Raw genomic sequence first — 288358 nt, forward strand, 5'->3', positions numbered from 1 at the left:
CGCGTTCGGGTATGGAGACAACCTCGTGTATCCAAGGACCCTGCATGTTAGCAGCGGACAGTTCAAGCTGGTGGGGGCTCTGGAATGGCGTGGGGCGTGTGCTGTTGGAGTTATATGGGTCCTCTGATACATCTAGATACTACTCTGACAGGTGATACGTACGTAAGTATCCTGTCTGATTACCTGCATCCATTCATGTCCAACGTGTATTCCGACGGATTGGGCAATTCCAGCACGACAATGCCACATACCACATGTCCAGAATTGCTACAGAGTGGCTCCAGGAACACTCTTCTGAGTTTCAACACTACCACTGGCCACCAAACTCCCCAGACATGAACATTTTTGAGCATATCTGAGATGCCTTGCAACGTGCTGTTCAGAAGAGATCTCCAGTCCTTGGTACTCTTATTCCATAGACAGCTTTGCAGGATTCATGGTGTCAGTTCCCTCCAGCAATACTTCAGACATAAGTCGAGTCCGTGCCACGTCGTGTAGCGGCACTTCGGCGTGCTCGCACTATGTTGGGCAGGTGTACCAGTTTCTTTGGCTCTTCGGTGTATTTCTCTACCGTTTCGCTCTCGAACAGCGCGCGAGACCAACTGACACTTAAATCTTTCCGCGTGAGCTCTGATTTCTCTCGTTTTATTATGCCGATCATTTCTCACTATGTAGGTGGGCGCCAACAAAATATTTTCACACTATGAAGAGAAAGTGATGATTGAAATTTCATGAGAAGGTTCTGCTGCAGCGAAAAACGCTTTTGTTTTAATGACTATCCCCCAATTCACGTTTCATACCTGTGGCGGTCTCCTCCCTATTTCCTTTTACCACGCATGTGGATGGCTTCACACTTCCCATTATTTAGAGGCAGCTGCAGTTGCCACTTTTCGCACCATACAGATATCTCGTCTAAATCGTCATGCAATGTGTTTTGATCGCCTGATGACTTTATAAGACAGGAAATGACAGCATCATCTGCAAACAATCTAAGAGGTTATTTTTTCATTTTTATTGGAGAACACCGCAACTGTTTTCGAGAACCACACTGTATGAAATACGGCAATCATCCACAAGTGTCGACTGTGGCTGCTTACTGTATTTCCTGCAGTGTAACCTAAGAGGGGTCGCAGATTGCCTCCTAAATGGTTTTTGTAGATGAGGAACAGCAGACGGACTGTAACACTACCCTGGGGAACACCAGATATTAGTTCCATTTTCCTATGTTAAAAATATGGTTCGGATTATTGTTATTTGGAGTGATTAAAACATTCAGATCACATTTACGGTCAATTTTCTCACAAAATACCTCTTATTTTTGTTTGATTAAAACTTAAAAATCATTAAATATCAAGATTTGGTCAGGTGAGCGAAAACGCTCTGTTACTGGCTGAAGCTCTGATGACGTCACAGACTAGAAGTTAAGACGAAGCTATACTTGTGTTACAGGACTGTTAGCCGAAGTTACTAGGTTTTACGTACTTTTCCTGCAAATAGTTTACCTATTTAGTGATGTAAAACGCATTTACAGCTTTGAAGCAAGAATAGAAAGAAATTTTGTGAACACTGACAGTGGAAACCTTACGCAAATTCATGGGTTTATGCTCCAGTCATTTAAAGCGGTCACGTGCAAGGGCGGACATTCTTTTCCGTGCTCCTTGCAACATCATTTAAACTTGTTCAAAACTAAGGAATTGAGGAACTTTTGCACATGAGTCCGTATCTCATATCTAGATTGTTGACTATCAGTCATGAAATACGACCCAAAGCACAACAAATTATTCTTGGGAAATCTTAGTGCTGATTTCCACTATATAAGAATCAGCTAAGTGAAGAATCCGTGCAATACGCACGTTTATTTATTTATAACAGCCGAATTAGGAATTTACCCCTGTGTGAGACCGCGTGTACAAGATCGTGTGCCGATTTAAAGTTCTAGATTCGCATATTTTACTGTTCACGTCGCTTCTGCGGCTCTTTCATTGGTTGTATCGATACCCGTCTGTATTGTGATATATTGTGAAATTTCGAACATTTGCGAGTGCCGCGATAAACTAGCATTGTTAGCGTCAATTGTAGACCTAAACTAAAATGTGCTCTTTCAAAATTTTCCAGAACAGTATGCCTATCTTCGTTCAAGACAATCGTTCTCTTATTTGATTGTACATTTCCCTGAGAAATAGGTTAGTTTGAGGATTTGCGGACGCTTAGAAAGCTGTATGTCCCGCCCCGCTAGCTGAGTGGTCAGCGCGACAGAATGTAAATCCTTAGGGCCCGGGTTCGATTCTCGGCTGGGTCGGACATTTTCTCCGCTCAGAGACTGGGTGTGGTGTTGTCCTAATCATCATTTCATCCCCACCGACGCGCAAGTCGCGGAAGTGGCGTCAAATCGAAAGACTTGCACCCGACGAACGGTCTACCCGACGGGAGGCCGTAGTCACACGACTACAAACCTATATTTTCGTAAGTTACCTGTAGGAATGTTTTGAATACATAATTTATTTCGTAGCAGATCAGCGTCTGTGGTTTAAATTTGGAGGAAGAATACATCATCCGTGAATTTCATTGTATGTCAACGCAAATAAACGATTGTTTTTGAGAATTTTCGGAAGCTATCTCGGGCAGGTAGGTTAGAAAATTTAAAAAGGGAAATGGATAAGTTAAAGTTAGATATAGTGGGAATTAGTGAAGTTCGGTGGCAGGAGGAACAAGACTTTTGGTCAGGTGATTACAGGGTTATAAATACAAAATCAAATAGGGGTAATGCAGGAGTAGGTTTAATAATGAATAAAAAAATAGGAGTGCGGGTTAGCTACTACAAACAGCATAGTGAACGCATTATTGTGGCCAAGATAGACACAAAGCCCATGCCTACTACAGTAGTACAAGTTTATATGCCAACTAGCTCTGCAGATGATGAAGAAATTGGTGAAATGTATGACGAGATAAAAGAAATTATTCAGGTTGTGAAGGGAGACGAAAATTTAATAGTCATGGGTGACTGGAATTCGTCAGTAGGAAAAGGGAGAGAAGGAAACATAGTAGGTGAATATGGATTGGGGGGTAGAAATGAAAGAGGAAGCCGCCTTGTAGAATTTTGCACAGAGCATAACTTAATCATAGCTAACACTTGGTTCAAGTATCATGAAAGAAGGTTGTATACCTGGAATAATCCTGGAGATACTAAAAGGTATCAGATAGATTATATAATGGTAAGAGAGAGATTTAGGAACCAGGTTTTAAATTGTAAGACATTTCCAGAGGCAGATGTGGATTCTGACCACAATCTATTGGTTATGAACTGCAGATTGAAACTGAAGAAACTGCAAAAAGGTGGGAATTTAAGGAGATGGGACCTGGATAAACTGAAAGAACCAGAGGTTGTACAGAGTTTCAGGGAGAGCATAAGGGAACAGTTGACAGGAATGGGGGAAAGAAATACAGTAGAAGAAGAATGGGTAGCTCTGAGGGATGAAGTAGTGATCGCAGCAGAGGATCAAGTAGGTAAAAAGACGAGGGCTAATAGAAATCCTTGGGTAACAGAAGAAATATTGAATTTAATTGATGAAAGGAGAAAACATAAAAATGCAGTAAATGAAGCAGGCAAAAAGGAATACAAACGTCTCAAAAATGAGATCGACAGGAAGTGCAAAATGGCTAAGCAGGGATGGCTAGAGGACAAATGTAAGGATGTAGAGGCTTGTCTCACTAGGGGTAAGATAGATACTGCCTACAGGAAAATTAAAGAGACCTTTGGAGAGAAGAGAACCACTTGTATGAATATCAAGAGCTCAGATGGAAACCCAGTTCTAAGCAAAGAAGGGAAGGCAGAAAGGTGGAAGGAGTATATAGAGGGTCTATACAAGGGCGATGTACTTGAGGACAATATTATGGAAATGGAAGAGGATGTAGACGAAGATGAAATGGGAGATAAGATACTGCGTGAAGAGTTTGACAGAGCACTGAAAGGCCTGAGTCGAAACAAGGCCCCGGGAGTAGACAACATTCCATTAGAACTACTGATGGCCTTGGGAGAGCCAGTCATGACAAAACTCTACCATCTGGTGAGCAAGATGTATGAGACAGGCGAAATACCCACAGACTTCAAGAAGAATATAATAATTCCGATCCCGAAGAAAGCAGGTGTTGACAGATGTGAAAATTACCGAACTATCAGTTTAATAAGTCACAGCTGCAAAACTAACGCGAATTCTTTACAGACGAATGGAAAAACTGGTAGAAGCGGACCTCGGGGAAGATCAGTTTGGATTCCGTAGAAATGTTGGAACACGTGAGGCAATACTAACCTTACGACTTATCTTAGAAGAAAGATTAAGAAAAGGCAAACTTACGTTTCTAGCATTTGTAGACTTAGAGAAAGCTTTTGACAACGTTAACTGGAATACTCTCTTTCAAATTCTGAAGGTGGCAGGTATAAAATACAGGGAGCGAAAGGCTATTTACAATTTGTACAGAAACCAGATGGCAGTTATAAGAGTCGAGGGGCATGAAAGGGAATCAGTGGTTGGGAAAGGAGTGAGACAGGGTTGTAGCCTCTCCCCGATGTTATTCAATCTGTATATTGAGCAAGCAGTAAAGGAAACAAAAGAAAAATTCGGAGTAGGTATTAAAATCCATGGAGAAGAAATAAAAACTTTGAGGTTCGCCGATGACATTGTAATTCTGTCAGAGATAGCAAAGGACTTGGAAGAGCAGTTGAACGGAATGGACAGTGTCTTGAAAGGAGGATATAAGATGAACATCAACAAAAGCAAAACGAGGATAATGGAATGTAGTCAAATTAAATCGGGTGACGCTGAGGGGATTAGATTAGGAAATGAGACACTTAAAGTAGTAAAGGAGTTTTGCTATTTAGGGAGTAAAATAACTGATGATGGTCGAAGTAGAGAGGATATAAAATGTAGACTGGCAATGGCAAGGAAATCGTTTCTGAAGAAGAGAAATTTGTTAACATCGGGTATAGATTTAAGTGTCAGGAAGTCGTTTCTGAAAGTATTTGTATGGAGTGTAGCCATGTATGGAAGTGAAACATGGACAATAACCAGTTTGGACAAGAAGAGAATAGAAGCTTTCGAAACGTAGTGCTACAGAAGAACGCTGAAGATAAGGTGGGTAGATCACGTAACTAATGAGGAGGTATTGAATAGGATTGGGGAGAAGAGAAGTTTGTGGCACAACTTGACTAGAAGAAGGGATCGGTTGGTAGGACATGTTTTGAGGCATCAAGGGATCACAAATTTAGCATTGGAGAGCAGCGTGGAGGGTAAAAATCGTAGAGGGAGACCAAGAGATCAATACACTAAGCAGATTCAGAAGGATGTAGGTTGCAGTAGGTACTGGGAGATGAAGAAGCTTGCACAGGATAGAGTAGCATGGAGAGCTGCATCAAACCAGTCTTAGGACTGAAGACCACAACAACAACAACATCATTGTCTAAGGCGCTGCAGTCGTGGACTGTGTCCCGGCGGAGGTTCGAGTACTCCCTCAGGCATGGGTGTGTGTGTTTGTCCGTAGGATAATTTAGGTTAAGTAGTGTGTAAACTTAGGGACTGATGACCTTAGCAGTTAAGTCCCATAAGATTTCACACACATTTGAACATTTTTTTTTTTTTTGAAGCTACCATTGTCTTTTGCATAAACTAAGAGCAATTTATAGGAAATCGGCGTTTGTCATTTAGTTACTGTAGCAGATTACTGAACATATTGTGTGACAGCTAGTTTTTCCCTTAAAGAGGAGTAGCCCTATATCTTATCTGCATGTATCGTAAATTAACTCTGTTTTTGATTTTGCTAACGACTATAATTAATACCAAAACGTTTTAGAAAACTAGTAATTTTTACCACACGTTTTTGTGTTGCCTTAATAGAAACGTCGTTTTCGTGTATCTGTTGTTCACTGCTTTGTAATACTCGTACATTGCACCAGCCAAAATGCAGCCTCAGTGTGAATGCTGTTCTCAAACACAGGATGAATTGGTTGACGTTCGTAAGCAGCTGGAAATCGTCCTGACTATCGTTAAATGACTGGCAGCTGCTTCGAATCAGTATGTTGGAAGAGCTCCCGAGAGTCGTGTACCTGCGACACCTATACCAGAGGTACCTCAAGTACTACCCTCTCCTGTGGCTCCCGTCTCCTCCGCAGAAAGTACGGCATCTGTCATTACTCGCCAATTTGACTGCGAGTGGTGTGTCAATGGTACATCTAGACTTCCTGTACAGGCTTGACGGGGACCGGGGAGGACTCAGGGTGTTGTACTCGTATCAGTCCCCCTAACCAACAAGTCTGAGGTGCTGTCTTTCACTGAAACTAAAACTGAGCCAGTGCGACTCACTCCATCTGTTTTGGGGAAACCTTTTTTGTCCGGTGTCAGGCGGAAGCAAACACAAAAGAGTAGGGCTCTATTAATCGTTGGCAGTTCAAAACGCACGGCGAATAATGGTACCCCCTCAGGGAAATGGCAGCAAGGGACAGGAAAGGACACCAGGTGCACTCAGTGTGTATGCCTGGGGGCCTCATTCAACATCTTCAAGAGGCTATTGTGTGGTAGCCACTGAGGGAACAGGGTCAGCTAACTGCAGATTGTGGCGCACGTTGGAACAAATGGTGGCTGTCGTCTGGGCTCCGACGTCAGTCTTGGGTCAGTCCAGCGACTGGCAGAAAAGGTTGGGAAGACCAGCCTTGGGTGTGGAGTTTCAACGAAGCTCAAAATTTGCACAATTGTCCCCAGAACTAATTGTGCCCATTTGGTTCTGAGTCGAGTGCAAGGAATGAACCAGAGACTTCGAAGGTTCTGTGACAAGCTAGGCTGCGACTTCCTGGACTTGCGCCTTACGGTTGAGAACAGTAGGTTTTCCCTAAATAGGTCAGGTGTGCACTGCACATCAGAGACTGCTACCCAGGTAGCTGACTGTGTGTTGGGTGCACACAAGGGTTTTTTAGATTAGGCGACTCTCCATCCAATCCAGATAACGATAGCTGTAGGAAACACAGAAGTATCAATGTAAGATCGAAAGAAATTCCCCTCATGATTGATAGTATTAAAATTCTAATGGTAAACTCCCGAAGCATTCGGAACGAAGTGCCAGAGTTTGAAGTACTCATGAAGAGCAGTGAAGCTCACATAATACTAGGTACAAAAGCTCGTTGAAACCTGAAATTGATGACTGAGACTTTCGGGGAAAATTTAAGTGTATATCGAAAGAATAGGCAAATGGGAAATGGAGGTGGTGGATTTGTCGCAGTAGACAAGAAACTAAAATCGACTGAGGTTGAAATTGAAGCTGCATGTGAGATTGTTTGAGCAATACTGAGTGTCAGGTGTGGACATAAAATGATTATTGAATCCTTCTATCGCCCACCAGACTCATCTCCTGATGTGACCGAAAACTTGAGAGAAAATCTCAGTTCGCTTGTACGTAAGTTCCTCAGTCATAGAGTAATCTCGGTGGACACTTAAATCATCCAACAATTAATAGCAAAAATTACTGTTTTGATAGTGGTGAGCGTGGTAAGATGTCCTGTGAAACTGCCGTACGGACTAGCCCGCGGTCTAAGGCGGCTTGCAACGGTTCACGCGGCTTCCCCCGTCGGAGATTCGAGTCCTCCCTTGGGTATGGGTGTGTGTGTGTGTTGTCCTTAGCGTCATTTAGTTTAAGATAGATTAAGTAGTGTGCAAGCTCTGGGGACCGATGACCTCAGTAGTCTGGTCCCATAGCAACTTACCAAAAATTTCCAAATTTCTTTGAACTGTTGAGCAACTATCATCCGAGTCAGGGGATCGGTAAAAGGAACCAATTATTAATTTATTCCAGTTATATTGCGGCCCTGGGGGTCCAGATACTTTATCGCCCGATGTTTCTACAACTGTTCAAATATTCAACAAACTATAGTCTGACTTACAGTAGCTGCCATTTCGCAGCTGTCAGTCTGTACTGCTGCCGCCATCACTGCACACTGGTGTACCGTGAAATTGCCTGCTCCCACAGTGTTGGCACTTCTGCTGCGCAAAACTTTCAAAGTCAGCCTCACCGAAGAATTACAACTATGAATAGTGTTCCGAACGAATGGATACTCAGACCATCAAATTGAACGGACTATGCAGTCAAAATCAAGAACGCCTGAGGAGGAGGTTGAGACTGAAGCCAAACATCGCTTATCTATCTTATGCTGGCTCAATATTCGAAAAAATCGGTAGACTCCCACATATTTCGATAAAAATAAAAATTATTCTTTGCAATGCTGTAGTCGAATTTGGTCTCCGACAGCCAGGTGTGTACCGCATTCCTTGCGAATGTGCCGTGTCTTACGTGGGCCAGACTGTCAGAACAGTCGAGAAGAAATGCAAGAAATATGAGTGACACACCTGACTAAATCAACAAAGCAAATCAGCTGTCGCCGAGCACTGCCTCGAATATGGTCTTTGAATGGAATGCGGTCTATATCAACATCTACATACAGGGTGACTATTGAACTATATGAGAAAAACATAAATTAGTTACAAACTACGGCGTGCACACACTTTCTTCAACATGTAAACGTCATTAGAGATATTCGGATTTAGGTTAAAACACGTTCGATAAGCCTGTCATCATTGACGATGATGTGGGGCAGACGAATAGCGAAATTTTGCATGACGCGCTGCAGTGTCAGAACATCGATGCTGTCGAAGACCTCCTGAATGGCTGTTTTCAGCTCAGAAATAGTTTTGTGGTTATAGCCCCACAAGAAAGAGTCGCATGTTTTCACATCTGGGGAATATGGCGGCCAATCGAGGTCCATGCCAGTTGCCTCTATATACCCCAGAGCTAGAATGTGTTCCCCAGAGTGCTCCTCCAGGACATCAAACACTCTCCAGCTTCGATGGGATCGAGCTCCGTCTTGCACGAACCACATCTTGTCGAGATCAGGTTCACTTTGGATAATAGCGATGAAATCATCTTCCAAAACCCTCGCATACTGTTCGGTAGTCACCGTGCCATCAAGGAATGTCACACTGATTATTCTGTGACTGGTCATTGCACACCACGCAGTTACCCGTTGGAGGTAAAGAGACTTCTTCATCGCGAAATTTGGGTTCTCAGTCCCCCCAATGCGCCAATTTTGCTCATTGACGAACCCGTCCAAATGAAAGTGGGCTTCGTCGCTAAATCAAAACATACACGCGCGTACTAATTCTCGTCACGCCCCGCGGCGAACCCAGCACTTTCAATGTCCTAACGCAAACTGGTCTGAAGTTATGAAGATTTTATTCAATATGGTTCTATAATTGTCACTATGTAGATACTCCGCAAGCCACCGTACGGTGGTGGCGGAGGGTATCGTGTATCACTACTAGTAATTTCTTTTCCTGTTCCTTCGTAACACCGAGTACGGCTTAAGCACTCATCACCGTAGGCTTCCTGCATCATTTGGTGTGCCTCTGTTCAGGTTTTCTCGAGTTTCATGCAAAACTGAATGCAGACGCGTTGCTCCTCTAATTCGGCCATCTCGAAATTCGCAAACTGTGCTACACAACGGTTTACTCAGTACAGCGCTGAACAATTACTGACGTACAACAATGAAACTTCAATTAGTTACACGTTAAACACAGGCGTGTGCAGGAATGCCAAACTCTTTTCACTCCAGCACATTGAACAAAACTTGTATATGCCTCATAATTTCTTTTATCTTTGTGGTCCTTCCGCGAAATGTACGTTAGCGGCAGTTGAATCATTCTGCAGTCACCTTCAAAAGCTGATTCTCAACAGTATTCCTAAAAAAAAGAGACCGGTAACAAATCCAGCAGCCCGCCTCTGAACTGCTTCGATGTCTTCCTTTAATCTGACCTGGTGCGGATCCCAAACACTCGAGCACTAAAGTGCGCTTCATTTATGACGACGGCCGAGTTTAGGTTCGTTCTGCGCATCTGACGTCACAATACACAGTCAACCAATGAACAGAGAACGACGTTGCCAGAGCTCGACTGCAGTGCAGAGCACAGACGAGTGTCTTCAGTTATAAAAACGCTCAGTGATAAATAAAGTAATTGAACAAAAGCAATGTCTTGATAGCAGACTTTCTTTTATAGAAAGTTTGGAAAAAACATTCTTTATACCAATTGCTTCATATTCTATTAATTAATTAAACCAAAGAAGCAATAAGCTTCCTAATTCAGGCGACAGCAAGGAAAGGTGTTTGTATCATTCTTGCTAACCGCTTTTTCGCAATAAAGAACAACGGTAATTGTTATTTCCTATTGTACTTCGACGAAACGTGAGTAATTCATAGTCGTACCAACAGTGTTTGTCGGTATTTTGCGTTATATTTTTAAGTCCTCCGGGAGATACATTGAATGGCGAGCTACGTTAGTGTAATGGTTAGTCTATGGCTATTAAGAAAATGGTTCTGAGTTCAAACCTTGTTCGGTGCTTAATATTTTCTGTATTTAAAAACGATATCGAAGTGTCTTACTTCATGAATTTTATTCGTTTGAATGTAATTCTTTGAAATTTCTAGTGGCTACTAAAATCGACCATATGGAAAGTATACGCTATGGACTTTTACCTCTGCAAATTCTTCAAAATTTTGTGCAATGGTTTACTATATTTAATGCTGCACAATAACTGCGTTGAGCCGGCTGGAGTGGCTGAGCGGTTAAAGGCGCTACAGTCTGGAACCGCACGACCGCTACGGTCGCAGGTTCGAATCCTGCCTCGGGCATGGATATGTGTGATGTCCTTAGGTTAGTTAGGTTTAAGTAGTTCTAAGTTCTAGGGGACTTATGACCACAGCAGTTGAGTCCCATAGTGCTCAGAGCCATTTGAACCATTTTTTGAACTGCGTTGAATATCGAAACAAAATTAAGTCATTTATGGGGGGAAGGTATCAGTCAAGAAGATGTGTAAAAATCAAATTTTTGGGCCAAATAGCTTTTATGAAATCGAATGATAAAGTGTGTCAAAGCAGTCGAAACACCATGTGTCTGCACAGGCGAGCAATGCAATGCTGACAAAATCGCGCACACCGCGAAATGCGGGGACCACGTCTCTGTAGCAGCGAAAGGGTTAATGCGGCCGTGGTGGCTTTACTTCTTAAACTGCGCGCTCCCCCCTAAACGTACGTTTTCGAACTATACTATGGCGCTGCTTCTCTTGGCGCGTACAACTGGCAACGCAGCAATCTCCCGCGTCTGGGCGGGCATGTGCGAACCGCCAAGATAAAAGAATTGAACTATAGTGTCCCACATGCGATCTCCTTTACAGATGAAGTACACTTTCCTAAAATTGTCCCAATAAACTGAAGTCGACCATTCGCCTTCCCTACAACAATTCCCTCGTTCCATTGAATATCGCTTTATAACGTCACGCTTAGATATTTAATCGACGTGACTGTGTCAAGCAGCTCACTACTAATGCGGCAATCGAACATTACGGATTTTTTTCCCACTCATCTGCATTAACTTACATTTTTCTACGTTTAGAGCTGAGACCAGTATAGTGGTGCAAACGCCTAGTTTCTAGGGCTGCATGATTAAGGTGTCTATCGAAATACAACTGTCAGAAAACATAAATAGGCTGGAGCTTTCAATTTAAATAATGCCTCAGATCCAGTAGTCAATTTATTAAAATCCACATCCATCAAAGTAGGAAAACACTGAAAGAATTTTCTTTTCACGCAATACCAGTGCGAGCTCTGAGAAACAAAAGACCATCAAAGGACGTAGTGGGCGTCGGGAATAACACGGCTGTAAATAACGGCATGAGACCACCAGTAGTTCACAGTCTGGTTGGTGTCCAGGCAACGAGCGCGCATATCAGCAAAACTCGCAGCACCTGAAGTCGTCGTATTCTGCAGAAAACTGAAACAAGAGCTCGGCGGAACACGCGAGGCACGCTATTAATTGGCTCTGAGCCTATGGGACTCAACATCTTAGGTCATAAGTCCCCTAGAACTTAGAACTACTTAAACCTAACTAACCTAAGGACATCACACACACCCATGCCCGAGGCAGGATTCGAACCTGCGACCGTAGCAGTCCCGCGGTTTCGGACGGCAGCGCCAGAACCGCTAGACCACCGCGGCCGGCACGCTATTAATTGAGCACGTTGTGAGAAACAGCACTGCACAAGTAGAAGGCAGGATGGCAAAAACAACCGAATCAGAAACACAATCAACAGCTATAGGCACTGTGGTAGAAGCTGGTTCTTCAGGACAAGTTGTGGTGTAACAGACGACAAGTGGTCTGTTGCATACGTCATCTATCACCCCTGGCCTAGCACAAATTCTAATTAAATAATAAAATTGAATTGCGGGCTAGGATTTGTTAGTTATGTGCATAAATACTGCAGAAGTATTTGGTTTTTATATGTGTAATTAATTCAAACACCGAGTCAGCAAACGGCGCGGACTTTCGTTGACGCGGCAAGTAGCGGGTCGCCATGGAGCAAACACAGTGCGGCTGATGACGTCGCTCCATGGAGGTCCAGAGTGGCGGCGGCGGGATACTCCGAGGCGGTTGTTGGACTTCGGAGAAAAGAAAAAAAACGAAGAATGTATAATGAGGAACTTTGTGTATAACAGCGAAATAAGGAAGAAGCAATTTGACGGCCGGTAACGCAGTAGGCGGTACCTCAAGAGCCGATTGTACATAGGTGTTGTTGTGGTCTTCAGTCCTGAGACTGGTTTGATGCAGCTCTCCATGCTACTCTATCCTGTGCAAGCTTTTTCATCTCCCAGTACCTACTGCAACCTACATACTTCTGAATCTGCTTAGTGTATTCATCTCTTGGTCTCCCTCTACGATTTTTACCCTCCATGCTGCCCTCCAATGCTAAATTTGTGATCCCTTGATGCCTCAAAACATGCCCTACCAACCGATCCCTTCTTCTAGTCAAGTTGTGCCACAAACTTCTCTTCTCCCCAATCCTATTCAATACCTCCTCATTAGTTACGTGATCTACCCACCTTATCTTCAGCATTCTTCTGTAGCACCACATTTCGAAAGCTTCTATTCTCTTCTTGTCCAAACTAGTTATCGTCCATGTTTCACTTCCATACATGGCTACACTCCACACAAATACTTTCAGAAACGACTTCCTAACACTTAAATCTATACTCGATGTTAACAAATTTCTCTTCTTCAGAAACGATTTCCTTGCCATAGCCAGTCTACATTTTATATCCTCTCTACTTCGACCATCATCAGTTATTTTACTCCCTAAATAGCAAAACTCCTTTACTACTTTAAGTGTCTCATTTCCTAATCTAATTCCCTCAGCATCACCCGATTTAATTTGACTACATTCCATTATCCTCGTTTTGCTTTTGTTGATGTTCATCTTATATCCTTTGCTGTCTCTGACAGAATTACAATATCATCGGCGAACCTCAAAGTCTTTACTTCTTCTCCATGAATTTTAATACCTACTCCGAATTTTTCTTTTGTTTCCTTTACTGCTTGCTCAATACACAGATTGAATAACATCGGGGAGAGGCTACAACCCTGTCTCACTCCTTTCGCGACCACTGCTTCCCTTTCATGCCCCTCGACTCTTATAACTGCCATCTGATTTCTGTACAAATTGTAAATAGCCTTTCGCTCCCTGTATTTTATACCTGCCACCTTCAGAATTTGAAAGAGAGTATTCCAGTTGTTGTTGTTGTTGTGGTCTTCAGTCCTGAGACTGGTTTGATGCAGCTCTCCATGCTACTCTATCCTGTGCAAGCTTTTACCCTCCACGCTGCCCTCCAATACTAAATTGGTGATCCCTTGATGCCTCAGAACATGTCCTACCAATCGATCCCTTCTTCTGGTCAAGTTGTGCCACAAACTTCTCTTCTCCCCAATCCTATTCAATACTTCCTCATTAGTTATGTGATCTACCCATCTAATCTTCAGCATTCTTCTGTAGCACCACATTTCGAAAGCTTCTATTCTCTTCTTGTCCAAACTATTTATCGTCCATGTTTCACTTCCATACATGGCTACACTCCATACGAATACTTTCAGAAATGACTTCCTGACACTTAAATCAATACTCGATGTTAACAAATTTCTCTTCTTCAGAAACGCTTTCCTTGCCATTGCCAGCCTACATTTTATATCCTCTCTACTTCGACCATCATCAGTTATTTTGCTCCCCAAATAGCAAAACTCCTTTACTACTTTAAGTGCCTCATTTCCTAATCTAATTCCCTCAGCATCACCCGACTTAATTAGACTACATTCCATTATCCTTGTTTTGCTTTTGTTGATGTTCATCTTATATCCTCCTTTCAAGACACTGTTCATTCCCTTCAACTGCTCTTCCAAGTCCTTTGCTGTCTCTGACAGAATTACAATGTCATCGGCGAACCTCAAAGTTTTTATTTCTTCTCCATGGATATTAATACCTACTCCGAATTTTTCTTTTGTTTCCTTTGCTGCTTGCTCAATATACAGATTGAACAACATCGGGGAGAGGCTACAGCCCTGTCTTACTCCCTTCCCAACAACTGCTTCCCTTTCATGTCCCTCGACTCTTATAACTGCCATCTGGTTTCTGTACAAATTGTAAATAGCCTTTCGCTCCCTGTATTTTACCCCTGCCACCATTAGAATTTGAAAGAGAGTATTCCAGTCAACATTGTCAAAAGCTTTCTCTAAGTCTACAAATGCTAGAAACGTAGGTTTGCCTTTCCTTAATCTTTCTTCTAAGACAAGTCGTAAGGTCAGTATTGCCTCACGTGTTCCAGTGTTTCTACGGAATCCAAACTGATCTTCCCCGAGGTTGGCTTCTACTAGTTTTTCCATTCGTCTGTAAAGAATTCGTGTTAGTATTTTGCAGCTGTGACTTATTAAACTGATAGTCGGTAATTTTCACATCTGTCAACACCTGCTTTCTTTGGGATTGGAATTATTATATTCTTCTTGAAGTCTGAGGGTATTTCGCCTGTTTCATACATCTTGCTCACCAGATGGTAGAGTTTTGTCAGGACTGGCTCTCCCACGGCCGTCAGTAGTTCCAATGGAATATTGTCTACTCCGGGGGCCTTGTTTCGACTCAAGTCCTTCAGTGCTCTGTCAAACTCTTCACGCAGTATCGTATCTCCCATTTCATCTTCATCTACATCCTCTTCCATTTCCATAATATTGTCCTCAAGTACATCGCCCTTGTATAGACCCTCTATATACTCCTTCCACCTTCCAGTTAACATTGTCAAAAGCTTTCTCTAAGTCTACAAATGCTAGAAACGTAGGTTTGCCTTTTCTTAATCTTTCTTCTAAGATAAGTCGTAAGGTTAGTATTGCCTCACGTGTTCCAACATTTCTACGGAATCGAAACTGATCTTCCCCGAGGTCCGCGTCTACCAGTTTTTCCATTCGTCTGTAAAGAATTCGCGTTAGTATTTTGCAGCTGTGACTTATTAAACTGATAGTTCGGTAATTTTCACATCTGTCAACACCTGCTTTCTTCGGGATTGGAATTATTACACTCCTGGAAATTGAAATAAGAACACCGTGAATTCATTGTCCCAGGAAGGGGAAACTTTATTGACACATTTCTGGGGTCAGATACATCACATGATCACACTGACAGAACCACAGGCACATAGACACAGGCAACAGAGCATGCACAATGTCGGCACTAGTACAGTGTATATCCACCTTTCGCAGCAATGCAGGCTGCTATTCTCCCATGGAGACGATCGTAGAGATGCTGGATGTAGTCCTGTGGAACGGCTTGCCATGCCATTTCCACCTGGCGCCTCAGTTGGACCAGCGTTCGTGCTGGACGTGCAGACCGCGTGAGACGACGCTTCATCCGGTCCCAAACATGCTCAATGGGGGACAGATCCGGAGATCTTGCTGGCCAGGGTAGTTGACTTACACCTTCTAGAGCACGTTGGGTGGCACGGGATACATGCGGACGTGCATTGTCCTGTTGGAACAGCAAGTTCCCTTGCCGGTCTAGGAATGGTAGAACGATGGGTTCGATGACGGTTTGGATGTACCGTGCACTATTCAGTGTCCCCTCGACGATCGCCAGTGGTGTACGGCCAGTGTAGGAGATCGCTCCCCACACCACGATGCCTGGTGTTGGCCCTGTGTGCCTCGGTCGTATGCAGTCCTGATTGTGGCGCTCACCTGCACGGCACCAAACACGCATACGACCATCATTGGCACCAAGGCAGAAGCGACTCTCATCGCTGAAGACGACACGTCTCCATTCGTCCCTCCATTCACGCCTGTCGCGACACCACTGGAGGCGGGCTGCACGATGTTGGGGCGTGAGCGGAAGACGGCCTAACGGTGTGCGGGACCGTAGCCGAGCTTCATGGAGACGGTTGCGAATGGTCCTCGCCGATACCCCAGGAGCAACAGCGTCCCTAATTTGATGGGAAGTGGCGGTGCGGTCCCCTACGGCACTGCGTAGGATCCTACGGTCTTGGCGTGCATCCGTGCGTCGCTGCGGTCCGGTCCCAGGTCGACGGGCACGTGCACCTTCCGCCGACCACTGGCGACAACATCGATGTACTGTGGAGACCTCATGACCCACGTGTTGAGCAATTCGGCGGTACGTCCACCCGGCCTCCCGCATGCCCACTATACGCCCTCGCTCAAAGTCCGTCAACTGCACATACGGTTCACGTCCACGCTGTCGCGGCATGCTACCAGTGTTAAAGACTGCAATGGAGCTCCGTATGCCACGGCAAACTGGCTGACACTGACGGCGGCGGTGCACAAATGCTGCGCAGCTAGCGCCATTCGACGGCCAACACCGCGGTTCCTGGTGTGTCCGCTGTGCCGTGCGTGTGATCATTGCTTGTACAGCCCTCTCGCAGTGTCCGGAGCAAGTATGGTGGGTCTGACACACCGGTGTCAATGTGTTCTCTTTTCCATTTCCAGGAGTGTATATTCTTTTTGAAGTCTGTGGGTATTTCGCCCGTCTCATACATCTTGCTCACCAGATGGTAAAGTTTTGTCATGACTGGCTCTCCCAAGGCCATCAGTAGTTCTAATGGAATGTTGTCTACTCCCGGGGCCTTGTTTCGACTCAGGTCTTTCAGTGCTCTGTCAAACTCTTCACGCAGTATCTTATCTCCCATTTCGTCTTCATCTACGTTCTCTTCCATTTCCATAATATTGTCCTCAAGTACATCGCCTTGAATAAAACCTCTATATACTCCTTCCACCTTTCTGCCTTCCCTTCTTTGCTTAGAACTGGGTTTCCATCTGAGCTCTTGATATTCATACAAGTGGTTCTCTTCTCTCCAAAGGTCTCTTTAATTTTCCTGTGGGCAGTATCTATCTTACCCCTAGTGAGACAAGCCTCTACATCCTTACATTTGTCCTCCAGCCATCCCTGCTTAGCCATTTTGCACTTCCTGTCAATCTCATTTTTGAGACGTTTGTATTCCTTTTTGCCTGCTTCATTTACCGCATTTTTATATTTTCTCCTTTCATCAATTAAATTCAATATTTCTTCTGTTACCCAAGGATTTCTACTAGCCCTCGTCTTTTTACCTATTTGATCCTCTGCTGCTTTTACTACTTCATCCCTCAAAGCTACCCATTCTTCTTCTACTGTATTTCTTTCCCCCATTCCTGTCAATTGTTCCCATATGCTCTCCCTGAAACTCTGTACAACCTCTGGTTCTTTCAGTTTATCCAGGTCCCATCTCCTTAGATTCCCACATTTTTGCAGTTTCTTCAGTTTCAATCTGCAGTTCATAACCAAAAGATTGTGGTCAGAATCCACATCTGCCCCTGGAAATGTCTTACAGTTTAAAACCTGGTTCCTAAATCTCTGTCTTACCATTATATAATCTATCTGATACCTTTTAGTATCTCCAGGATTCTTCCAGGTATACAACCTTCTTTTATGATTCTTGAACCAAGTGTTAGCTATGATTAAGTTATGCTCTGTGCAAAATTCTACAAGGCGTCTTCCTCTTTCATTTCTTCCCCCCAATCCATATTCACCTACTATGTTTCCTTCTCTCCCTTTTCCTACTGACGAATTCCAGTTACCCATGACTATTAAATTTTCGTCTCCCTTCACAACCTGAATAATTTCTTTTATCTCGTCATACATTTCACCAATTTCTTCATCATCTGCAGAGCTAGTTGGCATATAAACTTGTACTACTGTAGTAGGCATGGGCTTTGTGTCTATCTTGGCCACAATAATGCGTTCACTATGCTGTTTGTAGTAGCTAACCCGCACTCCTATTTTTTTATTCATTATTAAACCTACTCCTGCATTACCCATATTTGATTTTGTATTTATAACCCTGTAATCACCTGACTAAAAGTCTTGTTCCTCCTGCCACCGAACTTCACTAATTCCCACTATATCTAACTTTAACTTATCCATTTCCCTTTTTAAATTTTCTACCCTACCTGCCCGATTAAGGGATCTGACATTCCATAATCAGATATAAATCGCTGTAACTATTGTAAGAGAGGAATTCTGAATAAGAGTTATTACGAGAAGCAGTCAGACAGCGTCAGTTACTGGTGAATGATCGCCATAGGCGGCATTTTCTTCATCAGCTGCTCCGTCCCCTCTTTCACTCGACGAATTTAGTCAACATGAAGACAGAGCCGAACTACGCAAATAATAAAACTCATCAGTGGGGCGGGGCAGCGCAAAGTGAGCTCTAATGAAATACAATTCAGTTATTCAATATGAAGAAAGCAAATCGAAGGATGTTTGACACTCTGAAAGCCGAAGAGAAAATAAAAATACGTGGAGTGCAAGCGGGTCAAAGTAAATTAGACAAGCTTGATACAATAGTAAACAAAAATAAGAACTGTTCAAAGCTAACTTGAACACAAGATCCCACCAGGCCAGACTAAAGTAGATGTTCTTATAGCCGTGGTTGAGGTGGGACTAAAGAATGAACTTAAAAATTTTAAGACACGTGTTTGATGAGAAATCGAAGTAAAGTAACAAAACGGAAAATGTTGCAGGAAAAGTGCAAACGAAGGTCACTGAACAACTCATTGGAAGGTAGTGTGAGAAAGCATAAAAAACATGAAGCAGCCAGGACTAAGGCAGGCAAGCTACAGTAACGGGTTACTGCTCTCGAACAGTATACAAGCAAAACAGGTGAGGAAATATAAGAAGGTCCCTGAAATGTGATGTACGGGGCTCTGCACCACCAGGATTTCGAGTGGAATTACGAGAAAGTGAAGCTCAGCAATTTCGAAAAGTAGGGTCTATGCATCTCAGAGACTTTGTGGACAGACTACTGAGGAACATACCTGCATATTGGGACGAACCGAAGAAAACAGATGAGGCTTGTAGTTTCATTCGGACGATTGTCGACAGTGGGTGTACGAAGAAACTATTGTCAAACGAAAGAAGAAACTATTGTCAAACGTTCGAAGAGTTTATTCAGCAATTTTGTGAGAAATTCAAGCTAATGTATTGATGGACCTCACATTGGGTCGAGGTTACAGTAGGGGAAGTGTGTGCATATTGTGAATACATGCTTAGAGCATTACGTTACACTGACACGTACGGTAGTGATGAACTACAGATTTCAGCTTTATAGAAGAAACTGCCAATGTCAGTGCAAAATATACTTGAAGGTGGGTCGTGGAAGGACAAAGTTTTCTGAGGAAAATACAGTGGGCGGAGTGACACCTCAACAGCCAGGCAGTTTCAAAACCACACATGAACTATATGAATGACACGACGAGAAAAAGCAGTAACAGTGAATGGGGTGATCAAGGCTGAAGTGTCTGAGAGAGATCAGGCCACGGAGGCAACAACGGAAGAAAAGGACGAGAGGGCAAGAGGTCTGAACACAAGTGAATAGGAAAACTGGATAACGTGTGCGTAGCAGCAGTAGTAGTAGTAGTAGTACGGCAGGTCTTGTCATGGGTTAAGCCTCTTCCACTGTTGTCTGTCCATAGCCAGTCTTTTCATTTCTGAATATTTGTCTCCTTTTATACTGTCCAGCATTTGGTATCTTCTTTTTCCTCTTCCCCTTTTTCCCTCCACCATTCCTTCTATTCCTTCCTTCAATAAACAGTCCCTCCTCAAACATGGTCCAATCCAGTTCCTTTTTCTCTTTCTGATAACTTTCAGCATGTTTCTTTCGTCTCCGACTCTTCTTAATACTTCTTCATTCCTTACTCGGTCTTTACATTTCACTTTTTCCATTCTTCACCTTATCCACATCTCTAGTGCCTACAATCTTCTTTCATCTTCCTTCCTCAATGTCCAGGTCTCTGTACCATATAGTGCCACACTCCAGATGTAACATTTTGTAAGTCTTTTCCTCATATCTTTGTTTAGTGGTCCACAAGGCAATTTCTATTTCCTGTTGAATCCTTCTTTTGCCATTGCAATTCTTTTCCTAATTTCTGTTGAGCAATACATATCATCCATTATTACACTTCCCAAGTAACTGAAGTTATTCAAATAGTTCAAATGGCTTTAAACATTATGGGACTTAACATCTCAGGTAATCAGTGCCCTAGACTTAGAACTTCACTAGTTCCCACTATATCTAACTTTAACCTATCCATTTCCCTTTTTAAATTTTCTAACCTACCTGCCCGATTAAAGGATCTGACATTCCATGCTCCGATCCGTAGAACGCCAGTTTTCTTTCTCCTGATAACGACATCCTCTTGAGTAGTCCCCGCCCGGAGATCGGAATGGGGGACTATTTTACCTCCGGAATGTTTTACCCAAGAGGACGCCATTATCATTTAACCATACAGTAAAGCTGCATGCCCTCGGGAAAAATTACGGCTGTAGTTTCCCCTTGCTTTCAGCCGTTCGCAGTACCAGTACAGCAAGGCCGTTTTGGTTAGTGTTACAAGGCCAGATCAGTCAATCATCCAGACTGTTGCCCCTGCACCTACTGAAAAGGCTGCTGCCCCTCTTCAGGAACCACACGTTTGTCTGGCCTCTCAACAGATACCCCTCCGTTGTGGTTGCACCTACGGTATGGCTATCTGTATCGCTGAGGGACGCAAGCCTCCCCACCAACGGCAAGGTCCATGGTTCATGGGGATTCAGTTATAAAATAATAATACAAACTACTAGAAATTCATTTGTCCAGAAAGATTGTAAACTTTTGAGAGTATTGTTATTGCTGCAGGCTGAGGTAGTTGTGGGCATGCCTCTGATGTGATTGGATGTGTTTTTGTATTTTGGAAGAACAATGTAATTTTGGCTTTTTTAATCTGAAATTTCAAAATAGTGTGTGATATAGTAAAATATGAAACAAATAAACATAAAAAAAATCTGCACAGGCATTCATCAAAATTATTTACATCAATTGGAACATGGGAATCTAAAATGTGAAAGTTTCAGCTTCAAGAATTAGGCCCCTAGACATGAAGAACTGCAGCCAACCATGAGAAAAGAAGATAAGTAAAAAGCTTATTGTAAATCCTACTCCTCTCAAAACTTATTAAAAGAGTTAACCACAAAGACAGCTGCGACAACAAAGGAGGGAGGGGTAGATACAAGTGGTGCCGTCATCCAGGATCAATTCAATAATGAATTTTGTCTGTTCCAGAAAAGAAAATACTTTATTGCATTTACAGTTTATGTTCTGAATGAATTTCCAATGACACGAAGAAAGAAGACCAGGGGCTGCCCAACAAAGCAAATCACATAAACAGTGATGATGTGATGTACTATCAACAATAATGAACTGAACTGAATGAAAGAGGACTTTACAACTACAACCAGGGACATCAAAAAGGAAAGATAAGCACAAACTATTTGCGTAGTTAATTTGTTTGTGGACTTGTGTGCTCATCAACAAAATGAATAGGGACAAGGGTAGGAGTGAGGAAGAAGTGAAAGCCATAGGATCCAGCCAGGACATGTTTGAGTCGAGTGAAATTGTGTTCAGTAAAGAAACAGTTAAAACCGATATTTTGTAGTTAATTTTGGCAAAAATAGAGGAAAGGAAGGCAGATAACAACAGCAAATTTAGTGCAGTTAATGGTCAGTTAACTGAAATAAGAACTGAAAATGGTAGTAAAACTGACAAAGTTTAAGATCAGAGAGGTCAACTTAGTAATCAACTTTCAGAGTTAAAAAATTAGGTGTCAGGAGGGCTAAAAAGTGTGAATGAAAAGGTTGATGTTTTACAAAATAAATTTACTGTTTTGTAAAATGAGCTAGTAGTTGAGTCACTGAGACAATTGAAGAATGTTGATGATATCAGAGTTGAACAGAAGGCTGTAGTGGAAAAAATGAGCAAAATATCGCCAGCTTAAACGAAAAAATTTTGGATGTCGAAAATAATATACAAACTGATGTAACTGTTTTACATCAAAAAATTTCAGCATTTCAGGAAAATTGCATTGACAATAATTTGTGTGCAAGCAATGGTAATGCATGGTCCAGTACTCCTATCAAAAGTTTTCCATCTGGCAATTTACATCCAGTGGATTTTCTGCACCACTGTAGAGATAGTGTTGTGTGAGGCAGGAATGACAATCAAAAATTTAAATTTGTTAAAAGGTGTCTTGAAGGCGAAGCTCTATCATGGGTAAATCTAAATTTAAGTCAATGGGAAACATATCAAGGTTTTGAGAAAAGTTGTTAAATAAATTTTGGTGGGAAGCTGAACAGAGAGAATCAAAAGTTAATTTTTGAATGGTCCTAATTATAGGAATAGAGGTGGTACTTTGAAAGAGTTTTGTAAGGACCAACTTAAAAAATTAGCACAGCCATGACAAACCATTTGACGAAAGACACTGATTATGCACTTAAAAGTTTACTAAAAGGTTGCAGTGGGATTTGGTATATGGACCTGACAATTGTCTTAGACATTTTTTACAATATTTTGGAAGGCTGTATAGGGCAGTAGAAAGAAGTATGTACCATAGTAACTGGAATGATAGAAATCACAATAGGAGGAATTACAGAAAGAGAGATAATGGTAGCTTCTATCAGGATCAAAGTGTCAACAGAGAGAGAAATTTTGAACATCTGCAGAATAGGAATAATGGTGACAACCATGGGCATTTTAATAGAAGAAACGATCATAGAAGTAACTACTCAGGGAATGGCAGTTCACCTCAAGGAAGGTCCACAGTTTTGGGGTTAGGAAACACAACAAGCATAGCACCCCTGAGTTAACTTGCAGTTAGACAATAATAAAAGTATTAATGATATGGCACATGTATCTGAAAATAAACAGAAGGGCTATAAGATTTCTCATTCACGTTTTTATCGAAAGTTTTTGGATACTATGTTTAATTATGGTGATGTAGCTGCTGATCACAAACCATAATGTGAGAGTAGTGAGAATTTTGACACAGTATGTTCTACTGATTTCTTCTCTTGGTCAGAGAACAATGTTGGTAATGACTGTATTGGATCTAAACTAGGTGATATTTTTGATGTAGATGTGAATGAGAGCTGTGAAGCAACTGAGGGTGGTAAGCCTGAGACTGGTGACTTACTGCAAATGAATGTAGGTGAGGTAAGTGACTTTGATGGAGATGGGACTTGTATTGTTAGTGATGTTGATAAAGTAATTTTGGAGGGATATGATGATAATGAGTATCAGGTATTTGTGGAGTTTAAAAATGGTGAAGTTTCATCATTTTTAAACTCCACAAATATTATTATTTGTGAATGATGCTGACAATACAGGTAAGTGATGGATGTGATGTTATAAGTGAGAGTCATGGAATACCAGTCCAGTCAAAACAGTTTTACATTAATGGCATGCAGAGTAATGATCCAAACAGTAAAGGTTAGTTATCTGTGAGCCTAGAGAATGAAGGTGATAATTTTTTGAAGTTTGTTTGGGACCAGATTGATGATAACATATATAAATGTGCATCCTGGAATACGTTAGCTATGGTTAGTCAGGATTTGTATCCAGATTGGTGGAATGAAGTGAAAGATGATCTAAGCAGGAAGTGTAATTTTGACAGTAATGTATTTTGTTTTCCTTCTTTAACAAGTGATGTTAGTTGTGCCATGGAATCCATTCATTGTGTTCAATCTTTACCTTATACAACATGAGTACCCAAAGTAATGCTGTGATACCAATGAAGTTGATAAAACCCTGTAAAGACAGTGTGGATGTGGCGTTTGATGAAAATGAAAGTGATCTTTTACATGGCATGTCTGACAACAGAGAGGTGGTTCAGATTTTGGGTGTCCTTACATTAAAATTAAGACTGATCAGTGGGAAGGTAACTGTTTGATTCATTTAGCCCAACTTGTGGTACATCTGGACAATTTAGAGACAGGATGAAGTATAGTAAGTATTTTGTGGAAACGCCCATTGTAGGTGTAAAGATAAGAGGAACTACAGGTAAGCAAAGCAAACTGGTAAAACCTCAGGTACTTTTAACTTTTAATATAGAAGACAAAACCTTTGAGCATTTATGCTTCATGATCCACAGTCTGGAAGAAAATATAATTCTCAGTATGGATTGGATAGTGAAAGTTGAGGCTTGCTTTGGATGGCATGCTAAATAATTATTTAGTTTGCAACCTAAAAGTAATACTTATGTGAAAACTAACTTCTATATTTTAAACTGTGGGAGAAGTTGTAACTATTTGCAGAACATTGTGAGCCAAGGTGAGTACCAGGTGTTTGATGACAATACATTATTGTGTCTTGCCTGCGAAGTAATAACATACTATTTTCTTTTTCTATCGAAGTATTAAGATTTAACGATATTATTTAAGCACTAAGTCAGTGAACTGCGCTGGAAGTCAGCGAATATGTACACCCAGAATAATGTGAGCGGCGTATCATTATTATCTGTGTTCTGTTCTGTATAAGAACGCGCGCCCCTCATTTCCTTGCTCTTCTTCTTCTTCTTTAACCGCGCGCCTTTCCGACAAGATCTTACACTAACAGGGTCCTATTTGCTTCGAGTTTGTTCAAATGAACTAAACTTGTATTCCAGTTAGGAATTTATTTAATCACTCCATTGTTGTCGTCAATTGCGACTACTGATAGGATCTTATTATGAATACTTCATTCTTTTGCTCCAGAGCTGAGTTAAGATTACTGTAATTTCCAAATATTTCGCCGAAATACGGCACAATTCTTTGTTATGTTCAAAACTGTGAGAATTATTCACAAAATGTTAGATTTCCGTACAAAAAACTGATTTTGGTAAATAATAATTGTTTAACATTTCTACTTTCATTTCGTAGTAGGAATCACATATTCCACATTTATAAATGTTATAGATGTTCTTTTTACTACATTTTTTCTTACGATTCCAATGCATAAGTCACGAGAATAAATTAAATCATTCTGAACCTCTCACGAGGCGAGAAGTTAGTTAGAAATTCCCTTGACATTACAAAAACACAAATAAAACGCTTTTTAGCACGCTACAAGACGACTGACCTTCACTTCAAGCAGTAAAAGGTAAAAAGAGTAGAATAAACTAAGAAGTGAAGTGATCATCTTATGCATTCGATAGTACTGTGTGAATTTTCTGATAAAAATAATTTTTGTTCTTGTAACTAAAAAGTAGCCTGTATGAAATACTTAATTCATTTACTTTTACTTAATGATAAGAAGTGATACCTCTAATTAATCCACAAACTAATAGTTGTGTGTGATATTTAAGTAATAAAAATAACTGGTCTCATGCTCATATGTAAAAATAGAAAATCAAGAATAATTGGGATACATTAAGTTGAAGAAATTCTGCTTAGTAAACACAAAATGCTAATTTGTATGAATTACAATAAGAACTTGAGATTTCGTCAATCTGCTGTTTCGAGACATAATTAGTTTGAAATATTTATTCAATTGCTGAATTATTACAAACATATGAATATACTTAAGCTTACTGTACATCCATTGCAATTTAGGCTAGCTACCACAAATAGGAAAAGTTAATGGTTTAAATTAATGCACGTGGAGTAGCTACAAGGCAAGCTAAAGTTTCGCATACAATATTTTTCTTTTTTGCTGGAGTTTTACACTAAGATATATATCACACAAATGTGCCATTAAAATTTTAAGTAATGACGTAAATGTTTGGTCTTTTGGGCTCGAAATTCTTCTAAGTGGCTGGCTCTGAAAGTTTAAGCTTTAAATGAAAATCAAACTCTCTGTTATTTAAGAAATTCAAAGCACGTTCGCACACGAACGTAAGTCATATTGTGTAAAATTAAATGTACTTTGCAAGTAACGCTTTTCAAATGACCAATTGCAATATTTTCCCGCGACCTGTTAGAATTCGTTTCAGCAGTTGTCACAGAGCGCCAGAAAACGGCGTAACTGTAGCTGCGAAGCCACGATGACGTATAATAAGCCTGTATGTTAGTACGTAATGGCATTAAGAGATCTTACATTACGTCATAAACGAAACAGGAGATCAGAGGATACTCCAAGAGCATCAGAATTTCGTAAACTATACTAAAATCCGTAATTCGGCTTAAAGAGCACATTCGTATGTCCAGATTCACAAAAAAAAGTAGGCCCCAAGCTGATATTAAACTTTTCAGTGTGGTTTGCGGAATGCAAATTTTCTTGAAGTACCAGTACTGTATTGTCTCATGTTTAGTCGACATAAAAGTTTTCCGGGTGTGGTACCGCGTCTTAATGTACAAAATTACTGCTGCTGGAGGAAAACCAACGATTACTGGTAGACCCAGAAGAAAGCCGCTGCAACCGTGGCCGAAACGTTGGCTTTCCTCCAGCAGCAGTAGTTTTATACATTATGACACAGCTCCACACCCAGAGAACCTTTAGGTCGACTGATTCTGACAGCGGAAGCCTAAGCAATTATATCTCATGTTTAGTTTTATGGCGTAATGCCATACGTCGCAAAACATAACACGTGCACTTGAAATTTCGCAAACAGTTGACACTAGCCAATAGTGGTTCAAATAAATTGACAGCCTCTGCGGAAAAGATTAATTAAAGACAATTTCTTTAGCAAATCGACAAAAATAACTTCATTGGTCTGCAAGGCAATTAATACCAGAGTGCCAAAAACCTGGAAAATAAAGTAAAATAAGAAAACTGAGACTAGTAACATATTTTAGTCTTCCATAATTATGTTAATATTTTAATTCAGAAAGAGATCCGTTTTGTTTTTGAGAGCTGTAAACCAAGAGGAAACAGCAAACTGAACGTAAACAAGGTTCACGTGGAGACTATCCCTCATCCCGCCACAACTCAAATTGCTCTGCGCATGCGCGAATCTGGCAGCTTGGGCTCGCCAGAAAAATGTTTCCGGGTAGCATCTGGCTGCTTGGTTCTACTGCTGATACAGTTCGCGTTACTTTGGATACAGGTAACAGCCGCACTTCATGTAGCCAGAAGCGTGAGAAGGTACTGCTCATACTCTACTGCGCATAAGCCCGCTGGCAACGTCTCAAACGCACCTAATGTTAACCGTTGCGACGTCATGCCCTTCGGAAGTAGTTTGTTGTTACGAATTGTTACAGTCTTCGTCCTAAAGCATTCGACACATTTGCTGTTGGCAGGCGCATGTGTGCGCGCTGTGTTTTGTTGCTGAAAATGGCGCATTTCCTTTGCAACTTAAGTTTTATTTATTTATTTTTCCTCGTTTACTTTTTATTGTTGCAGCATTATTTTGGAGACGGGATAAAGTAAAATTCCGCTTTAGAGTATCAATTCTTACCAGTCAAAACCACAAAAATTTAACTGAGAACTAAAACAACGAAAAATTCCCGGGTTTTTCACGGTTGTCCCGGAGCGTATACACCCCGTAATAGTGTTGAAGACACTTATGAGTATGGACAGTATAACAAGTTCTATACATTTCTGATTTCACACACTGATTTTGGTCCTCAAGCTACTCGATTACATCATTCAAAGCTATTATGACTCTGATTACCTGTGTTTGTCCTGGGTACTGCAATATTGTATGTCACTGGAACTTGAGTTGTGGTCAAACTCATGCTTAACTCTGTTTTGGGTAGCCCTCGTCATCGCGATTGTGTGTATGTACTCAAGAAGAGTGCGCAACTATTGGTTGAGGCTATATGCCTCCTACAATTACTCTACACATACAATTGAACTTATTGATATGACTATGAACTTTGTTCATTTTGTTGTGTCGAAACATTTTTTGATGGTGTGTACCTAGTGTGGTTTGGATTCATGGGTCGGTTCCCACATCGTAAGCTTAGGCCCCAATATTTTTTCATTACTTTGACCTTTCATGAGTCAACATATCCTTACATACTCTGGTTTAGGTGGCTGATTGATTCTGTGTTATATTCCTACTCATGACTGAGCATATTCTTCTCGTCTGTACCCACTGTCGTGAGTTTTTCGAGTCGGTTCACTCGGCGTACACTTAGGCTCCGATTTTTTTTTCTTCTTCTCTTTTGAAGACTTTGAAGGTGTGACTTTTTAGATGTAAACTTTCAATTCTAATTCTAGTAATTTACATTACCTCTGCACTTATTTCTACAGCTTAGTGTTGCAATGTTGTAGTTTTGACGTTGTATCATTTGTCTTGTGACAGAATGTTCCACTGATCTTAAAATCTGAATGCCATGTTCTGATGTATGTATAAAATATGGCTTGTATAGTAGATATTTTTCTTATGTTTTCTGTAATATGTTATGTTTCAGATACTTCTATACATCTGAATTCTATCTTTGGCATCATTTTGTACACCATTTGGCAAGCCGTATAGTAGGTCATAAAACATTCTAAACACATTGTTTCCCAATTTTGTGAGAGGGATACTGTAAACGGACAGCCTCCTCTACTATTACTTTTCCTCAACACAAGTAGTTGATACCAGAGCTAATTTTCAAATTTTGGCAGGTCAGTATTATCTCAACTGTTTATCTGAAAAATTTCATTTAATTTTATACAATTTCAAGCTAAAAACCTAGCTCTGTATGTGCAGTTAAAATTATTATGATTTTTTTAAAGAAACATTTGAAATTATGAAATATTTGACACACTTAAAATTTCTATCATTAATTTCAAAATTTGGTACTGTTTCTTATGTTTATTTCTGGATTAATTTATAAAATAATATAAACTACTAGAAATTCATTTGTCCAGAAAGATTGTAAACTCTTGGCAGTATTGTTATTGCCGCAGAGTGAGGTAGTTGTGGGCCTGCCTCTGATGTGATTGGATGTGTTTTTGTATTTTGGAAGAACAATGTAAATTTGGCTTTTTTAATGTGAAAATTCAAAATACAGTGTGATATAGTAAAATGCCAAACAAATAAACATAAAAAGTCTGCACAGGCATTCATCAAAATTATTTACATCAATTGGAACATGGGAACCTAAAATGTGAAATTTTCAGATCCAAGAATTAGACCCCTAGACATGAAGACATAGAGCCAACTACGAGAAAATAAGATTAGTAAAAAGTTTATTGTAAGTCCTACTCCTCTCGAAACTTATTAAAAGAGTTAACCACAAAGACAGTTGTGACAACAAAGGAGGAAGGGGTGGATTACAACATGAAGATCATTGCTGTGTCCTTCGGTTATCATTCTCAGTTACATGCATATATGCTTTACTTATTTACTGTGTATCATTTTGATAGCTACAAAAATATTTGCACTGAGTCATGCAGTGTTTCCATCTTAACACTCAAACATAGCATGGTTAAGGTTGGTTGGTTAATTTGGGGGAGGGGACCAAACAGCGAGGTCATTGGTCTCTTTGTATTAGGGAAGAACCATCCTGGCATTCACCTGAAATGATTTACGGAAATCACAGAAAACTTAAATCAGGATGGCCAGAAGCGGGTTTGAACCATCGTCCTCCCGAATGCAAGTCCAGTGTGCTAACCATTACACCACCTAGCTTGGTCATGATTAAGGCTAGTCACTGCTGGTCAACAAGAACACATGCCACTGCTTAGCAGTTCCTGCCCTCTAAGTTGAATAGATAAGTGCACACACAGCCAACAGGTAGGCTGTAATACTATCTACTAAGAAATTAAACCTATGTCGTGCTGGTGTTTGGACCTGGATCCTTTCCTTTCATTGCACCTAAGACTACAAATCTGAAAAACTGCATTTGTGGTAAATGTGAGTTCTTCCTCAAAATGTGAATTTATGTAATAAATGTTATTTCTAGCAAACTATATCCTGATGAACGATTTTGTTTCAGATATCTTTAATTTTCTGCATATAAATATTGAAAACGTAGCTAATTTTTCGTTGCTGGTATAGCCCAACATCTGGTGATGCCCAATTTGGAAAAACAATGTGTGAGAGAACAGATTTGCAGAATACAGAGCACACCTACAAGTTGCACAATTTAACTTGGCCCTCTGTAATTGGTGAAAGTCTTGACTTTGTAATGCTCCGGAATGTTTATGCTCATCGCTAACCTTATCTGTGTTAACAGTGTTGTGCACCATAACAATAAGTAGTCATTGTGAATATAGCTGATTTGTGCACATGTAGTTGGTCCTTCTAATGACTCAATTACTCAAACATGTAAGTAAACCTAAGTTTCATGTCTCTTTTGACGCATTAACACACTACACTTTCATTACAAGCTGTAAGCTGGTTTCCCTGGGACAAGAGAACAGGGCTTTTCCCAATACACTACAAACTGATTGCGAGCTTCAGCTGTGAGGATCCTCTGCTCGGGGGCCAAGTTAAAGTGCACGATGTGTACACACAAGGGCAACGACCTATCAGTGTGCTCATAAAATGCACTCTGGTCTTACGTTAACAATGGCAGTTGAATGATCTTTATATAGATACTCACCACAAATGGCAATGTAGAACTCGGCAGTGGAACTTAACATCTCAGAACAAAGAAATGTGCATGTCTGCCTGTTGTTGACATTGTCAGCGTAAGAAAGCAATCACAGAATAGTCATTACCAAATTCTTGGTGCACTCCACTTTCCTCTGTGTTGTGCATAGCTTGTTATTTTCTTTTCTTATTTTGAAGTGAGTGAGGAAACTAATCCTGGTCCTTCTTGAGGTGTGTGTATGACTCTCATGACACCAGAAGGGACTGTGATCCATGTGTCGATTCTGCTTTTGCAGGAACACATAACACGGACGAAGGTTGGCTGACATGTGAAAGAGAGGCCAGGGCTTGCTTCCCCCCCCCCCACCCCCCACCACTCCCTCCCCAAATTCTCCTCAACTATCAAAACTTCGAAGTTCTTGATTCTTTACACTTACAGCCACCTGTTACATTGTATTGTCCAAACTACAGCGACCACATCAACAATATTCCATGTTTGGTTTTACTTCCCCTCTTAATACCCTGTCAGTTCTATCTCTAGCATTCTCAATTATGAGTCACACAGCCCACAAAAGGGCTCATCAGTATTCTAGTCAGGGCTTACATGCTACAGATTCTAAATTAGTCTTGTACAAATTTTGTACTAATTGATATGGGTGGAAACAGAAAAAGAATTTTGAGAAATACCTTAAATCAGAGAAGCACTCTGTTCACCAATGATAAAATGGCATTGCTGCTCAACAGACACAATCATTTGCTGGAAGCTTAGATAGATCCAAAGCAAGCACACCATTCGGAAGAAGCTGCTGAAGTTTTTGCAGAAGCAAGTTTGCCACCAAAAAAGCCCTAATTGTAGAGAATTACTATTTACTCACTTTTATTATTTTATGTCTACTAGCTGTTACCTGCAACTATACTTGCATATCAGTAGTTGTGTTATGATGAGTGATGGTAAGTAAGTAAGTTATTGACATCTCATCGAATCGGGTGTACTGCCGGTGGTGTGCGTTTTTCTAACACAATATTTCAACAGGTGCTCCCTGTGACTGAACAACAGGCTGACTGTGTCCCGTATTTATGTCTGGATGGTCTCTGGCGTTCCCTATGCCATCTGCTCCCGCTGCAACCGTGTCGGTTGGTCGTCAGATATTCCGTCTAACGTCCGACCACCTCCGCTGTTTTCCAGAGTGGCAGCCATTTCATGGTGTACCCTACTAGGTCTGCACCCGCAGGTGTGCTACTAGCATTGTTGACAGGCTGTGTTTGCTGTTGGTAACCATTCCGAATTTCTCCAGCGCGACCATGTCAGTTGGTCGCCACGTATTCCGTCTTCTGTCCGTGCCTGCTTCCACTGTTTTCCCCAGTGGCGGCCGTTTCATGGCATTCCCTACTATGATAAGCCACTAAATCGGCAATAGCATAACATTGCTTGGAACTTGAGCACACCATGAATTCTGATAAAACCAAGATCTTATCTCAGACCCCCTAATTTTGGGACAGCGTCATCACTGAATTGATCGAAATCAAGATGACAGAGAACTTGATAAACCGGGAAGCTGGATATCAACTCAGCACGGCATGGAACCCGGCTCTGGAGATATTACAAAAACAACGGAAGAAAACACAAGACCAGGAGAATGACAGGGGCGCTGGAGAAAGTAGGAACTGTCACCAACAGCAAATGCAGCCTGTTGACAGTATGAGGAATGTGCCTGGCGGGTGCGGACCTAGTAGGGAATGCCATGAAATGGCCGCCACCAGGGAAAACAGCAGAAGTGGGCACAGACCAAAGACGGAACACCTGGCGATCAACAGACACGGTCACAGTGGAGAAAGTCAGAACGGTCACCAACAGCAAACGCAACCTGTCAACAATGCTAGGAACACGCCTGGCGGGTGCGGACCTAGTAGGGTACGCCATGAAATGGCCGCCACTGGGGAAAACAGTGGAAGCGGGCGCGGACGGAAGACGGAACATCTAGTGACCAACCGACACTGTCACAGTGGGAACAGATGGCGTAGGGAACGCGACACTGTCCTTTCACAGGAAACACCTGATGAAGACGCCGAGATAAAACATTGAAATATTGTGTTAGAAAAATGCAGACCACTAGCAGTATACCCAATTCAACGAGATGTCACAAAATTGCTGGGAAAGTCTAAGAAAGTAAGTTCTTGTAGATGCAATAAAGTCAGCTGCTCTCCCGTGTCTGCATGTTTGGTGTTCAAGTAAGCATAGCATGACCACAGACTTACCTGTGCCCCCTCCCAACTACTTCAACGCATGCCAGTATGGGATGCATACAGCGTTGCTGTCAAGTTGTGCATGCGGGCTCACATTTATGCACCGTGCTATTGAAGTAGTTATACAGTATACAGTGTATACATTATGCAACAAATTTAATAATTTTGTAACATGGTTAGTGTTCACTGATGTAAAAAAATGCGTGTTCCAGCCCCTACTTCACACATTCAAGCATAAACTGGTCTACTTTTACTTTCCAAAGCAGCCTATGTTCATCCTCAGTGATTTTTACTTTCCAAAGCAGCCTATGTTCATCCTCAGTTTTTAAGCTATGTCCATACCAAATTTCATTAAAATTGGTTTCGTGGTTTAGCTGTGAAAAGGAAACAAACACCCTTTGGCATTCATAAAACTTAAAACTATGATATCTTTTTTCCATGACCCAATATTGATGAAATAAAGCCTATATGTTGCCTCAAGCTATGCTGAAGTTACCTGTGAAAACTCCATAAACGTTTGTCAAATGGAGATTAGTATCTTCAGATAGACAAAGACCTAGAAATGACAGTTTTAGATACAATTTTAAATCATTATACTTTTTTTGTGTTCAAATTTTGATGAAATGAGCCCTACACACTGCTCCAAGCTACTCTCAAGTTGCCTGTAAAAACCCTATTAAAATTTGTCAAGTAATTCTGGAGATTACCCTGTTCGAAGACAGACAGACACAATAGTTCTAAAGTTTTGTTACTAGTATAAATGTAAAAAATAACTATATTTTTTTTCTTTTTCTGTGATCAATTTCATATTCAGGCACATATCATGCCAAACTTCTAAATTTATATGTCTATACATTTACAAAAAATGTATTTGCATGGATAAAGAACCTACTAAGCAAGTGGCGGCTAGAAAACACACTTATAAAGAAAGATATTAATTAGGCAAGCTTTCAGAGCCAGAGGCTCATTCTTCCAGCAGAAGGGTTGAAGGGGAAGGAAGAGCAGTGAAGGAATAGGACTGTAGAAGTTTAGGAAAACTGGTGGAGTTCGGAAAAGTCACATTTCCTTCTCATCCTGTCCGGTATGTCTCACCCGACCCAGGGTTCTGGGTGACTTTTCCGAACTCTACCCCTTTTCCTCAACCTCTCCAGTCCTTTTCCTTTACCCCTCTTCCTTCCCCTTTGACCCTTCTGCCGGAAGGAGGAATCACTGGCTTGCATATGTAATACCTTTTTTAATCTGTGCTTTCTCCTGCTACCGGTTGGTGAGTAGATGTTTTGTCCATGCAATTACATTAAATTGTCAAAAACTGATTATTTTCATTGTTACATTTACAAAAAAAGATGCTTTTTTAATCAAAAATGCTTACTAGGCCAGAAGTAGATGCTAATCTTACACTAAATAGATGCTAATTTTTCCACAAAATAATGCTAATTTCATCAAAAATAGATGCTTCATTTTCAGGTACCTATAATGACTTACTATCTGGACACATGCTGTAGTCCGAATCAAATTTTCAGTTTGCTGGGACATTATCTCCTTTGTTTAAATTGCATTGTTGTTCAATTAATGTGCTGCTTCAGTGTAATGTGTTTTGATATTGAGCAAATTTCCAATATGTAATGATGAATCTATCACACAGTTTAAGATGGTTCCTTTGTTTTACTCAAATGTGAACTAAAGTTATTTAGATCTGGCAACAAAAAGGCACAGGAAAATTAGGACAAATGAACACTTTGTTTATATTCCTCACTTTTCTGTTTTAATACACTTTATAATTTACAAAGCACTAGTTACAATCAGCCAGGGAACAGATGTGCTCTGAATTCATTACTGATCCATTGGCAAAAAATCACTGTCAAATTTATTAGGAGACACTGCCACAACTGAGGGCTACAATTTTGTGTATCATTAGTCTCAATTCGTAATGTAATATAATTTTAAAAGTATTTCAAACTTAGATATACACATAAGCAGACTATTCTTAATGACAGAGTGTCAACATTTAAAACCATTTTGCAACAGCTGCATGTGGTCAGAATATATCTTTGACTCTTTTCACATACTTGAAGATTTTTGTCAGGACTGGAATCAAAGTATCTCTGTGCAAACACAAAATGACCACAGTGTATACCACTGAATATGCACAAGAGAGCCCCCCCCCCCCCTCTCTCTCTCTCTCTCTCTCTCTCTCTCTCTCTCTCTCTCTCTCTCACACACACACACACACACACACACACACACACACACACACACACACACACAAAACAAATAATAATAACCAAAAAAATCTCTCTTTTTCATCATTATAATTACACAGTAGCATGCTATTTATCTGGGACAAAAAGATATTTCCAGAATCTTCCAGTTTACACCTGGCCGTAATTGCTATACATACACAATACTATTATTTGCAATCACATAGGCAAGTTATAAAATACATTGCTTTTCTTTATCATTTCTTTTTTTCTTTTTCTCCAACTGGGCCGAAGCAACAATAAGAATTACAGTCTCCTAATAATAACCCTATCATTATTTCTTTGACATTGTTCACAATGCCTGTTATGATATGACACACCATCCTTTTATTATGTACCTTATTCCACTTGACATTGTGATCAGCTTATTAAATAATATTTGGTGTTTGGTGTGAGGATGACTTTCTCTGTTCCAGACCTGTTTACTTGTCGACATGCTCCTTGTAGAGTTGCACCTGCCAGAAGGGCAACCACACGCAATCGCTGGGGGAACAACAAAAATAACATAGCATTAATACTGAAAAAAATCTGTAAGTATTTAGTACGCTGACAATAAACAAATAGTTAACAGTTTCTAAGGAACATTTCACCAAACAATAAAGCATAAATAAGAATTGTACATTTAATTTAAATGTCATTCCTTGGTCAAAGAATGTACTGTAAAAGCTGGTAACAGAACTTTAAATTGGAGAGTTGAGGGCCACCTTTTAGTAATCAGACCACTATCTCTGATTACTTGTATCATCTTGTTTCTTAATTCATCTCCTTCTTACAGTACTAGTGAGTTCTTTGCATAATCAATTTGAACTTGCAGTGTACTTAATTTTCCGCATCCTTACTGATCTAATGCCACAGACAAGTAATTGCTAAGCAGAAATTAACAACTGAATCACCACCCTATTCATTTGTGAAGTCAATCACATTCTACAAAACAATGAACATAATATGGATGACCCTGATTAAGGCGTTTTATGTTTAGTTTTCCTTAATTTCAGTATAAAGCTTTCAATAGTCTTTTGCTACAATCTTTGACTTTTTGATGGAATGAGGTTCAAAAGGGTGAGATATGCTGAGACTTCAGATTCGGTAGAGGAAACCATTGAAATTTTTCAATGATGTAACAGGATCTTCATCCATTCTATGCAGAGAACATTCAGTACTAATTGATCTCTTGAAATTTTATTTGGATGATGTTCACATTTCTTAGGTCTTCCTTACATGCCCAATGGCAGGTTTTACACAGTTGGGTTTGTTTTCTATTTTCTTGAGGTGATACCAAACACACCATGCCTAATACAATGCAAGAAACCTGTTGGCATTCAAAACAGCTTCCAGTTGTCTTGGAATGGATAAATACAGGTCTTGTACAGTTTTCAAGGGGCTCTTACACCAGGGTTCCTCCAAAATAGTGGCAAGTTCAGGTAATGATGATGGAGATGAACAGCAATCTTCAAAATAGACTACCCAGGATAAATAATATTGAGATCTGGTGACTGTAGTGGTCAAGCAAGATGCAACAATGTATCCTTGTGATCACAAACCAGCCATGGAGAATGCAAGAGCTGTGTGAACATGGGCCCAGTCAGCCTGAAACATAGCATCACCACTGGGAAAAAACACTGTAGCATTGAATCATCAAAATGGTCACATAATCCTTGGTGACACTGTAGCCAAGGGACCCACAGAATAACACAATATGGCTACCAAAATCATAACTGGACTTCCCCATGTTTCATGTAAACTCTGCCAGAAGTTGGAAACTGTGAAACAAGATTCATCAGGCAAAATGACATTCTTCCATTGAACCTTACTCCTGGTTTTATGGCTTTGGCACCACGTTTTCCAGTTATGGACGTTTTCATCACTGATGAGTTGTTTTGGAATTTCAGTTTGCCCTACAATTCCTTGCTTATAGAGCCCGCTTCATGTTGTTTTGGTTCTGACACGACTTGTGAGTGCTACATTCAGTTCTGCAGTGACTTTTTCAGCTGTCGTCCTCTTATTTTTTGTCACAATCTCCTTTAATGACCTCCTGTTACAATCACTCAGCACACACTTTTGCCCGCATTGTGACATAGCAAACAATGTCTTCCTGCATTCCCTGCATAAGGTATAAATCTTCAATATGGTGCCTTCTGAGTAACTAAATATTTTGTCTGTCTCGGTTATGGGAGCACCCACCATACGAGCACCAACAATCTGTCCAGATTCGAATTCACATAGCTCCACAACAATGCACTTGTAACTACCCAGGACAGTTCTGACCATGACTGACACTTGCAACATATTGAGGACATTGCACTGGTGTCGTTCATGGTCAAATACGACAAGGGAACCTGCAACTTAGCTAGCATGTGCATTTATGTTCAAGCATGCAATTCACAAAGTATTTCCAGATTTTTGTTCAATCCCTGTAGGATGTGGCCTCTAAGCAGCATCCTACATTACACTGCTATTTAATAGTGACACCTTTGATGGCATTTTGCAGCTAGTGGTCTAGTGATTAGCGTCACTACCCATAGATCATGATGTCCTGGATGTGATTACCTGTCATGTGGGAGGTTTTCTTCATTCAAGTACTCGGTGTCTGTGTCATCCTAATCATATTATCTTCATTGATGCACAAGTCGCCAAAGCAGTGTCAAAGGCCAGATAACCCTGGCCAATAGTACCATACAATCATTTCATTTCAACGACACTGTGATATGAATGGGGCAGGAGAGCACGGGTTCTCCTAAGGATGTCTGGGAGCTTCACAGCTTATAATGTTGTTGGGATGATGCTGTTACTGAAGAGCTGACCTTGGGCATCTACATAAACAACTATGTCCATACTCTGCAACCCACAGTGAAGGGCATGGCGGAGTGTACTTCCCATTGTACCATTTATTACGGTTTTTCCAATTCATCTTGAATATGGAATGCAGGAAGAATGACCACTTAAATGCCTCTTGTATGCTACAATAAGTTTAATCTTACCTTCACAGTCCCTATGGGAGCGATACATAGGAGATGCAGTAAATTACAAGATTATTAAGTTGGTACTGGATCTTGAAACTTCCTAAGTCGGCCTTCATGAGATTGACATTTATCTTCAGGTATCTATCAGTTAAGATTATTCAGCATTTCTGTGACACTTTCTCATGAGGTCAAACAAACTTGTGACCATATGTGCTCTCATTCTTTGTATATCTTCAATGTACAACATGCAAATAAAGTAACCCAGAAAATTGCGAACATTGGTATGGAGTACCTCCAAACACTAATTTACAGTGGTTTGTGAAGCATATATGTAGTGTACATGTAGAATCCAGAGGGCATACATCTGGAGAGATGATGTTGCCATTGCATCTTACTGGCAGAGCCTATCACTGAATGGTTCCTATAAAGTGTATCTCAGTGGGTAAGTCACACTGTTACAATACTCAGTTGGTATTAGGATTTTTTTTCTATAACTTATCATGTTTTAAACCTCTGGTAATGATTTGCTGGCATGACAATGCCAAATTACACTATGGTTGATGTTGTTGTTGTTGTGGTCTCCAGTCCTGAGACTGGTTTGATGCAGCTCTCCATGCTACTCTATCCTGTGCAAGCTTCTTCATCTCCCAGTACCTACTGCAACCTACATCCTTCTGAATCTGCTTAGTGTATTCATCTCTTGGTCTCCCCCTACGATTTTTACCCTCCACGCTGCCCTCCAACACTACATTGGTGATCCCTTGATGCCTCAGAACATGTCCTACCAACCGATCCCTTCTTCTGGTCAAGTTGTGCCACAAACTTCTCTTCTCCCCAATCCTATTCAATACTTCCTCATTAGTTATGTGATCTACCCATCTAATCTTCAGCATTCTTCTGTAGCACCACATTTCAAAAGCTTCTATTCTCTTCTTGTCCAAACTATTTACCGTCCATGTTTCACTTCCATACATGGCTACACTCCATACAAATACTTTCAGAAATGACTTCCTGACACTTAAATCTATACTCGATGTTAACAAATTTCTCTTCTTCAGAAAAGCTTTCCTTGCCATTGCCAGTCTAAATTTTATATCCTCTCTACTTCGACCATCATCAGTTATTTTGCTCCCCAAATAGCAAAACTCCTTTATACTTTATAAGTGTCTCATTTCCTAATCTAGTTCCCTCAGCATCACCCGACTTAATCCAACTACATTCCATTATCCTCGTTTTGCTTTCGTTGATGTTCATCTTATATCCTCCCTTCAAGACACCATCCATTCCGTTCAACTGCTCTTCCAAGTCCTTTGCTGTCTCTGACAGAATTACAATGTCATCGGCGAACCTCAAAGTTTTTATTTCTTCTCCCTGGATTTTAATACCTACTCCAAATTTTTCTTTTGTTTCCTTTACTGCTTGCTGAATATACAGATTGAATAACATCGGGGAGAGGCTACAACCCTGTCTTACTCCCTTCCCAACCACTGCTTCCCTTTCATGCCCCTCGACTCTTATAACTGCCATCTGGTTTCTGTACAAATTGTAAATAGTCTTTCCCTCCTTGTATTTTACCCCTGCCACCTTTAGAATATGAAAGAGAGTATTCCAGTCAACATTGTCAAAAGCTTTCTCTAAGTCTACAAATGCTAGAAACGTAGGTTTGCCTTTCCTTAATCTTTCTTCTAAGATAAGTCGTAAGGTCAGTATTGCCTCACGTGTTCCAGTATTTCTATGGAATCCAAACTGATCTTCCCCGAGGTCGGCTTCTGCTAGTTTTTCCATTCGTCTGTAAAGAATTCGTGTTAGTACTTTGCAGCTGTGGCTTATTAAACTGATTGTTCGGTAATTTTCACATCTGTCAACTCCTGCTTTCTTTGGGATTGGAATTATTATATTCTTCTTGAAGTCTGAGGGTATTTCGCCTGTTTCATACATCTTGCTCACCAGATGGTAGAGTTTTGTCAGGACTGGCTCTCCCAAGGCCGTCAGTAGTTCCAATGGAATGCTGTCTACTCCCGGGGCCTTGTTTCGACTCAGGTCTTTCAGTGCTCTGTCAAACTCTTCACGCAGTATCGTATCTCCCATTTCGTTCTTCATCTACATCCTCTTCCATTTCCATAATATTGTCCTCAAGTGCATCGCCCTTGTATAGACCCTCTATATACTCCTTCCACCTTTCTGCTTTCCCTTCTTTGCTTAGAACTGGGTTTCCATCTGAGCTCTTGATGTTGATACAAGTGGTTCTCTTATCTCCAAAGGTCTCTTTAATTTTCCTGTAGGCAGTATCTATCTTACCCCTAGTGAGATAAACCTCTACATCCTTACATTTGTCCTCTAGCCATCCCTGCTTAGTCATTTTGCACTTCCTGTCGATCTCATTTTTGAGACGTTTGTATTCCTTTTTGCCTGCTTCATTTACTGCATTTTTATATTTCTCCTTTCATCAATAAAATTCAATATTTCTTCTGTTACCCAAGGATTTCTACTAGCCCTCGTCTTTTTACCTACTTGATCCTCTGCTGCCTTCACTACTTCATCCCTCAAAGCTACCCATTCTTCTTCTACTGTATTTCTTTCCCCCATTCCTGTCAATTGTTCCCTTATGCTCTCCCTGAAACTCTCTACAACCTCTGGTTCTTTCAGTTTATCCAGGTCCCATCTCCTTAAATTCCCACCTTCTTGCAGTTTCTTCAGTTTTAATCTACAGCTCATAACCAATAGATTGTGGTCAGAGTCCACATCTGCCCCTGGAAATGTCTTACAATTTAAAACCTGGTTCCTAAATCTCTGTCTTACCATTATATAATCTATCTGATACCTTTTAGTATCTCCAGGGTTCTTCCATGTATACAACCTTCTATCATGATTCTTAAACCAAGTGTTAGCTATGATTAAGTTGTGCTCTGTGCAAAATTCTACCAGGCGGCTTCCTCTTTCATTTCTTAGCCCCAATCCATATTCACTTACTACGTTTCCTTCTCTCCCTTTTCCTACACTCGAATTCCAGTCACCCATTACTATTAAATTTTCATCTCCCTTCACTATCTGAATAATTTCTTTTATTTCATCATACATTTCTTCAATTTCTTCGTCATCTGCAGAGCTAGTGGGCATATAAACTTGTACTACTGTAGTAGGTGTGGGCTTCGTATCTATCTTGGCCACAATAATGCGTTCACTATGCTGTTTGTAGTAGCTTACCCGTATTCCTATTCTCCTATTCATTATTAAACCTACTCCTGCATTACCCCTATTTGATTTTGTGTTTATAACCCTGTAGTCACCTGACCAGAAGTCTTGTTCCTCCTGCCACCGAACTTCACTAATTCCCACTATATCTCACTTTAACCTATCCATTTCCGTTTTTAAATTTTCTAACCTACCTGCCCGATTAAGGGATCTGACATTCCACACTCCGATCCGTAGAACGCCAGTTTTCTTTCTCCTGATAACGACATCCTCTTGAGCAGTCCCCGCCCGGAGATCCGAATGGGGGACTATTTTACCTCCGGAATATTTTACCCAAGAGGACGCCATCATCATTTAATCATACAGTAAAGCTGCATGCCCTTGGGAAAAATTACGGCCGTAGTTTCCCCTAGCTTTCAGCCATTCGCAGTACCAGCACAGCAAGGCCGTTTTGGTTATTGTTACAAGGCCAGACCAGTCAATCATTCAGACTGTTGCCCTTGCAACTACTGAAAAGGCTGCTGCCCCTCTTCAGGAACCACACGTTTGTCTGGCCTCTCAACAGATACCCCTCCGTTGTGGTTGTACCTACGGTACGGCTATCTGTATCGCTGAGGCACGCAAGCCTCCCCACCAACGGCTAGGTCCATGGTTCATGGGGGGCTATGGTTGATAGCCCATGTTAAAGTGTACACCCCTTATTACTGTCTTAAGTAAGTCAGTTCAGTGTCAGAGGGAACCACGAGTATATCTCCTCCTACATGGCCATGTACAGTAGAACATTGTGGTGTTCTTACCAATCTTATGACTGATTGCAGTTTTACTTTTCACCAGAAGATCAAGCACCACCAGGCAGCACTGTTCATTCTCAATGTGCTCATTACACTCTTTCTATAAACTGATACCATGACAACTCAGTTTCTGCATGCAGACAGTCCCTCTAATTTGTTTCGGCTTTCATTACACTTTGTGCATGTGCTGTGAACTACACTCAGATCTGACAGGCTCTGTACTAATTTTTCATTTAGTCTGTTGACTTTGCTTGATCTACTGAACACTGTTCAAGAATAAGAGCACCCTATACTCTTCTCCAATCATACAGGAGTGTCTAACACGTGAGAGATTCACAACAAAGGCAAGTTTGGAAAAATGGTAATGCCATAGTACAGTTTTTGTAAAACAAAACTTACCTTAAACTTGGCTTTGCATTTGGAGTTAATGTAGCACATCACTGAGCCACAAAATAGTATGTCTTAAGAATGAGGAGTTGGGGAAATAATAATCACATTGTGTTCTTTCAGTATTTTATGTTGACATGCTTGAATCAAAATCCTCTCAGCTTCCAGCCACATCAAATATTTGAGTTTTATACATCTTCATTCTTATCCTTATTAGGAGCAAAATGTCTGACAGTTGTGACTGGTAACATGTCCTTCACAGTAGCACTGAAGATTGGTCTGAACACACACACACACACACACACACACACACACACACACACACTTCAAGGAAAAATCTAGTTCCATTAGAGGATAGTGCTGTTTGGTGCCTGTCATGTCTTCCCACACTAGTGTTCTTATATGCTTAGGACATTCCATTCACAATAGAGAGTTTGGTAAAGTGAATATTATTGATCAGGAAGATACACAGAGTTAAACTGCTGATTTATTACCAGGGCACCCATAAAAGTAAGTACAGTACATAAATAATGTGAAGGTTCTGTAGGACTGCAACAGTACAACAAATACATAGGCACTGGCGAGGAAAAAAATAAATAAATAAATGCACAAGATTTTTGAAAGCCTTTTGTAAACAGAGAGAAATATTCAAATGAAAATTTACAGAAGCTACCAAAATTAAACAGGTCTAATTCTATGAAGTTATTTATGACTTCTCATGTGATGACTCCCAACAATAACTGTCAATAGCTCATTTCTGCACAAATTATTTGGATACCGGACATACAGAAATTAATGTGCTCCCTATTACCTGAAGAAAGTATTAAACAGTGATCACCATGGATTAATATGGTGAAACCAAAGTCATCAAAAATATATTTTTACCTTTTTATTTAGGAACAAAGAGATGACTTACTGAAAGGCAGAAATGCTGTGTCATCAACAGATACACAAACTAGAGGTACAGAGCTTTACTTTGCTAGCTTTCAGAATGAAGTTCTGTTCTCAAGCTGTATGAGAAAACACACACACACACACACACACACACACTATTCGATGGGGAGAGGGGGAACAGCGAGTTACCTTACGTTTAGGCCAGGGAAGTTACGGGAACAAAGGATGTGCTATAAGGATAGCTCCCATTTGCGCAGCAACTCAGAAAAGCTGGTGGTTATGGGGAGGATCCAGATGGCATGGCTTGTGAAAGAGGCATTGAAATCTCTTATGTTGTGCTCTGCTGCCTGTTGTGCCACTGGGTTGTCCACCTTGTTTTTGCTAACAGTTTGAGAGTGGCCATTCATTCTGGTTGACAGCTGGTTGGTTGTCATACCAATGTAAAATGCTGTGCAGTGGTTGCAGCAGAGCTGGTATATATCATGGCTGCTTTCTCAGGTGGCCCAGCCTCGGATGGGATAGGGTAAGCCTGTGACGGGACTGGAGTAGGAGCTGCTGTGTGGGTGGAGAGGGCAGGTCTTGCATCTGGGTTTTCAAAGAGGGTATGATCCCTGTGACAGGGGATTGGGGGTAGGAGGGGCACAGGAATGGACTAGGATGTTGTGGAGGTTGGGTAGGCAGCAGGACACCACTTTGAGAGGAGATGGAAGTACCTTGGGTTGGATATCCCTCATTTCAGAGCATGATGCTAGATAATCAATGCACTGACAAAGGACGTGGTTCAGTTGTTCCCGTTCTGGATGGTATTGGGTGACAAGGGGGGGGGGGGGGGTGTGCACTTCTTTGGGATTGGTTTTTGGGATGCATGTGAGGATAAGGTGTGTGTGTGTGTGTGTGTGTGTGTGTGTGTGTGTGTGTGTGTGTGCATGCATACATCAACCATTGCCCAATACTTGTCAGCTAGTTGTGTGCTGCCATCTCACACCCTAGTCTGTGAAATCACGTGCTCAGCCGTCTGCCACCTGCCCACTCTACCTGCACCCCTAGCTAGCTCAAGGTGGCTCCCAAGTCTCACAAAAGCTGCTAGACACTTTCCCCAATCCCCTCTCTGCCTGCTGCCTCTCTCCAACCCTCACCCCACCATACCCTGCACCCCCACCTCACCCCATTACAATCACCGTGACACTACAGTCTGGAACCGCACAACCGCTACAGTCGCAGGTTCAAATTCTGCCTCGGGCATGGATGTGTGAGATGTCCTTACGTTAGTTAAGTTTAAGTAGTTCTAAGTTCTAGGGGACTGATGACCTCAGAAGTTAAGTCCCATAGTGCTCAGAGCCATTTGAATTTGAACTCACCGTGGATCAAGAAAGAGCTGGCAGTCAAATTAGAACAATGTAGGACGACAGGAGTGTGTGTGCTTTTGTGTGTGTGTGTGTTTCTCCTACAGTCTCAGAAAGGAATTTCATTCTGAAAGCTAGCAAAGCAAATCTCTGTACCTTTTGTTTATGTCTCTGTCGATGACGCAGCACTGCTGCCTTTTGGTGAATTGTCTCTCTATTCCTAAAAATTTGTTATTCTCAACCAGATCTTTCCATACATTATTTTTACCTTAACCACAATTCAGGGACTTTTACCTTAACCACAACTCAGGCCTTAACTTCTAGACTCTTTCCTTCATCTTACAACTATAAAGTGATAGGGCTTTGTTAGCATAATGACATATCTAAAACTACAGAAAAATATTATTTTGAAGGGTGTTTCAAAAAGTCAGTACCTTCAGCAATAAAAAATCCTGATGTAATTTTTAACACTGATGTAAATACATGGTTTATTTAACTTCAGTTGTAAGATCCATTTAGAAATTCGAAAAGTTGTATCCAGATATTTCTACACTATTGTGCAAAACTTAATGGTGAAAGTAACTTTCACATGATGTGCTACTGCCAAGTAACATAGCTTGATGAAGCCTGGACCATACATAGAAAGAACTGTTATGGTATGGTACAAAAGGCAACTGAAAGAAGCACACAATTAGTGAGACCTATTATGTATGCAGTTGATGATTTGATCCTGGCAAGCCACATACCAAGTTGTCAGGGGAAAAAAAAAGAGAGAAATCTGAAAATTTCATCATTATTACATCAGTCCATTTCAGATGAGAGAAACAGTGCAACTGAAATCTGTGAGTGTAGAATGTGTTTGAAACTGATTCATATAGAGAACATTAAACCTTATCATTATGATAGTGTGACAATAAGTAATAGTTCTGTTTCATACATTCAAGAACTTCTTATATGACTGTGGTGCATTATATTTTTATATCCATATAAACAGACTGGTTCAGGCAATTCCAGTGAGAGCACAGACTGAGTTGGGTAACTCCAATGAGTTCCTACACAAAGTGTTGTGCCATATAAATACTGTTTTAACATGAGAAATATCCAACTGGACTTTCCTTCATTTAACAAGTGTTAAGAATAATAACTTTGCACACACACACAGCTTGTGAGTGTTTTTGTTGTCATGCAACTAATGTTGCCAAAATGTGTCTGTCTAAGTTGGTACGCTGGTGTGTTGCTTCCCATTCATCCTCTGCCAGTACAAATGCCTGTAAGACAGCACCTCATCTGAACAACATGCTATGTCCAACATAGTGAATTACATAGTGCATCATGGAAGTGCATTGATATACAAAGGGAATTTATGATTGTTGAAGGTATTTCTAAATCACACTCTAATATATTGTGAACTTAATGCTACCAATTTTATAGTTCTTTTTCCTGGTTGGCAATTCTATATAACTACTATATAATCTGATGATTTCATAATTTTGTTTGATGACATCTCAATTTATCTTGTTCTGCTAAAATTTGTATATTGCTTATAGTGTTTCATTGGTTTCTTGATCTCCTTATTTCACATAATTAATCTTATATAAAAACATTTTTGGTAAATATTCACAGCTCAATTTTTATGTCACATGACTGCTCTGATTCTGACAAAACCTTGCATATGATCAATAAGCCACTCAACCTATAGGAACTTTTAAATCCTTAGAGCTTAGACAATGCTTTCATGCTAGTTAATTGTGTTTATATGGGAGTTGCCTTTGTTCACTAATTACTGTCTTTACAAGTGCTTACTGTCTTGATTATTTAATTGTGGCCCTTTACGTTAGTGTTCCTCTGACGAGTTTTATATTTATATGTGTTATCTACTTACATGTTATTTTCATAATTGTAAGTATTTGCTAACATTATATGCCTCTCCACTGATTAAATTTAGTTATGGGTGGGACTCCATCTTAATCACTGACTAATCTTTCTTCAACAACTCGGTTTGTTTTGAGTTACTTCCTATAGATTTTTCAGATGATGAGGAATCCAACATTCAAAATTTAAGAGTTCAGGGGTTGTGAGGTCACTGTTGCTGCCTCTCTATCGATAGCAGAACAAATGTAGCATCTATGAGCTGCAGTATGCATGGCTAAACCTCTCTGGTTACAACAACTGGATAAGGAATTATTTGTTTTGTATGCAGCACTTCAGCAGTTGGAGCTTAAAGCTTGTCTTATTCATAAAATGACATAAATATTCTAATTACAGGTTTGAATTGCAGTCTCTGAAATAGAAGGAAACATCAGACTTCGATATCGATATTTAAAAGATGCAGGTTGCTGGTCTGAAAGGATACACGATACGAGACTGCTAATAAAATGGTAGTTAACAGCCATTATGCTTCATCAATTATCTTCATGCTGATTGCTGCGAGATATCACTATGCAAATACGAATTGTTTATAACAGAGTAAATTAGATTTTGTATACTGTCATTTTAAATAAAACACCAACACTTTTAATGATATACTTTATCAACTAAATAATTGTGTAGTGTCTGGTAGATTAAGCTGAGATGTTCCTCTCAAAACTCTAACAGACAGAACAGAAGAATAATGATTGTTAAGTTTTTGTTCTTTGTTTTAGAAATAAAATTATCTGAGATATTATCTCTTACACCTATCACATGTATATAAATTAATTCTTTGCCATTACTCAGCATTTTTATTCCTTACAAAATTTTTCTTTTCCCTTAAATGGTCTATTATACTGTCCCCTACATAGTGAGGCTGAGTGTCAAACTACAGTCAAACTATTTAATTCTAAGGTTTGTTTACAACATTCTTCGAAGGCACACGTATACCAGTTCTCTTTTGCATTTATATACAATAATCAAATTTAAATTCTCACACCGCGATTCTTGGCATATTACTGTCATCTCAGTGCGAGCAGACTATGTCACAGCCAACATCGCGCAACATTCATATTTGAACAGTCTCTGACATGCACAGTAACTCGCTGTATGCTAGTCTATTCGCGGTATACCATGCAACTGTTTGATACTTTGTCACAAATAAATATTTGGCCTCTTTCTTAAATATTTGGCCTCTTACATCAAGAACATCAATAGAAGAGGAAAAAACTAGGTAAATATATAACAGATAGCACAATAAATACAATTCATTTTTTACACAAAAAATGTATGTTGTTTGTATTTACAATATATACACTGATGTCATCAATTTAATAATCTTAATGCCTTTGCATGTCTTGTGACAAATTAATTTTAGCCAGATCTTTGAGATTATGTGGCTGCCTCTGCTTCTTGGCTTTAGTTATTTGCCTGGAAGTGACTGTTCTTTTAGCACCACCCAGAGTACATGTGGCTTATGGTATGTCAAGGATGTGAAAAGATCTGCTCCCACATACTGGCTACCTGTCTTGAGCCACATTCCAGCTACTGATATCAGATGCAAGAGCACGCTACTGCGTGAATACCAGAAGTTGGTAATAACACCAACATTCCAATAATGGACGACGTATTCCCTGCGGAGTGAAAAAGACTAAGATCAATACATCCTCCTCTCATCACAGCCAGGACTCTCATGGAAACTGAATTCAGTCCCATCTATGAATGAAAACACTGCTGGCATCAAAACTGTTCCTCATAATGCCTGAAGCTGCCTTGCATCCAGAAAAAAAAACCTTGGATTTGTCCAGTCTCGAGCACGTTGAACTATCTTGAACCGCCTCCAAATGGACCATGAACGATATGCAGACACTCTCTACAAGTGGAGCAAATCTTCATCACAATCCTGTGACTGTTGTGCGGAATGACGGACAGTTGCTCATGTTGTATTGACATGTCGCACATATGCCTACAAGGGTCCTTTCGAAGATTTCCTCACAGTGACAAGTGACGTTATACAATACATAACTGACCTAGATATCCATCTACAACTGTTGTTAGCTGTGTTATTTTATGCTGGAGAGCTATGCTTAAATGTTGACCTGTAGTAGTTTTGTAATCTATGTATACGTATTGCCATACAATAAATAAATAAGTAATGTCTTTGCAGATTGTCCCTCATATGCAGTGTTTGCTAAGTGCCCATACAAACTTTAAAATCATTCTAAGGTTAGTGTTTCTGAAGTTAACTGTTTACTCGACTTCATTGTTAACAGTCTATTCTCATAAACCTGGGCCAATCCATGCTACACACAGCAGGCGGCTACACGGGTAGCAGGGGTTGTGTGGCGTGGACTGGGCGGTTTTTTAGGTTAGATGGCCTCGAGCAAGTACAGAAAGGGCAACAGCCTCAAAGGGTGCGGGGCAAAGTCAGGACATGCGGGGACCAAGCAGCAATCAGTATTATAATTGTAAACTGTCGAAGCTGCATCGGTAAAGTACCGGAACTTCAAGTGCTGATAGAAAGCACCGAAGCTGAAACCGTTATAGGTACGGAAAGCTGGCTTAAGCCAGAGATAAATTCTGCCGAAATTTTTACAAAGGCACAGACGGTGTTTAGAAAGGATAGATTGCATGCAACCGGTGGTGGCATGTTTGTCGCTGTTAGTGGTAGTTTATTCTGTAGTGAAACAGAAGTGAACAGTTCCTGTGAATTATTATGGGTGGAGGTTACACTCAACAACCGATCTAGGTTAATAATTGGCTCCTTTTACCGACCTCCCGACTCAGCAGCATTAGTGCCAGAACAACTGAAAGAAAATCTGGAATACATTTCATATAAATTTTCTCAGCATGTTATAGTCTTAGGTGGAGATTTCAATTTACCAGATATAGACTGGGACACTCAGATGTTTAGGACGGGTGGTAGGGACAAGGCATCAAGTGACATTATACTGAGTGCACTATCCGAAAATTACCTCGAGCAATTAAACAGAAAACCGACTCGTGGAGATAACATCTTGGACCTACTGATAACAAACAGATCTGAACTTTTCGACTCTGTAAGTGCAGAACAGGGAATCAGTGATCATAAGGCCGTTGCAGCATCCCTGGATATGTAAGTAAATAGGAATATAAAAATAGGGAGGAAGATTTATATGTTTAGCAAGAGTAATAGAAGGCAGATTTCAGACTACCTAACAGATCAAAACGAAAATTTCTGTTCCGACACTGACAATGTTGAGTGTTTATGGAAAAAGTTCAAGGCAATCGTACAATGCGTTTTAGACAGATACGTACCGAGTAAAACTGTGAGGGACGGGAAAAAACCCACCGTGGTTCAACAACAAAGTTAGGAAACTACTGCGAAAGCAAAGAGAGCTTCACTGCAAATTTCAAAGCAGCCAAAACCTCTCAGACAAACAGAAGCTAAACGATGTCAAAGTTAGCGTAAGGAAGGCTATGCGTGAAGCATTCAGTGAATTCGAAAGTAAAATTCTATGTACTGACTTGACAGAAAATCCTAGGAAGTTCTGGTCTTATGTTAAATCAGTAAGTGGCTCGAAACAGCATATCCAGACACTCCGGGATGATGATGGCATTGAAACAGAGGATGACACGCGTAAAGCTGAAATACTAAAAAATACTAAACACCTTTTTCCAAAGCTGTTTCACAGAGGAAGACCGCACTGCAGTTCCTTCTCTAAATCCTCGCACAAACGAAAAAATGGCTGACATCAAAATAAGTGTCCAAGGAATAGAAAAACAACTGGAATCACTCAACAGAGTTAAGTCCACTGGACCTGACAGGATACCCATTCGATTCTACACAGAGTATGCGAAAGAGCTTGCCCCCCTTCTAACAGCCATGTACCGCAAGTCTCTAGAGGAACGGAAGGTTCCAAATGATTGGAAAAGAGCACAGGTGGTCCAGGTCTTCAAGAAGGGTCATCGAGCAGAAGCGCAAAACTATAGGCCTATATCTCTGACGTCGATCTGTTGTAGAATTTTAGAACATGTTTTTTGTTCGCGTATCATATTGTTTCTGGAAACCCAGACTCTACTCTGTAGGAATCAACATGGATTCCGGAAACAGCGATAGTGTGAGACCCAACTCGCTTTATTTGTTCATGAGACCCAGAAAATATTAGATACAGGCTCCCAGGTAGATGCTATTTTCCTTGACTTCCGGAAGGCGTTCGATACAGTTCCGCACTGTCGCCTGATAAACAAAGTAAGAGCCTACGGAATATCAGACCAACAGTATGGTCAGACCAGCTGTGTGGCTGGATTGAAGAGTTTTTAGCAAACAGAACACAGCATGTTGTTCTCAATGGAGAGACGTCTATAGACGTTAAGGTAACCTCTGGCGTGCCACAGGGGAGTGTTATGGGGCCATTGCTTTTCACAATATATATAAATGACCTAGTAGATAGTGTCGGAAGTTCCATGTGGCTTTTCACGGATGATGCTGTAGTATACAGAGAAGTTGCAGCATTAGAAAATTGCAGCGAAATGCAGGAAGATCTGCAGCAGATAGGCACTTGGTGCAGGGAGTGGCAATGACCCTTAACATAGACAAATGTAATGTACTGCAAATACATAGAAAGAAGGATCCTTTATTGTATGATTATATGATAGCGGAAGAAACACTGGTAGCAGTTACTTCTGTAAAATATCTGGGAGTAATCGTGCGGAACAATTTGAAGTGGAATGATCATATAAAATTAATTGTTGGTAAGGCGGGTACCAGGTTGAGATTCATTGGGAGAGTCCTTAGAAAATGTAGTCCATCAACATAGGAGGTGCCTTACAAAACACTTGTTCGACCTATACTTGAGTATTGCTCATCAGTGTGGGATCCGTACCAGGTCGGGTTGACGGAGGAGATAGGGAGGATCCAAAGAAGAGCGGCACGTTTCGTCACAGGGTTATTTGGTAAGCGTGATAGCGTTACGGAATTGTTTAGCAAACTCAAGTGGCAGACTCTGCAAGAAAGGCGCTCCGCATCGCGGTGTAGCTTGCTGTCCAGGTTTAGAGAGGCTGCATTTCTAGATGAGGTATCGAATATATTGCTTCCCTCTACTTATACTTCCCGAGGAGATCATGAATGTAAAATTAGAGAGATTCGAGCGCCAACGGAGGCTTTACGGCAGTCGTTCTTCCCGCGAACCATACGCGACTGGAACAGGAAAGGGAGGTAATGACAGTGGCACACAAAGTGTCCTCCGCCACACACCGTTGGGTGGCTTGCGGAGTATAAATGTAGATGTAGATGTATTTCTTATTTTACAATGCTCCTTTTTTGCAGAATAACACACACACACACACACACACACACACACACACACACACACACACACACACACACACACACACATAAATAAATGATATCCTTCTGGTGGTCTTTGTGGTGGTGATCCATTCGGGAACAAATGCCATAACATAATCGTTCTTTGCAGAACCGTGCGAAAGAGTGATAGAATTTCTGTGTCAGCCCGTTTTGAATGCTGTACTTGGCAGGTGGGTTGTCTCTGCGATTCCGAAAACATTTTGCTCACCAAATTTCTCACTACTTCTCACACCCATAGCATTCACTTGTTTATATTTGTTTTTGCTACTTGTTTTAGTCTTACACAAATTTCACTGTACACTACACTTAACTTTAATGTTCAAGTTTACCACAGTTTATGATGATGCCTTAGAACATTCCTCTCATCAGTCACACGATTTCATTACTTCTTTTAAAAGTTTCCTGTCTAACTACTTCTGTCATTCTAAACATTCTACTATGCATTTATTTATGCAGCAATTCTATGGTTCTTTAATGTCACCATAGGATTTCTTTAATTACTCTTGAAACCTGAAAGAAATGATTAGGCCCAGCACAAGCCACCCAACAACACATGAGCTCAAGTGCATATCTTTGAATAAATACTACAGTTACAGTAAGAATTAAAATTACTCTAAATAAAGCTACATGGTACAGCCCTTATGTGTTTGTGGACCATAGCCTGTTTTCCAATGCTGTATAATTATTTCATCCATCTGCATCATTTGCCTGCTTCCTTTGACACTTTCCATTATATTCTGAAAGAATGTGGTTTCATTCTTTGTTCTGAAACATAGTTCGTTATGAGAGCCTTGTGCCTCACGAGATCAATGTGTTGTGTGTGCATATGAAGGGCTTATTTCAATAGTGGTACAAGTCCATTTTTGTTCATTTTGAGATACAGAGTCGTAAAGTTAAATGAGCAACTTGTCACGGAAATCGCTGTTGGACTCGATAGCGTGTCACAGAGATGAGCGTAGTACGAACTTTAGCCAACAGGTGGTACTGTTAACTGTGCTTTTTAGTTGCTACTTGCAACTTCTAGCCGCGACTTGTCACTGAAATCGCAGAAAGCAGTACAGAATTCGGCCAACAGATGGCTCACGGCGTTGAATGTGAAATGCTACTTGCAACTGCTAACTGTGACTGAAATCGCAGTTAGATTTTGTAAAGTTGTTATTGTGATATCTGTGACTTCATACGCGATTTCCTGCCCACCACTATACGGCAGTGAAAGGAACTTGTGACCACTGGAGTGTTTTGTTTCTCCCACTAGACAGTGCCAGAAGCTCCTCCAAAAAATCGTAACACGGCGCGCACACACACACACACACGTATATTTCACTTACAATTACGAATAACTTAAATTGGATAACAATTACATGGATAAAGTTGTGGGAAAAGTGAACCAAAGAATGTGTTTCATTGGCAAAATATGGCCGAGGTATATGGAAAGAGACTGCCTACACTACACTGATCCGCCTTCTGGAGTACTGCTGCACAGTATTGGATCCACACCAGATGGGACTGATGGAGGGGACTGAAAAAGTTCAAAGAAGGCAGCTCACTTTGTATTATCATGAAATAATGTAGATTTTGTCATGGCAATCATTGAAACACAGTCACTTTTCATTGTGGCAGGATCTTTTCACAAAATTTCAACTGCCAACTTTATCCTCTAAATGTGAAAAGTATTTTGTTGGTGCCCATCTACATAAAGAGAAATGAGCATTATAATAAAATAAGAGAAATCAGAGGTTGCACAGAAAGATTTAAGTGCTGGTTTTTCCTGCGCACTTTTCAAGAGTGGATCACTACAGTCACGTAGATGTAGTGGAATAGTTATAACACACAATGTATTTGAAAGCAGAGTAAAGGGTATTGCATTTGATTTTTATATCTGATGGTTTACGCGGGACTGCTACGGTCGCAGGTTCGAATCCTGCCTCGGGCATGGATGTGTGTGATGTCCTTAGGTTAGTTAGGTTTAAGTAGTTCTAAGTTCTAGGGGACTGATGACCTGAGATGTTAAGTCCCATAGTGCTCAGAGCCATTTGAACCATTTGAATCTGATGGTTTCAGGTGTGAAAGCAAATTGTTTGAACAAGTCACAAATATGCAGGTTCAAATTTTCGCCATACGAAAAATGCGTACATAATGTCTCACTTACTAGCCACGCTAGATAATATAAGATAACACACATTAAGAACCACGTCCCATCTTTTGTAATGCCCAGGGGTTCATCATGAATTGTGGTGACTTCAGTATAATTATTGTCTTTGAATAATATGTTGTTTCTGTTCATCTTGTTGCGTATTTCTTTCAGTAACTGTACTGTACTGAAACAGTTCTTTCATTGTACAGTCCAAGTATCACCGAGCTATGTTACTTGGCAGCGATACATCACGCAAAAGTAACTTTCATTCTAAAGTTTTGCACACTAGTGTAATAAGTTGATACTTATCTATGCATATGGAGTTGTAACAGGGATTTGTGGCAGGGGAAATTTGTTTGTAGGCAATACTGATTTATGTTTCCCTTACCTCAGTTGCTTGTTCATCATCAGGGTCAATAGAGCTAACACTCCTCTTGATTTTGTCCAGAAACTCCTTGTAAGAGCTCACTGATGGATGTACAGTGCTGAATTTATGAAGAAGCATCAGACCCCAGAAGAATTTAAGACAAGCACAAATCTCTTTCTTTATTACCATCTCATTTACATCCTTTAACTCTGGATAATAAGCCAGTAAGGCAATCACAGCATTAATGCTGGTTTCTGGTATAATATTGTTGACAGTGCCTGGACAGTTCTCCATGTTCCCTGTAAGTACATAATTCTTCTTCTTAATTCACAATAATGGTTATCAAATCACATTTTAAGTTAGATCTGGTAAAAAATTAATACAAATGTCTTTGGGAGCACACACAAAAGATACTCTATACTCTAACCATATTGGTTTAAATATTAAGCTCAATATTTTGATGATAATCTTCAACACCTTCCACAACAGAGAATTTATATTTTAGCATGGCCATTTGGAAAATTCATGGTACTGCACAACTGAAGTTTTTCAATGTTTAAAAAGGAACTGAAACAATTAATAGAACTAAATGTGGTATTATGCTGTGGTGGAGACACTACAATGATCTGTATATTCAAAATGTCTGAATAAAATACTCTAGTTCACAAATTTTTTTTATATTTCTGATAGTTGGTTTCAGTCATTACAGGGGTCTTCATACCTACAAATTAACCAACTATGAAAACTGTTACAGCGACAATTTTGTCATTATTTTCTGCTGCAATATTTTATTTATTTACTTTTAGCACTTTTTCCCATTTTATTATATGACCTTGGAATCTTTCCTGCAATTAAGCTTTTAATAATTTTAAGATCATAGTTAATACTGTAACTAACTTATCGTGGAATTGCATCTTGGAAGTCTCGTAACCTGCCTTCTTGAATTTCATCCTGCTATTAATGGGATCGATGAACATTTCTTAAACAAAATACACAATACTGCAGTCAATGATTTTTATCTCATATTTACTGACACACGACATTCCCTTTCTGATGACCAGCTTTAAAACATGCAGGCATTTCAATAGTCTTTTGTTGTGTCTGTCTGCCATGTTAAAAAAGGTTCAGCAGTTTCCATAGGAACATCTAGTTCACACAACAGCATTATGCAGACAACAAAATAATTTCCTATGCATGACCATATATTCACATTTACACCTACATCTACTTCACAAACTACCTTATGCATGGTGTATATGTGCACAAGGAAAAAAAATTCCCGGATTTCCTGGTTAAAAATACACTTTCTCCCAGGTGGAAACATAGTTTTTCCCTGTAAACTGACAGTATATTTTCTCTCCGAACTGTTTAACTTATCAATCCTTTGAATGGTTATGGCTTTATACACGGGCGTAGAATTTCCTGGTGCTTTATAAAACAAAACTCAGGGGAAAAAAACACCTTTTGGAAAGTTTGATGTGCAGCAACATGTACGCTGCATAGTTTCGTATTACGAAAGTATAAATTTGAATTCCACCACACACCACATGTTACTTTCCAAAGCATTGAAATTGAGATTGCGATGCGTACTTGTAAGCCAGTCATAGCTCATGTCACGTGATCTCGCCAGCCGATGACAGCGGATATTCAAAGCTTCCGACGCATGGTATAGTCAGCCAATAGCAACATCACTGTTAAGTAGCGCGAACAGGAAAAGTTAATGGTTTAAATTAATATATGTAAGGCTGCTACAAGAAAAGCAAAGCTTTCACTTACAATATTGGTCTCTAAGGCCAATACGCTGCAAGAGAGGCTAAGCTTTCACATATAATGTTGGCCTTTTACGCGTGTATTCCATTTTAAGATATATCACACAAATGTGCCAGTACATTTTTTTAATAACAACATAAATATGTGATCTAAATTCTTCTAAATGGCTTGTCATCAAAGAGCTGATTTTTAAACGAGTCCCAGATTCCCAGTGAAATAGGCCTCGACCTGATATTAAGCTTTTCAATGTGGTTTTTGGAATGTAAATTTCCTTGAGTGCCAGTACTTTGCTATCTCACGTTTGGTTCTTTGTTATGGCATAATGCCATACGTGCTAGAAGATGAAAACATACACTTGAAATGCACCGAACAGTTGAAACTAGCCAATAGTGTGGAATTAAACACTTCGTTTCAAATATATTGACTGCCTCAGCGGAAAAGATTAATAAAAGAAAATTTCTTCAGCAAACTGATAAAAATAACTTCATTGTTCTGGCAATTAATGCTTGACTGTCAGAAAGGTGGCAATAAAATAAAATCTGAAATAATAAAGTATTTTAGTCTTCCATAATTACATAAATGTATTTTAATCCACGACACCTCCCGGCCACAGAAATCAATTTTGTTTTCATTTGACGTGAGTGCAGCAGACATAGAGGAAACAGCAAAATCACTAAATGTAAACATGGGTCACATGGAGACTACCCGCTTCCCTATTATAACTCAGACTGCTCTACGAATCAGCCCCGTATCTACGATATTTCCGAACCGGGGCAATAGCAGATAGTGGTGTCACTTGAACGTTTAAGGTTGGATGTCAAAAAGTTAAAAAGAAATCGAATTTTCAAAAATATGTTCATTTTGTAGCGCACATCTTTCTGAAGAGTCTGATACATAAAACATAAGTGTCCGAGGAACTGTAAGACATGTTATTTGATCTTTAAGTGTGCCAAAGTGCAGTGCCACACCTCTTCACATAGCATTCCTCTATCGCACGTCACTGTATTTCAGTCTGTGGAATTGAAACGTGTATATTTTGTAATGGATGCCATCAAACTATATTCAGGACAGTGGAAATTAAAATGTCCTATAGTGCCTCTCCTGCTTCCAGTCAGCCGGTTTGACATCCTGTCCCCTCTTTATTTTTATTTATTTTTTTTAACTCTTCAGAATATTTGCACTCTTTATTCCTTATTAGCTAACAACTTGCTGCTTTGTGTGACATAAAATTAAGTATAGGATACATAAAACCAGTAAAGAAAAGAGACAAGCTAGAAAGTACACATTTCTTCAATCCTTAGCTCCTAGAATATTTCCTCTCTAATCTTGCTACAGCTTTACATGGCGTGCTTTCCTTCCTGCGAAAGATTCTGTTACCTCATCAAAGTTCGTCAAATGTTTTGCTACATGAAAAATCGAAATGTCGTTGTCTAATACTGAAAAACCTGTTAATACAAATAGGACCCAAGACTGGTGTGGTTTCTTGACCTGATTACGTGTGTTTTGTCACTGTCTGCTAGATAAAATAGGCCTTTCTAATACTGTAGCAATTGTAACAAAAGCCAAATAAATGAGACTGTTTTGGCACAAATGGTCATTTTTATAGCATAGCAGAATATAATTCACAAAGTACCAATATCAAATGCCTATTAGGCCTACTACACGCAAAAAGCTTTATGTTAGGAAATAGTTTTACACTTCATTCATACACTCCAGTTTCTCAAGCATGAGATCGAAAAGTAATAGTGCGAAATTTTTATATAAATTTGGAATTGTCATATTCTTCCATAATTTAAGTGATGTCCCCGTTTCTTCTCCTTCCTCATTCTAACGAACAGTCTTGTCATGACTAATTCTGTATCTATTCCTGCCAATGTCAAAGCTTATTCACAGGTTAACTTCACTAACTCTGCCAGGATCACCAGTTTAGTTATCCCGCGATTATTCTCCAGTTAGGCATTGTTACATGTTCGTACAACGCATTTTCTGCACTACTTCCAGAATAGACCTTAAATCAGCTGCTAGCCAGAGACTGTACAACTGGTCCTTACTAGTATAGCGATCTGGCCAAAAGATTTCTGTCAAAATTTCATTTTCTTGGATACACTGAGAAGATAATACGTAATCTTTCTTACCTGTTATTCCTGTTAGTCGTTTATTCACACTCTGGTAGTCTGAATCTATGGATTTCGCTGGTAATCATAACTACGCTCATCATTCGCAAAACCAATCAACAACATAACCAGACAGTGGTTGGCTTTTTTTCATTCGGCTATACTCTGCTCAGCTCGTATAGCCCCTTTTGTCTGCAGGAAAGTTTATTTCTAGATGTGATGAGGATTCCACTGATAGAGACATCACGTATTCCCAAATCAACTTATGATTCATTCAGAAATCAACTTAGAATGTGTTCAACAATGTTCAAAAACCGACAGGGACACGTTTCAATCGATAGACCAAAGGGCACAGGATGCTAGGGGCATTGTGAAACAAGGTTTTTTCCTGAAGAAAATGAATCCCCCCCCCCGCCTAGAGCTAGGGCTGCTGTGCATGCATCATGAATCTGGCAGCTTGGGTGTGCCAGTAAAATTTTTCCCGGTAGCACCCAGCTGCCCCCCCGCCCCCCTTTTGGTGCTGTGACTGCTTACACAGCCAACAGCCACGTTTCTGTAGCCAGAAGCGGAAGAAATACTACTCAACTGCACATGCACATGATCCCACTCGTAACTGCTAAAACAAATATAATTTTAACAGTTCTGACATAATGCAATTTGTTGTTACGAAGCATTGCATAGTCTTCCTAAAGCCTTTGACACATTTTGCTGTTGGCAGACACTTGTATGAGTACTGTGTTTTGTTGTTGTATATGGCGCATTTCTTTTGCAACTTAAATTTATTTTCGTTTTTTCTCTCATTTATGTTTTATTGCTGCAGTATTATTCTGCAGTAACAGGATACAGTAATATCCTTTGTTAGAGTATTGGTTCTTACCAGTCAAAATTACAAAAAATTAACTGAGAAGAAAACAATGAAAAATTCCCGGAATTAAAAAAATAAAAATCTCGGGTTTTTCCCAGTTTTCTCCTGGATGAAAAAATTCCTGGGTTTTTCCTGGATCTCTCAGTTGTCCCGGGTCGTAGACACCCTGTTATGGTGCATGGTAGAGGGTACTTTTGGTGCCACCAGTTAACAGTTAAGAAATAGACCATCAATATGTACAGAAAACTGTGAGCACAGACCAACTCAAGTATAAATCTTAAATAAATCTAATCTGTCAAGTAGGCTCCGTTCAGAAGAATCTTCAGCAGAACATAAATTTCCATTGGAAGAGCACTCAAAGGCAAGATCAATGGTGACCCAATCTAGCACAGTGCACAAAACGAGAGTTATCATTTTGAAGAACACACACACACACAAATGCACATGCATGTGCGTGTACACGCGCACGCCACGCACACACACACACACACACACACACACACACACACACACACACACACACACACACACAGATGCATGTCACAAACCTATTCTTTAACAAGTTTAGTAAACCAAGTACATATAAAGTTACATGCAGCCATCACAATATATTCTGTACATACCAAACAGCCAAAACTTTCAAAACCTGTTACTACAAGCATACCCACATTTTTAAATTGATAAATCCAAAAAATCTGCCATTACACATCAGATGTTACAGAAGAGCTACAATATGGATATTTGACAAGAAAACCACACCACCTCATCATCATTGATTTCATTCAAATTTATGCTATATGCAGAGCTTGGCCAGAAATGAAAATGATGGATGTGTGGACTGCAGTTGGCCAAGTATTTAGAAAAAATAGCAGTTTTGATACTGGTCAGGAGAGGCATGAGCCATTTATGTTTGCATAGTTGCCAGACAGCAATTGGTGCAGCAGAAAGAGTGCAGCAGAACGATAATCCAAGAGTCATGGGGTTGTGTCCCTAAGCAGAAACAGTTTTCATTTTCAATTTTTACCTTGTGTAAACTGTAAATAAACCAAAATAATCATCAATTACTGCATTTATCAATACTGTCATAAAAGGATGGAAAGGTGAGGCAAAGCAAAATATGGTATCGCAACCATGAGGACTCTGCAAATATGTCCAAGAAAGGATTGTAATTAAAGTGTAGGGCCTCCATATTCCATTAGTGTCATTTTGAGCTTCCAACAGCCCTCAGTAGCTACTGCAACCCTGTAAAGAATTTTAGAAAAAGCTTAAAAACTGATCACATCTTATCTAGAAAGCAAAAGAAATCACACCCTGACAATATTGTATAAAAACACTTTCCATTATACATCACCAGCTATGCTCAATGGTGAAATGACATATTATGCATGGTTTGCTGCCAAAGTGTGCAATGTGTGTGATGAGAGAGAGCTTTTTATGATTTACTATAGAAACTTTAAAACAACTACATAATTGTAAAAATGCGACATTTATAACATGTAAAAGATGCCAAGGAAATGATTGCGTCCTCTGTTTTATTATAAATATCACTCCACCACATGTAAATCATCTACATACATACATTAATCCTTGTTCTATAGATCATGAATATGACATTTTGTAATGATGTGGAATGTGTCACTTTAACATAAGTTTTCTTTACACAAAATAGTTTTTTTTCAGTTACTACTTCATATCTAAAAATTCATCTACTGAGTAGGAGGATTTGTCATTCAGAAATTCTTTTAACTTGCTTTTAAATGTTGGCTGGCTATCTGTCAGACTTTTAATGTTATTTGGCGAATGACCAAAGATTTTTGTGGCAGCATAATTCACCCCTTGCTGTATCAAAGTGAGATTTAAACCAGAACAGTGAAGATCATCTTTTCTTCCTTTTTTCAAGTGTTGCAGATATGCACTTTGCTGTAATTTTTGATTTGGGATGGGTTATTAATGACAAATTTCATAAGTGAATATATATATATATATGTCTGCTTGTGTCTGTGTATGTGTGGATGGATATGTGTGTGTGTGCGAGTGTATACCTGTCCTTTTTTCCCCCTAAGGTAAGTCTTTCCGCTCCCGGGATTGGAATGACTCCTTACCCTCTCCCTTAAAACCCATATCCTTTTGTCTTTCCTTCTCCTTCCCTCTTTCCTGACGAGGCAACCATTGGTTGCGAAAGCTAGAATTTTGTGTGTATGTTTGTGTTTGTTTGTGTATCTATCGACCTGCCAGCGCTTTTGTTTGGTAAGTTTCATCATCTTTCTTTTTATATATATATATATATATATATATATATATATATATATATATATATATATATATATATATATATATATATATATATATATATATATATATATATATATATATATATATATATATAAAAAGAAAGATGATGAAACTTACCAAACAAAAGCGCTTATATATATATATATATATATATATATATATATATATATATATAAAAAGAAAGATGATGAAACTTACCAAACAAAAGCGCTTTTGTTTGGTAAAACTTACCAAACAAAAGCGCTGGCAGGTCGATAGATACACAAACAAACACAAACATACACACAAAATTCTAGCTTTCGCAACCAATGGTTGCCTCGTCAGGAAAGAGGGAAGGAGAAGGAAAGACAAAAGGATATGGGTTTTAAGGGAGAGGGTAAGGAGTCATTCCAATCCCGGGAGCGGAAAGACTTACCTTAGGGGGAAAAAAGGACAGGTATACACTCGCACACACACACATATCCATCCACACATACACAGACACAAGCAGACATTCAGGGAAAGATAGTGATGGATGTGGCCTGACAGAAGAAGAGAAAAAGCTTGCCAAACCAGCTCAGGCTGTCTTATGTCAGTGCAAACCAACAGAAGGAAGTAACAGAAACATTACCGCTGACAACTGGTTTACATCTATAGAACTCATCTGTGAGCTGAGAAAGAGAGGACTAACATATGTAGGAACGGTCAGAAAGAACAATGCTGATAAAAGTAGGCCAGTTGGGTCAGCATTATGTGGATTCTCTGAGAATACAACACTGGTTTCATTTGTTCCTAAGAGAAACAAGGCAGTAATTCTTATGTCTTCAGTGCACCATACCACTGAAAATGATACCATAAAAAATAAGCCAGAAATTATTTGTTACTACAATGCAACAAAATGTGGAATAGATTTGCTTGACACAAAATGTGCCAATTATTCGTCAAAGAGACATACAAGGTGCTGGCCAATGGCAGTCTTTACCACATTTGTAAACATCAGTTGCATGAACAGTTTTGTTCTGTATTTGTGCTACAGAGGAAACCCCATGCTAACACGTCTCAAATTCACCTAAAGTCTGGCCAAGGAGCTGATAGAGCCACATCTAAGACGACGCCTGGAAACTGAAACTTTACCTAGAAATATCAAGGAAATGATCCACAAAGTTCTGGGAGACACTCAGCAATCAAGCGAAGACATACCAAGTGGTAGAATGGACAAAAGGAACATGTGTATGAAGTGCCCTGCGTCCAAGAAGAGGAAAATGGTGTATAAGTGCATCAAATGTGGTCACCCAGTTTGCCTGGAATGCAGCAGAAAGATGTGTGGCAACTGTGCAAAAGAGATGTCATTTATATATTTCAGTTCAGTTGATTATTATCTTTTTTTTTACATTTTCTGCTATATTTTATGTATAATGGAATATATTAACTGGTATAACGTTGGTGAAAATCATATGAAACTTGACACTGAATGACTGCATGTACTTGTTGACATTTCGTGTTTATTTTACATAATTTAAACAACAAAATGTTTATATGGGCTGAAAAGCATTAAATTTACGTGTTGTTTGTTGTTGTGGCCTTCAGTCCTGAGACTGGTTTGATGCAGCTCTCCATGCTACTCTATCCTGTGTAAGCTTCATCATCTCCCAGTACCCACTGCAACCTACATCCTTCTCAATCTGTTTAGTGTATTCATCTCTTGGTCTCCCTCTACAATTTTTACCCTCCACGCTGCCCTCCAATACTAAATTGGTGATCCCTTGATGCCTCAGAATTTTTCCTACCAACCAATCCCTTCTTCTAGTCAAGTTGTGCCACAAACTTCTCTTCTCCCCAATCCTCTTCAACACCTCCTCATTAGTTATGTGACCTACCCATCTAATCTTCAGCATTCTGTAGCACCACATTTCGAAAGCTTCTATTCTCTTCTTGTCCAAACTATTTATCGTCCATGTTTCACTTCCATACATGGCTACACTCCATACAAATATTTTCAGAAACGACTTCCTGACACTTAAATCAATACTCGATGTTAACAAATTTCTCTTCTTCAGAAATGCTTTCCTTGCCATTGCCAATCTACATTTTGTATCCTCTCTACTTCGACCATCATCAGTTATTTTGCTCCCCAAACAGCAAAACTCTTTTACTACTTTAAGTGTCTTATTTCCTAATCTAATTCCCTCAGCATCACCAGATTTAATTCGACTACATTCCATTATCCTCGTTTTGCTTTTGTTGATGTTCATCTTATATCCTCCTTTCAAGACACTATCCATTCCGTTTAACTGCTCTTCCAAGTCCTTTGCTGTCTCTGACAGAATTACAATGTCATCGGCGAACCTCAAAATTTTTATTTCTTCTCCACGGATTTTAATACCTACTCCAAATTTTTCTTTTGTTTCCTTCACTGATTGCTCAATACACAGATTGAATAACATCAGAGATAGGCAACAACCCTGTCTCACCCCCTTCTCAAGCACTGCTTCCCTTTCATGCCCCTTGACTCTTATAACTGCCATCTGGTTTCTGCACAAATTGTAAATAGCCTTTCGCTCACTGTATTTTACCCCTGCCACCTTCAGAATTTGAAAGAGAGTATTGCAGTCAACATTGTCAAAAGCTTTCTCTAAGTCTACAAACGCTAGAAACGTAAGTTTGCCTTTCCTTAATCTATTTTCTAAGATAAGTCGTAGGGTCAGTACTGCTTCACGTGTTCCAATATTTCCACGGAAACCAAACTGATCTTCCCCGAGGTCGGTTTCTACCAGTTTTTCCATTAGTCTGTAGAGAATTTGTGTTAGTATTTTGCAGCTGTGACTTATTAAACTGATAGTTCGGTAATTTTCACATCTGTCAACACCTGCTTTCTTTGGGATTGGAACAATTATATTCTTCTTGAAGTCTGAGGTATTTCGCCTGTCTCATACATTTAGCTCACCAGATGGTAGAGTTTCCCCAGGACTGGCTCTCCCAAGGCTGTCAGTAGTTCTAATGGAATGTTGTCTACTCCAGGGTCCTTGTATCGACTCGTCTTTCAGTGCTCTGTCAAACTCTTCACGCAGTATCATTACTTATAACATGAATTAACTGGCTATTTCCTTGATTTCTGTCAACTGATGTGGAGTTCTGTGACGTAAAATATTAGGTGGTCTGAGAGGCTGCATGTTTCTAGTTACGCACATTTCAGAGATATTTCGGGTTGAGTGTTAATACAGATGGCTCACGTCTCACCTGACCAGTGCCATAAATCCTATTTTTTCTAAAAACTTCACCATCTGAAGCTCACAGTTCTGTCACTTTCCTTTCTGGCCAAGCCCTGAATATAACACAAATTCAGATGAAATCAGTGATGATGAGTAGGTGCATTCCCCTCATGAGTGGAAATGTCATTATTCTTCTGTAACTATAAATGGAAGAATGGATGCTGAGGCAGATGACTGACAGGCAATACTAATTTCCAGTATTTATCCATTCATATCAAAACAAAAAAGTCCTGTTGTATCTTTGTAATTTAAGCAAAATAAGTAGTCCCAATAGTCTGAACTCCTGCTGTTCAAAATTATATGTAGTTTCAAGATCTGCCAGCACAACTGTTAAAATAACCTTTACCTGACTGGTACCACAACAACTGGCACACTGTTTAACCTGCTAATATTGAAGATAGATGAAATTAGGTTCAGCTTTCAGTCCATAGACCAAAAAATGAGATGATTCTCATGTGTGTGGAATATGTTAGAAAGAATAATGTAAAAAACATAAAACATTTAAATACAATATTTACTACCCTAATCATTTGTCAGGAGATTGTCAAGATACGTGAATACATTACAGTAAACTGTTACTGCTAATATTTATACAATTAATACACTGTCAGAATGAAACATTGTTATGCACTTTTAATACATTTATCATACACAAAATACCTAGCCTTGCTGTCAAAACTGAAATGTAACAGACATTTTTACTTAAGCTGGTCTGGAAGTCCCTGTTAAGATATTCATCTATGGAGTAGGAGTTGCTTATCAAACAGTCTTTCAAACTCTGTTTACACTGTGCTCTATCTGAAACCAAGTTTTTAATGGTTGCTGGCAATTTATTGAAAATCCGTGTTCCTCAATAGTGGATCTCTTTTTGGACCAAGGTAGGTGATTTTAGGTTTTAGGATACATTGTTCTTATTCCTAGTATTGATGTCATGTATTGATCTATTTGTTGGAAATAGAGAGATACTACTTGCAACAAATTCCATTGAGGAATAAATATACTGAGAAGCAATGGTTAAAATACGCAGTTCCTTGAACAGGTTTCTATATGATGTTCTTTGATTGATTGATCGATTTTTATTGCCCAAAAGCAAAACATTTACAGGGATGTAAAGCTTGTATAAGCAACGTCAATAAATGTACAAACAACAATGACAATAAATACGCAAATAATTAATCTATGTTAGAAATTATGCTCACAGAAATCTTCCTTTGTATAAAAACAATTTTGAATTAATAAAGTTCTTACAAATATCTTAAATTTTTTCAGCCCCAGACTCTTAACTGTCTCTGGTAGATTATTAAATAGCTTTACAGATGTGTGTTTGGAGCTGTTTAGAGTTTTGGTATATGAGTTTCTTACATCATTACAGTGTCATGTGTTATAACTACGTACATCAGAATTCAGATCAAAACTAGACAAGTTCTTTTTAATGTACAAGAGACATTGAAATATGTATATACATGGAAAGGTCATAATACTAAGTTTAATAAATAATTCTCTACAATGAGTTCTAGAAGGTACTTTACATATCAGTCTGACAGCTTTATTCTGAGCTGTAAATAAGCATTTTGAGTAGCAATTATTTCCCCACAAGATTGTCCCATACCTCAAATGAGAGTAAATATAACTATAATAGACAGAAAGCAAAATTTTCTCATCTACTGTTGCTTGTAATTTTCTGAGCATAAATATTCCTTTAGAAATTTTTGGTGTTAAATAATTCACATGTGCCTGCCAGCCTAAATTATTTTGCAAAACAATGCCAAGAAACTTTACAGGAACTGTCTCTAAGGTGATTCTATTGTTATAAGAAATGTTTAATTCCTGTGTTTTATTTATGTCCATAGACATGCTTTTGGCATTGCACCAGTCAGAAGGTATATCTACCTTGAGTGAGGTAGAGTTACTTACGTTATTGTTCGTAGGCACTGTAACACTTAAACTGATATCATCTGCATACAACTAACAGTTTGTAGTATCATCTATTACATTGCTAGGTAGGTCATTCATATATAATATGAACAAGAGAGGGGCCCAAGATTGACCCTTGAGGAACACCATGGTTAACGGCTAAGAAACTAGAATATTGGTTATTGAAGTAAACAGTTTGAGATCTATTATATAAGTATGACTGAATAAGTTTAACAGCAAAGACTGAGAAACTTACAGTTTTTAATTTCAGCGGCAGAGTGTTGTGGCAAACAGTGTCAAACACTTTTGATAAATCAAAAAACTCTGTACTTGCAAAAAATTTTTCTTCTTTTGCTTCAAGACAGTTACATATGTAGCTCATAACAGCATCACATGTTGATAGATTTTTCCTAAACCCAAACTGGCTATTTGAAAGTAATTGATGAGAATCTAGAAAATTGATTACTTGAATACTCATTAGTTTCTCAATGACCTTGGATAAAAGTGGTACAAGAGAAACTGGCCTATAATTGCTAGGCAAATTATTGTCACCTTTTTTGTGGACTGGGATTACTTTGGCTACTTTTAATTTTTCAGGGAAACAACTTTCATCAAAAAGCAGTAGTTTATGATGCGACAGAGGACCTCTGCTATATTATGAATACTAAGTTTCAATATTTTAGAGCTGGTATTGCAAATATGCAGTGAATCACTTTTGCTAAGAGAAAGAATGACAGAGTGTACATCTTCTACACAAATGTGTTCAAAAATAAAACACATTTTCCATAGCATTTTGGTTTTTATAGGCAACATCCAAATAGTAGCTAGGTTCATGTTTACTATCAGGTATCTTAGTAACTACACTATCTGCAATGTTTACAAAATAATTATTAAAACTATCAGAAGTAATTTTAGACCTAGATACAAATTCTTTGCTACCCAATGCTAGATTCTCATTAATGATTTTCCACATTTCTTTTGGTTTATTAATAGCTTGTGCAACCACTTTGCAATTATATTCTAATTTAGTTTTCTTAATACCCATTCTGTACTGATATTTGCATTCTTTATATCTTACTTTGGCATGCAGACAAGATGAATTCTTTGCTAGGTAGTAGAAACTGTTGCATTGATCTTTAAGTTTTCGTAGTTTGTGTGTGCCACTTATTTTTATTGATAGTCAATACCCTGCTCATTTTAACACGTTTGTTCTTTAGTGGCAGGCCAATGTTAACTGCCCACATGAATAATTCAAGAAAGTTGTTGAACTGGTTTTCTGCTCCAGTGTTATCATACACGCACAACCAATTAATTTCTCTGAGACATTTTAGAAAAACAGATATATTACAGGCACAAATTGTACATTGTGTCTTATAAATCACAGAAGGCTTGGTGACATTAAAAATCATTGCATCTATGTTTACATGAATAATAATTCCATGATGATCAGAAAGAAGAGTGTCAATCACATTTGTATTGTATTTTGAAAAATGAAAAGTTGTAACAATATTGTCTACACAAGTACCCATGTTTACACTACGAGGTCTGGTGATTACATTCTTCAGCATGTATTCATCCCATAGCTTTTAACTAAGCTATTTATTTCCAAGTTGTCAGAAGTACTGGAGTTGAAATTAATATTAAAATCAGCCATTAGAATTACATTAACTTTCATTAAAAACAATGTGTTTAATAAGATGTCCAACCTTTCCAATACTGGGTTTCTGTAAATACAGATAAAGGCTGTTCCATAAGTCACAATGTAACAGGCAGATATTTCAAAAGTTTCCTCCACAGATAAATTTGTTACATTAGGTAATGGCTCAAAAACAAGGTGGTTCTTGAAGATGTTTCAAGGTGGTTCTTAATTAAAATGGTAGAGCCACCTCGTTTCTTATCTTTACGGCAAAAGTAAGAGGCTACTTTAAAATCTGGAATGCCTGTCAAGTTGATGCCATCAGGGTTCATCCAATGTTCAGCTGAACCAAGGACTTCTATTTGCTTTTCCTCGATCAGAACATGCAATGCATCTGTTTTATCTAATAAGCCCTATATGTTAAGAAACATAATCTTAGCAGTATAGTTAGGTATAATGTTATTAGATTTGGAGATACTGCCTGCTGAACTATTTATTTGCTGTTTTTTAGTATGGGTCAACAGGAAGTGACCAAGCCTGGTGTGGACTTGGCTTGGTCAGTGGCTCACGTTTCCTGGTTCTTTAAGCCTGCTTTCATTTACACCACAAATGATTCTTGTTACCAGCTTTTGCATGCTAAAAACTTTTGCTCGGTTTGATTAGTTAACCCAGAATATGGTCCCACGTGACATAACAGAATGAAAGTAAGCAAAGTATGCAGTTTTTTTTTAAATATTTATATCTCCCACATCTGACCTTGTTCTCACTGCAAATACAAATTTGTTTAGGCACTTAAGCAATTCTGTGGTATGTCCTTTCCAACTGAATTTATTATCTAGTTGTAATCTCAGAAATTTAACACTATCAACCTCTTCAATCTGCATGTCTTCACATGTTATACACATGCTGGAAGGAAATCTCTCTCAGGTTCTGAACTGCACATAGTGGGTCTTTTCAAAGTTTATTGACAGTGACTTAGCTTTAAACCATTTATTAAATGAAAATTTGATTAGCAGCTATTTCTAAATCTGTACTTGACCTGCTACTTACTGCAAAGTTTGTATCATGTGCAAACAAAACAAACTTAGCATCTGGCAATGTAACAGATGAGAGGTCATTTTGGAGCCTAACGGGTTGGCAATCCAGTTAATACCCGGATCCTGAGGAAATTTGCTGCGATTTACAATTTTTTAATAAATTTACTAATCCACTTACCTCTTTAGGCAGTATATCAGTTTAACTTTCCATCCTTCCTCTTTATGAATATGTATACATTTAGCACAAATAAATTATACAGGGATTTCTAGATATTACTCTAAAGATACTATTTTTTAGCATTTTATTTTTTCCTGAAGTGGACAAAATTTTCGTACGTCGTAGGGAATGGTAGGCTATTGATTTAAAATCACTTGTCAGTGGGAAATACTAAATGCTTCATTTATAGGTAAAGTGTTTTATTGTGAACATTTTTTTCTCATTTTTACAAATTAGAGAACTTTACTTGGGTATGAAATCTTTCAAAACACTTGGGAACACAAAGGCCTGTGTTACATGGCCTACAGTAGTATCTGGTCTCTTTCCTCACTACCTTTCCAGCAGCTTTCCCTTTCCCAATAGACCTTGCATCTTCGAACTGGGTTTGTTTTCTTTTCTGTTGGTGGCAGTTTCTCAGAAAAATGACATGCTGTTAGTCTGTTTCCACTTGCAACTCCAGAAGCTGAATGTGTGTTTGTATTTAGTTCCACTCTTCCTTTTTTAACCAATTGCTTTGCTAATTTACAGATAAAATCTGCAAATGCACACTTTTTTGATATTTTGATATTGTGAATAATGTTGGCATTCACAACTGCCCTCATAAAAATATGGAAGAAAATCTTTTTCCACCATTTTACAGTCTTTAGCTGGAAGGGATAAAAACTAATCATGCTGGTCTCCTCCATCAACAGCTGTTTTAGACAAGTTGTAGTCTAGTACAACGTCTGGCTTTACTACCGTAACATATCCACTCCTGGATTTTACACTGACATGTGAGGCAATCATCTTATACTGTGTTGACAACATGTGTATATCACATTTGTCTTTCCATTTCAAGCAGAAAAGGTGTCCTTTGTGATGAAATGTCATTTCCACTTTCTTTAGTTTTTGATTTATTAGGTTTCTAGGCAACCTGATCCTGTTCTTCATCACAGTTCCAACTCCCAATGTATTTCTTTCCCATAGTTCTTAAAGGACTGCAGGACTTGTATAAAATCTGTCCATGTATACCACATGACCTTTTCCCAAGTAAGAGGAACATAGCCTCAGCAGCAGGGATTTGACAGAATTGTTAATGTTTCCTTTTCCTCTAGTATAAACTTCAACATTGAACACGTAACCTGTTTGAGCATCACTTACAACATACAGTTTTATCCCATATTTCCCTGGTTTGTCTTTCTTATAAACACGGAATCCAGTTCTTCCTCAAAAAGAACATATTACTTCATCCACAGTTGGATATCGTGATGGATAAAAGACTTTTCTGCATCTTTCTGTGAAAAAGTACCAAACAGGTTTTATTTTATGGAGAGGGTCATGGCCTGGTTCTTGTTGAGGTATCCATAGTGTATTATTGTTCACATGCAGCATCCAATATGGCAAAAAAATCTGTCTCGTGACATTAGCTGAGAAGCAAATGATGAGGCAAGCACAGGGTCTTCAGTCCAATAAACCCTTAGATTAGGTTTCCTTAAAACACACACATACAAAATGATTGCAAAAAATTGATATACTTTGTGTATCCTCACTGATCTCCATTTCTTCCATAAAGATTTTGGTTTTATTCTGTTCTGACGGCTCAGTTTAGAAGTAGTATCAATAGCATATACATTTGTCTCTGACTTTACTTTTAGAAACATGTTATGATCAAAAAATTGCAACAAACAGACTAATTCTATTGATAATGTATCTACAGGAACCTGAATTCCACTTGTTTCTTCAGAGGTAATTCAGGGAATGCATAAAAATGACACCTTTCATTATGAAGGGCAGGCTGTTGAACTGTACGACAAACCTGACTAATAGAAACTTGCGCATTAGCTTCTTCATACTCACAAACACTATTTCTATCAGCTGCACAGGTTTCACTCTCTAGCACACGTGAGTTATCATTGTCTTCTGAAAAATCACCAATATCGTCTGAAAGATCATCGAGTTCTGAGCCATTGTTCAAGAGTCCTTCATCTCTAAGTTTCACAAGTGATGTCTGTTAGCCATATTCACTATTTATATGTTTTTACACATGGGAAGGATGTACATAATAGCACAACACAGCAGCCAACATAGAACAAAACAACCTTCAACAATATTCCAAGCGCACGTGCAGTTTACATAACACCGGTACCACTCACGAGAGACTGGTGCATGCTAGCCATCAACAATGCACTTACAACAAGCTAAACAATTACGTTTCGCCACTTACAAATTTAAAACATGTATTTAAATCACAAATAAATAAAACGGAAGTGAAGAATGTATGACATATGTCCGTCGGATTTTATGGTTAAAACACAGTGAACATATCTAGTATGTACGCCAGCTCCAATGTGTTAATGTACACAAGAAAAAGCAGTGGACCCAAGATGGAACCTCGAGGAGTGCCTCATGTAATTAATTCCCAATCAGATGAAGACTGACTGCTTATTGCACAGGTATTTCACAACGACACTCCTTGCCTCCTATTAATATAATGTAAATGGACAGATAAAACCTACTCACCAAGAGGTGACAGGGGAACACACATGCAAAGGATTTAACTTTCACAAGCTTTTGGAGCCAGTGGCTCCTTCTTCTGGCGGAAGAGTTGAAGGGGAAGGAAGAGAGTGAAGAAAAAGGACTGGAGAGGCTTAGGGAAAGGAGGGCAGTTTAGAAAAGTCACCCAGAACCCTGAGTCAGGGGAGACATACTGGACAGGATGAGAAGGAAAGACTGATTGTTGGGGACTGCACTGGACAAAATTTGAGAGCTTGAAGATGAAAGAGAAGGTATCATGCAAGACAGAGATTACTACTAAAACACCGTGCATGAGTTAATAAGAGTGAAAAGCTAAGTGCATCATATTTGACAGAGGTGGGAGAGAGGACAGTGAAAAATAGACAAGTCAGAAAATGAAAGATGTAGAAAGCTGAAATGGAGTGAAGAAAGGAGTAGATACTGTGAATAAATGCTGAAGTGGAAAGAATTAATGTAAATTAAGGCCAGGTAGGTGGTGAGAACCAAGGACATGTTGTAGTGCTAGTCCCCACCTCCGGAGTTCTGAGAAATTGGTGTCTGGGGGAAGAATCACAATGGCACATGTGAAACAGGCACCGAGGTCATGACTATCATGTTGTTCAGCATGCTCTGCAACAGGATATTAAGTGTTGCCTGTATACACCCTCTGCCTATGCCCACTCATCATGACTGATAACTGGGTGGTAGTCATGCTGAAGTAAAAGGCTGAACAGTATTCACATAACAGTTGATATATGATGTGTCACTTCACAGGTGGCTCTCCCTTTGATAGTACATGTTTTTCCAGTTACAGGGCTGGAATAGATGGAGGTAGGAGGGTGCATAGGACAAGTCTTGCACCAAGGACAGTCACAGGGGTAGGAGCCGTAGGATAGGGAGATGGTTGGACAAGGAGCATAGGGTCTGGCAAGGATATTGCGGAGATTGGGAGGGTGCTGAAAAGCTATTCTAGATGTGGTGGGCAAAATCTCAGATAGATGGATCTCATTTCAAGCCATGATTTTAGGAAGTCATGGCCTTGTCAAAGTAGCTGATTGATTCATTCAAGACCAGGATAATACTGGGTGTCAAGTGGTATGTTCCCAAGTTGTTTTCTGAAGGGATATGCAGTATCAGGATTGGATGTGATGTGTCGGGAAATTTGCTTTTGAACTAGGCTGTTGGGATAATTACATCCAGTGAAGGGTGAAGTGAGAGTGGTGGTGTACTGCTGTAACAAATACGTTTGCCTCAAATGCCCCAAGGCTGAGTGGGAGGGAAAATTTGACATGGAAAGGATGGCAATTGTCAAAATGTAAGTAGTGTTGTTTTTCAGTGGGTGTGATATGGACAGAATGGTGTAGTTGGCTTTTGATGAGGATGAGATCAACATCAAGGAAAGTGGCATGGGATTCAGAGTAGGACCATGTGAAATTTAATTGGGAGAAGGTATTTAGAGATTCCGGGAATTTTAACAGGTCAGCCTCACTATGAGTCCATACAGCAAAGATGTCATAAATGTATCTAAACCAAACCAGGGGCTGAAGACTTATGAATCCCAGGAAAGCCCCTGCCAAGCAACCCATGAAAAAGATGGCATAGGAAGGAGACATCCTGGTTTCCATAGCTGTACCCCTGATCTGTTTGTATGTCTACCCCTCAAAGGTGAAGTAATTGTTGGTTGGTAAGTATAAAGTTGATTAAGGTGAGCAAGAAGGATGTCATAGGCTTGAAATCAGATGGGTGTTGGCTGAGGAAATGTTCAGCAGCAGACAGGCCATGTACATGGGGGACGTTGGTATAGAGGGAGATGCCATCAATGGTGACAAGCAAGGTGTGTGGTGGGAGTGAGATGATCACAGATCTCAGACGATCTAGGAAATGGTTGGTACCTTTAATGTAGGAGTGAAGTCTTTGTACTATGGATTGCAGGTGTTGATCAACTAAGGCAGATATACATTCGGTGGGTGAAGCCAGCAGGTATAGAACCAGGATGACTGGGTTTGTGGATCTTAGGGAGAAGGTAAAAGGTGGGGGTGTGGTTTGGGTGGGGTAAGAAGTTCCTTGGACTGAGGTGTAAGCCCTTGTGAGGGGCCTGAGGTTTTTAGGAGGGACTGCAGGTCAGTTTGAATCACAGGGATGGGATCTTGGTGGCAGATGCTGTATGTAGAGGTGTCAGACAGCTGTCATAGACCTTCACTGACTTACTCCTGTTGGTCAAGCTCCACAGTGGTAGATCCTTAGTCTGTTGGGAGGATAATGATGGAGTCATCAGCTTTTAGGGAATGTAGAGCCCAGAGTTCTGCAGAGGACAGGTTAGGATTATGTTGTAGGGGCTGAGGAAAGGTTGAGAAGCAATACTGGATGTGATGAATTCTTGGAAGGCTTGTAAGGGATGACTTTGTTTCTTGAAACTTGCTTGTCTCTTGGAGTTACTCCCAAAGGCCTAACATTGAAAGTCCCTGTTTCTGGATGTAATCCTACTACACACCAGCCCCTTTAATAGTTTCAAATACAGCATCTCTTGCACTTGCCGGACTAATCTGTGACCTATATGCCTCATCTGCCAATTTCCTGCTCCTCTGTGACTGGACAGTGGGATTTTGGGAGGTGGAAAGAGGATGTAGAGATAAGGCATGGGAAATCTATTTTTGTACAAGGTTGAGAAGGTAATTATGGTCTGCCAAGGCCATAGTGAGACACTGGGTATATTTCAAGAGGGACCACTTGCCACTGCAGATGGGATGGCCATGGGTGGCTACGCTATATGGAAAGGACTTCTAGCTGTGGAATGGGTGGCAGCTGCCGAATTGGACGTATTTCTGGTGGCTGGTAGGTTTGATATGGACAGAGGTACTGATGTAGCCATCTTTGAGATGGAGGTCAACATCAATGATGGTGGCTTGTTGGGTTGAGCAGGAACAGGCGAAGTGAATGGGGGAAAATCTGTTGAAGCTCTGGAGGAATGTGGATAGGATGTCCTCACCCTCAATCCAGATCACAAAAATGTCATCAATGAATCAGAACTAGGTGTTTGGTGTTTAAGAAGGACTCCCCTAGATGGCCCATGAATAGATTGGCATAGGTTGGTGCCATGCCAGTGCCCATAGTTGTACCCCGGATTTGTTTGTGGGTAAAGTCTTTACAGGAGGAGTAATTGTGAGTGAGGATATATTCGGTCATGGTGACTAGGAAGGAGGTTGCAAGTTTAGAATCCGTCAGGTGCTGGGAAAGATACTGTTCAATAGAGGTAAGGCCATCGGCGTTAGGGATGTTAGTGTGAAGGGAAGTGGCATTAACAGTGATGAGCAGGGAACCACATGCGGTAAAGGAACAGGAACTGTTCAGCATTGGTGAAGGAAATGGTTGGTATCTTTTATATAGGAGGGTAGGTTGCGGATAATAGGCTGAAGGTGTTGGTCTATGAGAGCAGAGATTCTAGATGTGGGCGCACAGTAACTGGCCACACTGGGATGTCCTGGGTGGTTGGGTTTATGGACTTCAGGAAGCATGTAGAAGGTCTGAGTGCGGGGAGTGGTAGGGGTGAGGAGAGAGACGGACTCCTGGAAGAGGTTCTGGGATGGGCCTAAGGATTTGAGGAGAGACAGATCCTGCTGGATTTCTGGAATGGGGTCACTGTGGCAGGGTTTATATGTGGAATCTGACAGCTGGAAGAGTCCTTCTGCCAGGTAATCCTTGCGGTTAAAAACAAGGAGGCACTGTCAGCAGGTAGGATTATAAGGTCAGGGTCAGGTTTTAGGTGGTGTATTGCAGTTCTTTCTATGGATGTAAGGTTAGTTTGCACGTCGAAGGATTTGGGGGATATTGGTGAGGCACGGTTCAAGGTTAAGAAATTCTGGAAAATTAACAGGGGGTAATTTGGGAGCAATGGGGTGGATCACAGTTGGATGGAGGAGTGAACTGAGTTAGGCATAGTTCATTATTGGTCTTTGGTTGAGTCTGATTGGTAAGGTTGGTAGCGAAAAAGTGTTTCTACTGTAGGAACTGGGAGAAAGTGAGACGATCTTTAACTAGTCCTATATGATTGAATTTGGGAGTTGGCAAAGGTGAGGTCTTTGAAAGGGACCTCTTCTGCAGCGTTAAGGCTTTTGGAGGAAAGGTTCATGACTATGTTTCAGGTCTGTTTAGGTTCTGGATTCTGTATGGTGGTGAGGGGGAATTTTTGAGGGTGAGGTAAATGTAGTAGGTCTGTGAGACAAGGTTTGTCAGCTATGGGGGAAGTTGTTGCAGAGGTGGTGGATAGTGGTAGCCCAAGGCGGGAGTAGGAAGTGAGCAGGGTGAAGAGTTTTTTTGAGGTGGAGTTGTGCATGTTGCTCTAGTCCCTGGGGGGCAAGAGTTCCAATGCGTGATATGGGATCCAGAAATCTGGGATTGCAAAGCAGGAGAAGTTTACAGATGGAGAGAAGGTATTTCAAGGAGGTTAGGGCTTGATTGATATGGTTTTGTAGGACGTGTTCATGAGGGTTAAGGACTGGCAGGATCTGAACAGACAGAGGTCATTGTGGAAGGAAGAGTGGCAGCTGGAGTTGGGTAATTTGATGGTAATGCCATTTTGGGGGATCCCATGAGCCAAGCAACCGTACAGGAACAATATGTGCGACTGGGTTCTGGCTAGGGATGAGGGAACATTTCCATACAGATGCAGATGGAAGGGAAAAGAATTCATGGTGGTAGGTAAAAATACACAATATTGCAGAAATAGCACTGAAATAGACCCAAAAAATTCACAAAAATACAATCAAACACATGGGAAAAATCACTAAAAGGATGAAATGGATGAAGTAAGGAGAAACAAGATGACATCTGAGGGAATAGACGGTTAGTGAAAGGCGAAAACCAACTGAAACTGGCATGAAGATACAATGAGATCCAAAAAAAATTAAACAAAAAGATTTAATGTGGGTGCAGCTCAGTTGGTGGATAAGTGTGAAGAAAGGGGGCAGCAGATGTGACTAGATTTGGTGAAGATAGTTTGTGCGAACTGGAGTACAGAGGACAAGGAGTTGAGGTGGGGAGGGATTGATAGGATGAGATAAAAGTTCAGGTGGCACATGAAGATACAGGAAATAACATCTGAAAATACGTGAATGTGGCACAGGAAGAGTGATATATTTGAAGGTACAGGATTAATTATATCAGTGGGAGTAATGGGGGACATGAGATGCTGCACCAACAATCAGTGCAGTTTTGTAGCCATCTGCTGTGTGCGGTTGTGATTTTCGATAAGAGTCTGGCTTGTAGGTGTAGTGCAGTGCAGTTTGTAAGGCAACAAGAGAAACACAGGAATGAAGAGAAAGAAGGATGGACACTGAGTACAGTAATGCATTAGAAAATAGTAATAAAGGAAAACAGCATTGGGTTATGGGATGGAAGAAACGCCATCAGACAAAATCAAACAGTGGAAAATCCAGGATGGAAAGTAACAATATTATGGAAAGGATAGTTGCTATTCACTATATAGAGGAGATGCTGCATCACAGATAGCAAGTTTTTTATATTAAAATAAAAAGGAAGTCCCTTCACTGCCTGTCAGATGATAAACATAAGGAATATAACACGTTACCAAGTCTTGGAAGTCAGTGCATTGCTGTTCTCCACATCCCCACCCTACACCCATTCCCCCCTCTTGTGCCACCCCTCCTCTCTTTCCATTTCTCCTGGCACACACCACTGACATACTTTTTCCTAGCTGCATTCAGTACTGTTCCTCCCTCTTACCACAGTGTAATTTTAGCAATAGAAATGAATGAATAAAAGAAATACAGAAACATGGTTATGGAGAAAGTTTGAGTAAATTAAATCCGATGCTATAAGAAAAACTGTTACAGGGGCACGAATTTTATAATCTAACAATTAGCATAAGTATATGCAAGGGCATTTATCTGAAACAATGTGTGTCAGTTTCAGATCAATTGTTGTACATTTCATGTTGTTGTTGTCTTCAGTCCAAAGGCCAGTTTGATGCAGCTCTGTATGCTACTCTATCCTGTGACTATCATGTTGTTCAGCATGCTCTGCAACAGGATATTAAGTGTTGCCTGTATACACCCTCTGCCTATGCCCACTCATCATGACTGATAACTGGGTGGTAGCCATGCTGAAGTAAAAGGCTGAACAGTATTCACATAACAGTTGATATATGATGTGTCACTTCACAGGTGGCTCTCCCTTTGATAGTACATGTTTTTCCAGTTACAGGGCTGGAATAGATGGAGGTAGGAGGGTGCATAGGACAAGTCTTGCACCAAGGACAGTCACAGGGGTAGGAGCCGTAGGGTAGGGAGATGGGTGGACAAGGAGCATAGGGTCTGGCAAGGATATTGCGGAGATTGGGAGGGTGCTGAAAAGCTATTCTAGATGTGGTGGGCAAAATCTCAGATAGATGGATCTCATTTCAAGCCATGATTTTAGGAAGTCATGGCCTTGTCAAAGTAGCTGATTGATTCATTCAAGACCAGGATAATACTGGGTGTCAAGTGGTATGTTCCCAAGTTGTTTTCTGAAGGGATATGCAGTATCAGGATTGGATGTGATGTGTCGGGAAATTTGCTTTTGAACTAGGCTGTTGTGATAATTACATCCAGTGAAGGGTGAAGTGAGAGTGGTGGTGTACTGCTGTAACAAATACGTTTGCCTCAAATGCCCCAAGGCTGAGTGGGAGGGAAAATTTGACATGGAAAGGATGGCAATTGTCAAAATGTAAGTAGTGTTGTTTTTCAGTGGGTGTGATATGGACAGAATGGTGTAGTTGGCTTTTGATGAGGATGAGATCAACATCAAGGAAAGTGGCATGGGATTCAGAGTAGGACCATGTGAAATTTAATTGGGAGAAGGTATTTAGAGATTCCGGGAATTTTAACAGGTCAGCCTCACTATGAGTCCATACAGCAAAGATGTCATAAATGTATCTAAACCAAACCAGGGGCTGAAGACTTATGAATCCCAGGAAAGCCCCTGCCAAGCAACCCATGAAAAAGATGGCATAGGAAGGAGACATCCTGGTTTCCATAGCTGTACCCCTGATCTGTTTGTATGTCTACCCCTCAAAGGTGAAGTAATTGTTGGTTGGTAAGTATAAAGTTGATTAAGGTGAGCAAGAAGGATGTCATAGGCTTGAAATCAGATGGGTGTTGGCTGAGGAAATGTTCAGCAGCAGACAGGCCATGTACATGGGGGACGTTGGTATAGAGGGAGATGCCATCAATGGTGACAAGCAAGGTGTGTGGTGGGAGTGAGATGATCACAGATCTCAGACGATCTAGGAAATGGTTGGTACCTTTAATGTAGGAGTGAAGTCTTTGTACTATGGATTGCAGGTGTTGATCAACTAAGGCAGATATACATTCGGTGGGTGAAGCCAGCAGGTATAGAACCAGGATGACTGGGTTTGTGGATCTTAGGGAGAAGGTAAAAGGTGGGGGTGTGGTTTGGGTGGGGTAAGAAGTTCCTTGGACTGAGGTGTAAGCCCTTGTGAGGGGCCTGAGGTTTTTAGGAGGGACTGCAGGTCAGTTTGAATCACAGGGATGGGATCTTGGTGGCAGATGCTGTATGTAGAGGTGTCAGACAGCTGTCATAGACCTTCACTGACTTACTCCTGTTGGTCAAGCTCCACAGTGGTAGATCCTTAGTCTGTTGGGAGGATAATGATGGAGTCATCAGCTTTTAGGGAATGTAGAGCCCAGAGTTCTGCAGAGGACAGGTTAGGATTATGTTGTAGGGGCTGAGGAAAGGTTGAGAAGCAATACTGGATGTGATGAATTCTTGGAAGGCTTGTAAGGGATGACTTTGTTTCTTGAAACTTGCTTGTCTCTTGGAGTTACTCCCAAAGGCCTAACATTGAAAGTCCCTGTTTCTGGATGTAATCCTACTACACACCAGCCCCTTTAATAGTTTCAAATACAGCATCTCTTGCACTTGCCGGACTAATCTGTGACCTATATGCCTCATCTGCCAATTTCCTGCTCCTCTGTGACTGGACAGTGGGATTTTGGGAGGTGGAAAGAGGATGTAGAGATAAGGCATGGGAAATCTATTTTTGTACAAGGTTGAGAAGGTAATTATGGTCTGCCAAGGCCATAGTGAGACACTGGGTATATTTCAAGAGGGACCACTTGCCACTGCAGATGGGATGGCCATGGGTGGCTACGCTATATGGAAAGGACTTCTAGCTGTGGAATGGGTGGCAGCTGCCGAATTGGACGTATTTCTGGTGGCTGGTAGGTTTGATATGGACAGAGGTACTGATGTAGCCATCTTTGAGATGGAGGTCAACATCAATGATGGTGGCTTGTTGGGTTGAGCAGGACCAGGCGAAGTGAATGGGGGAAAATCTGTTGAAGCTCTGGAGGAATGTGGATAGGATGTCCTCACCCTCAATCCAGATCACAAAAATGTCATCAATGAATCAGAACTAGGTGTTTGGTGTTTAAGAAGGACTCCCCTAGATGGCCCATGAATAGATTGGCATAGGTTGGTGCCATGCCAGTGCCCATAGTTGTACCCCGGATTTGTTTGTGGGTAAAGTCTTTACAGGAGGAGTAATTGTGAGTGAGGATATATTCGGTCATGGTGACTAGGAAGGAGGTTGCAAGTTTAGAATCCGTCAGGTGCTGGGAAAGATACTGTTCAATAGAGGTAAGGCCATCGGCGTTAGGGATGTTAGTGTGAAGGGAAGTGGCATTAACAGTGATGAGCAGGGAACCACATGCGGTAAAGGAACAGGAACTGTTCAGCATTGGTGAAGGAAATGGTTGGTATCTTTTATATAGGAGGGTAGGTTGCGGATAATAGGCTGAAGGTGTTGGTCTATGAGAGCAGAGATTCTAGATGTGGGCGCACAGTAACTGGCCACACTGGGATGTCCTGGGTGGTTGGGTTTATGGACTTCAGGAAGCATGTAGAAGGTCTGAGTGCAGGGAGTGGTAGGGGTGAGGAGAGAGACGGACTCCTGGAAGAGGTTCTGGGATGGGCCTAAGGATTTGAGGAGAGACAGATCCTGCTGGATTTCTGGAATGGGGTCACTGTGGCAGGGTTTATATGTGGAATCTGACAGCTGGAAGAGTCCTTCTGCCAGGTAATCCTTGCGGTTAAAAACAAGGAGGCACTGTCAGCAGGTAGGATTATAAGGTCAGGGTCAGGTTTTAGGTGGTGTATTGCAGTTCTTTCTATGGATGTAAGGTTAGTTTGCATGTCGAAGGATTTGGGGGATATTGGTGAGGCACGGTTCAAGGTTAAGAAATTCTGGAAAATTAACAGGGGGTAATTTGGGAGCAATGGGGTGGATCACAGTTGGATGGAGGAGTGAACTGAGTTAGGCATAGTTCATTATTGGTCTTTGGTTGAGTCTGATTGGTAAGGTTGGTAGTGAAAAAGTGTTTCTACTGTAGGAACTGGGAGAAAGTGAGACGATCTTTAACTAGTCCTATATGATTGAATTTGGGAGTTGGCAAAGGTGAGGTCTTTGAAAGGGACCTCTTCTGCAGCGTTAAGGCTTTTGGAGGAAAGGTTCATGACTATGTTTCAGGTCTGTTTAGGTTCTGGATTCTGTATGGTGGTGAGGGGGAATTTTTGAGGGTGAGGTAAATGTAGTAGGTCTGTGAGACAAGGTTTGTCAGCTATGGGGGAAGTTGTTGCAGAGGTGGTGGATAGTGGTAGCCCAAGGCGGGAGTAGGAAGTGAGCAGGGTGAAGAGTTTTTTTGAGGTGGAGTTGTGCATGTTGCTCTAGTCCCTGGGGGGCAAGAGTTTCAAAGCGTGATATGGGATCCAGAAATCTGGGATTGCAAAGCAGGAGAAGTTTACAGATGGAGAGAAGGTATTTCAAGGAGGTTAGGGCTTGATTGATATGGTTTTGTAGGACGTGTTCATGAGGGTTAAGGACTGGCAGGATCTGAACAGACAGAGGTCATTGTGGAAGGAAGAGTGGCAGCTGGAGTTGGGTAATTTGATGGTAATGCCATTTTGGGGGATCCCATGAGCCAAGCAACCGTACAGGAACAATATGTGCAACTGGGTTCTGGCTAGGGATGAGGGAACATTTCCATACAGATGCAGATGGAAGGGAAAAGAATTCATGGTGGTAGGTAAAAATACACAATATTGCAGAAATAGCACTGAAATAGACCCAAAAAATTCACAAAAATACAATCAAACACATGGGAAAAATCACTAAAAGGATGAAATGGATGAAGTAAGGAGAAACAAGATGACATCTGAGGGAATAGACGGTTAGTGAAAGGCGAAAACCAACTGAAACTGGCATGAAGATACAATGAGATCCAAAAAAAATTAAACAAAAAGATTTAATGTGGGTGCAGCTCAGTTGGTGGATAAGTGTGAAGAAAGTGGGCAGCAGATGTGACTAGATTTGGTGAAGATAGTTTGTGCGAACTGGAGTACAGAGGACAAGGAGTTGAGGTGGGGAGGGATTGATAGGATGAGATAAAAGTTCAGGTGGCACATGAAGATACAGGAAATAACATCTGAAAATACGTGAATGTGGCACAGGAAGAGTGATATATTTGAAGGTACAGGATTAATTATATCAGTGGGAGTAATGGGGGACATGAGATGCTGCACCAACAATCAGTGCAGTTTTGTAGCCATCTGCTGTGTGCGGTTGTGATTTTCGATAAGAGTCTGGCTTGTAGGTGTAGTGCAGTGCAGTTTGTAAGGCAACAAGAGAAACACAGGAATGAAGAGAAAGAAGGATGGACACTGAGTACAGTAATGCATTAGAAAATAGTAATAAAGGAAAACAGCATTGGGTTATGGGATGGAAGAAACGCCATCAGACAAAATCAAACAGTGGAAAATCCAGGATGGAAAGTAACAATATTATGGAAAGGATAGTTGCTATTCACTATATAGAGGAGATGCTGCATCACAGATAGCAAGTTTTTTATATTAAAATAAAAAGGAAGTCCCTTCACTGCCTGTCAGATGATAAACATAAGGAATATAACACGTTACCAAGTCTTGGAAGTCAGTGCATTGCTGTTCTCCACATCCCCACCCTACACCCATTCCCCCCTCTTGTGCCACCCCTCCTCTCTTTCCATTTCTCCTGGCACACACCACTGACATACTTTTTCCTAGCTGCATTCAGTACTGTTCCTCCCTCTTACCACAGTGTAATTTTAGCAATAGAAATGAATGAATAAAAGAAATACAGAAACATGGTTATGGAGAAAGTTTGAGTAAATTAAATCCGATGCTATAAGAAAAACTGTTACAGGGGCACGAATTTTATAATCTAACAATTAGCATAAGTATATGCAAGGGCATTCATCTGAAACAATGTGTGTCAGTTTCAGATCAATTGTTATACATTTCATGTTGTTGTTGTTGTTGTCTTCAGTCCAAAGGCCAGTTTGATGCAGCTCTGTATGCTACTCTATCCTGTGCAAGCCTGTTCATCCCCAATTAACTACTGCAACCTCCATCCCCCCTGAATCTGCTCACTGTACTCATCTCTTGGTCTACCTCTACGATTTTTACTACCCATGCTTCTCTACAGTACTAAACTGGTGACCCATTGATGCCTCAGAATGTGTCCTACCAACTGATCCCTTCTTCTAGTCAGGTTGTACCACAAATTTCTCTTCTCCTCAATTCTATTCAGTACCTCCTCATTAGTTATATGATCTTCCCATCTAATCTTCAGCATTTTTCTGTAGCACCACATCTCAAAAACTTCTCTTCTCTTCTTGTCTAAAGTGTTCATCATCCATGTTTCACTTCCGTAATGGCTACACTCCATACAAATACTTTCACAAAGGGCTTCCTGACACTTAAATCTATACTTGATGTTAACAAAATTTCTCTTCTTCAGAAACGCTTTTCTTGCCACTGCCAGTCTACATTTATATCCTCCCTACTTTAACCATCATTAGTTATTTTGCTTTCCAGATAGTAAAACTCATCTACTACTTTAAGTGTCTCCTGATCTAATTCCCTCAGCATTACTTGATTTAATTTGACTACATTTCATTATCCTCATTTTGCTTTTGCTGACATTCATCTTATATCCTCCTTTCAAGACACTGTCAATGCCATTCAACTGCTCTTCCAAGTCCTTTGCTGTCTCTGACAGAATTACAATGTCAATGGCAAACTTCAAAGTTTTTATTTCTTCTCCTAGGACTTTAATTCGTACTCCAAATTTTACTTTTATGTCCTTTACTGCTTGCTCAATATACATATTAAATAACATCAGGGATAGGCAACAACCCTGTCTCACCCCCTTCTCAAGCACTGCTTCCCCTTCGCTTCGTGCCCTTAACTGTTATAACTGCTATCTGGTTTCTGTACAGATTGTAAACAGCCTTTCGTTCCCTATATTTTATCCCGTCAAAACTGTCAAAAGCTTTCTCTAAGTCTACAAATGCTATAAATGTAGGTTTGCCTTTCCTTAACCTATATCTTATGGGAAGTTGTAGGGTCAGTATTGCCTCGCCTGTTCCTGCATTTCTCCTGAATCCAAACTGATCTTCCCCGAGGTCTGCTTCTAACAGTTTTCCCATTCTTCTGTAAAGGATTCATGTTCGTATTCATAACTTCATATCATCGTAACATATAAAATAAAAATAGCTTCCAGATACACTTTCCAGCCTTATCCAAAAGTGGTGAGTGAAGGTTTCTAATTTACAACAAAAATCTTCAATTTGGTGTACAATTGTCCTTAACAGGTATCATGGTACATGTAAGTGTCATTATACCTATGAAGCGTAAAAAGTTAGTATTTAACTACACTGTAAAACAGGGTATGAAGTATTTAATGGATGTTAGCCGAACTTAATAATATGACCAAAAATACACTCTCATTTGAAATATACTTACTTTTTCGACTCCAGCCTGGTGAAAGCATTGGTTTATAACTAAAAAACTATTACATTCTGACGTAACTGCTGAACTTACCTATAGAATTCCCACAAATCTTGCCAATCTCTGCCCACTTTGCTTTCACACAGTCATGGAAATAATCTTCAAATTTATCTCTAAGATGTTGTCGTTTCTCCATGCCAACCAAAGAAAAGAAAGCAAAGAAATCAACAGGGAAGTTCTCGTTAGCCAGATGATGACATAACTTTCTAACAAACTGCACACAGACATTCTCATTTTCATCCTGTAACGTAAAGTGATACTTGCTAAAATTACTTATTATATTAGACTAATTTATAGCTTCACAGAAAAAAATCGCATTTCAAATGTAAGTATCAACATTGATCATCTCAATGGCACGCAATATGGATCCTGAAAACAAAAACGAAATTACCGCAGGTTAGAGTCTACCTTCCTGTGGAGATCAACATCACTTAAAATAAAACACTAGTGCACCTGAATAGAGTTTGGGGAGGGTATGGAATGTGAGACAGAAGAAGAAATAATCATATCACTCACCAGAAACAATTAGGGGATCCAGTGAAGGCTTGGGAAACTGAATATGAATTTCAGCCTATTCTTTACAAACACGTGGCTACTGGCATCGTCACACCATCTGTGTTTGTACGGGGTGACAATTAGAGAACTATATGAAAAAAATGTAACTATGGTGTGCACACACTTTATTCAATATGTAAACATCACTACAGATATTAAGATTTAGGTTATGATATGTTCGATATGCCTGCCATCATTGGCAATGATGTGGCACATACGAATAGTGAAATTCTGCATGACCAGCTGAAGTGTTGGAACATTGACGCTGTCGATGACCTCCTGAATGGCACTTTGCAGCTCAGCAATGCTTTTGGGGTTACTGATGTACACCTTGTCTTTAATACAGCCCCACAAAAAGGAGTCGCAAGTGTTCAGATCCAGAGAATATGGCGGCCAATTGAGGCTCATGCCAGTGGCCTCTGTGTACCCCAGAGCCAGAATATGGCCCCCTGGGGAGCTTCCGGACATAAGAAATTCTCCTGCTTCAATGGGGTCGAGCTCTGTCTTGCATGAACCATATCTTGTCGAAATTGGGGTCACTTTGGATAATGGAGATGAAATCATCTTCCAAAACCTTCACATATTTTGTTTGGTAGTCAATGTGCCATCAAGGAATATCACACTGATTGTTCTGTGACTGGACATTGTTCACCCTCAACAGGTGACTGTGTGGTGTGCAGACATTTCTATCACGAAATGAAGATTCTCAGTCCCCAAAATGCGCCAATTTTGCTTTTTGATGAACTCATCCAAATCAAACCATGCATGTGCATACTAATTCCATTGCCAGCCGTGCAGTTTGAACGTCCTAAAGCAAACTGTTTAAAAGTTATGACAATTTTATTTCATATAGTTCAATAATTGTCACCCTGTATGTGACTTCATGGACAACACTAAAATGAATTTTGTTTCATCTGTTGATAATATATTAAACAAATTCCTAACTTATCTGAATGTTGACTGCATCGTGGATTTGGAAAAGTGTTGTGTGGAGTAGCTGTTGGAACAGATTGTGGACAAAAATGAAGCTCTTCACCCTTATAGTTCAAGGAATCAACTATCCTTACCTGCCTGTTAGTCAGTATAGTAGGAGATATACCCTGTAATTTTCCATGTGAAATACAATTTCCAATATCACTCATAAATCTTACAGCAGCCTTGATTCAATACCCAGTCACAGGTTTCTGCACTATGAATACTGAGCTACAGCACTATAGCGTCTGAAAAGCTAAGGTACAGTCAATGACACAAAATTGGACTTTTCCATTAATAAACTAACAACCACAAAACATTGTAGAATAATGAATAGCCAGAGTATTATCATTTCGCTATGGGATGTCTAGTTGTAAAACACTGGAAATTAATGACGGCAAATTTGCTCTTATTCATTATTTGTTTCTGTATCAGTTTCGCACAATTTTCAGGATTTTTGCCTCCATCTTTGCACATCTGCTCTGAATTAATATTTGTATAATACAGATAAGTGTCCATAGATACATTGTGTTATGAAGTCGTTAGTGTGTGATAGTTTTCTGATGGTTCAGTTAAGCTCACTTTACAGTTAATTTTGAAGCAAGCTTAAAATTAAGATTTCTATTGTATTAAAATTGTAAGTGAAAGATGGGACTGGAATTGTTAGGTAAATGATGGGATGTGGACAACATTGTGAATATAGCTGATTCATGTAGTAAATGATTGTTAATATTATTTACAATAATGAGGGAGAGGCTTTACTTAGCCCTTCTAGTGACTCGATTACTCAAACATTTAAGTAAAGCTTATCTCCAGGTCACTTTCCAAAAGCATTAACCCATTACACATTCATTCTAAGGTGTAACCTGGCTCCCCTGGGAGAAAGAGGCAAAGCTTGTCGCAACAGCCAGTGCACTGTGAGCCAATCGCAGCTTCAGCTGCCAGAATCCTCTACTCAGAGGCCAAGTTAAAGTGTGCGATCTGTATGCATAAGAGCAATGATGTATCAGTGTGCTCGTAAACTGCACTCTGGTTCAAGTCAAACAGTGGGCACTTGAATGGTCTCTATATAAGTACTCGCCATGAATGGCAATGTAGGACTCAGCTGTAGAACTTAACATCTCAAAACAAAGAAACATGTACATTTGTCTGCTAGCAGAAGTTGGTTCAAGGCAGAATTCCAGAAACAATAATGTAGCCGTTTCAAGTGCGACGTGTTTCGAACTATGGTTGCATAAGATAGCAGCAGAGGTTGGGCCTGAAGAACTCTATGACATTGCCAACACCAGCAAGCAATTGCACAGTAGCCATTACCAAATGTTTTGTGCACTCCACTTTGCATTGTATTGTGCATAGGTTGTTATTTTCTTTTCTTGTTTTGAAACAAGCAAAAAGACTAATCTTGATCCTTCACATGGTTCGAGTTCAACTCTCACAACACCAGAAGGGATCAGCAACATGTGTCAATTCTGCTTCTGCAGGAACACATTTCTTTATATTCCCAGCCACCTGTTATGTTGTATTGTTTGCAACACAGTGACCACATCGAGAATCTTCCCGTAAAGCGCAAATAGAGCCACTTTTGGCTCCACTTCCAACTCTTCATACCCTGTCAGTTCTATCTGTAGCATCCTCAACTATGGGTCCCACAGCTCACAAACGGGCTCAGGAATATACTAATCAGACCTTATATGCCACAGGTTCTTCTGCAAATTTTGTAATAATTGAAAAGGGTGGGGAAAAAAATAATTATGAGGAACACCTTAAATCAGATAAGTACTCTGTCCACCAGCAAAAAATAACATTGCTTCTCAAGAGAAACAATCAGTTGCTGAAAGCTTAACTAGATCCAAAAGAAGAAAACAAGCAGACTATTTTGGAAAAAGCAGTTGAAGTCTTTGCAGAATGAAGTTTGTCAGCAGACAGCACTAATTATACAGAATAAATATTTATCCTCTTTTATTATTATTTTATTATCTGTAACTTTTTTTGTAATCAATTTTGTATTTAGGTATGTTAGTGAGGCAAACTTCTAAATTTATATGTTTAACGCTCCATAAAAAGAATAGATGTTCATTTTGCCAAAAACTCAAAACCATGCTGACATCTGCACCCTGCTTCATGCCCTTTTCTCCCAATTGCCCCTTGGTTGTGGAAGCCGATGTACCTACGATATTGGAGTGGTCTTGGAACACAGGGACGGGGTTGGTTCCAAACAGTGTACTGCATATGCATCCAAGGCCCTGATCCCAGCATAGCCCACAGAAAAAGACACCTTGACAATAGTGTTCGCAGTCAAGAAATTTCATGTCTACCTCTTTGAAATGCAGTTCTCTCTAATTACAGATCATGAAATATTACTGTATCTCATTGCCCTATCAGAACACCTCGGAGAGCATTAAAGATAAACACCAGCCCTAATTGCCTGATTGTAAAGTGACCTGTTTCCAAATTACATACAAAAGTAACCACTATTTCAGTATACATATAATTCGAAAATGACGTTTTGCTGAGTAACATTGTTCTTGTGTGAAACACAATATAAATGTGAAATTAATACTGTAACAAATCGAAAGAAATGTAGTACATGGTCAGGATGTACCAGTAAACCTATCATTATAAAATTACTACAGCAAATTAAATAGAACATACAAATAAAGCATGTTAATTGAATCTCCGATATATGTTAGCACTAAAATTCAGGCACTAGTTGATTTGTTATAAACAAATTTAGAAATGTAATTGTTACCTGTAACCCCCCCCCCCCCTCAAGAACCATGGACCTTGCCGTTGGTGGGGAGGCTTGCGTGCCTCAGCGATACAGATAGCCGTACCGTAGGTACAACCACAATGGAGGGGTATCTGTTGAGAGGCCAGACAAACGTGTGGTTCCTGAAGAGGGGCAGCAGCCTTTTCAGGAGTTGCAAGGGCAACAGTCTGGATGATTGACTGATCTGGCCTTGTAACAATAACCAAAACGGTATTGCTGTGCTGGTACTGCGAACGGCTGAAAGCAAGGGGAAACTACGGCCGTAATTTTTCCCGAGGGCATGCAGCTTTACTGTATGATTAAATGATGATGGCGTCCTCTTGGGTAAAATATTCTGGAGGTAAAATAGTCCCCCATTCGGATCTCCGGGCGGGGACTACTCAAGAGGATGTCGTTATCAGGAGAAAGAAAACTGGCGTTCTACGAATCGGAGCGTGGAATGTCAGATCCCTTAATCAGGCAGGTACGTTAGAAAATTTAAAAAGGGAAATGGATAGGTTAAAGTTAGATATAGTGGGAATTAGTGAAGGTCGGTGGCAGGAGGAACAAGACTTCTGGTCAGGCGAAAACAGGGTTATAAATACAAATTCAAATGGGGTAATGCAGGAGTAGGTTTAATAATGAATAAAAAAATAGGAAAGCGGGTAAGCTACTACAAACAGCATAGTGAACGCATTATTGTGGCCAAGATAGACGCGAAGCCCACACCTACTACAGTAGTACAAGTTTATATATCAACTAGCTCTGCAGATGACGAAGAAATTGAAGAAATGTATGATGAAATAAAAGAAATTATTCAGATAGTGAAGGGAGACGAAAATTTAATAGTCATGGGTGACTGGAATTCGAGTGTAGGAAAAGGGAGAGAAGGAAACGTAGTAGGTGAATATGGATTAGGGCTAAGAAATGAAAGAGGAAGCTGCCTGGTAGAATTTTGCACAGAGCACAACTTAATCACAGCTAACACTTGGTTTAAGAATCATGATAGAAGGTTGTATACATGGAAGAACCCTGGAGATACTAAAAGGTATCAGATAGATTATATAATGGTAAGACAGAGATTTAGGAACCAGGTTTTAAATTGTAAGACATTTCCAGGGGCAGATGTGGACTCTGACCACAATCTATTGGTTATGAGCTGTAGATTAAAACTGAAGAAACTGCAAAAAGGTGGGAATTTAAGGAGATGGGACCTGGATAAACTGAAAGAACCAGAGGTTGTACAGAGTTTCAGGGAGAGCATAAGGGAACAATTGACAGGAATGGGGGAAAGAAATACAGTAGAAGAAGAATGAGTAGCTTTGAGGGATGAAGTAGTGATGGCAGCAGAGGATCAAGTAGGTAAAAAGACGAGGGCTAGTAGAAATCCTTGGGTGACAGAAGAAATATTGAATTTACTTGACGAAAGGAGAAAATATAAAAATGCAGTAAATGAAGCAGGCAAAAAGGAATACAAACGTCTCAAAAATGAGATCGACAGGAAGTGCAAAATGGCTAAGCAGGGATGGCTAGAGGACAAATGTAAGGATCTAGAGGCTTATCTCACTAGGGGTGAGATAGATACTGCCTACAGGAAAATTTAAGAGACCTTTGGAGATAAGAGAACCACTTGTATCAACATCAAGAGCTCAGATGGAAACCCAGTTCTAAGCAAAGAAGGGAAAGCAGAAAGGTGGAAGGAGTATATAGAGGGTCTATACAAGGGCGATGTACTTGAGGACAATATTATGGACATGGAAGAGGATATAGATCACGATGAAATGGGAGATACGATAATGCGTGAAGAGTTTGACAGAGCACTGAAAGACCTGAGTCGAAACAAGGCCCCCGGAGTAGACAACATTCCATTGGAACTACTGACAGCCTTGGGAGAGCCAGTCCTGACAAAACTCTACCATCTGGTGAGCAAGATGTATGAAACAGGCGAAATACCCTCAGACTTCAAGAAGAATATAATTATTCCAATCCCAAAGAAAGCAGGTGCTGACAGATGTGAAAATTACCGAACAATCAGTTTAATAAGCCACAGCTGCAAAATACTAACACGAATTCTTTACAGACGAATGGAAAAACTAGCAGAAGCCGACCTCTGGGAAGATCAGTTTGGATTCCATAGAAATACTGGAACACGTGAGGCAATAGTGACCTTACAACTTATCTTAGAAGAAAGATTAAGGAAAGGCAAACCTACGTTTCTAGCATTTGTAGACTTAGAGAAAGCTTTTGACAATGTTGACTGGAATACTCTCTTTCAAATTCTAAAGGTGGCAGGGGTAAAATACAGGGAGCAAAAGGCTATTTACAATTTGTACAGAAACCAGGTGGCAGTTATAAGGGTCGAGGGACATGAAAGGGAAGCAGTGGTTGGGAAGGGAGTAAGACAGGGTTGTAGCCTATCCCCGATGTTATTCAATCTGTATATTGAACAAGCAGTAAAGGAAACAAAAGAAAAATTCGGAGTAGGTATTAAAATCCGTGGAGAAGAAATAAAAACTTTGAGGTTCGCCGATGACATTGTAATTCTGTCAGAGACAGCAAAGGACTTGGAAGAGCAGTTGAATGGAATGGACAGTGTCTTGAAAGGAGGATATAAGATGAACATCAACAAAAGCAAAACGAGGATAATGGAATGTAGTCAAATTAAATCGGGTGACGCTGAGGGAATTAGATTAGGAAATGAGACACTTACAGTAGTAAAGGAGTTTTGCTATTTAGGGAGTAAAATAACTGATGATGGTCGAAGTAGAGAGGATATAAAATGTAGACTGGCTATGGCAAGGAAATCGTTTCTGAAGAAGAGGAATTTGTTAACATCGGGTATAGATTTAAGTGTCAGGAAGTCATTTCTGAAAGTATTTGTATGGAGTGTAGCCATGTATGGAAGTGAAACATGGACGGTAAATAGTTTGGACAAGAAGAGAATAGAAGCTTTCAAAATGTGGTGCTACAGGAGAATGCTGAAGATTAGATGGGTAGATCACATAACTAATGAGGAAGTATTGAATAGGACTGGGGAGAAGAGAAGTTTGTGGCACAACTTGACCAGAAGAAGGGCTCGGTTGGTAGGACATGTTCTGAGGCATCAAGGGATCACTAATTTAGTATTGGAGGGCAGCGCGGAGGGTAAAAATCGTAGGGGGAGACCAAGAGATGAATACACGAAGCAGATTCAGAAGGATGTAGGTTGCAGTAGGTACTGGGAGATGAAGAAGCTTGCACAGGATAGAGTAGCATGGAGAGCTGCATCAAACCAATCTCAGGACTGAAGACCACAACAACAACAACACCATAATTAGTCAGAAAATGTTATATTAACTCATAACTAAGTTGAAAACAGGTTCACCTTGTTCAGCACTGAGATTGTAAATTTTTAGCAATGTGTATCTCATATTCGGTTTAACTTTTAATTGTGATTTTACATAAAATTGTAATTTTCATTGTAGGTAATTGTTAACAAAAGTATAAATAGAGGTCACGCATGTGCCTTGGAGCACTCGGTTTTTGGCTAGGGTTGTGAGCAAATGTATTGTAGGCTCACTCGTTTGTTGATTGTTGTGAATACTGTGTTGTTTGATGTCAACTTTGGGTACATGTGATGTAACTGGTACAGTTCACCAGGCTCGGACACCAGAGTCCTGGAAATATATTGGTGTTAAAACTGCACTGTACTTTGGAATTTATTTGGGAGTCTTCCACAATCCTTTTCATAGGCTGCCCAGCGACGAGACATGAATCCAGGAATTCTACAAAACCCCAAGAACTAAACAACTCTCAATGTTGGTAGAATTGACGCGAAAACAACAGCACATTGACTGGCCATTTCACTCAAAAGTCAAAACATTTGCAATGCGGAGGTGGGAAAATATAAACATCTCAACATGGTGGAGGAGCTGGGATCAAGTGGAAGACTGTGCAGAGGACGACTCGCAAGAATTCCATGTACAAGAGGCAGGAACCATACTCTTGTACGTTGCAGACTGTGCCACGGACGTCGCCAGGAGCAAAAGTGATATTCTGGAATGACATCGCGAATGAATCAGATAAGTACCCATTTTACTTGTGTCCTACAATTTTCTGTTTTTGTTTCATTGTGTGCGTGTGACAATTTCAATTGATAGGCAGGAAAGTGTTTTGTCTAGTGTTTAGCCACTTTGATCAAAATGAGCGAAACTCAGTTAAATCGAATAGGCATGACCACGCGGTCAGGCCGTCAATTTCATGCTTCAACTCCAAATGTACACTTAAACAGTGAAGCAAATTCCGCGAGCAGTACTTGTTCGCCTTTTCATGGTTTTTCGGGAGCAAATCAGCAACCGAATTTAATTGATCAGATATCTCAATTGTTGAATAATAAACTAGAACAACTGATAACTCAAAATAACCAATTAGGTAGCAACATGAAAGAGGTCACAGAAAAGCTGGACCAATATTTGAAATCACTGAGAGAAGAAATCAATGCAACAAATAACAAAGTACAAATTGTTACATAGAAAGGATAGAAACCAAAGTTTACTGTTTGGAGGCTTTCACAATCTCCGAATTTAAAGAAACAAACAAAAGCATTGCATTAGTTAACGAACGTGTCAAAAACAAGGAAGTAGTCGTTTTAAATGAATTAGTGAACCGAAAAGACGAGTTAAAAATGTTGCAGGAACTCATTGTTTCAGAAAAAGAATTGGTAGGGGAAAGATTGAAATTAAATTCTGAAGTAGTTTCTGATAAGATATTTCGTATTGACGAGAAAGTAGAAATTGTAACAATAGAACTGCAAACAGTCAGCTCTGAAGTTTCAAAATTGCAAAATAATATAATGCCCAATTTTGATTCAAACCAGATGTTTGTGCATAATTGTAACAATGTTAGTTTAAAATGTTACCCAGGTGATGCGAAATTGCATCCGGTTGACTTTGTGCATCAGTGCAAAGACAGTTTCCAATCTAACATGCCAGAGTCTGCTAAAGTTAAATTTGTGAAACGTTTTTTGGATGGTGAAGCCCTTACATGGGCGAACCAAAACAATGATACAAATACTACATCTTTTGCCGATTTTGAACGCCAATTCTTGGCAAAGTTGTGGTCGGAAAACAAACAGGCAAGAATAAAATCTGAATTTCTTAACGGTAGCTAATATCACACAGGTCTTGCAATTAGCATGCGAGAATTTTGTGAAAAACAATTAAAGACATAGTCGCATTTGAGCAAACCATTGGACGAACTGATACAGATTGACGCACTGAAACGGTGCCTACCGCACCGTTTTCAGTGGGGACTTGTATATGGACCAGATGACAGTGTTGACAAATTTTTACGTTATGTAGACAAAATTGACCGTGCATGGCAGAATGATGACAGACAGTCCAATCAAAACCTCAGAAACACTCACAATAGGAATGGGGGGTCACAACAATATAATGGACACAGAAGTAATAACTGGCATGCTAACCAAAACAGTAGTTACAACAGACACTAAAACCATCAAGAACAGAGAAACAGTAACCAGCTTCACAACAGAAATTCCAACCAGGGAAACAGGTAACCACCTCGTTGGGAGCCTGTCAATTTGAGGTGAATAATTATGGCACAAATCAGGCAAATAGGAGGTTAAAGAGACGGAAATATAAAAGCAATCATAATTGTAATGTAAATAGGGACTACTACTTAGATGATACTAGTTATAAGCAAAACTTCTGGGATCACATATTGAGTGAATTGAATAATGCACATACTCAAGCAGGACCACAGTTTGAACTTAATGAACATGAATTAGCATTAATTGATGACACATTAACACCCGATGTAGACAGAACTTATGATATGTATGGTATCACTAGCTTGTTTTCTGATGAAGGTAAAGATAATGAGGTATCTATATTAGTAGAAATTGGTAGCCAAAATGAGGAAATAACACCTGACTTAGATAATGTTGAACACTTTGTAGTTAAGGCAGATGTGCATGCAGAGGCATCACACACAGGTTATTTTGATGGTGATTTTGATAAAGATAGTGCTGTGAAGGATGATGTATTTGATGATATATGTACACAAGAGAAATTAGGTGGCATTATTTATGTTGAAGTTATTGATAATGGTGTTGCAGCTGAAAGCAACTCTGAATGCGAAGTTGGTTCATGTGACGATATTAAGAGTGCAAACAATGTATTGGTACCAATTTGTATAAAAGAAATCTTAAGTAAATCTACTAATAAGAAGGAACAAGCTAAGTTGATAGGTGAGAAGATTTTGGAATCTATTATCAGTAAAAGTGAAGTTCATTTAGAAAATAAGGAGAATGAAGTCATCAAATCAAATCCATCCATGAAAGATAATTTTAAGTCTAGTGAAAGTAAGGTATCTGTTTCATGTGTATTTGATTCCAGTCATAATGACACTCAATCTTATGCTGATTCTGACATTGAAACCTGTGGTGAAGAAGTATGTAACAACATCGATACAACTGAATTAGAAAGTGACTTGTTGGCAGAGAATGTTAATAGTGACCCAAATATTACCTTAGGTAGCCCTTACGTAGAAATAAGCATTAACAATTGGTCAGGACTTTGTTTGACACTGGCAGTCCCATTAGTAGTATCTCAGACAAGTTGAGGAACAGGATAAAAGACATGGAAAGTTACATCGAATTTCCAATCACGGGTGTACGGATTAAAGGTGCCACTGGCAAGTTTAGTAAGTTAATAAATAAACAAGCTTTAATTACATTTTCTGTTGGCAACATTAATTTTGAACATGGTTGTTTAGTTATTCCAGACCTCAATGAGCAAATGATTTTAGGGATGGACTGGATAGTTAAAGCAAAGGTGAGTTTTGATTGGTAAAATTCAGAATTACTGTTCACTGAACAAAAGACCAGTATTCAAGGAAAAATAGTGATCCAGTTAAATTCAAGTACAAGCAGTAGTAACCATATTAGGGAAATAGTTTATCCAGAGTGTAGCCGTTACATGGAGGAAGAGGAAAATAGGGATCACAATAACCAGAATTTGGTTGATGATAGTTACTCCCTAACCATATCAGAAAAGGTAAAAGAAGCAAATGACTTGACTGAGTCTGAAAAGCAGGAATTATAAAATTTTCTCTGGGAAAACTGTAGCATTTTTTGTTATCAACCTGGTAGGGTCAAAGATTATGAATGTCATTTGAAGTTAAAGCCACACGAACCCTTTGTCATTAAGCCTTATGGGGTACCCATCTGTAAGAGGAAGGAAGTGGAGAGGGAACTCCAGAAAATGCAAAAATTGAGAATAGTAGAGAGAAGTCACAGTCCATATAACAGCCCGATGGCCTGTATTTCAAAAAAGGATGGTGGTGTTAGGCTGGTATTGGATTCACGTCACCTGAATAAGTTTATAGAAAGAGAAACAGATCATCCTGAATCCATGGAGGAACTCCTGTACAAATTCAATGACACAAAATATTTTTCTAGCCTGGATTTGACCTCAGGTTTTCATCAAATCACATTAGCACAGGATTCAAGGCAGTACACAGCCTTTTTATATAATGGTAAATGTTTTCATTATTGTGTTGTTCCATTCGGGCTGAATGTGTCTGTAGCTGAGTTTATTCGAGCTTTGGATCATGTGATTGGAAGTGAACTACTATCTAAACTAATTATTTATGTGGATGATATATTAATAACCAGCAAAACTTGGGAGGAACACCTTGATACTTTGTACAAATTAGCCAATAAGTTCAGACAAGGTGGTATGACCCTTAAATTAAGTAAATGCAAATTTGGAGTATCAGGCTTCAAAGTTTTTAGGCCATATAATTAACAGAGAAGGCATTCTACCTGACAGTGATAAAATTTCTGCAATTGTCCAGTTTCCATGACCAAAGAACAAGAAACAGCTGAGGTCATTTTATGGTCTATGTATATTTTATTGTAAGTATGTCAGCACCCAAGCTTTAAATGCACCGTGTTTGAGAGAGCTATTAAAAAAGAACACCATATGGGAATTGACAGATCAGTGTCAAGCAGCATTCGATGAGATCAAACAACAACTAAATAACAGTCAATTACTCCACAGACCTGACCTTTCACTACCATTTTGGCTAATGAGAGATAGTTCAGATCACGGATTGGGTGTACATTTGTTTCAACAGAAGAAAATTGATGGAAAAATAGAATATCATTAAATCAGTTTTGCCACCCGAGGTCTGCAGAAACATGAACGTAATTACACAGTGACTGGGAAGGAACTACTTGCCATTGTATTGGGTTTCACTAAATACATGAACTATCTAGCAGGTCATAAAGTCATAGTTTTCACGGATCACAAAGCTCTACGTTATATTCAAGACTGTAAACTTTTCAATAGTAGATTAACCAGGTGGGCTATATTTTTACAACAATTTGATTATAGCATTCAGTATATAAAAGGGGATCAGAATATAATTGCTGACGTGTTGTCTAGATTACCTAGGAGGGGGGGGGGGGGGGGGGGGTCAGGAAGAAGAACTACTGGATAACAAAGTGTTTAAAATAATGTACATGAGAGGGATTAAGGGTGAAAAGGAAATTACTAACATTTACAGTCAGCTTAGGAGATACCAGAACCAGGATGATGATTTGAAACTTGTGAAAAGCCTTATTGGTAAAAAGGGTTAAGGTTGGCATGTATTATCAAAACTTTAAAGGTATTTTATTCACTGACACTGACTCTGACATCTGGAAGGTTTGTTGGCCTAGACAATGTGTTGATGTTTTAATTAAGTACACACATGAGAGCTATGGACACTGTGGAATCATGAAATGCACTGACAAACTTAAGGAAAATGTCTATTTTAATAATATGTTTAGAAGAGTAAGACAGGTTATACAAAAATGTGATCGGTGTCAAAGAGTAAAAGTCACAAATCAGAAATACCAAGGTTATTTACAAAGTATTGTGCCAAAAGGCAAATTGGAACTAATAGGAATTGATTTGTTTGGCCAACTGCCGAGAACTAAAGAGGGTTATACATATTTGTTTGTAGTTGTTGACTTATTCACTAAACTAGTAAAATTGTATCCACTAAAGAAGGCAACAAGCAGGAAAATTTTAAACTGTTTCTGTAATGATTACTTCACACAGATTGGAAAACCAAAAGCTATTCTTTCAAACAATGGGAGCCAATTTACATCTAACGTTTGGAAAGATTTCATGAAAGATGAAGACATTAAGCATGTCCTTATATCTGTTTATTCTCCATCTTGTAACCCAACTGAGTGCTATATGCGTGAAATAGGCAGGCTTTGTAGAACTTACTGCTCTCAAGATCATACAAATTGGTCAAGTTACATATGTGATTTTGAAGATGTTTTGAACACCTTACAACATACAACAACTGGCTTTACGCCTTATGAAGTCCATTTTAACAAACACCCACCAAACATCTTGCATGAATTGATTAATTTCCCTGTCTGTAATGAGTTAACACCGGACGAGAGAATGGAAATAGTAAAGAAAAATATTGAAACACACTTTGCCAAGAGAAAGCTTAAACATGATTCAAAATGAAAGTTTACACAGTACAATGTAGGTGATTTAGTCTTAACCAAAAGTTATGGGAAATCCAAGGCAATCAACAGAGAGATCAAGAAATTTTTCGATATTTACATTGGTCCATTTGAAGTTTATGAAAGACCACATCCAAACGCCTACCGACTTATCTATCCCAAATCAAAAAAGCTATTTGGTTTAAGAAATGTCACTCAGTTGAAACCTTATGTGCAATAATTGCAATCCCTCAGGGGGGTACACAATCTTTGAGTACTATGCGTGTGGCTTATGCAAGGTGCCCCAGCTAATGTGACATTTTCTTTTCGAAAACACTGATGCCACATTCTACGATACCTTTCTGACACACAAACTTCCAACAATACATATGATAATTTTTCGTACCTATGTTTGCTTATATTTGTTATGTAAGATATTTTCATGTGATTTAATTTGTAGTATAAGATACATTTTGTTTTGATTGAGTAATCTGCATCATCAGATGTATTGATAATTTGACATTTACATCCTACCGATTGTGACTATTACTGATATGTGAGGACTATGATTTGCCAGGAAAAACCAATATGTATTTTCTAGTGAGGAACAGTTACACATCTTTACAGACAACAGACCATACTGTATTTATATCAGCTTATGCAGAAATGAAAGGTGGACTGTGTGAAGATACACTAAGCTTATTAATACATACTTAAAGATTGTATGGTACATTTGTGCAGTTAAGAAGAACTATATACATCTTTTTACTCTTTTTATCTTATATAGGTTATCCACAAGGAAGGAATTACTATGTTCTGCTTCACATACCATTATACGATTGACAACTGAATTAACGTGTTACTATATATAAGACCACATGAGATGTTGAAAGACATTATGATTTATGAAAGGGTTGAAGTGATTTATGCTGTTAAGAAGGGATTATCACCATGATATACTATATACATGTTTCACTCAGTTATGTACACACGAGAGAGATGTTGAAATTGGTATGAATTGTTGAGAATTGTCTTGAAATAAGGTAAGTGATGTTGTGATTTGCATTTGTATTAAGGATTTGAGGTTGCCGACTCATTCCTGTTTCTGTTTCACATGAATTGATGTTTACAGTTTATTGATGGAAGTTGGCTTGATTTAATATTGCATTTTCATAGGGGTATTTGGATGAGAATAATGATGATAGGTTTAGGTTATATGATATGCAATGCTGCTGAGGTGGTTCGGTGGTATTCAACGCTCATTTATTAATGGTTTTGATGATTAGTTTAGTTGAGAGGATTATGATGATGATGATATGGTGCAGCCACACGCAACGGAACTTATGAATGATTTGAATCACATGAAGTAGAACTCTTATACATGTTGATTGAAGGAAATGCTGATGTGAAATTAAACTTGAGAGTTATTTTGAACAACTATGACAATGCATAGCACACAAATCACATTGAAAAACTATTATTTTACATTAGTCACATCCCACAAGACACAATCTGGAGACTAGTTTGGTATTGAGGGGTAGGAAATGACAACTTTAATAGACAGACTGAGGACTTTGACGAAATGAAATATAAGATGACATGTGACAAGGTTCTGGATTTTTTTTACAGAATCTCCTTACTGCAAGGTTGCTAACTATATCACAATTACATTTTCACTTGCTTAAGTGTATCTTGCCACTTTCAGGAATTTTACTGACGTAATACTTATTTTGTCACAATTTATTAAATCTTGAAGCTGTCTCTCTGTGTTAATTTGATCTGACTTTCTGGATGTCTGGTAAACATTTTGAAACGTTATTGCATTTGATGTACAAAGCCAAGAAATATTGACTATACATAGTATATTCAGATACTTGTGACAACAACCCAGATTGGATATAAATGAACAGTTTCTATACTGTCACAATATAAAAATACAAATATAATTTTGAATATTCATTTTTGATAAGATTTGTAAAATATTTTATGGTATTGCAAACTGTTAGGATAAATTTTATTCTTCTGTCTTTTATATGATAATATTACTCTAGAACATGTCATGTGGAAACTTTAAAAGTGCTAGGTAATCAATCCAATCAAATTTGCAATTTGTTAACTTAGTTGTGTCTGAGTGTTTGAAGGAGGGAAAATTAATGGACACTCTAGAAGTGACACAACAAGGACGCTCTAGAAGTGATAGTTCGGAAAAACATTCATTCAGAAAATTTTATGTAAATATTGATTTTGTAAAAGTTTGGAAATTTCTTTGTAATCTCATAATTCCAATTCTTGTTTTCTTGATGTATATGTTTGTAGCTATTTGGAAAATTCATCTGTATGTAAAGTTGCATGATTCAATTTTGTACCTTTTAAGATATATATTCAGTTTGTGTTATTTTGTCCAACTAGTACTGTATCACATCAATCACACTAATATTTCTGTGAGAAGAGTTTCGTCTATCAGGCTAGGCAAAACTCTTCGGGGGGTACTGAAATATTACTGTATCTCATTGCCCTATCAGAACACCTCGGAGAGCATCAAAGATAAACACCAGTCCTAATTGCCTGATTGTAAAGTGACCTGTTTCCAAATTACATACAAAAATAACCACTATTTCAGTATACATATAATTTGAAAATGATGCTTTGCTGACTAACATTGTTCTTATGTGAAAAACAAAATATAAATGTGAAATTAATACTGCAACTAATCGAAAGAAATGTAGCACATGGTCAGGATGTATCAGTAAACCTATCATTATAAAATTACTACAGCAAATTAAATAGAACATATAAATAAAGCATGTTAATTGAATCTCCGATATATGTTAGCACTAAAATTCAGGCACTAGTTGATTTGTTATAAACAAATTTAGAAATGTAATTGTTACCTGTAACATAATTAGTCAGAAAATATTATATTAACTCGTAACTAAGTTGAAAATAGGTTCACCTTGTTCAGCACTGAGATTGTAAATTTTTAGCAATGTCTATCTCATATTCGGATTAACTTTTAATTGTGATTTTACATAAAATTGTAATTTTCCTTGTAGGTAGTTGTTAACAAAAGTATAAATAGAGGTCACGCATGTGCCTTGGAGCACTCGTTTTTTGGCTAGGGTTGCGAGCAAATGTATTGTAGGCTCACTCGTTTGTTGATTGTTGTGAACACTGTGTCGCTTGATGTCAACTTTGGGTACATGTGATGTAACCGGTACAGTTCACCAGGCTCGGACACCAGAGTCCTGGAAATATATTGGTGTTAAAACAGCTCTGTACTTTGGAATTTATTTGGGAGTCTTCCGCAATCCTTTTCATAGGCTGCCCAGCGACGAGACATGAATCCAGGGATTCTACAAGACCCCGAGAACTAAACAACTCTCAATGTTGGTAGAATTGACGTGAAAACAAAGTCAAAACATTTGCAACACGGAGGTGGGAAAATACAAACATCTCAATCACAAGCCATTGGTGGCATTATTCTGACTGCATTCCAGCCTCCCAGAATGAACAGGCTAATGCCTCCAGTGCTGGCGTTGTTTCTCAGTGCCTACAATTATACTACCTGGTACAAGCTGATAGCCCAGCGTTCTAATGCTGACTCACTATCCCACCTACCAGCTGGCCTGGACTCTGGTTTCGACCAACAGGGGGACCTCTGCTTCCACATCGATGCTGAACTACAACATAAGTTGGACGGTTTTCCCCTTAGGGCCATGTGTGTTGCTGCTGCAATGCAACGGGACCCTGCCCTGGGACAGGTCCTTCATTATTTATCCATGGCTGGCCCCATTATCTCACTCGTTGACTGACAACAGAGCTCCGCACTGGGAAGCAGCTTTCTCAGAGACTCTTGGCTGTGGATGACATCATCTTTCGGATACTGAGATGGAGGCACACATTAAGTGGTTATTCTGATGGAACTGAATTGTTGGGTATTGATTTTACTGCACCTGGGTCACTGGAACATGTCTTGCATGAAGACAATGGCGAGCCGCCTTATGTAATGGCCTGGGATCAATGGCAACATCGAAAAGATGGTCCATAGTTGTGCAGTACGCACTCAGCACCAGGCAGCGCCCCCTTAGTCCTTTCCCCCTGCCCTACTCCTTGTCTCCCTTGGGACTGCATCCATATCGATTTTACATGCCCATTCTTGTGTTCTACATGGTTGTTTATTTAAAGTACCCCTATGTCATACACAAGGCATGCACCATGGCCAGGGCCACTCTTAGCACCTTAGCCCAAGTTTTGGCCATCAAGGGGATGCCTCGCACATTGTTCTCTGACAATGGTCCACAATTCACAGCCTCTGCCTTCAGGACTTCCGTGCCACTAATGGCGTCAAACACATGTGTAGCCCTCCATTCCACCCTTCCTCCAATGGTGAAGCTGAACATCTGGTCCTGACTTTTAAGAAGCAGCTAAAGAAGGTCATCAAATCCTCCACCGCTAAAGTGGTCTTTACTTTGTTTCTGAGCATGTATCGCACCACACCAATTGACAATCATAGCCCTGCGGAGTCCTCTATGGTCGCCAGCCTCAGACTTTGCTTCATCTCCTTACACCGTTGCTGCTGGAACCTCACTCGCATTCCTCCTGGTGTAGCACCCCTGGCATTGTAGTGTGGGCACATTCCCATGTGAATGCTGGTGCTTGAACATCAGCAACAGTAGTGTCCACCCACAAGTGACAAGTTGGTCCAAACGCAGAAAGGGCTCTAGCCCTTTCACCACAACCAGCTTCATCCTTGGACACAAGCATCCTCTCCACAGCCACCTCTTCTACCACCTTCTGGTTTGCCCTCTGGCTCACTGTTGATCTGCGGTTCCCCTGGGATGCCCATCTCCAGTGCTGTTCTGGTGGTCACTACCACTCATACTTCCACCCCACAGCCTACAGCTGATGAGAGTGTACCTTTGCCTGTACCTTCATTCCACCTTCCACAGTACCTCCATGGTATTTCCAGTGGCATGTATGTTTTCGGGGGGTGGGACCTGGTATCGAGCTGCGCAGAAGTTGAAAGCCCACCAGAGCAAATGGACCTTGACGAATTATAGAAGGCAGTGGTGTTGCAGTGCTGCACTCACCTAGTAAGTGCATCACTTCCCATCAAGCATATACACCATCCAATATTGTCCCTTGTGGCCAGCATAAATACCACCCCACCTAGACCACTCCATCAGTTGTGTACTACGTTTGATAGTGTTCATTACTATCTCCACTGTACTATTGACTACTCATCAACAGCTTCGCTTTGGTATTGGTTTTCCTTTTTGGTCTCGATTTGGAATTTGTATTGTGGCTTTTAATTGACCTGTTGACAATGTAGTGTTGAAAGTTCGTGGCACTTCACTGCTGCATTGGTTCTTATGGACTTTCTCTTGTTGTGTCAGGTCCACCCTTCAGTCAGCTCTGTTGCTCAACTTTGGTGTGGCTTTGAGTCACGTCAGCAGGCAGTCTTCCCACCTTGTGTCAACATCATCGTTTCTCTCCTGTTTTTCTGATGCATGCACTGGTATCCCGCCACTCTCAGATATAGCAATATCCTCAGAAAATCATAGTTTGGGTTTCAGGACTGTTCTCCTCAGAATGCAAAATGGCTCTGAGCACTATGGGACTTAACATCTAAGGTCATCAGTCTCCTAGAACTCAGAACTACTTAAACTTACCTAACCTAAGGACATCACACACATCCATGCCGCAAGCAGGATTCGAACCTGCGACCGTAGCAGTCACGCGGTTCCGGGCTGAAGTGCCTAGAACCGCTCGGCCACAGCGGCCAGCTTCCTGAGAATGCCATTTACATGTTCCTCACAATTAAATAATAAAATAGAACCAGCTGGTACTTTCTGCAACCTATATATGGCATGACTCTGTGAATCACAGTATTTTCCTAAATAAATTGAAGTTTTATGGGACTGATGGTATAGTTGACCAATGAATGTCATTTCTAACCAAAAGAATGCGTAAAGTTGTACTAAGTAGTCTGGGAACATAATTTTGACTGGGGAGAAATTATGTATCAGGTTTCCCAAGGCTCATTCTTAGGTCCACTACTGTTCCTGGATCTCCGGGTCCTATTTCCCAAAGATACACAGAGCATCAAGGATATCATACAATTATGTATTGGGAATGATGTATTTGTAAAAACAAAGATAAGGTGACTTACCGAACAAAAGCGCTGGCAGGTCGATAGACACACAAACAAACACAAACATACACACAAAATTCAAGCTTTCGCAACAAACTGTTGCCTCATCAGGAAAGAGGGAAGGAGAGGGGAAGACGAAAGGAAGTGGGTTTTAAGGGAGAGGGTAAGGAGTCATTCCAATCCCGGGAGCGGAAAGACCCACCTTAGGGGGAAAAAAGGACAGGTATACACACGCACATATCCATCCACACATACAGACACAAGCAGACATATTTAAAGACAAAGAGTTTGGGCAAACTCTTTGTCTTTAAATATGTCTGCTTGTGTCTGTATGTGTGGATGGATATGTGCGTGTGTATACCTGTCCTTTTTTCCCCCTAAGGTGGGTCTTTCCGCTCCCGGGATTGGAATGACTCCTTACCCTCTCCCTTAAAACCCACTTCCTTTCGTCTTCCCCTCTCCTTCCCTCTTTCCTGATGAGGCAACAGTTTGTTGCGAAAGCTTGAATTTTGTGTGTATGTTTGTGTTTGTTTGTGTGTCTATCGACCTGCCAGCGCTTTTGTTCGGTAAGTCACCTTATCTTTGTTTTTATATATAATTTTTCCCACGTGGAATGTTTCCTTCCATTAGAATGATGTATTTGAATATATTAGCAACAAAACCAACAACTACTACAGTCAAAATTGCAATAGAAGCAAATTGTATAACAAAAATGCCAAATTTGTCGATGTTATGGGACACTAACTTAGAAAATTGTTTGGCTTGGTATCCTTATAGGAATTGTAAAAAAAGCAAGGATCGATTGTTGGTCAATGAATCCATTGACAGACATACCGATATTTTGCAAAACGATGTCCCGCAACCGATTCAGACAAATATTATCATTTTTACATTTATCCGACAACAATAAACCGGATAATACAGACTGACTTTTCAAAGTGCAATTCATAATTGACTATTTTTCCAAAACGTTTAAAGAAACTTTTACTCTAAGTCAAAACATCTCAACTGATGAAGGAATGATACCGTGGCATGGATGGTTAAATTTTAAAGTTTACAATCCGTCGAAAATTCGAATGCTGCGTGATTCGAGTACACGGATACATTTCCTCATTCAAGATATATTCCAGTGCTGGACAGCCTTTAGCAAAAACAGTGATGGAACTACTAACATCATCTTATCGAAAGTGGCATCACCTCTACATGGATAATTATTATAACAGTGTAGAACTTGCAGAGAAGTTACTTGAAAAGAAAATTCCAGTTTATGGAATGATACAGCAAAACAGAGGATTTCCGGAAAAATTAAAGCAGGCAAAAGTCAATATGTTTGAAGCTTGTCATCAATGGAAAGGTGAAGTACTTGCACAGGTATGGAAAGCTTGGAAAACTAAAATGGTGCGAATGATCTCTACAATACATAATGCCACTTTGACTGACACTCAAAGAAAATTCAGAAAAACCAATTAACACAATCAAAAAACCTGAGAGTGTATTAGACTACAACAAATACATGAAAGGAGTGTATTGGGCAGACCATTATTTGAGTTATTACCCTATATACAGAAAAACTACAAAATGGTCAAAAAAGATATGCATGTACCTCTTTAACTGCGCATTATTTAATGCATTCTGTACATGTCAATATTTCAATACAGAACACAAGAGTCTCTAATTTCACGATTTTTTATTGAAAATGTCTAATTCGTGGATAAAAGACCATGTACCTGCTTTGGAGCAAAACTTGGGAGGTTGCCACTACATTGCATATATCTCATCATGGTCCGGTTGACAGACTTTCCGGTCACATAAAGCAACACCAACTAATACTTGTTTCTGAAAAGATTAAATGAAAACGAAGAAACTGCCATATATGTTCGGAAAAGAAAAAAAAAAAAAAACAACAACAAAGTTAATGTGCAAGTCTTGTGGAGTTGTGTTACATATTGGAGACTGTTTTGCTGTATATCATATAAAAGATAAATACTAAGTACCAAAGGCAATGCAAATAAACAAATATATGAACCAAACAAATTTTGTATTTATTAACATATGTATATCTTTGAAATTTCATGAAAGTAAGGGAACAGGGTTGAGAACTTGTGAGAACTAACGATGAGATTAGTAAAACTTAACAATTTATAATCCCCCAATAAGTCAAGAATGGCCGGCGACAAGCAAAGTAATCCGAATTAGCGCTGCCGGTGCCAAACGAATAGATTTGTACGGGACGTGCAGATGGCAAAGTGTTAATAAAACCTTTGATGTTACTGATCATGACATTCTCTTACACAAGTTAAATAATTATGGAATTAGAGGTCAGTCCAAAAGGTGGATCCAGTCATACCTCAATAATCATCAACAGATTAAAAACAAACTCACTGAATCTCACAGGATTTCTACTTTTTACAGTAATGGGGAAAGAATTCAAAAAAAATCAAGCATGGAGACTCACGAAGGTCAATTCTGGGACCTGTCCTATTTCTGCTGTTTGTAAATTACACTAGCTGACAAAATCAATGACAGAACTACAGTAGATGACATTAACATTCAAATTAGATCACACAGTGTGGAGAAGCTTAAGAATTGCCACATCAGTTATGCAAAGTTCAGCAAAGTGAGGTTGGACCAACAGGCTCATCATAAATTCAGAAAAAAACTGTGGCAGTTAACTTTCACGCCAGACAAAATTCCATCCTGCAAATCTTGTTTTCACCATTGAAGGAAACAATGTCTCAGATATAAGTCATGCAAAATGTTATAACGTCAAGTTTAACACATATATTTCAGAATGACACAACACATACAAGTCACGGAGTAAGTTGACAAGCAAGACATGTGTACACATTAGCATTCGAATGAGCACTGAGTCCCAGTCTAGCGGCCGCTGCTCGGCTGGCTGCTTAGGTGGCGCAGCTGCTGCATGGCTGGCAGACAGCGCCGCACGTAGAGGACGCGCGTAATTGCGCGGCAGCGCTTTGAATGATCGGCGAGTCACAACACTTTTCCCCCCTTTGAAATTGTTGCACTGGTCTTGATGGAGGTGTCCTGGAGATGGCTAACGTCCATAGGCGTTGTTTGACTCGCCGTAAAGTCTCGAGGAGGAGGCTTCCCGTACGGACGGAAGTGTCCCTGATGATAACGGGTCGAGATGACAGGAGACGTAGGGGTCGAATCTGTTGGGGCCCCATGCACCAATCTGCCCGTTGCGGCAAGTCCAGTTGATATGACAGGAGACATGGGCGATGTATCGGAGTCCGTTGGAGGAGGAGGCGAGTAGATTTGCTCTGACAGAGGATGGTCATCCGGTTCCTGCATGGGCACGTCTCCTGGTGGCGTCCGTTCTTGTGCTGGCATCGCGATGACGGTGAGAGGGCTGCGTTGTGAGTATTGAGAGATGCCAAGATCCCGAGTGTCAGGTAGAGCCGAAGTTGGTGTAGCGGCATTCAGAATAGGTGTTGCTGGCACACGAGGCCGAAGCTGGTCCAAATGACGCACTGCAACACCCGTGTCCATCTGGATTTCATACAGGCGTTTGCCACGGTGTTTTAAGATGCGGCCCGGGCTCCATTTTGGTCGCCTGCCATATCCCCATACCCAGACGAGGTCGTCGGCGGTGAACCAGCCAAGTGAAGGCACCCACGGCCGTGAGCTGGAAGGCCGCAGAAGATGAAGTAGCGTGCGGGGCTGTCGGCCATGTATGAGCTCAGCTGGGCTGTGGTCACCCATGGGGGTGAAACGGTAAGACGCCAGAAACTGGAGAAGCGCATCATCAGCAGCAGAAGAAGTCAGAAGTTTCCGCATCTGAGCCTTAACTGTGCGGACCAGTCGTTCAGCCTCACCGTTGGATTGTGGATGGAACGGCGTGGCCGTGACATGCATAACGCCGTGACGAGCACAAAAATCCACAAAATCAGAAGAGGCAAATTGCGGACCATTATCAGTAACAAGAGTAGAGGGGAGGCCCTCCAAAGAAAAAATGCGGGCGAGAGCACTGGTGGTTGCCACGGTGGTAGGCGACGTGCAACGGACAATGAAAGGAAAGTTAGAGTAGGCGTCAATTACGAGGAGCCAATAAGTACCTAAAAAGGGTCCCGCAAAGTCAGCATGAATGCACTCCCAGGGCTTCTCAGGCGAAGGCCACGGTGACAAAGATGACTTCGGGGCAGCGGCCTGTGACGCACAAGGGCCGCAGGCAGCGACCATGTGTGCTATTTGAGAGTCGATGCCAGGCCAGTACACATGACGGCGCGCCAGAGATTTTGTGCGAGACACACCCCAGTGCCCTTGGTGAAGGAGGCGCAAGACCGAAGCACGCAAAGACGCAGGTACCACAACACGCGGCGAAGCATTGTCAGTGGAGAGGAGGATAACACCATCCCTAGCCCTGAGGCGGTAGCGCGAAGTGTAGTAGTTCCGCAACGGGTCAGAAGTCTTAGCGGACGGGCGATCTGGCCAACCCTTCTGAATACAGCGTAAAACCTGGGAGAGGGTAGGGTCAGAACCCGTAGCAGCCGCCAGCCTGTCCCCAGTGATGGGGAACCCGTCCACAACCCGCTGCTCGGCAACATCCAGGTGGAAACACAAAAGTTCGTCCCTATCGAATGCCTGATCAGGACCCATGGGAAGGAGAGACAGAGCATCAGCATTTGCATGTTGAGCCGTTTGCCAGAAATGAATCTCATAATTGAAACGAGACAAGTAAAGAGCCCCACGCTGGAGGCGGTGTGCAGCATTGTCGGGAAGTGATGTTGATGGATGAAAAAAGAAACAAGTGGTTTGTGATCTGTAACAAGATGAAATTTTGAGCCATAGAGAAATACACCAAACTTATGAAGAGCATAAATAATGGCCAAAGCTTGTTTCTCAATTTGAGAATACTTTTGTTGGGCATCCGTGAGCGTTTTGGAGGCATAAGCAATGGGTTGTTCCGAACCGTCAGAAAAACGGTGCACAAGGACTGCACTGACCCCGTATTGAGAGGCGTCTGTGGCAAGAACAAGATGTTGGCCAGGTCGATAAGTAGCCAGGCACGGGGCCTGTTTCAGCATAGTCTTCAATTTCTGGAAAGCCACTTCGCATGACGCTGACCAGTGAAAAGGCACGTTTTCATGCAACAGGCGATGCAACGGCTGAGCCACCGAAGCCGCAGACGGTAAAAAATTGTGATAGTATGCTATTTTCCCCAAGAAGGCCTGCAGTTCCTTAACAGATGTGGGGCGAGGAAGGGCATTGATCGCAGCGACAGTTTGCTGAAGCGGACGAATACCATCCCGAGAGAGTTGAAACCCCAAGTATGTGATAGATGCCTGAAAAAATTGTGATTTCTGAAGATTACACTTAAGACCGGCAGTCTGTAAGACATGAAAAAGTGTGCAGAGATTTTGAAGATGTTCTTCAGTAGTGGAGCCAGTGACAACAATGTCGTCCATGTATTGATACACCCAGGGACAGGGAGCAATAATTGTTCCAAGAATCGCTGAAAGAGAACAGGGGCGCTAGCAACCCCGAATGGCAAGCGCTGGTATTGATAGAGGCCGAAAGGCATGTTAAGAACCAGAAACTGCCAGGAAGCAGCGTCGAGAGGAAGTTGATGATAAGCTTCTGACAGGTCAAATTTAGAAAAATACTGGCCTCCAGCAAGTTTAGTGAACAGTTCTTCAGGACGGGGCATAGGGTAAGTGTCGATGAGGCATTGAGCATTTACAGTGGCTTTGAAATAGCCACAGAGACGAATATCACCATTTGGCTTAGCAACGACAACGACAGGAGAGAACCACTCACTGGAAGTGACAGGAAGCAAGACCCCTGAAGTAGTGAGACGATCCAACTCCCGTTTTACCCTATCACGAAGGGCCACAGGAATGGGCCGAGCCCGAAAAAACTTAGGCCGAGCAGTGGGTTTGAGCGTGATATGAGCTTCAAAGTCGTTTGCACAGCCTAACCCAGGAGAAAAAAGGGACGAAAATGTCGTCGACAAGGAATCCAGTTGAGCATAAGGAATAGCATCAGAGACAATATTGACAGAGTCATCTATGGAGAACCCAAAAACGCGAAAGGCATCGAAACCAAAAAGATTTTCTGCATTGCTCTGGTCGACCACAAATATGAGAACAGTGCGAACGACGGGTTTGTAAGATACCTCAGCATTAAACTGTCCCAAGAGAGAAATCTTCTGTTTATTGTACGTCCGTAATTGCCGAGTGACAGGTGACAGGAGTGGATAACCCAACTGAAGATACGTCTGAGAATTAATTATAGTGGCAGCAGAACCGGTATCCACTTGCATGCGAACATCTCGACCAAGGATTTGGACAGTGACGAATAACTTCCCTGAAAGGGAAGAAGTGCAATTGACAGACAACACAGAATCAGAATCAGCGTCATGTTCACGAACATCATGTATGCGGTCGGATTTGCAAACGGAAGACACATGACCTTTCTTTTTGCAATTGTGACACTCAGCCCAACGTTGGGGACAATCCTCGCGTGAATGTTTCATAAAACACTGCGGACACGAAGGAAGTTGCCGGGGGTTTTGCAGCAGTTTTTTAGCGGGTTGTTTACAGCTAGGCCGAGGCTGCGCGTGGGAGCGCACTGCGGCCACGTCGGCCGGCGGGGACGCACCGCACGCGTCTCCAACAGCGCACAGAGGTTGTATTTCCACGACATCACCCCACGCCTCTACTTGCGCCCCAGCGGCGCGAGAAATTTCAAAAGAATGCGCAATGGAGAGAACTTCATCTAGAGTCGGACTCGCCAAATGAAGGGAACGTTGCCGAACTTCGTTGTAGGGCGCTGACCGGATAATAGCATCCCGTACCATGGAATCGGCATAGGATTCTTTGGAACGTCAGTAACAAACTGACACTTTCGACTGAGGCCGTGAAGTTCAGCAGCCCAAGCGCGATAGGATTGATGTGGCTGTTTTTGACAACGATAAAAGGCAACACGAGAGGCTACCACATGCGTTTGCTTTTGAAAATAGACAGACAGAAGTGAGCACATTTCAGCAAAGGACAAAGACGCAGGATCCTTCAAAGGAGCCAATTGCGACAACAACCGATACATTTGAGGTGAAATCCAGGAAAGGAAGAGAGACTTACATGGTTGTTCGTCCGTGACATGAAATGCCAAGAAGTGCTGTCGAAGACGTTTTTCAGAATCAGACCAGTCTTCCGCCGTCTCGTCATAAGGAGGAAAAGGAGGTATAGCCAACGACGAGAAACGCCCCGCATTTGACGCCACGACGAAATCGCGAATCGCCGCTGTTAGAAGCGTTTGCTGTTCAAGGAGATTTTGCAATAGTTGCTCGGCAGTAGCCATGGAACCCTGTGGGTCAACGGTGAAAAGGAAAAATCCACTACCTCGTCGCCAATTGTTATAACGTCAAGTTTAACACATATATTTCAGAACGACACAACACATATAAGTCACAGAGTAAGTTGACAAGCAAGACATGTGTACACGTTAGCATTCGAATGAGCACTGAGTCCCAGTCTAGCGGCCGCTGCTCGGCTGGCCGCTTAGGTGGCGCAGCTGCTGCATGGCTGGCAGACAGCGCCGCATGTAGAGGATGCACGTAATTGTGTGGCGGCACTTTGAATGATCGGTGAGTCACAACACAAAACTTTTACACATACATATTTAGGAAGATATGAAGTAAGAGTTGCACCTTAACAGTCTAAACAAAAATACTGAATACAATTATGTATGCCGTTAGAATTCTTTTTCAAAATACAAGCTGCTCTTCATTGGCACAATATACTACAGCAGTATACAGTTGCTACTAATGTACAGAATCGGTTTTGGGGATATTCCACAATTTAAAAAGTATACACTTGCAACACAAAGAAAGGTTATCATAGTGATAAAGCAAGCTAAATGCAGGGATTCCTGTAGACTCCTTTTTAAGAGCCAGAAAAAACTGCCTCTGCCTTGTTTGTATGTATATAAAATACTTATCTTTACAAAAGGGAGCATCTTCAAAAAAAGAAAGTATCTTTGAACGTAACTATGATTTTCACTCATACAAAACTGGCATATGCTTAACCTACACGAACCACAGTAAGTAAAAATGTATGTAAAAGAGAAGTGCATCACATTACAGCTATGTTGTATAACTATATGCATTCTTACTTAAAAAGCATATCAGCATTAAACACTTTTAAAGTACAAGGGAATGCTGAAAAATAATGCCTCAGAATTTTTTATCTGAAAACTCTTGAAGCTTTTTAAATAAAACTTTACTAACATTCTACATGTTTATTCTTCATGTCTACTTCTCTGTTTCTCACCATAGACACCCTGTGAAGAACAAAAGACCAATTTATTGTTAACATCACTGTAGAATCTTTTATTTTTGTCAATGGAGCCATAACCTTGCCCATAACTGCACCATTTCTTCACTAACAAAGTGGAGTCCTTTTATTTTTGTCGGTGGAGTCACAACTTAACCCGTAACTGCACCACTTTGTCACTAACAAAGTGGAGTCCTCAAAGGTGTTCTTCAAGTTTTGGGAACAGATGGAAATCAAATGGGACTGTATAGATGATGATAAACTACAGTGAACCTGAGGCATCAGATTGTTGCAGATGTCATAGCACTTGTGTGTGGTCTAGCATTGTCATTCTGAAGGAGAGGGTGCACCATGCTTGAACAAACTCTTCGAATTCCACTTTCAATTTCTCTCAGACACCACCATGTTACATGCTACAATTCAGAGCCCTCCAGCGATAGAGGGTTGCAACTTGCACCAGTGAAGTGTGAAAGTCAATCGAGTGACATGCATGACATGCAATACCACACAGTAAAACATTTGGAGGCACTACATTTCAGCATGCCCTCATAGAAACAGTTCTTGCTTTAGTACTGCTTCTACTCTGTCTGTGTTTTTGGAATATCATAATAAGTAATCCTGGTACACAAAATATTATTAATTATATAATTATATCAGTTTATTTTGTTATTTACTTTGATTCTGTTGATCATATACTCTCAGTTAATATCTACTGTAAATGTATATCAGTTGTTACCCCTGACATGTCCTATATGCTACGTATAATCAAAGTACTAAACATAATTTACTGGTTCAAACAAAAATAAATAAATATGTGAAAAGATTGGCTACAGCATTTGTTAATTAATATGTCTCATAACTATAATAACTTTTATGGTAAAACTAATCTATTACAAATTAGATTTGCAATATATGACTGATATTTGGATGCGGCACCTACAGCCTACATGAATAGAGTATTCGAGTTTTAGAAGAAAATGACAGTCCTGCAGGGACAATTTCATCAAACATAATTTACTAACTGTGTATGTCTGTAAATGAGGATGTAGAAAATGAGTAGAGATGTTCATTATTAAAATACACAAACTAGAAATGATCATCACATGAACCTGAGAAATTAAAGAGCTACAGATGACAGCACATATACAACTGGAAGACATTTCTTTAACAGGTCACCTAATGATATAAAGCAACTGCATGCAACTTCTGTTAAAGACAAAAACTATATTAAAAGTGGTAAATATTTATTAACAAAAATCTAATGTGTGCATTTCTATTTATCTGTTATATTTATTGTTTGCTTTCATAAATGTTAAATATTCGGAAAATGATGATACCCCCAACCACTAAGCTACTGTGGGCACATAAATAATAATAATAATTATTATTATTATTGTTATTGTTATTTATTCTTATTATGACAGGAATAATGTTTGAAAACTGCTACAAGTGTACTATAGCCTGCATCATCAGAATTTGCAGTTTTATGTTGTACAATTTTTGCATATTTTGCTCTTACTTAGAATACTGTGTATGTCAAAACAATGACGTCTCCAGCACAATGGTCTCATATACACATGTGGTATGTTTTGTTAATTATTCAAAATGAAAACTCAAGCGAGAAAACTATTAAATTGTGGGACAGAACTGCTGGTCTGTACATGTCTTAGAGGGCAAAATATTTAGTACTGCCGACATACTTAAAAACATGACACTATAATAACTATTAGTTCCTCCCAGGGGTTTGTGAAATACAGGGTAGAGTAGGTCACTAAGACTCCAGGATAAGAGGTAGCCATCTCTTGTGAGAACTAAGATAGCTCTTGCCCTTACAATAGGCAGGTCCCCTGTCATCTTGGGATCTGAGTGACCTAAACTACCTTCCCCATTCTATCTGTTCCATCACCTGAGGATGAAACTAACAGGACAGGGCCATGTACTTTTATTGTCATATGTGTTTGTTGGTAAAACTATGAATTTCGTACCATGAGAGTACCAGTCAGCAGTTCTGTTTCACAATTTGATGACTAAATACTGGGTTATTACAAATGATTGAAGTGATTTCACAGCTCTACAATAACTTTATTATTTGAGATATTTTCACAATGCTCTGCCCACACATACAAAAACTCAAAAAGTTTTTTTAGGCATTCACAAATGTTCGATATGTGCCCCTTTAGTGATTCGGCAGACATCAAGCCGATAATCAAGTTCCTCCCACACTCGGCGCAGCATGTCCCCATCAATGAGTTCGAAAGCATCGTTGATGCGAGCTCGCAGTTCTGGCACGTTTCTTGGTAGAGGAGGTTTAAACACTGAATCTTTCACATAACCCCACAGAAAGAAATCGCATGGGGTTAAGTCGGGAGAGCGTGGAGGCCATGACATGAATTGCTGATCATGATCTCCAGCACGACCGATCCATCGGTTTTCCAATCTCCTGTTTAAGAAATGCCGAACATCATGATGGAAGTGCGGTGGAGCACCATCCTGTTGAAAGATGAAGTCAGCGCTGTCGGTCTCCAGTTGTGGCATGAGGCAGTTTTCCAGCATGTCCAGATACACGTGTCCTGTAACATTTTTTTCGCAGAAGAAAAAGGAGCCATAAACTTTAAACCGTGAGATTGCACAAAACACGTTAACTTTTGGTGAATTGCGAATTTGCTGCACGAATGCGTGAGGATTCTCTACCGCCCAGATTCGCACATTGTGTCTGTTCACTTCACCATTAAGAAAAAATGTTGCTTCATCACTGAAAACAAGTTTCGCACTGAACGCATCCTCTTCCATGAGCTGTTGCAAACGCGCCGAAAATTCAAAGCGTTTGACTTTGTCATCGGGTGTCAAGGCTTGTAGCAATTGTAAATGGTAAGGCTTCTGCTTTAGCCTTTTCCGTAAGATTTTCCAAACCGTCGGCTGTGGTACGTTTAGCTCCCTGCTTGCTTTATTCGTCGACTTCCGCGGGCTAAGCATGAAACTTGCCCGCACGCGTTCGACCGTTTCTTCGCTCACTGCAGGCCGACCCGTTGATTTCCCCTTACAGAGGCATCCAGAAGCTTTAAACTGCACATACCATCGACGAATGGAGTTAGCAGTTGGTGGATCTTTGTTGAACTTCGTCCTGAAGTGTCGTTGCACTGTTATTACTGACTGATGTGAGTGCATTTCAAGCACGACATACGCTTTCTCGGCTCCTGTCGCCATTTTGTCTCACTGCACTCTCGAGCGCTCTGGCGGCAGAAACCTGAAGTGAGGCTTCAGCCGAAAAAAACTTTATGAGTTTTTCTACGTATCTGTAGTGTGTCGTAACCATATGTCAATGAATGGAGCTACAGTGAATTTATGAAATCGCTTCAATCATTTGTAATAGCCCTGTACAGATGATGATGTGTGTGAAATCTTATGGGACTTAACTGCTAAGGTCATCAGTCCCTAAGCTTACACACTACTTAACCTAAATTATCCTAAGGACAAACACAAACACCCATGCCCGAGGGAGGACTCGAACCTCCAACTAAATACCCATCTTGATTGTGTAAAACTGTTTCATTTCTTTGCATGTATAATTCATTCCTTTGTATATATAATTAGTCACCATTAATTATCATCCAGTTATCAGGATTCCTCGTAACATACTTTTCACATAAACTAGTGAATATTTCAATCTGAAGATTCTACAAAACTTCCTGGCCTTTATATTAGTTCTGCTTCATATCTCACGTAACATAAAACCACACATAACTTACCTATGCTTGAACTACATCCCCATGCTCTACCTTACATCAAAAACCACACTATCATACAAAGGCATGATCACAATGCAAGACAATCTTCCTTTCATATTCTGTAATGTAATTTACCAATTTGGTAAGAACAAAGGTGTCATCTGTTGTTGACTGATGCTTTTTCAGGAACTTATTCCTTAGAAATGGGACATCTTAATGAAAGAAATGATTAAAAGGCATACTCACAAGTATGAGAGAACTGACTGTAGCCATGTGAAGTATTGAGACTTTCTTCCACACAACAGGATTAGTAGACATTTTCAAGAGCGCACAGCCAGCTGTCAGTCGTAGCCAAGATGACTCTGCATTGCTAAACCACATTTAATAATAATCACTGAGATGATATATTATTTCATAGAACATGTAAACATTCAAACAGGTGTGTGTATGTACGCGGGTGTGGGGGGAGGGGGAGGGGGGGAGGAGGTAGTATCATTATACGCTGCTGTGCAAAACTTGAGGATGAAAGTAACTTTTGCATGCTTGCCATTGCCAAGTAACATAGCTCAATGACACTTGGACAATACATAGAAATAACTACTACAGTACAGTATAGAAGGCAGCTGAAATAAATACGAAATGAGATGAACAGAAACGACACTCTTATTCAAAGACAATAATAATAACACTGAAAACACCATGATTTCATGATTTATGATGGTACCCCGGACAGTATGTGATCACCACAGACAGCAACGCATGCTCTTCAACATGCTCCCATTCTGGGCACAAGGGGTGTAAGGAGTTCTTGTGGTAGGCAGTTTCATTTCTCCACCAGCATGGTTGACAACTGCTGGAGGGCTGTTAGTGCTTTTGGACATACTGCAATCTGATAATATTCTTCTTGGGTCTGCAGCTGGATCCTGAAGTTCATCTAGCTAAAATATTTCTGTGGCTCACTTGGCCGCCATCTTCAGGCGATAATGTGTTGCATGAGCACGCTGTAACTAAATTCAGATTGCGAGCAGTGGCTCCTTAATAAACTGCAGAAAGCCAACAGCCAATGTGCAAGAAATCATCATAACTGCCCTCTACTGACGTAACCATAAGGTGCTGAAGTGGTAGAAGCTGGTGAAATCAGTAAACCATTATCAAAAACCATTCTGATGGGTGAATCAAACACCATTGTTTTTTTAATTTCTGATAAAACAGGGTTCCAAATCTTATTTAAATACTAAAAAACAATGGTCTCTGATTCAGCCATTAGTGTAGTTTTTGATAACGATTTATCGATTTCTCCAGCTTCCACAATTGGGGGCCCAATTATGTTCACTTGAGCTAGAGGGCAGTGATGATGATTTCTTTTGCATGTGCTGTTGGCCTTTTGTAGACTAAAGGAGCTGCTGCTTGCAGTCTGAATTCAGTTCTGGCGAGTTTGTGCAACAGATTACTCACCTGAAGATGGTGGCCAGGTGGATTGCAGAAGTAGTGTGGCAAGATGACTTCAAGATCCGCCTGGAGGTCCGAAAAGAATATTATCAGTTATTACGTCAGGAATATGTCTCCCAAGTGAATCTCACATGCGCTCAATGGACCTTAAGTTGGAACAGACAGGCCAATGCATTCACTAAATATCCTCTCATTCCAAGAGTTTTCTCACCCACACATTTTGATGGGGTTGTCTATTTTCATCCATAAAAATGAAGTCTTGACCAAATGCATCCCAGAAAAGACATGAACGGAAAATGTATACAGTGTCACAATAAAGCTGACTGGTGACTGTACCATGTTCAAAGACATGGTTGTCGTACATTCAGCCAACATTATTCCTCCTCACACCATAACACCTGGACCACCAAAACGGTCATGTTTGAAAATGATCCTGTGTGCATTACACACTACCACCTCTCGACATCTGAAGGTATGTGATGCACCCAGGAACATTGTCGAACATGACAATGGTCGTCCAGGTGTTATGGTGGGGGGAGGTATAATGTTGCATGGGCAAATTGATATCCAAGTTTTTGAACATGGTACACTGACTGGTCAACATTATTGTTCCCCATTTGTATCTTTTCAGGGATGCATTCAGTCCTGACCTCATTTTCATGGACGTCAATACACAACTACACCAGCCTGCACAAGTGAAGCAGCTCTTGTAATGAGAGGATATTTTGAGAGGATATTCAGTGACTGGTCTGGCCTGTCCATTTCCCACAAAGTAAGCCTATGGCACATAGCATCCACTATAGTGGACAGCTGTAAATGGTTGCTCCTCTGGCATTTTCAATCAGTCCTGTGGCTGCAAATGCACACAGTCCACAGTAGTGGGGATTGCCTACTGGTGTTGTGCCCTGCATGCATTTGCAGCCTCATGAGTAATTTAAAATGCCAGAGAAATTACCATTAAAAACTGTCCACTGCAGTGAAAATCATGAACTTCAGCATGGAATCCAATTGAGCACATGTGGGATTCAATAGGGAGTTATATTTGCAGCACGACCAGATGCACCAACAAACATCCACACTGGTGGAGGAATGGAACAGCCTACAACAAGAACACAAAATACAACACAGTGCCTAATAAATTTTTGCATAATTAATGCTACAATCATACTGTAACTTTTATGTAATATGTCATATGTACCTTTTATTATTTTATTAATCTTGTCATGTATTTAAATGTCAAAGAATAAATTCAAACAAACTAATTAAAAAATGAATTCTGTAATTATGATGTAGTAAAAACATTGTCATAGTCAAGGAAGTTTGCTATTGTATAGAATCAAAGAACATGTTTGAAGTAAGAAGTATTGTCACTGGATGCGTAAGCATGGAGTCAGGCAAGATAGTCAGTGGAGAGAGTGTTGCTAGCATCAAGTGGCGAAGAGCAGATGCGGAATAAATTGCTATATACATTCAGGCATACTATGTGGTAGCACATGGTCACAGTACATTGACATCAAGATGAATTAATACTCAAGAAGAGCTGTTTCCATACATTACTGATGAATAATGACTTGCATTACCAGCAGCAACTCATCAAAGAAAGATTAGATTAGATTCAGTTTTCGTTCCATAGACCCAAAAAATGAGGTGATTCTCATGGGTGTGAAACATGTCAGAAAGGATAACGTAAAACATTTTAATATAATACTTACTACCCTGATCATTTATCAGGAGTCTGTCGAAATAGGTGAATACAATGCGGTAAACTGGACCAGCTAATATTTACAGAATTAACAGGCTGTCAGAATGAAACACTGTTATGCACTATTAATAACTTTATCATACACAAAATACCTATCTTGATTGTTGTGATCAAGTGTTGTCAAAACCAAAATCTAACAGACATTTTTACTTTAGCCGGCTTAACAGTCTCAGTTAAGATATTCATCTATAGAGTACAAGGAGTTGCCTATCGAGAAGTCTTTAAAACTCTACTTAAATCGTGCTTTATCTGAAAACAAGTTTTTAATGGTTGCTGGCAATTTATTAAAATGTGTGTCCCTGAATATTGGACCCCTTTTTGGACCAAGGTGACTGATTTTAGGTCTTTATGTAGATTGCTTTTATTCCTGGTATTGATACTATGTTTTGAGCTATTGGTTGGAAATAGAGATGTATTACTTGCAACAAATTTCATTAAGGAATAAATATACTTAGACACAATGGTTAGTACACAAAGTTCCTTGAGCAGGTTTCTACATGATTTTATTGAATTTACACCACAAATGATTCTTATCACATGCTTTTTCTCCCTAAAAACTTTTGCTCGGTTTGATGAGATACCCCAGAATATGGTCCCATATGACATAATAAAATGAAAGTAAGCAAAGTATTTAAGTTTTTTTTTTGTATTTTCATCTCCTACATCTGACATCATTCTCACTGCAAATCCAGACTTGTTTAGGCACCTAAGCAATTCTGTGGTATGCCCTTCCCAACTGAATTTATTATCGAGTAGTAATCCCAGAAATTTAACCACTGTCAACCTCTTCGATCTGCATGTCTTCGTATGTTATACACATGCTGGAAGGAAACCTCTTACAGGTTCTGAACTGCATATAGTGGGTCTTATCAAAGTTTAATGACAGTGAATTAACTTTCGGTTGGTTTGTGGGGTTGAAGGGACCAGACTGGAAAAGTCATCAGTCCCGTGAATAAACTTTAAACCATTTATTAATGTTCGTGAAAATTTGATTTTCTAAATCTGTACTAGACTTGCTACTTATTGCAACGATCATCTGCAAACAAAACAAACTTAGCATCTGGCAGTGTAACAGATGACGAGCCATTAATGTAGACAAGAAAAGGCAATGGACCCAAGATGGAATCATTAGGAACACCACATGTAATTAATTCCCAGTCAGATGAAGACAGACTGCTTACTGCACACATATTTCGCAACAACATCCTTTGTTTCCTGTTAGACAGATAAGACTCAAACAATTTCGCAGCATTGCCGGTGACACCATAATATTCTAATTTATTTAAGAGAATGCTGTGGTTCACACAGTCCAAGGCTTTTGACAGGTCACAGAAAATGCCAGTAGCCTCTAATTTAATATCTAATCAATTTAAGTACATTCTCACTGTAAGTGTAAATAGCTTTCTCTATATCAGAACCCTTAAGAACCCCAAACTGTGACTTGGACAATGCATTATTTGCAGTCAGATGCTTAAGGAGATGCTTGGACACAACCTTTTTAAATATTTTTGAGAAAGCTGGCAAAAGAGAAAGTGGTCGATAGTTTGATGGTATCTCTTTATCCCCCTTCTTGTAAAGAGACTTAACTTCAGCATACTTTAGTCAGTCTGGAAATGTTGTGCTGATAAGAGATTGATTACACAAATAACTTCAGATGGAACTCTTCAATTAACTTCGTTGATATGTTATCATACCCACAGGAGTACTTAGATTATAAGGATTTTATGAGGGATACTACTACTTTGGGAAACATGTCATTTCCATTTTACTGAAGTTAGTTTTAAAAACTGGTCTCAGAGACTCCATTACACTGTTCACTGAACCTGATAACCCCAAGCTGTTAGTAATGTTAATGAAGAATTTGTTTAAGAGGTTTGTTACCAAAGTCTCATTTATTTTTAGAGCTATCTGTTCCTCTTCCTTTTTGGCCACACCTGTCTCTGTCTTCACTATATCCCACACAGATTTTATTTTGTTGCCTGATGTAATTATCTTTTTCTCATAATAAAGCTGCTTCAATTTCTAGGTTACTTAATTCAATATTTTGCTGTATTCTTTGTAATGCATTACAATTCTAACATCAGAGCTGTTCCTAGATAGTAGGTACCGTCTCTTTTTTGTCCCACATAATATTTTTATTGCTTGTGTAATCCACAGTTTATCTTTTGACTTGTGTGTGATTTGAGTTACCTTTAGGGGAAAACAATTTTCAAAAGTGGAGGTAACTTTATTAATGAATGCTTTGTATTTTCCATTTGAGTCAGAAGTATTGTAAACATCCAGCCAGTTCATGTCTTTGAGCAATTTCCTGAATTTCTCAATTTTTTACTTATTTATTACCCTCCTGCACTCAGATTTCATACATTTTTTATCCTGAAAAGTTTCACACTTAGCACAAAGATGCTGCATGTCATAATCAGATAGCCCATTTACTATTGGTTTTGTGATATAACTTTTTACCCCCTTGATTTGTCTACAAAATGATCACGGTAGGAACTAAATTGAATGATAGTGCTACTGACTGTAACAATTGTTCACTGACAGAGCTTTTCAATAAATCCAAATTAAAATCACCAGCAACCACTATTTCCTTGCCCCCCCATGAGATGAAAGGTAACTCTTTCCGCTCCCGGGATTGGGTGACTCCTTACCCTCTCCCTTAAAACCCACATCCTTTCGTCTTTCCCTCACCTTCCCTCTTTCCTGACGAAGCAGCCGTTGGTTACGAAAGCTAGAATTTTGTGTGTATGTTTGTGTTTGTTTGTGTGTCTATCAACCTGCCAGCGCTTTTGTTTGGTAAGTCTCATCATCTTTGTTTTTAGATATATTTTTCCTGCGTGGAATACACACAAAATTCAAGCTTTCGCAACAAACGGTTGCTTCGTCAGGAAAGAGGGAAGGAGAGGGAAAGACGAAAGTCTGCTTGTGTCTGTGTATATGCGGATGGATATGTGTGTGTGTGTGTGCGAGTGTATACCTGTCCTTTTTTCCCCCTAAGGTAAGTCTTACCGCTCCCGGGATTGGAATGACTCCTTACCCTCTCCCTTAAAACCCACTTCCTTTCGTCTTTCCCTCTCCTTCCCTCTTTCCTGATGAGGCAACAGTTTGTTGCGAAAGCTTGAATTTTGTGTGTATGTTTGTGTGTCTATCGACCTGCCAGCGCTTTCGTTCGGTAAGTCACCTCATCTTTGTTTTCATATATAATTTTTCCCACGTGGAATGTTTCCATATATATATATATATATATATATATATATATATATATATAAAAAAAAAACAAAGATGAGGTGACTTGCCGAACAAAAGCGCTGGCAGGTCGATAGACACACAAACAAACACAAACATACACACAAAATTCAAGCTTTCGCAACAAACTGTTGCCTCATCAGGAAAGAGGGAAGGAGAGGGGAAGACGAAAGGAAGTGGGTTTTTAGGGAGAGGGTAAGGAATCATTCCAATCCCGGGAGTGGAAAGACTTACCTTAGGGGGAAAAAAGGACAGGTATACACTCGCACACACGCACATATCCATCCACACATACAGACACAAGCAGACATATTTAAAGACAAAGAGTTTGGGCAGAGATGTCAGTCGAGGCAGAAGTGTAGAGGCAAAGAAGTTGTTGAAAGACAGGTGAGGTATGAGTGGCGGCAACTTGAAATTAGCGGAGATTGAGGCCTGGCGGATGACGAGAAGAGAGGATATACTGAAGGGCAAGTTCCCATCTCCGGAGTTCGGATAGGTTGGTGTTGGTGGGAAGTATCCAGATAACCCGGACGGTGTAACACTGTGCCAAGATGGGCTGGCTGTGCACCAAGGCATGTTTAGCCACAGGGTGATCCTCATTACCAACAAACACAGTCTGCCTGTGTCCATTCATGCGAATGGACAGTTTGTTGCTGGTCATTCCCACATAGAATGCTTCACAGTGTAGGCAGGTCAGTTGGTAAATCACGTGGGTGCTTTCACACGTGGCTCTGCCTCTGATCGTGTACACCTTCCGGGTTACAGGACTGGAGTAGGTGGTGGTGGGAGGGTGCATGGGACAGGTTTTGCATCGGGGGCGGTTACAAGGATAGGAGCCAGAGGGTAGGGAAGGTGGTTTGGGGATTTCATAGGGATGAACTAACAGGTTACGAAGGTTAGGTGGACGGCGGAAAGACACTCTTGGCGGAGTGGGGAGGATTTCATTAAGGATGGATCTCATTTCAGGGCAGGATTTGAGGAAGTCGTATCCCTGCTGGAGAGCCACATTCAGAGTCTGGTCCAGTCCCGGAAAGTATCCTGTCACAAGTGGGGCACTTTTGTGGTTCTTCTGTGGGGGATTCTGGGTTTGAGGGGACGAGGAAGTGGCTATGGTTATTTGCTTTTGTACCAGGTCGGGAGGGTAGTTGCGGGATGCGAAAGCTATTTTCAGGTTGTTGGTGTAATGATTCAGGGATTCCGGACTGGAGCAGATTCGTTTGCCACGAAGACCTAGGCTGTAGGGAAGGGACCGTTTGATGTGGAATGGGTGGCAGCTGTCATAATGGAGGTACTGTTGCTTGTTGGTGGGTTTGATGTGGACGGACGTGTGAAGTTGGCCATTGGACAGGTGGAGGTCAACGTCAAGGAAAGTGGCATGGGATTTGGAGTAGGACCAGGTGAAACTGATGGAACCAAAGGAGTTGAGGTTGGAGATGAAATTCTGGAGTTCTTCTTCACTGTGAGTCCAGATCATGAAGATGTCATCAATAAATCTGTACCAAACTTTGGGTTGGCAGACTTGGGTAACCAAGAAGGCTTCCTCTAAGCGACCCATGAATAGGTTGGCGTACGAGGGGGCCATCCTGGTGCCCATGGCTGTTCCCTTTAATTGTTGGTATGTCTGGCCCTCAAAAGTGAAGAAGTTGTGGGTCAGGATGAAGCTGGCTAAGGTGATGAGGAAAGAGGTTTTAGGTAGGGTGGCAGGCGATCGGCGTGAAAGGAAATGCTCCATCGCAGCGAGGCCCTGGACGTGCGGAATATTTGTGTATAAGGACGTGGCATCAATGGTTACAAGGATGGTTTCCGGGGGTAACAGATTGGGTAAGGATTCCAGGCGTTCAAGGAAGTGGTTGGTGTCCTTGATGAAGGATGGGAGACTGCATGTAATGGGTTGAAGGTGTTGATCTACGTAGGCAGAGATACGCTCTGTGGGGGCTTGGTAACCAGCTACAATGGGGCGGCCGGGATGATTGGGTTTGTGGATTTTAGGAAGAATGTAGAAGGTAGGGGTGCGGGGTGTCGGTGGGGTCAGGAGGTTGATGGAGTCAGGTGAAAGGTTTTGCAGGGGGCCTAAGTTTCTGAGGATTCCTTGAAGCTCCGCCTGGACATCGGGAATGGGGTTACCTTGGCAAACTTTGTATGCGGTGTTGTCTGAAAACTGACGCAGTCCCTCAGCCACATACTCCCGACGATCAAGTACCACGGTCGTGGAACTCTTGTCCGCCGGAAGAATGACGATGGATCGGTCAGCCTTCAGATCACGGATAGCCTGGGCTTCAGCAGTGGTGATGTTGGGTGTAGGATTAAGGTTTCTTAAGAAGGATTGAGATGCAAGGCTGGAAGTCAGAAATTCCTGGAAGGTTTGGAGAGGGTGATTTTGAGGAAGAGGAGGTGGGTCCCGCTGTGACGGAGGACGGAACTGTTCCAGGCAGGGTTCAATTTGGATGGTGTCTTGAGGAGTCGGATCATTAGGAGTAGGATTAGGATCATTTTTCTTCGTGGCCAAGTGATACTTCCAGCAGAGAGTACGAGTGTAGGACAGTAAATCTTTGACGAGGGCTGTTTGGTTGAATCTGGGAGTGGGGCTGAAGGTGAGGCCTTTGGATAGGACAGAGGTTTCGGATTGGGAGAGAGGTTTGGAGGAAAGGTTAACTACTGAATTAGGGTGTTGTGGTTCCAGATTGTGTTGATCGGAATTTTGAGGTTTTGGAGGGAGTGGAGCTGGAAGTGGGAGATTGAGTAGATGGGAGAGACTGGGTTTGTGTGCAATGAGAGGAGGTTGAGGTTTGCTGGAAAGGTTGTGAAGGGTGAGTGATTTGCCTTTCCGGAGGTGGGAAACCAGGAGATTGGATAGTTTTTTGAGGTGGAGGGTGGCATGCTGTTCTAATTTACGGTTGGCCTGTAGGAGGATGCTCTGAACAGCCGGTGTGGATGTGGGAGAGGAAAGATTAAGGACTTTTATTAAGGATAGGAGTTGACGGGTGTGTTCATTGGCTGAGTTGATGTGTAGGTGAAGGATTAGGTGGGTGAGGGCAATGGATTGTTCAGTTTGGAACTGGTATAGGGACTGATGGAAGGAAGGGTTGCAGCCAGAGATGGGAACTTTGAGTGTGAGGCCTTTGGGGGTAATGCCAAATGTCAGACAAGCCTGAGAAAATAAAATATGCGAGCGTAATCTGGCTAGGGCGAAGGCATGTTTGCAGAGGGAATGTAAATAAAACTTAATGGGGTCATTGTGGGGGTGTTGTGAGGGTGACATGGTATTAGAAGGTGGAAAGTGTAACATGAGGTGAAATGAAAATGAAAATAAAAATATATGGGGAGAGATAAAGGTGAACCGGAAAGAAACTGGAGATCTGGAATGAAAAAAGGCGAAAAGGTGTTGGTTACAGCTGGGCTATGTTAGACTTCGGTTGGTAGACAACGATGTGCATAAAGGTTAGGTGGTTGTGTTGCCACCAAAACACGTTAAAGGACGGAGAAATTCGGGAAAATTTCGAAAAAACTGCGTGTAGTATATTAAAAGGAATGGTATTGTGGTGGCAGATTATGAAAATGAGGCTAACAATTGTCTGACGAAGAAATAATGGCGTTAAAACCTGTGGGAAGCGGCTAAAAATGATCAGTGATGTGGGAAAAACGGAAATGGAAATAAAGCGAAAGTTATTAGAACTGGCCGAAATGGTTGTTTAAAAGGTGAAAGGAGCTGTTTGTGAACTAGAAACGGTAGATATTATAGCGGCGGTAGTGCTGAAAGCGTCAAAAAAATATTTTTTTGGTTATGGTTTGGAAGTGGGTTACGTATTGTTGAGTATATATATAGGCGGGATAAAATAGTATAGCAGATTACGGTAAAAAGGAGAAGGTGAATACAAAGTGAAACTACTGGCAAAAACAGAAAGAGGAAAATAAGACGACAGAAAAGATTTCGAAATGCAACAGTGACAATAACAAACGTAATTGTTGGATTCAAATTAATGATATCAATATAATGGAAGGAAACATTCCACGTGGGAAAAAATTATATATAAAAACAAAGATGAGGTGACTTACCGAATAAAAGCGCTGGCAGGTCGATAGACACACAAACAAACACAAACATACACACAAAATTCAAGCTTTCGCAACAAACTGTTGCCTCATCAGGAAAGAGGGAAGGAGAGGGGAAGACGAAAGGAAGTGGGTTTTAAGGGAGAGGGTAAGGAGTCATTCCAATCCCGGGAGTGGAAAGACTTACCTTAGGGGGAAAAAAGGACAGGTATACACTCGCACACACGCACATATCCATCCACACATACAGACACAAGCAGACATATTTAAAGACAAAGAGTTTGGGCAGAGATGTCAGTCGAGGCAGAAGTGTAGAGGCAAAGAAGTTGTTGAAAGACAGGTGAGGTATGAGTGGCGGCAACTTGAAATTAGCGGAGATTGAGGCCTGGCGGATGACGAGAAGAGAGGATATACTGAAGGGCAAGTTCCCATCTCCGGAGTTCGGATAGGTTGGTGTTGGTGGGAAGTATCCAGATAACCCGGACGGTGTAACACTGTGCCAAGATGTGCTGGCTGTGCACCAAGGCATGTTTAGCCACAGGGTGATCCTCATTACCAACAAACACTGTCTGCCTGTGTCCATTCATGCGAATGGACAGTTTGTTGCTGGTCATTCCCACATAGAATGCATCACAGTGTAGGCAGGTCAGTTGGTAAATCACGTGGGTGCTTTCACACGTGGCTCTGCCTCTGATCGTGTACACCTTCCGGGTTACAGGACTGGAGTAGGTGGTGGTGGGAGGGTGCATGGGACAGGTTTTGCATCGGGGGCGGTTACAAGGATAGGAGCCCGAGGGTAGGGAAGGTGGTTTGGGGATTTCATAGGGATGAACTAACAGGTTACGAAGGTTAGGTGGACGGCGGAAAGACACTCTTGGCGGAGTGGGGAGGATTTCATTAAGGATGGATCTCATTTCAGGGCAGGATTTGAGGAAGTCGTATCCCTGCTGGAGAGCCACATTCAGAGTCTGGTCCAGTCCTGGAAAGTATCCTGTCACAAGTGGGGCACTTTTGTGGTTCTTCTACATCTACATCTACATCTACATTGATACTCCGCAAGCCACCCAACGGTGTGTGGCGGAGGGCACTTTACGTGCCACTGTCATTACCTCCCTTTCTTGTTCCAGTCGCGTATGGTTCGCGGGAAGAACGACTGTCTGAAAGCCTCCGTGCGCGCTCTAATCTCTCTAATTTTACATTCGTGATCTCCACGGGAAGTATAAGTAGGGGGAAGCAATATATTCGATACCTCATCCAGAAACGCACCCTCTCGAAACCTGGCGAGCAAGCTACACCGCGATGCAGAGCGCCTCTCTTGCAGAGTCTGCCACTTGAGTTTATTAAACATCTCCGTAACGCTATCACGGTTACCAAATAACCCAGTGACGAAACGCGCCGCTCTTCTTTGGATCTTCTCTATCTCCTCCGTCAACCCGACCTGGTACGGATCCCACACTGATGAGCAATACTCAAGTATAGGTCGAACGAGTGTTTTGTAAGCCACCTCCTTTGTTGATGGACTACATTTTCTAAGCACTCTCCCAATGAATCTCAACCTGGTACCCGCCTTACCAACAATTAGTTTTATATGATCATTCCACTTCAAATCGTCCCGTACGCATACTCCCAGATATTTTACAGAAGTAACTGCTACCAGTGTTTGTTCCGCTATCATATAATCATACAATAAAGGATCCTTCTTTCTATGTATTCGCAATACATTACATTTGTCTATGTTAAGGGTCAGTTGCCACTCCCTGCACCAAGTGCCTATCCGCTGCAGATCTAACTGTATTTCGCTACAATTTTCTAATGCAGCAACTTCTCTGTATACTACAGCATCATCCGCGAAAAGCCGCATGGAACTTCCGACACTATCTACTAAGTCATTTATATATATTCTACTAAGTCATTTATATATATTGTGAAAAGCAATGGTCCCATAACACTCCCCTGTGGCACGCCAGAGGTTACTTTAACGTCTGTAGACGTCTCTCCATTGATAACAACATGCTGTGTTCTGTTTGCTAAAAACTCTTCAATCCAGCCACACAGCTGGTCTGATATTCCGTAGGCTCTTACTTTGTTTATCAGGCGACAGTGCGGAACTGTATCGAACGCCTTCCGGAAGTCAAGAAAAATAGCATCTACCTGGGAGCCTGTATCTAATATTTTCTGGGTCTCATGAACAAATAAGACGAGTTGGGTCTCACACGATCGCTGTTTCCGGAATCCATGTTGATTCCTACATAGTAGATTCTGGGTTTCCAGAAATGACGTGATACGCGAGCAAAAAACATGTTCTAAAATTCTACAAGAGATCGACGTAAGAGATATAGGTCTATAGTTTTGCGCATCTGCTCGACGACCCTTCTTGAAGACTGGGACTATCTGTGCTCTTTTCCAATCATTTGGAACCCTCCGTTCCTCTAGAGACTTGCGGTACACGGCTGTTAGAAGGGGGGCAAGTTCTTTCGCGTACTCTGTGTAGAATCGAATTGGTATCCCGTCAGGTCCAGTGGACTTTCCTCTATTGAGTGATTCCAGTTGCTTTTCTATTCCTTGGACACTTATTTCGATGTCAGCCATTTTTTCGTTTGTGCGAGGATTCAGAGAAGGAACTGCAGTGCGGTCTTCCTCTGTGAAACAGCTTTGGAAAAAGGTGTTTAGTATTTCAGATTTACGCGTGTCATCCTCTGTTTCAATGCCATCATCATCCCGTAGTGTCTGGATATGCTGTTTCGAGCCACTTACTGATTTAACGTAAGACCAGAACTTCCTAGGATTTTCTGTCAAGTCGGTACATAGAATTTTACTTTCGAATTCAATGAACGCTTCACGCATAGCCTCCTTACGCTAACTTTGACATCGTTTAGCTTCTGTTTGTCTGAGAGGTTTTGGCTGCGTTTAAACTTGGAGTGGAGCTCTCTTTGCTTTCGCAGTAGTTTCCTAACATTGTTGTTGTACCACGGTGGGTTTTTCACGTCCCTCACAGTTTTACTCGGCACGTACCTGTCTAAAACGCATTTTACGATTGCCTTGAACTTTTTCCATAAACACTCAACATTGTCAGTGTCGGAACAGAAATTTTCGTTTTGATCTGTTAGGTAGTCTGAAATCTGCCTTCTATTACTCTTGCTAAACGGATAAACCTTCCTCCCTTTTTTTATATTCCTATTAACTTCCATATTCAGGGATGCTGCAACGGCCTTATGATCACTGATTCCCTGTTCTGTACATACAGATTCGAAAAGTTCGGGTCTGTTTGTTATCAGTAGGTCCAATATGTTATCTCCACGAGTCGGTTCTCTGTTTAATTGCTCGAGGTAATTTTCGGATAGTGCACTCAGTATAATGTCACTCGATGCTCTGTCCCTACCACCCGTCCTAAACATCTGAGTGTCCCAGTCTATATCTGGTAAATTGAAATCTCCACCTAAGACTATAACATGCTGAGAAAATTTATGTGAAATGTATTCCAAATTTTCTCTCAGTTGTTCTGCCACTAATGCTGCTGAGTCGGGAGGTCGGTAAAAGGAGCCAATTATTAACCTAGTTCGGTTGTTTAGTGTAACCTCCACCCATAATAATTCACAGGAACTATCCACTTCTACTTCACTACAGGATAAACTACTACTAACAGCGATGAACACTCCACCACCGGTTGCATGCAATCTATCCTTTCTAAACACCGTCTGTACCTTTGTAAAAATTTCGGCAGAATTTATCTCTGGCTTAAGCCAGCTTTCTGTACCTATAACGATTTCAGCTTCGGTGCTTTCTATCAGCGCTTGAAGTTCCGGTACTTTACCAACGCAGCTTCGACAGTTGACAATTACAATACCGATTGCTGCTTGGTCCCCGCATGTCCTGACTTTGCCCCGCACCCGTTGAGGCTGTTGCCCTTTCTGTACTTGCCCAAGGCCATCTAACCTAAAAACCCGCCCAGCCCACGCCACACAACCCCTGCTACCCGTGTAGCCGCTTGTTGCGTGTAGTGGACTCCTGACCTATCCAGCGGAACCCGAAACCCCACCACCCTATGGCGCAAGTCGAGGAATCTGCAGCCCACACAGTCGCAGAACCGTCTCAGCCTCTGATTCAGACCCTCCACTCGGCTCTGTACCAAAGGTCCGCAGTCAGTCCTGTCGACGATGCTGCAGATGGTGAGCTCTGCTTTCATCCCACTAGCGAGACTGGCAGTCTTCACCAAATCAGATAGCCGCCGGAAGCCAGAGAGGATTTCCTCCGATCCATAGCGACACACATCATTGGTGCCGACATGAGCGACCACCTGCAGATGGGTGCACCCTGTACCCTTCATGGCATCCGGAAGGACCCTTTCCACATCTGGAATGACTCCCCCCGGTATGCACACGGAGTGCACATTGGTTTTCTTCCCCTCTCTTGCTGCCATTTCCCTAAGGGGCCCCATTACGCGCCTGACGTTGGAGCTCCCAACTACCAGTAAGCCCACCCTCTGCGACTGCCCGGATCTTGCAGACTGAGGGGCAACCTCTGGAACAGGACAAGCAGCCATGTCAGGCCGAAGATCAGTATCAGCCTGAGACAGAGCCTGAAACCGGTTCGTCAGACAAACTGGAGAGGCTTTCCGTTCAGCCCTCCGGAATGTCTTTCGCCCCCTGCCACACCTTGAAACGACCTCCCACTCTACCACAGGTGAGGGATCAGCCTCAATGCGGGCAGTATCCCGGGCAACCACAGTCGTAGTCCGATCAGGGGATGCGTGGGACGAGCTGGCCGTCCCCGACAAACCCCCATCCCGACCCCCACAGTGATGCCCATTGGCAACAGCCTCAAGCTGTGTGACCGAAGCCAACACTGCCTGAAGCTGGGAGCGAAGGGATGCCAACTCAGCCTGCATCCGAACACAGCAGTTGCAGTCCCTATCCATGCTAAAAACTGTTTTGCTAAGAACGTCTGAACTAATCTACAGAGAGCGCAAACAAATCGACAAAATTTAAACGGTTATTAAAATACAAGATTGCCTAGTAAATGCAGTAATGCTGCTACTTGCGCACTGCTGACACTGCTCGGCGGCGGAAGGAGACTAAGCGAAATTACACTATTCAGGTACTAAAACACGATGCTACACTCTCAAATACTATAATACGCCCGAAACTTATGAATTAAACAATGCAAGAACCAAAAACACGCAAAGAAATTAAGAATTAAACTATGTAACAAATGAGTGAGCTAGGAGTATACGACTTGCTGCTCAGCTGCTTATCCAACGGCGGCAGGGAGCACACTGACTGCGACCAACAGACACTGGCCGTTCAAAACAAAACAGTAGACAAACGACTACGCGAATTTACACTATTCAGGTACTAAAACGCGATGCTACAACTCTCAAATACTATAATACGCTCGAAATTTATGAATTAAACAATGCAAGTACCAAAAACACGCAAAGAAATTAAGAATTAAACTATGTAACAAATGAGTGAGCTAGGAGTATACGACTTGCTGCTGCAGCTGCTTATCCAACGGCGGCAGGGTGGGGGATTCTGGGTTTGAGGGGACGAGGAAGTGGCTCTGGTTATTTGCTTTTGTACCGGGTCGGGAGGGTAGTTGCGGGATGCGAAAGCTGTTTTCAGGTTGTTGGTGTAATGATTCAGGGATTCCGGACTGGAGCAGATTCGTTTGCCACGAAGACCTAGGCTATAGGGAAGGGACCGTTTGATGTGGAATGGGTGGCAGCTGTCATAATGGAGGTACTGTTGCTTGTTGGTGGGTTTGATGTGGACGGACGTGTGAAGTTGGCCATTGGACAGGTGGAGGTCAACGTCAAGGAAAGTGGCATGGGATTTGGAGTAGGACCAGGTGAAACTGATGGAACCAAAGGAGTTGAGGTTGGAGAGGAAATTCTGGAGTTCTTCTTCACTGTGAGTCCAGATCATGAAGATGTCATCAATAAATCTGTACCAAACTTTGGGTTGGCAGACTTGGGTAACCAAGAAGGCTTCCTCTAAGCGACCCATGAATAGGTTGGCGTACGAGGGGGCCATCCTGGTGCCCATGGCTGTTCCCTTTAATTGTTGGTATGTCTGGCCCTCAAAAGTGAAGAAGTTGTGGGTCAGGATGAAGCTGGCTAAGGTGATGAGGAAAGAGGTTTTAGGTAGGGTGGCAGGCGATCGGCGTGAAAGGAAATGCTCCATCGCAGCGAGGCCCTGGACGTGCGGAATATTTGTGTATAAGGACGTGGCATCAATGGTTACAAGGATGGTTTCCGGGGGTAACAGATTGGGTAAGGATTCCAGGCGTTCAAGGAAGTGGTTGGTGTCCTTGATGAAGGATGGGAGACTGCATGTAATGGGTTGAAGGTGTTGATCTACGTAGGCAGAGACACGCTCTGTGGGGGCTTGGTAACCAGCTACAATGGGGCGGCCGGGATGATTGGGTTTGTGGATTTTAGGAAGAAGGTAGAAGGTAGGGGTGCGGGGTGTCGGTGGGGTCAGGAGGTTGATGGAGTCAGGTGAAAGGTTTTGCAGGGGGCCTAAGTTTCTGAGGATTCCTTGAAGCTCCGCCTGGACATCGGGAATGGGGTTACCTTGACAAACTTTGTATGTGGTGTTGTCTGAAAGCTGACGCAGTCCCTCAGCCACATACTCCCTACGATCAAGTACCACGGTCGTGGAACCCTTGTCCGCCGGAAGAATGACGATGGATCGGTCAGCCTTCAGATCACGGATAGCCTGGGCTTCAGCAGTGGTGATGTTGGGTGTAGGATTAAGGTTTCTTAAGAAGGATTGAGATGCAAGGCTGGAAGTCAGAAATTCCTGGAAGGTTTGGAGAGGGTGATTTTGAGGAAGAGGAGGTGGGTCCCGCTGTGACGGAGGACGGAACTGTTCCAGGCAGGGTTCAATTTGGATGGTGTCTTGAGGAGTCGGATCATTAGGAGTAGGATTAGGATCATTTTTCTTCGTGGCCAAGTGATACTTCCAGCAGAGAGTACGAGTGTAGGACAGTAAATCTTTGACGAGGGCTGTTTGGTTGAATCTGGGAGTGGGGCTGAAGGTGAGGCCTTTGGATAGGACAGAGGTTTCGGATTGGGAGAGAGGTTTGGAGGAAAGGTTAACTACTGAATTAGGGTGTTGTGGTTCCAGATTGTGTTGATCGGAATTTTGAGGTTTTGGAGGGAGTGGAGCTGGAAGTGGGAGATTGAGTAGATGGGAGAGACTGGGTTTGTGTGCAATGAGAGGAGGTTGAGGTTTGCTGGAAAGGTTGTGAAGGGTGAGTGAGTTGCCTTTCCGGAGGTGGGAAACCAGGAGATTGGATAGTTTTTTGAGGTGGAGGGTGGCATGCTGTTCTAATTTACGGTTGGCCTGTAGGAGGATGCTCTGAACAGCCGGTGTGGATGTGGGAGAGGAAAGATTAAGGGCTTTTATTAAGGATAGGAGTTGACGGGTGTGTTCATTGGCTGAGTTGATGTGTAGGTGAAGGATTAGGTGGGTGAGGGCAATGGATTGTTCAGTTTGGAACTGGTATAGGGACTGATGGAAGGAAGGGTTGCAGCCAGAGATGGGAACTTTGAGTGTGAGGCCTTTGGGGGTAATGCCAAATGTCAGACAAGCCTGAGAAAATAAAATATGCGAGCGTAATCTGGCTAGGGCGAAGGCATGTTTGCGGAGGGAATGTAAATAAAACTTAATGGGGTCATTGTGGGGGTGTTGTGAGGGTGACATGGTATTAGAAGGTGGAAAGTGTAACATGAGGTGAAATGAAAATGAAAATAAAAATATATGGGGAGAGATAAAGGTGAACCGGAAAGAAACTGGAGATCTGGAATGAAAAAAGGCGAAAAGGTGTTGGTTACAGCTGGGCTATGTTGGACTTCGGTTGGTAGACAACGATGTGCATAAAGGTTAGGTGGTTGTGTTGCCGCCAAAACACGTTAAAGGACGGAGAAATTCGGGAAAATTTCGAAAAAACTGCGTGTAGTATATTAAAAGGAGTGGTATTGTGGTGGCAGATTATGAAAATGAGGCTAACAATTGTCTGACGAAGAAATAATGGCGTTAAAACCTGTGGGAAGCGGCTAAAAATGATCAGTGATGTGGGAAAAACGGAAATGGAAATAAAGCGAAAGTTATTAGAACTGGCCGAAATGGTTGTTTAAAAGGTGAAAGGAGCTGTTTGTGAACTAGAAACGGTGGATATTATAGCGGCGGTAGTGCTGAAAGCGGCAAAAAAATATTTTTTTGGTTATTGTTTGGAAGTGGGTTACGTATTGTTGAGTATATATATATAGGCGGGATAAAATAGTATAGCAGATTACGGTAAAAAGGAGAAGGTGAATACAAAGTGAAACTACTGGCAAAAACAGAAAGAGGAAAATAAGACGACAGAAAAGATTCCGAAATGCAACAGTGACAATAACAAACGTAATTGTTGGATTCAAATTAATGATATCAATATAATGGAAGGAAACATTCCACGTGGGAAAAAATTATATATAAAAACAAAGATGAGGTGACTTACCGAACAAAAGCGCTGGCAGGTCGATAGACACACAAACAAACACAAACATACACACAAAATTCAAGCTTTCGCAACAAACTGTTGCCTCATCAGGAAAGAGGGAAGGAGAGGGGAAGACGAAAGGAAGTGGGTTTTAAGGGAGAGGGTAAGGAGTCATTCCAATACCGGGAGTGGAAAGACTTACCTTAGGGGGAAAAAAGGACAGGTATACACTCGCACACACGCACATATCCATCCACACATACAGACACAAGCAGACATATTTAAAGACAAAGAGTTTGGGCAGAGATGTCAGTCGAGGCAGAAGTGTAGAGGCAAAGAAGTTGTTGAAAGACAGGTGAGGTATGAGTGGCGGCAACTTGAAATTAGCGGAGATTGAGGCCTGGCGGATGACGAGAAGAGAGGATATACTGAAGGGCAAGTTTCCATCTCCGGAGTTCGGATAGGTTGGTGTTGGTGGGAAGTATCCAGATAACCCGGACGGTGTAACACTGTGCCAAGATGTGCTGGCTGTGCACCAAGGCATGTTTAGCCACAGGGTGATCCTCATTACCAACAAACACTGTCTGCCTGTGTCCATTCATGCGAATGGACAGTTTGTTGCTGGTCATTCCCACATAGAATGCATCACAGTGTAGGCAGGTCAGTTGGTAAATCACGTGGGTGCTTTCACACGTGGCTCTGCCTCTGATCGTGTACACCTTCCGGGTTACAGGACTGGAGTAGGTGGTGGTGGGAGGGTGCATGGGACAGGTTTTGCATCGGGGGCGGTTACAAGGATAGGAGCCCGAGGGTAGGGAAGGTGGTTTGGGGATTTCATAGGGATGAACTAACAGGTTACGAAGGTTAGGTGGACGGCGGAAAGACACTCTTGGCGGAGTGGGGAGGATTTCATTAAGGATGGATCTCATTTCAGGGCAGGATTTGAGGAAGTCGTATCCCTGCTGGAGAGCCACATTCAGAGTCTGGTCCAGTCCCGGAAAGTATCCTGTCACAAGTGGGGCACTTTTGTGGTTCTTCTGTGGGGGATTCTGGGTTTGAGGGGACGAGGAAGTGGCTCTGGTTATTTGCTTTTGTACCAGGTCGGGAGGGTAGTTGCGGGATGCGAAAGCTGTTTTCAGGTTGTTGGTGTAATGATTCAGGGATTCCGGACTGGAGCAGATTCGTTTGCCACGAAGACCTAGGCTGTAGGGAAGGGACCGTTTGATGTGGAATGGGTGGCAGCTGTCATAATGGAGGTACTGTTGCTTGTTGGTGGGTTTGATGTGGACGGACGTGTGAAGTTGGCCATTGGACAGGTGGAGGTCAACGTCAAGGAAAGTGGCATGGGATTTGGAGTAGGACCAGGTGAAACTGATGGAACCAAAGGAGTTGAGGTTGGAGAGGAAATTCTGGAGTTCTTCTTCACTGTGAGTCCAGATCATGAAGATGTCATCAATAAATCTGTACCAAACTTTGGGTTGGCAGACTTGGGTAACCAAGAAGGCTTCCTCTAAGCAACCCATGAATAGGTTGGCGTACGAGGGGGCCATCCTGGTGCCCATGGCTGTTCCCTTTAATTGTTGGTATGTCTGGCCCTCAAAAGTGAAGAAGTTGTGGGTCAGGATGAAGCTGGCTAAGGTGATGAGGAAAGAGGTTTTAGGTAGGGTGGCAGGCGATCGGCGTGAAAGGAAATGCTCCATCGCAGCGAGGCCCTGGACGTGCGGAATATTTGTGTATAAGGACGTGGCATCAATGGTTACAAGGATGGTTTCCGGGGGTAACAGATTGGGTAAGGATTCCAGGCGTTCAAGGAAGTGGTTGGTGTCCTTGATGAAGGATGGGAGACTGCATGTAATGGGTTGAAGGTGTTGATCTACGTAGGCAGAGATACCCACTTCCTTTCGTCTTCCCCTCTCCTTCCCTCTTTCCTGATGAGGCAACAGTTTGTTGCGAAAGCTGGAATTTTGTGTGTATGTTTGTGTTTGTTTGTGTGTCTATCGACCTGCCAGCGCTTTTGTTCGGTAAGTCACCTCATCTTTGTGTTTCCTTCCATTATATATATATATATATATATATATATATATATATATATATAAAAAAAGAAAGATGATGAGACTTACCAAATAAAAGCGCTGGCAGGTCGATAGACACACAAACAAACACAAACATACACACAAAATTCAAGCTTTCGCAACAAACTGCTGCCTTATCAGGAAAGAGGGAAGGCAACAGTTTGTTGCGAAAGCTTGAATTTTGTGTGTATGTTTGTGTTTGTTTGTGTGTCTGTCGACCTGCCAGCACTTTCATTTGGTAAGTCACACATCTTTGTTTTTAGATATATTTTTCCTACGTGGAATGTTTCCCTCTATTATAATCATATATATATATATATATATATATATATATATATATATATATATATATATAAATATAATAGAGGGAAACATTCCACGTGGGAAAAATATATCTAAAAAGAAAGATGATGAAACTTACCAAACAAAAGCGCTGGCAGGTCGACAGACACACAAACAAACACAAACATACACACAAAATTCTAGCTTTCGCAACCAATGGTTGCCTCGTCAGGAAAGAGGGAAGGAGAAGGAAAGACAAAAGGATATGGGTTTTAAGGGAGAGGGTAAGGAGTCATTCCAATCCCGGGAGAGGAAAGACTTACCTTAGGGGGAAAAAAGGACAGGTATACACTCGCACACACACACATATCCATCCACACATGTGGAGTTTATCTATCATCTCCATAACGCTTTCGTGATTACTAAATGATCCTGTAACGAAGCGCGCTGCTCTCCGTTGGATCTTCCCTATCTCTTCTATCAATCCTACCTGGTACGGATCCCACACTGCTGAGCAGTATTCAAGCAGTGGGCGAACAAGTGTACTGTAACCTACTTCCTTTGTTTTCGGATTGCATTTCCTTAGGATTCTTCCAATGAATCTCAGTCTGGCATCTGCTTTACTGACAATCAACTTTATATGATCATTCCATTTTAAATCACTCCTAATGCGTACTCCCACATAATTTATGGAATTAACTGCTTCCAGTTGCTGACCTGCTATATTGTAGCTAAATGATAAGGGATCTCCCTTTCTATGTATTCGCAGCACATTACACTTGTCTACATTGAGATTCAATTGCCCTTCCCTGCACCATGCGTCAATTCGCTGCAGATCCTCCTGCATTTCAGTACAATTTTCCTTTGTTACAACCTCTCGATATACCACAGCATCAGCCGCAAAGAGCCTCAGTGAACTTCCGATGTCATCCACAAGGTCATTTATGTATATTGTGAATAGCAACGATCCTACGACACTCCCCTGCGGCACACCTGAAATCACTCTTACTTAGGAAGACTTCTCCCCATTGAGAATGACATGCTGCATTCTGTTATCTAGGAACTCTTCAATCCAATCACACAATTGGTCTGATAGTCCATATGCTCTTACTTTGTTCATTAAACGACTGTGGGAAACTGTATCAAACGCCTTTCGGAAGTCAAGAAACACGGCATCTACCTGGGAACCCATGTCTCTGGCCCTCTGAGTCTCGTGGATGAATAGCGCGAGCTGGGTTTCACACGATCATCTTTTTCGAAACCCATGCTGATTCCTACAGAGTAGATTTCTAGTCTCCAGAAAAGAGATTTCTAGTCTCCAGAAAAGGTATGGAGGAGGATCCATGTGCTAACAACATCCATATGGACCACATGCAAGCCCTTAAAAGACTAAGCCGGGTCCAAAAGAAAGCATGGAACCCATGAAGGGTCGGTGAGTGAGTGTCAGTAAAATGAGATTCCTGGAGAATGGCACAAGCTGCTGAATAAAAGGAAACAAGGGATTGTAACTCTGGTAAGTGACAGTAGTATCCATTACAGTTCCATTGAATAAACACAGACTGGGGATCCAAATGGGAGGAGAATGGGCTAGCAAACCACACCACCAAGATATCATCCATCACCAACAAGGACGTGGTCACATCCAGAGCCAACCACGCCACCAAGTAACCATACATCACCAATGAGGACAGGGTCACATCCATAAATAAGAGGTCAGACTCAGGTTGCAAGAGGTAGGGGGGGGGGGGGGGGGGGGATGGCACCTCAGGGAGCAGCAGAGGGGCTTTGTCCTTGGACATGTATTTCTTCTTCCTCTCTTTTGTAGGCCAAGAAGGGCAGGGCACAGAGAGAGGGGGGAGAGAGGAGAGACAGAGAGACAGAGAGAGAGAGAGAGAGAGAGAGAGAGAGAGAGAGAGAGAGAGAGAAGAGAGAGTGCAGGCTTCTGCACGATCTGGAACTGAGAAAAAGCGAGTGGCCTTAGGGTGCAAGGACTGTGTGTCCCATGGCTGAGTTGTGGCAGCAGGCCTCTGGCCTGGGAGGCACCAGGATGAGGAATCCCGGGACAGAGCCCCCATCACTGGCGGGCACTGAAGAAGGGGGACACTCCTCTCACCCGAGTGGGGTAGTGGCACCCAGAGACAGAGCATGGGAACTGTAGGGGAAGGGGAGAGGAGAGAGGGGCAGGACTGGGGTGAGGAGGAGGGAGGAGGGGAAAAGGACGTAACAGAGTCAATACTAGATGTTGTTGACACAGGGTGAAGACAATCACATATCTGACGAGCCTCAATGTAGGATAAACAATCAAGGAACTTCTGCTCCTGTATCATCTTTTCCTTCTTATCAACCGGGCAATCTGGAGCATGACGACTGACAGTTGCAACAGCACACACAGGTGGCGAACACAGGAGTGTCCACATTCACCCCACAAATGGTTCTCCATACAGTGGAAAGATGTGTGTCCAAAACATAAACACTGAAGGTTGGTTGGTTGGATTAAAAGAGGGGGACAGGGACCAAACTACGAGGTCATTAGTCCCTTGTTCCGAATAAAACAATGCCACAAGTGTGAGAATAAAATGAACGAGACTGACAACTCAAAACAGAATGAAAGGAAAAATCACAAGAACGATGAAGGGCAACAAGCATGTAAATAGACAAAAGGGGACAAGAAAACCGCAGAAACAACAAAGCAGATTACCATGGCTGGCTGAACATGAGAATAAGAAAGGACAAGCCAGCCACTCCACAACACATTAAAACCTCCACCCAGGAAACACTAGGGTGGAGGACACAGAGGGAGAAAGAGCATGTGCTAAAACTTGGATCAAATGATAAAACCCACAATCACAAATAAAACGTAAAACTTAATCAGTCGATGATGTGTTGTCAGATAAAATTAGTGGCAACAAGTCCGGTAACCCAAGATTTCGTTGCTGGGCAGTCAAAGTGGGACAGTGCGCCAGAATATGGGCTACTGTCAACCGGGCACCGCACTGACACTCAGGCAGGTCTTCACGGCGCAGGAGGTAACTGTGGGTCGCCCAAGCATGGCCAATGTGGAGCCAGCAGAGGACAACTGATTCGATGCGAGAGGCCTGCATGGAAGACTTCCACACATTCATAGTCTCCTTAATGACATGCAGTTTGTTGTGTGTACTGTTATGCCACTCTGTCTTCCAAAGCCAAAAACCCCTACGGCATAAGGCAGAGCCCAGGTCAGGTTCAGAGATGCCCATCTCCAGAAGCGGTTTCCGTGTAGCCTATTTGGCCAGCCTGTTGGCAAGTTTGTTGCCTGGAATGCCGACTTATCCTGGGGCCCACACAAACACCACTGAACGATGGGACCAGTCCAGGGCATAGATGGACTCCTGGATGGATGCCACCAAAGAATGGCAAGTGTAGCACTGATCGATAGCTTGTAGGCTGCTCAAAGAGTCAGTACACAGAAGAAACATTTCCCCAGGCCATGAACGGATATACTGAACTGCATGAGAGATGGCCACCAGCTCTGTAGTGAATACACTGCAGCCATCGGACAAGGAATGCTGTTCAAAATGGCCTCTGTAGACATAGGTGAAGCCAACATGACTATTAGCCATCGAGCTTTCGGTGTATACCAGTTCATAGCCCCGGACAAGTCAAGAATAGAGTGGAAGTGACAGCGGAGAGCAGCAGGAATAACTGAGTCCTTAGGGTCATGGGAAAGGTCCAGATGAATCTGCGGACTAGGTGTACACCATGGAGGTGTACGCAGATGGACCTGGATGGGAGGTGGTAAAGGGAAGGACCCCAGTTCAGACAAAAGGGATCACACACGAGCCACAATCGTTAGCCCTGACCTGAGCCACCGATGCGGGAAATGAACTGCCAAGGGTAGAAAAAGGAGACAGTAATTTGGATGCTCAGGAGAACTATGAATGTGTGCAACGTAACTGGTGAGCAGTTGTGCACATCAGATCTGCAATGGAGGTACTCCGGACTCCACCAGGACACTAGTCACCATACTCATTCTAAAAGCTCCCGTCGCTAGGCGAACGCCACAGGTGCACTGGGTTGAGTACATGCAATGCTGAGGGCGCCACCGAACCATAAACCATACTCCCATAGTCAAGGTGGGATTGAGCAAGGGCTTTGTAGAGATGCATCAGAGTAGAGAAATCTGCACCCCAGTTGGTGTTGCTGAGGCAGCGGAGGGCATTGAGGTGCTGCCAGCACTTCCGCTTAAGCTGATGAATGTGAGGTAGTCAAGTCAATTGGGCATCGAGAACCAGTCCTAAGAGTCGATATGTCTCCACTACAGTGAATGTATCGCCATTAAGGTAAAGTTCTGGTTCTGGATGAACGGCACGACGCTGACAGAAGTGCATGACACATGACTTAGCGGCCGAAAACTGGAAGCTGTGGGCGAGAGTCCATGACTGCGGCTTCTGGATGGCTCCCTCCAGGCGCCGCTCAGCAACACCAGTGCTGGTGGAGCAGTATGAAACACAGAAGTCATCTGCATTCAGAGAGGGTGAGACAGATGGCCCTACAGCTGCCTCTAGACCGTTAACAGCCACTAAAAATAGTGATGTACTCAATACAGAACCCTGCGGAACACCATTCTCCTGGATATGGGGGCAACTATGGCAGGCACCAACTTAGACACACAAAGTAAGGGGTGACAGGAAATTCTGGATAAAAACTGAGAGCGGGCCTCAGAGACCCCACTCGTGTAATGTGGCAAGGATATGATGTCACCTGGTGGCGTAATATGCTTTGCATAGATCAAAAAAGACGGGAAGAAGGTGTTGGCGTCTGGAAAAGGCTGTTCTGGTGGCAGCCTCAAGGGACACAAGATTATCAGTGGTAGACCACCCCTGGCGGAAGCCACCTGACATGGAGCCAGCAGGCCACGTGACTCCAGGATCCAACCCAACCGCCGACACGCCATATGCTCCAGCAGCTTACGAACCGGACAGCTATCCACATCAACTGGGTTTTTGCAGGTTTGAGCACCAGTACGACGGTGCTCTCCCACCATTATGATGGATAGACGCCATCGCACCAGATCTGGTTGAAGATGACAAGGAGATGGTCCTTGTAGTCAGACGAGAGGTGTTTAATCATCTGACTGTGGATCTAATATGGCCCAGGAGCTGTGTCAGGGCAATGTGCAAGTGCACTGAGGAGCTCCCACTCCATAAATGGGGCATTATAGGGATCACTGTGGTGTGTAGTGAATGAGAGGACTCTCCTTTCCATCTGCCGTTTGAGGGTGCAAGAGGCTCAAGCATAGTGCTCAGCAAAGCGCTCGGCAATCGCATTTGCGTCGGTACATAGCACACCATTGATGGTAATGCCAGGGACACGTGTTGGGGTCTGGTACCCAAAAAGACGTCTGATCTTTGTCCAGACTTGGGAAGATGACATGTGGCAGCCAATGGTTGACATGTACCTCTCCCTACACTCCTGTTTCCATCATTTTATAGCTGGCCTACACGGGCATGGAGCAGCTTAAAGGCTATCAGATGCTCTAGGGAAGTATGTCGCTGTAGAGCTCGCCCACACTCTGTAATTGCCTCAGCGACTTCCGGTGACCACCATGGGACTGTCTTTCAATGGGCGAACCCTAAAGAGCGAGGTATCGCGTTTTCTGCCGTGGAAACGATTGTGGTACTTACCTGCTCAACCATCACATTGATGTTACCATGTGGGGGAGAGTCAACTTGTTTAAAGCCCATCTGGCAGGTGTCCGCGGGCCTGACACCGAGGCAGTGACAGGAATATGGGGAAGTAGTCACTACAACACAGGTCGTCAAGTTCTCTCCAGTGAATAGATGGGAGAAGTCTTGGGCAGCAAATTGATGAATCAATGGCTGAGTAACAACCTCGAGCCACACTGAAATGTGTGGTAGCCCCAGTATTTAAGGGACAGAGGTCAAACTGAGACAGTAAAGTTTCAACATCTTGGCCTCAGCCAGTAAGCATGGTGTCACGCCACAAGGGGTTATGGGTATTAAAATCTCCCAAAAGTAGGAAAGGTTTAGGGAGTTGATCAATCAGTGGAGCTAATATATTCTGGGGTACTGCACCATCTGAGGAAAATATACATTGCAGACAGTTATTTCTTGTGTCGCCCGTATTCTGACAGTGACAGCTTCAAGAGGTGTTTGAAGGGGCACAGTTTCACTACAGACTGAGTTTAGGACATAGATGCAAACTCCATCTGACACTCGATTATAGTTGCTACGGTTCCTGTAATATCCCTTATAGCCATGGAGGGCAGGGTTCCACATTACTGGGAAACAGGTTTCCTGGAGGGCAATGCAGATAGCAGATGTAATGCTTAACAGTTGCCGTAGCTCAGCCAGGCGGCGAAGAAAACCACCGCAATTCCACTGGAGGATGACATCATCGTGAGACTGGGAAGGCATGGAACATTCAATGAGGTAGTTTACACCTCAGGGTCACCTACTGCCACCGACTTTTTGCCTGAGCAGTCTATATCCATTGTGTCTGAGGGTCTGGCAGGATCTAGGTCCTCAGCAAATGACAGAATCACCACCTCATCCGCAGATGCAGAGCTTGTAAGTAGCGGTGGTGTGGGTGCCACCGCAATTCCCTTGGTCTTGGGGACCTTCTTATTGGATTTCCCTCACTGCTCCTTGGGTTTCCCTGGCTGTGAGGACTGATTCAGTCTCCGGGACTGAGGATGAGTGTTAAGCCCTACGACCAGCTGCTTTTGGGCTCTTCAGCCACTGGTGGGTGTCATCTTTCCCACTAGTAGAAACCTGGGAAGAGTGTGTCCCATGGGACCCCTTCCCAGTGAGAAGAGCCGAAGAAGACATACGCTTCTCCAGCGCAGAAATGGGGAATGATATACCCGATGGTTGGGGAGGGCGTTGTTCCTGAAGTAGGTGGTGCGGGAGCAACAGGGAGGGAAGTGCCCCCCATCATCAAGGGGGCCGATGTAGTCTTCTGGATCTGAGAGGTGACGAATGTGAGGAACTGATGGGATGACAACTGTTCTCATAGCAGTGGTGAAAGAGGAGGTCATAGCCACAGGATGTAGGAGCTCAAATTTCCTCTTAGCCTCAGTGTAGGTCAGTCAGTCCAGGGGGGTCTTACATTCAATGATTTTCCTCTCTTTCTGTAAAATCCTGCAGTCTGGCGAGCAAGGTGAATGATGCTCTCCACAGTTGACACAGATGGGAGGTGGGGCACATGGAGAATTGGGATGCGATGGATGTTCTCAGTCTCGACAGGTTGGGCTGGAAGTACAGCGGGAAGACTTATGGCCGAACTTCTAGCACTTAAAGCACCACATCGGGAGGGGAACAACTTGGGGTCGTATTTCTTAGCATTAAAGTTAGACTTTGCGTCCTTAGAGACTGCTGGCCCCAGACCACTGGTAAGAGATGATGTACTGCACTTCCTGGCGTGTCATCCGCCCTGATGCCACCCACTCTTACCAGGGGCCCTTCCCACGGGCTCCACCCAGCCGCAGTTTAGGCCACCTGGCAGGATTGCCACTGCCGCGAGTCCCGATGCCCCAGGGTGACAGGCATCTACTCCTTGGCATAAATGGGCAGTTAATGGCACAGGCATCAGCAGAGCGACCCCTATGTTGTCAGGGGGCTACAACCAACAGGGTACATGAGGGCCCCACCACAACGGACTGGCTACCGTGCTGGATATGAGGTGGAAAGAAGTTCATGGTCATCGTTGGCACAGAAAGTGACAGTGCATGGTGGAAAACACACTCAGGAAGGTGTCCTCGTCCAAGCGAGAGAGAATGGGCAGGACCGCAATGTGACGACGAGAAAGTGGGCTAAAAATCTCAATGCATGATGGACACGATGCACCATGTAAGGCGCCCTTCCCCAATTGACTCGCTGTTTTGGAAAATTTTTGAAAGATGGAGGTCAATCCCTACAGGGGACCATCACATAGAGGCCAAAATGTGTGAGACTCCTTTTAGTCACCTCTTGCAACAGGCAGTAATTCCTCGGCCTATTTTAACCCCCAGACCCACAGGGGGCATAAACACTGAAGGCACTTCATGGGTGGCAAGACACGTGGCTTCACATCACACTGATAAACTGCAACCCTGACCTTCTACTCTTCTACTTCTCACTCAAATGCCAGAGCAAAAGCACCATATTGATACTATTGTCCTTACGACCTTTCTAAACAGGTCAAACAAAATGATTGGCCTGGAGATCACCATCAGTTTGAAGGATGAGGTCCCTATCAAAAATGACTTCACCAAACTTGACTTTGATATTTTTCATAAAAAATAATGGCTTGGTGCCGGTCAAAGTGACCTATCGGTCCTAGTGCAGACCAAGTAGCAGGGAAAGTGTTTCACGCAAAGCCTAGCCCTCATCCAAGGGTGTAGTCAGGGCAGGGAAGGACGCAGAGTCATAAGAAGCAGCATTAAATGATCCATTGCCAACCAAAGAGATGACCATAGAGGAACGGCCAGGTTTTTGGAGCTCTTCATATACATAGCGTCTGCACTGATACCACCCACTCTGATCAAGGGCTCTTCACGTAATCACCACCCACCCACAGCAAGGGCTCTGGCCTTTGCCGGGATTTATGATACTCCTAATCAATCACTCACAGGGAGGCAACAGCTCAGGTATCAGAAGTATGATCCCTTCATTGCCAGGGGGATTCAGCCAGAAGGGTACATAACAGCACCATGACATGGGGTGACTATGACTACACAGGGAGGAAGGGGGATGGGGGTAACAGAGGGAAGGAAGAGGGAAATGAGTGGGGAGAGGAATCCACGCCATAGTTGCTAGGGAGTGAGTTCTCGCCCAAGCCCTCACAGTATGGAGGAAAAATTTAGAAGTTGATCTCAAATCCCAAAGGGGGATCAAAAATGCCAAAAATGGATAGCGAGAAAGAGAAAGCAATGGGAACAAAAACCAGAAGGAATACAACAAACCAGGTTTATATCCAGGTCAATGTAAGTAAGAACACAGAGGGGGGAAGGAGCAAGGACAGGGAGGGAGGGTGACGGGAAAGGAAATGCAGCCCAGAAAGGATAAATGAGCTGCAATAGCTTGGGTCCCCATGTGTGCCACATAAGAACTCACGAGAGTCATGAGCTGCCTTGGTGTGTGTGTGTGTGTGTGGGGGGGGGGGGGGGGGGGGGAGGCCGGAAGGCTGGAGGACCAACAGAAGATGTGTGGGAGGGACAGTTACCCCTGGAACAATTCCTTTTATGTATTACAAGTACGTGCCATGATTTTTTGAATTGTGTTACACATGGTGTTCTGAAATGCCCATTACGAACTTCTAAGTCTTGTATAGGGGAGAGAATATATAGTATTCTGAGCAGGAAACTATGTCCAGAAATGTACCATTTCCATGCTACAGTCATCTGAAAACATGTTTACTAAGTAGGAATGCAACATGGTGGTCATGGTGCAGGGTGGTTACATTGGATAAGCTGATGTCATTTAACACCTATCCTACCTCTCTGACCGGGCTGGAACCTCATTCACATGTGCCTGTGAGTGTTAGAGCAGCATGGTTGAGTACACATTTGCAGAATACACCAACATGATCCTTCAGAATGGCGAAGCTCAGTGACAATGGAAGAGTTACTCATTGCCTTTATCAAGATCATTCTCCACAATGTCCCCCTCCATCGCATACCCTTTTTGTCACAATTACGCAACAGCTTTGAGAAATGGTACCTTCACCATCAGCAGGCATGACTCTGGTGCTACGAGGAGATGTCGCACACCCAAACTGCAAGAGGCCATATTGCTTCATGTTCGCTATTAATGAGTGGAACTGTAACACAAGTGATGTACGTGGTCACACCTGATCAATTACTTTTAAAAGTGGTCAAATTACGAAATTTTTATCTACTCACTACCTTCTATAAGTTCTTGAAGTTTGTAACAGGAATTTTCAAACATCTTTTATATAACTTCTTTGTCTACCTTGGTTATATTTTTATATGATTTTATATATGTTCCTTGATGCTAGCACAATATCTTGACATATACATAGATGTGATTCGGTTACTGTAAATTGTCAATCTGTGTTTACTATAATTATATACAATACGTAAATTTCTGGATTTATCATGAAGAAGACATTGGCATCTGTTAAAATAATACTATGTATCCAAAATGAAATTTTCCCTCTGCAAGGGAGTGTGTGCTGATATGAAACTTCCTGGAAGATTAAAACCATGTGCTGGACTGAGACTCGAATTCGGGACCTTCGCCTTTCATGGGCAAATGAGGAAGGGTCGTGAGTTGTTTTGAGTAGCTCAGTGGTAGAGCACTTGTGCACGAAAGGCAAAGGTCCTGAGTTCGAGTCTCAGTTCAACACAGTTTTAATATGCCATGAAGTTCCAATACTAAGTATGTTTCTGTAACATACTTCCTATACATTACACAACTGTATAGCCAAGGTCTACAGACTTATAATATTCCTAATTTTGCAGGCTTTTGAAAATGACAAATTAATTTGTCGAAACCAATAAAGAATGATAACAATATATTTGCAAATGATGACTGAATTTTATTCTGAAAAATATATACTACAGTGGCTGAAAATTACGACCATAAGTAAAACAATACCTCTATATGTTTTTCTAACTCTAAGCATTTCACATAACTAAGGAATCTTCACAATTTATTAAGATGCACATTAAAACCCACTCTATTTCAAGTGAATTTGCATGAATGAAATTTGGTTTTTGCCTTCATTGGCATGCTGACTGCCTGGTTCTGAGAAAAATGATAATTTTTTCTGTCACCCTCTCCTCCCATTTCATTTCCAAGGAAGTCAGTCTTAACTGTATGACTTCCCAAACAATCCATAGCTATAGGTACAAATAATAACTTGTCCACTTTGTACTAACTAATTTGAAGCAAACTCTCATGTTAGACAGCTCCATTGGTTCGCATCAGTAACAAATTGATTTTAACTGAGATTAAACACCTATAAAATTTCACACAATAAAAATATTGGTTTATATGTTGGATTGTTCTATGTGTAAACAACCTTTCAGTACAAGATGGCAAAAGTATAATTATTCATTTCTGATGCCACAAACAAAGTTTTCCTGAGAGAAGCAAATGGAAATGGTGGTAAATGTAATTTTCATTAAGTAAGGAATGGTGTTTTGTAATCAATTAACTAAATAGTAACTTGCACTCTGATTGGGATTGCTAATTTTTAGAACCCTGAATGTAAAAAGTTGTCTAATTTGTATACCTTCATTTCTTACTGCCTTGCAGAGCACTATACTGGGACAATTCGGGTACACAATACATGTTGTAGAATCCAACTACCTCAAAGCAGAGCTTTGTAAATAATGGCAAATACGGAAAATCTAAACCAATTTAAAAGGAAACGGAAAGTTAAAATTGTTTGGTCATACAATGGATCAGTGATTCTTACCTAAGACGTATGTCTTCAGATATATTGCCACGTTTATCAACTACTTCACAAAGTAAGGAAAGGAATTCTTCAACACTTTCACTTGCCACTGACACGTGATACAGTGTTAATGTTTTCACTGCTACAATCTGAAATAATGGAAACAAGTATAGTTATTATCATTACACAAGCTACCAAATTAAACACAGATGGATGTTTTCAATCTAATGTACTGCAATAATCTATTACGTTCTACAAATTTCAGTGAAGTGACCATCAAGAAAGTAGACACCTCAAAGTCACACCCACACTCTGCAGCCCATGGGCGCTAAGCGCCATGATTTGATTGATTGATTTTTTTATTAGTCCAGTTATATCATATAGCCAAAATTGTACAATTGATACTGGACAGGTCAAAGAAAAATTGAAGTAATACATAGACTTAGCAAATTGTAGCAAATTAAAATTAGATGCATATTGTTACAATTTAATTTGCCCACCACATTGCTCCCCTGGTGCATGTACATTGTTGACAGTGAATGAGGTCAGTACCAGCCGAATGTTTAGTGTTCCCATGCAGTATCGCATGTTAACATGTGGTTTTAGTCTCGCATGGAATGGTACATTGATGTAGAGAGCGAAATGCAGGAACAAGGGCCTACACGTAGGTCTACTCCAGTCAGTGTGTGGAAAGGGTTAAAATACAATTGAAAATAATCTAAAATTGTCATACTGAATGAATTGAACTTTTTGTCTGACATATTCAACAGTGAAGAAGCCAGGAATAATACAAATTTTGCATATTCATAAAATGAGAACAAAGCCTTGTGATATTTCCGAATTGACTGTATTCTATGTTAACAGTGCAAAACATTGGCAGAATCTCTAGATGTGAGCAAAAGTGATAAAAAGTTAAAGAGTTGATACGTACTTCAATACTATTACACGGGAGAGTAACCAACAGCTAGAAAACTACAGAGTGATCTCTATGAAAAAAATTAATTATTCTGGCCCAGAGAACTCCATTCTTTGTCTTCTCCACTCACTTGGTTTTTGATTCAGAAACCATGGACAAAATTTCTTAACAGAATGCAGAGACATTGCTACTGTCTTGTAGTATACATCAATAAAAATTGGGATTCATGAAACCACTCACAAAAACAACATTTTGCTTGACATCAGCAGAAATTGTGGCCTGAAAGTAGACACAGTTTCTTTTAAACAGTGTATATTTGAAATTTGGGTGATGGGTGCAGTAATGAAGATCAGCGACAGCTGCAAATAAAAAATTTTTGGGACATAGGGAATACAATGAGTCGTATTAAAGCGAGCTGCCTTAATTAAAATCCTGGTGACGGCATATGAGTACTTGCGCACTGCCACGCACAGAGTCTCTCATAAATAAAATCTGTTTATACGTGACATGATACAATAATGATGTCTCAGATGATACCAAAATTAATTTCTTAATTTTCTTAACAACTTCCTCGCTGCAAGTTTCTACAAGGTCAAACAGAACATAAATTCATTGGCAATGACATGTTTCATTGCAAAGGTGAAACAGTTTTACACCTCTTATGGTATTTTATCTTTATCTCAGAACACTTTCATCTTTTCATGTTGAAATATATGTCACATGCATTATAAAATTCGAGATTTTCCCCATTTTATCTTCAGTCCAAAGGGGACAAAAGTTTTCTTTAGGAAAGCACTCTATCATTTTCTAGACTAAAAATAGAGATAGCTAATTTCTAATTTATTTTGCAGGGGAAAGGGGGCCAGAGGGACTGAAAGGTTCATTCAGTAGACTTTACAGAACCAATATTCTTACATGGGTAATTAATCAAATGAGTGTTTCCAGCACATTTCAAATGAGTGTCCCGTTATTGTATAGCTTTGTTGCATTCTTCCCAGAAGAAGGCCACTGCAACCGTGGTCGAGTAGTTCTATACAACATGACGCGATATCATACCCAGAAAACTTTGTATGTCAACTGACTCTGGCCGTGGAAGCCTACACAACTACATTTAAAATAGCAATTTAACTTGATGAAAAGCTCTCAGGTTTTCAGCCATGTGGCAGCGTATCTTAAGGTTGCCACCTGGTTGGAAACCTGAGAGGTTTTTATCAACAGTAGGGAAATCCGGCACAGGACAGCAACGGTAACATTAAAATGACAACAGTTCCATTAGAATGGCAAAGACTTAGCTTAAGAAATTCCTGTGTAATATGTAATACATACTTTAAACAGCAAAAAAATAGATATCTGATGCAAAGGCTCACAGATGAACACAATAAAAAAAATTGAAGAAAACTTACTAATTTACATTTCCTTACAAGTTTACCTTCAAAATCTAATCGTATTCCCCAAAAATCTAAAAGAACATAGTAAGCATATAAGTTTACAAGTAGCAGATGATGTGACTTTCCTTACTTAAATTTTTCCATGTTCCTTTTCCATTTCTCAGGAAAGAATTCCTGCCACTTTTTGGCCTTTCATCCTGTCCCTGCTTTTTTTGTTAGAACTTTCAACAGATGTATGTAGCTCATTCTCGTATGGATAATCAGTCAGAGTCACAGCACAACGTTTCTTTCTTTTTGTAGCTCTCTACACTTTCGCATCATCTTTTAAAATGGCAACATCTTATCAAGAAACATGGGGAAATTTTGTGGAACTGTTTCTTCAACAAGCCTGCTTTTGTCTACTGGTACAGTACATTTCGGAAAATTACAAGAGACAGGGGTCATCGCAGGTTCTACAACAGTGCCAGGCAAAGTTGATGGGCTTAGCATCTTGTCTTCCATAGGCCAATCAGTTGGAGCTGATGGTAAGAAGTCTACTCAGTGAAGATATCAATGTTGACAGGCCAAATTCCTGTAGCCTCAAACCCTTTGACTCAAAATCTCGTGGTCACAGAATATAGAAATGCTGAGCGAAAGAGATGCTTCTTGCCATAAAGTGATAACATGAATGGCCACTGACAAACTGTGGCCAAAAAACAAGTGGACCACCCTGTTGCTGAACACGATCCCTCATCTCAATGAATGCTTCACAGCCTGTGCCATATGGATCCTTCCCACCAACACCAGCTTTTCTGAATTGCACAGGTGGGAACTTTCCCTGCAATACATCCTTCGTTCCCGTAACCTTCCTGGCCTCAACCAGCCTAGCATCAGTTTTGAGATTTTAAGAAAGAGAAAACTAGTAGATAAAACATTTTCACTTACTTTTCAGGTAAAGAGTTACTAATATTGTGATATGCACATGAAAAACAAGTCCAAATACATTAAGGACACCTCATACAATGGCTTCTTACCATGCTTATGGCTTGGAAAATAGTTCCTGAAAAGTGATCCTAGAATGCACCACTTTGGAGTCAAAATAAACCCCTAATTCCGTTCCACCCTGTGGTTCTGCCCTGTACTGGTTTCCTTACATGATGGGAAAGTCTTCATTCAATACAATTTAACTTATCATCTTTTTTTCCCATTTCTCCTCATTTCTTAGTTGCTTCAAAATTCAAGGAAGTATGTTCTGTTCTTGCAACTAAAAGAAAGACAGTTTGTATTTTGCATGCATGTTTCACTTCTTTTATTTACAAAGCTTCTTCAGTGGCCTGTAATAGATGTCTGTTTTTAAATAATAAATGCATTATGCAGTAGTTACAAACACGTTACTATATTATTTTTCTCATATTTCCTTCGTTTTTCAGATCAGAAACAACTTTTTTAGCACAAGTTTCTAAATGTAACATGGTTAACATATTTGTAACTGAAACAAGTATGGAAAAAACAAACTACCTTTCATTTAGTTGCAAAGACAGAATATGTATCCATGAACAATTTAACTTATTTAAAAAGAGTGAAACTGAATACCTCCACACTACTAGATGCATGTACAAATCATTTTACTAACAACAGCACCAAGTCCTAGAAAAAGAATAGCATGTTTATTGTCACAGAGAGAAGACAAATAAGAGTGCTACTCCACAATGGCCTCTTTCAAAAGATAGAAATAAGTTCCTGATGGGAAAGAAAAGATTAGTATTAGTCAATTCTTAAAGTCATTTCTGTACCCGAATGTTCTCTGCTCCATTATGTTATTTACAGAGTACCTTGAACAGGCTAATAAAAATTCAAAACAAGCATTTTATAACAGATGTTTCAATTCTCCCACCTTAGCCAATGTTCTGAAAGGAAGGGCACTCCTTTCACACCAAGCTTCAGCAAAATCATCTTCTTCTGGTTGGCATCTGATAACTTCAGGCAACTAAAACAACAATTTAATAATGAAAGTAAATTTATTTTTATAATAAATGGGAATAATAAATGCCATAGTCACATCAACTTGCATTTTTATAAATTTGTTATCCCACAAGACACTTCAGTTCACTGGTACATGAGAGAACACATGAACAAATTTGTATGACTGTACAACATCAACAACTTATGAACAGATTTGTTGCATTATTACTGGTTTACATGTCCCTATTGTTGGTGTAGAGTGGTACAGGAGTATAGTAACAATAGGGACATGGAATGTCAGGACCCTCCTGGACGTGAACAATTACAGACCAGAGAGAAGAACCGCTCTTATCACCCAAGAACTAGCCCGTCTACATATAGACATAGCTGCCTTGAGTGAGACAAGACTCTCAGGTGAGGGACACATTAGTGAGGTACGTTCAGGGTACACCATCTTCTGGAAGGGAAAGGATGCAGGAGAACCACGCATCCATGGTGCAGGATTTGCTGTAAAAACGAAAATAGTGAAAGATCTTTGACTTACACCTGTCTCAATTAATGAAAGACTGATGACTCTTAGAGTACCCATTGGTTCAGACAGATTCATCACCTTCGTCTCTGCATATGCTCCTACTTTAGACAGTGATGAAGACACAAAGAATCAGTTCTACCACCAACTGAACAGTACTCTCTCTAAAATACCCATTCAGGATAAATTAATTTTACTTGGTGATTTCAATGCCAGAGTGGGAAGGGACAACCGTTTTTGGAGAGATGTCATGGGTAAACAAGGGGTGGGAAACTGCAATGCAAATGGGTTGCTACTTCTTGGTCTATGTGCTGAGCACGAGCTTTTCATCTCCAATACCCAATTCCGTTTGCGTAACCGCTATAAGACCACATGGATGCACCCACGCTCCAAACATTGGCATCTTATAGACTACGTTATTACGCGACAGCGTGACAAGAAAGACATTCTCATCACAAAAGCAGCACTAAACATCGATGAGTGCTGGACGGACCATAGACTTTTAGTCAGCCGTTTGAGAGTACCAAAGTATCGCAAGCCACGATCCCACTTTTCAAACCCACCACGCAGAAAATTCAACATAAGCAACCTGAACAACAAAAATGTTTGCTCACACTTCCAAGACATACTGTCCGAACAACTTAACAAAGCTCCAGCAACCACAGATGACGTCGAACAAGAATGGACCACATTAAAGAACATCATCAAAGAAACTGCTGAGAATGTTGTTGGTTGTAGTGCACAGAAAAGAAGTGACTGGTTTGATGACAACCACGGAGAAATCCAAGCCATCATCAATGCAAAGCGGGATGCTTACCTATCCCTTGCTCAAGATCCATCCTGCGCAGAAAAGAAAGCACACTTTCAAGAACTCAAGCAGAAATGTCAAAGTGAAATACGAGTAATCAAGAACAAATGGTGGCAACAGAAAGCCACAGAACTCCAAAATCTTTCTGATGCAAGGAACCTGCGTGGCTTTTACGCTGGTATTAAAGAGCTGTATGGACCTATCCGCTCCTCATCAGGAGCACTGAAAGCTGCTGACAACTCCACCATTCTTACTGAAAGTCAGGACATCTTAAAACGTTGGAAAGAGCACTTCAGCTCACTGTTAAACAGCCCTTCTACTGCCGCTGGAGATTTTCTCAAAAATGTCCCACAGCACCCTCCAAAACCCTGGCTGGCTGATCCTCCAACTTTTCAAGAATTTTGCAAGGCACTCAAGAGTGTGAAACCTGGGAAGGCTCCTGGACCTGACAGCATCCCGATGGAGCTTATTGAGGGTGGCGGCTTGCCTCTAAAAACTAGACTCTTCTCACTTATTATATTAATGTGGGAAACCCGCAAGGTACCAGCTGACTTGAAGAACTCCACAATTGTCACCATCTTCAAAAAGGGCGACAGACGAGTCTGTGGTAACTACAGGGGAATATCTCTACTCTCTGTCACTGGAAAAATTTTTGCAAGAATCCTTTTAAATCGCCTCCAGACACTTTCAGAGACTATACTACCTGAGTCTCAATACAGGTTTCGACCTTCAAGAGGGACAATTGACATGATCTTCTGTGCACGACAATTACAGGAGAAGTGCAGAGAACAGCAAAAGCCTTTACTACTTGATTTCTACGATCTAGAAAAGGCCTTTGATACAGTTCCCAGAGAAGCCATGTGGATGGTCTTAAAACGCTTTGGCTGCCCTGGACATTTTGTTGACCTGATTGAAGCTCTCCACGTTGATATGACTGGACAGGTCCTCTGCCAGAATGAAATGACTGGTGAATTCCCAATAACAAGTGGGCTTAAACAAGGATGCGTTCTTGCACCTACATTATTTGCATTGTATCTGGCAGCTATGCTTTACGAGACAACCGTAAACAATGCAGGAATAGAACTAAAGTACAGGTTTGATGGAGGATTATTCAACCAGTCCAGACTCCATTCAAAAAGGTTCACCAGTACCACTCGTGTGACAGAGCTGCAGTATGCTGATGACAATGCCTCTCCAGCTCATTCACCTGCAGAGTTGCAGCTGTCAGTTGATTCCTTCAGCAGGGCGTACGAACGATTTGGTCTCTCCATCAATATTTCAAAGACAAAGGTGATGGCACAGCCAACTCCTGGCTCCTCCGTTCCTGACTTCAGCATATCCATCTATGATACACTCCTGGAACAAATGGACCATTTCCTCTACCTGGGAAGCATACTGTCATCCAACTGCTCATCTGGAAAAGATGTGGAGAATAGAGTACGTGCTGCACATGTAGCATTTGGTCGTCTTACAAAGCGTGTCTTCCTGAATAAAGACCTAACACTGTACACCAAACTGATGGTGTACAAAGCTGTAGTCATTTCCACCCTGCTATATGGTTGCGAAACCTGGACGTTATATCGCTGCGATCTGAAGAAACTAGAACGCTTCAACCAACAGAAGCTAAGATATATCATGAACCTGAAATGGGATGACTTCATATCCAACACAGCTGTTCTAGAGAAAGCAAAAATGCATAGCATGGAAGCTCTTATCATTGGGCATCAACTCAGATGGGTCGGACATGTCCAGCGGATGAAAAATGACAGACTTCCACGCCAAATGCTGTACAGCGAAGTGAGCACAGGTAAAAGGCCACGAGGTGCCCCTCTCAAACGTTATAAGGATCAGTACAAGAAAAATCTGAAAAACTTGAACATCGATACGAGTAACTGGTCCACAATAGCAGAAGACCGAAGTCGCTGGCGCTCAGTTACCTCAAATGCTCTTCAAAACTTTGAGCTGGAACGTCGAAGAATGGAGAATGACAAACGCCAGAGATGTAAACTCCTCCAGGCTCAGCCACGTCCTCCACCTTCCATCAGCTGTAATGTCTGTGGCCGCCTGTTCCACGCTAGGATTGGATTGCTAAGCCATCAACGACACTTCCACGCCTGAACCGTGACAAAGGAAATCTCAGGAAAGAAATGAAAACTCGGATACGAGTATCAGCCGACGACGACGACTGGTTTACATCAAAACACTTGTAAACGTAATCAAGCACACACTCGGTTTTTCATAATGCACTGCTTTTTAACAACTAAACCTCCCCCAGAAAGAAGCCCTTAATGCAAATGTTTTTAGCTTCAATCTCTCCCAAACAAAGAGAGAAAATTACATGTGCATTTTTCATTCGTAGGTAGGATAATAAATTTGGTGGTCTCAAGTATACTGGGTGGAAAGTGCCTCCCTTGGAACTAGGTATTAAGACACATAACTAGAAGAAAAGAGGAACTATACAATACTGCAGTGGCCGTGTTGTTCAAAAATACGATGCAATGTTCCTTCGGACATGCACGCATGTGCAAAGGAATGGGCACTGCAGTGACAGAAGCCATTATTAAATTCACAAAACATATTTGCAGTTCTGAATTTGGACAACCATCAGCTATATAATAGAATGACGACAACAAAAATTTGTGCTGGACTGGGACTTGAACTCGCGATAAGTCACCCTAGCACTAGGCTACTTGAGAATTCCTCACAGAAATATAGTAATGGACGTATGAGTAGAAGTTGTAGACACATGTGGCAACATATGGAAATATGGGTCTCACCGTGAGGCATGCTCAGCCGCCTAATGGCAAGGGGACCAACTGTTATAAGTGGGAAATCTGGGTTTGAGTCCAAGTCTGGCACAAATTTTCATTTCATCATTCCATTATACAGCTGATGGTTGTCCATATTCGCAACTGCATATGCATTTCACATTAAGAAAAAGAGATTGTCTCTATTACATAACTGTCATGTTGGAGTCAAAATATCTGCACATAAAATATAAAAATTAATGCAGTAATTATAACAGAGAAACCATATATAATAGCTCTGTTCCCCTGTACCTCAAGTGCTAACAAGATAGGCAGACTCGATTGTGTTAATTATTGTCTAAAAGATGGGGCTGATCTTTCTTTTCTTGCTCTCATTACACAATGCAACAGTGAAAAAACTTTTTTCACAAATGCACATTTTTTTAATGTATTTCTGCCTCCTGAATTAAAAAAATAATACTCAAAACATCGTATCAGCCACAGTTTTGTCACCAACATTTATTCTACCAATACTGATATCACATATTGAAGTAGTACATACATACGGCACACAAAACATGCTAAAGCAGAAAACGAGGTTAAAACAACAACATATTGAAACACACATGCAGTGAACAGGTGCATACAGAGAATGTGCTACAAAACGTGCACTAATCTCAATCATTCCAACCTTTCTTAGTTGCCATGGTGTAGCCCCTACTTTTCCTCTTATGAAGCATTTCCTCGTGCTCAGACTGAAGCATCCGGAATTAGTTGTCCATCATCTGAACATTCCAAGTTACCTGGTATCATCACTTCCTGACCTCTATAATCTGATGGAATCTATCATCCTGTTGTTCACAGCACCCAAGTTTGGAGGGAACAAGTCAAGTGTGAATTTTAAAAACATGTAACTCAAAACTAATTGAGCAGTCCAGTGTTTTGAGATCCATCAATATAGTCTCAACCTTGTTGATATACTCTGGGCTATACCTGTTCCCTATGAAGTTTTGAACCACACACACACCAGCTTTAAAAAAATTGGGGTTTTGTTTCTTTATCTTAAATCGATGTTTAGAGTTTTTTGAAAAAATGGTAGCTAAAAGAATAGAAATGGACATTGGACAATTGTTAGAAACCAGGTTAAAGATCTCTTGGTTTGTGGCAACACCCATGTTTCTGTTGCTTTCACATGTCAAATGTTGTCATTAGATTCCCATTTGAGAATCATATACTATAAAACTGTTTTTCTAGTTCATAATCCAGTTAGAAGATACACTTTGCAATGCTCTCAAATTTTCCCTTGTTTATCTTTGGCTTCTCAGCATTGTTTTGCTTATTAACATTTCTGTAGTTCAAGTTTAGGCTATTCTTGAAAGTTATTGTGACTCCAAAAATATGTTTTGATACCAGTGTGAAATTCAAGAGTCGTTAGGAATATATTCTGGATTCATTATGAGACAATTACTGATGGCAGTCGATTTCTTAAGAGTGACCAAAGCTGAAAAGTGGGTCTCTGAGGCAACTACAGCGGCCAGAATAACAAGGAGAAACAAGGAAAGGCAGAGAGAAGACGAGGAACATGTAAACAAAGAAGATTATGCAGCTGGAATGTATTAGAAACCACAGAGGTGAACCATAGATAAACTGTAACTTTGAATTGAATTTCATTAGAATTAAATTTTCTGACATGTTTATTTTATGCACAAATAAAGAAAATGAAGCACCTCAGCCATATCACCAGAGAAATTTACTTCAATCAAGTAGTTTCGGCACAACACTTATGCCATCTTCAGGTCCTGATTACCAAACAACAATTCATGAAACTACAATTCTCAAGTCTGACAGACAAATTAACATAAAAATAATAAATCAAGAAACCACTAAAATCATTGTAGTGATTTGTTTGATGTTCTGCCAACAGAAATGTACAGTGGTGCATAAACATTCCATGCAGTGGAAGTTTCAAGCTGTATTAATACAATTGTTCTTTGGTTTACTTTCTATTTGTTATTCCATGCTTTACATTGTATGTGAATTCGTATTTGTATACCTGTAAGCTGTTAATGAGTATCCACAAATTTGGTGTCCCCAACAGACTACAACACACCACATCTCCATCGGCTTCAGCATTCTGCGCAGTTTCGCAACATTGATGTTTGTAACTTCTGCACCAGCAGCACTGCGCTTGTTCCCAAACAAGAATGAACAACTCACCAGTCACAACTGAACTGACAGCCAGCAGTGCAGTTAACAGTGTGACAATTCTGGCAACATAATCCTCCATTATGGTTTGCTCAGCTAGATAGTTAGTTTGTCCCTGCACAAATCTCAGCGGACCAGACTAAATACATCTTGTGGTTGCAGTGTTCACAAAGGATCTAGCAGCAGAAGTCCAGGATCTTCTAGTCATACCACCAGTAACCAAACAGTATGCCCACATTGTGCACACGTTGATGATAGCCTCCCTGCAATCGCAATTGCCAGAGTTTGAAAGATGGCGGTGCCTTCCGGGCAGGCCACTGCCATGGTAATACCCGTGAGGCAGTTCCCCTTTCATTTTGTTTCAGTGATTATTATACAATTTCATTCGACTTTGGTGTATCTAAATTTTCCCTAATTGATATTAATAATGAAATTCCTGTGTTGCACTCGTGTGTACAGAGCTTTTATGTGGATCAAAATAACATGCTGCGCCGGCCAGCCAGCTTGCTCCCTTCCGTCCCCGCTCTACAACATACTCTCCTGCACTGCACAGCATAGCATCTGTGTATTTAATCTACCTATAACCAACCATTAAGAAATCTACGTATTCAGCAGTTAATTGTACACTACCAGAAAAAAATTATTAGTGTGTCGCTCAAACAAATTGTTACCTACAGAAAAATATTTTTTTAAAATAATTAGAGTACATAATTTATACTTTTGTAACATTTTTGGCAGACCAGTTTTTGACCTTCCATGGCCTGGACGTGGACCATGGTCCGCCAGTTGCCAACCGCTGACATAGACCGTGATATAGGTCGTGCAGGATATGGTGGCTGATACACAGCGACCAGTTTTCGACCAAAGAGCTGGGCGAGTTCATTTGTTTGTTCAGAAGGAGAGGCCAACAAGCATTTGACAGCTTTTGGTCAGTCAGCAATGACAGAATCGACATGCACCCGGCAATTTTTCTCAAACGATTTTACAGAAACTATTCAGTAAAAAAAAAATTCATTTTTGCTTTACTTATAGCTTTATATGTCAGATTCATTATAATGTGCCCATAATTTTGTTGATGGTCATAGTTATTGTGATATTTACTTGGAAATAAAACAAGGCACAAAATACGAAAAAGTTTGCAATGAAAAGTAGGGGTCGCTATGATTTTGCGTCTGGTGCATATTATGTTGCTGCACATGTAATTTAGCTAATACGTTGAAATTTTCTTTAGACTTCGCTGGAGGTCTCTATCTGTCACCAATCACAAGAAAATTGATCTGACGTAGCACACTTATTTGCAATTGCACCACGCTAGCAATAAAACCAGAGTGAAATATCCACAACATCCCCCATATTTCATAAACGGTTTGTGATATAAACATGAGATTTTGGCAAATGATAGCAAACAAAGAGAAGAGTATTTAGCTGTATGGTTATTATGCTAAACTTCATTACCTACTGTGTTAGCCCACTAACCACAGACTTTTCTGAGGAAAGAATGAAATTTTTAAGGGCCATAAATAGCTGGTGAAATGAGAAATGGTTATGGGTTTTGGAACAACATAAGTGAGGCAGTTACACATTTATATTTACATTGCTAGAGCTGCATGGTCAATGATGGACATGTCCGAAAGAACAGATGGTGGTGGTGGTTAGTGTTTAACGTCCCGTCGACAACGAGGTCATTAGAGACGGAGCGCAAGCTCGGGGTAGGGAAGGACTGGGAAGGAAATCGGCCGTGCCCTTTCAAAGGAATCATCCCGGCATTTGCCTGAAACGATTTAGGGAAATCACGGAAAACCTAAATGAGGATGGCCGGAGACGGGATTGAACCGTCGTCCTCCCGAATGCGAGTCCAGTGGAAAGAACAGATACCACCTTCATACATATAAACGGGAATCTGCAAAAAGCCGTGAGTAATGAGTATAACGGGCAGGGGCACTATGAATATAGTGCGGGACAATAAGTTGGGAGTGTGGGTCTCAAGGGAGGCATGCCAGAGATAAATCCCTGCAGTCACACTGTCCTCTGTGTCCTCAGTGGCTCATATGGATAGAACATCTGCCATGTAAGCAGGAGATCTGGGTTCGAGTCCCGGTCGGGGCATACGTTTTGAACTGTTCCCGTTGACTTAGTGCGATAATAAAGTAATGAGACTGATTTTCTTTGCAAGATGTGGCAACACTGCAGGCTTGTGTAGGCACAATATCTTTGACCTTGGTCGATAAGCTGCTTCTAGTCCAAGCGGCACATCGATGCAACTGCTCAGTCGTGAGTTGTGCTGTAATAAGTTAACACGAGTTTGTGTCTCTCGTCATGGAAATGGAACTGCATAATATCGCGCAACAGTATGCCATTTCTTTTTGCATTAAATTGGGTGAAAACGCGACAACAACTTACGGTAAGCTTCATAAGGCTTCTGGAGGGGAGGTTATGTCAAGAGCTCAAGTTTGTTTTTCATTGGCATAAAATGTTTAGTGACGGCAGAACAAATATAGAAGGTGAAGACTGCAGTGGACGTGAAATGCATGCTTGTGTGCTTCTTTGATTCCAAGAGAATTGTTCGTAAAGAGTGGGTGCCTCCTGGACAAACAGTTAACCAATATTACTCCAAAGAAATTTGAGAAAGACTTTGTAAAAGAGTTCTTCGTGTCTGTGCCAACATTGCTGATAATTGGATTCTGCATCACAATAATGCGCCATCCCACACTGCTCTGTCAGTACAGCAATTTTTAAATCAAAACAATTTTTAGTGCTACCACAGCCACCTTATACACCAGATATCACTCCGTGCGACTTTTTTCTATTTCCACGAGTCAAAACGGCGGTCAAGGGACACCTTTTTCAAACAACACAAGATGTCCAAAAAGCTGGAGGATATTACAGAAAATGAATTCCAGAAATGTTACCATCAATGGCAGAAGCGCTGGAAAAAGTGTGTGCAATCAGAAGGGAACTACTTTGAAGGAGACAACACTAAACTTGACTAAAACAGTAAGCAACATTCCCCCCCCCCCCCCCCCCCACACACACACACACACACACACACACACACACACACACACACACACACACGTCAGTCTCATTACTTTATTGTCGCACCTCATATATCAATGCCTGTATGCAGCTAGGGGTATTCATTCCATTGTAATTCCATTTTAATTACACATTTATTTTGTACCGAGGGTGTGCTTTTTCATAAGATGCTGACCTTACTTTTCCTCAGTTCCCAACTTAATAAACTCAGTTTCAAAATTCTCTCACAACTGCATCTACACAACATACCCTTAGTGAGATGAGACTGTGCAAACTCTGGTGAGTTTTGGCAAGAGCAGCAAATTTTAACATCGCAACAAGAGAAGTGTGTAGGTTCTACTCAGAATTCTCCACTTATGACCATTCTATGAAAGTTACAAAAGGTTAACAAACCAGGCAAAAATAATTCACTGGATTTTTGGCAGAATTTTTTTTAGATACTAATAAATGAAGAGGTGACAGATATTTTTCAATGGTCACCTTGCAACTGTGGGCATGCAGGGGCCCCACTTAATATTTCCCAAAAATGTGAGTGTAGGCTTGAGTTTAGAATGGCACTTCCATCCAGCACTCGGCATTTCCCTACAGCGCTCTGAGCGATTCCCCACCACTGCCGCTCTCCCCATGCTTCCCCAGCTGACTGCGCATCTAGTGGCAATAGCATTTTGTGTGCACTATATTTCATTGAATACACTATAGTGCTATGGTTTTGATGCCAACAGTGTAAATGTGTCTACATCTTTCCTAGCGAACCGCCAACAAGTTGTGTGCAATGGCAATGCAAAGTCAGATTTGGTTTATCTTTGGTCTGAAGTGCCACATGGGTTTGTGCTCAGAACTTTATTGTTATTACTAATGATTAATGATCTGTCTTTATTTACAAAATTCTCACACAATATTGTAGACCGATGACAGAAGTTTTCTAAATAAAAGCACAGATCTAAGCACATTGCAAACATTAACCTAAAATACCCTTGCTCATTCTTCATTATGGTTTAGAGTGAACAGTTTCCTACTAAATGAAAGTAGAACACAGGTACTTAAGTTTAGCCTCAAAGAGATTCCTAATCACCATGAATTAGAAAATGTTAAATTTTTAGGTGTTCTTAGTGAAAATAAATTGACCTGGGAACCACACATTAAAAATATATCTGCTAGCCTTTCAAGATTTATTTACTTAATTAGACACTTAAAAAGATATGTTCCAAATAACTATGTAAGATCTGCATAATCTTACTTTCTTCCACACTATCTTATCATAAGGAATTTCACTGTGTGGTAGTAGTTGTCACATAAATGACATTTTACTCTTGCAGAAGAAAGTAATAAGAAAAATAACTGATTCCAATAATACAGAACCTTGTAAACCTCTGTTCATTAACTGGAATGTCTGAAAGTAGTAAACTTATCCATCTATAATGTTTTATTGTATGTCAAGTGATGTACACAGTTATAACACTAGAAATAGAACATGTGCAGATGTGCCATATCACAGATTATCTAAATCGCATAACTCCTACCTAGTCCTTGGACTAAGGATGTTTAATACGTTAAGAGTAGATTTTAAAGAATTGCCTGAAAATTTTTAAAGCTAAATTGTATATATTACTAGTAAACAATTTTTTTATACACTGGACGAATTTTTTGAAGATAAAAATACTGCTTTCTAATATGTAGATTCTAGTTTCATTTATTTCATGTAAACTAAATTACAGAGCTGAATGACAATAAAGCTTAATTATTATTAATGTTCTGGGCTACTTAAAATGGCGGCAGGCCATGCCCACTCTGGCTTCAAAACAACGTCCAGTCTATAGTGCAATCTCCCTTCTTTTTTTTTTACCTCCATGGGGACAGCAATATACCATGTCTTCATGTTTTACTACAAGAAGGATGCTGTACTGTGAAATGTCTAATATCATTGCAGCAGTGAGCCCAACTGTCACAATTCTAACGTATTTGTAAATAAACATCATACAAATTACAAGGTATATTGTACACTATACAAGAGTTTATTAGCATCAAAGACAGCGTATACTGTGGATAAATACTAACTTGTTTATGATGCCACATAGATTAGAAGTCTAGTTGTAATCAATGTGTGAATCAATGTTAAGATTCCAAAACTGTAGCTTGTAGTACTTTTGTATTCCATTTTGTTTTATAAAGTAGTCTGCCTCTGCAGCCAAGTGGTCAAAGCAACAGACCATCATGTGGAGAACCCAGATTCAATTCCTGGTACCGCCTGGAATTATTCCTTGGTGGGAGGACTGCAATGGGATGTACTCAGTCTCGTGATGCCAACTGAGGACCTACCTGACTGAGAGGAATGTCAACAATGGCCAGGAGTGCAATGTGCCAGCCCCATGTTCAACCATTCTGAATCTGATGATGAATGACTGAGGATGACACGGCTGTCGGTCGACTATTGTGTGGTCTACAGGGCCTTATTCTGGATTTCCTTTGTGTTTGTAAGTAAATTAGGTTGCCATGGTTCAAAATGATTGCTGAAATAATCTTCTAGAAAGAAGATCTTGATCACTTAATGAAACTGAAAAATTTTAATGAAATAAAAGAAACTGTAATAAAATTTTAGAATGAATTGAGGAACTTGGGATTCTTGAATGTGGTGATGGAATTCTGATTTGGTTTTAGAAAAGCTGTACATGTAAATGCAACATTGTAGTAGGGGAGGGGGGGAGGTGGGGGGGGGGGGGGGCTGGGAAGAGACCAAACAACAAGGTCATCGGTCTCACCAGATTAGGAAAGGACGGGGACGGAAGTCGGCCATGCCCTTTCAAAGGAACCATCCCAGCATTTACCTGGAGCGATTTAGGGAAATCACAGAAAACCTAAATCAAGATGGCCGGACGCGGGATTGAACCGTCGTCCTCCCGAATGCGAGTCCAGTGTGCTACTGTAGTAGGAGAAAAATAGCTATTGTCAAAAGAGGTTTGAGCCCGTTTAACTTTATGTTATTCTACCCAATGTTAAGGTTCTATTGCTCTTTGACAGTGAACCTCTTATTAGAAGACTCAGCTGTGTTTTGTTAACAATATATTACCTAATTAATATATAATGTATTAAAATTCTAATATAGAATTTCAATTCATTTGTCAATAAAGTGGAGTTGTCATATTGTCTAACAAAGAAATATTTAATTGTGCATTTGGGAATTTCTCAAATACCTGTTATACTTTTTACAAAAGGCTTTTCTTGCTTAATTTTACAGACAAAGGCCACCCAAAAGCAAATTATGCATGTAAAATTAAAAAATAAATGTATTTTCAGAGTAAATGAAATACATGAGTCTTTTTAAGGTCCTCTTTAACAAATCGAAACTCCCTTTTGACAAAATTCTTGCTACATCTTGCCATTGTTGCTGCACTTCAGTAACAGATTCAGGGCGTATACGCAGACAAGGAAAAAAAATCCTGGATTTCCCAGTTAAAAACACACTTTCTTGGGTGAAAATAAACTTATCCCTGGATGAAACTACATTTTCCCATCTTAAGTGACGACATACTTCCCCTTGGAGCTGTAAAACTTATTAGTCCTTTGAATGGTGAAAGATTTATACACTGGCATAGAACTTTCTGGCACTTCAGGAAACACAATCCTGCAAAAAATAACGCATTTGAGTATGAACATGAATTCCACCAATTACACCACAACAGCTTAAGAAGCACTAAAATCGAGATTGTGAGGTGCTTTTGTAGCCAATCATAGCTCATGTCACGTGATCTCTCCAGCCAGTGACAGCAGATATTAAGAGCATAGGAAACATGATGCAGTCGCCAACAGCAACATCGCTATTACACAGTGAGAACACACAGATAGAAAATGTTAATGGTTTAAATTAATATACAAGAAAAACTAAGCTTTCACATATGATACTGATCATCAAAAAATTTTTATTGTGTTTTCCGAGGGCGTGGTTAGGTAAGATCCTAAGAGCACCAGCGAAAATTGCTGCAGCTGAATATTCCTGACAAGCCTGATTATAAATTTCACTGCTGTGCACTGGTCATATTGTGAATTACCTGTCTGAATACACATTCCGTCGAGCACTTTGACGTTACCCCTAGTAAAGCCAGTTAAGTCTGAAATTGCTCAAGAGCTCACTTCATACATTTTTGCCATCGTTATTGCATAATTTGTAATCTATGAAAGAATGAAAATAAATATGAAAAACTAGCCTTGAAACTGTGTCCTTTTTAGTATGTGTTACCTTTTTAAAATACACTCCTGGAAATGGAAAAAAGAACACATTGACACCAGTGTGTCAGACCCACCATACTTGCTCCGGACACTGCGAGAGGGCTGTAGAAGCAATGATCACACGCACGGCACAGCGGACACACCAGGAACCGCGGTGTTGGCCGTCGAATGGCGCTAGCTGCGCAGCATTTGTGCACCGCTGCCGTCAGTGTCAGCCAGTTTGCCGTGGCATACGGAGCTCCATCGCAGTCTTTAACACTGGTAGCATGCCGCGACAGTGTGGACGTGAACCGTATGTGCAGTTGACGGACTTTGAGCGAGGGCGTATAGTGGGCATGCGGGAGGCCGGGTGGACGTACCGCCGAATTGCTCAACACGTGGGTCATGAGGTCTCCACAGTACATCGATGTTGTCGCCAGTGGTCAGCGGAAGGTGCACGTGCCCGCCGACCTGGGACCGGACCGCAGCGACGCACGGATGCACGCCAAGACCGTAGGATCCTACGCAGTGCCGTAGGGGACCGCACCGCCACTTCCCAGCAAATTAGGGACACTGTTGCTCCTGGGGTATTGGCGAGGACCATTCGCAACCGTCTCCATGAAGCTGGGCTGCGGTCCCGCACACAGTTAGGCCGTCTTCCGCTCACGCCCCAACATCGTGCAGCCCGCCTCCAGTGGTGTCGCGACAGGCGTGAATGGAGGGACGAATGGAGACGTGTCGTCTTCAGCGATGAGAGTCGCTTCTGCCTTGGTGCCAATGATGGTCGTATGCGTGTTTGGCGCCGTGCAGGTGAGCGCCACAATCAGGACTGGATACGACCGAGGCACACAGGGCCAACACCCGGCATCATGGTGTGGGGAGCGATCTCCTACACTGGCCGTACACCACTGGTGATCGTCGAGGGGACACTGAATAGTGCACGGTACATCCAAACCGTCATCGAACCCATCGTTCTACCATTCCTCGACCGGCAAGGGAACTTGCTGTTCCAACAGGACAATGCACGTCCGCATGTATTCTGTGCCACCCAACGTGCTCTAGAAGGTGTAAGTCAACTACCCTGGCCAGCAAGATCTCCGGATCTGTTCCCCATTGAGCATGTTTGGGACTGGATGAAGCGTCGTCTCACGCGGTCTGCACGTCCAGCACGAACGCTGGTCCAACTGAGGCGCCAGGTGGAAATGGCATGGCAAGCCGTTCCACAGGACTACATCCAGCATCTCTACGATCGTCTCCATGGGAGAATAGCAGCCTGCATTGCTGCGAAAGGTGGATATACACTGTACTAGTGCCGACATTGTGCATGCTCTGTTGCCTGTGTCTATGTGCCTGTGGTTCTGTCAGTGTGATCATGTGATGTATCTGACCCCAGGAATGTGTCAATAAAGTTTCCCCTTCCTGGGACAATGAATTCACGGTGTTCTTATTTCAATTTCCAGGAGTGTATATCAAACACAAATGCGCCAGTAAAATTTTAAATAATGGCATAAATGGCTGGTCTTCTAGGCCCGAAATTTTTCTTAGTGTTTTGAATGATTTAAGAAATTCGTTGCACATTCTCACATCACACTAACATAATTCACCTTGTGTACAAGGAAATTTACATTGAAAGTAATCTTCTGAAACCACCATTAGCAATATTTTCCCACAAGCTGTTAGAAATGTAAACAATTATGATGTCACCCTTATTGAAATGAGGCACAGGAGGAAAACAAATCTATAGTAATTTGCTGTTACGAAATATTGCATAATGTTTGACACATTTTGCTGTCAGTAGATGCCTGTGTGTGCACTGTGTTTTGTTGTTGTAAATGGCGCATTTCCTTTGCAACTAAAGTTTTACTTTTGTGTTTCTGTTGTTTATGTTTCATTGCTGCACTATTATTCTACAGTAGTGGGCCAAAGTAAATATTTTTGTCAGAATATCTGTTCTTACCAATCAAAATATCTGTTCTTACCAATCAAAATTACAAAAACTTAACTGAAAACTAAAGTAATGAAAAATTCTCAGAATTCAAAGAAATTCACAGGCTTTTCCCGAATTTCTCCTGGGTGAAAAAATTCCTGGCTTGTTCTCAGATTTCCCAGTTGTCCCGGGGTGTATACACACTGAAATTGATAAGTACTGGCAGTCCATTTCACTCGAAAAACACAAGTTGTCACCATCTCAGCAATGTTGGCCAACATATGACTGTGAGCTGTAAGCCCCTTACACTGCAGTCAAAAAATTCAGACAGATATTAGATAGGTGACAGTTCACCATTATATGAATTATAAGCTGCTTACCTACACCTTTAAGGCAAAGCCGGACAAAACATGATCTAGACAGCCGACACTCACCTAGGCAGCAGCCACTTACATTACATCAGAAAGTTCACAACCAGCATTGTGTATGTGGAAGAGAAGCTAAATGTTCCAGCTGATGCACTTTCGCATGTAGAAAGAGTGAACATGGTACCACATGACACTGCATGAGTGGAAAAAGTGACAAATGCCATTGATTACAATGTCCTCGTGCACGCGCAACAAAGGATGGTAGAACATTCAAAAGATAACATCTGGCTCACTTTAAATTGTGCAACTGAAAACATATACATTAATTTGCACAAAAACATATGTAATAGGTCATAAAAGTTATTGTAGAAGGTCATAAAAGTTATGTAAGCAATAAAAGATAACATCAAGGAACCAAGACAGCATGCTAATCGCAAGCCAAGTATAAATATGCAACAGCATGTGTAAATACAATTTTTGGGACAAATGACCTCCACGAAACAAAAGTAACAAACTGATCAAAAACTTCTGGTAAATATAAAACCCACTGGCAATTGTGAACCCTGGAATCATGAGTGACATATGCACTATTTTGTCAACATGTAATAAACACAAACACATAATGGTAATAAAATGAAAAACAAATGTGTAAAGACCATCTTCATGCACCTCATACTCATTTAACAAAAATATCCTCGGTAAAATTAGTTAAACAGTGTCATGGTCAACATACTTGGAACAGTACACAGACATTGTTTCAGCAATAGGGACCAAAGTATAGAACACTATCCGGTGTCCCTCGAACTCTTACCATACATGGCACGTAGAAAAGATCAGTTGTATGTACAACAGGACACACTGGTGGGAGGGAGGGGGGAGGTGGAATTCATGTGTTTGACAGTCACAGTGTAACTGTTGTTAGTCCACCTATGGTTTAGTGATTGTTTAATATATTATTTCTGTATTAATTCGGCTATTAGACATAAGCGTTGCAGCTACATATTTTTTTTAATGATATAGCTGTGGTGGTTCATTTTATTTATTTATATCATCCATTGCTGTCCCTCACCCACAAGAATTACTGACTTCCACAAATTTGACCAGAGGTATGAAAGTTTTTGGTATGTTTCCAGATACTATTTGGAGTAAAGTAGACTACAGGTATTAACGTACTATCTACAGGAAAAAAAACTACATAATGATTGAAACTTCCTGGCAGATTAAAACTGTGTGCCCGACCGAGACTCGAACTCGGGACCTTTGCCTTTCGCGGGCAAGTGTTCTACCAACTGAGCTACCGAAGCACGACTCACGCCCGGTACCCACAGCCTTACTTCTGCCAGTACCTCGTCTCCTACCTTCCAAACTTTACAGAAGCTCTTCTGGCTAAGCCATGTCTCCGCAATATCCATTCTTTCAGGAGTGCTAGTTCTGTAAGGTTCGCAGAAGAGCTGGCTAAGCCATGTCTCCGCGATATCCATTCTTTCAGGAGTGCTAGTTCTGCAAGGTTCGCAGAAGAGCTTCTGTAAAGTTTGGAAGGTAGGAGACGAGGTACTGGCAGAAGTAAGGCTGTGGGTACCGGGCGTGAGTCGTGCTTCGGTAGCTCAGTTGGTAGAGCACTTGCCCGCAAAAGGCAAAGGTCCCGAGTTCGAGTCTCGGTCGGGCACACAGTTTTAATCTGCCAGGAAGTTTCATATCAGCGCACACTCCGCTGCTGAGTGAAAATCTCATTCTGGAAACATCACCCAGGCTGTGGCTAAGCCATGTCTCCGCGATATCCATTCTTTCAGGAGTGCTAGTTCTGCAAGGTTTCGCAGAAGAGCTTCTGTAAAGTTTGGAAGGTAGGAGACGAGGTACTGGCAGAAGTAAGGCTGTGGGTACCGGGCGTGAGTCGTGCTTCGGTAGCTCAGTTGGTAGAGCACTTGCCCGCGAAAGGCAAAGGTCCCGAGTTCGAGTCTCAGTCGCGCACACAGTTTTAATCTGCCAGGAAGTTTCATATCAGCGCACACTCCGCTGCAGAGTGAAAATCTCATTCTGGAAACATCCCCAAGGCTGTGGCTAAGCCATGTCTCCGCGATATCCATTCTTTTAGGAGTGCTAGTTCTGCAAGGTTTCGCAGAAGAGCTTCTGTAAAGTTTGGAAGGTAGGAGATGAGGTACTGGCAGAAGTAAGGCTGTGGGTACCGGGCGTGAGTCGTGCTTCGGTAGCTCAGTTGGTAGAGCACTTGCCCGCGAAAGGCAAAGGTCCCGAGTTCGAGTCTCGGTCGGGCACACAGTTTTAATCTGCCAAGAAGTTTCATATCAGCGCACACTCCGCTGCAGAGTGAAAATCTCATTCTGGAAACATCCCCCAGGCTGTGGCTAAGCCATGTCTCCGCGATATCCATTCTTTCAGGAGTGCTAGTTCTGCAAGGTTCGCAGAAGAGCTTCTGTAAAGTTTGGAAGGTAGGAGACGAGGTACTGGCAGAAGTAAGGCTGTGGGTACCGGGCGTGAGTCGTGCTTCGGTAGGTCAGTTGGTAGAGCACTTGCCCGCGAAAGGCAAAGGTCCCGAGTTCGAGTCTCGGTCGGGCACACAGTTTTAATCTGCCAGGAAGTTTCATATCAGCGCACACTCCGCTGCAGAGTGAAAATCTCATTCTGTCTACATAATGATTAATTAAGAACAAAAACATGTAACTGAAATGACATAATTGTAGTCTACTTTTTAGATAAACATGTTGTTGTAAAATTTGAAGTAAAATTTGAAATTTTCCTGACGAATCAACTGGTCTAACTGGTTGTTAATATGTAAAGTAATGCTACAAGCATCTAAGCAAGATAGATAGCGAGTGCACAGATTCAAAGTTTCCCATAAATAAAACATGTAACTTACTGATCTTCACAAAAAACAGTAATGAAGTCAATACAAGAACAAACCGTGATTAACTACATGTCAGAAAGTTCAGCAAGAAAAATTGCTAATGTTCTACAATTTTTATCCTACTAAGAGTTAAACTTTTTTAGTTAGAGTCCTGTCAACTTCATGAAAACTGTTAGTATTTTTCCAGGTGTTCACAGGCAAGCTACCTTAAAGGCAGTTCTGCATTCTACAGTTGAAATCAATGTGGCACTTCTGAGCTTCATATGGTGTTTTTGTGTATATTATCATTATTGCAAATGTATGCAATTTGTGCAAAAACTGTGGATATATGATGCCTTGAGTATCAATTTAGAATTCAAGAAGTAGAAATGCATCAAGAACTACTACATTTTTGAAAACAATGTTTTTGTGACCTACCAGTCTGTTGCATTGTGTTATCCGTAGTTTGCGCACCTTGCAGCACGATGTTTGTCCCCAACTGCTTGGATTAGTAATTGGTGTACTACTACAATTGTATATAGTTAAAAAAGATATACAAGAGACTCTACTTGTTGCAATGATCAATTTTTAAGTTTTTATGAACAGCTCCTAGATAGTGCTATGGAAATGGAAATGAGCGTTTGGCGTCATTGGCCGGGAGGCCCCTCGCGGGGCAGGTCCGGCCGCCATATCGCAGGTCGTATTACATTCGGCGCCACATTGGGCGACCTGCACGCCGGATGGGGATGAAATGATGATGAACACAACACAACACCCAGTCCCTGAGCGGAGAAAATCTCCGACCCAGCCGGGAATCGAACCCGGGCCCAGAGGACGGCAATCCGTCACGCTGACCACTCAGCTACTGGGGCGGACATAGTGCTATTAAGATGGGACTTTGTTATTCTTTTAAAATTGGTCATTTGTTGCTGTTAAAACGATGGCAACGGAGAAATAGGCCAAGCCGTTTGTCAACTATGAGCATTTAAAACATTACTCTTGCAAAACAATGGAAATTTCATTTGAAGATTTTTGTAGTGTGATGTTTTACTGTTTTTATAAAGGTCTAACTCCACAACTACAATTTCTACGTCAAACTGTTTGTCTATCAGCCACACTTAGCAAAGGCTGTTTACTGTTGGCTTGCAGAATTACAACATGGTTGTGTTTCCAGCAGTGACATACCTCCAAAAAACATCAATCCTGTGCACAACGTGACTGAAGATATCTGCATGTGTCTCACGAAGAGTTAGGTTCATCCTTAGGCATACTGAAGAAGCAGTACTTTGGTTTTGCATGAACATTTAACTTAGAAAAGACATGTCCCCAATGGATTCTGCTCAATAAGAAGCTCAAGTCAATTTGTGACTGTTCACCCCCCCTTTTTTTTCTTTTTCTTTTTTTTCCCCTCCATTTGTTGTCCTCGGTGTCGATGTACTGAGTTGTGATACTGGCTGAAAAATGGGGTGTGGAAGTACAACATTAACTACTTTAAATAATGTAGCCGACAGGTGCACAGTTGCTTTTCACATAGTTTACTTTCACTGTTCACAACCCCCTCATAATACACAGTTATATATTGCCAGTGCACTATTGTTTTTACTTTCCATAAGCCTCGTTAATAGTTTACAGGCAAACCTCCACATATTGCTACAATAGTTTACTGTTGAACATCTACGAGCAGTAAAAACCTAACCACAAAGTTCATAGGTCTTGAAGAATAGAAAGGTACGTATGGAGCAAACACTGTCATTGTTTTAACACATGGCCTAATTGTTTTAAATTATTTCACAGATGCATTGTTGTTGATCTAACCACTACAGGTTCTTCGTCTGAAACTATGCCATTGACTGACTGTCTTGTGATCAAAAATCGGGCCCTTACATATCCTCACAATAATAGGTACTGAAACTACACATTGTTCGAAGTTAAATTTTACAGAAATTACAATTAAAACTCAACTCATTAAATTAACTGAATACATTGAAAAATTCATTCCTTTTAACAGTTTCTTCTACTACAAGGTTTAGGCAGAATTATTTGTTTAAATGATTAAAAATAACATATGTCATTACACAAACAATACTTTTGATAAAACTGGTAATTACTTTGGAATTAAGTAAGGGCTGGCTTTGCTAACATGTTTTCAAATAGAGCCAAACAGATCCTTTAAGAATACTATTTAGTTGTTCCTCCAAATGTTTATAATTAGTACAGAATTTATATTTGTTTATATATCAACAATAGAATTTAAGTTATGAAACAATTACTGATTTCATCCTATAACAAAGGATACTAACTAGGAATAGTCAAAATAAATTAGAAAATCAATTACATACATAAAATTAAGCACAAAATTAGATCTGGTGTTATATTCTTTAAAACTGAGGGCCAATCTTTCTCTTTTATGAAAATGCCAATTATACTCACATATGTTAATAGTAATTAGTTAATAACAAAATGAATTTAAAGGAGGCAGATGGCAAAACAAGAGGGGAAGTAAAATTATCCCAGCTTGCTTCATCACAAATTGAAGTAGGGAAATGTAGTAAGAAAAATTCTGGTAGAATGTAAATAATTTAGGAGTAATGGAGACCACTCACTAAACAACAGAAGCATTGAGTGATCGAGTGGCACACCCAAATCAGAAGGAAAAATTTTCTGTACTGAATTTTTATTGATCTAGTCTACAAAAGTAGCTTTAACGTAAGACACTGGGCAACTCAATTTACATGTATGTAGGCAAAAGTGATTTCTACAAATACATATTTAAAATTACAAATTCATACATTTAAATATTCAAATAATACACTTTACATATAATGATAATAATCAATTTTTGAAAATATAATGTAACTGAACAGATAAAAAATCTACTCACCAAGTGTCACAAAAGGTATTACAGTTTGCAAGTTTTAGGAGCCAGTGGCTCTTTCTTCTTGCAGAAGTGTTGAAGGGGAAGGAAAAGATGCGAAGGAAAGGACTGGTCAAGTTTAGGGAAAGAGGTCGAGTTCAGAAAAATCGCCCAGATCCCTAGGTGAGGGGAGACTTACCATACGAGGTGAAAAGGAAACACTGATTGTTGGGGACTGCACTGGCTGATATTTGAATGTTTTCATTTAAATATTTATATAATATGCTCCATACATTTAAATATTCTTTAATGGAATAAAACCAGTGATGCTGAAAATGTGACTTTAAAGATTATCCAAAGGTTTTGACCTCAGTATTTGCTTATAAGTTTTTGACAGATTGCCAAAGTTTAACTCCCATTTGGGAAGTACTGTTTTGGCAAGGGGATGAGCTGGTTTGGGTCATATGTATTCAATGTCTGGCAAAGTGGTAATGAATTACACAGTTTTTTACAGTCTACTGTACTTCCATATTATATTTATTTTTAAAGAATGTAAGGGTTTTCATAATCTAGATAGGAAGGAACTTCAAAGATCTTAAACTGAGTTTTCGATGAATCTCTAGGTTTGCATCCAAGTATGGATCTAACTGTCCTTCTTTGCAGTTTGAATATGCTGGTAGCTGCGAGTTTCTCCAAAATATGACCCCATAGTTAAGGTAAGACAGAATGTAGACACAATATGCAATCTTTAATGTTATCTCAGGATTTTAGTAATGGAAGAAGGTTGCAGGTCTTATTCAATTTTCTGTTAAGATATACCACAACTTTGTTCCACCTTAAAATCCTTTGCAGCCATAATCTTTGGTTTCTGTATTGTTGCTGTGTGGTTCATTGTGATAGAGAGAAATGGGATGTATGATTGATGGTTCAGAGCATTGTAAAATCTTAGTGTTTCAGTTTTTTTATTATTATTTATTAGCAGCTGATTATTCTGTGTCTGGTTGCTAAGCTATTTCATAACAGTTTTTACCAACTGCTGCAATCCTTCCTTGTTTTCCCCTTTTAACAGAATTGAAGTATCATATGCAAATATGACTGCTTTATAAACATTCATGTTTAAACTTGGATTGTTAATGTAAAAATAAAACCACTGAGGAGACACAAAATCCCTTTACAATAGAAGACAAAACTTGGATATAGTTGTATGAGGTTTTAACCAAGCAGCAATCAGCTGGTAGCAGAAGTCTAAAATCCACGTAAAATAATCTAATCTTTGATTTAAGCCTTCCACTTGTCCCAAAACCATACGACTGCAATTTGATCCGAGGCCAGTGTTGCAAATAACAAGCTGTGCTTCCACCCTGGGTAGGAGTCTAGCTGTGTTCACAACTTCATGCCAGCTATATATAAGAACAGAGTATGTCTGCTGAACGCAGGTTGGCAAGCATCATTTGTGCCAATGTGAGCTATTATTTGAGCCCCCTGCATCCAGTGCATCTAATACCCACTGTCATAGAGTTCTCCGCCAGTTGGACAAGGTCCTATGGCAGATAAATTTAAAAATTGTCAGTAGTCCTACCACACAAGTTATCTGTCGTTGGTTCAGATATATTCACAGCAACTGACAGCAACTTTTGCTTGTTGCTAAGTCATGCTATTTGGTCATCCCCCACTATCACCTTTGGTCAAAATATGCAACCCCAGGTCAGGCATAGTACCATCCATGATTACAGACGATACCAAAGATGCTGACCCCCCACCCCACCCTTGAAAAAATAAGGAGAAAATAGAAAGAAAGCATTTAAGCTGAATGAGACAGAACAAAAACGTTAAGGTTTGCATCACATCTTGTGATTCTGTTAGAGACGACGAAGGGCTTGGAAGAGCAGTTGAACATATTGGATAGGTGAACGAGAATAAAAGTAAAGCAACCGTAATGGAGTGTAAGGCCCCTTGTCCATGACAAGGATATTCGCCAGACTGGCATTTCTGCCGGTTGATAGAAAACCAGACGCCCTCGTCCACGGAGACGGCGCCGGAAATACTGTAGTCGAGTTGTGTGCAACGGAGCAGTGGGATGGATAACAGTGACCTTTGCACTCTTGTTGCACTATATTATTTTTACAAAAAGAAACAGTGTCATCGTAGGAAGTATTGGGTGCATCCTGTGCCACAAGATCGATTAAATTTGGTGCCTTCAGTATGCTAGATGAAAAACTATGACAGGACAACAGAAAGCACTTTAATTTTTACAGGATGTCAAAAACAACGTTTGACAAATTACTGTCAATTTTACAAACTCATTTGCAACATGAGGACACCAGTATGCGAAACTGCATATCTCCTACTGAAATGCTTGCAGTGACACTGCACACACTAAACCTACCTCCTCCTAGGGTATTCCAAAATATTCCAGGGGAATTGCCTTATGTTTTCGTTGCAGATGAAGCGTTTGCATTGCATAATAATTTACTTCATCCCTATGGTGAGTGAAATCTTGATATCATTAAGCGTATTTTTAACTATCGCTTAAGCAAAGCAAGACAATTTGTAGAGTGTGGTTTCGGCACAATGGCCAATAAATAGAGGATTTTTCACCGACATTTTAAATGTCTCCACTGATTTTGCGACTGACATAGTGAAGGCTTGTACTGTTCTACAAAATTTCATCCATAAAGAAGAGGGTCTTAATACTCTGTGTGCAGATAAGACTATAGATGTGGACTCTGCGAGAACTGCCATGTACACAAGCAGTACGAGGTGGTGTGTCAGCGAACACTATCAGAAATCAGTTTGCTAATTACTTTGTTTCTGAAAATGGGAAAATTCCATGGAAAGATAAGTTCGTCTAATGTATTCATATTTTATGTGAAACAAACAATAGTATAGAGAGAAGGAATGTGGTGTGTAATGAAAATGAAACAAAATAATTTGAGATGAAGTTAAACCACATACCTACATCATTTCTTTCCTTATCTCCAAGTATTTTAAAATCTTCTTTAATAGTGTACACACATCCTTCCACGCTCCCAAAGTCAGTCGTCTATCCTTATATTTTTGGTGTCTTATCCCACAGGACTGGCCATTCCTCCACCAACGCAATCAAAACTTCACAATCAATATTCAGTTCAGCATTCATCTTGAAACTCAACAGGTACCATGTTTGACGGCTCCAGGCACGACTAAACTCTCCCGGCACCCGGCAAGCTGCCGGCTTGAGGACACGCAGACATGTTCCAACATGTCTAACTGAGAACCCGGCACACTGTCCAGCTGCTGGCTTTGCAGTGGGCAACCGGAGGTGAATCCGGCAGCCGGGCCAGTTGTTTTGCCATGTCGTCCCATGGACAAGTCCTCATAAGAAACAATGTGTCACTACAAACCCGGCAAATCTGCCGGACTGGCGGCCGGCGTATATTCTTGTCACGGACAAGGGCCCTAAGCCTATTAAGTCACATGATTTTGGTAGCACTGGATGGGAAATGTGATACTGAAGTTAGTAGACAAGTTATACCACTGAGACAGCAAAATAACTGATGATGGCAGAAATAAAGGGGCTTTAAGTGGATACTGGCAATGACAGGAACAGCATTTCTGAGAAAGAGAACTGTGAACATAAAATATAAGTTTAGATGCAAAGAAGACTTTTCTTGAAGTATTTGTCTGGTGCATAGTCTTATACGGAAGTTAATATTGAGGATTAAATAGTACAGACAAGAAGAGAACAGAACTTTTGAAACACAGTGTAACACAAGAATACTGAAGATTAGATGGGTGCATTAGATAATTGATGAAGAGATGCTGAATCGAACCAGGGAGGAAAGAAATTTATGGCATAACTTAACTAAAAGAGGGGGTAAGTTGGTAGAATACATCCTGCAGCATCAAAGAAAAGTTAATTTGGTAATGGAGGGCATTGTGGAGAGCATAAATTGTACAGGGAGACGAAGGATTGAATACAGTTAAGCATGTTCAAATGAACACACCTTGCAGAAGTTGGGCAGAGATGAAAAGACTTACATAGGTTAGACTAGTGTGAAGAAATAAATTAAACCATTTTTCAGACTGAAGACGATGATGATGACAATCTAATAGCCATGGAGATTGGAACAATATAGTAGGGCCAAGGCATAGAACATAAAGTTGCAGAAGAATATGTGCTTGGCAAAAGGAGTGAGCAGAAAGATTCTGACAAGTGAGTTTTTCAACAAATTTCAGCTACCAGTAGTAAATCCCCTTCTAAAACAGCTTACAGCTGCTCCCAGCATAAAACACTAAGTTACATTGCACAAACAGTGAACTGTTATGTTTCTTCAATGTTCACTACAACACTTTCACGTCTTGGAACCAACCTAGAGCCTGCAGTGAAATTTCCTTTTATAGTTTCATTTTCTGAATGGTCACATTGCTTTTCACAAACCTTTTTACAGCTGTCACACATAATTATCATTCCACTTCCTGTATCTATGTCATTTATTACAACAATTAAACACCATTTTACTGTAGCATTCCCCAAAATAGAGAGATCAGAAAAGCTGTAGTATCAGACAAATGGCTTACCAGCAAAAAGCTGCAGCATCTAAGACAAAGGAGTGAAGCTGAAAATTATAAAATGCCACTAAAGAGAAAAATTAACAGAGGCAAAAGCAAGAGCAATTAATGCCACTATAATTAACTCAAAAAACAAGGTAAAGGCAGCTTGGAATACAATTAATGGTTAAAGGAAGGAAAAAGCTGGTTCAAACAAAGAAAGAGCTATCAGATCAATGGAAGTAGACAACACAGTGGTTGCAGATGTTAGAGAAATAGCTAACACACTCACTCATACTTGCTGATAACTATATGAATGTGGTAGAGAACTTTAAATTGGAAAGAAATAGTCCACAAAAGACAGTTGCTATGTAAAGTTATCAAAACAATCGGACAGATCCATGTTCTTGAAACCAATCACAGAAGATAAACTGAGGAAAACTACACAAAAACTGATGTCCAAGAAATCAGCTGGTGATAAGGAAATATCAAATCATATAATAAAGCAAGTAAGTGAGCAAATAATCTCACCATTGCTGGACGCAGAAAACAGCTCTTTCAGTGATGGAATTTTTCCAGAAAAATTGAAAATATGCAGGGTTGTACAAGTGTACAAGACAGGGCATAAGGAAGAATCCAGCAACTAAAGGTCAGTTTCACTGATATCAGATTTCTCAACAAACCCAGAAATGCTTACGCATAATAGATTAGTTGATTATCTGGACAGATATAGCATTCTTATAGCATCATAGCATGGTTTCAGAAAAAGTACATCTATGCAATTAGTGACTGCCAGTCCAATGGAATATATTATACAGTCTTAAGATGAAACAAACTGTATCTACAATTTTTATGGAGCTCTCCAAAGCATTCAGCACTAGTAACCATGAAATACTGACAAGAAATTGTAAAACTATAGTATTCGAGGGCAAACATGTGAGTGAATAGACTTGTACTTAAGCAACAAGAAACAATATGTATCAACAAGGAATGCATATCAGTCAGAAACCAAAGCCATCAAATATGGAGCAGTGCATTTTGAACCTGTTTGGGATGGGAAGTGTTATTATCTTGTAGCCTTATTCCAAAGGGAACAGTAATACAAACTCTGATATATCATGCACACGATCCAAAGTCTCATTCCCTAGAGTGTATATATGAGGTGTAATCTATTCTTTACATACATGTTACAAATCTTGTATGAACAAATTTCAAGAGTTCTTGCACATAAAATTACTTAGCCGTCCCTATATGTGAATAACAGAGGCGAATGTGCTGATGAAAATAAAACACTGATGGAAGAAATTTAGGAATTCACACAACGTTTCCTATCACACCAGTCACATTGTACAAGAAATAAACCTGGGAACCAGAAATTTTGTCACCGTATCTGATACTAGGGAAGTCATATCATTTGTGCGAGGATGAACATAGTCACCTTGTCTTCTATTACATGTTCTGTAATATTTTCAATACAGTCTTTAATCTCTCTCTTCACTCTCTTATAAGTGATACTTGCATGAAATGTGGCATCTACAAGATGAAAACTGAGCAGCGGACACTTATGATGAGTAGACTAGTTGGGAATGTGAATGAGAGTTACATTAATGAAAGGCTGATAGTGGGCAGATGGAACTGCAACAGGATTCTGAAGCAGAGAAGAGTGCAGATGCAGATGTGATTCTTATTGCATTTGATTTGATGAAATATACCCAATGACTGATACTAATGACTTGTATTTGTTACTAAAACAGGCAGATGTGAATATAATGACTAAGTATCCACAACTTGTTCCCTAACCAAGCCATCATGCATATGTGGAGAGAATGCAATGCAGCTAGAGAACCACATTGCTTGCTACACCATATTATAATGACAAAAGAAAGGGGCATATTTCATACTCAGGTCAGTATATTGTTCAAAATCGAAACATCAATCAAGCTTTATTTTGTCTATATATAGTTGGAGTCACAAAAGATGGTTGTCAAGTTTAAGTGTGTTCTGCACACCTACGTCACACATTCTCTGACAGCCAGTGATGGTTCAGTAGTGTTCCGAGTGCTCTGCTGTGAATGTCATAGCCAGTGTGAGCATTAACCTGATTATATCAAATTATTTAGTGAATTTTCATTCCATTTGTTGGAGTTGTCATGACTGACACTGATGGTAAGTGACAATTTTACGTATTCAAGCAAGAGTTGCAACTTGCTGGATATACACCTTCCTCAAGTGCAGAGCATGTGTATGTGTATCCCAAACCCGTCGCTTGGAGAGTGTGTGTGTGAAATCTTATGGGACCTAACTGCGAAGGTCACCAGTCCCTAAGCTACACACTACTTAAACAAAATTACCCTAAGGAGAAACACACACCCCATGCCCAATGGAGGACTCAAACCTCCGCCGGGACCAGCCGCACAATGTAGAAGGTATTGGCGCCCACAACCAATTATACATTGAGCTGTCAAACTACATACCATGCTGGACAGCAACAACATGATGAGGAAACTACACTGCCTGAATTTACATCAACGGCCAGGGCAGGTAACCAGAACGTTAATGGCCACAAGGCAGAAGATTCCACTGGTGCACTTCAATTCAAAATAACCAAGTACAGTTAAACTCCACCGGAAGGTGGCTAAAATTGCCAACTTGAAAACACACGTTGTTGCTCACAGGAATGTCCCAACGCCCCACTACAAAATCCAAACGACACAATGTGAACAGTCATGACTTGCTGGTAGATTAAGTCAAAACTCAACTCTCGTGCCTAGGATCGGTGAGCCACAGACCTCGTAGCAATAGGAACAGCACCACACACTTCAATCATGCGTGGACGCCGTCATAGGACTCGGCCAAACTATGCGTTGCGTAGATTACCTCACTGCTCCACGCCAACCGACCGACCCCCGTCGCTTGAAACCAACAATAATGTAATCCCCATCTGTGCCTTGACCTGCATGAACTGTCAATGTTCAAGAACTGGACTACAATTGCTCATCCAGACTTCATACTAGAAGAAGTCAGTCGCAAGTTCCTAGTCCATGGATATTCATAATTACCACGAAGGCTTTGGTGTCAGAGAAAAATAAGACATTTTTCAACACACACCTTCCGATTTCGATATGTGCATGGAGGGGGAGACATGCATTTACTATCACAACCATGACAATGAAAACATGAAGATGCAATGAAATTTATATAAAAGAAAAAACAGCTATGGCCCCAAACAATGTATTACAAGTATTCCAACAAACAAAATGTTACATTTAATGAAGTTAATTTTGCAAAGGGTGGTTCAAAAATTGCTTTGGCCTTCGATTTATAGTATCCTAATGGACACACTAATACCAATATGAAGAAACAAGATTGAATTCCATTTCTGGAGTTTGTACCCCCCCCTCCCCCTGCCCCACCCAAATCTATCAATCCAATTACTGTAACATGGCTACATCTGCAAATCAGTTTGCTAATATCAATCCTCATAGTCACTGTATTAATGCTCATCTCTGGCAGCACTGTCTCTTCATCAAACATTCTGAATGCAAGTTGTACTGTACTAATTTGCCAAAAATGTAGTGGACCAACCAATATTTCAGTTTTCACTTTTTGTTACCCATATACAATTATTTTTTATGTAACAAATATTATGTATACCAAACTCATATCTATCAATGGAAAATCCAGGATGGAATATAACAACATTATGTTAAGGAAAGTTGCTACTCACCAAATAGCGGAGATGCTGAGTCACAGCCAAGCCAAGCGAAACCTACTGTACTTTGACGTGAACCAGGCTGCAACTGAAGTCACTAATCTACGTTTCAGGAGAAAGTTTTCACACGAAATGAAAGGTTGAAAATTTTGTCCTCAATTAATATACTCTGAAACTTAGGTGAACAAGTATCACTGCCAAGCCCGTGCTAGTCTTAACACAGTCACTCACAATCCCTTTCACTCACGTTAGCAAGTTTATGGTGTTGCATTTCCCAAAAACATAATAGCTACAAAAATACTGATTGTTTTTGATTGATAATGCTCGCCAAATATTAAGTCTGTCGGTACCAAATGCAGTCACAGTTTTAGCCACCGACCTGCTCAATACGCCACGCAGAATATATGTCTTATCTCGTCACAAAATTCACTTAAAAATTCCGAAATTTCTACACACCCATCGGAATAATTATGCCGTCACTTTACAACACATTTGATGTATGAAACACTGCTAGCTCCAGCAACTTACCATTTCCATCGTAACTACTACTACACACGTCCAATCTGTTTCATGGCTAGGCTCCCACACTTCTCTAGAATACTCTGTCTTCTCTACCAGCAGAGAAAGGCGCGCAAAGAATATTGCTTTACCATTGGTCAGTTTACTCAACAGCCAATAACACAACAACATTCTCCCACGTCAATCCACGCTTTGCACCCATAACCAATTGCAAAATAGTAAACCTCACGATTGCACTTTTTACCGACGTAATTATCTAAGATGCTGAAGTTTTGCTTATGCATAAAGTTATTTGCTATTGTTATTTATACCTGAATTAACTTTCCCTTTACAATAAACTTACTTTACAAATCTATTCTAAAAAAATCCCCTTTGTCCATATCCATACTTCTTTGAAATGTTCCCACACTAAATCCTACTACATAACTCATTAACAATTATCTTCATATTAACCTTAAACGACACTCACGCATCATTCATACTGCTAAAATACATTTATAACATTTTACATACACAAAAAGACATAATAACACTTCATGAAAATACTAGGACAGTTTATGAAAAACATTCTATTACTTTAGTGCACTCTAGTGGGCACAATCGAAACTAAAATCACAGTCCCCTATCCAATATTGTCCTCTATCTGCTGATACATAAACTACATGCATGTCCAGTCTCACGTCACCATCTGTCACTATCCAGCTCTAACAGTTGTGTGTGTGTGTGTGTGTGTGTGTGTGTGTGTGTGTGTGTGTGTGTGTGTGTGTGTGTGTGTATTTGACAAAGGCTTTGCTGGTCGAAAGCTTATTTGTGACAGTCTTCTTCTGGTGCCTATCTGCGACTCAGCATCACCAACATATGGTGAGTAGCCACTTTCCATTTCACAATATTGTTAAACTCCTATCTATGTATAGCAAAACAAAACGCACAGAACGTCTTTTTCTAGTCATAGTATGAAGGCTTTCACGACCGGATAACATATCTTCTGGTAAACCTTCCGGGATGTAACGTTAGGAGCTGAAGAGTTTCATGGACCACGACCTTACATCCCGGAAGGTTTACCAGAAGATATGTCTTTTTCTAGTGTCAAGAACTTTCCAATGCTATTTCCTCAAAACATTTTGCTTACAGTTACGTCCCTAGTGCACTGAAAGAGTGTTATACATATTCCCCTATCACCCTCTAAAAGGCAACACAGCACCCTGCTGTCCACATTGCAGGAAACCCACTGTGATTGGTAGTTGTAGTGACGCAATTATCACCTCTAAAAAATAAATGACTCTTCTCCACTTTATCAAAGGAGTGCACCATTTTGTTTGGCTCCTCTAACCCCTCGTATGTTTGGTTGAGCAGCTACCCCCTGACCTTCAACATCTTTACTAAACAGCCATGCAAGATGATAATGGATATTACATTCACAGATGACATCGAAGATATATCCTTAATTATTTACAGTAGAACTTTGATTATTTATGAGAGTACCAGTGATGATGCACTTTAAAAAGCGAACATCTTTGAAAACTTCTTAAACTTATTTACATGCAAATCAAAACATCTTTAAAGATGTAAAAGTAGAGTCTGTGTGTGTGTGTGTGTGTGTGTGTGTGTGTGTGTAATAAAAATATACTACCTTTAGTAATGATATAAGATGTGCGGCCTCTTCAGAGCACCAAAGGGAAGTTAAGTGACCCGACAACTTCATGGCTATGACACATTTTTTTCTGTCGGTACTTCTAAGCTGTTTTTTCAGATCCTATTAGAACAAAAATATTTGCATTAAAAGATTATTAATGTTTTTCCTCTAAATAAACTGAAATTAATCTCCTGTATTAATTAACATAATAATAATGTTTGGAAAGAGAGGGTGGAGGGGGGAATGCAGTAGAAAGGGGAAGGGAGTGAGAAATGTTCCCTACTTACCCAAAGTGAAATATTTCTTTATTTTGGTATGAAATCACAAACCTGTGCACATGACAGCAAAAGTTTGATATTCAGAACACAAAACGATTTTAATTTCTCCAATCAATATAGGTCTGACAAAAGACTATGTATCATTTAGTGACAACTGTCTTGCAATAAATATAGACAACAGAAAAACGATTTGACTTCTTAACATTTCCTGTCATATTAAATCATTATCTTCTTCTCAGGTCTGCAGCCACATCATATAGCTGTAACGATGCAATAGTTCAGTGGCCTATCCTGCTACCACCTTCAGGTGAGAGAGCTATTTGCTATACCTCGCTATAAATAATTCCTGCTATGAATGGCGGCCCTTTTTCTTGCAACAGAGAAACAAAGTGCTGGCAAGAGAAATTGTAGCTGCTGCCCGATAGCGTAAAGTGAAGGTACAATGTCCAAAAGTGAAGGTACAGTGTCTAAGTATTGAAAGATGACAGAAATGGTGAGCTGCTATGACTCTATGACTATATGCCTCTGTCAGTTGAGTCAAAGGCCACTGTTTTTCAGTTTAAGATAAAATAAGATTCCACATTTTACTTAGAGGATAGTCAGCAGTGTGACCTTATTTCATTCTTTCGTCTAAGAAACAAGCTGTACATGCAGAAATAGATAAAATGGTTGCATTGCGGGGGGGGGGGGGGGGGGGGGGGGGTGATATAACATAGCAACAGTGAATATGATAGTCCTCTCATTATTGTAAATAAGAAAGACTAGTGACTGACTGATGCATGAGCTTTAATTAAGATGCCACTTGCCCTTCTACCGCCTCGAGCACACGATATTTTAAAAATAAGTGTGAGAGAACATATACACTGCGCGACACAAGTTTGTGTGTGTGCAGGCTGGAAAGGAGTCATGAGTACAAGGTAGATCCAATGGTCGAACGGCATCGACAAGTGTTTGCCGCTTGCACCATGGAAGCCGTATTGAAAGAACAAGAAGGAATTATGTAGTATTCTTTGCTGTTTTAGTGACTGTGATTATTGTTAAAGAAAAAAATGAAGAATTGATTATAGACTTTTAAGTAATTCACTTATTGGACTTGAGAGAAGTTGGACATGTTCATAATTGCTGGCGGTTATTACGCCAACTATATTGTAAACGTCTTCTAATCAAGTCTAACACAAGACGAATCGGCTGACTTGTAAACATTCGAATTTTGATCTGAGAAATGGTGAATATGTGATTTATGGAAGTTGAAATACACCAAGACTGAACTAAAAGTATTCTTCGAGTACTAAGTTATTTCAAAAGGAGAGAGAAAATAATAAATTCCTGTTCACCAGCAGTATTCTTCAGAGAAGAAGATCAGCTGTGCATATCAAGCAAGTCAACCTATGGGAGAGAGGTGTGAATTTTGCAATCCAATTTCACATCGCTTAGAGTTGTCTAGAGCGTTAGGATGTGGTGACCAGTGAAAAAGATTCAAAAAAATGGTAATTTTGAGACGAAATCAATGCAAAAGATAAGGTGTGTTGCCATAGCAACCAGGTATAATAAGACAAGAGATCTGTTTCGCGTAATTGGATTGAGTCCAAAAATTAAATAAAAATTTTTGTGAACACAACACAGTGAAAGACGTACGAAAGTAATAATGTTAAAAGAACGGAAAGACGACCTTGACGTATTAGGCTAAGAAGAGATACGACGAGAATAAATCAACTAAGCAGATCTGGTGTGGGGAGTATCCAGGTCTCACACGCATCACAGCGGCGCAGACGCGGAGACAACATCCGACACCACTGGCAGCAGTTGCTGCTAACCGGTGCTGATACTACAGCTGCACACCGATAAATTCTAAATTGGAAGCTCGCAGTGAGATTTTAAATAAAAACCTACACTTAATAAACTCAATGAATTCTTAATTAAAGGCTCAGAATGAAACTTTAAATATTCAAATGACAAATATAGGTTTGTTGAACATCAGAATAGACGATCAAAGCAAAGAATCTAGTAATCAATGCGAAAGCATGGTTGCTTTGGAAACTGAATTTGAAACCAAATGTAATAATGTAGAATCAAAATGTATTGAAAACTTAGAATCTTTAAAAGACGTGTACAATAATGTAAGACAAGGTTTAAGTACTTCGAAAGACAGTGTAGGTCAGTCTAAGGAATTAATGTCGAATGCTCAATCGCAAATTACAGGTGTCAGTACACGAGTTGTCAGTACACAAGTAAATAATGTAGAACAGAATTTCAAAGAGAATATATCCAACTTTGATATTATAAATGTATGTAGCTTGGCAGAACCGTTTGAAGAAGTGATAGATCAAAGAGTTGCCGTGAGAGTAACCTCCGGAAACGTTTAGACTATTGCTTCTTCCAAACTTAATAATACCAGCAGATTTTAACTAATTTTGTGTTACCGAGTGAAGTGGTGATCATTTTACTGTGGGGAGACTTTCACACAAAATTTAATGAGAAGTATTGGTCTGCACTTGCTCAAGTGAAGTTAATATCCGATCCAGGAGTTCCACGCAGAGTCATCCGTTCCCCCAGGGACATTAACGTTCTGTGTTAACGGGTGGAGTGATGACTGTCGGACCCCGAGTTGTTTTCGGTGTTTCTTCCACAATAGTTTTCCTGCACTGAATTCCCTTCAAATCTTAAACTATTCTGTAGTCTATTACTGAATTCTTAAACTATCCTATAATTTTAGTATTTAGCAAACTGGATATGACCATAACGTAAAGACTGCATAAGAGAACCACAGATAAAGAGTGATCTCTAGACATGAAATGAAATGAGTAGAATATAATATTTATGGATAATGTAATATAATGTGATGAACAGAACAACTATTTTATCATAGAGTATAATTTTCTATTTTGTATAGAATATTTTATACCTTTTATGAGATATAATATTGACGGGACGGTTTGTATCAGCTTTGAAAGGAAAGGGTAGTGTGGATAAAAGCATGATTTTCACCAACAGATAAGCCATGGCAAACACTAAACACACAACACACCTTCAGACAACCCCCGCAAACAAGTGTGCCTGATTCTTCACCATCTGCCTTTTCCATAGGGTTGCTAAGATTTACTTTGGGGACCTCAAGGGTGAAGGTGATAATGTCCAATCTGTAGGAGACGATTTAACAATGTAACTCCTCTGACTTCTCACTCAAGTACCAGCGAGGTAGGGCTCCTGGGGAAGGGGGGTGGGACGAGTGTCCTGTCGCGAGGTAGGGCTCCTGGGGAAGGGGGGTGGGACGGGTGTCCTGTCTTTGGGGCTATCTTCTTAATCTTCTTCGCTCTTAGCAACCATTTCCCTCTTTTCCTTTCTTACTTCTCTTTTGAGTACCTATCTATTTATCCCGCTTTCCATATTCATCTACTTGTATCGCAGAAGTTCTTCCTGGTTTCAGTAGTTACATACCAGGTGATCAAAAAGTCAGTATAAATTTGAAAACTGAATAAATCACGGAAAAATGTAGATAGAGAGGTACAAATTGACACATTTGCTTGGAATGACATAGGGTTACCAAAAAAATACAAAAGTTCAAAAAATGTCTGACAGATGGTGCTTCATCTGATCAGAATAGCAATAATTAGCATAACAAAGTAAGACAAAGCAAAGATGATATTCTTTACAGGAAATGCTCAATATTTCCACCATCATTCCTCAAAAATAGCTGTAGTCGAGGAATAATGTTGTTGTACGTTCCAGCAGGTGTTCATCAGCGAGGCTAGGGATGATGCGATTCTGTAACATATTGGCGTACATCTCACCCATCATGGTAGCAGTTCCAAAACGAGAATTACGTATTTCCTCGAAGAAAAAAGGCCCGATAACAGTAGATGTGGTAAATCCAACCCATACTGTGACTTTCTCGTCGTGCAATGGAGTTTCCACGACAGTTCTAGGATTTTCGGTACCCCAAATTCTGCAGTTGTGGGCATTGACAGACCCTCGGAGCGTGAAATGAACTTCGTCGGTCCACAACACGTTACTCAACCAATCGTCATCTTCCGCCATCTTTTGAAATGCCCACACTGCAAATGCCCTCCGCTACACTAAATCGCCAGGCAACAGTTCATGATGCCGATGGATTTCGTACGGATAGCATCGCAGGTTACACCTCAGTGCTAACCAAACAGTAGTGTATGGAATGCCGGTGCGACGTGCGACTACATGAATGCTGACTTCCCCGTGCATAGATGAACCCGCTACAGTCTCCATGTCTTCCTGAACTGTCGCAGCAGCATTATGCCTTGTGCTCGGTTGGCCACTATGGGATTTATCATCTAAACAACCCGTGGCTTCGAACTTCAAAATCATTCTCACCGCAGTTGCATTTGTCAACGGACCTTTACCCATTCGAATCCCCTTCCTATGGCGATAGAATCATAACGCTGAACTAGCACATTCCCCATTCTGATAATACAGCCTCACTAAAAGCGCCTTTTCAGGTAACATCAACATTCTGCGACTGCTCGCGCATCTGATTCTCTCTCTCATTACAGCTCCATTTATACACGATTGTCATGCGCAGTCACTGACGTTTTTCTGTCCAGCACCATTGGGAACTTCACCCCCCCCCCCCCCCCCAAATTAAACCCCATGTCATTCAAAGCATGTGTGTCAATTTTTACCTCTCTATCTACACTATTCCGTGGTTTATTAAGCTTTCAAATTTATTCTGACTTTTTGATCACCTGTAAAACTAAAAGGATTCCACGCCGAGTATATAAGAAGAAAGCATGAGTAATGAAGGAGAATGCAAGCCATATTGGAGTTAATTGTGACGCTTATTTAAGAAAGGTCAAGCTAGCAAATACTCTGATAAACTGATGAATAGTAGGATAGTGGAACTTGAACAATATAGGTAGACACAGCATCTACTCATAAAGGATAAGGGGGACGTAGCCGGCATTTGCTAAGGATATAGGGCAGGCGTACCTGCATAGAGATAGGACGACCTGTGACCTGAAGAATAGGAATTTGTTATAAAAGAGCGGACATACCAGAACTAAGGAGGAAGTTCACTGATAGGGTCAACCCACATGTAAGATATAGGTACCGATCCAAGGTGAAAGAGAGACTATCGTGACAGAAGTCACACATTTTTATAGGAATTATACTGGTAAATTTGAACTCTATATACCACTAGCATTATTATGTGCTATGAGTGTCAGAAAGAACACTTTCATATGCCCAGTGTTCATCCAGACTACAAACAGTCTATAAATAATGAGGTTATTACATACTAAAGAAGCAGTACAAAGGATTAGAATAAAGAATAAAATACTCAAGTATCATGAACACCTGAAGTTTATGATTGGAAACCTAAGGTTAGTCCTCACGATGCCTAGATATAAAAAGAATTGGCTCCAACATTGAGTGAAATACTCCCATTTAATAATCAAAGTAAAATGAAAAAAAGAAAAGCTAAATACAAAATAAAAGGGTTATGCATGGTTAATAAGAAAAATGTGGAATGTACACTTTGGAAATATGAATTGTTATTATATGTAATACTAATGTACATATTGAGTATGTATAAAATATCATGTGTTCGATCTGAGGGGGGAGATATGTAGTGATTCAAGAATTTCTGCATAAATTCTAGAACCACTTGCCCTTATACCATCTCAAAAACACAATATTTTAAAAATAAGTGTGAGAGAACGTACATACTCCACGACACATGTTTGTGTGTGCAGGCTGGAAAGGATTCATTAGCACAAGGTAGATGTGACAGTCGAACGGCATTGACAAGTGTTTGCCGCTTGCGCCACGGAAGCCATATTGGAAGAACAAGAAGTAATTATGTAGCATTCATTGCTGTTTTAGTGACTGTGATTATTGTTAAAGAAAAAATGAATAACTGATTACAGACTTTTAAGTAATTCATGTGCTGGACTTGAGAGACGTAGGACATGTTCATAACTGCTGGTGGTTATTATGCCAACTATATTGCAAATGCCTTCTAATCAAGCCTAGCGTGAGACGAATCGGTTGACTAGTAAACATTCGAACATTGATCTGAGAAATGGTGAATATGTTATTTATGGAAGTTGAAATATACCAAGACTGAACTAAAGGTATTCTTCCAGTACTAAATTATTTCAAAAGTAGAGAGAGAGTCTTATAAATTCCTGTTAACCAGCAGTATTCTTCAGAGAAGAAGTTTTTGGAGATCGACGTAGAGAGAAATCAAGAGAACAAGATCGGCTATACACAGCAAGTAAATCAACCTATGGGAGAGAGGTATGAATTTGCAATCCAACTTCACATTGCTTCGGGTCGTCTAGAGTGTTAGAATGTGCTGCCAGCACTTCTGCTTAAGCTGACAAAGGTGAGGAATCGATATATCTCCACTACAGTGAGTAGTTCATCATTAAATTAAAGTTCTGGTCCTGGCTGAACGGTACGACACCGACAGAAGTGCATAACACACGACTTTGTGGCCAAAAACTGGAAACCGTGTGCTAAAGTGCATGACGGCTCCCTGTGGATGGCTCCCTGTAGTCACTGCTCAGCAACACTAGTACTGGTGGAGCAGTACAAAATGCGGAAGTAGTCTGCATACAGAGAGGGTGAGACAGACGGCCCTACAGCTGCTGCTAGACTGTTAATGGCCACTAAAAATAGTAATACACTCAATACAGAGCCCTGTGGGATCCCATTCTCCTTGATATGGGGGGAACTATGGGAGGCACCAACTTGAACACAGAAAGTACAAAGCGACAGGAAATTTTGGATAAAAATCGGGAGTGTGTGGGGCGGCGGGTGGAATAATTGTTAAATGTTTTGTATTTATTTATTTAATGCTGTTGTTTGCCGTTCTCAACACTGGTTCTCTAACTACAATATTGGCAACCAGAAAGTGATTAGCAAAACGTGAAGCCTGTAATCAGAATTCCTAGTGCCCACTTCATCTGAAAAATACATTTATAGCTACAGCTTATAGCTCTGAGGAATTAGGATATTGTCTGGGATTCATAATCAAAAACCATTCTCTCTAAAATGTTCACTATATTCTGAAAGTCACAGACCAAAAAGAATCTATACAATCCAACTACCAGAGCAGTTCAGAGTATAATGCGCTGATGCAACTATAACTGTTCAAATTAAATGCTTAAGTGAATGCTCGCCATAATTTGATGATAATGTTCATCAAACGCCACGCTAATAATGGTAGAATGTCTGTCCTGCGGCGGCACGTGAAAATACAACATACGCAAACTAAAGATAGATCATTAACATCATCCCAAAATTAATACTTCACTCGAAAACAATTTCATGGTTACGCATATCCCGAGTAACTTATTACTGCATCCGAGGCTGTTTATATCAACGATACCGACGCGACGCGACTCCCGGCACAGGTGGTGCGCTAATCAGCATCTGGAGAGAACTGGGGCCATCCTTCTCTCGCGCAGTGTTCTTACATATAAGCCGCGGACGGCTAAGGGAGCGCCTGATCAAATCTGCTCTCCCGACTAGCCGCTGGGCTAGTAATGCACCACTTTAAGTTATCGAATAAATCATTGCTTCCTTTGCTGATGGTCGATGAAGCTCTCAATTTAAATGTGCAATCAGCACACAGGTAAGTAATCATAATAAAAGTCTGAAGTGGCTAAGTCAAATATTTTGGGCGAGAGAATTAATTTAATTACACTACACGCAGTAGACGAGCTCTGAACTTGCTCTTTGGAGATACGCTATAGCTATAGTTTTATAGTTATTCTGTTGAAACTTCTCACATTTTTATGATTATAGAGGATCTCCATTCTCCTTAAATTTAAACATCCTAGCTTTATTTATTCGCCTACTTAATCTATCTTGCTTCCTTAATTTCTATGACAAAAACCAGAAAATCATGAATTTCAACTAAAATTTTAATTTGTGAGATCCAGAATACTGTTTCTACTAAATTATTATGCAAAAGGAATCTAAATATAAATTTTTAAGTTTCTAGCTCTTTTCTGTTGTGCCAATGATTTTTACAGAAAAACGCCCAAATTTCGAAAATGGTTAAAGTTATTGAACTGATATTCAACACATATTGATTTAGTATTACTCCTGACATGCTAGCGCAATATTTATGATGTCAGAGCTAGTTACAGCAGACTAGGCTGGCACACAATGGAAAGACTTATGTGAATTTTATAAAGCGTGAGTATGCTGCTTCCCTGCAAGTGGACCTCGGATAGCCCATTCATATATTATGGCAAGCATATGATGTCGCCAGCTCGTGTCATATGTTTTCTGTAAATCAAAAAAGACAGCAACCAGGTGTTGGCGTCCGGAAAAGGCTATTTTGATGAGAGACTCGAGGGACACAGGATTATCAGTGGTAAATGACCCTAGCGGAAGCCGCACTGACATGGAGCCAGTAGGCCACATGGCTCCAGGGACCAACCCAACCACTGACACACCATACGTTTCAACAGCTTACAAAGAATGTTGGTGAGGCTGATAGCTATCCACATCAAGCGGGTTTTTACCACGTCTGAGCACCGGAATAATGGTGCTCTCCTGCCATTGTGATGGAAAGATGCCATCGCACAACATCTGGTTGAAGACGATGAGGAGATGTCGGTTGTAGTCGGATGAGAGATGTTTCATCATTGACTGTGGATCCAATCTGGCCAAGGAGCTGTGTCGGGGCTATGTGCAAGGGCACTGAGGAGTTTCCACTCTGTAAATGGGGTGTTATAGGATTCACTATGGCGTGTAGTGAATGAGAGGACTTTCACTTCCAGCTGCCGTTTGAGAGTGCGAAAGGCTCAGGGTAACTGTCCGACACACAGGATCGAGCGTAATGCTCAGCAAAGTGCTCGGCAATAGGGTAGTTAATGCGACATTTATGTTAACACCGGGAACACCTGTTGGGTCTGGTACCCGAAAACATGTTTGATCTTTGCCCACACTTGGGAAGGTGACGTGTGGCATCCAATGATCAAGACACATCTCTCCCAACACTCCTGCTTCCTTCATTTGAAAAGTTGGCGAACGCGGGCACAGAGCTGTTTAAAGGCTATAAGGTGCTCCAGGACTTATGCTGCTGTAGAGCTGGCCGATGCTGCTTAATTGCTTCAGCAACTTCCAGCAACCACCAAGGGACTGCCTTTGGCCGGGGGCACCCTGAAGAGCGAAGGATCGTATTTTCTGCCACAGAAACGATTGTTGTAGTCACCTGCTCAACTATCACATAGATGTTATTGTGTGGGGGAGATTCAGCAGTGACAGCAGATGTGAAAGTTTCCCAGTCCACCTTGTTTAAAGCCCATTTGGGCAAGCGTCCGTGTGCCTGATGCCGGGGCAGTGACAGGGAGATGGGGAAGTGGTCACTACAACACAGAGCGTCATGTGCTCTACAGTGGATAGATGGGAGAAGTCCTGGGCTGCAAATTGATAAATCAATGGCTGAGTAACTACTATGAGCCACACTGGAATGTGTGGTGGCCCCAGTATTTAAGAGGCAGAGGTCGAACTGAGACAGTAAAGTTTCGATATCTTTCCCTCAGCCAGTAGGCACAGTGTCACCCCACAAGGGGTTATGAGCATTAAAGTCTCCCAAAAGTAGGAAGGGTTTAGGGAGTTGATCAATCAGTGCAGCTAATACGAGGTGCATTCAAGTTCTAAGGCCTCCGATTTTTTTTCTAATTAACTACTCACCCGAAATCGATGAAACTGGCGTTACTTCTCGACGTAATCACCCTGCAGACGTACACATTTCTCACAACGCTGACACCATGATTCCATGGCAGCGGCGAAGGCTTCTTTAGGAGTCTGTTTTGAACACTGGAAAATCGCTGAGGCAATAGCAGCACGGCTGGTGAATGTGCGGCCACGGAGAGTGTCTTTCATTGTTGGAAAAAGCCAAAAGTCACTAGGAGCCAGGTCAGGTGAGTAGGGAGCATGAGGGATCACTTCAAAGTTGTTATCACGAAGAAACTGTTGCGTAACGTTAGCTTGATGTGCGGGTGCGTTGTCTTGGTGAAACAGCACACGCGCAGCCCTTCCCGGACGTTTTTGTTGCAGTGCAGGAAGGAATTTGTTCTTCAAAACATTTTCGTAGGATGCACCTGTTACTGTAGTGCCCTTTGGAACGCAATGGGTAAGGATTACGCCCTCGCTGTCCCAGAACATGGACACCATCATTTTTTCAGCACTGGCGGTTACCCGAAATTTTTTTGGTGGCGGTGAATCTGTGTGCTTCCATTGAGCTGACTGGCGCTTTGTTTCTGGATTGAAAAATGGCATCCACGTCTCATCCATTGTCACAACCGACGAAAAGAAAGTCCCATTCATGCTGTTGTTGCACGTCAACATTGCTTGGCAACATGCCACACGGGCAGCCATGTGGTTGTCCGTCAGCATTTGTGGCACCCACCTGGATGACACTTTTCGCATTTTCAGGTCGTCATGCAGGATTGTGTGCACAGAACCCACAGAAATGCCAACTCTGGAGGCGATCTGTTCAACAGTCATTCGGTGATCCCCCAAAATAATTCTCTCTACTTTCTCAATCATGTCATCAGACCGGCTTGTGCGAGCCTCAGGGTTGTTTCCGTTTGTTGTCACACGATGTTCTGCCTTCATTAAACTGTCGCACCCACGAATGCACTTTCGACACATCCATGACTCCATCACCACATGTCTCCTTCAACTGTCGATGAATTTCAATTGGTTTCACTCCACGCAAATTCAGAAAACGAATGATTGCATGCTGTTCAAGTAAGGAAAATGTCGCCATTTTAAGTATTTAAAACAGTTCTCATTCTCGACGCTGGCGGTAAAATTCCATCTGCCGTACGGTGCTGCCATCTCTGGGACGTATTGACAATGAACGAGGCCTCATTTTAAAACACTGTGCATGTTTCTATCTCTTTCCAGTCCAGAGAAAAAAAATCGGAGGCCTTAGAACTTGAATGCACCTCGTACATTCAGGGGTAATGCACCATCTAGAGGAAGATATACATTGCAGACAGTTATTTCCTGCGTCGTCCTTTTCCTGACAGCCACAACTTCAAGAGGGGTTTGAAGGGGCACAGGTTCACTACAAACTGAGTTTAGGACATAAACACAAACTCCACCTGACACTCAATTGTAGTCGCTTCGGTTCCTGTAGTATCACTTATAGCCGCGGAAGGCTGGGGTCCGCATTGCTGGGAACCAGGTTTTCTGGAGGGCAATGCAGAAAGCAGGTGTAAAGCTTAACAGTTGCCATAGTTCAGTCAGGTGGTGGAAAAAAACGCCACAATTCCACTGGAGGATGACGTCATCGTGAGACTAGGAAGCCATGGAACATTCAATGAGGCAGTTTACACCTCAGAGTCACCTGCTGCCACCGAATTTTTGCCTGAGCAGTCTATATCCATTGTGTCTGAGGGTCTGGCAGGATCTAGGTCCTCAGCAGATGACAGAATCACCACCTCATCTGCAGATGCAGAGCTTGTAAGTAGCGGTGGTGTGGGTGCCACCGCAATTCCCTTGGTCTTGGGGACCTTCTTATTGGATTTCTCTCACTGCTCCTTGGGTTTCATTGGCTGGGAGGACTTGATTGATTCAGTCTCCGGGACTGAGGATGAGCAAGAAGCCCTCTGACCAGTTGCTTTTGGCCTCTTCAGGGACTGGCGGGTGTCATCTTTCCCACTAGCAGAACTCTGGGAAGGGAGTGTCCCAAGGGACCCCTTCCTAGCAAGAGGAGCCAAAGAAGACTTATGCTTCTCCAGCGCAGAAGTGGGGACTGATACACCCGATGGTAGGGGAGGAGGGAGGGTGTTGCTCCTGAAGTAGGCGGTGCAGGAGCAACAGGGAGGGAGAAACCGCCCACCATCAAGGGGTCAGGTGTAGCGTTCTGGTTCTGAGAGGTGACAAGAATGCGAGGAACTGATGGGGTGACAACTGTTCTCTAAGTGGTGGCATAAGAGGTGGTCATAGCCAAAGGATGTAGGTGCTCAAATTTCTTCTTAGCCTCATTGTAGGTCGGTCGGTCCATATTCCATGATTTTCCTCTCTTTCTGTAAAATCCTGCAGTCTGGCGAATAAGGTGAATGATGCTCTCCACAGTTGACACAGACGGGAGGCAGGGCACTTGGAGAACTGGGATGTGATGGACGTCCACAATCTTGACATGCGATGCTGGAAGTACAGCAGGAAGACATATGTCTGAACTTCCAGCACTTAAAGCACCACATTGGTGGAGGGATATATGACTTGACATCACAGTGGTAGACCATCACCTGGCCTTCTTGGGCAATGTGTCACCCTCAAAGGCCAATATGAAGGTACAGGTGGCAACCTGATTATCCCTCAGACCCTGATGGACACGCCGGACGAAATGAACACATTGCCGCTCTAAATTGGTGTGCAGCTTGTCATCAGACAGCAAAAGAAGGTCCCTGTGGAATATAACACCCTGAACCACATTTAAGCTCTTATGGGGCGTGATGGTAACAGAAACATCCACCAACTTGTCACAAGCGAGTAATGCCCGTGACTGGGCAGAGGATGCTGTTTTTATCAAGACTGATCCACAGTGCATTTCAGACAAGCCCTCCACCTCCCCAAACTTGTGCTCCAAATGCTCCACAAAAAAGTGAGGCTTAATTGTCATGAAAGATTTCCCATCAACTCTCTTACATAAGAGGTACCAGGGCGAGTAAGCTTCACTGCCATCCTTGGCCTGGCATTCCTCCTATGGTGTAGCCAGGGAGGGGGACAATTTGGGATCATATTTCTTAGCACTAACGTTAGACTTTGCGCACTTAGAGACTGCTGGCAGCGGACCACCGGCAAGAGATGACATACTACACTTCATGGCGTGTCATCCAGCCTGATGCCACCCATTCCCACCAGGGGCCCTCCCAATGGGTGCCAACCAGCCTCAGCAAGGGCCATCTGGCAGGATGGCCATTGCCGTGAGTCCCGATGCCCCAGGGACATGGTCATCTACTCCATGTCATACATGAGGTGTTAACGGTGCAGGCATCAGCAGAGCGATCCCTGTGTTGTCAGGGGGCTACCACCAACAGGGTACATGGCGGCCCCACCACAATGGACTGGCTACTGTGCTGGATATGAGGTGCTAGGAAGTCCGTGGTCATCGTCAGCGCAGAAAGCGACACTGCATAGTGCATGGTGGAAAACGCACCCAGGAAGGTGTCCTCGCCCAAGAGATGGAGAATGAGCGAGACTGCAATGCAACAAACAGAAAGTGGGATAAAGATCTCAATGCACGATGGACACAATGCACCATGTAAGGCGCCCTTTCCCAATTGGCTCGCTCTTCGGAAAAATTTAGAAAGATGGAAATCAAACCCAACAGGGGACCATCACATAAAGGCTGAAACATGTGAGACTCCTTTTAGTTGCCTCTTACAACAGGCAGGAATTCCTCGGGCCTATTTTAACCCCCAGACCTGCAGGGGGGACTTACTGATGTTATACAAGGTATAAACAAGAGCTTTAAAAAAGTTAGAAGAGAGTAGTTAATATATTTAGATCGGCAGCAACCAGATAATGTTATCAGAAAGCAATTATGGAAGAAATTTAGCATTTGGAGTGAGAAAAGATAAGAAAAGGGGGCTAGTAACTATGCTTATTGATGAAGTTAAGATAAGGCAAACCCAAATAGCAGATGAGGTGTAGGAGAAGAAAAGGGTAGGCAGATCCATAGGAGAAATGGCCTATACCTTGATCAGGTGCATCCAAGGGAGGATTGACCTATACCATTTCATGTAAGTAGGAGAGAGGTAAGGTTAGACAGACCCATTTTTTTGAAGGGATAATCTATGCCTTGGTCAGGTGAATCCATTGAGGTCAAGTGTGGTGTCACCGCCAGGTGGTAGCCTTTAAATCGGGCGCAGTCCGTTAGTATATGTCGGACCCGCGTGTTACCACTATCAGTGATTGCAGACCGAGCACCGCCACACGGCAGGTCTAGTCTAGAGAGACTCCCTAGCACTTGCCCCAGTTGTACAGCCAACTTTGCTAGCGATGGTTCACTATCTACATACGCTCTCATTTGCCGAGACTACAGTTTAGCATAGCCTTCAGCTACGTCATTTGCTACGACCTAGCAAGGCGCCATATTCAGTTACTATTCTGAACAGATAATATTGTGAATCATGTACCGTCAAGGGCGACATTCCTCACTAATGGAATAAAGTTAAGTATCAAACTAATTACGTCCGCTTTCTCAATTCTAATTCCTTGTCATGTTCCAGAGCTCACGTCAGTATAGTCCTTCCCTCCTCATGCCAGCCTGCGTGAGCTAAAATGCGTGCATTTCGGCCTCCACAATAGAAAGACCTGTAACTAATCTTTTTAAAGGGAAATAAGGGTACACTCATGTCTATGATGGTACGGAGGTTTGACAGAGTGACTGCCCTTAGAAGGTGTGCAAATGCAGTGAACACAGAAGTGCAAAGCTGAATAGTGATTGATGGTCAGGATATGAAAGTTTTCTCCAAACTAATTGTTTAACCGAATAAATTTTACAGTAGAGACGAGAATGGTTGGAGCAGGAATGTTCCACAATTATTGACTAGAGCCTGTACTGAGATTTGAAACCAGAGACCAAAAGTAGGCACATACCCGACAAACAATTCCTCAGGTAATGATACTGTGGCAAAGAGTAAAAGGTAACTAACTATGTACATGAACAAGAAGTAAACAAGAAACTCTAGAGTATACTGACTGGAAGTTAATGCATCATTAGATAAATAAATATACAAAACCACAAGTAAGCTGACACAATACATACATATTTATTAAAGTGATATCTTGCTATATAGAAGGATTGGTCATTACAGGACAAATTTCTTCAACCACACAGGATGTGAAGTAAATAAGATAGAGATACACAAAGTAGATTAACACTGTTTAGCACAAATTACCTGAAATGAAACAACAAAATTGAAAAGGCCTGTTATCAAAAATAAAGTTTTATTCCTCTTTAAGGAAGGAAACCATATCCAGTGATTTTAAGTAATTATGTTCTTTATAGTTGTATGTTAATGAGAATTCAATCTTTTTTTTTTTTTTTTTAAAAAAAAAAGGTACCGACATCTTTCCTTTAGGTGGGGGAATATGAAGTGTTACATGCCATTTAGGCAAACAGCATTTCACACTCCTTGTGTAGTACAAGGAAAGATGATTGCGACAGAAAATATTAAGTAGGGAGTAATTCGTGGCACATGTACTGAGCATGGATGTTTTGTTTCGTATGTGCAGACATTAAATGTGAGGAGCGGAATACAAGAAAACAGCAAAGTACGACAACAAATAAACAGCTTCACTTGCTGTGGCATCGTGGCTTGGCGGTGGCCTGACCATCAAAGAGCAACCACACTCTTCAAGAATGACGACAAAAGACGAGATGGTTTTGTAACAAACGAAATATATTGCAATCTTGGTTGTCATACGTTGAGCCTTTGAGGCATATCTCAAGTGCAAAGTCATGTTCTACTGAAATTTACAAGCAACTCTAATGATCCGTACATCCATTCAAGGAAATATATGTTTGTAAAAGGAAAGTAGTGGACATACTTTTTCATGTTAGGAGTAGAAGTTATCTTCTTTTGCTCCAATAACAGCTGCAGAACACGAAAAAGTTGAGCCTTTTCTCAACTACACACGGGATTTCAGAGGCACAGATTAGAACGACCTACATTTCAAGAGAAATCAACTATGGCGACCGGATCACAAGAAAAAGGGCACTATGTCAGATGTTACATCGGGTGACAGATCTCACCTCCTGCCTCAGGCATGGATGTGTTTGATGTCCTTAGGTTAGTCAGGTTTAAGTAGTTCTAAGTTCTAGGGGACTGATGACCACAGATGTTTAGTCCCATAGAGCTCAGAGCCATTTGAACCATTTTTCAACTACAAGGTGTGAGCAAGCAGCAACAGAGAACTTTCAACCAACAAGAAAAACACTGCACCGCTACCCACAACAGCTCCCACATTCCTCAGTCAGGGTTACTTTCAAAAGGAGAATTATGTTATCTTTAAGGACTGTATTAAGTTTGTTAAGGACGCGAGTTTGGTTGTCTGTAAACAAAAACGACACTTAAGTGTTTTGTGTTGTTGACACTGTTTCTGTACTGACTTATGAAAATAATGACAAGAATGAATTAGTAGTTGATTTGTTTAAGAGAATTCGTATTAGCGAGATCATTTGTTTAAGTTTTTGAATGTTTATAGCTTGCAAAAAATTAGGCCAAGTTCACATGTATCCAACTATTAAATAATACAAAGAGTGTTATTTATATTATTAAAGAAATTCAAACATAATTTTTGATGTTTATATCACACAACATTTAGGCCTACATTGCAGCTATCAGGTTTTCAAGTAGCAATTTGCTTTCACAAGAAGGCACAACAGCAATGCTAAATACTTACTTGTCTAACAAGAAGAGACACTTCTGAAAGTATACAAAACAAAATATATTTACATTGAACACTATTTGCTCTTAAATAAGATCATTTTGTGGACAAAATATACCTGTGTATCACACTCAGCATCCATTATGGAATCTGAGTAATTTAGCACCAGTGAACAGTGACAAGAAAGGAGGGGTTGAGATTAGCAGCCCTTTTACAGCAATGTAATAGGACAGAGTACTAACTTAGACAAATGTAAATAGGGAGAATGCTCTGTTAGTGTTGAATGCATCATCCTTCCACTTAACATGTGAAAAATACAGGAAGAATAGAAACATAGTTGTCTAGGCAGGGGAGTAAACTCTGATGTTTCCACATACATGTCCAGCCTCAAAAGCACCTTGCTTGCTTAATGAGACAAGGGCACTGGAGCTGATGCAACGCGTATCAAATTCTCTCCTGGGTTAGCAATGGGGTCTGCCTCTGTTCTAGCAGCTGTTTGTGGAAGACTGCTGGAGCAATGGAAAGGGCACTGAGAAGGAGTTTAACATTTTTGAAGAGGCTGCATCTGATTTCAATATATATAAATCTACTGTCACTGGCGTTGTGCACTAAGAAGCAAAAGGGTACAAAATGAAAGTTTCATTAGTTACTAATTTGGTGCAATTAGGATTCTGTTGTAGAAAGAAACTGTATGTCAGATGTGTCTAACGACATTTCTCAACAGGGTCACCTGTCAAAAAAACTACGATCGTAGTATATACTCATCTCCCCATACTCTGGATTGGAACAACTAAATAATAGTTCATTAACAATATTCTCTAAATAAATTTAGTTATTAACTTTTTCTCACAATTACGTACAGAAAGACATTTAAAAAAACAAATAATTTTAGACACTGTGATACTTGCTCCAAGCACTAATTTAGGAACATTATCCACAGCAGCTCCAGCATGTTTCAATATGCACTGCAGAGCTAATTTGGCCTGTCGCAAGTCTCCCTTCAGAACAAACCTCCGCCAATGATATAAAAGCTTTTCTTCAAATAGCTGGTGGAAGACCTCACCTGTAAGAATTAAAATTGAAAACATATCTCAAACATATTTTCAATTTTGTATTTTCCACCATATTATGGGAACAATGAAAGGAAAATCAGAAGAAAACTCAAAAAATGATATCACACAGTTCATAGGTATGCTTTATTTGCTTCAAGCAGTAAGTCTCCATTCTTAAGACTCATAAATACTCTTATAACATTACTCCTATTCTTGAGCTATGTACATGACTAGTGTCTACTCACCCTAGAATCTGCAAGTACTATTTGCAGTAACTGGATGTCATTCCCATAGACGTATTGTTCACTGGTGAAAGGCCTACTGAGGTATGAAATCTGCCCAAAATCGTACCCATCGTGTTCTGCTTATTTTCATGTTTCAGCTGCCTTTGATTTAGATTAATCAGTTATACCTAGTATCAGATGGTAGTAAAAAAAATATGTTTTAAGCAGAAAAAGAAGGTAAGCAATTCAGAGTTGAGCTTCATGTCAAATCCAATGGAGAAGTAGCCTAAGAAAACACAAGGAAACCTAAATCGTAATGGCTGGATCATTACGTGAACCCTACTTCTGATTAACAATATGAGAGAAGGAAAGTTGCTACTCACCATAGAGCGGAGATGCTGAGCCGCGATAGACACAATAAAAAGATTCACACAATCATAGCTTTCGGCCATTAAGGCCTTTGTCAGCAGTAGACACACATACAAACGCGCACGCGCGCGCGCGTACACACACACACACACGCAAGTGCAACTAGCACACACATCTGCAGTCTCAGAGAGCTGAAACGACACAGCGAGCAGCAGCACCAGTGCATGGTGGGAGTGGTGATTGGGTGGGGGGTAAGGAGGAGGCTGGGGGCAGGGAGGGGGAGGGATAGTATGATGGGAGTGGCAGACAGTGAAGTGTTGCAGTTTAGACAGAGGGTAGGAGAGAAGGTGTGGAAGGGGGAGGGGGTAAGTAGCAGAAAGGAGAGAAATAAAAATAAAAATAAAAGAAATTAAAAGTGAAATGACAGCTGTGTAGTGCTGGAATGGGAACAGGGTGGGGACTGGATGGGTAAGGACAGTGACTAACAAAGGTTGAGGCCAAGAGGGTTACGGGAACATAGGATGTATTGCAGGGAAAGTTCCCACCTGCGCAATTCAGAAAAGCTGGTGTTGGTGGGAAAGAGCCATATGGCACAGGTTGTGAAGCAATCATTGAGATGAGGGGTATCATGTTTGGCAGCGTGTTCAGCTGCAAGGTGGTCCACTTGCTTTTTGGCCACAGTTTGTCGGTGGACGTTCATGCAGACAGACAGCTTGTTGGTTGTCATGCCTACATAAGAATGCAGCACAGTGGTTGCAGCTTAGCTTATAGATCACATGACTCGTTTCACACGTAGCCCTGCCTTTGATGTGAAAGGTAATGTTAGTGACTGGACTGGAGTAGGTGGTGGTAGGAGTATGTATGGGACAGGTCTTGCATCTATGTCTATTACAGGGTATGAGCCATGAGGCAAGGGATTGGGAACAGGGGTTGTGTAAGGATGGACGAGTATATTGTGTAGGTTCGGTGGACGGCGGGATACCATCGTCGGAGGGGTGGAACAGATAGTGGGTAGGACATTTCTCATTTCAGGGCACGAATAGAGGTAATCGAAACCCCGGTGGAGAATGTAATTCAGCTGCTCCAGTCCCGGATGGTACTGCGTTACAAGGGGAATGCTCCTCTGTGGCCGGACTGCGGGACTTTGGGAGGTGGTGGGAGACTGGAAAGATAAGCCACGGGGGATGTGTTTTTTACAAGGATGGGAGGATTATTACGGTCAGTGAAGGCTTCAGTGAGACCCTTGACATATATAGAGAGAGACTGCTCGTCACTGCAGATGCGACGATCACTGGTGGCTAGGCCGTACGGAAGGGACTTCTTGGTATGAAACGGGTGGCAGCTGTCGAAGTGTAGGTATTGCTGGTGGTTATTAGGTCTGATATGGATGGTGGTACTGATGTAGCCATCTCTGAGGTGGAGGTCAACATCTAGGAAGATGGCTTGTTGGGTTAGTATAGGATGGTGCCATGTGGGTGCCCATAGCTGTACCACGGATTTGTTTGTAGGTAATGCCTTCAAAGGAGAAGTAATTGTGGGTGAGGATATAGTTGGTCATGGAGACTAGGAAGGAGGTTGTTGGTTAGGAATCCATAGGGCTTCAGGAAAGGTAGTGTTCAATAGCAGTAAGGCCATGGGCATTAGGAATGTTAGTGTACAGGGAGGTGGCATCAATAGTGACGAGCAGGGCACACTGTTCCAAGATGGCCGCCGAGTAAGACACGCCAGAAACCATTTCCAGAAAGTTAAGTGATTTAGACAGGAATATAATTTAGTTTAATGCCGACAACATATTAAATACATGCATTAGTGTATCATTTAGTCTTGCCGTTAAAGGTTTGACTTTTGTTTGCGTATTTTTTCAGAAAACACGAAAAGATCGTAACTTCGCGAAGTCGCGCTTAGGCTTAAATTTTGTAAACGTGTTTGTTTCTTGTTTCACGGTAATTTAACTAATTTCTCGGTAACAAATAAGTAAACTACTGTAAATAGCGTGTAACTTCATTGTTTTACTACAGATTTCAGAAAAACAGCGTAACTTTATATCAGAAACTTGCTTATATACATTTGTTTATAGGCCTAATTCTCGTAACGTTTTTGGAGAATCAAAGTTTAAGTATCTCGTTTAATTGTCCTTTTTTTCATTCCATCGAGTGAAATATAAAATAAATAGCGTATACCTTCATTGTTTTAATACAGATCTCAGAAAAACAGCGGCATTTTAAATCAGAAACTTGCTTATATACATTTGTGAATAGGCTTAATTCTTGTAATGTCTTTTTTGATTTTTGGTAATTTAATTGCTTTATTCCAGCTAAAGTATTATTTTTGCCATGAGTGAGAAGTGCCTGACTTGCCGTAGAATTGTTAGTTCTGGGATTTGGTGTGATGGATGCAGTAGCTTTTTTCACTGGGGGGACTGCAGTGGCGTGGGTGTCGGGAAAGTGGATCAGGCTCATCAGTGGTTATGTAGGATTTGCAGCAGAGATAGGAAGATAGTGGAACAGGAGGGGAAAATTGCTGCCCTTCAGGCTGAGCTAGATCAGGCTAGGGAAGATCTGGTCAGGTTAAGGAGGGAGAAGGGCAAAGAGAGGTGGGAAGTGGCAACAGGTAGCAGAAGGAACAGGCCTAGAACTAAGTCTGACAGTTTTGTGGTGAATGTCAAAAATAAGTTTGACCTGTTGCTTCAGTTAGAAACTGATGAGCCTCAAGCAGAGGTAGGTGTAGACAGGACACAACAAACTTTCAATAGGAAATTGAAAAAGAATGTAGGAAAGCCATTGAAAAGGAAGAAAGTTTCGTTGTTAGGCAGTTCTCATGCCAGAGGTGTAGGCCAACTTCTGCAGGAGGAATTAGGACCAGAATACCAGGTCACAAATTTTTTCAAACCAAGTGCTAGTCTGGATCAGGTGACAGAGGATTTAGGTTCACTCTGTAAAGGATTTACTAGGGAAGACATCGTGGTTATTGTGGGAGGGCCAGGGAACAGCATCGACAGAGATCCTGGGTACAATATAGAGTGTGACCTGGTAAAGATTGCGTCGGCATCGAGACACACCAATGTTGAGTTTGTATCTGTCCTGAGATGCCATGACCGGCCTCATTTGAACTCTTCTGTTGGGAGAGTTAATTTGGAGTTGGAACGGCTGCTTGGGTCGGGTGCGGGGGCTCATATTGGTGTGGTTCCTGTTGATTCTCTCAGTAGGTGGGACTATACCAGGCACGGCCTACATCTCAACAGGAAAGGGAAGGGGGAAAGGGAAGGGGAAACTGGCTGGGGTAATAGCAGGAAATTTAAGGGGGGGAGGCACTGCCATGAATGGTAAAATACCAGTGGTTACAGGTGTGGAAGCAGCACCTTTTTTAGGATAGGTAAGACAGAAAGATGTCAAGTTCTACGAGAGGTCAGGATTGAAACAAATCTTCAGTTTAGGAAAGAAATTAAACAGCACAATTCTAGCACATTGGATCACCAATCACAGCTGTCAATTATAAATTTTCACCGATCACCAGAAATTTTATCTCCACCAAGTTGTATCTCAGTCCTAGGTAATTGCATTGATGAATTAAAGTCACCCAACCCAGTTGACATAATCTGCCTCTCTGAACACCATGTGACCACTGGTATAGCAACTAGGCCTAAGCACAATGAGAAACTCAGACAGGAGAGTACTGCAAATGTTAGATTAAGGAAAGGTTCTCATAAAAGTATAATTAAAAATAATGTAAGTATATTTCATCAAAATATTGGGAGTTTAAAGAATAAAATAGATGAGCTTCTGGTTTGTTTAGAAGATTTAGAAGCAGAGGATGAAATAGATATACTATGCCTGTCTGAGCATCACATTGTTACTGATATGGATAAGGTAAATGTAAGTGGATATAAGCTCTCTGCACATGTAATGAGAGAAAATATGGAGAAAGGAGGAGTTGCCATATATGTCAAAAGTTATCATTGTGCAAAAAGTATAGAAACAAAAAGGTTTTGTGTAGAGAAACATATAGAAGCATGTGCCTGTGAGCTTAAATTAAATACAGGCACATTTATAATTGTAACTGTATATAGGTCCCCATCAGGAAATTTTCATCTATTTCTGAAAAATTTGGACTCCTTGTTGTGCTATCTGTCAGACAGGGGGAAGCAAATTATTATTTGTGGGGACTTCAATGTAGATTCTCTGAAAGAGGGTAATAGGAAAAATGACCTTGAAGTGTTACTCGGTTCTTTCAATTTGACACCCGTTATTGATTTTCCTACTCGGGTAGTAAAGGATAGCAGCTCACTGATAGATAACTTCTTTATAGACCAAGATAAGTTTAACCAGATAAATGCTCAGCCTGTTGAGAATGGTCTTTCTGATCATGGTGCACAGCTAGTTACAATATATGACATAGCTCCATTCAGCAATACTAAACAGTCCTCCAAAGTAGTACGTTCAGTCAACGATTTAACAATTGCAAATTTCAGGGAAAGCCTACAGCAGTTAGACTGGGATGAGGTGTACCGAGAACCTGATGCCAATTTAAAATATAATTTATTTCATGACTTTTTGTAAATGCATTTGAAAACTGCTTCCCCAAGAAAATAGTTAAATATACTCGTAAGAAACCTTGTAACAAACCATGGCTTACTAAGGGTATAAAAATATCTTGTAACCAGAAAAGGGAAATGTATCTGACAGCAAGAAAGAGTAGTGACCCAGAAACTATCAAACATTATAAAAACTACTGTGTTATATTAAGAAAAGTTATTAAAAAATCCAGAAGCATGTGTATCATGTCTGAAATCAGCAACTCTGATAATAAAATTAAAACAATTTGGAATATTATTAAAAGAGAAACAGGTCAACCAAGAGCACAGGAAGACAGTATTACCATCAAATTGAATGAAAACTTTACGAACAAAAAGTCAGAAGTTGAAAATATTTTTAATAATCATTTTCTAAATGTTGTGGATATAGTAGGATCCAGGTGTTCATTAGAAGATGCTAGGCTGTTAATGGAAGAGGCCATACCTATCCAATTTGATACAATTGAAATCTCACCCACTTCTCCCTCTGAAATTAGGAAAATAATAAACTTGCTTAAAAGCAAAAACTCACATGGAATTGACGGCATTTCCAGCAAAATACTAAAAGCTTGTTCTCAACAGATAAGTAAGATTCTCAGCCACCTGTGTAATAGCTCTCTGGAACAGGGCATTTTCCCTGATAGACTGAAATATGCTATTGTTATACCTTTGCATAAAAAGGGGGATGGATCTGATGTCAACAATTACCGTCCAATCTCCCTTCTAACAGCTCTATCCAAAATTTTTGAGAAAGTAATGTATTCAAGAGTAGCTTAACATATCTGTAACAATGAAGTACTAACAAAATGTCAGTTTGGTTTCCAGGAAGGTTTTTCAACAGAAAATGCCATATATGCTTTCACCAATCAAATTTTGAATGATCTGAATAACCAAACACCACCCATTGGGATTTTTTGTGATCTCTCAAAGGCTTTTGATTGTGTAAATCATGAAATTCTGCTAGACAAGCTCAAGTATTGTGGCATGAGTGGGACAGTGCACAAATGGTTTAATTCGTACCTAACTGGAAGAGTGCAGAAAGTTGAAATAAGTAGTTCTCATAATATGCAAAGATCAGCACATTCCTCAAACTGGGGAACTATCAAGAATGGGGTTCCACAAGGGTCAGTCTTGGGTCCTTTGTTGTTCTTAATATATATTAATGACTTGCCATTCTATATTCATGAAGAGGCAAAGTTAGTTCTCTTTGCTGATGATACAAGTATAGTAATCACACCTGACAAACAAGACTTAACTGATGAAATTGTCAATACTGTCTTTCAGAAAATTACTAAGTGGTTCCTTGTAAACGGACTCTCACTGAATTTTGATAAGACACAGTACATACAGTTCCGTACAGTGGATGGTATGACGCCATTAATAAATATAGACCTTAATCAGAAGCATATAGCTAAGGTAGAATATTCCAAATTTTTAGGTGTGTCCATTGATGAGAGATTAAATTGGAAGAAACACATTGATGATCTGCTGAAACGTTTGAGTTCAGCTACTTATGCAATAAGGGTCATTGCAAATTTTGGTGATAAACATCTTAGTAAATTAGCTTACTACGCCTATTTTCACTCGTTGCTTTCATATGGCATCATATTTTGGGGTAATTCATCACTGAGGACTAAAGTATTTATTGCACAAAAGCGTGTAACCAGAATAATAGCTGGAGTCCACCCAAGATCATCCTGCAGACATTTATTTAAGGATCTAGGGATATTCACAGTAGCTTCTCAGTATATATACTCTCTTATGAAATTTGTTATTTACAACCAAACCCAATTCAAAAGTAATAGTAGTGTGCATAACTACAGTACTAGGAGAAAGGATGATCTTCACTATTCAAGATTAAATCTAACTTTGACACAGAAAGGGGTGAATTATACTGGCACTAAAGTCTTTGGTCACTTACCAAAAGTCTGACAGATAACCAACAAGTATTTAAGAAGAAATTAAAAGAATTTCTGAATTACAACTCCTTCTACTCCATAGAGGAATTTTTAGATATAAATTAAAAAAAAAAAATATTTATAAAAAAATAAAAAATAAAAAAAATAAAAATAAAAAAAACACAAAAAATGAAAAAGTTGTTATATTAACTTAAGTATGTTGTTAAATTAACTTAATTATGTCATGTATTGGAAAATTTGACTCGTTCCACATCATTACGAAATATCGTATTCATGATCCATGGAACTAGTATTAATCTAATCTAATCTAAAGGGAGACGAACTGTGGAGGGTCGGTCGAGGAAATGGTTGGTATCTTTTATATAGGATGATAGGTTCAGGGTAATAGGTTGAAGGTGTTGGTCTACGAGAGCAGAGATTTTCTCAGTGGGGGCACAGTAACCGGCCACAAAAGGGCGTCCTGGGTGATTGGGTTTATGGACTTTAGGAAGCATGTAGAAGGTGGGAGTATGGGGAGTGGTAGGGGTAAGTAGAGAGATGGACTCTGGGGAGAGGTTCTGGGATGGGCCTAAGGATTTGAGTAGTGACTGGAGATCCTGCTGGATTGCTGGAATGGGATCACTGTGGCATGGTTTTTAGGTGGAAGTATCTGACAGTTGATGAGTCCTTCTGCCACGTAATCCTTGCCCTTCAAAACTACAGTGGTGGAGCCTTCGTCTGCAGGGATCAGTTTTTAGATGGTGGACCGCAGTTCTTTCTGCGGATGTAAGGTTAGTATGCATGTTGAGGGATTTGGGGAATGATGGTGAGGCAAGGTTCGAGGATAAAAAATTCTGGAAAGTTAACAGGGGGTGGTTTGGAGGCAGTGGGGGTGGATCACGGTTGGATGGAGGAGTGAACTGAGTTAGGCAAGGTTCAATGTTGGTCTTTGGTTGAGTCCGATTGGTCGGGTTGGTGGCAGAAAAGTGTTTCCACTGTCGGGACCGGGAGAAGGAGAGAAGTTCTTTAACTAGTCCTGCATGGTTGAATTTGGGAGAGGGGCAAAAGGTGAAGCCTTTGGAAAGGACTGATATTTTTGTGGGACTAATGCTTCTGGTGGAAAGGTTAATGGCTGTGTTGCGGGGCTGTTTAGGTTTTGAGTTCTGTGTGGTGGTGAGAGGGAGTTTCTGAGGGTGAGGTAAGTGCAGTAGGTCTGCAAGACAAGGTTTGTCAGCTATGAGGGGGCGTGGGGGAGGTTTGGAGGTTGTTGTAGAATTGGTGGACAGTGGTACTCTGTGCAGGAGTAGGTAGTGAGCAGGATGGAGGGCTTTTTGAGGTGGCGTTGTGCATGTTGCTCAAGTTCCTGCAGGGCAAGAGTTTCAATGTGTGTTATGGGTTCCAGGAATTTGGGATTACATAGCAGGAGAATTTTGCGGATGGAGAGAAGGTACTGCACGGAGGATTGGGCTTGGTTGATATGGTTTTGCAGGACTATGTTGGTGAGGGCTAATGATTGGTGGAATCTGAACAGGTGGAGGTCTTTGTGGAAGGAGGGGTGGCAACCAGAGATGGGTAGTTTGATGGTAAGGCCATTAGGGGGATTTCATGAGCCAAGCAACAACACAGGAACAGTATGTGGGGCTGGGATCTGGCTAGGGATAAGGAAACTTTTCTGTATTGACACAAATGGAAGGAGCAAGATTCCATGGTGGTGAAAAAATGCGAAAAAATACGTAAGAAAGTAGAATTACAGAATGGCAATGGTCCCGAGTTCGAGTCAGTTTTAATCTGCCAGGAGTTTCAAGTAGAATTATGTCCGAAAAATTATGCAAAAATGCACCCAAATACAAGTGAAGAGTACGAAATGGGTGCACAGGGGGAATAAAGATATGAAATCTGAGGAAGACGACGATAGTGGAAGGCGAAAACTCACTAAAATTGGCAAGAAGCCACAAAGGTCAAAGTAGGGAATAACTAATCATTAATAAATAAACATAAGTACATTACTGTGGATAGCAGGTTTGATGGCGGATAAGCGTAGAGAAGGGGGACGGCAGATGTGACTGGATGAGGTGGATTTAGTAGGTGCGAACAGGGATAGAACGGAGAAAGTGTACGGGGTGGGGAGGGGTTCATAGTTAGTGATGTAAGATCGTGTGGCACTGGAAAAGTGCGGGAGATAACATGCAAAAATACGGGAACTGACACAGGGAGCATGATCAGTTTGAAGGTATAGGCTTAATTATATCGGCAGGAGTAATGTGGAACATAAGATGCTGCATCAACAATCAGCGTGTTCTAGACACCGTATTTTGCGCATGGCCGAGTCCGTTGATACAGTGTGGCTCATAAGTAGTGCGTGCAGTGCGGTTCATAGGGCAACAAGAGAAACACAGGAAAGAAAAGAAAGAAGGATGGGCATTGACTATAGCAATGCAAAAGAAAGTAGTTACAAATGAAGACAGTACAGGGTTAGGATCGAAGAAAAGCCATCAGGCAAAAATCAAACAATGGAAAATCCAGGATGGAATGTAACAATACGAGAGAAGGAAAGTTGAAACACTTCACTGTCCGCCACTCCCCGGCCCAGCCTCCTCCTTACCCCCACCCAGTCGCCACTCCCACCATGCACTGGTGCTGCTGCTCACAGTGTAGTTTCAGCTCTCTGAGACTGCAAATGTGTGTGCAAGTTGCACTTGCGTGAGTGTGTGTGTGTGTGTGTGTGTGTGTGTGTGTGTGTGTCTACTGCTGACAAAGGCCTTAATGGCCGAAAGCTATGACTGTATGAATCTTTTTACTGTGCCTATTGCGGCTCAGCATCTTCGCTATATGATGAGTAGCAACTTTCCTTCTCTCGTATTGCTACTTCTGCTTAATCATTTCATTACCTTATTTGGAGTTCAGAGAGAATTGTGGAAGTAATTGTAATACCAGTGTCTTCATGTGTATCATCCCTTCATTTAAATGAATCAAAGAACTATGGACTGACATCTATTGATCAAAACTCTTAGGTTCACAGTAGATCAATTATCCTTTGTCATCCTAAGTGTGTATATGTTTTTCTTCAAAATCTGCAGATGCTTTATTCCAAATGACATTATGTGCAATTGGCACTTTCCCGACGACATAAAACACCATTTGATTCATGCATACATTGTTTGCACTTCGCAAATACTATCCTACGCATACTTATGTCGAATCCGATGGGAATACCGTATTTACTCGAATCTAAGCCGCACTTTTTTACCAGTTTTCGTAATCCAAAAAACCGCCTGCGGCTTAGAATCAAGTGAAAAGTAAACGGAGGTTCTGAAAAATGTTGGTAGGTGCCGCCACAACTAACTTCTGCCATCGCATATAAGTAACGCTACACAGGCATGCTTTGTAGGCACAAAGATAAATACTGGCGCCAAAACCTCTGCGTCAGTAAATAAATTAAAAGAAAAGGTATAAGAATGTAAACATTATGCCAAGTATTCTTTCGTGTTTGCTGCTATCTCATTTAAATCCTGCATGCCTAATAATCTACGAAACTAGAGTGAGACAACAGCAAACGCAGAAGAAGATACATATCATGTCATGTTTATATTTGTATTATTCTTATGCTGAATAGTGATACAGTCAGAGAATTAAGCATGGCAACTGACTAGATTTTTAAATCTAAGATGACTAATTTCTGTGCAGAATGTAATGTATTAAAGAGGCGTCTGCAAAGATTTTCAAGCGGAAATTTTTTTCCGCTAAACTCTCGTTCAGAACATCTTCTATCATAAGCAGTCTACTATTTGGTTCTTGTTGATCATTATCAAAGAAAGCAGCAGTGTAAGTAACAAAAAATAGCAGTCTCTTGCCATTGTTTCACTTACAAGACAATTTCTCCGTTTTTTTTTTTTTTATTGTAAGCTGCAGTACTGCACACAAAAGCAAGCCATGCCGCGAGCGACGACAGCTCGTAAACACTCATTATCAGAATGCAACAAACAATGCATGACACAATACGATAATGCATTTTCAGCTTAAAGTGACGTAAAAACCTATAACAAAGAGAACGGCACTTATCAGATCAAAGCAAAATAAGCAGTTGATTCAAACCAGACGAAGCACATATAAATACAGATGGAGCGCCTGACACATAGCAATTGCTACTTGGTAAAGCTTAACTGCTAAGCTTACGACTCAAACCAAACTACTGTAGCTGTATCTTCATCCATTCGACCTAAATTGTGTCTCATGTTACAATGGACCAACTTTGTTTTGATTTGGAGGTGCAGTCTAAAACTTTTCTCTCCCCTTGAATTTCGAGTCTAAAATTTCAGGTGTGGCATAGATTCGGGAAATTTTTTTTCCATTGATTTCCAGTCTCATTTTTCAGGTGCGGCTTAGATTCGAGTGTGGTTTAGATTCAAGTAAATACGGTAACAGAGGGATTTAGTCACAAACAAGTTACATATTTCATAAATGTCACATCAAGTTACAAGATGTGCTCAGAAACTAAGTACTAGTGGACAATTTAAAGAACACCATATATTTTTAAATACTCAAATTGACAAGATATATGATAGTGGGTGGGAGAAGAGACAATGTTCCCCAGCCAGCCTGTAATTAATCAGTGGAATGCAGCCATGATAGGGGGATTCACATTGCTGCGGAAGAAAAAACATGACTCAACATGTCATATTTAATTGGATGATAATTTGCATTGGCACTGATGACTCCATAGTGTCCACACTCCAAAAGGTCGATCAGCAATGCACCTTGTCTGTTCCAAAAAGAAATGTGCTCCAAACCCTGGGCATGGTTAACCATTTGGGCTTTGGTCTTTCATGATACACGCATGTAGGCATGTGCCTCAACATCATGACTTATTATTTAACTTCCAAAATGGAACTTACATATCATCCCCAATCAAGGTGTGATCCAAAAATCTTAATTCTTCTCACAATACAGTATCAAAAACAGTAACTCATTCGCCATTTTCTGCTTCATTTTGTCTTCTGTTAGTGAACATGGGATCAAGCCATTACACAATTTCGTAGATTCTTTCTTGTGACTTTTTGTCTTCTGTTAGTGAACATGGGATCAAGCCATTACACAATTTCGTAGATTCTTACTTGTGACTATCTCGTGTCGTTATATTTGCAAAATATAGTTAGAATTGTAACTCTGTATCTTCAGTTCACTTTGTGATCTTTTTCCTCAGCTTGGTCCAATTACGCTTTTCACTATAGATGGCCAATGACCAATGCATTGTGTGTCCACCTTACCCTTCCCATATTTAATATTGAAAATTAGCAGCTAGCAGATTCCGTGCATCTCACATCAAAAAAGTGCTTTATACAAGGCAGACATACCAATTTTCTAGATCATCACAACCCACTGGGCATTTAAAACCATGTGTACGTGAACCTCCTTGTAAAATATGCAACACATATCAGGCACTTAACTCTCATTTCAATGCATGTAAAGAAGATTTGCTTCAAAGACTCTCCGACAGCAAAAATCATTTTAAATCACCTGTTATTTTTGTGTGACCATTATCATCACCAAAAAGTCACTTTGTGCGTGACACTAAGCAAGTTCATCTATCTGCCATTAGTATGACAACTATGTTGCATCAAAAAACTCAGCTTACAAAATCATCATGGACTGGACATAATTGAATATCCATATTTCCAGGGCGTGCTTTTGTAGCACCCCCCTGGAACATCAGGCAGTAGGACTATATTTACATATGGTTTACTCAAACAATGGAAAGTCGAGGATGGAATAACAACAATGTGATAGGGACAGATTGCTACTCATCACATAGAGGCACTGTTGAGAATCAGACAGGCACAAAAAAAAGGACCTCCTCCTGAAACAGAAACACACACACACACACACACACACACACACACACACACACACATACATACATAAGACTACTGTTTCTGGCCCTTCAGGCCTGACTATGACTGCATCTGATGCGAGCAGCAATCTGCTGCGGTGTATGAGGTTGGTAAGGGGGTGGCATGAGGTGGGGAGGGAGAGGAGGAGTGTTGGCAGGATAGGGGACGGATAGTGGGATAGGGGTAGGGAAAGACCTTGTGCTATCTTTGGGAGGATGCAGGAATGCGGTGGGGATAGGATGGGCTGCTAGGTGCAGAATTGGGTGGCAGTGCTTGGATGGGGGTAGAAGAGGGAGAGGGAAAGGAAGATGGAATGGGTAGAAATATAGAAGGTGAAAAGACTAGTAGGTGCACTGATGGTATAGAAGCTCTATACACACTTTCTGCCCCACCAGCACACCTACTAGTCTTTTCCCCTTCTCTGCTTCTCTCCCTCCCCTCTTCCTTTCTCCTCCCCCCTCCCCTGCACAGTCTCCCAAATCTGCACCTAGCAGCCCATCCTGTCTCCACCACGGCCCTGCATGCTTCCACAGGCGGCACATCATCTTCCCCCACCACTACCCTGGCCAGTGGGAACTGGCAGCCCTAGAAATTCTTTTCGCAGTTACTCACAATGGCGCAGCAGAAATGGAGTGCTATTGAAAGGGAACTTTAGGCTATTTATGGTGCCATTCAATATTCCTAAGCCTCCACTGAAGGAAAACATTTTATGGTGTTCACTGACAATGCACCTCTGAGGGCATTTTTTTCCCAAGGTAACAGACCTCAGCTCATCCTGGCAATATAGAAAAGCAGAGTACATATCACAATTCACAACTGACATACAGCATATTTGTGGCAGCAGCAATGTTTGTTGTGGATTAACTTTTGTGCTGCCATATGAGCATAAAAACCTAACCCTTGGCAACAACTTGCAGTTGAACATGAAACATACAGTGATTTCAACCAGTTGCAGGAAGACACTTCTCATAACCTCAGTCTGTCACCAGTCCATATGCAAGAATGCAGGATTTCCTTATGGTGTCGCACATCATATAGTTTACAGTGGCCATTCATGTCACACAAACATTAACACGTAGTACTTTGATGTTTTTCACAATTTGGCACATCCTGTCGGACTTATTACAAAGGAAAGTCATGCGGCCAGGAATGAAAAGAGGTTGCCGCCATTGGGTGCAAGTTTGCATAAGATGCCAACAATACGACACTGATCAACATGTGATCAGTGGTTTTAGGAACCTCTGATACACTGATGATTCGCTTCATACATATTCATGTTGACCTAGTCACATGCTACTCAAGGAGTGCCTCAAACAGTATTATAATAAGACAAATAAATATACGTGTTAATACATAATACCACATGGAAAATATGGACCTCCTCACTATTATAGTATTAATAATGGCCCATTACTCATAAGACATGGATACACAAAACTTCTCACTACTGATATAAAGAAAAAATTTCTGAATTTAACTACTCAAAATTCTGCACCCTCATGCACCACAGCACAGCAAGGTCTTGCTAAGGTCTTATAAATGTGTATTATGGTCTGTTTCCTGAATAGGGAATGTTTTATTAAGTTAATAATAACTGCAATTGCTTTCATATACTTACCAGGAAGCTTTTTCACTAAGCCTGTCTCTACCAGAAAGAAACAGTATATTGTCTAAACATGAGAATGTTCTCACTCTTCCTAGATTTTATTTCTCAAACATCCTACTTTGTACTATTTTCTCCAGACGGCCACAGTTATCGTTTTCCCTGTGTCAATGTCCATGTTGCATTTCTTGGATATAATCTGTAAAATGTGTACAGAACATTGCAGGTATTCTTTGAATATGCTACGAGAGGAAAATCATCTGCATAAAGCACCCAGCTTTGAGTTGCAATTGATTTGAATAGAACCATATGCATTTGTCTGCAGTTTTGGATGATTTCATTCATACAAACAATAAACAAGAGTGGTGAAAGCTGCATGCCTGTTGTGCTCATGCACGTAACTCATGTAACCTAACATTTTAAAAGCTCATATTCTTCATTTTGGTCAACATTTCACTTCCATATAAGGCAACACGCCTGACAAAATGCTTTCAGAGGTTTTCTAAGCTTAACATGCTGACTTTTTAGTGGCTGGCAGCGGCTACAGCAGAGCCTTATGTGTAACAACCATCCTCACTAATCTTATACCTTCGGGTAACAAACAAACCAAGAACTTTTCAATCCAGCTAATATAGAACAGGGAATTGTTGATCATAAGTCTGTTACAGCATAACTGAATACAGCTGTAGATAAGAAAGGCAGTAGGATCTTGCTGTTTAGCAATAGCTAAAAGAGACACATTTCACAAGGAAAATACTTGGGCTCACACACACACACATTTACACCACAACCCCATGAGGGATCAATTAAAGGTCCCTTACTGCACTAGCAATATTCATTTATCCACAAATCTGTCAGTCATCTATCACGTATCAGCGGCTGCTGAGTATGCCACGTGAAATTTAACCTTTGCCTGCTTCTACACTGGTTGAGACCAGTAGAGACAGTGCAGTGTGTATGTTAAGCTGCATTTGTGAAATTATTTGTGTAATGAAGCATCACATGGGTTGACAATTGGTAATCAACCCTGCTAATAGACACATCAAAAAAAGTTCTGCATCACCTCGGTTCCGAGAATTCTAGAACCTGTACAGAAATTTGGAATAAACATCAGCAAAAACTTCATTTCCGCCCTTTTTATTGCTCATGAAAACCACACAATGTTTGTTGTACCACCATACAGTGAGACCTTCAGAGGTACGTCTAATAGCCAGTAGTACACCCTCTTGCACTGATGCATGTCTGTATTCATCATGGCATACTATCCACAAGTTCATCAAGGCACTATTGGTCCAGATTGTCCCACTCCTCAACAGCGATTCTGCATAGATCCTTCAGCATGGTTGGTGAGTCACATCATCCGTAAACAGCTCTTTTCAATCTATCCCAGACGTGTTCAATAGGGTTGATGTCTGGAGAACAGGCTGGCCACTCTAGTCGAGCGAGTTCGTTATCCTGAAGGAAGTCATTCACAAGATGTGCACAATGGGGCCACGAATTGTCACCACGAAGACAAACGCCTCGCCAATATTCTGCCAATATAGTTGCATTATCGGTCGGAGGATGGCATTCATGTACTGTACAGCCGTTACGCCACTGTCCATGATCACCAGCGGCGTACGTCGGCCCCACATAATGCCACCGCAAAACAGCAGGGAACCTCCGCCTTGCTGCACTCGCTGGAGAGTATGTCTAAGGACTTTCAGCCTGACCAGATTGCCTCCAAACACACCTCCGACGATTGTCAGGTTGAAGGCATATGTGACACTCATTGGTGAATAGAATGTGATGTCAATCCTGAGCAGTCCATTCGGCATGTTGTTGGGCCCATCTGTACTGAGCTGCATGGTGTCGTGGTTGCAAAAATGGATCTCGCCATGGATGTCAGGAGTGAAGTTGTGCATCATGCAGCCTATTGCACACAGTTTGAGTCATAACATGACATCCTGCGGCTGCACAAAAGGTATTATCCAACATGGTGGCATTGCTGTCAGGGTTCCTCCAAGCCATAATCCATAGGTAGCGGTCACCCACTGCAGTAGTAGCCCTTGGGTGGCCTGAGCAAGGCATGTCATCAACAGCTCCTGTCTCTCTGTAGCTCCTCCATGCCCGAACAACATCACATTGGTTCACTCTGAGATGCATGGACACTTCCCTCGTTGAGAGCCCTTCTGGCACAAAGTAACAATGCAGATACGATTGAACTGCTTTATCTACCGTCTAGGCATGGTTGAACATTCCTGGTGGAATGACTGGAACTGATTGGCTGTTGGACCCCCTCCATCTAATAGGCACTGGTCATGCATAGTTGTTTACATCTTTGGGCAGGTTTAGTGAGATCTCTGAACAGTCAAAGGGACTGTCCGTGATACAACATCCACAGTCAACGTCTGTCTTCAGGAGTTCTGGGAACAGGGGTGATGCAATTTTGTGTGTGTGTGTGTGTGTGTGTGTGTGTGTGTGTGTGTGTGTGTGTGTGTGTGTGTGTGTGTGTGTATATAATTGGTTGAGATGAAGTTATGACAAACTACTCTTTGTGAAGGTGGTACTGGTGTAGACGGTGAATTGCTGATATGCTTTCTGGTGTCTATTGCAGTGCAAAACTATTATCATCAGTTAGAAAAGGATACTTACATAACACTAAACATGATTATGATGCTAGTGATATGGGAAGTTCGAGAAGAAGTGATGATTAGATTAGATTTACTTTCATTCCAATTGATCCGTAGTGAGAAGGTCCTCCAGGATGTAGAACATGTCAGAAAAACAATTATACATGACAAATATTTGCAACTGAAACAAATAAGCTAATGCACTTTCCACAGGTCCCAATTGGAATTTTTTTTTTTTTTTTAATGAACACTATATGAAAGAATCATTTTACAAACACTCATTTACTAAGATCGCATTAATGCACTGAATGTAAAATTTAAAAAGAAAATGTTTTTTTTTTATTTATAAGGTAATAAACATATAATAGAACTACTACAATACTTATTTACAATGAACGCATCACTGCAATGAAATGGTGCAGAAGTTAGATTGAATCAGTTTGTTCTACTGAGATATTCATCAATGGAGTAGAAGGAGTTTGCCATCAATAAATCCTTTAGGCTTATCTTAAAGTGAATCTCATTGCTTGTTAGGGTTTTTATGGCTGCTGGCAAGTTACTGAAAATGCGTTTTCCTGAATAATGCACACCCTTTTGTAAAAGAGTAAGTGACTTTAAATCCTTGTGATGATTATTCTTATTTCTAGTACTGATTCCATGAATTGAGCTGTTGGTTTGAAACAATGATATACACTCCTGGAAATGGAAAAAAGGACACATTGACACCGGTGTGTCAGACCCACCATACTTGCTCCGGACACTGCGAGAGGGCTGTACAAGCAATGATCACACGCACGGCACAGCGGACACACCAGGAACCGCGGTGTTGGCCGTCGAATGGCGCTAGCTGCGCAGCATTTGTGCACCGCCGCCGTCAGTGTCAGCCAGTTTGCCGTGGCATACGGAGCTCCATCGCAGTCTTTAACACTGGTAGCATGCCGCGACAGCGTGGACGTGAACCGTATGTACAGTTGACGGACTTTGAGCGAGGGCATATAGTGGGCATGCGGGAGGCCGGGTGGACGTACCGCCGAATTGCTCAACACGTGGGGCGTGAGGTCTCCACAGTACATCGATGTTGTCGCCAGTGGTCGGCGGAAGGTGCACGTGCCCGTCAACCTGGGACCGGACCGCAGCGACGCACGGATGCACGCCAAGACTGTAGGATCCTACGCAGTGCCGTAGGGGACCGCACCGCCACTTCCCAGAAAATTAGGGACACTGTTGCTCCTGGGGTATCGGCGAGGACCATTCGCAACCGTCTCCATGAAGCTGGGCTACGGTCCTGCACACCATTAGGCCGTCTTCCGCTCACGCCCCAACATCGTGCAGCCCGCCTCCAGTGGTGTCGCGACAGGCGTGAATGGAGGGACGAATGGAGACGTGTCGTCTTCAGCGATGAGAGTCGCTTCTGCCTTGGTGCCAATGATGGTCGTACGCGTGTTTGGCGCCGTGCAGGTGAGCGCCACAATCAGGACTGCATACGACCGAGGCACACAGGGCCAACACCCGGCATCATGGTGTGGGGAGCGATCTCCTACACTGGCCGTACACCACTGGTGATCGTCGAGGGGACACTGAATAGTGCACGGTACATCCAAACCGTCATCGAACCCATTGTTCTACCATTCCTAGACCGGCAAGGGAACTTGCTGTTCCAACAGGACAATGCACGTCCGCATGTATCCCGTGCCACCCAACGTGCTCTAGAAGGTGTAAGGGTCATTCCACACCAAGTGGTCTAAAACTGAAAAAAGTTCCCACCATCATGGTCTCCAATTTTCGTCAAATTTTAACTGTAGCTTTAGTCAAGTGTTGAAGTAAGTTTCCCAAGATTTCAGGCCTCTAGCTGCAATAGCTGCTGATCTAGACCCCCTTGTCTGAAGTGTACTTAGTCCGTGTGCATGCAACATAAAAAAAATGTCATATTTGGAGTCTAATAAAATCGAAACTAATTCATAAGAATGGTTAGTAAGATGCGACCCTGTACAGTTTTTTTTGCTGATTCCAACGAAATTATGTATAACATTACTCATGCAAACCCCGGTCAAATAACTCGACTCAAAGTATACTTCAAAATTTGTCGTGACACAACGCGACAAATTTTGACCAATATTAAGACTGCAATGATTTCCTTGCAGTTGAAGATATGGACTTGAACTTTTGGCCAAGCTTCATGCTTGTGCTAGACATAATGCAGCCGGATTTGCAATGATCCAGGCCATATGGTCGCCCTGCAGTACCTCTTCAAATTAGGCAGTGTCAGCACAAACGGTAAAATTTACCAAAGTTTCAAGCCAATTACTAAAAAATAGTTGGCCTGAATCTGCTTGTGAATAGTATCACCTAAAAGAGAAACTCTTGCTCTACAAGACTGACATTTGTTTTTTTTGCAACGCGACCATTAAGTACTCATTAACTCACATCAAAGTTGTTATATTTTGTATGCGCGATGCACTAATTTTTCTTCATTTCTAGGAATTTGAATCTTAATAGTCGCTTAGAATTACTGATATAATTGGATATTTCATTCGTGTTTTATTCAGTGATTGGCCAGTGAGAGATGTCAGAAGTTAATGAAGAAGAAGAATCGTTGGCCCCCTGTTCAATTGGAAAAGATGCTGCTGCATCAAAGTGCCATGTTATCTTCTATGCTAAGAAGACTGGATTCAAAGCGTTTAGTGATTTCACAGAATGTGACCAGAAATTGCTTGTTTCGCGTTCAGAAGCCAAACTTGACGAAAATTCCATCATTTGCTTCCACCATGAAGCCCTCTTCCTACATGAATATCAAGCGATGCAAAAGAAATGTTGCAATCCATTCAAGAAGAGGAATCACAATGTAAAAGCTGGACTTAGACTGCTTGATAATGAAACAGCTGCCAAACTTTGCCTGTTAAAGAAAAAAGAAGTGATTGATATAAAACCTGGTCAGAAGCTTTGCCCTCGCTGCATGTCGGCACTGAACCAAAAGCTAGAAGATTCATCATCACTATCAACCCAATCTGAACAAGATTTCACAACGGATGAAACTGAACCAGCCATCAACAAAAGTTTATCATTTATTGGTGCTTCACCATTGAAAAGAAGACAACTAAGTAAAAGAGATAAGCAAAGCTATGCAAAAAGAAAGATCTTGGATGCACAAAGTTTAATTGGGAATCAAATTGCTGCTGCTGTAGGAATCAATTACGATGAACAGCCAAGTTCAAGTAAAAGTCGCCCATGCAATAATTGTGCAGATCTTGATAATCTTATAGAAGAGTTGAAAGAAAAATGTAAAGTGTCAAATCGTAGGACAAAAGTTCAAATATTGACCTTGGTTCCAAGAAGCTGGACAATTAAAGATACGACAACAGCATTTAATGTATCAGAAAGAATGGTAAAGCAAGCGAGAAAACTGAAGAATGAGCAAGGTGTTCTAGCTTTTCCAGCAAATCGGCAAGGAAGGAAGCTTTCAGATGAAGTTGTCCAGAAAGTACATGACTTTTTTCAAGATGACGAATTCAGCAGACTTTGTCCAGGGAAGAAAGACTGTGTGCCTGTGAGAATTTCAGGAACAAAGGTGTACAAGCAAAAGCGGTTGTTGCTTTGCAATTTGAAGGAAATGTACGTGTCTTATCAGAAGCAAAATGGACCAGAAATTGGCTTCTCAAAGTTTTGCGAGCTTAGACCAAAATGGTGTGTTACAGTTGGCTCTGCTGGAATGCACTCAGTTTGTGTCTGTACAATACACCAAAATGTCAAGCTTATGCTCACTGGTGCATCAATCAATGAAGACTACAAGGAAATTCTTAGCAAAGCTGTTTGCAGCTTGGAAAACAAGGATTGTATGCTTCATCGTTGTGAAAACTGCCCTGGTCCAGAAGGTGTAGAAGCAGTTATTGCAACATATTTTGAAGATAATGACCCTGAAGAACTGATTGAGTACAAACAATGGATTCATACCGACAGGGATACTTTAGAAACAAAGCAGCTTTCAACAGAAGAGTATGTTGAAGATATTGCAGCAAAAATTTGGAACCTGTCTTGTCATCACTACATTGCCAAGCATCAAAGCCAGCACCTGAAAGCTCTCAAAACTGATTTGAAAGAAGGCGAATTCATAATACTAATGGATTTTGCTGAAAACTATTCATTTATTGTTCAAGATGCAGTGCAAGGCTTTCACTGGGAAAACAGTCAAGCAACAGTTCATCCATTTGTAGTCTACTACTGTGAAAACGAAGAGGTGCAATGTGTGAATCTTTGTGTTATTAGTGACTGCCTTCGACACGATACGATTACTGTCCATGTTTACATTGGAAAAGTAATCAATTACCTGAAGATGCAATTTTCCAAAATAAGCCACATCCACTACTTCAGTGATGGTTCAGCTGCACAATATAAGAATTTCAAGAATTTTCTCAACTTATGCTATCACAAAGAAGATTTTGAAATAACAGCAGAATGGAATTTCTTTGGAACAAGCCATGGAAAGTCGCCTTGTGATGGCATTGGAGGCACAACAAAACGGTTGGCAGCAAGAGCAAGTTTGCAACGTCCATATGAAAACCAGATTCTAACACCCAAAGATCTTTTCAACTTCTGCAATGATAATATCAATGGAATCAAATTCTTTTTCATCAGCAAAGAGGAAGTTGAAGAAGAAAAAGCTTCTCAAGAAGAAAGATTCCTGCAAGGGCACACTCTAGCTGGCACAAGAGAAAACCACCATTTTTTGCCCATTGATATGACGACAATTAAGGTCAGTAGAGTTTCTAATGATGCGACATCTTTTTTGGCCAAAATTAGTGCTGCTGAAGTAGTAGTTCAAGTCATGGATCTTCAGCCTGGGCAGTATGTTGCTTGCATTTATGAAAAGAAATGGTGGATTGGAAACATCGTTGAAATCTCAGTCGAACAGAAAGATGCTTTCATAAGCTTTATGCATCCTCATGGTCCTGCAAGTTCATTTTATTGGCCCTTAAGACGTGATACTTGCTGGATTCCAGAACAACTTATCATTGGTGTTATTCCAGCTCCATCAGTGACATCATCTGGTCGGCAATACAGTTTTCCTGAAAGCATTCTCTTGCAAATCAACGATGCTTCCAGAATGATGAAGTAACTGAGGAAGACAGGCTTGGGAACCTGCATAAAGAAACCCACAATCAGGCTTGGGATCCTGTGGTAAAGACACCCTGTAATCAGGCTTGGGAACCTGCAGTAAAGATACCCACCCGTGGCTGTTACTGCATGGCTATCGGGCGTGGCCCCTATGGCGATGGGGATGCTGGTTTTATTGTGATAACCAGTAATGGCTCAGCCATCATGGACCAACGCAGGGCACTGCGCACACAAAATATAAGATACTTTGACCTGAGTAAATAAGCACTTAATGGAAGCGTTGCAAAAGAAAAATATATCCATCTTGTAGAGCAAGAGTTTCTCTTTCAGATGATACTATTCACAATTAAATCCAGGCTGACTATTTTGTAGTAATGGGCTTTGAACTTTGGTAAATAAAGCCATTTGCGCTGACACTGCCAAATTTGAAGAGATTTTGCAAGGCGACTATAAAGCCTGGGTAGTTGGAAATCCAGCTGTATTATGTCCAGCACAAAGATAAGACTTGGTAAAAAGTTCAAGTCCATATCTTTATCTGCAAGGAAATTATTGCAGTCTGAATATTGGTCAAAATTTGTCGCATTAAGTCACGACAGAATTAGGGGTACACTTTGAGTCGACTTGTTTGACCGGATTTTGCATCAGTAATCTTATAATTAATTTCGTTTGAATCAGCACAAAAAACTGTACAGGGTCTCATCTTACTAACCATTCTTATGAATTGGTTTCAATTTTATGAGACCCCAAAAATGGCATTTTGTCTGATGTCGCGCGCATGCGAACTTACTACCCTTCAGACAAGGGGGTGTAGATCAGCAAGTATTGCAGCTAGAGGCTTGAAATCTTGAGAAACTTAATTTAGCACTTGACTAGTGCTACAGATAAAATTTGAAGAAAATTGGAGACATGATGGTGGGAAGGTTTAGACCACTTGGCATGGAATGACCCGTAAGTCAACTACCCTGGCCAGCAAGATCTCCGGATCTGTCCCCCATTGAGCATGTTTGGGACTGGATGAAGCGTCGTCTCACGCGGTCTGCACGTCCAGCACGAACGCTGGTCCAACTGAGGCGCCAGGTGGAAATGACATGGCAAGCCGTTCCACAGGACTACATCCAGCATCTCTACGATCGTCTCCATGGGAGAATAGCAGCCTGCATTGCTGCGAAAGGTGGATATACACTGTACTAGTGCCGACATTGTGCATGCTCTGTTGCCTGTGTCTATGTGCCTGTGGTTCTGTCAGTGTGATCATGTGATGTATCTGACCCCAGGAATGTGTCAATTAAGTTTCCCCTTCCTGGGACAATGAATTCACGGTGTTCTTATTTCCATTTCCAGGAGTGTATTTTAAATTATAAATGTCATTAAGGAATAAATATATTGGGAAGCAGTAGTTAGTATCCCTAGTTCGCTAAACAGGCTTCTGCAGGATGTTCTTGAGTTCACACCACATATGGCTCTTACTCCATGTTTTTGTGCTTGAAAACTTTAGCTTAGCTTGACCTAGCTTGATGAATTACCCCAAAACATAATCCCATATGCCATTATGGAATGAAAGTAAACATAGTATACCAGCCTTTTAATTTTTTTAATTCCCTATGTCTGACACAATTCGCATTGCAAATAGAGATTTGTTAAAATGGTTCAGTAGTTCTGTGGTGTGCTCCTCCCAGTTGAATTTATTATCAATCTGTAATCCCAAGAATTTAACACTGTCCAATTCTTCTATCTGCTTGCCATCATATATTAGGTATATACTCGTAGGACATCCCTTATAAGTTCTGAACTGCTTGCCGTGTGTTTTATCAAAGTTTAGTGACAATAAATTGGCTAGGAACCAGTGATTAATGTCCATTTTACTAGCTGATCTTTCTAAGCCTACACTTGATTTGCTATTTATTGTAATGTTTGTATCATCGTCAAACAAAACAAACTTGGCACCTGTTAATGTTACTAATGAAAGGTCATTGATATTCGCAAGAAAAAGTAAGGGCCCTAAGACGGAACCTTGTGGGACCCCACATGTAATTAGTTCCCAGCTGGATGATGTCAGATAGCTTAATACATGTCTCTTTCCTAATAACATCCTTTGTTTCCTGCCAGAGATATAAGATTTGAACCATTTTGCAGCCTTTCCTGTTACATCATAATATTCTAATTTACTTAAAAGGGTATTGTGATTTACAAAGTCAAATGCCTTTGACAGATCACAAAATATACCAGTTCCCTGCAATTTTTTGTCTAATGAATTAAGTACATTTTCACTGAAAGTGTAGATAGCCTTGTGGCGACTACCGACTCTACGAGTGAGATATCTCCGCCATAGCAGGCTCTCTGACCCATGTGGACTGATTGTGCGCCGCCATATTGCTTCCCATTCTGTTGTGTGCTGCCGACTGTATAAGACGTTGTAAATATTCTCGCATAATAAAGTTGTATTAGTGATGTTGGTGTGTTATTTAATGATCGCCGCCGCTCCGCACATCAGGAATAACCACATTGGTGACCCCGATCTGTTTTAGTTCAATTCGCGAGTGCTATTAACAATGATTTGTATTGTGCTAAGAACAATGTTTCAACAACCGTTCAGTCCCTGTGATACGACTTCTCAGACGCAGTTTTTCAAAGTGGAAAATGAATCCATTCCGGAAATCACACCGCAGTTTCAGTGCCAAAGTGAACTCCGCTGTCAACCGGATTTTTACCTATGTGACCCCGAGATAAACTCTACGGTTCCCGCTTGGCCGCCACAGCACGTTCCCACGCCTACGGCTGCCTCACGACCGTCGGACTGCATTCTGCTTATTGACGCCCCAGCACTGCCAGCACCTGCCGTTCCTGCTCATCTGCTGCACCCACACATGACGCCTGCTCCACAGCCGCAGACTACGCGACTCTCCACGGACATCTTACAACCTCTCAGGTATGATGCAGCCGCGTCTCCCGCGCCGCGCGCCATCCCGGCTCCTGTTCGTCTTCCGCACGTTTTCCCGACGGTTTCGTCCATTTCTGCCGCGTCGGTTTCAACCGCGCCCGCTACACTCCCGAACCCGTTGTTAACAGCTCCAGCATGCCTACCGCCCACACCCGCAGCGGCACCGGCCGCCCCACCCGCGCTGATCCACAACGTTTTATTGACATCCGCGCCGGGTTCTTTCGCTTGGCAAACACCAGTCGCGTGCTCACCAGTCCGAACTGCACCTGTTTCCACGGTACTGGAGAGTTTTCCGCACCCAACCGTGCCCCCACCAGCCGGGGCCCCAGCAACTGTACCTGCCTACACTATGCAACTGAACTCACATGTCAAGACTGAACTCTCTTCTTGCACTCCTGCTGCTTGTAAATCGTGTGGTTTTGTCCCTAATAACCAGATTAGTATAGCTACTGTGTGCCAGTCTCCTGGTGCCTACAATCCCGATTTGGCACCACTCTACACTGCTACACCGTCTGCACCGACCGTTCCTCAGAACCTCGCGCCTAGCAGATTCCCAAAACTGCCAGCCCTACAAACAGAGAACCCTAAGACATGGTCTGCATTAGTGGATAAAATGTTGGACATTCACGGCGTGCTACACGACGGAGCCCGATTTGTGTGCCTTCTTAGTCACCTGCACAATCACACAGATCTTATTAGTGACCTGCTGCTTTCGCCTCCCATGCAGAATAAGTACGAATTTGCTAAAGCTTGTATCATTGAACACTTATCCCATCCCCCTGCTGAGTCGATCCAACGCATCATCCATGAGGAACACATCGATGACCGTACCCCATCACAGCTGTGGCGCCACTTACGCGCCCTTGTGGACACAGACTTTCTACCAGATGTCGCACTTTGGACAATTTGGCTGCTTAAACTCCCTTCTGAGCTACAACTGCAGTTATTGTCCCATGTCTCTGAGCCCCTCGAAGCATGCCTGCGCATTGCCGACTGTGCCTATAGTATCATTCAACACCGGTACCTCCAGCATTCGAGTCCGGCATCCGCCGCCCCCACGCATTATGCAGTAACAGAAGCCAAGCCAGGCCGCGGCAGGACACGCGCCACGCTGTCAGCGCAACCAACGGCCCCGCCACCCCATGGTCGCCCGACTGCACCACCTACTTTTACGTTGCCGCCCCAAAGGTCACTGGAGACGGCCGAGCGAGCACCGGAGTACACTCTGGCTGCCTCACCGACCAGCAATGCTCCTGCACCGCAAGCTGGCTCTCCTTATTGCTGGTTCCACGCTAAATTTGGTGATGCGGCTCGCAACTGCAAGCCCCCGTGCGCTTTCCCAAACGCTTATGGCGGGCATGTCTAGGCACCACGTCCCGCCGCGCTGCCTCACGGCGCCTACCAGCATCTCGCCCAACTCCTGCTGCACTGTCTTCTGCTTTGCGCCTCTTCGTCGAGGACACCAACACCGAACTCTGTTTTCTAGTGGACACTGGAGCCGACATTAGTGTTATCCCACTCTCCCTCGCCCCTAACATAGATCCCTTATGTGCACCGCCACTGATAGCTGCTAACAATTCCCCGATTCCGGTGCTAGGTTCATCACATCTCCTGCTTAAATTTGCCCCAGATCAGGTTTTCCCCTGGACATTTTACGTTGCGGAAGTTGATGCACCTGTACTGGGCCTCGATTTTCTTCATCACTATGCCCTCTCCCCTAATCTGCAAGCCGGCTGTCTGACTCACGTCTCCGGTTCGAGTGTTCCTGGTGCGCCACAACATTCCTCCCCTCAGCCCGAAGTTCCTACTGACTGTTCACACTCTGCCCTTTCAGAGTGTATGTCACTTGCTGCAAACATTTCTTCTGCTCTCTCAGCTTACTTGCGCGAGCGTTCAGACGTCGATGCATTGCGTACTCAGAATGTCGACCTGCGTGTTCGCATTGATGAAGTCCATGCACAATTGTTGCAGACACAAGAGCAGCTTCTACAACTCCGTACACCCTCTCTTGCAATCGTGGACAAGCCTCAGCAGCCTGGTCATTGTGCCGCAGCTGTGATCCCATTAACAGTTCGGCCAGCCCTTGCCCCTACCCCCCTGCTTCTCCCACATTTTTGCGTGCAATTGCCAATGGCACATGCCACAGAATAAACACAACTGAAGGACCCCCTGTGCGGCATAAGGTGCACCGCCTAAACACGCAGAAACTTCGCCGTGCTAAAGACATTGTTAAAGATCTTTTGGATTCCAACATTCTCCGTCAATCTGATAGTAACTGGTCGTCACCAATCCATCTCGTGCCAAAGAAGGACGGTACTTTCCGCCTCTGTGGTGACTACCATGCCCTTAACGCACACACTACCATCGATAACTACCCTATCCCCCACATTCAAGATTTCACCCAGATGTTGCATGGTTCCCAGATCTTCTCCGTTCTCGATTGTAGCAAAGCATATCATCAGATTCCCATGTTCCCCGACGACATCCCCAAGACAGCCATAATCACTCCATTTGGCCTCTTTGAGTACTGTTCCATGCCATATGGTCTCAAAAACGCCGCACAGACATGGCAACGCTTCATCGACGCTCTGTTGTTTGACCTCCCCTTCGCCTATGCCTACTTAGACGATATTTTGATTTTCTCTCCCTCACCTGAGGAACACACTCTCCATCTTTCCAGAGTGCTTGCGCTGCTCGCTGCTAATGGAGTGGAGATCAACCACGAGAAGTCTCAGCTTAGCAGTCCTGAGGTCACCTTCTTAGGTCACACAGTCACGGCCGAGGGTGTCTGCCCTACCTCCTCTCGGGTTGAACTCATACTTAGCCTCCCTTCCCCAGAGGACTTCGCAGAACTTCGCCGTTTTCTAGGCATGGTGAACTTCTACAGGCGCCACCTGCCCCATGCTGCATCTATCCAGATCCCTCTGACCGACGCTCTGGCGGGTAAGGATACTAAAGGCAAACGCAAACTCGTTTGGACACTGGAGATGGACGATTCATTCAAAAATCTTAAAACCACCCTCTCTAAAGCTGTCACACTCGCTCACCCCGCTCCCGACGCACCAATTTCTATTACAGCTGATGCGAGTGACACTGCAATTGGTGCGGTCCTTCAGCAACATGTATTGGATACACCCCAACCCCTCCGTTTCTTCTCCAAGAAATTAACCAAATCCCAGTCCAAATGGTCCGCTTTCGACCCTGAACTCCTCGCCTTGTACGAGGCGGTCAAATATTTCAGAGCCGATGTCGAGGGTCGCCCGTTCACGATTTATACAGATCACAGACCCTTGGCAGATGCAATCCGTAACCCCTCACGCGATCTCCCCCCACGACGCTTCCGCCTTATGGATTTCATATCCCAATATTCCACTGATGCACAATATATCCGAGGCGCTGACAAAGTAGTCGCTGACTACCTGTCTCGCGTCAACATCATCACTACCCCACTTGACCTTACAGACCTGGCCCGCCGGCAAACTGAAGACCCCGATATTCATGCCTTGCAACAAGACACTACCTCTTCCCTCAAACTGGAACAACGTGCATTCCCCGGCACCACAGAACTAGTCTGGTGCGATGTTTCCACTGGTAGCCCCCGCCCTCTCGTACCCGCAGCTCTCCGCCACTCTGTTTTTGATGCACTCCACAACCTAGCTCACCCAGGCATCAAAGCGTCCAACAGATTGGTCACGGAAAGGTACGTTTGGCCCAGTGTTAAACATGATTGTAGGATGTGGGCGCGCACCTGCATACCATGTCAGAGAGCTAAAGTGGGCCGCCGTGCACTTCCTCTGCCAGGCACTTTCGACATACCTAAAGGACGTCTGCGACATGCCCATATTGATATTGTAGGTCCCCTCCCTCCTTCCAAGGGCTTTCGATACATCCTGTCCGTTATTGATAGGGTCACTAGATGGGTCGAGGCAGTCCCTTTGGAAGATATTTCGGCTGAGTCTGTGGCTCGGGCCTTCATTGCCACTTGGATTTCCCGATTCGGAAGCTCTACCTCACTGACCACCGACCAAGGTAGGCAGTTTGAATCACAGCTGTTCGCCTCCCTCTGTTCATACTGTGGCGTCGCAAAGTTTCACACAACCGCTTATCACCCCCAGGCCAATGGACTTGTGGAACGCTGGCACCGCACGCTTAAAGCCGCACTTATGTGCCATGGTGGCCAGTGGTCTGAATCTCTCCCCTGGGTTTTGCTAGGCCTCCGCACCGCATACAAAGAGGACTTGCAAGCCTCTCTCGCCGAGATCCTTTATGGGGAGCCTCTGGTTTTACCAGCCAAATTCGTCGAGGATACACCGCTACCAAGCTCTTCCGAGCTCCCAGCACTCGTCCAGAGCGTCCGAGGGCACATCGTGCTCATCAAACCTCCCTTGCCATCTGCCCACTGTAGGCCTCGTGTGTTCATGCATAAGGAACTGGCCACATGCGAATTTATCATGTTACGTGACGACACAGTACGGACAGCCCTGCAGCCTCCCTACACTGGTCCGTTTAATGTCCTGTCCCGAGGCCCTTCCACATTGTCGATACTTATCAACGGCAAACAAGTAACTGTTTCACTCCACCGGGTGAAACCTGTGTGGACCTTGCAAGAGCACTCTGCAACTGACCCCGACATACACGACGCATGCCCCCCTTCCCAGGAACCCCATCATGATTTGGACGGGCCCACCACCCCTCCCTCCCCCCTTGCAGCTTACATCACGGGCTGGACGACCTGTGGTTCCACCCCGTTGGCACAGGGATTATGTCCTATCTTCAGTCGAGCTTGCTACACCTACCCCCAAGTGTTGTGCGTGTGATTTCACCAGGAACAAGTGCTTTTGTGACCATCAAGTGTTCCACCCCCACCGGGCTGGCGCAGGACTTGCCGCACCACCGTGCTCCGCACTGCAAGGGGGGGGGGAGGGGGGGGGGGGGGGGGCTCTGTGGCGACTATCAACTCTACGAGTGAGATATCTCCGCCATAGCAGGCTCTCTGACCCATGTGGACTGATTGTGCGCCGCCATATTGCTTCCCATTCTGTTGTGTGCTGCCGACTGTATAAGACGTTGTAAATATTCTCGCATAATAAAGTTGTATTAGCGCATGTTGGTGTGTTATTTAATGATCGCCGCCGCTCCGCACATCAGGAATAACCACAGCCTTCTCAATGTCAAAACCCTTTATAAATCTAAACTGTGACTTTGACAGTATGTTATTTGTGATAAGATGGTTATAAAGCTGATTGTACATTACCTTTTCTAAAATTATTGATAATGCTGGCAAAAGTGAAATTAGATAGAAATTTGATGCTATTTATCTCCCTTCTTAAACAGTGGCTTAACTTCAGCATATTTCAACCATTCAAGAAATAGTACACTGATAAACGACTGGTTACACAGCTAGCTTAATATGTTACTTAACTCATAATCACATTCTTTAATTAACTTTGCTGATATTTCATCATACCCACTAGATGTTTTTGATTTTAAAGATTTTATGATGGACATTGCTTCTGTTGGGGTAGTGAGGGTCAAATTCATACTAAGGAAGTTACTTGAAATGTCTGGTTTGAGGTATTCCATAGCAGCATCTACAGAACCTGACAACCCCATCTTTTCAGTGTTGTTGTTGTGGTCTTCAGTCCTGAGACTAGTTTGATGCAGCTCTCCATGCTACTCTATCCTGTGCAAGCTTTTTCATCTCCCAGTACCTACTGCAACCTACATCCTTCTGAATCTGCTTAGTGTATTCATCTCTTGGTCTCCCTCTACGATTTTTACCCTCCACGCTGCCCTCCAATACTAATTTGGTGATCCCTTGATGCCTCAGAACATGTCCTACGAACCGATCCCTTCTTCTGGTCAAGTTGTGCCACAAACTTCTCTTCTCCCCAATCCTATTCAATACTTCCTCATTAGTTATGTGATCTACCCATCTAATCTTCAACATTCTTCTGTAGCACCACATTTCAAAAGCTTCTATTCTCTTCTTGTCCAAACTATTTATCGTCCATGTTTCACTTCCATACATGGCTACACTCCATACAAACACTTTCAGAAATGACTTCCTGACACTTAAATCAATACTGGATGTTAACAAATTTCTCTTCTTCAGAAACGCTTTCCTTGCCATTGCCAGCCTACATTTTATATCCTCTCTACTTCGACCATCATCAGTTATTTTGCTCCCCAAACAGCAAAACTCCTTTACTACTTTAAGTGCCTCATTTCCTAATCTAATTCCCTCAGCATCACCCGACTTAATTAGACTACATTCCATTATCCTTGTTTTGCTTTTGTTGATGTTCATCTTATATCCTCCTTTCAAGACACTGTCCATTCCATTCAACTGCTCTACCATCTTTTCAGTAACAGTTATAAAATCTTTGTTAAAATAGTTCTGTAACACTATACATATCTGTCACCAATGTATCATTTACTCTTAATGCTATTTGTCCCTCTTCATGTCTGGTTCTACCAGTCTCCTACTTCACTATATCCCATATTGTCTTTATTTTGTTATCTGATATGACTATTGATTCCTTGTAATATATTTGCGTTGATGTCCATATTACAGTCTTTAATATTTTCCAGTATTCTTGTAATGTGCTACAGCATCAGAACCGTTTCAGATTGATAGATACAGTTTTCTATTTGTTTTACAAGATACCTCTATTCCTTGAGTAATCTATGGCTTCTTTGTACACTATGCTCTAACCTTGGTTAGTTTTGGGGGAAAACAGTGTTCAAATAAGGTAAGCACTTTATTAGCAAAAGTGTTATATTTTTCATTCATGACATGAGCACTGTAAACACCACTCCAGTGAATGTCTCCGAGGAGTGTCCTAAAATAATCAATTTTTGGCTTATTGATTACCCTCTTGAGTTCAGATTTAACAGATTTTATATCCTGTTCAGTATTAACATTTAACAGAGGGAACTGCATGTCATGGTCTGAGAGGCCATTGACTATTGGTTTTGTAATATAATTTTGTTCATTGGACTTTATCTATAAAGATATTATCAATGGCTGTTTGCGAGCAATTGGCTGCCCTAGTGGGGAACTTTACAGTGGGAATTAAGTTGAATGATAGTGTTACTACCTGAAATAAGTTCTTGTTGGGAGAGTCTTTAAGGAAATACACATTGAAGTCACCAGCAACCACTATTTCTTTGCTTTTGGTTGTTAAATGGGCCAGTACAGCTTCAAAGTGGTTTGTGAACAGATTAAAGTTACCTGCAGGTGCTCGATATACACTTAATATTATGAAGGATTTTTTGTGAAATTCTAGTTCTGTTGCACATGCTTCCATATGCTGTTCTAGGCAAAATTTATGAATGTCTATGTTCTTAAATTTATGACAGTTCCTGATGACTGTGGCAACTCCTCCTTTCTCCATTTCTGCTCTACAAAAATGACATGCTAGCCTAAATCCTATAACACTTAAAAGTTTTATACCAGTGGTCACATAATGTTCAGAGAGGCAGATTATGTCAGCTGGGTTTGAGGACTCTATTCATCTATGCAGATAATTAATTCCTTAATTTTATTTCTCAGTCCTCGGATATTTTGATGCAACAACGATAGCTGACATTTCACACTGACTGGGTAGAGTCGAAATTTCTGCCGATTGTTGAAAATTCTTAACCAACAGCTGTTTATGCTAATGTAATAAGCTAGAATTATGTTTTTTGGCTTCTTTCTCAAACTGAAGGTTTGTCTCAATCCTAACCTCTCTTAAAACTTGGTTTCTTTCTGTCCTCCCTACCCTAAAAAAGGGTCGTTTCTGAACCCTATAACCACTGGCATTTTATCACTCATGGCAGTGCCTCCCCCCTTTAACTTTCCTGCTATGTTCCCAGCCAGTTTACCCTTCCCTTTCCTGTTGAGGTGGATTCCAACCTTCTCCTGATAACATCAAGGTGGTGGTGGTGCTGCTGCTGCTGCTGATGATGATTATGGCATTGATTGCTGGGAGTCCCCACCTGGGAAGTTCGGTCACTAAGTTGCAAGTTGATGCCACACAGTGGGTGACTTGAAGATTGATAATTACGAAATGATGATGACAACATGACACCTCATCCCCTAGCAGGGAAAATCTCTGATGCAGCCGGGAATTGAACCTGGGCCCACTGCATGGAAGTCAATGGGCTGGCCACTCAGCTAAGGGCGGACTGTCATCACAGTGTCTGATGACAACACACTAGAGAACATATACAATGATTATCACGTTGGAGGTTTCAACACATATTACAAACACCTGAGAAGGTACCCTAAACTGAAGGCTAAAAGCAGCATTAGAAGTGTGCTGGACTATGTGGCAAGAAAACAGAAGACAAAACAGTTTTCAAAGGAAATCATACACTTCAGTTATATCAACAAGCAGCATGCAATGTCGAAGTTTGATGACATGCAAGAACAGGGTTCTTCCCTTCGTTATTGATATTTACAACATTGGGATTTGGACGTAGCCAGAAACCTCATGTGTAAAAACTTTACAGCATCAGTGGGATTTATTACTAATTTGAAAAACGAATTTACGACAAAATCACATCACATATCAATTCTCCAAGCCCAAAAAGATAAGGACGACAAGGAATAGGTGATTCAAAGAGCAGAAACATTTGTTGCTGAAGTCAATGCACATGTCATGACAGAAAACATTCAAATTGGTTCTGTAAGGAAATGAGATCAGAGTCAATTCTACTATGAGCTTTCTTCCAAAAGAAATGGGAGAGAAACAACTGTCTCAACATTGCAATCAGTTAACAGTGCAACACAGAGCTACATGATCAATGTTGCTGTATCACAGGATGGACGACTGGCAGACAAACTGTACATACGCTCCCAAAAACCAAATGGAAAATTTGGACCCCATGTGTGAAGGTAAATAGAAAAACTGTGTCCTCCAAAAGTCTTCATAGATGCAAGTGTGAGCAGGAAGATTATGAAAGAACACCTGAAGACTTTTTTCCATCAGTTTTGAATCCACATTTGCTGACAAAGTGACTAGTACTTTGTGACTCCTGGTCTGGACATGATGTTGAACAAGTACTACTGGAATCCTCTTGAGTAACAGACACAGATTTAAAAATAATTCCTCCTAAAACTACAAAATATGCACAACATCTGCATGTGTATTTCTTCATGAAAAATATAATATATGTCAAGAGAATTACAGACTTCACTAAACTACATTCCAGGAACATGCAGTGACTATTGCACGACACAATCTTTATCATGAAAATGCTTTCTGTCATTTGCAATCAATTATCTGTGGAAGTATATAGACCAATGCTTCATTAGATGTGGCAGAATGCTGGCTACAATATGTGAACAACTTCTACAATGTCACTGATTAGGCATTCAGCATGGATATTACAGAACGTGCAGTTATGTCATGTGCTCAACTTATTTTTCTTCAGTCCGCATTTTGTAGTCATTCATACTTCTTTGAGCATTATATTGAAAGTCCTCAATTGCATTTATAGTTAAGATATCTGCATTGCATTTGGCTTCTACAATGACGTCTGCAGTGACATCTAGAGCACTTTCCTTGTCATATTACCTGACTTGTCATCACAAAAATTTCATCTCCAGCAATTACAACACTTAACATCAATGGACAAAATTCAAGACCATTGTAAAACACGCTTTAGACAAGTAAATTCCGAGTAGAATTGTGAGGGATAGAAAAGACCCACCACAAGAAAAGAGAGGTTCACCACAAATTAAATGTAACCAAAGTCTCATAGAAAAAGAAAAACTTAACAAAGCCAAAATTAGCACTGTGCGTGAAGTGTTTAATGAATACTGTCTACCAATTTGACAGAAAATCCTAAGAAGTCCTGGTCTTATGTTAAATTCATAAATGGATCGAAGTCATCTGTCCAGGCACACTGTGACACAAAATACGACAAAACACAAAATATCTTTTGCCAAAACTGTTTCACAGAAGAAAATCGCACTATAGTTCCTCCTCCAAATCATAGCATGAACGAGAAAATGCCAGATATCAAAAATAAGTGACCACGAGAAAGAAAAGCAATTGAAATCTCTCAACAGAAGGAAGGTTGGACCTGACAGGATACCATTTAGATTCTACACAGAGTATGCAAACGAGCTTGCCACTCGTCTAGCAGGAGGTTGGTTGGTTGGTTTGTGGGATTAAAGGGACCAGACTGCGATGGTCATCGGTCCCTTTTTCCAAAAAATTAAAACCGCCCAAAGAGAATAAAAACGAACAGCAGGAAAGACGTCAGACGACACGGGACAAGAAAGACTCAGACAGAGATCAGACAAAACAAATTAAAACACACAGAGAGTGACGGTGGTTGGCCGACCATAGAGAAAAAAAAGAGGAAAAGCCAACCACCAAGAACACATTAAAAACTCAGTTTAAAATCAGAGGCTAAAAGCCAGAATCAACACTAACAAACATAAACACTCAGATTAAACGATAAAAACCCCCTGCCCGAATAAAACGCAAAACTAAGTCCACCATGGCAGAGTCATCTAGTAAAAGGGCAGGGAGCGTGTCTGCCTAAGCACAGTTAAAAGCGGACAAGTTAATAAAATGTGCACCACCATCAAAACCGCCCCGCAGCGACAGAGAGGCGGGTCCTCACGACGCAATAAATAACTGTGAGACAGTCGGGTGTGGCCAATGCGGAGCCGACAAAGAACAACTGAATCTCTGCGAGTGGCTCGCATGGATGACTGCCACACACGCGTCGTCGCCTTGAGAGAACGGAGTTTGTTTGGTGTGGGCAGATTGCGCCATTCAGTGTCCCAAAGCGAGAGAACTTCGCAGCGGAAGACTGCCCGCAAATCAGTCTACGGGAGGCCAATGTCCAGGGTGGGTTCACTGGTGGCCTGTTTGGCCAGGCGGTCAACATGTTCATTGCCCGGGATACCGACATGACCGGGGGTCCACACAAAGACCACAGAGCGGCCGCAACGGGCAAGAGAATGCAGGGACTGGTGGATAGCCTTCACCAGACGAGAACGAGGGAAACACTGGTCGAGAGCTCGTAAACCGCTCAGGGAATCGCTACAGATGACGAAGGACTCACCTGAGCAGGAGCAGATATACTCTAGGGCATGAAAGATGGCGACCAGCTCAGCAGTAAAAACGCCGCAGCCAGCTGGCAATGAATGTTGTTCATAGTGATCCCCTAGAGTCAGAGCACAACCGACACGACCAGCAACCATCGAGCCATCGGTGTAAACAACTCCAGAGCCCTGATACATGGCCAAGATGGAATAAAAGTGGCATCGGAAGGCCTCCGGAGGGACTGAGTCCTTTGGGCTCTGTGCCAAATCGAGCCGAAGGCAAGGGCGAGGCACACACTATGGGGGCGTGCGCAGAGGTGCCCAGAAAGGAGGTGGAACTGGGAAAAACCCAAGCCCAGAGAGGAGCTCTTTGACGCGTACGGCGATCGGACAACCCGACCGGGGCCGACGGTCTGGCAGATGGACGACTGACTGCGGGAACAGGACACGGTAATTTGGATGCCCGGGCAAGCTAAAAACATGGGCAGCATAATCCGCCAGTAAATGTTGGCGCCTCAGTCACAGTGGAGGTACACCTGCCTCAACAAGTATGCTGTCCACAGGGCTGGTGCAGAGGGCACCAGTGGCAAGTCAGATCCCGCTGTGTAGTATTGGGTCCAGCACCCGCAATGCAGATGGGGATGCTGAGCCATAAGCCAGGCTCCCATAATCCAGACTGGACTGGATTAATGCCTGGTAGAGCCGCAACAGGGTAAATTGGTCGGCGCCCCAGCGGGTGTGGCTCAAGCATTTCAGAGCATTTAGATGCCGCCAACACGCCTGTTTAAGCTGCCGGATATGAGGCAGCCAAGTCAACCGGGCATCGAAAACCACCCCCAAAAACCTGTGTGATTCCACCACTGAAAGAAGTTCACTGGCAAGATAAAGCCGCGGCTCCGGGTGGACAGTACGTCGCCGGCAGAAATGCATAACGCAGGTCTTGGCTGCCGAAAACTGAAAACCACGCGCTACAGCCCAAGACTGCGCCTTGCGGACTGCGCCCTGTAGCTGACGTTCAGCAGCTGCAATGCCAATAGAGCTATAGTAAAGGCAGAAGTCGTCAGCATACAGGGAAGCGGAGACAGAATTGCCCACGGCCACAGCGAGCCCGTTAATGGCTATTAAAAACAGGCAGACACTTAAAACAGAACCCTGTGGCACACCGTTCTCCTGGACGTGGGAGGAACTATACGAGGCCGCGACTTGCACGCGGAAGGTACGAGACGACAGAAAATTGCGGATAAAAGCGGCAGAGGACCTCGAAGACCCCATCCATGAAGCGTAGAAAGGATGTGATGGCGCCATGTCGTATTGTACGCCTTCCGCATGTCGAAAAAGACAGCGACCAGGTGCTGACGGCGGGCAAAGGCAGTACGGATGGCCAACTCAAGGCTCACCAGATTGTCGGTGGCGGAGCGGCCTTTATGGAACCCACCCTGAGACGGAGCCAGAAGGCCCCGAGACTCCAGTACCCAATTCAAGCGCCGGCTCACCATCCGTTCAAGTAACTTGCAAAGAACGTTGGTGAGGCTAATTGGATGGTAGCTGTCCACCTCCAGGGGGCTCTTTCCAGGTTTCAAAATGGGGGTGACAACACTTTCCCGCCATTGCGACGGAAACTCCCCCTCGACCCAAAGACGGTTGTAAAGATCGAGGAGGTGCCGCTGGCAGTCCACTGAAAGGTGTTTCAGCATCTGACAGTGGATGCCATCTGGCCCAGGAGCGGTATCAGGGCAAACGGCTACGGCACTGCGAAATTCCCACTCACTGAATGGAGCATTGTAAGATTCTGGGAGGTGGGTGCGAAACAAAAGGCTCCGACGTTCCATCCGCTCTTTAATGGAGCAGAAGGCCAGTGGGTAATTGGAAGAAGCGGAACTAAAAGCAAAATGCTCTGCCAAGCTGTTGGCAATTTCGTCGGAGTCTGTACAAACTGCTCCATTCAGTGAGAGCAAAGGGACGCTGACAGGGGTCCGATAGCCATAGAGGTGTTGGATCTTGGCCCAGACCTGCGATGGAGAGACATGGAGGCCAATGGTGGACACATACCGCTCCCAGCACTCCTGCTTGCTTTGGTGGATAAGGCAGGGTGCCCGCGCACGCATCCGTTTGAAGGTGATGAGGTGTTCAATGCAGGGATGTCGTTTGTGACGCTGTAGCGCCCGCCGGCGATCTTTAATCGCTGCAGCGATCTCAGGCGACCACCAAGGCACAGTCCGCCGCCGAGGGGACCCAGAGGAACGGGGAATGGCAGATTCGGTGGCAGTAACGATGCCGGTGGTGACCGATTGAACCACCACATCAATGTCATCATTAGAGAGAGGCTCAATAGCGGCAGTGGAGGAGAACAAGTCCCAGTCAGCCTTATTCATAGCCCATCTGCTAGGGCGCCCAGAAGAGTGACGCTGTGGTAGTGACAGAAAGATCGGAAAGTGGTCACTACCACACAGGTCGTCATGCACACTCCATTGGACAGACGGGAAGAGGCTAGGGCTACAGATTGAAAGGTCAATGGCGGGGTATGTGCATTGCACCACACTGAAGTGTGTGAAGGCACCATCATTTAAAAGCGAGAGATCGAGCTGCGACAATAAATGCTCAACGGTGGCGCCTCGACCTGTTGCCACTGACCCACCCCACAGAGGGTTATGGGCGTTGAAGTCGCCCAATAGCAAGAAAGGTGGCGGCAATTGGGTTATCAGCACAGCCAGGACATGCTGCGAGACATCACCATCCGGTGGAAGGTAAAGACTGCAGATGGTAACAGCCTGTGGCGTCCACACCCGAACAGTGACAGCCTCTAAAGGTGTTTGGAGAGGGACAGACTCGCTGTGCAGAGTGTGAAGGACATAGAGGCAGACGCCACCAGACACCCTTTCATATGCTGCCCGGTTCTTATAATAACCCCGATAGCCACGGAGGGCGGGGGTTCGCATTGCTGGAAACCAAGTTTCCTGAAGAGCAATGCAGAAGAAAGGGTGAAGGGTGATAAGTTGGCGGAGCTCAGCTAGATGGTGGAAGAAACCGCCGCAGTTCCACTGGAGGATGGTATTGTCCATGGCGGAGAAAGGTGTGACGGGACTGGGAAGGCAGATTACAGCGCTGGGTCACCTGCTGCCTCCGATGGAGCACCCGTGCAAGTGCTATCCATTGTGTCTGAGGGACCGGCGAGAGCGACGTCCTCAGCGGACGCAAGGATCTCCACGTCATCGTCAGACGCAGAGCTTTTAGGTAGTGGTGGAGTAGGTGCCACCACAGGTGTCTTGGTCTTACGGGTCTTCAAAGTCGTTTTCTCTCGCTGTTCCTTTGGTTGCCATTGTTGAGAGGGTTTATTGGAGTCAGTCTCCGGGACCGAAGAGGATCGCGAAGCCTGTCGAACAGCGACCTGTGGCTTCTTCAGCCACTGGTTGGTGTCTGCTGTGCCGCTGGTAGGAACCTGGGAAGGGAGTGACCCAAGGGATCCCTTCCGAGCGAGAGAAGCTGAAGAAGACTTACGCTTCTCCGGCTTAGAAGTGGGGACTGGTGTCCCCAGTGGTTAAGTGGGTGCTGCTCCCGAGGTAGATGGTGTGGGAGCAACAGCGAGAGAAGGGGCCCCCATCGTCAAGGGGGCAGGTGAGGTCCTCTGACTCTGAGAGCTGACTGTATGTCTTGCAGCTGAAGGAGCTGGAGCAGGAGTGACAGTGGAGGCATAAGATGACATCATGCGCACGGGATGTAGACGTTCAAATTTCCGCTTAGCCTCAGTGTAGGTCAGTCGGTCCAGGGTCTTATATTCCATGATTTTGCGTTCTTTCTGTAAGATACTGCAATCCGGCGAGCAAGGGGAATGAGGCTCTCCACAGTTGACACAGACGGGAGGTGGAGCACATGGAGTATCGGGATGAGATGGGCGTCCACAATCTCGACATGTGAGGCTAGAAGTACAGCGAGAGGACATGTGACCGAACTTCCAGCACTTAAAGCACCGCATCGGGGGAGGGATATAGGGTTTGACGTCACATTGGTAGACCATCACCTTGACCTTCTCTGGTAATGTATCACCTTCGAAGGCCAAGATGAAGGCACCGGTAGCTACCTGATTGTCTCTCGGACCCCGATGAACGCGCCGGATGAAATGTACACCTCGGCGCTCTAAATTGGCGCGCAGATCGTCATCAGACTGCAAAAGTAGGTCCCGATGGAAAATAATACCCTGGACCATATTTAAACTCTTATGTGGGGTGATGGTAACGTTAACATCCCCCAACTTGTCACAAGCAAGTAACCTGCATGACTGGGTAGAGGATGCCGTTTTTTATCAAAACTGACCCAGAGCGCATTTTGGACAAGCCCTCCACCTCCCCAAACTTGTCCTCTAAATGCTCTACAAAGAACTGAGGCTTCACAGATAGAAACGAGTCACCATCAGCTCTGGTACAGATGAGATACCAGGGCGAATACACGTCACTGTCATTCATTGCCTTTCGTTCCTCCCATGGTGTGGCCAGGGATGGGAACGATTTGGGGTCATAAACGTTAGCTTTAAAATGAGCCCTCGAACGCTTAGAGACTGCTGGTGGTTGGCCGCCAGCGAGAGATGATGTACCACGCTTCATTGCGGGTCATCCGCCCTGATGCCACCTACTCCGACCAAGGGCCCTCCCCATGGGCGCCACCCAGCCGCAGCAATAGCCACCTGGCAGGATGGCCATTGCCGGGAGTCCTGATGTCCCAGGGAGATGGGCATCTACTCCTTGGCATACGTGGGGAGTTAACGTCGCAGGCATCAGTAGAGCGATCCCTGTTTTGTCAGGGGGCTACAACCAACAGGGTACATGGCGGCCCCACCACAATGGACTGGCTACCGTGCTGGATCTTAGGTGCAAAAATGTCCAAGGTCGTTGTCGCAGTTAAAAGCAACACTGCAGAGTGCAGCGTGGTAATCGCACCCAGGGACTTATCCTCGCCCAAGAGAAGGAAAACGAGCGGGACACCATTGCAACGAAGAAAAAGCTGGCTAAAGGTCTCAATGCACGACGGATACAGTGCACCATGTAAGGCGCCCTTCCCCAATTGGCTCGCTCTTCGGAATAATTTAGAAAGATGGAGGTCAAACCTGAGAGGGGACCATCACATAAGGCCGAAACATGTGAGACTCCTTTTAGTCGCCTCTTACGACAGGCAGGAATACCGCGGGCCTATTCTAACCCCCGAACCCACGGGGGGGGGGGGGGGGGGGGGGGGGGGGGGGGGGGGGGGCTAGCAGGAGTGTACTGTAGATCTCTAGAAGTGCAAAGCATTCCTAATGACTGGAAAATAGCACAGGCCATTTTCGTTTCCAAGAAGGGTTGTCAAATAGGTGCACAAAATTATAGGCCTATACATCTGACGTTAGTCTGCTGTAGAATTTTGGAACATATTTCATGTTCACATATTACAACATTTGTGGAGACTGAAAATCTCCTTTGTAGGACCCAACATGCATTTCAAAAACAATGACTGTGTGAAAAAGAGCTCACTTTGTTCATCCATTAGACACGGTAAGCAGTAGATATAGTCACCCAGGGTAGATACCGTGTTCCTTGACTTCCGGATGGCATTTGATACATTTCCACACTGCTGCCTAAGAACAAAAAAATACAAGTGTATAATACACGTCACCTCGCCACCACCAAACACTCTCCTCACTGCATGCTGTGAGGGGGCATGGCTGCTGTGGCTATGCAGCCACATGAGCATTCATGCAATGTTCTGATCTTTCCTGTTTTTTTGTCTAAGCTACCAACAGATGCTTTCTCATCTCATCATTCCACCATTACCTAAACCTGCACAGAAGTGGTCCTGCACTCCTGAACCACTTCAGTTAGGGAAAGAAGTGCTGCCACCATTTACAGTGGACGTCAATGTAATGCAGCATGATGCCACAGTCGCAGCTTGTAAGGGGTCCACAACCCCTGGGTGTAAACGCGGACAAGGGAAAAAAAATTCTCAGATTTTTCCCAGATTTCCCGGTTAAAAATACACTTTCTCCCGGATGAAAACACACTTTTTCCGTGTTATTAAATGACTGTATATTTTTCCCTGAAAACTGTAAAACTTACCAATCCTTTGAATGGTTTTGATTTTATACATAGGCGTAGAATTTCCCGGCACTTTAGAAAATGAAACTCAGGGAAGAAAACTACTTTTGGAAAGATTTTTGATGTGCAGCAACATGTACGCTGCGTATTTTCGTATTACGAAAGTGTAAATTCGAATTCCACCAAACACCGCATGTTACTTTCCGAACCATTGTAATCGAGATAGTGATGCGCTTTTGTAAGCCAGTCATAGCTCATGTCACGTGATCCCGCCAGCTGATGACAGCGGATATTGAGGCCACAAAACACGTGATGTAGTCAGCCAATAGCAGCACCACTGTTAAGTAGGGCAGATACACAGAAAGGAAAAGTTAATGTTTTAAATTAATATACATAGTGTTGCTACAAGAAAAGAAAAGCTTTCACATATAATGTTGAGATATCTTAAAATGTAACACACACAAAAAATATCACACAAATGTGCCAGTAATATTTTTAGGCGAGTCCAGTGACTTGTCCACAAAAGTTTTCCACAAATAAATTAGCTACCGCAGAGGAGAGAGAGCTTCCCGTAGCACTACATCAATTTGCTCATAATAACGACATGAATGTCTGATGTTCTGGGCTCGAAATATTTCTAAATGACTCGTCATCAAATGCTCTGTGATTTAAGAAATTCATCGTACATTCTTGCACATAGTTCAACTTGCGCAAAAGGAAAGTTACTTTGAAAGTAACACTTTTCAAACCATCATTCGCAATATTTTCCCGCAACCTGTTAGAAATAGGCTCATTTCAATAGTTGTCAGAGAGCACCAGATACAAAACACCAGAAGATCTTACATTATGTCATAAAAGAAAAAAGACATCAGAGGATACTCCAACAGCATTGGAATTTCGTGAAGCATACTAAAATGGCACATTTAAAGTGCATACTTCAAGAGCACATTCGTATGTCCAGATTCCAAATGAAATAGGCCTCGACCTGATATTAAGCTTTTCAGTTGGGTTGCGGGATGTAAATTTTCTTGGAGTACCAGTACTGTATTAACTCATTTTTGATTCTTTATTATGGCATAATGCCATACGTGCTAGAAGATGAAAACATGCACTTGAAACGTAGCGTGCAGTTGAAATTAGCCAATAGTGTTGAACTAAACACTTTGTTTCGAACACATTGACTGCCACAGCGTAAAAGAATAATAAAAACCAAATTTATTTAGCAAACCGACAAAAACAACTTCATTGTTCTACAAGGCGATGTCAGAAAAGTGGAAATAAAATAAAATCTGAAACTAATAACGTATATTAGCCTTCTGTAATTATGTGAATGTATTTTAATTCTCTTGATAGCTTCCTGCCACAGAAATCCATTTTCTTTTCTTTTGACATGAGAGCAGTAAACGAAGAGGAAACAGCAAAATCACTAAATGTAAACAAGGGTCACGTGGAGACTACACACTTCCCCACTATAGCTCAGACTGCTCTGTGCATCAGCCTCGGATCTACGATATTTCAGAACTGGGGCAATACTAAGATAGTGCCTCCCCCCCCCCCCCCCTCCCCTCCCTCGAGCGTTAAGAGATATGGCGTTAAAAATTTGAAAAAAATCGAATTTTCGAAAATATGTTCATTTTGTAGTGCACATCTTTCTGAAGAGTGTGATACATAAAACATATATGTTCGAGGAACGTAAGACATGTTATTTGGTCTTAAGTGTGCCAGAGTGCAGTGCCACGCCACTTCACACATCATTCTTCCATCGCACGTCACTGTATTTCACTCCGTGGAATTGAAACGTGTATATTATGTACTGGATGCCATCAAACCATATTCAGGGCAGTGGAAATTAAAATGTCCTGTGGTGCCTCTCCTGCTCCCAGTTGCCCGGTTTGACATCTTGCCCCTCCCTTTTTTTAAAAAAAAAAAAAAAAAAAAAAAAAAAAAAAAAAAAAAAAAAAAAAAAAAAAACTCGCAATTAATATTGGATGGTATTATTTGCAATCGGGAGAGCAAGAACTCTTCAGAAAATTTGCACCCTTTATTGCCTGTTAGTTAATAATTTCCTGTTTTGCGTGACATAAAATTAAATATAGGATACATAAAACGAGTAAAGGCCAGAGACAAGCAATACAGTACACATTTCTTCAATCCTTAGCTCCTAGCATTATTTTCTCTCTAATCTTGCTACAGCTTTACATGGCGTGATATCCTTTCTGTGAAAGAATCTGTTACCTCGTCAAATGTTTTGCTACATGAAAAATCCAAGTATTGCTGTTTAATACTGTGTAAGCTGTTACTACAAATAGTACTCAAGACTGGTGTGGTTTCTCGATCTGATTACATCTATTTTCTCACTGTCTGCTAGGTAAAACAAAATAGGCCCTTCTAAAACTGCATTGTAACGCACACCAAATAAATGAGACTGTTTTGGCACAAATGGTCATTTTTATATCACGACAGAATATAATTCATGAAGGCCTCTTAGGCCTACTACAAGCAAAAAGCTTGATGTTAGAAAATAGTTTCACATTTCATTCATACGCTATAGTTTCTCGAGCATGAGATCGAAAATTAATAGTTCGAGATTTTTATATAAATTTGAAATCTTCATATTCTTCCCTAATTTGTGTGATGTCCCCGTTTCTTCTCTTTCCCCGTTCTAACAAACAATCTTGTCATGACTAATTCTGGAACTATTCCTCCCTTTGTCAAAACTTATTCGCTGGTTAACTTCACTAACCCTGCCAGAATCACCAGTTTAGCTATACCTGATTATTCTCCGGTTAGGCGTTGTTATGTTCATACAAACCATTTTCCGCACTACTTCCAGAACAGCACTTACGCGGCTGCTAGACGAGGACTGTACTTACTAGTGTAGCGATTTGGCCAAAAATTTGACAAAATTTCATTTGCCTGGATACACCGAAGGGATAATACATAATCTATCTTGCCTGTTATTCCTGTTAGTCGTTTATTTCCACTCTCGTAGTCTGAAACCATGGATTTCCCTAGTAATTATAACAAAGCCGATCATTCGCAAACCCAATCAACCACATAATCAGACAGCAGTTGGCGACCGTAGGACCAAACTGCTGATGTCATCGGTCCCTAGGCTTACACACTACTTAATATAACTTAACTAACTTATGCTAAGGACAACACATACACACATGCCCGAGAGAGGCTTCGAACCTCCGACGGGGGCGGCCGCGCGAATCGTGACAAGTCGCGGCTACACCACGCGGCTATTGACTCATTCAGAAATCAACTTACAGAATGTGTTCAGAAACCAACAGGGATGCGCATCAAAATCATATGAGTAATCGATAGACTGTCCGACCGGTTGACTGTGCGATCTAACGCAAGGCTTTCCGGGCGGGAAGGAGTGCCTGGTCCCCAGCACAAATCCGCCAGGTGGATGTGTGTCCAGGTCCAGTGAACCAGCCAGTCTGTGGATGGTTTTTAGGCAGTTTTCCATCTGCCTCAGCGAATGCGGGCTAGTTCCCCTTATTCCGCCTCAGTTACACTATGTCGGCAATTGCTGCGCAAACAAGTTCTCCATGTACGCGCACACCACCATTACTCTACCACGCAAACATAGGGGTTACACTCGTCTGGTGTGAGACGTTCCCTGGGGAGGCCACCAGTGGCCGAACCGCACAATAACCATGGGTTCGGTGTGGGGCGGCGGAGGGGTGAAGTGGACTGCGGTAGTCGTCGTGGGGTTGTGGACCATTGCGGCTGCGGCGGGTACGGAGCCTCATCATCGTTTCTAGGTCTCCGGTTAACATACAATACAATACATACAATCGATAGACCAACGTGCACTGGATGCTATGTGCTTTGTGAAAGGTTTTTTCTCCTCCAGAATATGATTTTGGTGCCCCCCCCCCCCCCCTCCCTCATAGATCCGGCCCCGCTGCGCATGCAAGAATCTGGCATCTTGGATGCGGCAGTAAAATTTTTCCTGGTTGCATCTAGCTGCTTGCTGCGACTGCTTACACAGCCATACTTCTGTAGCCAGAAACGGGAGAAGGTACTACACATGCGCGACTCAACTGGGCATGTACTTCAGCCCACTCGTAACTGCTAAAACGAATCTAATGTAAACAGTTGTGACGTCACGCTCATCGGAGGCAATTTGTTGTTATGAAGCATTGTACAGTCTTCCTAAAGCCTTTGACACATTTTGCTGTTGGCAAACCCTTGTATGAGCACTGTGTTTAGTTGTTGTATATAGTACATTTCCTTTGCAATTATGGTTTATTTTCATTTTGTTTTCTTGTTCACGTTTTATTGTTGCAGTATTATTCTGCAGTAGCGGGACTCAGTAATATCCTTTGTTAGAGTATTGATTCTTACCAGTCAAAATTACACGAATTTAATTGAAAACTAAAACAATGAAAAATTCCCGGAATTCTAAAAAATTCCCGGGATTTTCCCGGTTCTCTCCCAGATGAAAAAATTCCCGGATTTTTCTAGGATCTCCCGGTTGTCCCAGGTTGTATACACCCTGGATCCCTTACTCAGAGATAAACACATTTTGCCTCGCACAGGTCAATGACAGGCAGAACCGACTGTCAAGTGCTGCGAGTGCTAAATGAGTGAATGTGATAGTAGTCTGGGCACAGCCATTGGTCAGTGAACATATCACAGTTGGAATGGCGGGACAAAGTATCCTGTGATTCAGTACTGGCTGAAAGTGTCCCCACAGCTACAGGTTGACCCTCAGTAAAACACCATACAGAATTGCAACCAGTAACATTACTGACCACTGTTCAACATTTTACAGTGTGTCAAATATTCATGTTCATGACAATCGTGATGGCCACTGGTTGGAGTGCAGTGAGGATTGTGTGTGTTAACCATTGTTATAGTGTGTGACAGTTTATAAAAGTACTAACCTGTGATGAGATTAACTGTAATCAGAAATGTAAGACGAAAGTAGTGTCTGCCTCAAATCGTGTCTAATCAAAATATATCACTCAAATAGTGTAAAATATCTTGGCATCGGTTATTGAAAAAAATCCTTTTCATTCTGTTTAACACTGCTGAGGAGCAGCATCCTAATTAGAAACAATTCCCACAGCAACTAAACCCAATTAGCACTTATGTATTAGGTCACATCCACATCAAAATTAAATTTAGGTTGAAATTTAATCAGGAGTGTTTCAAGCTGTAATCACATAATGGAGCAAGTGAACAAACTGTCGATTCTGCTTTTGTATGTGGAGGAGATGAGGTCTAGACAGGAAATACACCAGAATTTGAAAGTTACATTAGTCAAGTCAGTGGAACTGGCTAACATGCAGCTTCATGGCGACTGCAGGGAGCACTATTTATAGCATGTGAGATGTTCCCAATGCTTCCTGTTAGGGCGTGGTGCCCCATGTGCAGAATCAGCATTGGTAGACTGTTTTACGTGCCTCTATTATGACTATACTGCTAGGCAGTGTACAGAATCTAGGTAGTGGATGACGAGGCACAGAGTATTAGTTGTTATTTTGTCATTGGAAGTGTGTGACTAGTTTGAACTAATTGTGTGTTGTACCTTATTGTGTGTGGGTAGTAAAGATTCTATGACTGCATAGTTTGGGACACAGGGTTTTGTACAGCAGGATGCAATGCAGGTTTCCCTTAATGAAGTGGAATGGTCAAGAGTAGACATGACAGAGTTACAGAGGTGAATCATTGTTACGGATGAGCAGTTACCATTAGCCGGTCAGTCTGATCTTCAGATAGCTTCAGATAGCTCATTAGAGACTAGACACAAGTTTGGATAGGATAAGGATGGGAAAGGAAATGAGCACTAGTCTTTCCAAATGAAACATACCAACATTTGCTTTAATCAATTTAGGGGTACTACAGGAAACCTAGGTCTGCATGACCAGTCAGGTCTGAATCTACTAATCCTGAATGGGAGTCCAGAGTCTTATCCACTGTGTCGCACTGCTCAATCTCAGAGAATATGTACTGTTAAGAGAACATTTTTTCTGTTCTACGTTTCACTGAGGGAACTGGATATCCATGCTACATTTCATAAGCCTAAATTAAATGATGTACAATAAATGCTCAGGGGTGGAACCTGATTGTTTCATCTCAATACCCCACTTACATCCTCTCTTACCTTTAGATTTAGGTGTACAGTTTCAGCATATTTGCAATCCAGGTGTCTCAGCCAAGAGTCTGTTCTCTATATGCAAAATGATCCCTCATCACTATGACTCCAGTCATTAAAACCTGCAACATATTGCAACACTCCCCCTCCCCCACACACAAACTCACATTCATTCTCCTCTAATAGGACATTTGTGATTCCTTGATGTGTCAGAATGTGTCCTATCAACTGATCTCTTCTTTTAATCAAGTTGGGCCACATATTTCTTGTCTCCCAGTTTTTGTTCAGTGCCTATTCATTAATCATGTGATCTACACATCTAATCTTCCCCATTCTTCTGTAGCGCGACATTTCAAAATCCTCTATTTTCTTCATGTATAAACTGTTTGTTATCCATGTTTCACTTCCATATATGGTTGTACTCCAGGCAAATACTTTCAGGAAAGACTTCCTAACACTCAGATCTATATACGATGTTAAGAATGTCTCTTCTTCAGAAATGTTTTTCTTGCCATTGACAGTCTACATTTTATATCCTCTCTACTTCAGCCATCAGTTACTTTGCTGCCCAAATAGCACAACTAATCTACTACTTTCATAGTCTCATTTCCTAATCTGATTCCCTCAGCATCACCTGATTTAATTTGACTGCATTCCATTATCTTTGTTTTTGCTTTTCTTGATGTTCATCTTACATCCTTGTTTCAAGACACTGTCTACTGCATTCAACTGAGCTTCCAAACCCTCTGCTGTCACTGATAGAATTACAAATTTTTCTTTGGTTTCCTTTACTGCATTCCCAGTGTACAGACTGAGTAACATTGGGGATAGGCTACAACCCTGTCTCACTTCCTTGTCCACCACTGCTTCCCTTTCATGTACCTCAACTCTTGTAACTGCCACCTGATTTCTGTGAAAGTTATAAATAGCCTTTCACTCCCTGTATTTTACCCCTGCTACAACAGAATTTCAAAGAGTGTTCCAATTAACCATTTCAAAAGCCTTCTCCAAGTCTACAAGTGCCATAAATGTAAGTCTGCCTTCCTTTAACCGATAATTCAAGAGAAGTTGTAGGGTCAGCATTGCCTTGGGTGTTCCTGCATTTCTTCAGAATCTAAATTGATCTTCCCTGAGATTTGCTTCTACTAGTTTCTCCATTCTTCTTTAAAGAATTTGTGTTAGTATTTTGTAACCACGACTTATTAAACTGACAGTTCGGTAATAAATCACACTTGTCAGTACATGCTTATTTTCGGAACTGGACTTATTATTTTCTTCTCCCATCCTTCCTGCCACTGATGGCCATCTTGTCTTTGCCTCCAAAAGCTTGTGATTTTGTATCTTTCAACATTGCGAGAACAAAATACAAAACAAAAACCGCATGTAACAACATTTGACATTTTAGTTAGCATGACATCTTACTTTCGTATTAGCAACAATGTAGGAAAAAAAGTATTGCTACTTACATTAAGTTGCAGACAGGTAAAATTAAAACACACTTAAGCAAAGCTTTCAGCCATAGCCTTCACCAGCAAAAGAGAAACAAAAAAATACACACCATTCATACACACAAGCAAGCATACCCCACACACAAAAGACTGCTCAGGCCGGAATGCTGTAGCAATCTATCTTTTCCTACAGTGTTGATATTCCTTTGTGGAGTTTCCATTGTTAGCATTAGCAGCTTATTTGTCTAAGGTCCACTTTAAAATGAAAATCCTACTTATTAGTTGTACTTTCTTTCATGAATTGTAAGAGTGTCTCTCAGAATGAAGCAGCTGAAAGAATCAACCAGTCATTATCATACATGAAGTTTCACTTTTGAAAATGCAATCACAAGTACACAGAGATAATTTTAATTAAAATAATTATTTGAGTATTCTGTGGCAGCAGCATGGAATTTTTGACTCCAATATCAGATAAAAAATCAGATACTGTTACTTACCAATGGGTCTAAATTTTGCAGCAGTCTTAAATATCAACAGGATATTTTCTGAGAATTGCCCATTTTCTTCATATATCACTGACATTAAGGAGTTAAGAGCCTCTTGACTGAAGATTGTGTGTGGGCAAGAATTCACAAGTTCCTGCCAGAAATATAAGAAGTATGCTGTTAGATAAAAAAATAAAGAGAATTTTACAGTCAAGCCAGAACTGATTATGTACTCCTTTTTTACAGCTGATCATGAAAACTTGGAGTAAAATATGATTTTCTTTTTAAAATTCAACAAAAGGCATTTACAGATGAAGTTTACTATCATAAACAGATACAAATTAAGATATGAATGTGTCTGAAAACTCATAAATTGAGGATACAGCTACAGCTACAGCTGGGAACACACAAAAAATAGGTTTATAATATGGGAAGGTAACTCTGAAACCAGGTTCAGAGGACAGCACGATGCTGACCAGCTGTGGCGTCATCCTCTGCCATAGGGTGTCACACAGACACAGTATGGAGGAACATGGGGCCAGCACACAGTTCTCATGACTGTTATCGGCTTTCCAAACTTTGGGTTCACTACTTCTTAATCAAATAGCTCCTCAATCAGCATCACGACTGGTCCCTGTTCCAGTCCTCCCACCAAGGAATATTCCTTGGCAACATCGGCAATTGAGTCCGGGGCGTCTGCACAGCCATCAGCCATGTTGACCAGTTAGCTAAAGTGCCAGACAATGTTTGGCATAGAATTACACATTTTTTGTGTTTGTGTGTTCCATATTTATTCCTTTTCATCTTTGTCAGAAGCTATTACATATTCCATTATTGCAGTAAATGGTTTGCCTCTTTTAACTATTTAGAATTGCCATGACGCCCTTATTTTCTGTGCTTGTGCAAAAACTGAGCATTGTAAACCAAAAAAAGAAAAAAAAAAAAAAAAAAAACATCCTAACAATCATAGATGAAGCTCCCTCTTGCCATGATACATAAAAACTTGTCTATGGCACTTTTGAAGAGAGAGCTTATGGAATACTTGATCCACAACTACGAGAATAACAAGTGGGCTTTAGGAAGGGAAGGTCTTCCACAGAACAAATACTAAATCTAAAGAATACAAATGAGGATAATCAGAAACTTGAAATATGCGATAACTCTTACGGTTTTAAAAAGGCCTATGACTCAACTGATAGAAATGCATTCATCAACAATACAATGCAATACAATACAACATCGTAAAGGAATTTTGACTCAATAGTAAAACAACAGAAATAGTTAAAGGAACTTTAACAAACACAACATCTAAAGTAAAAACCTATCAAAATCTTTTCAAATCAAATCAGGATGGTTTGTTAGCTCTGCATTTCAACTGTGTATTACAGAAGGTAGTGACAAAATGGAGGAAATCTATCCATACTAAAGGTGTTCAACTAGGAAGAAACCCAAATACAATCACCACAGACTGTCTAGCTTTTGCTGATGATGCAGCATTAATTACCAACTCATTGGATAGTGCCAAGAAACAAATCACAGAACTACAGAAATAAGCAGGAAACATAGGACTAACAATTACATTTGAAAAAACACAGTTCATGACAATTATCAAAGATGTCTGCCCCCCCCCCCCCCCCCCCCAAAAAAAAAGAAACTTAAAATTCATAACAGAATACCCAAAACAAACTGTTTTAAAAACCAGGAACTACAGACTCACTCAAAATGACTGAGTGCTTTCTGCAGAAGAGACTGCTTTTGTTGAATTTCAAGGTCTGTGAAGCAAATAGAGACATCTAAATTCAGCATCCCAAAAGGAAATGCTCACTCCTATACTCCTTAGAATCTACACTAATAATTAGTGATGCCCACTTAAGTAACTACACTGATCACACCACATTTAATATGCAAGTGTGTAGAATAATATTAAGCAACACCATTAGCTGTTACTAGAAATGATTGCACTTTTAGTACCATCCTCCTTGGGATATTTTTGTTAATGTTTGTGACATCCTGTAAGTTCTAGTATGCTTCTGACATGACAAATAAATTCTGCAAACAAATAAGCACTTGACAGATCATTTATTTTATATGTATGTATACACCACTCCGTACGAATGTTCTTTCCATAACTGTTTAGTTTACAACCAGGATTTTCTAATGTAGTTCTAGTAATATGTCTCCAAGTTGACAGGGTTTTCATTAAAAAAGATGGATAGAAAATGATGAAAATACAACACATACCTGTACAAAGAGCAATGAATCCTTTATTTTACTGCAGATCTCAGCATCAAGCCCATTTTCAGAAAAAACTGCGTCTGCAATGCATTTTATCAGCATCTGTAAAAACAAAATGAATTAATTGTGGAGCTCACAGCTCAGTGCAAGCCTCCCTAACTGACAACACACAGGCAGCTGGCACATCTAGTTAGTATTGGACCACTGTAACAGATTTACTTTTTCTGCATGATTTAATTGTTTTTCATTAGTAGCTGTAGAAGTGTCAAAGAATTATCTTCATTATTGTTATCAGATGTGTACATGATGAATGGAATGTGAATTGTGTAGTTAACTAACTAAACATGTTAACGCACATGCTAACATGCAAATTTAGGTGTGAAAAACTTTAGTAGTTTGTCCCACAGGAGGACGACATACTTAGTAACTATTAAAACTAGGGCCAACTAGCAAAGGTTGGAGAAATAGAAAATACGCCAAAAGTTATCGCAAACCATGCAACTTCATAATATTCTAAACAGAAATCTTGGGATAGGTACAGGGAATAAGAGTGGGAGGGAGAGGGAGAGGGAGAGGAGAGGGAGAGGGAGAGGGAGAGGGAGAGGGAGAGGGAGAGGGAGAGGGAGAGGGAGAGGGGAGAGGGAGAGAGAGAGAGAGAGAGAGGAAGGGTAAGGAGAGGGAGGGTAAGGAAAGGGATTGGAAGGAAAGGGAGGCTAAGGAAAGAGATTTGAAGGAAAGGGAGGGGTAAGAGAAGGAAGGGGAGGGTGAGGAAATGGATTGGAAGGAAAGGGACTGGAAGGAAAGGGATTGGAAGGAAAATGGAGGGTGAGGAAAGGGATTCGGAGAGGGGGAGTGTCCCGGAGAGGGGAGTGTCCCCAAGAGGGGGGTGCCCCCGAGGGGAGAGGGGACGGGACGAAGGGGACCTGAGAGGGGTGGGCCACGAGAGAGGTGGGCCACGAGGAGAGTGGGCCATGAGGAGCGTGCGGTTGGATACGAGGAGGGTGGGGTGGAACACGAGGAGGGTGGAGTGGAACACGAGGAGGGTGGGATGGGCCACGAGGATGCTGGGGTGGGCCACAAGGATGCTGGGGTGGGCCACGAGATGGGTGGGGTGGGCCACGAGATGGGTGGGGTGGGCCACGAGATGGGTGGTGTAAGCCACGAGGAGGGTGGAGTGGGCCATGAGGAGGGTGGGGTAGGCCACAAGGAGTGGGGGCCATGAGGAGCGGGGGGCACAAGGAGCGGGGGGCCACGAGAGGGTGGGCCACGACGAGAGGGTGGACCACGACGAGAGGGTGGGCCATGAACGGGTGGGGCCAGACGGCGCACCAGAGGGGGTGCAAGAGGGGGGCACGAGAGGGGGGCGCAGAGGGGATGGCAGGGGCGCGTGGAGGGAGGGGGCCGGTGTGGGGAGGGGAGGGAGGGGCCTGAGAAGGGAGGCGAGGGGCCTGGGAGGAGAGGCGAGGGGTTTGGGACGGGAGGGGAGGCGTGGGGTATGGGGAGGGGAGGGGAGGTGAGGAGCCTGGGAGGGGAGGGGGAGGGAGGAGCCAGGGAATGGAGGAGAGGGATCGTGAAGGGGAGGGGAGGGAGGGGCCGGGGGAGGGGAGGGGTGAGGCGTCAGGGAGGGGAGGAGAGAGAGGGTATGAGGAGGAAGGAGCTGGGGAGGGGAGAGGAATTGCTGAGGAGGGGAGGGAAGGAGGCCAGAGTGGGGATAGGAGGGTCAGGGGGAGGGGTGTATCCGGTTAGGGGCTAGGGGAGGGTCAGGTGAGGGGGAGGGGAGGGGACGGAAAGGGCCAGTGTGGGGAAGGGCCGGTGAAGGAAGGGGCCAGCGAGGGGAGAGGCCGGTGTGGGGAAAGGCCGGTGTGGGGAGGGTCCAGCGTGGGTAGTGGCCTGCGAGGGGTGGAGCCGGCGTGGGGAAGGGAGGGGCCGTCGAAAGGAGGGGAGGGGCCACCAGGGGAGGGTAGGGCCCACTGAGGAGAGGGGGAGGGGCCACCGAGGGGTTGGGCCCCAGAGGGGGGCCGCCTAGGGAGAGAACGCGGCCGCCGAGGGGGAGGAGGGAGCGGCCGGCGAGGGGAGGAGGAGGGGCGTGCGAGGGGTGTGGCCGGCGATGGGAGGGGAGTAACCAGCAAGGGAGGGAGGGTCTGGGGGAGGGGAGCAGCTGGCGAGGGGAGGGGGAGAGAAGGTGCTGAGGCGGGGAGGGAAGGAGGCCAGCGAGAGATAAGAGGGTCAGATGGAGGGGAGGGGTCCAGGGAGGGTCCGCGAGCCTAGGGGAGGGTCAGGCAAAGCGAGGCGACAGGAGGGGCCGGGGAGGGGAGGGGGCCGGCGAGGGATGGCGCCGCCGAGGGGAGGCGCCGCCGAGGGGGAGGCGCCGCCGAGGGGAGGGCGCCGCCGAGGGGAGGCGCCGCCGAGGGGAGGCGCCGCCGAGGGGAGGCGCCGCCGAGGGGAGGCGCCGCCGAGGGGAGGCGCCGCCGAGGGGAGGCGCCCGCCCGAGGGGAGGCACTGCCGAGGGGGTGGGGAGGGGAGGGCCACTGCGGGCGTGGTGTGTGGGGCGCATCGATGGGGGCAGTGGCCGCCGTGGGGGGGTGTGGGTGTGGGCCACGGTGGCGGCGTAGGGGCCAGCGCGGGGGGAGGAGAAGTCCGCCATGGTGGGGGAGGGGCAGAAACATTGGGGGGGAGGGGCAGCCGCGGTAAATGAGAGGGGGCAGTCAAGGGGGATGGGGAGCGGCCGCAGACGGGAGGGAGGGGCCTGCAAGGGAGGGGAGTTGACCACCGAAGGACAGGGAGCTGGGGCGGCGTGGGGAGGGGCCAGTTAGGTGATGGGCCAGTTAGGTGATGGGCCGGTTAGGTGAGGGGGCCGGTTAGGTGAGGGGGCCGGCAAGGGGAGGGGCTTTCGAGTGGGGGGGCCAGCAGTGCTGGGTATAGGACACGGCTGTTTTCACAGGTGGCCTGGTCTTTGACAGTACAGGATAAGCCTGTGACAGCACTGGAAATGGAATTGCTGGGTGGGTGGGTGGATGGGGCAGGTCTTTCACCTGCGTCCTACACGGGGATATGATTCCTGTTGCAAGAGGTTGGGATTGGTAGGGGCATAGGGATGGACTAGGATGTTGTGGAGATTGGTTTGGTGACAGAACACAAACTTAGGAAGGATCTTGGGTTGGATGTGTCTCATTTCAGGGGATGATGATAGGGTAATCGAAGCCTGGCAAAGGATGTGTTTCGATGGTTCCAGTCTGGGATGGTATTGAGTGATACAGGGGGCACTCCTTTGTAGCTGGTTCTTGGGGTGGTGGGAGGATTGAATGTGTGATGGGAAATGGCACAGAAGATCTGTTTGCAGACTATGTCTGTGACGGCTCTGGTGAGACCATCATACTGAGGAAGGGAATTCTTGTCACTGCAGATGCACTGTCCCCCGGTGTGGCTATGCTGTATGGGTGGGTCTTTTTTTGTGTAGAACTGATGACAGCTGTCTAAATGCAGGTGCTGTTGGTGGTTGGTGGATTTAATGTGGACAGAGGGGTGGTTGAGCCATCAGAGAGAGGAAGTCAACATTGAGGAAGGTGGCACACTTAGCCAAGGAGGGCCAAGGTGATGCAGATGGGAGAGAAGATGTTGAGGTTGTGAAGAAATGAAGAATGGGTGTCTTCGCCCCAAGTCCATATCATGAAGATGTCATCAATGAACCCTGCACCAGAATAGGGTTTGACATTTTGGGAAGCTAGGTAGGTCTCCTCCCGTTGGTTCATGAATAGGTTGGCATAGGGGAGTGCCATGTTTGTGCCCATTGCTGTGCGAGGGATATGGTTGTATTGCTTCCCTCCAAACAAGTAGTAGTTATGGCTGGTTGTTTGAGTGGCTGGTCGGTTTAAGGATTAACCTACAAGGTCATCAGTACCTCCTACCGGTACAGGCAAGGCAGCAAAACCATGCACCAAAGAAGGACTTAGTGAGTGAAACTCAAGGAAAGAAAACCCCAAGATAAAGGAATAAGGAAGAAAAAAAGTGGGAAAGAAGGGAGGCAAGAGAGATTCTTTGTCCAGGGAGTAGCTGGAGGCCCTCAAAGGGGACATACCTCCCACCACTTATCAGAGGCACCTCTCCCAACAATACACACCAAAGAGTAGTGACACGGACAGGGTGAGAGAACAGAAGAAGATCACCAAATGTCACAGAACACGTGAGAAAGGGAAGAAGAGCAAACAAACGTGTAGGGCAAGAGGTGGGTCAGACCACCAGGGCCCAGATAGCGATTGTCTGGTCCGGGTAGAGGAGACAATGGGCCATTCTGCCAACCCCTATAAGGGACAAGGCCTTAGAGAGAGTGATAAAAACCCCCTTCATGAATAAACTGTAAAACCATGTTAGCCCCTAAGGCATCATCTGCTAACACTACGGGTAGCGAGTCACGAAGACTAAGAGTCTGCCACAGGTAGCTACGTCAGGAGTGTCCAGCAAAATGTGAGCCATCACCAAATGGGCACCACAATGACAATGGGCCAGATCCTTGTGACATACCAGGTGTACCGGTATGAAATGAGCGTTTTTTTTTTTGTGTGTGTGTGAAAATGAAACACTAATTTTGAATTGAAAAGTAAAAACATTTTATTCAAAGTATTGACCATTGCTTTCTATGCATTTTGACCACCTTTCTGGCAATTTGTGGACACCACACCAATAGAAATCTTCGTGTTTTGAAGCAAACCAATCAGACACCCAATTTTCGACTTCTTTGTAGAAATTGAAGTGTTCTTCAGCCAATGCATGTCCTACTGATGAAAACAAATGGTAATCGGAAGGGGCCAGGTCTGGTGAATACAGCGGGTGGGGTAGCAGCTCCCAGCCAAGTGTTTTGATTGTATCCTGAACCAGTTTTGCTTTGTGTGCAGGTGCATTGTCGTGTAAAAAAATTACTCTGCCATATCCTCTGGCCCATTCTGGTCTTTTTTCGATCAATGCGTAGTTCAAATTGATCATTTGTTGTCTGTAGCAATTAGTATTCACAGTTTCACCAGGTTTTAGAAGCTCATGATACACCACACCTTTATCGATCTGGTTTTGCAGTCGATGTTGATGGTTGTCCCAGATTAACCCAGGTTTTTTCCCATTTATGATTCTTAAAATACATCCATTTTTCATCACCAGTAACAATCGATGCAAAACTGATTTTCTTTCATGTCTTTGAAGCAAAATTTGACAAATGGTTTTTCGGTTTTCTATCTGTCTTTCATTCAATTCATGTGGCACCCATTTTCCACACTTTTGGTTCTTTCCCATAGCTTTCAAACGGTCAGCAATTGTTTGTTGTGCAACATTTAGCATTGCTGCCATTTGCTTCTGACTCAAAGTATCATCTTCATCCAATATTGCTTGCTATTCGGCGTCTTCGAACTTTTTTGGTGGTCTTCCACGTTCTTCATTTCTTACATCGAAATCATTAATTTTGCACTGTTGAAACCATCTTTTGCATGTTGCTTCTGATAGAGCATGATCACCATATGCCTCGACAAGCATTTGATGCCACTCTGCAGCACTTTTTTTCAAATGAAAACAAAAAATTAATGCTTCGCAAATCATCACTTTCTGGTACAAAATTCGACATTGTTAGCATGATGAAAACATATGATGATGTTTGTTCCATGACTTGATGTATACTAAATATCTTTGACAGATGTCATACCAACCAAACAAAAAAAAATTAAGGCTCGTCCACAACAAATGTTCCCTATCGACACATTTGTATCTTAACACTCATTTCATACTGGTACACGTGGTAGGAGATGACCATGAGTCAGTCAAGTAGGGCCAACGTGAAATCAGAAAAGGACGATGGAGTCCTCATGGAAGTCTTGCATGGAGGAAATTCACTAATTCATGGTCTCCTTTATCACCCGTAGTTTGTTCTGTGAAGTCAGAGTATGCCATTTTGCATTCCAAAGCCTTAGAACTTGACAGCGTAATACTGATCAGAGGTCCAGTGAAAGAGTACCAATCTCAAGAGGCGGCTTGCCAACAGCCAATTTGACCAGCCTGCTCTTTACCCAGGACCCTAACGTGACCCAGTATCCAGACAATGACCACCAGGTGTCCACATCGTTTAAGGCCAAAAAGGGATTCCTGGATAGTCAGAACCAAGGGATGGCAAAGATAACACTGGTCAAGAGCCTATAAGCTGCTCAAGGAGTCACTACAGACCTTGAAGGACTCACCAGTGCAAGAAATGATATGCTGAAGAGCAAGAGAGATGGCTACCAACTCCGCAGTGAAAACACTGCAACCATCCAGCAAGAAGCAGAGGTCACTGCATCCTGCATGAACATATGCAAAGCCACTGAGTCATTAGTAGAGTCTAATTCTGAATGTCAAAATGCACTGACAATGGAGAAGAATTGGCGGCAGAGGACCTCAGGTGGAGCCAAATCTTTCGGACCTTGTGATAGGTCAAGATGGAGCTGTTAACAGGCGAAGCACCACAGAGGTGTACATGAGTATGTCCAGAGAATACGTGGTAGAGGGGAAAGCTGGAGTTTTGAAAAAAGGGAAAAGATGCGTATGGCAATCATAACCCAAGACCTGGACCAGCTTTATGGCAGGTGGAACTCTGTATCTGCAAAGAGAAGATGCTAGTTTGAGTGATCTGGGGAGCAGCAGATGCATGACACATAAGTGATAAGCTGTTGTTGCCACAGAACCCACAACAGTGGGAACCCTGCATCTGCTAGGAGTCTGATCACAGGGCTCGTCCAAAAGGCACTAGTTGCCAGCTATACCCCACAATGGTGTATCGGGGTGTATCGGGTCCAGCATCTGCAACTTAGAAGCTGATGTCAAGCCGTACGCGACACCCCTCATAATCTAGGTGGGACCGGACCAACACCTTATAGAGCAGTAGCAGAATAGAGATGCCTGTGTCCCAGTTGGTATTGCTGGGGTATCAAAGAGCACTGATTGAGGTGTGACCAACACGTCTGCTTTAGTTGATGAAGATGGGGAAGTCATGTCAACCAGGCATCAAAGACCAATCCCAAAAAATGATGAGAGTCCATCACATTTAGGGGCTGGCCATCAGGGTACAGATCCAGATGACGATGAGCTGTACGGCAACAACAGAAATGTGTAATGCAGGTCTTGATAGCCAAAAATTAGCTGTCATGAGTAAGAGCCCAGGATTGCACTCTATGTATTGCTCACTGCTGTCTGTGTTCAGCAATGCTCAACAAAAAGGAACAAAATTAAATACAAAAGTCATCAGCATACACAGAGGGCACCACCACAGGTCCCACAGCTGCCACCAGACCATTGATAGCCAGTAAAAAATGAGAGGGACACTCAAAACAGAACCATGCTGCACCCCGTTCTCCTGCATATGGGAGGTGCTACAGGAGGCACCAATCTGCACCTGAAAACTGAAATATGAAAGAAAGTTCTGGATAAAAATCTGGAGCAGATCACAGGGCAAAAGCCGTTCAGATAGTAGACTCCTAGTGGACTAAATTATCTGCAGTATAGAGGCCTCAGTGAAAACCACCCTGGGTTGAAGCTAAAAGGTCTCAGGATTCAAGGATACAATACAGTCATCGACTCCATACACTCAAGTAACTTGCAGAGGGCTTGATTAAACTGATCAGATGACAGCTGTCAATCTGATGAGAAGCAGATTACCAATTTCAAAACTAGAATAATGACACTTTTCGCCACTGGAGAGGAAATTTCCCCTTGCTCCAGAGACAGCTGAAAAGGGCAAATATATGACATTGGCTAGCGACAGATAAGTGTTGAAGAATTTGGTTGTGCACACAGGGTTTAGTCAAGGATCCATGCCAGGGCAGAGAGCCAGGGTACTGGTGAATTCCCACTCGCTAGAGTCATAAGACTCTAGGCAACGGGCAACAAAAGATAAAGGAAGTTGTTCCAGACGGTGTTTGAGAAAACGGAACGCAGGCATACAGTGGACCAAAAATGAGGCCTCGGAAAAATTTCAAGCAAAACAATCAGTAATAGAGACCAGGCTCGTGAGGATAACACCATTCAGTAAAATCCCGTGTAAGCTTATAGGAAGATGGCAATCAAAAATGCGCATGATATTTGCCCATACATGCAAAGAGGGAGTATGTGGCACTATAGCAGTGACATATTGTTCCCAGCAAATCTGTTTCTGGCATTTAATTAGATAATGGGCCCGAGCATGAAGCTGTTTAAAGGAGGTGGTCAAGAGATGAATGCTGTTTATGGCATTCAAGGGCACGACAGTGGTCTTTAATAGCTGCAGCAATTTCGAGGGCCCATCACGGGACAGTCTTCTGTCCGAGAAATCTTAAGTAACAGGGTATTGCTGAAGTACCTGCTGAAAGGATGGCATCAGTCAAACTCTGTAGAAACTCATCAATCTCACTGTGTGGTGGAGTGGATGGGATGGCAGCCAAGGAAAAGGCATCCACATTGATAAAGGCCCGTCTGGAAGGGCAGCCAGGCATGGGATTCTGAAGAAAAGGTAAGACAATCGAAAAATAACCGCTGTCACACAAATCATCATGAACGCCAAATTAATAGAGGGAAAGAATTCAGGGCTACAAATGGAAAGATCAATGGCCGAGAACGTGCCGTGTACCACACTAAAGTGTGCGGGAGCTCCAGTGTTGAGGAAGCAGAGTTCATGCCCTACCTGCAGGTCTTCAACAATCCTTTTCCAGACAGTAGTTGCAGTACTGCACCACAAAGGGTTATGGTGTCAAAATCCCCAAGGAGAAGGAAGGGAGGAAGGAACTGTTTAAGGAGGGCAAAAAGAGGAAGAATCATAGGAGGTGGGTCTTGGGAGGGGGGGGGGGGGGGGGTAGATAAAGATTGTATATTGTTACTGCATATCTAAATGGACCCAAACAGCCACTGCTCCCAGTGAGGTTGGAAGATGAATCCAGGAACTAATTATGTCTGTATGGACCAACATACAGACACCACCAGAGGTTTACAATGGGGTGACCCCATTCTGACGGAAGGCTTGGGAACCATAAATAGTTGGTGAATGCGTGTCCTCGAAATGAGAATGCTGCAATATAACACAAGCTACAGAACAGAGAGAAAGAGGAGATGGCAATTCTGAAAGGCAATGATAGTATACATTAAAGTTCCATTGGAGGGGAGAGCACAAGAGAACAGTTGGTCACGGACAGGCAAAAGTGTCCACTGTGCCAAGTCACCCCCATGAAGCATGGACCGTGCCATTGGTGGGGAGGCTTGCGTGTCTCAGCGATACAGATGGGTGTACCGTAGATGCAACCACAATGGAGGGGTATCTGTTGAGAGGCCAGACAAACATGTGGTTCCTCAAGAGGGGCAGCAGCCTTTTTAGTAGTTGCAGGGGCAAAAGTCTGGATGATTGACTGATCTGGCCTTGTAACACTAACCAAAACGGCCTTGCTGTGCTGGTACTACGAACAGCTGAAAGCAAGGGGAAACTACGGCTGTAATTCTTGCCGAGGGCATGCAGCTTTACTGTATGGTTAAATGATGATGGCGTCCTCTTGGGTAAAATATTCCGGAGGTAAAAGAGTCCCCCATCCGGATCTCCGGGCGGGGACTACTCAAGAGGATGTCGTTATCAGGAGAAAGAAAACTGGTATTCTACGGATCGGAGCGTGGAATGTCAGATCCCTTAATCGGGCAAGTAGGTTAGAAAATTTAAAAAGGGAAATGGATAGGTTAAAGTTATATAGTGGGAATTAGTGAATTTCGGTGGCAGGAGGAACAAGACTTTTGGTCAGGTGAATATAGGGTTATAAATACAAAATCAAATAGGGGTAATGCAGGAATAGGTTTAATAATGAATAGGCTAAAAAAATAGGAGTGCGGGTAAGCTACTACAACAGCATAGTGAACGCACTATTGTGGCCAAGATAGACACGAAGCCCATGCCTACTACAGTAGTACAAGTTTATAGGCCAACTGGCTCTGCAGATGACGAAGATATTGATGAAATGTATGATGAGATAAAAGTTAGTGAAGGGAGACAAAAATTTAATAGTCATGGGTCACTGGAATTCGATAGTGGGAAAAGGAAGAGAAGGAAACGTAGTAGGTGAAAATGGATTGGGGCTAAGAAATGAAAAAGGAAGCCGCCTGGTAGAATTTTGCACAGAGCATAACTTAATCATAGCTAACACTTGGTTCAAGAATCATGAAAGAAGGTTGTATACATGGAAGAATCCTGGAGACACTAGAAGGTATCAGATAGATTATATAATGGTAAGACAGAGATTTAGGAACCAGGTTTTAAATTAAAGACATTTCCAGGGGCAGATGTGGACTCTGACCACAATCTATTGGTTATGAACCGTAGGTTAAAACTGAAGAAACTGCAAAAAGGTGGGAATTTAAGGAGATGGAACCTGGATAAACTGACTAAACCAGAGGTTGTACAGAGTTTCAGGGAGAGCATAAGGGAACAATTGACAGGAATGGGGGAAAGAAATACAATAGAAGAAGAATGGGTAGCTCTGAAGGATGAAGGAGTGAAGGCAGCAGAGAATCAAGTAGGTAAAAAGACGAGGGCTAGTAGAAATCCTTGGGTAACAGAAGAAATATTGAATTTAATTGATGAAAGGAGAAAATATAAAAATGCAGTAAATGAAGCAGGCAAAAAGGAATACAAATGTCTCAAAAATGAGATCGACAGGAAGTGCAAAATGGCTAAGCAGGGATGGCTAGAGGACAAATGTAAGGATGTAGAGGCTTATCTCACTAGGGGTAAGATAGATACTGCCTACAGGAAAATTAAAGAGACCTTTGGAGAAAAGAGAACCACTTGTATGAATATCAAGAGCTCAGATGAAAACCCAATTCTAAGCAAAGAAGGGAAAGCAGAAAGGTGGAAGGAGTATATAGAGGGTCTATATAAGGGCAATGCACTTGAGGACAATATTATGGAAATGGAAGAGGATGTAGATGAAGATGAAATGGGAGATACGATACTGCGTGAAGAGTTTGACAGAGCACTGAAAGACCTGGGTCGAAACAAGGCCCCGGGAGTAGACAACATTCCATTGGAACTACTGACGGCTTCGGGAGAGCCAGTCCTGACAAAACTCTACCATCTGGTGAGCAAGATGTATGAGACAGGCGAAATACCCTCAGACTTCAAGAAGAATATAATAATTCCAATCCCAAAAAAAGCTGGTGTTGACAGATGTGAAAATTACCGAACAATCAGTTAAATAAGTCACAGCTGCAAAATACTAACACGAATTCTTTGCAGACGAATGGAAAAACTAGTAGAAGCCGACCTCGGGGAAGATCAGTTTGGATTCCGTAGAAATGTTGGAAAACGTGAGGCAATACTGACCCTACGACTTATCTTAGAAAATAGATTAAGGAAAGGCAAACCTACATTTCTAGCAATTGTAGACTTAGAGAAAGCTTTTGACAATGTTGACTGGAATACTCTCTTTCAAATTCTAAAGGTGGCAGGGGTAAAACACAAGGAGCGAAAGGCTATTTACAATCTGTACAGAAACCAGATGGTAGCTATAAGAGTCTAGGGGCATGAAAGGGAAGCAGCGGTTGGGAAGGGAGTGAGACAGGGTTGTAGCCTGACCCCGATGTTATTCAATCTGTATATTGAGCAAGCAGTAAAGGAAACAAAAGAAAAATTCGGAGTAGATATTAAAATCCATGGAGAAGAAATAAAAACGTTGAGGTTCACCGATGACATTGTAATTCTGTCAGAGACAGCAAAGGACTTGGAAGACCAGTTGAAGGAAATGGACAGCGTCTTGAAAGGAGGATATAAGATGAACATTAACAGAAGCAAAACGAGGATAATGGAATGTAGTAGAATTAAGTCGGGTGATGTTGAGGGTGTTAGATTAGGAAATGAGACACTTAAAGTAGTAAAGGAGTTTTGCAATCTGGGGAGCAAAATAACTGATGATGGTCGAAATAGAGAGGATATAAAATGTAGACTGGCAATGGCAAGGAAAGCTTTTCTGAAGAAGAGAAATTTGTTAACATCGAGTATTGATTTAAGTGTCAGGAAGTCGTTTCTGAAAGTATTTGTATGGAGTGTAGCCATGTATGGAAGTGAAACATGGAGGATAAATAGTTTGGACAAGAGAATAGAAGCTTTCAAAATGTGTTGCTACATAAGAATGCTGAAGATTAGATGGGTAGATCACATAACTAATGAGGAGGTAGTGAATAGAATTGGGGAGAAGAGGAGTATGTGGCACAACTTGACAAAAAGAAGGGACCAGTTAGCAGGACATGTTCTGAGGCATCAAAGGATCACAAATTTAGCTTTGGAGGGCAGTGTGGAGGGTAAAAATCGTAGAGGGAGACCAAGAGATGAATACACTAAGCAGATTCAGAAGGATGTAGGTTGTAGTACGTACTGTGACATGAAGAAGCTTGCACAGGATAGAGTAGCATAGAGAGCTGCATCAAACCAGTCTCAGGACTGAAGACAACAACAACAACAACAACAACAATGTGCCAGGTCAGTGAGCAACACCGGTAAAGGCACAGTGACATCCATCAAAGCAAGCTCAGACCCTGACTGTGAGGGAGGGGCAACACCCCCTGGTAAGTTGAAGATCTAAGCCTCTTGTTCTTCTCCTCCCCCTTCTTCTCTTTCTCCTCTGCATGGCAAAAGAACATGTGGTTGGGGACTGCTACTTACCGTAAAGAAGACATGTCGAGTTGCAACAGGCACAATAAAAAAATACTTCCTTAAAGCTTTCAGCCACAGCCTTTATCCTTAAAACACACACACACACACACACACACACACACACACACACACACACACACAAAAGCAAGTAAGCATACTAATATATCCGCCGTCCGCGGATGGGAAAATCTCAGAGAGTGAGTTATAGCATTTTTATTTAAACTAAAGTCTTTCTTCAAAATTTACATAACAATATTCGTGAGGTAGGACTGATCCTCCAAGCCTACCAATAACTAAATAAGAGATTCTTCTGAACATAAACTGTCTGTAGTAACCATACAACTTCACCAAACCAAGCCCCGGGCATCTCGTGGAGAGTGGCGCGGAGTCCACGTTGCTGTCACCTGTGTCCCAGGGTTAGTAGAGGCCCTGCGAGGATGGCTCCGGTACGCTGGCGGCGGTGGACGATGACGCGGCGGCTATGATGACACCAGTGGGCTCGCTCGACATGAACTGCCGCTCCAGGCTCCTCTGCCAGCCTAAATACTGCTTGGCGCATGGATATGGCTGGCTCTATTTGCAGTCACGTGTCGAGCGGAAGGAAAAAGTTCTGCAGCTGTAGCGACCTCTTGCGGCGCCGTGGACGCCTTCTGGTGGTCTCTGGGAAGCGTCTATGTTTCCGGGACAACCAGCCAGGTTGACTCCTACTCGGTCCGGGGCCTGCTGTACCGGTCTGCTTCGCGGGAAGCGAGAGTTGCAGGTGCTTAGTCTGGACACAGTACATACCTCACGCACACATGACTGCCAACTCCAGCATCTCGGGCTGGAGTCGGCAGTCGTGTGTGTGTGAGGTGTGCTTGCTTGCTTGTGTTTGTGAATGATGTGTGTGTCTCTCTTAGGGGTGAAGGCTGTGGCTGAAAGTTTTATGTACGTCTGTCTTATTGTGCCTGTCGGCAAAACTGACAAACAGAAAAATGATAATTTTAAACACAGTGGGCTCAGATCCATAGAATAGCAGAAAAAGTCCTCAGCAACTAATTAGGGCACTCTGGCAGGTTACACCAGGCTGATTTGGTAGTAACAAAATATTTGAATACCTGCTCAAGCTAAGTGTGATAGCCCACTAAGATCAACAATTGAAAATAACTACTTTTTAAAAGAAAGAATAACCTGAAGTCGATAGGAAGAGCACTAGCTCGAACAAATTAACAAATCCAAAGGGCAATTTTTAAGGAGTAACATCTAACTGAGGTAATAGTGCATGTAGGCCTTAACCATTAGTTACTGACAGGCAACTCTAGCCGATTTTCTGGCAGCAAATTTTTTTAAAGATTCGCTCAGAAAAAAAAAAAAAAAAAAAAAAAAAAAAAAAAAAAAAAAAAAAAAAAAAAATGATAATACATTAGTTAGTGATGGACTTTGTGCTGATCAACTAGTCAGACAATCTTAGTGACAAAATCTCTCATGCTGAACCAATAGTTTCTAGCAAATAAGCATTGCAATTAACATATTCTTCACATGCTGAAGATTCTTAGACAGGATGCACCATCTTATTACACCAAGTACACACAACTTACAGTTCACTGCACCATCAGCCACACCAAGCGGTGGAAATAATGAGTGGCCATTAGATAAACATTCTGCCATCGGTAGTGTAAAGAGTGGCAAGAACAAATGTTCAACAAGAATGATACGCCAACTTGTATGCTACCACACTCATGTCCAAAACTGACCTTACACAGCACCTTGATCCACAGGTTTCAAAAACAAAATAAAGCAAGTTGACTAGTTCACAGAAGTTGATGAAAGTCCCAGCGTTCGGAAAGTGCACTCCAAGCATGGTAACTGACAGACAACTAAATCAACCGGTGGGCACCAGTTCGCACACAAGGAGAAAAAATGGCGTTATTTACAGCTTGAAATGGTTATTAAGCAAATCTCCTCACAGTCATTCTACAACCCCACCACACACACACACACACACACACACACACACACACACACACACACACAGCTGGCTCTGGCCAATTGTGTCCCAATCACACAACTTCACGCTGTCGCTAGCCCTGATGCAGTGTGAACAGGGAGGGTTGAACTGGTTGAGAGTTAGGGTAAAGTCAGTACGCTGTATGAGGAATCAGGTAGTACGTTTGGAGTCTGAAGGACTTTGGGAAAGGTAGTATTCAACTGCAATAAGACCACGGGCGCGAGGGATGTTGATGTGCCACCAACAGTGACAATTAGGGGTCCAGAAGGTGAAAAGGGGAAGGAGTGGGGATGGTGGAGAGTCAGTGTAAGAAGTCGTTAGTATCTCTGGTGTGTGAGGTTAGATTACGGACAATTTGTTGGAGTGGTTGGTCAATGAGAACTTACATTCTTTCAGTTATTATTCTCTATAGCATTAGTATTCTCAGTGTCCATTCTTTCTCTTCTTTCCTTTGTGTATTCACCACCTTCCAAACTGCATACACTTCCAAGCCACATTGTATCAACGATCTCATCTGCATACAACACACGGCTATGTGACTGCGGATTGTTGATTCAGCATCTAATGCCCCAAGTTCTTCCCATCAATAATTCTATTTATTCCTATTGATCCAACATCTTCCCTCATCCTCACATATTTTAGCAGTCTATTTTCCACACCTACCTGTGCCACATGAACTTGTGATTCTTGCCCTAACTTATCCCACTTCCTCTCTTCCCTCATTCCAACAAACCTATACTCCCATGCCTCATCTGTCATTTTCTCCTACATTTCTGTAGGTTTTTAATGAATCTATGGAGATTTTTACATGGCTTCATGTGGTTTCTCACATTTGTGCATATTTTTACACACCTGTGTATTTATACAAATCTGTGCATAATTTTGTGTGTCTTTATTTTTTTTAATGTGTCTTTTCTCTTAGCCAGCTCCTTCACAGCCCTCTGCCACTTTCATCTCCCCATTTCATGACATTTCCGTTTCCCTACACCATCCCTGCGACAGTGGAACCCTGCACCATGTCTCTGCACCAGTTCAGAAAAGTATCCCTTTCCCTAGCTAAAACCCAGTCCAACATTCTGTTTCTCAAATGCTGCCTAAACCACAGAATCCTCTTTTTTGTGATGCTGATGGTTACTTCTGTAGTAAAGTGTGTTTGCATGGAAATTAAGTCAATTGAAATTGCTGTTCCTGTGTTTGGTATTTTTTCACTTTTTATTTTTCTATTATGTCAGGTGAGTTCTTCAGACATCTATTTTTGGTGCGTTTGTACATTGTCAGTAGCAGTGTGTGTGTGTGTTTGCATAAGTAGCATGTTGGTGCTCGGTAAAGTTATCAATGGTTGTATTGGGATACCCGATTTGTGAATTTTATGCAATGATTTTAGAATGGGGCCTTGGGAGTTTCTGCATTATTCTTGTAATCTGTGTTTCTGTGAAAATTGTTTATATGTTTTCCAGAGCTTTCTATGACTCATTGGTACTGGTTTGTTGGATCACTTGTTAATTCAGTGATGTTGTTGCTTTGGATGAATTCTAATGTTTTGTCAATGTATTCCTTTTCTTTTATGAGTACAATAGACTTGCCCTCATCAGATTTTGTGATTTTGACCTTTTCTTGTTTAATTTCTTCTGCAGTTTCTGTAGGTTTTTTCTTCAGCTGTCATTGTGTTTCTTTTATGGTAGTTTTTTTTCCTGTCTGATTATGTGTTTTATTTCCTCAGCGAATGGTTCTTTTGTTAAGTTTACATTAAATTCAGGTGTGTTCAGTCTTTCTTTTCACTTTCTGTTATGATATTCCCTATTATCTTGTGTGTGGCACTGTGTTTACGTTATGCTTGGGACACTTTTCAAGCAGGCTGTTTCCTTGTTCAGATAAATTTATGTCTGTTAGATTAATCACTCTTCTGTCAAAGGTGTGTTTGTTGTACTGATGTTGTAATTGATGGATATTTGTGTGATGTATCATTTTGGTGAGTTTCTTTTGTTGGGTTTATGTTCTCTTTCTATCATGGTGTCTCTATATGTTCTAACCCTGTGCATTTATTCATCAAAAATGGTGGATACTTTATATGGTCTGTTAGTTCTATATGCAAACTGTATAGTTCAATGTTCAATGCTTGTTTTGTTTATGTCCAGATTTAGCGTAGAGCGTATGAAATCCGTCCATAAGAGCAAACCATGTTTAATATGTAGCAATCTTGCTAAAGTGCAACAATTATTGTAAAAGAACTGTTAACAGAAGAACTTAATAATTTTGAAGATTTTTGGAGATTTACTTGGACACTGCCTTGTGAGTGAGAGACTAGAAAAGCCAGCTGTATGTCAATCAAATGAAGATTTCTAGGCATTGCAGTTTCATTTGTTGTGCAGCTAAAGCATAGATGCAAGATAGTTAGATCTCTGGTTTATTGAAATTACATGTTTGAGATTTGTACACTTTATTTTACAACTGTTTGAACAAAAGCGAGCTGCATAAGATCTTTCTAAGGTTAAACTAACCTTACGTCTCTTCCAAAGTGAAGAATTATAAAGTACTTGTTCAATCCAATTTCCGAGTGACAGTTCTTATCCGTAAGATAGAGACACTCTTTGTCACAAGTGCAAAGCCTAGCTAGCAACAATACTACTAGTTTCTCTGTACAGTATGTATATGTGGCAGAGCAAAAAAATCCCGGCTTTTTCCTGGATCTCCCAGTTAAACATACTTTTTTTGCAGATGAAAATACACTTTTTCGTGGGTGAAAATATACCTTTTGCCTTTAAGTAACAGTATACTTTCCCTCAAATCTGTAAAACTTTTCAATCCTCTGAATGATACAGATTTTATGCACCAGTGTAGGATTTCCCAGCACTTTAGGAAATGAAACACAGCCAAAAAACAATGTGTTCAGAAAGACCTTTGATGCACAGAGTAAATACATTGCATATTTTCTTTTCACGAAAACATAGATTTGAATTTCACCGTATACAGTACATTAGTTCCGAAAGCACTTAAACAGAGATGGTGAAGCACTTTCGACAACCATTCATAGCCTATGCCATTTGATCTCAACAGCCTGTGACAGCAAATACTGAAAGCAAAGGACACATGATGTAAACAGCAAATAGCAGCACCACTGTTCAGTTGGGCAAACACACAAGTAGGAAAAGTTAATGATTTAAATTAATATAAATATAGTATAGCTGCAAGCAAAGCTCAGCTTTCACATATAATATTGGTCCATTTTTACATACGTTACCCTCTCATACATATGTAAGATTTTAAATAATGACAAAAATGGCTGGTCTTCTGGGCCCAAAATTTTTCCAAGTGGCTGGTTCTCAAAGTATTAAGTTTTGAATGAGAGTCAAATTCTCTGTGATTTAAGAAATCCATTGCACATTCTCACACATAACATAATTCAACTAGCATAAAAGGAAATTAATTTTGAAAGTAATACTTCTCAAACCAGCATTTGCAATATTTTCCCGTGACTTGTTAGAAAAAGGTTCGTTTGAACACTTGCAAGAGAGCGCCAGAAAAAAAGGCATTACTGTGTAGGAAGTCCGTGCTTGGTGTCTGTTCTGTCCCTACGTCTTTCATTGTATTTCTTTTTGGAATTTTGTGGATAGTGGGCCATCACGTGACCTTGTGCAGTACTGCAGCATGTTGTACAGAGGCGATGGATGGAGTTATTGCACTTGTGGCAACTGTTTTATCATATCCTATCCACATAAGGAATGCAAAATAAGAAAACTGTCCTTGGCATAACATTCATTTCAATATTAGACTCTGTTATTCAAAGTACCCTAACAATCTGCTATACAGTGATATACAGTGACTTCAACATACATGCTTTTTCATACTCTACAACACTAATGCCATAATAAAGAACCAAACATGAGATAATATAGTAATGGTACACCATTTCCGACCAGTTTTAAATTTGCACGGCACTGAAGAAAGCTAGTAAAAGGAATACAAATTTATTGAAAAAATAAAAAAAATAAAAAAAACAGTTGTTTGTATATGCCAGAACCAAGGACATTAAGTTTTTCATGAGTTTTTCAAGTGGTATAAAAAACTAAGAAAGTTATCTGTGAAGCCAACAAACTATATAACAGGCAGTTTATATTCTATTCCAGGAGTAAATATAAGGGCTTCTGTGAAGTTACAATGATAAAACATGGTGTGCTGCCAGTCTATAATTTACTGAAGAATGGTGTTCTGTAAATTAAAGACACAACAGAAAACATTGTGTTTCATGGAAGGCAGATTCGTAAAATTCTTCTATAGCTGTTAATTTATTTGAAATACATCATTTTATTCAATTCTGCTGACCAAATTTGCCTGCTTAGTCACCTTTAAGTGAACATTTATGTGCTTTCATACATACATAGCTTTAAGAGATCTTACATTATGTCATGAAAGAAACAGGACATCAGAAAACTCCAAGAGCATCAGGATTTCGTAAACCATACCAAAATGGTTAATTCAGCTTAAAGTGCACATCTGTATATCCAGATTCACAGTGAAGTATGCCCCTACCTGGTATTAATGTTTTTAGTGTGGTTTTCGGGATGCCAATTTTCTTGGTGTACCAGTACTATATTATCTCATGTTTGGTTCTTTATTATGGAATTATGCCACATGTGCCAGATGACAAAAATGTGCACTTTAAGTTCAATGAACTGTTGAAACTAACCAGCAGGTAGGAAAGAAACACTTAATTTTAAGTAAATTGGCTGCCTCTGCAGATTAATAAAAGATAAATTTCTTTAGCAAACTGACAAAAATAACTTCACTGTCCTGCAAGATGATTAATGCTTGATTGCCAATAACATGGAAACAAAATCAGAAAACTGGAACTATTAATATATTTTAGTCTTCCATAATTATGTGAATATATCTTAATTAACTTGATAGTTCCCAGCCACAGAAATCCATTGTGTTTTCAATTGACACGAGTGCTGTAAACAAAAGGAAAACAACGAAATCATGAAACGTAAATATGGGTCACGTGGTAGCCTAATGAAGACCCTGTGAGATATATAGATTAGTTGGCTCTAATGCAATCACAATGTAGACATGAACACAACTGTAAACCTTGCCGATAGCTCCACATGACAAGTTATGCCAAATACAACTGAGGTGCAGCAGTTTTTCACCTCAACCTGTTATATGTATTTTACTAGAAGTTCTACATTTCTCAAGACATAGATAAGATTGCTGTTATTTGTAAAACCTAATGATCCTCCATCGTGCCCAACAACAGCCATTGAAGCACACACAGGTCTGCTCTTGACACATCACTCATCCAAGAATATAATGGCAGCTTATACTCACTTTTGCTCACAGAAATTATTGACTCAAGACACTGTACTGCAATCATCATACAAATAGAAATTATGTTACTTACGTTTACAGAAGCAGTGTCAATGAAGTATGTTTGCAGTCTTACAAGCATGGTGTTCAATACAGAACACACAATTTCATTTTTCTTGGCACACCAGCTTACTCTTTTCCTTAACGAGTCCTAACAAAAACCAGATAAAATATTTATGAGTTTGATACTCTAGCAAAATGGAAACTAATTATTTTTTGATTGTATATATCTGATGAATAATGAAATTGTGTCAAATATTACGATAACTGAAATTCTAAGATGGAAACAATAAAAAAAATTACGAAAGGCAATCACGGTTTGCAGATGAATAACGGGTGGTGCTTGCACCAATCACAAAATTGCCTTTAGTGATATAAGTAATGTGTCACTGGCACAAAGAATTTACTAGTCAGCTTAAAATATGCATTTGTTAAACCTCTCTATAAAAATGGTGACAAGACATCCAATTTCTGTACTGGTGTCTTATTCCAAAACATTTGAAAAATTAAAGTGCTCAGTAATCCTCTCAGCTTTAAGTAGAAACAATTTACTTAGAACATCACAGTTTGGAGCCTGGAACAGTTGTTTGACTGAGAAACTATTTATAAATTTGTGAATCAAAGAGTACAAGCCTTATAAGTTAGTTAATTAGTTTCATGGTTCCATGGGTAACTTTGCATGATAAACTGTAATGATGTGGAATGAGTCATGTTATATTCACATTGCAAATTAATTTGTAAATATGTCTACATGCTGAACATATATATATATATATATATATATATATATATATATGCTTGTGTCTGTGTATGTGCGGTTGGATATGGGTGTGTGTGTGTGTGTGTGTGTGTGTGTGTGTGTGTGTGTGTGCACGAGTGTATACCTGTCCTTTTTTCCCCCTAAGGTAAGTCTTTCCGCTCCCGGGATTAGAATGACTCCTTACCCTCTCCCTTAAAACCCACATCCTTTCATCTTTCCCTCTCCTTCCCTCTTTCCTGACGAAGCAACTGTTTGTTGCGAAAGCTTGAATTTTGTGTGTATGTTAGTGTTTGTTTGTGTGTCTATCGACCTGCCAGCGCTTTTGTTTGGTAAGTCTCATCATCTTTGTTTTTAGATATATTTTTCCCATGTGGAATGTTTCCCTCTATTTTATATAATGTGACTTACCAAATGAAAGTGCTGGCAGGTCGACAGACACACAAACATACACACAAAATTCAAGCTTTCGCAACAAACTGTTGCCTCATCAGGAAAGAGGGAAGGAGAGGGAAAGACGAAAGGATGTAGGTTTTAAGGGAGAGGGTAAGGAGTCATTACAATCCCGGGAGCAGAAAGACTTACTTTAGGAGGAAAAAAGGACGGGTATACACTCGCACACACACACACACATCCATCCAAACATATACAGACACAAGCAGACATATTTAAAGACAAAGAGTTTGGGCAGAGATGTCAGTCGAGGCAGAAGTACAGAGGCAAAGATGTTGTTGAAAGACAGGTGAGGTATGAGCGGCGGCAAATTGAAATTAGAAATTAGCGGAGATTGAGGCCTGGCGGATAGCGAGAAGAGAGGATATGCTGAAGGGCAAGTTCCCATCTCCGGAGTTCTGACAGGTTGGTGTTAGTGGGAAGTATCCAGATAACCCGGACAGTGTAACACTGTGCCAAGATGTGCTGGCCGTGCACCAAGGCATGTTTAGCCACAGGGTGATCCTCATTACCAACAAACACTGTCTGCCTGTGTCCATTCATGCGAATGGACAGTTTGTTGCTGGTCATTCCCACATAGAAGGCTTCACAGTGTAGGCAGGTCAGTTGGTAAATCACGTGGGTGCTTTCACACGTGGCTCTGCCTTTGATCGTGTACACCTTCCGGGTTACAGGACTGGAGTAGGTGGTGGTGGGAGGGTGCATGGGACAGGTTTTACACCGGGGGCGGTTACAAGGGTAGGAGCCAGAGGGTAGGGAAGGTGGTTTGGGGATTTCATAGGGATGAACTAACAGGTTACGAAGGTTAGGTGGACGGCGGAAAGACACTCTAGGTGGAGTGGGGAGGATTTCATGAAGGATGGATCTCATTTAAGGGCAGGATTTGAGGAAGTCGTATCCCTGCTGGAGAGCCACATTCAGAATCTGATCCAGTCCCGGAAAGTATCCTGTCACAAGTGGGGCACTTTTGGGGTTCTTCTGTGGAAGGTTCCGGGTTTGAGGAGATGACGAAGTGGCTCTGGTTATCTGCTTCTGTACCAGGTCGGGAGGGTAGTTACGGGATGCAAAAGCTGTTTTCAGGTTGTTGGTGTAATGGTTCAAGGATTCCGGACTGGAGCAGATTCGTTTGCCATGAAGACCTAGGCTGTAGGGAAGGGACCGTTTGATGTGGAATGGGTGGCAGCTGTCATAATGGAGGTACTGTTGCTTGTTGGTGGGTTTGATGTGGACGGACGTGTGAAGCTGGCCATTGGACAGGTGGAGGTCAACGTCAAGGAAAGTGGCATGGGATTTAGAGTAGGACCAGGTGAATCTGATGGTACCAAAGTAGTTGAGGTTGGAGAGGAAATTCTGGAGTTCTTCTTCACTGTGAGTCCAGGTCATGAAAATGTCATCAATAAATCTGTACCAAACTTTGGGTTGGCAGGCCTGGGTAACCAAGAAGGCTTCCTCTAAGTGACCCATGAATAGGTTGGCGTACGAGGGGGCCATCCTGGAACCCATGGCTGTTCCCTTTAATTGTTGGTATGTCTGGCCTTCGAAAGTGAAGAAGTTGTGGGTCAGGATGAAGCTGGCTGAGGTAATGAGGAAAGAGGTTTTAGGTAGGGTGGCAGGTGATCGGCGTGAAAGGAAGTGCTCCATCGCAGCGAGGCCCTGGACGTGCGGAATATTTGTGTATAAGGAAGTGGCATCAATGGTTACAAAGATGGTTTCCGGGGGTAACAGACTGGGTAGGGATTCCAGGCGTTCGAGAAAGTGGTTGGTGTGTTTGATGAAGGATGGGAGACTGCATGTAATGGGTTGAAGGTGTTGATCTACGTAGGCAGAGATGCGTTCTGTGGGGGCTTGGTAACCAGCTACAATGGGACGGCTGGGATGATTGGGTTTGTGAATTTTAGGAAGAAGGTAGAAGGTAGGGGTGCGGGGTGTTGGTGGGGTCAGGAGGTTGATGGAGTCAGGTGAAAGGTTTTGTTGGGGGGCCTAAGGTTCTGAGGATTCCTTGAAGCTCCGCCTGGACATCAGGAATGGGATTACCTTGGCAAACTTTGTAAGTAGTGTTGTTTGACTGCGTCAGCTTTCAGACAACACTACTTACAGTCCCTCAGCCACATACTCCAGACGATCAAGTACCACAGTCGTGGAACCCTTGTCCGCCTGAAGAATGACGATGGATTGGCCAGCCTTCAGATCACGGATAGCCTGGGCTTCAGCAGTGGTGATGTTGGGAGTAGGATTAAGGTTTTTTAAGAAGGATTGAGAGGCAAGGCTGGAAGTCAGAAATTCCTGGAAGGTTAGGAGAGGGTGATTTTGAGGAAGAGGAGGTGTGTCCCGCTGTGACGGAGGATGGAACTGTTCCAGGCATGGTTCAATTTGGATAGTGTCTTGGAGAGCTGGATCATTAGGAGTAGGAATAGGATCATTTTTCTTCGTGGCAAAGTGATATTTCCAGCAGAGAGTACGGGTGTAGGACAGTAAATCTTTGACGAGGGCTGTTTGGTTAAATCTGGGAGTGGGGCTGAAGGTGAGGCCTTTGGATAGGACAGAGGTTTCGGATTGGGAGAGAGGTTTGGAGTAAAGGTTAACTACTGAATTGGGGTGTTGTGGTTCCAGATTGTGTTGATTGGAATTTAGAGGTTTTGGAGGGAGTGGAGCTGGAAGTGGGAGATTGAGTAGATGGGAGAGACTGGGTTTGTGGGCAATGAGAGGAGGTTGAGGTTTGCTGGAAAGATTGTGAAGGGTGAGTGAGTGTTTGTTGGTAATGAGGATCACCCTGTGGCTAAACATGCCTTGGTGCACGGCCAGCACATCTTGGCACAGTGTTACACCGTCCGGGTTATTTGGATACTTCCCACTAACACCAACCTGTCAGAACTCCGGAGATGGGAACTTGCGCTTCAGCATATCCTCTCTTCTCGCTATCCGCCAGGCCTCAATCTCCGCTAATTTCTAATTTCAATTTGCCGCCGCTCATACCTCACCTGCCTTTCAACAACATCTTTGCCTCTGTACTTCCGCCTCGACTGACATCTCTGCCCAAACTCTTTGCCTTTACAAATGTCTGCTTGTGTCTGTGTATATGCGGATGGATATGTGTGTGTGCGCGAGTGTATACCTGTCCTTTTTTCCCCCTAAGGTAAGTCTTTCCGCTCCCAGGATTGGAATGACTCCTTACCCTCTCCCTTAAAACCCACATCCTTTCGTCTTTCCCTCTCCTTCCCTCTTTCCTGATGAGGCAACAGTTTGTTGCGAAAGCTTGAATTTTGTGTGTATTTTTGTGTTCGTTTGTGTGTCTGTCGACTTGCCAGCACTTTCATTTGGTAAGTCACATCATCTTTGTTTTTGGATATATTTTTCCTACGTGGAATGTTTCCCTCTATTATATATATATATATATATATATATATATATATATATATATATATATATATGTGTGTGTGTGTGTGTGTGTGTGTGTGTGTGTGTGGAATGTTTCTTTCTATTATATAATAGAAAGAAACATTCCACATGGGAAAAATATATTAAACACAAAGATTCTGTGACTTGCCAAACGGGAAAGCGCTGGTAGATAGACACAATAAAAAACACACAAACACACACACAAAATTTCAAGCTTTCGCAACCCATGGTTGCCTCATCAGGAAGGAGGGAAGGACGAAAGGATATGGGTTTAAGGGAGAGGGTAAGGAGTCATTCCAATCCCGGGAGCAGAAAGACTTGCCTTAGGGGGAAAAAAGGACATGTATACACTCGCACACACACAAATATCCATCCACACATATACAGACACAAGCAGACATATGTAAATGTATACACTTGCGCACACACACACACACACACACACACACACACACATATATCACACTCTTTGCCTTTACAAATGTCTGCTTGTGTCTGTGTATGATTCTTTGCCTTTACAAATGTCTGCTTGTGTCTGTGTATGCGCGGATGGATATGTGTGTGTGTGTGTGTGTGTGTGTGTGTGTGCGCGCGCGCGAGTGTATACCTGTCCTTTTTTCCCCCTAAGGTAAGTCTTTCCGCTCCCAGGATTGGAATGACTCCTTACCCTCTCCCTTAAAACCCACATCCTTTCGTCTTTCCCTCTCCTTCCCTCTTTCCTGATGAAGCAACCGTTGGTTGTGAAAGCATGAATTTTGTGTGTATGTTTGTGTTTGTTTGTGTGTCTATCAACATGTCAGCACTTTTGTTTGGTAAGTTACATCATCTTTGTTTTTAGATATATCATTTTATATCAGTGAGTAAGTGCACCCCTTTGTGTGCTAAAGACAGCCTTAATGTGGAGTAACGAATGTCATTTTTCCTTCTGGTATTGTAATTATGTACATAATTGTTCATTTTGACTGTAGTGGCTTAATTACAACAAACTTCAACAGGGAATAAATATACTGTGAAGCAGTAGTCAGTAGTCAGATTTCTACAGGATGGTCAAGATGAGCACCACATACTGTTCAAGCAATGAGCACTTTCTTTCTTAAAGATAAATTACCCCAGAACATTATTATTCCTCCTTTTCCCATACTAGTTCTGCATGGGTAAGCTGCTAGAGGGTAATCTTTTATATGTAACTTGTTTAGGTACATGATTTCTATCTTTTCAGAGCTCCCTCAATTTTCCAAACGGTCAAGAAATAAAACAAACAAATAAACAGACAAATAATAAAATATCATCAGCTAGCATTTTTGCGATCTTTCCAACATATTTGGTTTCATAGATCAAGTTACACTCCAAGAAAAACTCAATTTTTATGGGATGGCTTTACGCCCAATGGGTTTGAATCATACTCAAACAGAATGCAAAATTTGTGGTGAATAATTCAAATTTAAAAGGAGTGAAGATTTTAGTGACCAGGAAAAAATCACAAAGAGAGTTCTACAAATTTCAATTTTCTCCTATTATTTACATAAGTGAATGATCATCTACTTAACATTCATGAGCAGAATTGATACTTCTTGCAAAAAATTTTTGTTTTACATTAAATCAAAAGAATTAATAGCAACATAAGAGAATAACAATGCTTCCGAAATTATTATTGAGTGGTTCTCTGAAAACAGACTCTCCTGAAATTTACAGAAAAACACTACACTCAGTTCTGTACACCAAATAGAATCATACCACCAATTGATAACACAAGAACAGAGGTTAGTAAAAAGGTGAATGCTCCAAAATTTTTGGTGGACATACTGATGAAAACCTGAACTGGATGAAGAATATTATTGAGCTGCTCGAATAATTAAGTTCAGCGACTTCTGCTCTGGCTAGTCTTGGAAACTAACGAATCAGCCTCCTGACAGATTTTGCATCGTTCCACTCAGTAATATATTATGGAATAATTTTCCGGGGTAACATCAATTAAAAAGAAAGTAGTGGTTGCACAAAAGTGATCAGTAAGAATAATGCATGGTGTCCACCCACAGTCACCTTGTAGGTACTTCTTTGAGTAGTTTGTATTTTAATTGCTCCATCACAATCCCTAATGAAATTTGTCATAAATAATCCATCATAATTTGAGAATAAGCTTGGCCCTTTTTAGTATGTTTTACCCTTGAAGAGAATAGAAGCTTTCAAAATGTGGTGCTACAGAAGAATGCTGAAGACTGGATGGGTAGATCACATAACTAATGAGGAGGTATAGAATAGAATTGGGGAGAAGAGGAGTTTGTGGCACAACTTGACAAGAAGAAGGGATCGGTTGGTAGGGCATATTCTCAGGCATCAAGGGATCACCAATTTAGTATTCGAAGGCAGTGTTGATGGTAAAAATCGTAGAGGGAGACCAAGAGATGAATACACTAAACAGATTCAGAAGGATGTAGGTTGCAGTAGGTACTGGGAGATGAAGAACGTTGCGCAGGATAGAGTAGCATGGAGAGCTGCATCAAACCAATTTCTGGACTGAAGACCACAACAACATTACTCTTGAAGATACATCAAATCCGTACATGCAAGTAATGCTTTAAAAATAACATAAATGGCCAGATTCCTAGGCCTAATGTTCTTCTAAGTGGCTGGTCTCCAAAGCGTTAACAAATAAAGTACAAATTATAATTTTGGTAAAGTAGTAATCAATAATGCTGAACAATATCAAGATGTATAAATGGCTATTACTTTATGTTTACACTTACATTATGCTGACAGTGCACAGTGCAGAGCACACCAACCTATTTAGTTTATCAGAAAGAGAATTCACTTGAGGAAAGAGTAACATTGAGACTATCAGCACAATGGTTTGTGGGAATGGCCACTGGAAGATATGGACATTTGCAGAATTGATGTGTCAGGTAGTGATTGTGGCGTATAGCAATGATTGTGGTATATACAATGTGGTATTGTGTCTGGTAATCGGCTATACATGGAGTTAACCGTTATAGTGTTTTTGACAGTTTTTGTGTGGGTTAGGCCACTATGTTTCGGTGCACTTGGCAGTAATACACGAAACATGTGGGATAGGTCGTCATTGCTTTATACACTGTAGACAAATATTGGACAAGACACACATGAGACATTAATGTTCATCATCCGCATCATCATTTACACGGTTGGTGTTGCCACATGGCTATGCAGATATCTTCAAGTTACGGTAATATCCACTGTACACCAGGGGGTATGAACTGCAGCAAGGTCATTAAATCAGTATTTTTCAACATGCTAACAGCATGTCCATTGGGATACAGTACATCCAGAGTCTCAATTACTTTCGACCCTCATTTAGCAAAACTGACGTTGGCAAACGGGACATCTGGCTCATTGGAGTACTTATAAAACATGATACAGGGAGAGGATGCTTTCTACTGAAGCCACTGAATATGGAACCATTGCACCCTGGTATTTTGTGTCGACACTTACAAGGTTACGTATGATGCTCTCTAAATATACTGCAGACACGAAACCATTCCTTGTCATCAGTATAGCAGTGAAGGGTTGTTGTTCTTGTGCAGTGATAATGACATTCACCCAGTCAGAGGGTGTGTATATGTTTGGGTGAAATTTCCTGTTCTTCTCAATGATACCGAAGTCCTGGGTACATGATAGGTATGAATGCCCACTGACTAGGAATTTATGGTGGATTACTTCTGGTGTAAAGTCTGCATGCAGAACCAAGAACTGACAAAGTAAGGCCATTTTTATATTCCGATTTTGCCCAGCAAACTGATCCGAGTACATAATCAGTCGTTTTGTTTGGACATTATGTTTAATGTAATGCATGAGGCACAATCCAATTTCTTGCGGTCCATGGGATGCTTCGCCCTCACTCCATACATACATGGTAGCTTTCTTGGTACATAGGTCATGTATTCCAAGGCAGTTATGTCCACAATTGCCACTTGTAGTAACAGATACCTGTCGTAAATACCAGTGTTGGTAAAGTGCTCATCAAATCAAAGGCAATCATGGTTGTATTATTGTCCTGATGCCTGCCTTCTGCTGCATCGCGATGCATTCCCGTCTGTGCGCTCTTAGCCTTTCGCTGATGTAACTCTCTTTCACATTTCCATGTTCCTTCTCACCCACAGTGTTGGCTGCAGCATGTTTGATGTTATAGAGGTCTCATTTATGGCACGAATCACTTTCAGGGGGATGAAAGGACAGATTAAATCTTGTATTAAATATCTGACCAAACATGTAGTATGAGACCGCAGAATTGTGATCGGATTTATATAAATGGTATAACTTCCCCATGCTCAGGTCTGGTGACAAATACTTCCAATCCAATGTTTCATTCATTCGTGCATAAGGTCTCCAATATGCTGGAAACCGTTTTATGAATTTCTCTACCACAACTGTCTTTGCTATTGGTGTTTTGCTTTTAGCAGAGCATGCGCCTCTCTTATCGGTGGTGGGGTCTGGTGCTGCACTTTGTGCGAAAGAATCCTTGTAATCCTACCATCTGATATCTGCGAAATGTTCTTGAAGAATGTTTTACACACCTTCATGACCACGTCCTCTTCATTCTGGAAATGGTATAGGCGTGTTGTTACTCGTTGTGACTCTGTAGTACCAGAGGAATATGCGTGTGCCATAGGAACTACCTTCACCATAGCAAAAATGTATGCTGACTGCAAGTCAAACTACTTAATGCATAGAACGAGTTAAATAGATGTTACTCGTGTTTAGGTGAAAAATGTCAACTACATCCCTTCTGATACATGCATGCTCCGAGGGTGGGACATTTCTTTGGCACTACATTTCCCTTCATGTTAACATATTCTTCCCCTTTTGATAACTTTTTCAATGTTCTGTGCCCTCAGATGTGCATTCCAGACCCGTCTTCTTCCTCATTGCAGTGCAATTATGGTACCAGTACTACGATCCCCCTCAGATACATCCATGGTGGACATAGTGTGTGTGGTATCCTTCACTGTACCGGGTAGATTGGGCTCTGCTAACATGACACATAACTCATCCGCTGTACCACTTGCACGCTGGCTGAATCAGCCAGATGCACATTCCATGTCTGAGGTGTCTGTAGTAGTGCCCGATCCAAATAGAAATGTTCCTTATCTGCACCGGTGTCCATATCAAATCATGTGAGTCCAACAAGGGAACATAAAACCATCATTACCTCGCAATGCAGCTTCAACATTGTCAACAGGTCGAATGCATATGACATTCTGTAGTTAACATACACACACTAACGACCATTCAGCGGTGTGTCGACCACAATACTGTGAGTCTATACTGCAGCTGTGCCCTCTGCTGGCTGTCATGTGCTGTATGACGAATGGTACGCTGTCCCACCGGCCTACTTGCTATGCGCACATGGCGCAATAGTGCGCTCCATTTCGTATGGCACTGCCCGGTGCATAAACATCATCTGACATTGTGGTGACATGATGAACAATGTATATCAACACATAACTCGATTTCAGTACTTTGTTTAATGGTCTCTATCTACCTTTTCCTTGGTTCTTCTTTAAATTTTTGACCTTCCATTCACCCGAGCATTACAGGTTTTTCTAGTGAGCCTTTTACTCTCATGATATGCACAAAGTACCTTAATTTCATCTGGTGTAATTTGGCAACCAAAGATAGTTTATTCCATATTAAATGCTGAATGCAAATTTCATGACATCAGCTGCAATTGTGGCACATGAAAATTTGTGCCTGACCAGGACTCAAACCCAGATTTCCCACTTGTTTTCATATGTCAAAATTGGTAATACAGTTACACCCACTGCAGCTGATGTCATGAAATTTGCACGCAATAGATAATTTGGAATAATGTTTCACACAGCTGCTGATCATCAAATCATACAGGGTGATTCAGCTGCCTCCACCAATATCGTTTTATGCAACAAGCAACATTATATCTGGCTTTGAAAAACCATGTGTGAGATTTTCAGTCTCTTAGCTCTCCATGCGCAAAGTGTTATTCCTACAGGAACCTTTTTGTAGGAAATTTAATTGCAAGACATTTTGTTCTTTGATACATTTTCACTGGAGGCCATAGTTTTCAAGTTATTCAAGAAAAATTTATGAAAGTGACCTTCATATGTAACCCCACTACCACACTCAGCCCCCACTGGTCAGGATTTCTAGGGAGTTGTTCATGGCATTCCCTTCTATCGTACCACTGTACAAAACTTTGTGATTGCGTGACTTATTTTCCACATTTGACCTTTCTTGGTCTTTACTGACTGGCCCTATTATGCCACCGGCTTAGTTGAGCACTTAAAAATTATAAAAAAATTTTATTAATAAAAATACCCGTGATGCTGTGATTTTCTGACAAAAGAAACTCAATTACAGCTCTCTGCTTGGAACGCACCTCTGTTAACGATGCCATTTTGAAGGCTGCGTACAGTGCCGCCACCTATTGGAACTTCAGAAAGCTATAGGGTGTGAAGCAGAAATGTTCCACCAAATTCCACAACAAATTTCGCATTTTTTTCAACTGAAATTGACTGAGAAAAAAAAGTGTTACATTACTTACCGAACACCCCCTGTATGTGAACAGTGTTGTAACTCGCTGATCATTCAAAGTGCCGCCGCGCAATTACGCGCGTCCTCTACATGCAGCACTGTCTGCCAGATATGCAGCAGCCACGCCACCTAAGCGGCCAGCCACCCAGCGGCCGCTAGACTTGGACTCAGTGCTCATTCGAATGTTACCGTGTTCACATATCTTGCTTTGTCAACTTGCTCAGTGACTTATATGTGTTGTGTCGTTTTGAAATATATGTGTTCAACTTGACGTTATAACAATTGGCGACAAGGATGGGATTTTTCCTTTTCATCGTTGATCCACAGGTTTCCATGGCTGCTGTCGAGCAACTATTGCAAGGTCTCATTGAACAACAAACGCTTCTAACATTGGTGATACCCAATTTCGTCACGGCATCAAATGCAGGTCGTTTCTCGTCATTGTCTATACCTCCTTTTCCTCCTTACGACGAGATGGCGGAAGACTGGCCTGATTATGAAAAAGTCTTCGACAGCACTTCTTGGCATTTCATGTCACGGACAACACAACACATATATAAGTCACTGAGCAAGTTGACAAAGCAAGATATGTGAACACGGTAACATTCGAAAGAGCACTAAGTCCAAGTCGAGCGGCCGCTGGCTGCCTGGCCGCTTAGGTGGCGCGGCTGCTGCATATCTGGCAGACAGCGCCACATGTAGAGGACGCGCGTGATTGCGCGGTGGCACTTTGAATGATCAGCGAGTCACAACACTGTTCACATACAAGGGGTATTCAGTAAGTAATGTAACACTTTCTTTTCTCAGTCAATTTCAGTTGAAAAAATGCGAAATTTGTTGTGGAATTTGGTGGAACATTTCTGCTTCACACCCTATAGCTTTCTGAAGTTCCAATAGGTGGCGGCACTGTGCATAGCCTTCAATATGGCATCATTAACAGAGGTACGTTCCAAGCAGA

At 41.7% G+C, this 288358-nt stretch overlaps 1 protein-coding gene, 1 long non-coding RNA gene and 1 other non-coding gene across 3 annotated transcripts; 2 read left to right on the plus strand and 1 right to left on the minus strand.

Annotated features, from left to right (window-relative positions):
* The first annotated feature begins 27171 nt into the window (after positions 1-27171).
* On the plus strand, positions 27172-47218 carry LOC124801248. Its single transcript, XR_007017110.1, has 4 exons — positions 27172-27266; positions 28579-28777; positions 35611-35724; positions 47027-47218. It is a non-coding gene; the product is annotated as an uncharacterized LOC124801248 (long non-coding RNA).
* LOC124801232 lies at positions 35538-186001 on the minus strand. The gene is made up of 7 exons (XM_047263058.1): positions 185885-186001; positions 153913-154005; positions 149757-149884; positions 117228-117351; positions 85043-85250; positions 54542-54819; positions 35538-35677 (listed from the first exon to the last, which is right to left on the minus strand). Exons 1-7 carry the CDS (start codon positions 185954-185956, stop codon positions 35555-35557), a joined length of 1026 nt encoding a protein of 341 aa, XP_047119014.1. The 5' UTR covers positions 185957-186001; the 3' UTR covers positions 35538-35554.
* Positions 171393-171467, plus strand: Trnal-caa. The gene has a single exon. It is a non-coding gene; the product is annotated as a tRNA-Leu (tRNA).
* Positions 186002-288358: the final 102357 nt, after the last annotated feature.

This window comes from Schistocerca piceifrons, chromosome 1 (genome assembly GCF_021461385.2).
Source record: "Schistocerca piceifrons isolate TAMUIC-IGC-003096 chromosome 1, iqSchPice1.1, whole genome shotgun sequence".
Lineage (NCBI taxonomy): Eukaryota > Metazoa > Arthropoda > Insecta > Orthoptera > Acrididae > Schistocerca > Schistocerca piceifrons.

Excerpts from the sequence above, each read along its gene's own strand:
- LOC124801232 (XM_047263058.1), bottom strand. The coding sequence starts at position 185,956 with ATGAAGTTGTCGGGTCACTTAACTTCCCTTTGGTGCTCTGAAGAGGCC. Across the intron at positions 85,251-117,227 it reads CAGTCAGTTCTCTCATACTT|GATGAAAATGAGAATGTCTG; the intron begins GTGAGTATGCCT and ends TTTACGTTACAG. Across the intron at positions 54,820-85,042 it reads GATTTGTGGGAATTCTATAG|GGAACATGGAGAACTGTCCA; the intron begins GTAAGTTCAGCA and ends ATGTACTTACAG.